General features: G+C 50.4%; 2 protein-coding genes across 3 annotated transcripts; one reads left to right on the top strand and one right to left on the bottom strand.

Annotated features, from left to right (window-relative positions):
• The first annotated feature begins 13,202 nt into the window (after positions 1-13,202).
• On the top strand, positions 13,203-38,126 carry DMRTB1 (DMRT like family B with proline rich C-terminal 1). The gene is made up of 7 exons (XM_072731959.1): positions 13,203-13,797; positions 15,450-15,655; positions 18,783-19,020; positions 19,336-19,476; positions 20,325-20,474; positions 37,196-37,273; positions 38,041-38,126. Exons 1-7 carry the CDS (start codon positions 13,203-13,205, stop codon positions 38,124-38,126), a joined length of 1,494 nt encoding a protein of 497 aa, XP_072588060.1.
• Positions 38,127-55,054: 16,928 nt separating this feature from the next.
• On the bottom strand, positions 55,055-286,334 carry GLIS1 (GLIS family zinc finger 1). 2 transcript variants are annotated; one of them, XM_072730867.1, is made up of 11 exons: positions 286,238-286,334; positions 284,832-285,153; positions 141,395-141,572; positions 133,870-134,749; positions 76,204-76,365; positions 71,454-71,564; positions 67,679-67,811; positions 63,109-63,265; positions 58,178-58,356; positions 57,574-57,741; positions 55,055-55,583 (listed from the first exon to the last, which is right to left on the bottom strand). In XM_072730867.1, exons 2-11 carry the CDS (start codon positions 285,109-285,111, stop codon positions 55,426-55,428), a joined length of 2,406 nt encoding a protein of 801 aa, XP_072586968.1. In that variant the 5' UTR covers positions 285,112-285,153; positions 286,238-286,334; the 3' UTR covers positions 55,055-55,425. The 2 variants fall into 2 exon arrangements, with proteins under 2 accessions (XP_072586968.1, XP_072586969.1); XM_072730868.1 differs by lacking the exon at positions 284,832-285,153.
• Between the last annotated feature and the right edge of the window lie 1,198 nt (positions 286,335-287,532).

Genomic DNA, 287,532 nt, shown 5'->3' with positions numbered 1-287,532 from the left:
GGAGCCGCCCGCAGCACGAGCGGGCTCGGCCGGACACACCGTCCCTCACCCGAGCTCTTGCCTCTGCAGGGGCAGCAGAGCAGGTGCGCGTGCGGCGTGAGCTTCCCCCGCGCGCCTGACAACCCAACGGCCGGTGGGAGCGACCCGCGCAGCCGGTGTCCGTCGGGTTTCTGCAGAGCGCGAGGCGGCTCTGTGGCGGCCCGAGGCTGGCTCCCGGAGGTCAGGGAGGACCCCCTGCCCTTCACCCCCCCCAGGACCGCCCCCCGCCCCACCCTTCACCTCTTCGGCCCAATGGACTAATGGGAAAGGCAGGAACCCCGCCCTTCCGCCCTCCCCAGCCCACGGGCGGCGGTCCCCAGGTCTCACCTTGAACGGTAGGTAAGGCCTCGCCTGCCCAGGTGGCTTCTGTCCAGCCCAGCTGCCTAATGCTCCACAAAGATGCTAAAGAAATAAATCAACAAGTACAAACAGGAGTAGACACAGGAATAGGCGAACAAATAGATAAGGAGTTGGACCAGGGGGCGGAGAGTCGCCATGCACTGTTGCCTTTCTGGAGTCCTCACCTAATTGTGTCCACTTAGGACAATGGGCATCTCCATGGCAACAGAGTGTTCTATGGAGGGAATGTGTAGGAGAACCAGGAAACTGGTGTTGGAGGCCACTCCTGCGGCTCCTAACCTAACATTCTCGTGCTAGATATGTATGGATGGCATCTCCCCCCTGCACTCACACTCCACTCCTGTGTACCAAGAGTTGAAGTGAGGGCCTAAGAAGCATGGAGGTACTCACTAAATTGGGGGGACAGAGTCTGTTGATTATTTTCATTAGGTATTTTTTTCTTGACTCCTGAGACCCTGGCATAATTTTGGAGATCACAAAAGTGAGTCAGAAACCCTCACTTCCCTTAGGGGGACTTCAGTCTCATTGGCCTGGGAAATGAGAACTAAGTGACTCCACGTGTAAATCGGTAGCATTCATTCATTCATTCATTCACCCACTGTGTGCAGGGCAGTGTGCAGGATTAGGAGTTTAAGAAAGAGCTAGACATATTCTTGCTTATTTCTAAATAAGGAGATTTAAAAATCAGGATTGTGTGGTAAGTAGTATAATAGGGGTCTGAATAAAATTCTGTATGAACAATGAATGAGAGTGCAACCTATTCTGCCTCATGAGGTTAAGGAGACTTCCCAGAGGAAATGACAGCGTAGCTAGGTCTGTCACAATGAGTAGGAGGAGTAGGAGTCTGTCACAATGAGTAGATGGGGAGGGGAAAAAAAAAAAAGTAGATGCAAAGGTAAGTCTAGGCTGGGGGAAACATGAAGGCAGGAACTATTGGGGAGAGGTGAGTAATTCAACATGGAAGCTAGCAAGGGTTGAGTCTGGAAAAATAGAATGGGGTCAAATTAGGGAAAGTCTTAACACCTTGTTCGGCAGTTTGACTTTTATCCTGTAGGGAGGCCAACATCTCTCAGAAGTGTGATCCGTAGACCACTTGCATCAGGACCACCTGTAATGCTTTACTTAAAATCTACAATCACCCCCGGCCCTCTAAATGAGAATCCTCAAGGGTAGGAATATGCAATTGTAACAAGCTCCCTTAGGTGGATTCTTCATTAAACTTCATTAAGGTTTGAAAAACACAGTATGTGAATGATGGGAGGTCAAAGATTTTTTTTTAAAGGTTCTCTGATCAAGAATTTAGTACTTTTATCTGGAAATAGATGTGTATACAACTCTGCACATTCATCAAGCTCTACACTTAAGATTAGTGAACATTAGACACTTTATGTGTTTTGCCATTTTTAAAAAATTGGTGATATAAAATTCAAATCACAAACTGAGGATGATGGCCACTGGGAGAGAAGAATTTCTCAATCAAGTCTTTTTGAAGTCCTGTCTTTTTTTTTTTTTAAGATTTTATTTATTTATTCATGAAAGACACACAGAGAGAGGCACAGACACAGGCAGAGGGAGAAGCAGGCTCCTTGCAGGGAGCTTGATGTGGGATTCTATCCCCAGACCCAGGATCACGCCCTGAGCCAAAGCCCCAAGCCAAAGGCAGACACTCAACTGCTGCCCCACCCAGGCATTCCTGAAGTCCCGTCCTTATTGTAGTCTTATACCAGTGTTATATTAATCAAACAAGGCAAATAGAGTAAGGTGGCTTTAATGCTTTAGCAGCCTATGTGAGGAAACCAAAACCTAAGCCTGCAATTCCATCAGTGTTAAAAAACTGAAGACTGAAGACTAAGGACAGCCAGGCACAAACGGCCAACTAGTCTTTTCCAAGTAAGGCAACCACTTGAGCAACAGCCAATCAAATCATTTCTTTGGTTTGCTTTGTGATCCTCTCTATAAAAGTATTTTCCCTAGTTCCTGTCACCAGAGGCATCTAACTACTTCCCATTTGGTTGGTACTGCCCAACTGAAATTGATCTTTGCTCAAATAAACTCTTTTTTTTTTTTTTTCAAATAAACTCTTAAAACTTTTAATATGTCTCAGTGTATCTTATAACATCAGGAATTTAAGTATGAAAGAAAAGATTCTCACCTTGAGTCATAAGAAAACAACAAAATGTTAAGCTATCTCATGCTGAATAAATCAGGGTTCCCAAAGTATGTTCCTGGGAATATCGGTCCACCTGAAAAAGGCCAGTGGTCGCTCAAACACGTTTGAAGAACATTCATACCAGAGCTTTCATTCTCAAGTAAAGTGGTATCAACCCCAATGGGGCAAAAATTAGTTCACTGAGGACAAAAAAAAACCCTCAATACAATAGTTTGTGTCCCCCTAAAACTCATCCTACTCACCAAATTCTTATTCCTTAGTAGTTAATTTGGTGGAGGGGCAGGTGGATAGGAAGGGGCAATTAGGGGAATATCTAAAAAGGCTTCTGGAGCTGGAGTGCCAATAATGAATAGTAACAGGTTGAGAACACAGCACTAGAGCTTCCTCATGGAGCTTCACAGGGCACCTGAACATATTGCAGAGTGAGAAGTTCCACAGTAAAGCACTTTAACTTTCTAACATAGGGTTTCCTAATTTTACTAGATCTCAGAACCCCTTTTTATATGATACTTTTTCACATTTCACAGACATAGTCTTCCATGGAACATATTTTGGGAAATGCTGAACTCTGTCAAAAATAGAGCTTAAAGGGGATCCCTGGGTGGCTCAGCAGTTTAGTGCCTGCCTTTGGCTGAGGGCGCAATCCTGGAGTCCTGGGATCGAGTCCCGTGTCGGGCTCCCAGCATGGAGCCTGCTTCTCCCTCTGCCTGTGTCTCTGCCTCTCTCTTCTCTATGTCTATCATAAATAAACAAACAAACAAATAAATAAATCTTTTTAAAAAATAGAGCTTAAAGAAAATAAAGAGTAAGGGAAGCTAGAATAATAATAGCAGTACCATTTACTTAGGCCTCTATTTCCTAAAGGTATAACTTGGATGTTTTCCTAACATGTAGCATACATGGGTCACTGGTTATGAAAACAGAGGTTAAATCAATATATCTCATTCATAGGAGATACTTGTTCTGTACCCTTAAAATATTGCTCAAGAAAAAGTGCAAGTTGAAGGGAAACAATTTAAGAGTCTTCAGTATGAAAAATTTTCACCTTTTTTCCTAGCTGTGTGACCTGAACAGTTAGCCTCTTTCTGAGCTTCATTTATTTATTTTAAAAATCTGTAATTAGGGCTGATTATAACTACCTTTAGAGTTGTTAAAAGATGAGATAATGTGCACAAAATACCTGGCCCAGCGCCCTGTGCATTAATAAGCATTCCATGAATGTCCTTGTTCTGTTACTCCCCTACCTTTTCTGGCCCTCATTAATCCTCACAGAATTCATGTTTCTGTAATGCCCCAGTCTCTACTCTTTCCCCTCCACTTGAGTGAATGATTTGTTCAGTTAACTAAATTTCAACTGACTGATGACTTAGGATGGGAAATGAAGAAATCATAACTGGCAGAAATGTGAGCTTCTGTGACAGTCCCCCAGGGTATGTCACAGCATAAAATAAATAGGACAGAGACTGCTCACCTGTGGCATAGTGGCCTGGGCCATAGAGAGGAACAGGACAGACACAACTGAGTAGACTTCCTCCTTTTCCAAACTGCCCCTCCTAGCCTAGTGCTTTATTCAGTTGAATTCTATCTAGGGCAGCAGCTTCCAGTTTGCCCACAACTTTCCCATTTGTAACCCTGAAAGTCCAGTGACTCCAGAACCCTCTCAGTCCCAGGCCAATCAGGATGGTTGGTTATGATACTTTTACAAGTCCCAGCTGCCCAGGGCCTCCAGCCACAGCTAGCATACTGCAGATAAGAATTCCTGGCTTGGGAGCCAGACAGACCTGGGTCTAAATCCCGGCCTGTCCCATTTCTAACTACAAATCCTGTAAATGTCATCTAACTTTGCTGAATCTCAGTTTCTTTAAGCTTCATCCTATTCTTTCCTGAATTGGTAATAAACTTCATATTATCATTAAATTAAATGACAATGAGTGCTTGCAAGGACATGGACCCTCAAAGAATGTTAGGTGTTTTCCCCCTTCCTGACCTCCTTATACTTAGGAGTTTCATGATCTCCTGGGGTACTGGATGTCTAAAAATCCCTGAAACAGAGGAGGTGGCCATCAGGCAGTAGGGGGCACCGTTGCCACTATTCCTCCCTTCACTCCTCACACCAAAGCAATAAAGCTTTAGTAAACCGCTGATCAAAGATAGCTAAACTCTAAACCCACACTTGGTTTTAACTTATCTAAATGTGTCCCACATGCCTGCAATAATGTTCAGGGTGTATCTGGATGATTTTAAATCATGTACATTTAATTTATAATCTTTCTCACTCCAGGAGGTTTATGATGTGCCAGGGGGTCAAATGTTTATTCCTAGAATTATTTAACCCCAATCAACTAATTGTTCTGATGAATTGTATGCCTTTTTTCTTTTTTGCTTGACCAGACTGGAAACAATGACAGCCATTCAACTAAGATTTACTGTAAAACTTGAACAGACTGGGAATTACGGAGTTCCTTAAACTGTCTCTGAAAATAACTATTTCTGATTTATTTGGCAAGTTGTAGGGGAAAAAGCAACAATCCTCAAACTCATTACACTAAATATGTTCTAACCATGTTTAAAGAAAATGTTGTGGGAAGTAATAATCCCTAGATGTTTAGATGAAAACTATTCATAACAAATCTTCATGCCTTTTTGCTTGTTTAAGGAATTATTTGTGCAAAGCAACATTAGTACTTCTAGAGTAGCAGTTGTTTATCTGGGGTGGGTTCTGAGGGATAAGGGCATAGATAAAGTAATTTTCTATAAAATTTCCAAAGTTCTTAACAATTTTAAATGTCCAAAGGACTCCACTTATCCCCACTTACCAAGCAGCATATTCATAACTGATCCATGCCCTCTGGTTGGGATCTTAGGAGAATCTAAAGGAATGGTTTAGCCTTGATATATAATGATATCCTTCTTTCTTTTCTAGTTTACAGATTACTAGTAATTTATACCTGACAAGATAAATATGAAAATATTCCTATAAAAATAACATCAATGCAGATAAAGATTCAAAATGCAAACTAGAGGGGTGGAGTGGCTCGGTGGCTGAGCATCTGCCTTTGGTCCAGGTTGTGATCCCGGGGTCCTGGGATCGAGTCCCCTGTCAGGCTCCCCGCAGGCAGCCTGCTTCTCCCTTTGCCTATGTCTCTGCCTTTCTCTCTTTCTCTCTGTCTCTGTGTGTATGTGTGTGTGTTTCTCATGAATAAATAAAATCTTAAAAAAAAAAAGCAAACTATAGTTTTATTAGACTCCTCTGGCTGACATATTCTAATTAATAATTCTAATTCTAAAGCACGAGACAGATTCCATTAGAAAGGCCCTAAATAACAAAGAGTAGATTCAAGTTAGTGAAGGCAATCTAATCAACATGAGGAAGTAATGCATCCAAGTGGCTTACAGGACAGTGGTGTAACAGCTTGAATTTGATCTACTGTTAAAAATCTTGCTCCTTGGAAGTAGAAGAAGGCCTACACAGACAAATCTCTCTTTCAGTGCTGTCCAATAGAAATACAATGTGAGACATATAGGTATTCTGAAATATTCTGGAAGCCACATTTAAAAAGTAAAAGACCATGTTAAAATATGTCATTTAACTCAATATTCACAATATCATTATTTCAATATATAATCTATACAAAATTATCAGTGAGATATTTTACATTCTTTTTTATACTGTCTTTGAAATCTGGTGTGTGTATTTTATATTTTTAGCACATCTTAATTTGGACTGGCCACACTTTAGAGTGCTCAATAGTCACAAGGGAGTAAAGCTATGGTTTTGGTCAGCTCAGGTTTAATCTATGCTTGGAGAAGCTTGAAGCCACTTGGAAAAGTTGAGCAACTGAATTAAATCTGTTGGAGGTGGAGATACTATTTCTTTCTCTTCATTCCCCATTCCCTTGCCCTTCTTCCTCTTTGGTACCATATAATGCATGCTAACCATGTGCCAGTCCCAGACACTGGGCTGGGCATTATAATCCTGTAAGAGTCAGAGATCTTAAATGTATAAAGTAAGTGAAATAACTAAATAATGACAATAAGAGCATAGTTAAGAGGACAGACTGGGGAGCTATTCATACACGTTCCTTCTACTTCCTGTTTACCTTGGGGAAGAAATTTCTTAACTTCTCTAATCCTTGGTTTTCTTATCTGTCAAATGGACATAACAAAAGTACTTCCCTTAGAGTTGTTCTTCTGTGATTTAAATCAGACTATGCCTATGTTGGGGAGGAAAATTTTTTCTCTACATTTTATTTTTTTAAAGATTTTATTTATTTATTCATCAGAAAGAGAGAGAGACAGAGACACAGGCAGAGGGAGAAGCAGGCTCCAGGCAGGGAGCCCAACGTGGGACTCTATCCCAGGTCTCCAAGATTACACCCTGGGCTGAAGGCAGCGCTAAACCACTGAGCCACCTGGGCTGCCCTTTTCTCTACATTTTAAAGGTTCTTCTGTCTGGTCTAAGAATTAAATTGTCACGAGACAGATGAACAGGAGAAAAAAATTAATTTTGTATGTATGAGAATCCTCAAATACATGAGGGATTTAATAACAGAAAATTTAAATGAGGCACATATGACATCCTGAGCTAAGGAATAAGGTAAAGGTCTGGGGCTTCAAAAGGGAAGAGGGCAGTAAGAGCAGATTAGTAATTAGGTGTTTGACCTGTCGTACAGATCAATCATTCAGATAAAACATTTCTTTTTTTTATTTTTTATTTATTTATGATAGTCACACAGAGAGAGAGAGAGGCAGAGACATAGGCAGAGGGAGAAGCAGACTCCATGCACCGGGAGCCCGACGTGGGACTCGATCCCGGGTCTCCAGGATCGCGCCCTGGGCCAAAGGCAGGCGCTAAACCGCTGCGCCACCCAGGGTTCCCAGATAAAACATTTCTGATATTAACTCTTATTCTGGCAAAACCCCTCAATTTAGATTCTTTTAGGTAGTTTAGGAAGGGTAGAAAGTTTCTCTTAAGCCTTCAGGGTCTTGAGTGACTTCAGCTCAAAAGAGTCAACAGTAGAACATTTTGAGGAGCCTTGTTCTGAACCCCTCCACCTGCAAAGCTGTATGCATTCATTATATATTAACAATATTAAATGGGATAAATGTGGATAAATGTACTTTGGAATTTGTAGCACATTATACAAATATTATTACTGCTTGTACTACTGCAGTACAGAGAAGTTAAGTGACTTAGCCAAGGTAACACAACTAATGAGTAATGATCAAGTTCTCATCCAGTTTGCCTGTCTTTAAAGCAATTATTTCTTGCCATCTGTTTATAGTTACAATATGGGCTAAATTTGTACTGATGCTGTGACTTAAAATGAAAAGGTCTCTTGAAAGATAAATTCCTGATATGTTTGCCATTCTCATAGAAGCAGAATTTAGGGGGAAATTCTGGGTGTTTTGTTTTGTGTAAATAAGAATTTACTGTTTTAAAAAAAACTAGACAAGGAACATACACATAGAGGAAGATTAATATTCTTTTTTTTTTGGAAGATTTTCTTTGCTCCTTTCTTCTTTTAGACTCTCATTTTATTGGGGAACAGTGCCTTGCATTTATTGACATTAAATTCATGTATGTTGTGTTAAACCAAATCTGCATTTTACTAAAAGAGAGAGATATTAAGGCTATTATTCCCAATTAACAACGCATTTATGGGGACATGTGCCTCTTATCTTTTAAGACAAGTTTTCTTGAAATTTATTGAAATTTGATAGTACTTGTAATAGTTATACGTGAAAATTTCTGTATGTAAAAATATTTTTTCATCAAATTAGGAAGTGAAAACAAAACAAAGGTCAGCGCTATTGGGTCTAATTCAGTCAACTGTACCACTTCGAGTATGCCTCATCTCTGCCCAGGTTGTATACTTTCCGTTTGTTCCACAAAATTGTTTATTCTAGTCTTTATCTACAAAACTTCTCCAACTGCTTTTTGCTTGATTTCATCTCACTCTATTTTTCTGTCACTCTTTTGTCTTCCATCACTGCTACTTTGTGATTCTTAGGAGATTCCTAGGAGAGGTCACACGAATCAGTAAACAGGGCTGCAGGGTTAGGAGAATCAGGTGGCTAGCATATTGTTAGTCCAGGGCTGTGGCTAGCCTTGGGTGTGTGTTCCATCGGAACAACCACCTCAAAGAAAACCATACTCAACTCCATTTTAATCTTGCAATACCTATATGAGTCTTAGTTACTTACTAGGACTACTTCTACTAGTTCTACTTTCTGAAAGAAAAACCAAGGTCATGGACATGTCTGGATATGTGGATTCCAGTTTGGCCTCTCCTTAGTCTTAGTTACACCCATAATTTCTCCCCAAGGACTCTCTCCATGATCTGGCTACTGTTCAACTTTTATACCTTCTCTCTCTCCAGTCCTGACTTCACTGTACTTTATAGCCACATTACAGGCCTTCAAACATGCTCTAAGATACCCCTCTCCTGCTCCTGTACCTAATTACAGGCCTTCAAACATCCTCTAAGATACCCCTCTCCTGCTCCTGTACCTAATTCCTACTCATCCTTTCAGCCTCAGCAGAAAAACAAGCCCCTAAAAGGAGCTTTTTTTCTAAGTAGGCTCCACACTCAGCGTGGAACCCAAAGCCAGCCTTGAACTCACGACCTGAAATCAAGTCCTGGGCTGAGATCAAGAGTTGGACACTTATTTGACTGAGCCACCCAGGTGCCCTGGGAGCTGCTTGCTCTTTCTTTTCTTTTTTTTTTTTCTTTCTTTTTTCTCTCTTTCTTTCTCTCTCTCTCTTAAAATATTTTATTTATTCATGAGAGACACAGAGAGAAGCAGAGACACAGGCAGAGGGAGAAGCTCCCTAGGGAAGCCCGATGCGTGACTCACTCCTAGGACCCCAGGATCATGACCTGAGCCAAAGGCAGACATTCAACAACTGAGCCACCCAGGTGCCCCTGGGCTCTGCTTTCTTGATGCAGGTTAGGCTCCCTTATGTGTTCCTATAGCATCCTGGTTCTCCCTGTACCCTACTCCCTAGCTTTTATCTAGAATTATTTGTTTTCTGTCTGATTTGCCAGCTAGAATGTATGCCTAAAGGTAAGGATTCTGAATTTTTATTTATAAAGTGTCTCAAACACTTAGCACATAGTTGGCACTCAATAAATATTGGCTGTGGGTGGAGGAGAGCAACTGAGCAGGGCATCTTAGAAAGCTTTCCCAGGTTGCTACTACCTTCACCCCCCTTTGCCCCATCTGTAATGGTATATATAATAAGACAATTTCTATTCATCACTAAAGCTTTCTTAGGGAGAGCACTGTATCTGTGTAGAAGAAATATTGAGTTAGCAGAATATGGACTTTGAGGATAGATTTCCTGGTTTTGAATCATGGCTTTGCCACTCAATGGCTGGAAAATCTTGGGCAAATTACTACTCTAGGTCTCAGTTTCTTCATGTGTAAAATGTGTAAAATGGGAGTGAAAAAAAACAGCACCTACCTTAGATGACTATTGTGAGGATTATATGAATCCTCAAAGGACTAAAAATGACTGCATATAGAAACAGTAAGTGCTAGCTGTTATTATTACTGTTAGTAAACCATCAGGGGTTGGGGGTGAGCTCAAGGAACCAAAGTTGATCATCAAATTCTGCTTGTCAGAGAGTGGTCCTGTTCACTCACCGTGGGCTTTCTGTTTTGTATGCTTGGGGAGAGTTGCTGAAGCCAAGCTAATTTACTGTGCCAATTAGAGATGAGATAATTTTGACACTGGCAGGAGAGGGAGGCAAGAGCCATTTGCACATTTAACAAATATTTACCGAATGTCTATTTTGTGCTAGACATAAAGGAAAATAAGATAGTCACAGCTGTTACAGAGCTCCCAAAAAATCAAGAAAGAGAGAAGCCAGAGAGGCTGGGGGCTGGGGGTGGAGGGAGGGAGTAGACCAGTTTCTTTCCAATAGCACAGCAGGATGCTAAGACAGGATTTTCAAGCATTGGCTATAGGATGTGTCATGTAAATCCTCCCTTTCATCCTCTACAAAATCTTCAATAAAGTTTTCATTGCTCACTGGAGAGAGCTTGAAGAGGGGAAGATAGCAGCTATCTGGGTTATAACTGTTAGGGGAAAGAAGCTATAGGCAAAAAAAGCCCTTTCTTACTCTTGTGTACTCCCAGTAAGGAAGCATTACAGTGCATGCAATATTTAATGATTATAAATGATACCTCCATGCATTGTATAATGCAAGACTCTTTACAATGAATACAAATTAAGCAGTACCAATAGCAATCATATTAACTGAAAAGAAGAGGCATTATTCAAGACAGGAAGCTTGGGACTTGAAGGGAAAAGGAGCCTCGCTTGAAGCTGGGAGTCACATATGACCACCAAGCCGCTCCTTTGTGGTTAATTAGTCAAACTGGTGATTCCTCAGCCACTATGACTCGTTATTTTATAAACCACTGCTTAAGAGGATGCAGACTTTCTTAAACATAAATATCCTAAGGTTTAGGTGTGGAGAAAAAAAGGGAGTCTATGGCTCCCATCTTTTTATGACTTCAGTTTTTCATTTTTACCATTTTTAAAAAATAACAATTTAAAGAAACGTATATATTTCTTTAAAAAAGCAGCAGCCTAAGAAGTAATCAGTCATCAAACTAAATAAAACAAAACTATCAATTTTCCTGAATTTCCAAGAGTGAAATAAATAAAGCTTTGTTGGAATTTACCTACACAAATTGAGACTTCCCAGGGAAGAGAGAAATAAACTAAGTCTTTTTTTTTTTTTTCTTAGATTTGTTTACTCTGTAAACCCTGGGGTTTTTGCATCTTATAATGTGACTACTGATTAAAAAGATATATGGTTGTTTATTAATGTTCTCAAAGCATGATGCAAATTCACATCACCTATGGGTATATTCTGCCCCTAAAGCTATGAAGTAAATATGGAAGCATTTTGTAGTTAACAAGGCCAAAATATGTTAATTCGAATAGTTGGCTTTGAATAGGATTTTCCTTTAAATCATTAATAGGAAAATGAAGAGAGCTTGGGTGGTCAAGCATGAAATGTAAATGAGAGCAGTGTTCTTTTTTGTCTTCTCCTCCAATGTTAAAATTTAAATCTGATAATGCAGAATATGACCTTATCATGAAACAATGCAGCTTATGCCCCAAATTTTTTGACAGTAGTATTGAAACTATGATTTTTAAGTACCACTTTCGAATGACAAGTTCAGTGAAAAAATTAGACATTGAATTGGTGGAGTCAGAAAATGAGCATGCCTGTTCTTTTATCTACAGGATCATATTTTTTAAATCAAAAACTAAGACTTAGGGGTGTTAGAGCAAAGCAGAGACAACCTAGATCTCTTTAAATGGATGTAAAATTACCAGTGAAATCCCTGAAGGGCCAAATAATACAGGAAGCATATACTTTTGCCCTCTTATTAAAATGAGGAATATATTTCTTTAAAGCAGAAAAGGGCCTTACAAACCTCTTTTCAGGTCCCGGTTTCTAATCAATCTCAGAATGGCAACCATTCCCTCCCTATTGTCAGGCTGCTGGTGAGAAATGCAAAGGAGCCAGCCACAACCAAGAGCTCCAGAAAATCAAGGTGGACACCAGGCCTCGGCTTCTGCCATACTGTTAGCAGAAAGAAAATTTCAGAAAAAGGTCAGCTTAAAACACACACATTTTAGCCAGGTTTTAAGTGTAACCACCTTCTTAAATATGATCCTGTGATTATAAGCTTTTCAATGTAGGTGTTGGTGATTAATTTTCCCATTTTTTGGACCTGGAAGAAGAAAAAAAAAAAAAGACCTCAGAGTATCATACCTTTCTTTCAAACAAGAAAATGAATTAATTTAGTAGCATTAGAAAACGATGAAGTTTGTGCCAGTTTTCAGATGTACCAAGATTTGGGCTGCTTTACAGGGAACAACCAAATTCATGGCAAAGTTAAAAAGGATAAAAGCTCCCGCTAAAATATCCTGTCTAAAGCATGCTTTACCCTGGAAGCCATCAACAACAGCAACGCACCATTTGCCAGAAATGCATTTCTCTATCTTGCTAGTAGGGCACACCCTTGAGCAACCATCACACTGCGCTGAGCTCTTGAGAATATTCTGGAAGCATCACCGTGAGCCTCTGCTTCTCAGCAGGAGAGAGAAATGAAATCCAGCAGAAGCAGAAACTTTTGGAAGGAGAAACATGGTTTGCCCCCTTTAATGCTTTTCTCCTGGAACGGGTGTGTACGGAGAGGCCTGTTCCTCTGGAGCTTTAAGTCTGTCGGACCGTTGAATATCACTCCGCCCTTTTCGAAGTTACAGAAACCTCTTCTGTCCACGCTGTGGCGGGAACAGAAAGTTTGGAAAATTAAACGGGTAAGACTTGAGGTAACCTGGACGACATACATGCAATAGCACTCCCCGAAGAATCTCTTCCACCCAAGCCTTTGCATGCAATTAACCAAGACACAGAAAGCCTCCAAATTTTGCACTCCAAAAAAAGGAGGGAAAATGCAAGGGTCCTGTGCAGTTCCCGGGACCGACGAGAACCACTTTGTTACAAGTGTATCCAAAGTCCCCAGCGCCAGAGCCTTGTGGGGCGCCGCTCGTCCTCGCTGCACTCGCTCGGCAGCTCCCGGAGGTGGCGGTTGTGCTATGAAGGCAGACCCCGCCGGGCCGGCCGACAAGATGCTGCGGACCCCGAAGTGCTCGCGGTGCCGGAACCACGGCTTCCTGGTGCCGGTCAAGGGCCACGCGGGCAAGTGCCGCTGGAAGCAGTGCACCTGCGAGAAGTGCTACCTGATCACCGAGCGCCAGAAGATCATGGCCGCGCAGAAGGTGCTCAAGAAGCAGGCCTCCGAGGAGGAGCAGGAGGTGGCCCTGGGCGCGCCGGGGCCCGAGCTGGCGGGGGCCGCGGCCGCCGCAGCCGCCGCGCCCCCGGGCCCCAGCCTCCGCCAGCTGCTGCCGGCGGCCGCCTCGGGAGAGCGGGAGGCAGGCCCCGAGGGCCGCGTGGCCGCGGGCTTCCCCGAGAGGCCCCCGCGCGGCCCGAGCCCCGGGCCGAGCGCCTTCCAGCCGGTCCTGGGCGGCCGCGGCCACGCGGGGCTGAGCGCGCGAGCTGCCGTGGCCGCGGCCGCGCCCGGTCCGCTGGGGCTCCCGCTCGGGCCCGAGGCCGCCGGCAAGGGCTTCCCCGGCCGCTTGGAGCTGCGCAGGCCGCTGCGGCCCGTGCCCAGCCCGCCGTTCGCCGACTTCGGTAAGAGTCCCGCCGCGGCGGCCCAGGGCCCCGGGAGGATGGTGCGGCCGTGCGCCCTCGGGTGGGGGCGGGGGCGGGGGCGGTAAATGCTTTCCAGACGTACTCGGGTTTGGAAGCCCGGGGTTGGGTGCCATTTTGCAAAAGGTTAAAGGCTAGAAAGAAACACGGTTGTTCTGGAGGCTCTTAACACGTAGCTGGCTGCGGGCCTTCCGGCCTTGAGAGAGAGAAAATGGCCTCCAGCACCTGAGCCGTGGCTCCTCCCCCAGGAAGACGCCCTAGGGAGACGCGCCCCAGTGCACTTGCGCGCTTCTTCCCGCCCTTTTCTTGGGCTGGTGGCGCCTCCTTCAGGACGCCCCTGTGCGCGGGCCTGCTCGACGGGGCTGCGCCTGCGCACTCTTCCCCTTGCCTCTGCGGGAGGCTCCGCCCAGCCAACTTTGCGCGTGCGCACTTTCCCGGGGAGTGGGAGCGCGGTCTCTGCTCCCCCTGGAGAACAGTTGGTCTATTGATTCTGCCTTTTTTCCTTCCCTTCCCGCCATATGCATAAATTCTTGGTAAATGCATGGTTCTTTATGTCTTGTCTTCACTATTAAAAGTACAGTTTCAAGTCACATACAGACTTGAGGCTCCTTTTGGGTGCAGACATGTGGGTTGTTTTTTTTTTTTTTTCTTTTTTTTGTTTTTCTCTATGGCGGTGTGGTAGCACAGGAGGCGAGCTATTCTGTGGAAACCTCTCCCCGCTGTGCTAAGGGGATTGGCCTAGATGCCCTCTGAAGGCCATTTCTGCCTTCTGGGACATTCTAGGAGAACTCAGGCCTCTGGGAAACTAGAGAGGGACGAGAGACCTGAAACAGCAATTCTAGAAGATATCTTTCCACAGAGACAGTGCCTTTCTCTGTTCCATCTCAACAGGGACTGAGCACGTAACTGTGCCTGACACTAGTGATGAAGAAGTGACGGGGAAAGTCACATTTGTTGCCTTCAAGGATCTCCTCCTTGTGGGAGGGACAGCACAGATCAAGGAATCCCACAAATCAATGTGTAGAGCTCGAATGGGTAATGGTTTAGTTGTGGTCTGAAGGAAGAGTAGGAGCTAGGTATTGAGGACTTTATTTAAGCACAGTGAGGTTGGGGGAAAAGCCTTCCAAACTGAGGGAACAGCAGGTGCCAAGGCCTTGAGATTGCTGAGAAAGAAGATGCGAGGTTACAGTGTGTAAGGAGGCCCGGGTGGAGGCAGGAACAAGCTCTCATGGGGCTTTAGGGCCAAAGGCTTTTTCTAAGAGCAGTGGGACATGGCTGAAGGGCTCTAAAAGCAGGGAGGATCAAAAGCATAATGGATGTGGCAGTTCTTTGTAAGTGGATTTGAGTGTTGTACTGCTACCTTTGTACAGGGATACGCTCTTTTCCCTAGTTCTGTGTTTTTATTTTTTAATTTAACTTAATCTTTAAAAAATATTTTATTTATTTATTTATTCACGAGAGACAGAGAGGCAGAGGGAGAAGCAGGCTCCCTGCAGGGAGCCCGATGTGGGACTCGATCCCAGGACTCCGGGATCACAACCTGACCCAAAGGCAGACAGACGCTCAACCACTGAGCCACCCAGGTGCCCTATTCTGTGTGTTTTTAACACTTCCCTCGTTGCTTACCTTTTCAGGGCTCCCTCTGAGCATCAACTCCGATTGTGTGGTGGGGCCTGAGTACCTGGAGAGAGAGCCTTCCAAGCTGTATCCCAGCTGCTCCAACATGCATTCCTACTGCCCATTCCCACTGGGCTACCAGGATGCATCCCCGACTCCGGGGATCCCCCTCCAGCGGGGCTTCCGGCATGTGTCCTGCAGCCACTTCCATGGAGGAGGCTTGGTAGGTCCCATCCCCCATTCCTTTCCTGGTTTTTCTTTATCCCAGATGCTGCTGCTGTTATTTTGGATCCTCTGTCCCAGTAAGTGAACTGAAGTACCCGTCTGTGCCAGGGCCTGAGCACTGGTAGGACAGGCACAAGACTGACCTCGTTCAGAGTGAACACGTGTAGGCACGTCCATCTGTGTATCAGCACATTGGCCTGGGCTGTCTGTGCTGTGGTATGTGCTTTTCAGAGCTAGGGGTTCAGGTAAGGACTGCAGACACATCTCGGGTACACCTGGGGAACAGCCACGTAGTACCACGGCCTGAGTGAGTGACCACCAGCTGGAGCTGGAAGAGTGCTGGTGAGAGAGCTTCATCTTGCTGGGTACCAGAAGGAAAAGTATCACTCCTGGAACCACACTGTTGAGGGCAAAGCCAGGAGCACATGTAGGTCCCCTGCCAAAAGATAGGGGTCACTTGAGACTTCTGGGGGGCTTTCAGGAAGAATTTAAGCTTAGTCTCGAAAAATATGGAAGCCTTCTTCCAAACACCTGTCACCTTAAGGAAACATTTGTTGAAAGAATGGACAAGATGTAATCTTTTTATAAGACCAGTGGTCATTTACTAATAGCTGTGTTCTTTAAGCCTGTGTTTTGAATACTGAGTACGTAAGAATCAGGCCGTCCCTGTTGTATGAGGTACAAGTTGGGGTGACCAGGTTTGTGGCCTTGGTTACCAGCTCCTTCCAGACCAGAGTGGCTAAAAGCCCTTTCCCCTTTGACAACCCTGAGGCCTGTCAGGACTGCAGAGGCCTGGGTAACCAATCCTGATGGGGCCCCATCAGATTGGATCTGTGGGGCAGGTCGGTTCTAATGCAGCTCAAGTTCAGGGAAATGTAAGCCACCATTACCTTTCCTCCCTCCCTCAGGGCTAAAAGCCTAACCCTGGGTATTAGTTTCTCTTGGGTGGCCTGTAGAGAAGAGTGAGGACAGAGCATGCTTTTTTGTGAAAAGCGGTTGAAAAGAAAGGAATGCTTGATACTTACATACGGAGAGTTTTAGCTGCAGTGTGTGGAGCCATTGTGAGGCACACGGGGGACAGGGTCCCCACTCCTGCTGCAGCCCCAGCAGCATCTCTAATGTCTGTTTTAGACGTTAAGTTTTCTAGAAGTCCTTTTCCATTGATTCTAAGGAAAAGCTTTGAAACCCACTGGTCTTGATAATTTCCAGGGTGCCTGTGACCCTCCTGTGAGCCATCAGGGTATGCTGTATCACCCCACTGTAGCATAGAGGAAGACGACTCAGAGAAAGTTAAGTACTTGTTCATGGTCATAGAACCTGGGAGTGAAGGACTGGTGTTCACATTACATAGCTGATCAGAACAGCTGTCACCCCAACTCTGGGGCCCTGGCACTTACCTCTGCTCTCCAAGGTATCTTTGTCATGAGAGGCAGCGCAAACATGGCCCTTGACTCTTACACCACCCCTGCCACACCTGAACTCTGGGGATGCTGGCCACCCCACTGCAACTCCAGGAGAGCACAACGCCTCCAGCCTTCACACAAAGAGAGGGGGCTCTGGCCAAGTAGAGCACGCACCCACCGTCTGCTCTCACAGAAGCTTGGATGGAGCCTGGCGTCCAGGGTGGAGCTCTGATTGACAGGCTTGCCAGACGGCCTTTGTTAAGAGTGTGATCTCAGTTGGTTTATCTGGGCCTGAGCTGCCACCACAGGCCCCAGGCAGGAGCTGTGATCCAGGGAGAGACTTGGCTGAGCAGCTTGGAATTAAAGCACTAATAATCCCCCTTCCCACCCCCTTCACGTCTGGATAGAGGATCAGGCATTTATTTCTGAAGCTGTTTCAAACCCAAGAGCCTATGAATTGCTTTCATCCTTGTCCTGCTGTCCCTCCTGACCGGGCTCTGAGATATTCCCCATGGATGTCCTCAGCCTCCTACTCCTATTCCTACCCCATTTGCTGCTGCTTCACTTCCTCTGTTCTCTTCCCACAAAACAGCACAAGCTTGGAGTTGGACAGACCTGGGATCCAATCCTACTTCCACTGTTTCCCAGCCATATGGCCTGGGGAAGTCCTCTGATCTCTGAGGGTCTGACTCAGGTTCTGTCTACAGTAGGGGAAAACAGTAGGGGAAAGAGTACCCACCTCACAGGGCTGTGGACAGATTGAATAAGGTGTGATGCATGGGAAGTGCCTGGCAGGGGGTCTGGCACGTACTGGATACTTAAAGGTGGGCTTTCTCCCTTCCTTGTTAGAAAATGCAGACTGCCTCAAGGCTTCAGTGTGCTCATATATGACTCACCAGTGTGGGGTAGTGTGTGGGGTACTCCAATCCCTTGACAAAGAACACTTAAGAGCATGTAAAATACCTTATAGGACACTAGGGTTCTCCAAAACACAGCTTGTAAAGTGCTGCTCTGAAGTATCTGATGCAGAAGGAAATACTAGGACCTACATCTGAAATGTATTACCACTTTTTATTACATTCATGTCTTTCTCTGTTAAGCTGTGAGTGGTGTGGCCATCACTGCAGATGCCCCATTCCAGCCGTAGGGTCCTGTAGCGTGAGCTTATCCTTTGGTTGCCGAGGAAGCAGCAGACACACAAGCTGCCCACTGGAGCCGTGTTGCTGTGGTCTCCCAGCTGCCCTTGCCTCAGTCACAGCTATGGGAATAAGGCCCCCGACTCTGGTGTCTACATCCTTAGCTGTACCAGGAGAAGGAACCACAGGGGTTGGGATGTGTTGGCACTTTCCCCAGCACAGAGCAGCCGAGTAGCCACAGGACCCACTTCTGCCTCTCACTGCCCAGCTCTGTGGCCCTTGGCCTGAAGCTTCACCCCACTGACACTCATCATTGCAGTGAGGATGGTGCTAGAACCTCCCTCCTAGGGTCAGAAGGGCTCAGTGTGACTATGTGGCTGTTCCCCAGGCGTACCTGAGATGCCTGAATTCCTTCTTGCTTTCAATCACTGGGTGGGTATTTGCTGAACACCCTGTTTCATGTACCCTGTGCTTAGGTATTGGGTCACAGAGGTGAATCTGCCCCTTTGGGAGCCCCCCATTTAGCAGTCTGAGGCCTGTCTGACCAGCCTGTCTGGCTAACCCTCTTCCTCTGGGCGCCATGCAGGTCCCGGAGCCAGTGGGAGACTTCCAGCCAAGCTACTACCCGCTGCCGCCGCCGCCGCCACCTCCACCACCGCCGCCGCCGCCTCCACCACCACCACCACCACCACCACCACCACAGCCTCAATTTCTCCCACCAGGCTTCTTGTCTGCGCTCCACTTTCTGCCGCCTCTGCCACCACCGCCACCACCGGCATCTTTCTCTCTCACCATTCTGTCTGATACAGACAAGGAAACCACTGGTAAGAGGGCCCCAGGCTTTCAGCTTCTGGGGAGCCAGGAGGACTTCCTGGAGGAAGGGGGCCTAATCACAAAGTGGATGTGGAGAGCAGAATTTAAAATGCATTGGGTCTGGGGATGAGCTCTTCAGTTATACCCCTCTCTTTATTCCATATGCAAACATCCAAAAGGGGCTCCCCAGTCTCAGGTGAGAAAACCAATGGAACCCTGAGAGGTTCTCACATATGTAAATGGGAGATGGCAGCACTTGGATCTCCACAGAATTCTGTCTGGCTCTGGAGCTCATGCTGATCCCCCCCCCCCCCCCCCCTTATCAGGGCCTGTGGGCAGAGATGTGAAGGATGGCATTCCTGTGGTGTGTTCAGGAGACCAGCTGTGCCAGGCTGCTCTGGCTCAGCTGGGGCTATTCTGGAGAGGGAAGCAGCAGATGCTGAGGCTGGGGCAGCAGCTGGAACTGGGTGGGGGCTGCTAGGGATGAGTCCTCGTGGAGAGAAACCGGCCAAGAGCCAGGGACCCTGTCCTTCGTTGCTCTGCCACTGGCGCACTGGGTGACCTCAGGCCCTCCCACTCACTCGAGGCCTGTCTCCTCATCTGTAAAATGGGTCCTGTTAACAGGGTTATTGTGGTAGTCAATATTAGAGGTAAAAGTGCTTTAGGTTTTCTTAAGAGGGCTCTTGCAGCTTTAAAGGTTCTAGGATTTTTTTTTCCCCCCTTTTAGTCCTTCCCCGAGGCTCCCTAGGAAAAGGAAGTGAGGCCTTCTGTACACACGTGCTGTGTGTGAGACGTCTAAATAGGCAGAGATGGTGTGTGGCTTGAAGCATGCTGGCCCCAGAGCCAGACAGTAGCTTTGTGACCCGCAGCAAGGTCATTCAATCCTTGGTGCCTCCCCCTCCCTCACCTTCTGCAGAAGTGGGCTTAACGGCTCCTCCTCAGGAGGTGATTCTGAGGACCCATCTGAACCTGCACCCCAGGACGGCATTTGTGTTCATTCTCCCTGTTTCCTGTCATCTCCTGCTGACCTGACGTTGGGAGGGCAGATCTCATTCCCCAGAAGGGCGCAGAAGTTCAGAGCCTCGGGGTAGCTTGCTCCTGGCCACCCCGCTGGCGACAGGCAGAGCCAGAGTGTGAGCTGGAGTCCGTGTTGGGGGGCTGTGGCTACGCTGCCAGGGTCCGGACACCTGGCCCATGGAGGGCAAAGGCATTCTCCGCAGGGGCTGGGAACCCCGAGAATGCCTGACCAAAAGTTTGCATCTGAAAGTAGGTAATTCCCCTGTTTGTAAATCCAGCCCCTCTTTGTCCTTCACAGATGGCCAGGATGCAGGGGTACCAGAGGAGCCCGGGGTGCCTGAGGCAGAGGCGGGGGCCCTTGAGGCGGAGGCGGGGGCCCCTGAGGTGGAGGCAGGGGCCCCTGAGGTGGAGGCGGAGGCGCCTGAGGCAGAGGTGGAGGCGCTGCCCGGTGAGCCCAGCCAGCTGCCCTCCAGGGAGCAGTCCGACTAGGCCCTGAAGTGCTTGGGCCAGCGGGGTGGGGGTTGCGGGTGTTGCAGCAATGATGTTCTTATCGGGTTTGGGGATGTGTAGGGAGGAAGGGTAGTAGTAGACATAAAATGGCAGTTTAATTTCCATTTCAAGACAGGAGGGGAGGAAGGTGATTTCTAAGGTTCTCTCTATCCAGAGACGTGGGATTGACCAGGAACATGGAGGATGGTTAGCAGGGGAGGGCCAGGGCTTTGAGGATTGGGGGGCTGGTGGAAGCTCACATTTAGGAATGAATTTAACTGAGTCTGGGTTGTGGTGCTGTTAGACTCACTCCCAGATGCGGTCTTTGATTTCCTCGGGCCCGCTCCAGGACAGGAGGCACCATCTATTTCAGCCTTCTGCTTCCGCCTCTGCTTGGTCCCAGCTGGGGGCAGCACAAACACTGAGCCCCAAGCACATCCAGGTGGTTTGTGTGGGCAGCTGGGACCGGGTGCTGACAGCAGGTTCTACAGCATCCTTCCCTGCTGCTCTGTCTCTTGTGAGGGCTGCCTGGCCACTGCCTCTCGCCCCTTCTCCAAGGGGCTGCACCAAGCATTCTGACTGCTGGGGCTGCCTCCTCTCCTCTCCATAAAGTTTAAGCCACTATAGGCATCTTTTCTGGTTAAAAAAAAAAAAAATCTATTAAAGTTTGACTATTTGATATTTTTATAGTGATTGCCAACTTTAAAAAGTAGGCTGTTTGTAAGCACTGATGCAGTTCTCAGAAGAGAATGGTGCTTCTAAATCATCTATGTATCCATTTCTTCTCTGGGGACAGTTGACTGTTGAAATAAAATAAGCAGTGGAAATCATCGTGCAAGTTTCATTTTCTTTAAGTCCTTGTGGAAGGTGGTTTTGGGGAGAGCATCTGGGCTTGGCAAGTCCCTCCCTGGTTTACCTCCCCTTTCCCTGTTGCCAAGGGAGACGGTTGGGCCAGGCTACTAGATTTCTGACTGTCGTTGATATTCCCACCATTTTTCTTAAGTAGTGGAGACCTTTTGAGGACATTGCAGACACACAAGATGCAAAGATTTCTTTTAGTTTCCCTCACTCAGCTGTGGGGGTGGTCAGAAGTTGGGATCTCAACTCTATCTTAAAGGTGAAAGTAGGCATTCCTGGGGGGTGGGTGCAGAAAGAGTAAGGGACCTGGAGTGAAGGATTCTGGGTGAGACACTGTGTCCTGTCCTCTGTCCAGGGGCAGACTGGCACTCAAACAGGCCAGTCTGCATGCCACCTGGCTTGTAGGCAGGGGTGTCCCAGAATCCCCAGGACAAGTGGCAAGATGATCGCTGAGAAATGCTCTCTGTTCTCCCAACATGAGTGTCCTGGCTGGGCCTCGGCCTGCTCTGTTGGCACTGGAGCAGGATCTAGTCCTAGAAGGTTTCTGTCCCTGCTTTTTGGGCAGTCCTAGCAGGGCCAACCCAGGCACTCTGAGGCCTGCAGGGCAGCATTGTCTTGTCTCTGCCTGATGCTGTGACGTTGGACTAGCCTGGCTTTGAGGCTGAAGCCCCCCAATGCTTCCTGCATAATAGCACTGGTCCTGTCTTGGGGTCCACAGCCCTGAGGAGCCCTGGGTTCCAGATGGCCTCACCCTGCCCCCCGTCAGTATGGCCAAGTAGGGCTGGATCAATGCCCCTCCATACTCCTTCATTACACTGCTTTATCTTAGACTCCCTGTTTTGAAGATTTTCACCCAAGCTGCATTAATCAAAGTATTTCTGATCTGCAATACACAGGTCTGAGAGTCTGGCCACATGGACTCCAAAGCATTCCAGACCGGGGCAAGGAAATAGGATGTTTATTCAGTCTGTGGGATTGAGAAGGGGCGCTCTGGAGGCTGAGAAGGACAGTGTCCTGTTGCTGAAATCTGTGTCCACAGAACTCCAGGGTGGGGTGGAATGCTCCGTTCTCCTATAGGCCTGTGCTCTGACAAATCTCTGGAGCCTGGTTAGCTTCTTCCCTGGGACCTTGAGGGTGCCAGCTGCAGTGACAAGACAGCCACTGGGTGGGGTTGGAGACCTGCTTCCTCTCTTCCCCCCTGGTGTGAACCCCGAGCTCCGACAGCCCGGGCTCATCCTTTCCTCATCCTCACCATGCTAAGATCAGGGGACCCCTGCTCCCTGTAGCCTTTCCAGTCAATCCATTATGCTCCCTGAATGTCCTGTTCCATCCTGCGGTCCTTCAGCAGCAACAGCCTGAGGCTGAAACACATCTGCTTGCGTTGCTACCTTGCTTGCACACCTTCTATGGCTCCCTACTGCTCTGAGGCCAACATCTTCAAGCCAGTCGGCCTGCCCCCCTCCAGCCTCCTCTCCTCACCGGCTGGCCCAGCACAGGTCTTGCAGGGGTAGAGTTGGCCGGGTCCAGGCAGAAAAGGAAGGGAAGGGAGAGACTGGCAGCCAGCAGCACTGCCCGGTCCTAATGACCGAGGCTTGGCCATAAACTGAGAGAATGTTCTGGAAGGCAGCAGCTGGCGGGTCTGGCCTGACGCTGGACGCACTGTCAGGGCGCCGCCGGGAGAGGGCGCGCGGCAGCGGCTAAGGGCGGGGCCTGTTGCCTAGCGACCGGCGGCCGAGAAGCGCGCAGGTCCGCAGCCCGCTGGGCGGGAGGACCGGGTTTGCGCAGCGCCGGGCTTGCAGCGCCCCCCAGAGACCTGCGATCACCCCGGGAAATCAAAACGATGAGCGAGGCTAGATGGCACACCGCTTAGCAACCCTCTTTGTGCTGGCCTGCCTGGGAGATAGAGGCCCTTCTGTCTTTGTCTGCAGACGCCGGCCCCAACCCCGACACCCCCACCCACCCCCCACCGTGTCCCTCGGCTCGGTCCTCTCCTTTCCCTCCTCTCTGCACTTTGCACGTGCTGAGTCGGTTACCTAGACTCCTTCCTGGGTCACCTACTCTTCTCCTACTTACCTTTTCAGACCTAGCTCCGCTGCCCCCCTCCTCCAGGCCCCTTAGCCTAGGTTAGGAGGCCCTGTTAGGGCCTGTCCGGGCCCTCTATCGCCGGCCCTCTTCTTGCACGGATCCCACTGTGTAGATGTCCCTCCCACAAGTCTTGGAGCTTCCTGGAGGTAGGGACAAGGTGCCATTTGCCCCAGTGTGGGCTCAGCATTGGTTAGGCAAGTAGTCCTGGAGTGCCTGCTAGAGAGTGAATGGCTGCATCTCGGGGCCACCGTGTGCGTTTGGGTGGAAAGTTGAGTTGTCCTGCCTCTGGCCACAAGGCAGCACCTTTCGCCTTGTTTCCAGGCTGGGATCCCCCACAGGGGGCAGAGGAACAGGGTGTCAGCCTTCACTGAAACTGTACTTGTGGCCAAGCACTGCACCCCTTCCGTCGTTAAATCCTTGCAACAAACCCGGAAAGAGGTGTAGTATTATCCCGATTTTATGAAGAAAAGTGAGGCAAAGAGAGGGATAGTGATTTGCCTAAAGTCACACAGGTTTTAAGAGACCAAAGAGGTGCGTGCGGAGGGCCACATACATCCCTGGGCACCAGTTACAGAGTTTTTAATATCCATTTTTTCCTGAGTTACTACCTTCAGGTGTTTTGTTTTGTTTTTTTAACTATGTGAATGCACCCTAGTTTCTGAGCAGATTGAGCGGCCTAAGGACGTGTTTGCCTCTTGAAACCACTGCCCGCTCTACTGACCACAGCACACAGAGCCCTCTGAGAAAATGCTAATGTAGGCATCATGGTGATCAGTGTGGTCTCCAAAACCCTCCTGGAGAGAAGCTCTCCCACCAGGCTGCCCCTGGTTTTCCTGGAGAATGGGGTTGCTCTGCACCCTTTTGCAGACAAAACACACAGGGCAGGGGACGAGACCCTCCTGCTGCAGCTCTGGAGATCCTCACAGCTCCTTCTACTTCTGGGTGCTGAAGTCTTGGCGGACCTGGGCCCAGGTTCTCTTACTGAGGAGCTGCTCAGAGACCCTAGATGAGTTGTGGCCTCTTCTCATTGGCCAAGGCCCAGGGTCTTCAGGTCCTGCTCTTCCTCCTTGCCTTCTCCTAGCCATGTGCTCTTGGGCACATCACATCTCCTCCCTTTGCCCCCCTTTCCTCCCTGTAGCATTGGGTGTGCTGAGAATGCAGAGAGCTCTTGTGTAAAATGCCACCTCTGATTACCACCCCTCGGTGTACAGTGTATGTGGTACCTGTGTTGTTGGATGATTGACAGCAGCTGCAAAGCCCCATGGCTGTGACTCTTTACTTCCTGATGCTCCCACTGCACCAGGCATTATACTGAGCACTTTCCACAAATTCTGTGAATTCTCACAGCGACTCCCCCAGGCAGGCACCATGATATACCCATCTTATACCCAGCGAGACTGACGCTTACAAATGCTAGGTTCTTGTGCTTGGCCATACTGTCTATAAGTGGCAGAGTTAGGGTTAAACCTGAGTTCCACCTGAGTCTGGAGCCACCTGAGTCTGGAGTTCCTAACCACATGGTGCTCTCCCGCTCCCCAGCAAGGGACAGCTGTGAGTCTCAGGGGAGTTGTGGTGCCTCTGGGGACTTACTGCCCACTGCAGTGCACCCAGCCCTGCTGGTCTTCAAGACAGACAGGCTGCACACAAACAGCAATCCAACTCAGTGCTCTCACACAAGGAATGAAATCATTAAAATGTTTTTTTTTCCAGACCTTTTAATTCATTTCGAAAATGAACAGGGAAGCATGAAGTCAGTTTTTAAAGAAATGAGTATTAATAGCATATTAAAATTTTAATCGAAATCCTTTCACAAGGCTGCTGGGAAATTTATCAATAATAATGCTTGCAATTCACGTGTAACCTAGGAAATAGTTTTGATTTTTTTACTGGGATAATTTCTTTTTCATGCTCATTTCTTCATCTCTCTCCAGGAGATGTTTATTTGTTTTTCTTTAAAAATAATTAATTGTGAATATAAGGAATGCCTGGAAATCATACACAATTTATAAGTATAAGCCAGAAACAGATTTTTCCCCCACCTCTGTTGTCCCTTCTCATTTCTCTCCTTAGCGATGTCCTCCTTTTTTGTTTGTCTCCTCCCAGAGATAATTTGTACAAGCTTTATTTTGTTTAATCTTTAATTTTGAGATAATTATAGATTCACATGCAGTTGTCAGAAATAAGAGAAATCATGGACACTTGACCCAGTTTCCCCCAAAACTATAGCACTAGATCACAACCAAAATATTGACATTGATACAGTCCAACCAATTTATTCAGATTCATTTTTACATGTTACATTTGAGTTAATTTTTGTATAAAGTGTTAAGTTAGGTTGAAGTCTCTCTTTCTTTTTTTTGCCACTGATGTCTAAGTGCCTCTAGCACCATATTGTTTTTACACCTTTGTCAAACATTAATTGGGCCTACTTGTGTGGGTCTATTTCTCAGGTTTTTAATCTGTTCCATTGATCTGCTTTATTTATTTATTTTTTTAAAGATTTTATTTATTTATTCATGAGAGAGAGAGGCAGAGACATAGGCAGAGGAAGAAGCAGGCTCCATGCAGGGAGCCCAATGTGGGTTTCGATCCCAACACTCCAGGATCATGTCCTGGGCCGAAGGCAGGCGCTAAACCGCTAAGCCACCCAGGGATCCCCCGTTGATCTGCTTTAAAACACACACACACACACACACAAATGGTGGCATCTGATCCACGCTGTTCTGCTCATTTCTCTTTTCATTAACGCCAGATCAAGGCTTCTGAGTCTTTTTTGAGCCATGGATCCCTTTGTCAGTCTGGGAAAGCCTCTGACCTCTTCACAGAGCAGTGCTTTAAATGGATAAAATAAAACATATAAGGTTACAGAGGAAACCAATTATGTTTAATATACTTGTCAAAATAGAGAAATACATTTGTGGTTTAGTAATACATGTATTTCTTTACTAATGCATTAAATAACAAGATCAGGCGGTGGGTGTAATCATTATTAGTAGTTTCAAAGTCGTGATGTCATGGATGTGTTTGACATACCTGCAGCAACTGTAAAGCCATAGGAAAAAATCTGTGATTTCTCTGGTGACCAGGTCACTGCTAGTTCTTCCGGGGTCTGTGGCCAACACTCATAATGGAAGGAAACACTAAATTCCAGTTAGAGGTTAGCAAAAATCAAGATGCAATTCTTCCCCCGCCAAGTTCACAGAGCCCTTAATTCTCTTCCCGACCCCAGTAGTGAACGTCTGCGTTCAAGTTTGGAGAGCCTCCCAGCTGCCTCGTTCTTGTTAGCAGCTGTGTAGTATTTCATCGAAGGGATGCCTCTTCACTTACTTAACCAGTGTCCTGCTACGAGACTTTGAGGTTGTTTCCAATCTTTTCCTGTGACTGTTAACTTGATTTTATAAGTATTTTTTCCTGCTGGTGTTTTCTTCCCAAGCGGGGCTGTGCAGCTGACTCCTTGGCATGCAGAGCCCCTCGGCTGGTGACACATACACAGCAGATCTGCAGAGGGCATCCTGGCCAGCCGGCTCCAGCCTTCACCCCCTTCCTTCTGAGGGCTGCAGGGCATCCTTCACTCCTGTCCCCAAGCCCCAGGCTTGGGATCCCACTCTAGCCCTGGTGAGCCAGTGGGTAGGCGGGCTGGGGAGGGTTCCCCGAGCTGTGGAGCATCCTGTGAGCAGATGTACAGCTCCTCTGAGCCTTTGTGCTACATTTTATTAACAGCAGATAGTAAGATGCTAACATTCTATCATGTCAGCTCTTGCGTTTGAGCTAGCACAGGCATTGGCCTGTCAGTAATTAGCTGCTGGGTGGTGTCTTTTCTTCATCTTTTTTCTTTTTATAATTGGAATCAGAACATCTTTCTTTCTTTCTTTCTTTTTTCTTCTGGGTAGTAGACACAGTCCATGGAACACTCTGTGTGGACTTGGCTGTTTTTCCACATTCATGGGCAATTAATTCCCAGCTCTAAGCCAGTTCCCCGGCAAACACTGAGTTGCCTTCTGACATCGTCAGCCATTTGCCAAAACAATTGCTCCCCCTCCCCCTACTTAGGAAAACAAGCCATAACACCTCAGTTTGAAATGTGTGGAACATACCTGGTTTTGAAACCCTGGCTATTTCACGGTCAGTCTGTAATTAAGACAGTGCTTTTGAGCATCTGGCTTTTAGATTTTTTTTTCCAATTTGGAGTAAATTTTTTACTACCGCAGTATATTAACATCAGTCATGGGGTGATGTCAACCACCATCTCCAACATTTGCAACAGCCTATGTTCTGATGCCAGAGTCAGTAAGCGTTTATCAGGCACCTCCAGTGGGCCTGGCCTTGTGCTGCTCCTCAGATGAAGTGAGTGTTTCCCTCCCAGATCCTGACCTGGGCATCCTAACACCCCACCTAAACCCTTCCCTGGCTCCCCACTGCTCCAGGACCAAGGCCCAACTCCCCAGGCCAACCCGCAAGGCCTTTGGAACCCACAACCCAATTGACTCTTCAGAATCTTCTATGCCTTTAGTCCTTGTTGCACTAGAATTTCCCTAAATGCCTCTAGGGCTTGCTGGGGTAGTGTTCTCTGGCTAAGCCAGTCCCCTCCTTGGACCTCCACCACCTCCGAGGGGGCTGCTCAGAGTCCCATGAGGAGTCTAGTCTTGCTTGCCTTTGATGCCACGTATGGCCTGCATGTCATCCTCCAAGACTTCACGTCATTTACTTGCCTCTTTTTTGGCTTCATTACAGGTAAGGCTGACATCTAACTTACCCATTTAAGTCACCAGTCATGACCTTGTGGCCAAATCCAGTGGTCAGTTCGCTGTCTTCTATTCCCTTGACCTCCTCACACATTTTCACACCTTTCTTTGGACTTCCAGGACACTCCTTTCTCCTCTGTTCTTGTCTCATGGCTGCTGCTCCTCCATCTGTGGCCACGTTCCCCTCTCTTCTCTGCCTGCCTTCTGGTAGTCAGCACTCTCAGTCACGGGTTAAGGGCTGCCTGAAAGTGATGTACATGCCTGGGCACCTCCAGCTGTCTGAGACTTTGGGCCAAGTACGTTCTGGGAGTCCAAGGGATGTTCTTCGAAGAAGAGCCTCAGGTGCATTTGGATGCAAAAACACGCTGAACTCAGGAAGGGCCCGAACATGGAAAAAGGGAACCTGGGCAGAGCTGGACATGATCTGCTATGTTGCAAAGATGGGAAATGAAAGTTCTGTAAGAGAGTTATGGGGGCATGAGAGTGAGCAGCCTACCGTGATGGTTGCACCACTGTGCATGCTCAAAAAAACAGTGAATTGTACACTTGAAACAGATGAATGGTATGGCATATGAATTCGATGCAAGCAAGCTGTTATTTAAATTAAAAAGTGAGAGGGGATGCTCCTGGTGGGAGACAGCACCATCCACTGGTCACTAATGAAGGCACACTCCCCATCCTATGTGACAGATCTGCTACCTCACAGGCTGCTAGCTTCCCGCTGGTGCTGTAACAGAAACTTCAGAAGGCCGCCCCGCCATCCCTGCAGGCTAGCTGCTGGGTGCAAGCCCACTGCCACAAACTTATCTCTCTGTTAATTGCATTCCTGGGTTGGAGGCCATACAGTATGGCATGCCCTGGTGGTGGATAAAGCATTCTGCATGGCCACAGATGGTGGTCCTGCCGGAAGTATCCAATAGAGAAGGCAAATCTATACCCACATTCCATGAGGATTAATCGATGCACTCCTCATGTGATCAACTTGCCATCATCACGATTCCCTGGGGAATGGTGCCCAAAGTGGGCAGCATGGGCCTGTCTTATTGGCAGACTGGGCACTCAACAGTGGCAGTAGCCAAATCAGCTTTTGTAGGGCAAAGTTCATGCTGTTAAGCCTGTGAGAAGCCTGCCGTAACAGAGCCTTGGCTGTTATGGACTGAAGGATTGTATCTCCCAATAATTCATATGTTGAAGCCCCACCTCCTAGTGTGGCTGTATTTGGAGATGGGGCCTCTACTGAGGTAGTTACGGTTAAATGCAGTTCTAAGGGAGGGATCCTGATCCCATAGGAGTAGTGTCTTTATAAGCAGAGACACCAGAGAGCTCCCCCGCTCTTCCTTTCCATGCACACCAAGAGGAGAGGTCATGTTAGCATACAGCAAGATGGCACCACCTCCAAGCTTAGGGAAGAGGCCTCGGAATGGTACCCACCCTGCAGGCACCTCGATCATGCGCTCCCCAGCCTCCAGAACTATGAGTAGTGAAACTGTGTTGTTTAAGGCCCCTACTCTGTTTTAGTAGCCCGCGCAGACTAATACACCTGCTGCCATGGTCACTTTGTTCATGAGCCCCCTGAACGAGGACAGGACTAGCTGGGGAGAGAGCGGAGCTGACCTCCAGAGTCATCTTGTCCCTGTAGTTCACGGAAGCCTCTTTCTGCAGTGGCTATCCTCTGGTGCACGCTTACATGAGATGAGGGCTTTGCACCTTGCCTATTTTGAGAGGCTGGGCCACATACCCAACTCCTTGTCCTCCAGCTTTCCAATCTTGATCTTTACAAGTCTCTGAGCAGACGGCTAACCCAGGAACCTCTACCCATGGATCAGTGTAAATGCAAACAAGCCTCAGGCTATCTCTTCTGCTGAAGGAGGCAGTGGGGCACCACTTGAGGTTCTGCCCATGGGATGGGGCACCTGGGTGGCTCAGTGGTTGAGTGTCTGCCTTCACCTCAGGGTGTGATCCTGGGGTCCTGGGATCGAGTCCCACATCAGGCTCCCTCTGAGGAGCCTGCTTCTCCCTCTGCCTGTGTCTCTGCCTGTCTCTCTGTGTATCTCTCATGAATAAATAAAAATAAAATCTTAAAAAAAAAAAAAAGAAATTCTGCCCATGGGAGACTCTCCCTTCATGAGATTTGGGGGCAGCCCCAAGTGGGGCTGTGATTCACCTCCATCCAGTCTGATGCACACTCATTTGTCAACATGGGGCTCCCAGTGGTTTCCCTTCTGCTGACTGGCCAAAGGGAATGCCCCCATAGGCAGTTAACAGTTCACATCCATAGGGATGTCAGAACACCAGTAGTAGGTTCCATGGCATCAAAGCCACACGTTCATTTCATTTACTTGTGCTTCCTGGACCTGCTCCCGCCCAGTTCTGTGCCCGCCTCCACCATCAAATGCAGGAGTGCTGCTGCTCACACCTAGCTTCACGATTTGCAGGAGTGTATCCAGTCCAGCGTGTTCGTTTTCTATTGCTGCATGACAAATTACTAGGGACTTACTGGCTTAAACAACACCCACTTATTATCTCATAGTTTCTGTAGGTCAGAGACTGGGTGATTAACACGACTGGGTTCTCTGCTGGGTGTCTCACCAGGCAGGAATCAGGGTGACGTTGATTGCCAACGTCAATCAACTGCAGTGCCATCTGAGGCTTAGGGTCCTCATCCAGACCCATCCAGGTTGTTGCAGAATTTGACTCCTGACAGTTGCAGCACTGGGGTCTCTGTGTCCCTGCTGACTGTTGATTGGGACTCACTCTCAGTTCCTAGAGGCCACCCTCTGGACGTCAGCACATAGATATCTCCCAGAATGCTAGTTTATTCTTCAAAGCCACCAGGAGATTCTCTCTCCAGTCAGCCGGGACAGGGTCTTGTATAACATGATCACAGGAGTGATTGTTGTGTCCTGCTGAGCCTCAGCAAAGGGGGATCATGCAGGATGTGTAAACCAGGGGGCAGGACCCTTGGGGTCATTTTAGAATTCAGCCTGCACAGGGCACCTGGATGGGTTGATTGGTTAAATGTCTGACTCTTGATTTTGGTTCAGGTCATGATCTCAGTGTCTTGGGATCAAACCCCATGTCGAGCTCTGGCTCCACGCTCGGAGGGGAGTCGGCTTGAGATTCTCTCTTTCTCTCTCTCAAAAATAAAATTTAAATGGAATTCTGCGTGCACACCTATCATCCTATTGGGTCCCAGCAGGAAACAGCACGCTCAGATTGAGGTAACTTAAGGAGGGGTGTCAATAAGGGAACTAATAGAAAAAATTTGGTAGGCAGTAGGAAATTACAGGTTAGTGCAGTAACTGGAGAGCTTCATTCGCTGAAGAAGGGCTGAAGAAATGTGAGGACAGAGCAGCTGGTGGGACCTGGAAGGAGACAGCCATATAGAGAAGTGTGCTGTGATGGAGCAGCGACCTCTCTCAGGGACACCCTGGAGGAAGGGGCCTGGGACAATAACTGTTATGACTCCCGCCTGCTCCCCACCCAGGCTCCTGCCAGGGCTCCTCGATGCTGAGCTCAGCCAGAAGCCAGAGGGCAAAGGAGCCCCTTAACACAGTCCCCACAGGTCAGCACGGGGCAGGGAGAGGACAGCGGGTGGGGAACATAGGCCCAGGAGGACATCCAGCCAGCAGCTCAGGTCACACTGCCCTCGGGTGTCCAGTGGCTGTGGGCTCCAGGCTCTCCCAGAGCCAGCAGCCAGGCTGGGCTGCTTTTCTAATGCAGAGGAGCTGTCAGTAGAGGAGAGCAGGCCGGGCTCCGGAGCCTCAGTGGTCTGTGCTGATTCTGTGGGGCTCCAGGGATCCCACTCCCCCCCACTCCAACCTGCCCTGGCCATCCACCCTCCGCCGGATCTGCCGGGCCACAGGGCCTGGGTGCCAGGGCAGCTGGCACCGTAATCTGCACACGATGCAGAGCCTTCTTTTACTTCAGGTCCATCCCAAACTGGCAGGCATGCCAGTTCCCCAGGAAATGGCCCCCAGGTATGGTGTAGACAACTTCCAAAATTCAGAGAGACCCCTTCAGTACTGAGCCTCTTACGTAGTAGTAGTAGTTGGTACGAGGTGTAGCCATGTCTTTCATTTTAGCGGTGATATTCCAGAATCTGGCTCCTCCTGCCCTCTGGTCTCCTCCTGGGAGCCAGAGATTGAGGGAACCCAGAGTATGCTGTCCATGGGGTCAGCCCCTCTGTGGGGCTGTGTGTGAGGAATCTGTGTGTGAGGTGCACGGGGAGAGTAACCAGCCCACATCTCAAACCTGAGTGCAAAATAGAGCTCTCACTTAACAACCAGTGCTGGTCCCCCGCACCCCCACATCGCCCCTTGCATGCCCACATTGCCCCTGGCCACCCCATATTGTCTCCTGCACCCCCACATTACCCCTGCACCCCACATTGCCCCCTACATCCCCACATCACCTTTGTACCCCCACATCACCCGAACCCCCACATCGCTCCCTGCACAGTAATGACAGTGGCCTCCTAACAGGCTGGTTAGCCTCCCTCTCCTCCCCACTCCTCTGTTCTTCACAGAGTGATCCTTGCAGAATAGGAATCAAGTCAAGTCACTCCCCAACCCTGAAGTGGCTCTCATTGATCCCCAAATAAAATCCCAATCCCCGGGCCTGGTCTCTGAGGTTCTGGATCAAACGGCTCCTATGCAGGCTGGTCCAGGAGACAAATTCAGCATCGGTCCATGCATGACCACTCTGATTTGATGTTTGTTTCTTTTTGATAATGTGACAAGTGCCCATGAATCTATTGCTCCAGACAAGCGTCCTCCGCCCAGCCATCTGGCCCCCAATCCAGCTCTCAACCACCACCACCCCCCCCCAAAGCCGCGGTCACCAGCATCCTGATTCCCAGTGCCTCATTTGCCTGCTTTCCTTTTTTTATTTCATCACATCCATATGTATTCCTCAATGGTTAGTTTTTTAAAGTTATTTTAGGCTATTGTCTTTGGAGCAAACTTTTTTCACTGGATGTTATATGCTCACACTCATCCATGTTTCTGTGGGCTGCTGTAGCCCATTTGTTTCACCCGGGGTGATGCTCCCGATGGCGTCCCATGCTTCTCACACTCTCCCTCCTGCTGGCACTCGGATGTGTGGGTCTGGCTGTGGGCCAGCGTTGCCCAGGTCCCTACTGGTCCACCTCTCCCTTTACCATCTACCACTCTTCCCCTCACCTACCACATGCCAGCAGACTGGCTTCTTTGTACACACACCAAGCTCATCCCCGCCCCAGGGCCTTTGCACCTGCTATTTCCTCTTCCTGGAAGGCTTTTGCCAATCTGGCTCCTGTTTCTCTTTCTGGTTTCAATGCAATGTTATCTTTCAGATGTCTGTCCTGGCCCACCTAAGTCTACAACCCTTCCTTCCCAGGAACTGTACCCATGGGCCCATGGTCTTGGGCGGCTCAGGGAAGGATGGCTGGAGCACGGGGGCACAAGGTTAAGAGAAGCCGTTCAAGGGCAGATGCAGGAAGGCCTGGAATGCCGTGGCAACGAGGCCTGCACATCTTTGCTCTCACAGTGTGTTAGGATCAGCACCCCCAAAAGAAGCCTAGTGCAGCCAGGTCCTCCTTCAGGCAGACCTGAAGGATGTGCTGCTGCCACACATGCTTGAATAGAAGGTAAGGGGGTCTTCCCCCCAATTTATCCCTCAGAAGAGAGGGAGGTGTCTCATATTTGAGTCTTCACATGGTTTCACGCACTAGTTCAATTACTTTATTTTGAAAAACAAAGTTTCGGTTGGGAAATGCATAGTGTAGTACTAAATGAGCTCCGGCGTTCTGGAAGATTCTGAAGGTTACCTGAAAATTGGTAGAAAAGAGAGATGGAGGACCTTACCAGTGGCAGAGCCTGGTGTGACCTGGCAATCTTCAGAAGGGGAAATGGAGGCCTGGGTTGCTGAGTAACTTCCCCAGGTGCAGGCCCAGGCCTGGAATACGCCATCCCTGCTTCCTAGACCTTCAGGCTTTTCCAGGACAGTATGAAGGGAGAACAGCAGGCCGGCCGCGAGGCACATGAACTCTCTCTGCTCTCTTGGCCTTTTTTTTTTTTTTTTTTTAATGATAGTCACACACACACAGAGAGAGAGAGAGAGAGGCAGAGACATAGGCAGAGGGAGAAGCAGGCTCCAAGCACCGGGAGCCCGACGTGGGATTCGATCCCGGGTCTCCAGGATCGCGCCCTGGGCCAAAGGAAGGCGCAAAACCGCTGCGACACCCAGGGATCCTCTGCTTTCTTGGCCTTAAAGGTAGAAGCAAAGCTGTGCGCTTGGGGTGAGGAGATCGGAGTTCTGATCCCCAGCTTCCCCACTGGCCAGCTGCCTGCGGGCGCATCGCCTCTTCTCAGGGCCTCGGCTTCCTCTTCTGCTGGGCGGACATCACAGGAGTGTCCTGTGCCAGGAGGTTGTGAGGGTCCAGCTGCTGCAGACTGGGGAGGCCCTCAGTCCTCAGAGCAAGGAGCTTGCACATGAGGGTGCCCTGGGCTAGGGGGTCGCGGCCCCTGACTCCAGCAGCCCCATGGGGCAGGGTGGGGGGCGCCCTGAGGGTGCCTGCAGCGCACTGGGGAGCAAGGGCAGGAGCGGGGCTGGAGGCCCAGTGGGTCTGAAAGCTCTCACCATGGCTGCATGTGTTTGCCACCACAGGCCCTGAATGTCTTGTAAAACTCACAATTTGTTCAAAAGAATAAACAGCATGAAAGGGGGGGCTGCAGAGCCTTCATCCCTGGCTGGTGGTGGGGTGGGGAGCAGCTCAGAGGCTGGTTTCCATTTAAACCAGATTTGGAGGCATCTGTTCTTGCAGAGCCCTGGGTCTGGGAAGCCCTGCCTGGTACAGACTGTACACTCGGCTCTGGCCCTGGATGAAGGACACAGGCCTCACTTTGTCCATCTGTGGAGCAGGGATAACAATAGGATTATTATATATGCTATAGAATTAATGTACGCAAAGTACTTAGAAAGTATCTAGGAAGGATGAGCTGTCATTCCTGTAGGAGACACCCATGGACATGTTCTGTGATGCCCATAGGGATCAAAGTCCGGCAGAGGAAGCCTGGGACCTGTGTGACCGGTGACGGGCCCTGGCCAGCTTGAAGAGACAGAGGCATCCTGGAGGAGGGGACACTACTTTTCTAAACATAAATTGAGGACAGTGTGGACAGAGATGGACCCTGGCAGATAAACAGCACATGTGATGGCTCTGAGGTTGGAAAGAGGTCTTCATATTCGAGAAACTAAAAGAAATTTTCTGGGGCCGAAAGATCCAGGGACCAGATTACACGAATCATGGGCTGCCCTTAGAGGATGTCCAAACCAGCCTGGGGCATCACAGAAGCCTTCCTAAAGGAAGCGACACTCAGGCTTACTGTCAAAGAAAGAGAAGGCATTAGTTTGTGAAGGAGGGAGGAAAGGGAGTTCTAGGTGGAAGAACAGCAGGTGCAAAGGCCCAGAGACCCAAAGGAGCAGAGCATGGTGTGAGGCGAGTCTGGCCAGCTTGTTGGGTGAATGGGCTGAGGGTGGGAGAAAAGGTGTCTGTTGAGTTCAGCAACAAGGGGTGAAGGGGCAAATGTGAGGCAAGGAGGTTTAGGAGTGAGTACTCAGGCTCTGAAGGGAGGACGGAGATAGGAAGTGGCTGGTGAGGGCAGGGGGGCTGTGCGTGTATGAAGATGAGCTGAGAGCATCTCTCAGTGCCCACGAGACAGGAGCCGAAGAAAGGCTGTAGCTGGAGGGCGCAGGGGACAGGGCGTGGAGGAGGGGGAGGTTGTGGGTCTGTGGCCAGTCCTCACCATCATATGGTGGGTCTGGGGGAGCAGGAGTGGAGGCCTGGGGAGGGAGTCTGGGACATAGGAGAGAAGGGGGATGGGAGAAGGCTTGCTGTGAGATCCAGGACAGCTTGTCACCGGCGCCTGCACAGGGCTGGCCCCTGGGGGTGTCTGGTGTGTGAGCACTGCATGAGTGGAGGGGTGTGGAGCCGGGAGAGGGGGCCCAGGCCCTAAGGCTGGGCGGTCCTGAGGATGGGATGGGAACTCCAATTCACCCTCAGGCTTGGCAACCCTCCAGTGGTGCTGGGGGTCTGGGGCAGGAAGTTGGGGGGAGGGAAGGAGGAGGACAGTGGAGGCAGTGAGGGGAAAGGTGACCAGAGGACTCTGGGACCTGGGCAGGGGTAGGGGGCCAGAGGGCTGGCTCTGGCTTCTCTGGTTTCCCTGACTTTGGAAGCCCTCTCTCTAGGACCAGCCGGTGCAGGATGGTGTCCCCCTAGCACCCCTGTGCCTGCCCCTGGGCACATGTCACAACTGCCCAGCGTCTCTAGGTGGCCCCGTGTTTTCCGAAGCCTGAGTTGGGGGGAGATCAGTAAACCTCCAAAGTCCCTCCTCATTAAATGGCTTGGTTGTGTTCAAGAGCTTGTCCAAAGTCTCGTAGTGAGTGCAGGGGGGACCCAGGTCCCTGGCGCTCCTCCCCCAGAGACAGCCCCCTGCAGCCTGTGGACCCTCAGCCTCCCCACCAGTCTTTGATTAGGAACCAGCCTGTGTGGCCTCTGAAGGAACAGCCAGGAGGGGGCACCACGACCCAAGCCCAGCAGCTGCTCCTGGCCTTGCTCCCGGCTGCTTATTTAGTCAGGATTCTAAGCCGCTTTTCTTCAGTTTACTGAGGTTTGGGGTTCTCCTGTCCTTGAGAGGACGCTGTAGGACCCGCTTGGGTTCCCTCCCAGTCTGCCAGGGGCTTCGTGCCAGCCCTGCTGGGGCTCTCTGGGCCCGTTTCCCCCTGGTCTACGGTGGGGCCTTACTCGCTTGGGTGGGTGAAGGAAGGAGAGGGCCCCCAACTGCCTGGATTCCCCCTCCCAAGTGGCTGTGACCCTTTGCTTGGCCCGCCCACCTGTGGGGGCCTCTGGGTCAGGTCTCCCGAGGGCTCTGGGGCTGGATGCAGCCAAGCTCAGCAGCCACCTTTAGGCTCCTTTCTTCTTTCATTCGCTGACACTCCCTGCCCCCCTTCTCAGTGCGGGGACCCCCACCACCCTCCAGCGCCCTCGCCATCAAGAAACCACTACCTGTCCAGCTGTACCCGTCCAGCAGAGGTGGGGAGCCACCTTCCTACTGCAGACCAGGCCCTCGAGATGTGACCAGGTGCTATGACTTGGGAAGTTCAGGGAACAGTGTTCCAGACAAGAGGGAACAGCATGAACAAATGCCTGGGAGCAAGAGGCAGAACTGAAAGATTGAGAAGGGAATGGAGGACGGGAAGAGGCCCAAGGCTCTGATATGGGGGACCTGGGGCCTTGCTGAGACTTTGAACTTTCCACTAGGGATGGGGGAGCTTGGAGGTCTCTCACAGGTCTGCAGTCGTCCTTTAAGATTTTATTTATTTATTTATTTATTTTTAAGATTTTATTTATTTATTCATAGGCACAGTGAGAGAGGGGCGGAGACACAGACAGAGGGAGAAGCAGGCTCCATGCAGAGAGCCCGATGCGGGACTGGATCCCAGGTCTCCAGGATCACACCCCAGGCTGCAGGCGGCGCCAAACCGCTGCGCCACTGGGGCTGCCCAGATTTTATTTATTTATTTATTTATTTATTTATTTATTTATTTATTTGTTTATTTATTTACGGACACATATAGAGAGAGAGGCAGAGACACAAGCAGAGGGAGAAGTAGGTTCCTTGTGGGGACCCGGATGTGGAACTCCATCCCAGGACCCCAGGAGCACAACCAGACACTCAACCACTGAGCCACCCAGGTGTCCCTGCAACCATCCATTGATTTGAAAGTCTTCCACCAGCCTGGGGGCTCCCATTACTAACTGGGTGAGCGCCCCCCCGGACCTCTAACACCATCCCCTAGTATTGAGCTGCCCCCGCTGGAATGTGGGCTGGGAGGGGGCCCGGGAGACAGTGGTGGGAGCTGAAGCAGCAAAAGTGGGCAGTTGAGGAGGGGGTGGAGGGGCCAGGGAGGAGGGTGGGTGCCCAGCAGCTGATTTGTTTTAGAGCAAGAGGCTCTGGGCTGCTTTTCTAAACTGCAGCATCAAAGGCTGCTTGGAAATGTGTACAGAATAAGGTGGAATATTATGGAAATTGTCTCCTCTGCTCTGTGGCCTGGGAATTCACGGTCATTGAGAAGAATTTCCCCTGGTCCCATATTTTCCCCTCTTTGAAAGTAAAGCTTTTGGATCAAATAAATGCAAATACGTTTCTTCTGAACTTGACTGGCTTCAGCAGCCATAACACAAACGGACTGAGCTTTCTCCAAACCATTCTTCCAGCATCGGAGGGTCAAGTCCTCCACAGACTCAGTGTGGTAGCATATTCCAGTCCTTTCCTTTCCTGTGCCCGTCACTTCCAGTCACGGGCCCCCAGAGCTGCCTGGGGGACCCAGCTCCACCCTAAGCTGGCCATGCTAGATACTCACCCAAGAATCTGTGTCTTCTGAGCTTCTCCTACCAAGAGGCATTAATTAAGCCTACTGCTCATCCGGTTCTGTTTTTCTCAAAGTGATACAAACACGCTGTTTCGGGAAACCAAATAGTACACTGTGGGCCGCAAACAAAAATCGCCAGTCCCCGCATCGTCCCTCTCACCCGGCCCCACTCCCGGCACCACCTTCCAGAGGCAGCTCCATTCAAATCCTGAAGCCATTTCTGCCTGTTCCCTTTCAGAACTTCTAAACAGTGTGTTAACCGCTCATTCCTGCCGCCTTCCTCTGAGATACTTCTCTTGGCTTCCTGGGGAGGGCAGTGATGCTCTTTCCTCCGCTGCTTGCACACTTCCTTCTTCCCGGGCTCCCAGTAGTTGAGGCACATACGTTTTCATTAAGCAGCTATTCTGGATTACTGTTATCATGACTACGTAACTGTACTCAGTTCCTCCAAGCACAGTACTCTGAGGACTTTTTTCTCTTACTTTTACGGTTTTCTGGAATTCATTATGACCTTGTTTTCTCGCTTATCTGGTTTTCTATGTTCCTAGTGCTAATTCTTCCCAAACTACCTCCTTAAAATTTTATTTAAGTAATCTCTACATCCAACGTGGGGCTTGAATTCACGACCCCGAGGTCCAGAGTCACAGGCTGTGACTGAGCCAGCCAGGCGTCCCCCTCCCTAACCCTGCTGATAGCCACACACACCACCTCCCCCCCCCCCCCCCCCCCCCCCCCCGCCATTATCCACATGGCCAAACATGTCAGAGCCCTGCTGCACTGCTGTCAGCTTGGCCTTCACTGTGACAGTCTCCTGCACTGGAACTCCTCTTTGTAAGGTCCCATGTCTTTTTGTCTTTGCCTTATTCTCTCAGTTGAGTGGAGTTTATTATCCAGTAATTAAAAAAAAAAAGATTTTATTTATTTGACAGAGAGAGAGCACAGGCAGGCAGAGGTGGAGGGAGAAGCAGGCTCCCCACTGAGCAGGGAGCCGATGTGGGGCTCCATCCCAGGACCCTGAGATCATGACCCAAGCTGAAGGCAAATGCTTAACTGACTGAGCCACCCAGGTAACCGCCCCATCTCCGGTAACTTTTTGAAAAAACTGGCATGCTTGAAAATATCTTTGTTCTACACTTACCCTTGGTTTATAGTTTAGCTGGGCATGGAATTCTAGGTTGAAAATTGTCTTCATTCAGAGTGCTTTAGATTTTTGCTCCACACTTGTCTATCTCCCAGTGTCGCTCTGAGAAAGTCGTTGACTTTCTGATTCCCTGTCTTTGTATGGGGGTTTCTTTTTCTCCTCCTCATTACACTCTTTTAAGGATTCTCTCCTTTATCCTTGGTTTTCTGAAGTTTTCAAATGATGTGCCTTGGTGAGGGGCTTGTGTTCATCCACTGTACTGGGTGCTCAGTGTGCTCCTAGACGCTGGAGACTCACATCCTTCCTTTCTGGAAATTTTTCTTATCATGCTTCTTTGGTAACTTTCCCTCCTTGATTTTCTCTTTTATCTCTTTCTGGAACACTTAGTCAGATATTGACTCTGGGTTGATCTTCAATCCTTCTTATTTATTTTTTTCCTGTTGTTGATTTCTAGGGCTTTTTGCATGCTCTCTGAGCAATTTCCTTCATGCTACCTAGCACAATTTCTGTCAGAGATTTCATTTCAGTTCTCTTGTTTGTTTCTTTTGCTTCTGCTCCGCTGCCTGCGTGGTTTCAGTCTCCTCCAAGGGTTTCTCCCCGACTGTTCCTGGAGATCCTCGCAGGCCCTAAAACACCCAGAGGAAACTGTGCACTTGATTTCAGTGGGGGAGGAACACGACGCCTTCACTGGGATGACTGGTGGCAAGTCAGCTTTTTTTGGGAGGACTCCAAATGCCCATTTCCAGTGGCCAAGTACTCGAGAGAAGACTCTCCATCCTCCTGTCCTATATATGTGTTTGCGGGAGGTCAGCCGCTTGGGTGTTTCTGGGCCAGGATCCCCTCTGGTTCTGTCTCTGGAGAGTGACCTTCATCTCCTGGTCTCCTGGGAGTGGCTCTGCAGGTTGGCAAAGGGGGTACTTTGGAGTCTAACTGCTCCTATGCTGACTTGCCATCAGCCCCCCTTTTTCCCCCCCTCCTCTTCCTGAGCCTTTCTGGAACTCTGTGGGCTACTTGTGTCTGGCAGACATGGAGCTGCTTCTGCCCTGCTGGTTCAGGCCCCACTCCCCATCAGCCCCACCTTCCACTGGCAACGCTCCTGTTATTTCTATACTATCACCTTAATGGAGCTGTAGAAGGAGTTGAGATGAACACAACTGTCTAATTTCTCTCTGCTATTTCAGTTAGACATAGCTTGTGTCAGGCAGTCAGAGGTGCCGAAGAAACACTGCTGTCAATATAACAGCCAAAATTTGCCCAGTGCTTGCTCTGTTCCAAGAGCACCATGCAGTACATTGCAATATATTATGTCATGGGGTTCTTCTTACCACCCTAACGAGGGAAATCATAGCTATGGAACTGGACCCAGAGAGGAGTGTGACTTGCCTAAGGTCACCCAGTGAGTCCAGGCCATTCCTCAGCTAGAGTCAGGGCCCTGGGTGGTCTGGTTGGCCCACCTCTACAGCCTCGGTCCCCCTAGCCCCACCCACTGCACTGGACTGAACTGTGCCCAGTGCTCTGCTCACTCCATGTCCCATGTTCTCTCTCTCCCTTCCACACCTTTGTAAAGGTTGTTCCCCTGGAACAGGAACAAAGGACATTGGGGGAAAGCCTGCTTATAAGAATAGGGATTACCCAGGCTCCCAAGGCAGGGATGGGACGGGGGACAGAGGCAAAAGCCCTCAACTCACCTCCCATGAACCTTTGTGTCTGTAAGGGAATCTTTCCACAGTCTTTCTTTGTGATTTCTCTATAAATAAAAGCCCTTTCCCTTATTAATTTTGGTTTGTATAAAAGGTTCACTTTAGCCTGTGCCTGGGATGTGTAGCCTTCCCAGTGATTCTTTTTTTTCTTTTAACTGAGGAGAGTTTTTAAATTTAATTTATTAATTTATTTATTTGTTAAAGATTTTATTTATTTATTCGAGAGAGAGAGAGAGAGAGAGAAAGAGAGAGAGGCAGAGACATAGAGAGAGAAGCAGGCTCCATGCAGGGAGCCCGATGTGGTACTCGATCCCGGGAGACCAATGAGGCGGTTGACTGCCACTTGGGGGACATGCAGCAGCTACACAGCGTCAATGCGTCCACACCCCGAGAGCGGGGGCTGGTGAGGCCAGAGGAGGCTGAGGATCCCACCTGCATCCCCATCTTCTGGGTCAGCAAGTGGGTGGACTATTCCAAAAGTCCGGCCTGGGTACCAGCTGTGTGGCAGCAGTATGGGGTGCTCTTCAACCACTCGACCCGCCTCATCCTCTACGATGATGGTGACAGCCTGCCGTACATGGAGCGTGATGGCACGGAGTCCTACCTCCCCGTGAGTTCCCATCCCAACTCCCTGATGAAGAAGACCACTCTCCTAAAGTATTTCCGGAACAACTCGAGTGAACCCTTGCTGAAGGCAGGTGCCAGCAGCACGGCCTGGAGGGTGAGGAGCTCGCCCGGCTCCCCTACCTGCGCACCTGGTTCTGCACCCGCAGCGCCACCATCCTGCCCCGCAGTAACGCTCTGTGCAAGTCAGCTTCTTCCAGGACCGAGCTCATCCTGTGCCCACTAATGGCAGCCGTGACCTGCATGGACGAGAGGCGGGATTTCCGCACGTACCCCCAGAGCCGGCGGGAGGAACACGGGCTGTGCTGCGCCCACACCAGGGTGGACCAGCTCCTGAGCCCCCTTGGCCGCCAACCGTCTCAAGTCCCCTTCGCAGGCCTTCCTCCCCTCCGGACTGGCACCCCTTCCCACCCCCCAGCACCTTGGCTCGCACTGGTTAGCTCCCACAGTGCCATTTTCTAGAATGTGCCTCCCCCCTGGCCCTGGGGGCTGGGAAGAGCTACATCATCCTTGCTGATGGGGGTCCCCATGTCAGTTATTTTTGTATATGTTCGGGTGTGGATTCTATGGCCCCTTCCCCCTCAACCCCACCATATGAATTGTACAGAACATCACTTTTGAATCTGGAACTGTCTTTTCCTTGCCTTTATATACATGAAACACATGTGAATCTTCAAAATAGAATCAATTGATTAAAATTAATTAAAAATCAATTGCCTGGGCATAAAAGGCAAGTGCTTAACCGCTGGGCCACCCAGGTGTCCTGAGTTGTTTCTTTTTAAATAATGGGTGCCTAACCTGTTAGTTCTCCATCTTGGAGGTGAGACAGCTGACCAAGCAAGGGACAGGGTTTCATACTGACGAGAAACACAGTGCTGGTGGGAAAAATAATAGTCATTTGGTGCTGTCACCAAGATGGTCACTTATTAGAATGCAGGTATTTTGTCATCATTAAGAGGTCTATAAGAAATCCAGCACACAGACACTCTCTTTTTAAAAAAATGATGGCTTCATTGAGGTATAATTTACATACCATACAATTCACACATTGAAAGTGTACAACTCAACGGTTTTTAGCATATTCACCAAGTTGTGCAGCCATCACTACAATCAATTTTACATTTTCATCACCCCTAAGAGAAACCCCATACTCCTTAGCAGTTACTCCCCATTCTCTCTCAAGTTCCCATCCTGGACAAACATGAATCTGTTTTCTATTGGTATAGATCTGCCTGTTTGAGACATTGCGTATAAATGGAATCCTACAATCCATGATCTTTGGTTACTGGCTTTATTTCACTTAGCATAGTGTTTTCAAGGTTTGCCTATATCATGACAATATGGATACTTCACCTTTTCACTGCTAAATAATATTCCATTGTATGGACATACCGCATTTTATTTATGATGAACATTTGAGTGGCTTCCACATTTTGGCTATCATGAATCATGCTGCTATGAACATTCACTTGCAAGATTTTGTGTAAACATGTGTTTTAATTTCTCTTGAGTTTTTATTCCACCTAACATATGACTAGGTCATATGTTAAGTCTATGTTTCACTTTTTAAGGAGCTGCCAGAGTTTTCCCCAGCAGCTGCACTACTGCATTCCCACCTGCGATGTGTGAGGGTTTGTGGAGTTCTCTACGGCCTCACTAACACTTGTTATTGTTTGACTTTTTGACGATAGCCATCCTAGTGAGTGGGAAGTGGTATCCCATTGTGGTTTAGATTTGCATTTCCCTAGAGGCTAATGATGGTGAGCATCTTTTCATGCACTTTTTGGCCATTTGTAAATCTTCTTTGAAGCAATGTTGATTCAGATATTTTGCCCATTTTTAAATCGGGTTTCTCTTTTTATTATTGAGTTGTGACAGCTCCTTATAGATACAAGTCCCTTACCAGATGTACGATTTGGAAGCACTTTCTCCCAGGCTATGGATTGTCTTTTCACTTTCTTGTGTCCTTTAAAATACAAATTTTATAGCTTTAGTGTTCAATTTGTCTTTGTTGTGTTAATGCTGCTGTGCTTTTCCTGTCATATTTAAGAAAATATTGCCTAATCCAAGGTCATGAAAATTTACTTCTATATTTTTTTCTTAGAATTCTGTAGTCTTAAGTCTTTCATTTGGGTCTTTGGCTCATTTTAAATTAATTTTTGTATATGATGTGAAAAAGGGGTCCAACTTCACCCGTTCGCATGTGCATATCCAGTTGTCTCAGCATCATTTGTTGAAAAGACTGTTCCTTCCCCATTTAATTGTCCTGGCATCCTTGCCAAAAATCAATTAACTATAAATGTGAAGCTCTATCTCTGAAATCTCGATTTCATTTTATTGATCTACACATCTGTCATTATGCCAGTACCACATTGCTTCAATTACTATATAGTTCTGTTGTGAATTATGAAATTGGGAAGTGTGAGTCCTCTAAATTTGTTCTTATTTTTCAAGAGTATTTGGACTGTTCTGGGTTCCTTGAATATAATACAGTGTTACAAGCAGATTGTCAACCTCTGCAAAGAATCCAAGTGGGCTTCTGATGGGGACTGTGTTGAATCTGTAGATCAACTTGCAGAATATTGTCATCTTAACAATATTAAGTCTTCTGATTCATGAACATAGGATGTCTTTCCATTTGTTTAGGTCTTCTTTCATTTCTTTCTACAACGTTTTGTAGTTCAGAATATATGTTTTGTACTTTTGTTAAATTTGTTACTAAGTAGTTTACTCTTTTTAATGCTATGGGAAATGGACTTTTTTTCTTAATTTCATTTTTGGATTATTTATTTCAAATGCATAGAAATTCAATTCACTTTTGTGTACTCATTTATAGCTCTAATAGTTTTATTGTGGATTCCTTAGGATTTTGTACATACAAAATCATGTCATCTGCAAATAGAGATGGTTTTACTTCTTTTCTAAACTGGATTCCTTTTATTTCTTCACCTAATAACCCTGGCTAGAACCTCTAGTATCCTATAGATGTCACTTAGGTCTACTGGTTTATAGTATTGTTCAGCTCTTCTATTTCCTTGCTGAGCTTCTGCCTTCTATACGTTATTAAAAGTGAGGTATTAAAGCCTCCAACTATTGTTGAAGTGTCTGTATCCCTTTTCAAGTCTCAGTGTTTGCTTCATGTATTTCAGGCTCTGCTCTTCAGCGCATATATGTTTATAATTGTTTTATCTTCTTGATGGATTGATTATTTTATCACATATACCCCTCCACCTCTAGTACCTCTACCTTCTCCACTTTTTTTGTTTTGTTTTAAAATTATTTTTGGACAAATTTAAAAAAAAATATTAGAACAATAACTTCTCCCCCAGGCTCCTTCTGGATCCCAGGCAAGGAAAGCAAGAGGCATGTCTCGGGCTCTGTCAAGTGGTCACTCTCCCCTTTTCTTTCTCCCCTGGGCAACAGTTCTAAGCCTCAGTATCCCTACCTTTAAAATGAGAGAATTGGGACTTAGAGCTGCTAAGATTTTCTTTAGACCTTTTTGGGTTCTGGCGTTCTGCAGCTAGTACTAATATTGTGTTATTTATTAAATGCTTACTATACACCTAGCACTTTCAGATGTCCCATTTACATTACTGCCAGTAAGGAAAAAAATTTGTCCTTATTTTATAGCTTAGGAAACTAAGGCTGAAAAAAGCTAGAGTATATTTGGAAAGTGGGAATAAGTATGAAGCAGCAATAAATGTCACCATCAACCCCATCTTCCAAAGATAAACCACTCTTAACCTTTGGAAATACATTCTTCTAAACTTTCTTCTAGACGTGTATGTATTTTTAGAAAATTGTTTTCAGACCACATATACTGCCTTATTGCACTATATAACATACCCAAAATATTGAGGGAAAGATTTCCTCACAGTCAGAGCCGAACAAAGATAAAAGAGTCTGCCTCGTTGGTAGTAAGCATCTCATCAGTGGGGGTGCGTGAGCATAGCATTTGGTTCGCACAATGTGACAAGAGCTCTAATGGAGGCTGTTTATGAGCCTGTCTTCTCCCCTGGACTGTTAGGCTGTCCAGGGCTAGGACCAGACTGAGGAATCTCACTTTCCTGTGCCCAGCTCAGAGAAGACGTGGAGACAGTTTGATGACTTGATCAGCATGGGCCAAGGGACTCAAGAGGAAAATGAGAAACAGCTGAGTTTAAAGTCTCTCTGGGCTGGATCTCTTCAGGAAAAGGACTTGTGACAGAAGTGTCCTGGCCTGGGTTCTACACTCAGAGGCAGCTCCCTTTCCGTATCTGTGAAATGGGAATTGGCCTTTCTGAGATGGCCTGGGTGAAACTCCAGATATTATTGACAGATGGACCCACTGGACAGGCTTCAGCCTTGAGACTTGGGGCCATCACCTGGGGGGGGGGGGTCCGAGGGCAACAGCTATGTGGCAGTGGCTAGCCAACCAGTTGGCATCCATGCTGTGTGACATACTGATGCTTTGTTGTATGGGAGGAAGTTGACCTTGATCAACTAACTCCCCGTCACTGGGAGCTCAGACACCCCAAGAAAAAGGTGATGGAAAGGTTGACCAGCTTGGTGGGGCTGTGGAAGTCCTAGAGCCCTGGCAAGGTGTCTGGAGACCTGTGAGTCCAGCCTTTGCCCCTCTCCCACTTGCTGAGTGACCTGGTGGGCACCCCTCCTCTGTCTCCTGGCTTTGAGCCTGTGACCCTAGGAGCCCATCCTGAGCCCTTACACATCCCTTGATTTGATGGATTTCTTCATCTAATAACCCTGGCTAGAACCTCTAGCCAGGTTCCATTTGATCCATCTATAGGATCAAATCCATCAAAGTGGATTGTTGAGGAATCACTCTACTCTGCTGGTGGTAGCTATAGAACTGAACAAAATAATGAAGGTTAGTTTGGAGGAGGTAGGATTCAGAGATTCAGTTTGTTCTAGTAAAAAAGAGGTGGGACCTCAGGGTCCAGTAGACCTCTCTGGTGCTTTGAGCCTAGATTTCCTCTTTCCTTCTCTCTAGATTGTTTCAAGATAGAATGAGTTAACATATGTCAGGTGGCTGGAACACAGCAATAATAAACTACCGTAATGCGTAACGAGCAAGTCCTGGACATTGGGGCATGGACCATAGAGGATGTCTTGACCCTCGAGTGATGGCTTTGCTTTTTTTTTTTTTTTAACGATTTTATTTATTTATTTATTTATTTATTTATTTATTTATTCATGATAGAGAGAGAGAGAGAGAGAGAGAGAGAGGCAGAGACACAGGCAGAGGGAGAAGCAGGCTCCACGCCGGGAGCCCAACGCCGGACTTGATCCCGGGACTCCAGGATTGCGCCCTGCGCCAAAGGCAGGCGCCAAACCGCTGAGCCATGGCTTTGCTTTTAACACAGTCAGGCCTATCAGTTGGCAGGGTCACGTTCTATTTGTTCCTGCAATGGCAGAGTTTTCTCTCCCAAATTATCAACCTATGCAGGGAGATGTTAAGAGCAGTGCCCATCCCTGGGTATATGTCCAATGGCCATCAAAAGGAAAGTCTGTTTCAAGAGAACATTAAATGAGCAGAAAGAAGGTGAGGGAGAAGGCAGAAATTTGCAAGCTATGAGAAGGGAGGTCATGTTGGGGACACTTCTGGGTGCTGGGCCCTGAAGCACATTTCCAGAAACCTATCTCATCAGGCAGATATAAGAATTCTTGGAGCAGCCTCAAATTCTTTTTAGAACAAAGTAAGGTATAATGAATTACTCAACTGCTGAATTGATAGGTGGTGGCTGCCTCCCCTCCCCCAACACCGTGGCTCTCCATGGTTGCCCAGTGCTGGGGCCGCATCTGGTTTCTTACCTGCTCCTCAGTACACCTTAAGTGTGACCATGGTTTCCCATTTCTCAGGTGAGGGCGTGGAGGCCCAGAGACAGCTTGTCCAAGGCTGCAGAGCCAGGATTTGAGTCAAAGTCACAAACCCAGAGTAGACAGGCCAGGGTCTTCTGACCAGGGAGGCCCCTGCCCAAGACAGCCTGGGGGTATGTGAGTCTTGGGAATCCTGAGATCAGATCCACCGCCAAATTGCCACATGTCCCTAGTCAATCAGAACATCCTTCTGGGTCTCAGTGTCCCCACTTGCAACATGAAGGTTGGTTTAGAGTTTTGGACAGACTACTTGGGGCATCTAATAGGCAGTCCTCAAATGGAGGCAACATGGTTCTATTTCTTGAGCACCTACTATGTGATAGTGTAGCCCCATCTAATCTGCAGGCTGGGGGAGGGCCGTCGTCCCACCTCACAGAATAGAAACCCAGACTCAATAAGGTGACCTGCCTCCAGCCCCATTTAGAACGTTTCAGGAGACACCAGAGCCCCTGCTGCCAACATCCTAGCCCTCCCCATCTTTTGAGAGCCACAAGCTTCTTGAACCTCAGTTTCTCCATCAGTAAAAAGAGTGGCGTGTGCCCGTCATATTCCAGGCCTCTTTGGGGTGGAACCATCTAGCAAAGCCAGGCTCCGGGGAGACGGTGGCACAACACGCAGCGCCTTGCTTGGCCTGGCAGACGGCCTCGTGCAGGACTCAGTGCCTGCACTCTGGGGCTGTCCTCCACTCCTTCTTTGCTTCCTGGCAGGAGAAACCCCTGGACTGCTTTTCTGGGGGCTCAGGCTCTAGTCCCCCCTGCCCAGTGCCACCTCAGGTTGCTCACTGCCTGATGGTAGAGGCGAGACTGACATAGAGGAAATCTGACGTGAGGGCAAAGTGCCAAACGTGGGTGGAAACACCACCACCAAGTTGCCACATGTCCCCAGTCAATCAGAACAGCCCCTCACGAGGCAGGTCTCTGGTTCCCCCCCAGCCCTCGGTCCCCCAGGTGGTCACTGGGATGGACTCCCAATCCCGGGAACGCATCACAAGGCGCCCCAGCACGTTGGGGATTGCAAAGTGCGGGGCCGCAGAGGTTGGCCAGGGGCGGGGGCTTCACAGGCAGGAGGACATGAGCCCGGAGCCTGGCTGGGTGGTTTACTTCACCTCTTGCGCCATCAGCCTTCTCATCTGCAAACCGGGGCTGATGGCAGGCCGTGGCCTGCAGGGCCGGGAAGGTTCAAGAGCGCCCCGCCCAACATCAGCGGGGCGTTAGTGGGGCCTCTGGGCCAGTGTCCCGCCCTCCCTGCGTGCACCCGAGCCCCGTGGGGACACTTCCACACGCAGGAGCCCTGCCTTCCCTCGGAGAGCCACCCCGCTGCTCAGAGGTGGGGTCCATGTGAGGAGGTGGAAACTCGCGGGTGATGCCAACGTGTGCTCCGGGGGGGAGAAGACGGTCGGCTGTCGGCCGCGCATCTGGCCCACGGGGCGACGGAGCTGTCCCGGCCACAGCCTGCCCCTCTCTGCGACCTAACCTCTTCTCTCGTAAATCCCCACCATCCCTCTGCGCTGCCCCCCAGGGGGCCAGTCTGAACCTTTGAGCCTCGGTTTCCCCATCTGGGAGGGGAGATGCTGGCGAGGTGCTGTCCCGCCTGTGGCCTGGCCGCCTTCCAGATTCCAAGGCCGGCGGAACTCGCGGCTCCAGCTCGCAGCCCCGGGCCAGCACGGCTCTCTCGTCGCAGCCTCCAGACAAGGTGTGGTGTCTCACCCGCGGGCTCCTAGTGGAGGGAAACACGAGAGCAGCGGCCCCCACCACGGCGGCCCCTTCCTGCCCGCCCGGGCTGCCCGAATGTCAGGTCAGCCCGCCGCGAACCTCTGGGAACATTTTTAGGCGGTAACCCCAGCCTCGGCCCCCTGCTTTCCCTGCGGCTGCGCAGTTGATCACCTGGACACACACTGTCCCAAGGCCAGCCTCAGGCATGATGTTGGGGTGGCGGCCCCCGCTACCGACTGGGCAGGCAGGAGACAGCTGCCATCTCAGGTTGGGCCCGAGAAGCCTCTGAAAGTTGTGCAGTCCGGCCCTTGATTCAGGGACAGGACGGTTCATAGCTGCCTGCCCACCTTTGCTTGCATACACCTTGGGGCGGGGAGCTCACTTCATCCTCAGAGCAGTCCATTCTGCTTTAGAGGGCTTCTGCTTTTAGAAATCTGAGATTTGCCTCCAACCCCACCCTCTAGGGCCCCAGCCTGCCTGGGGGTCTCCCACTATAGTCAGAATCCTGTCTCCAGGGCACTCTGCAGAGCTGTGGGATCATGCTCCAAGTCCCCCCGAGTCTCCTGTACTCTGAGGCATATACCTCCAGCACCTGCACCACCCTCAGGTGTGATGTGTCCTGGCCCTTGTTCTGCACGGACATTTATCCGTCACTGGCAAGTTCATCTGAAGAGCCAACGGTGTGCCAGGCCCTGTGCTGGGTCCTGGGGACACAAGGTCTCCAGCGTGGCTCCTGCTCTGACCTGATAGTCCCACAGTAATGGTGAAGCCCCAGACCTTCCTCCAGGGCCGTGTCTGAATCTGCCTCCTTTGTACCCAACGAGGCTGCCAGGTGAGCAAGGCAATCCCAGTCTGGCCACTCTGGGCCTGGGTCAGTCTTTTTTTTTGGAAAATGTCAAACATACCATAAAGTACAGAGAATCCTACAAGCAGCTCCAGAGAACGGTACAGTGGGCCTGTCTTCTGGCTCCAACATTTTCAACGGGAGGCAAAGCCTGTGTCCATCCCCTCCACACCCCCACTGTCCCCACTGAAACCTGGCTGCCTCCCCTTGCTCCGACCAAACCCAACACCGTGGCCCATGCTCCTGGCCTTGTGGGAGCCCAGGAGCCCCACCGTCCTGCAGACACAGGGCACAGCTCCTTGGTGGGGAGGCCCAACTCCTCACCGGCCCCTTGGCGGGCCTTCTGCAGGGTCTGGGGCACCGAGGCCCGGGGGGCCCCTGGAAACAAACTAAAGCCTTTTGGCTCCGCAGCGGCAGCCTTTCCTTCCTGGTTCACGTCCCGTCTGCGTTTCCCTCCAGAGACACCATTGCTTAGGAACCTCTAAGCCCCGGGCAGGCCTGACGCCAGGCGAGTACATAAACTGGGACTCGTAAAAGCCTTACGGTTCCCTGTGGACGGCGGAGAAGGGGCGCTCCGCGGGGGCGTTGAGGGGTGGTGCCCGGGGCTGCGGCCACAGTCCTGCTCCAGAAGGCCAGCTCTGCCCTCAGCCGTGGACACAGGATGGGCTGGTCACATGTGCCTGGCGGGGGCCTGCTGCATGGTTCTATCAGAGCCGTGGGCAGGGGACATGCAGGTGCTCGGGGCACCGACGGGATGTGGCGGGCAGAGTGCCCCCTGGGACCCTGAGGCCTGGCCACTGCTGGTCACCGACCTGCTCCAGAGGCTTGGCTGTGTCCCACTCCCGGGACGGGTCTTCTCTTCTGGAAAAAGAGGGCGGGACGGGCGGGAGCCGAGCATCGCCTGCCGCGGCCCTGAGCTGCCCGGCTCTCAGGCCCTGGGCGCCCGCTGCGTGTGTGTTGGGGGCGGGGGTGCTGGGCAGTCAGCACTGAGGGGGGGAGCAGACCTACTTCCTGAGGTTCCAGCTCCCTGCACAACACTGGGGGCAGGGGGTCCTGGGGGATAAAGTGGGCCTGGCACCCCTGGCTTCCCCTTGCCTGGTGGCCCAGTCTCCATGTCCCCGGGGTTTCTCCATCCCTGGAGGCAGGGGGGCGGAGCCCGTGGGCCTCTTGTTCTCATGGTCTGGATCCTGGGGGACCCCAAGGGCCAGCAGTACCAGAGAATCTGGAGTCAGAGGGAGTCCAGGCCGATCCAGGGATGGGGACTCCCCGTGCCCATGAAGGGCAGAAGGGGGATCTGGGTATCCACTCTCCCCAGAGACCCTGGCAGGTGGCTGAGGGTGGGGTCGAGTGGCCACAGGCCCCTGCCCCAAGGCCCAGTCCCACCGTCACCCCTCTGGGATCCCCTTTATGGTCTCCTCTCCCCACCGTCACTAGGGCCCTATGCAGTGAGGGAAGAGTCAGCGAAGAGGGGGCGAGGCAAGGAGAACAGGGCACAGAAGAGAGACCCGCAGTTTAAAGAGAGTGAGGGAAAGACATGAGGAAAAAATGAGACACAAGGAGTGAGGAAGAGGGGAAGGAGAGAGATGGGGGAACAAAGGGCTCTGCAGAGACAGGGAGACAGAGGGGGTGGGTGGAGGGGCAGAGGACTGCTGGGGGGCCAGGAGGGCAGTGAGGGAAAGCAGACAGGGCCAGGGAACAATGGAAGATGGGGGATGGGGGATGGAGGACAGGAGACAGAGGGCCGGAAGAAATGAAAGGACAGGGGACAGGGGGACAGAGGACAGGGGCAAGGGGGATGGAGGATAGGGGGGCAGGGGGACAGAGGACAGGGGAAAGGGGGATGAAATACAGGGGGATGGAGGACGAGGGACGGAAGATGGGAGACAGAGGGCCTGGAAGAGATGAAAGACAGACAGGGGGACAGGAGACAGGAGACAGAGGGCCCCGACAGAGACAGGCACAAGGCAGGGTGGGAGGTGGGCCAGTCTCCGCCTGGGCTGGACAAAGGGCAGGGCTGCAGGGGCTGCCCGGAGGGGCTGGGCTGGAGGGACTGTGTGGTCACCGGCAGCCCCGGGCATAGGCCTGTCTTCTCAGTCCCCCTCGCGGCGGGGGGGGGGGGGGGGGGGTTCTTGACAGACTGAGGCCCCTGCCCTACAGACCCTGCGGGGCCCCACGTAGGGTTCATGCCCCAGGGCCTCCCCAGGTAAGAGATGCTGACCGGGCCCCTGACCCGAAGGCCTGAGCGAGGGTGGCTGGTCACCACCCCGCCGTGCGACAGCAGCATGCTCCCGGCACGTGGCCAGGGCGCAAGAGGGGCCGCGGTTCTCAGGGTTTTCCACACCAGGGACGACGCAAGCGTGTCCAGGAAGGGAGCTGGGCCCAGTGTCTCAGTGGGTCCTGCAGGGCCGCCCTCTGCTGTGCCCACTGCACTGGCCTGGGGCCTGGGGCGTGCGGGCGGGAAGGCCTCGCCTGCAGGGACGGGACAGTCACGGTCACAGCTCAGGGGCAGGACGAAGCCTCTGTGACTGAGTCCCCACGGTGCCGCCTTTGCCTTCGTCTCCCGCTTACTTGTCCGTCTTTTCTTCCTCCTTTGTTTCTCTTCGGCTTTGCCTTCCCATCTCCCTCGCTCAGAAACTAAATGGGATCCAACTGGCAGCTCCCTGTGTGTCCTGCTCGAGGCTCAGCCCTTCATTAACAGAAATATGTGCTCATTGTGCAGCTTAACTCTGCTTATCTGGAGTGGATGACGTGCTTACAGGGATGGGCAGTACCGATTCCCCTGCGCCTCTGACCTAATTAGTTCCAGAAAGCCGGGGGAGGATGGGACTAGGGGGCTGGGGCGCCTGGCCGTCAGGAGGCCCGGGTCCTCATCTCAGATGCCCATGTGCGGTGCGACATCAGGCCACAATGTCCCTGCCAGGGGCCTGGCTTGGGCCTGCTCGGGGGGCAGGAGGTGGGAGCCCGGTTGCCGCCAGTCCTCCAGGGCTGGAAGCACAGCCAGTGACAGTGCGTGCTCTGTAGCCTGACCCCCAGGTTTGAGTCCCTGCCCTGCCACCTGCCGGCTATGCCATGTGGGCAGGTGACTTCCCTTCCGGGCCCCGCAGTCTCTGCATCTGTAACATGGGGAAACTGTCGGGTGGGCCCTGGTGGCAGGCAAACAAGGGATGGTACAGTGCCCTGACTTTCCTAAGGGTGGGAGCACTTCCAGTCCCCAGCCTGTGCCTGAAGACAGGGGACGGGGGCTGCTGCCGTGACCTGCAGTGTGGACGGCCATGTGGCTGGAGCCGGGGCCTTGAGTGAGGACAGCGCCCACCCACAGAGAGCTCTTGCTCTGCCCCTTCCTCCCATGCTGGGCTCCTCAGTGGCTGGGGCCAGAGGGCAGGGAGCCCCGACACAGGCCCTGCAGGTCGGCTTTGGACACAGAGCAGCACTCACGGCTTCCCCTTGAGGGGACAGACGGGGCACCTACACAAGTGGCAGTCTTGGTTCTTCCATCACTTGGCTGGAGGCTTCTCTGAACCTGTTTTCTTCTCCATAAAGAAGGGATGGGGGTGCCTGGTGGTGTGGTTGGTTAAGCGTCCCGCTCTTGGTTTCAGCTCAGGTTGTGATCTTGGGGTTGTGGGGTTGAGCCCCGTGTTAGGCTCTGCGCTCGGTGTAGAACCTGCTGGAGAGTCTTGCTCTGCCCCTCCCCCACCCCGCTCTCTGTCTCCAAAATAAATAAATAAATCTTTAAAAAAAAAAGAGAGAAGGGATCGATTGGATCTTTCCATCTTGCCTTGCCTACCTGCCCCAAGCCATGTGGGACAAAGAGGCGTTCCTTTGAGCTGGGTTTGAATCCTGACGGCTCCACCTGTCCTAAACAGGGGCAGGAAGCTCCTCCACAGAGCAGCCCGAGGAGGAGGGCCCAGCACACAACAGGTTTGCAGTAAAAAGACTTCCCTTGCTTCATTTTTCTGCAGCAGAGCTGAGGCAGAAGTTTTCCTGGAGGACTTTTTACCTGGTGACCTTCAGGCTGACACAGTGAGATGTGGGACCCTGTCCAGGCCATCGGCACAGGCCTGGATGATGGGGAGGGAGACAGGCAGGGCAGGATGGAACTCCCAGTGGGGCTCCACGCCTTCAGAACTGGCTTCCTCCCCGCCTCCCAGCCTGCCTGGGCTGTGGGGTGGGGATGTGCGTCCCAGGGATGGTCTCAGAGCCTGGGCCCTGCCATCAGGAGGCCGCTTGGGCTCCTGTGTCTGGAAGGCCTGCCTCCCTCCCACGGCCTTCCCTGTTGACCTGAAGCCAGCGCCGGATGGAATCGTGTTCTTCCACCAGCTGAGAAGTCAGTGCAGACAGCAAGTCTAGGCCAGGTGATCTGGGTCCCAATTTGAGACCTAGCCTTGGTCTGCTCACCTGCATTGAGGTGTGGCCCTGGGACCGGCACGTGGTGCAGGCCTCCCAGCCCTCCCCCACCCCCCCACTCCCGGCTCCATGACACACCCCTCCACCGAGCTGCTGGTCTCGGCCTCGACGCTGACTCATAGGCGGAACCAGGCCCCCGTCTTGTTTCCAGTTTTTAATGTTTTTCTTGTAAAACCCAAAATATAAAACTGGAAGGGGAATGGAAAACAACTTCTGTACATGTTATATACACGAGGTCTGTGATTTCAAAACCATTGGGGCGAGGAAAGGAAAACACAGTCAAGAGAATGTCGCAGGTCACGGATCCTGCAGGCACCTCGGAGCACCCAGCTCGGGCTTGGGCGATCCTTCCCGGCCAGCACAGGGCAGCCGCTGCAGACCTGGTGCCCTGAGTTTGTGGGGAGCTTTGGCCCGGTTGCTCAGGCTGGGTGCACGGAGGGTGGGAATGGGTGGCTAGTGGGCAAGGTAGTGTCTGTGGTGCAGGGCGGGCAGGTGCGGGCAGGCCTTCCTTCAGGTGTCCGTGTAGATGGACGGGATGTGACTCAGGCAGTGGTCAAAGGCCCCGTTGGGGAAGAAGCTGCAGTCCTCGGGGCCACTGGATGCAATGTCTTCGGATGGCTGTGGTGGCAGCGCCGTGGGGCACGGGGCATCGGCCAGGGCCTCGTAGCCTGTGGGTACAGTGGGGAACAGGGTCCAGGCTGCAGGACACAGGGGCTAGGCCTCATCATCTTTTCCCAGCCCCCCAGCCGCAGCCTCCTGCCCAGGGTCGCTGGTCAGCAGGGCCGCTCTGAGCCCCTGCTCTCAGCAGGGGGGCTGGCAGTGGGGAGACGCACCAGGCCCTCACAAGGGCCCCAGGGCAGTGGGAGACAGCTGGCGGGCTCGGGGCAGCCTGTCAGCCAGGGCCGGATGGCAGGGCAAAGCGTGGGGAAGCAAGGGGTGGGTGAGCATGGTTCCTCCTCGTGGGGGCAGAGGGAACCCAGCCCCTGCACACCCCTTCACATTCCTTCACCTGGCCACACACAGGAAACCCCAAACAGAGCAGCATTCCCCGGGCTCTCAGGGCTCTCGAAGCCTCTCACGTAAGCTTCTCAGCAATTCCGAGAAGCAGGAGTCATCACCCCATTTTACAGCTGAGAAGACCGGCTCACACAGGCCAAGACACTTGTCCAAGGTCACCTGCTCATTGGTGGGATAACTGGGATTCGAACCCAGATCCACCTGGGATAGCAGGTAGCAGGGGAGAAGGGGTGCACGGGCAGGGAAGCTGACTCTGGCCCCCCGGAGTTAGTTATTTCTGCTGCTCCACCAAGAAGTCCTGCCATGGGCTGGACAGAGCAGAGGGAGGATGAGGGCGTGAGACCTGGCAGTGCTGGGAACGGTGGCCAGTGCCTTGGCACACACCAACCCGTATGTGTGCAAACATGGGGCACACACACCCACACACACCCTGAGATTGGGTCCCCATCTGCCTGTGACACATGTATGTGACATGCGTCCATCCACAGATGTCCTTACGCAGTGCTTGAACACAGTCTGTGCACACAGAAGGGGGTCGGGGGATGGGTTCAGGGTAGCACAACGTGTGTACAGATGGGAATAGGGGACAGGGAACATGTGGGTGCACATGATGGGGCATGAACATCAGCACAGGCGTGATGCACACACACGTGGGCAGACCTGGGCACATGTGCCCTGTGAGCTCCTTAAATACGGGGGCTCTCCCTGCTTGGAACCCACCCGTGCTGGCCCTATTCCGTGCACAGGCACACGCAGACGTGCACTGCAGGGTATGAAGAAAGACAGGGCAGCCGTGTGTGAACAGAACACACGGATCCACACGCGGACAGACCTGCAGGTTTTGGTGTGCCTGTCAATGGCCTTGTCACTGTCCCTACGTTCCCAGACCTCTACCCCCGCAGCACACGCTGCCACGGCCACCCCAGAGGCCTCTGGGATAGCGTCAGGCTCCCCTCTGTCTGTGGCCCCCATGCTGCCCAGGCCCTTTGGCCCTAGCTGGACGCAGGCCTGGAGGCTGATGTGGGAGGTGGGGGGCTTGGCTTAGGAGCTCGCCGAGGGTCCAGGGTCTGGCCGCACCCATGTGACACCCCTACTCTGATGGGCACCACCTGCTGCTCCAAGCCTGATCCCACCCCGGGCTATGGGCCACCCTCCGCTCCCACTGGCCACCTCCCTCGCAGCGGGGGCTTCACCGCGGACCCTTGGGGGACACGGACATGGCCCAAGAACAGGCACAACCCACAGGCTCCGTCCTTTCCCAGTCTGACCACTCTGGCCCCGGTTCCCAGATATGTAGACAGAGGTCAGCTCTGTCACTTTCCCTGCTGTGGCCCCAGGGTCTGCAGCCGAGCCTGGCACACAGTAGGTGCTCAATATTTAAAGGGAAACATCAACTGACAAGCTCCCAGTCGGATTCTTCTCTGTGTTCGGGACCCACCAGAGGGCAGGCACATATCGGCCATGTGACGAGGCAGGCAGGATGCAAATCCCAGTTTTGTGGGGGCCCGGGACCTCCGTGAGCCTCATTTCCCCTCCTGTGAAGCAGGGAGGCCTCCACCTCCCCAGGCTGTCCCAAGGCTCCCGGGGTAGGGGTGGGCCTCGGCAGGGGGTCAGGGAAGGGCGGCATGCAGTGGGGCTTACCTGTGGCAGGTAGAGGCACACCGAGGCTGTGGTAGCCGTTGGGCCGCAGGGGGTTGAACCCGTGGGCCTCCCCGGCCAGGCCGTCCCCGCCCGCCGCCGGCTCGGCTGTCCGGTAGCAGTCGCCATAGGGGAAGCGGTTCTGGACGGAGTGGAAGGTGCCCTGGTGCCCTGCAGGAGGGGTGGCCGGGCCGCGTCAACGCGGGGGGAGGCCCTGGGCCCCTTCCCCAGCTCTGCCTGGCACTGGGCGGTGCAGGGAAGAGCGGCCTCACGCGGCCCACCTGCCTGCAGGCATTCGTGGCTGATGCTGCTCAGGTAGGGATGGCGGGGGGCCCGTCCCCCCGGAGGTGCTGCTGGCTCACCTTCCTCCAGGCACCCCGCCAGTTGCCAGCGCTGTTCCCTCTGCTGGGAGAGCCCTTCCACACCCCGCACGGAATCTCCCCCGGGAAGTGCCCTCCCCCACTAGGCGTGCTGGGTCACCTGGCTCCTGGCTCAGTGCTCCCTGGTGATTCCGAGTCCCCACCCACCTCCCTCTGCTCTCCGATACCCCAGCAGGAGTAGGTGGGTGTACGTGGAGGGCACCACCCCGCCCCCGCCCTGAGCTCACCTTGTGGACTGGGCAGAGGTGCTGGGGGAGGGCTCTGGAAGGGCGGGTAGGGTGGCTTGCCAGGGAGTGTGGGGAAGGGCTGGCCCCCGGGGGAATGGCTCTGAGAGGACGGTGGCAGTGGTGGTGGCCCGAGCCCCTTCAGTGGGCTGACCATGGGTGACAGGAGGCCGGGCCCCAACCTGGAGAGAACAGAGACAGTTATCAGTAGGATAGGCCCTGGGGCCTGTGGGGGCCAGAGGCACGGTGGCTGCTTGCTTGCTTCCCTCCAGTGACGCTGCGCTCACTACCTGAGCTGCTCTTACTTAAGACAACACAGAAGAGGATGCTTTTACTTCTGATCGTGTTCAAACTGTAATGAAATCTGAATGTCCTCTGAGCTTGAGAGGCCAAAGAAATAGTAAAGAACTTCTATGTGGTATTGACGACTGGCCATCAGCTGGACCTTCAAGTCGACAGAACCGTGTTTAAACCCCATCTGCTCTCACTGGCTGCACGACTTTGGACAAAGATGCTTCATGTCTCTGAGCCTCGCTCTGGGCCCGGGGTTGCCGTGTTCTCCCTCTGGCACACGGGACCTCTTCTGACCCAGGTAAAGTACCAGCCACCCCCGCTGGCTCCTGCCGCCCCCTGCACTCGCTGCTCTGGCCCAGGAATGGGAGCACCGATGCCCTGGCAGCCCCTCAGCAGAACGGCCCATGGCACCACCAGTCACCACCTGTGAAGCCTCTGCCTCACCTCACAGATCACAGGTCTGTCTCAAAACGCCAAGGTTCAGAGAGGGGCCTCACCCAGCAGTCCTGGCCTCACAGGTTAGGATGAGGGTACAATTAAGTAAATCAAAGTAGTCAAAGAACCCAACGCCTAAGGTCAGATTCTTAGCCACTCCATGGATCATCAACATCATTATAAAGATGTAGGGAAGGAAAACTGAGGTCTAAGTTGGGCTTCCTTCCCTTGCACAGTGTGCTTTCAGGGACCTTCTGTCTCCATCCCTGGACTTGCATACCTCCTCTGATGGGGGGCTCACCACCTCCCTTCATACAGAGCCTGAGGGGGTGCAGGCCTGAGCCTGTGCTCCCTGGAAGCCCATGTTCTGGACTGAGGCCACAGCAGCTGAGAGCTGTGCAGTTACCCTGAACTCAGCTGAGCCCCTGCAGGTCGTCTAACTGGACTGCATGTCAATGCAGACCAGGTTCCTTCCTCGTGCTGCCACCTCAGCCTTTGGGGTCTGCTCACAGAAACCAGCCTGGCCCTGGGGGCCCTGGGGATCTGGGGGCTCTGGGGGCCGGGCTGAAGGCTCACAGCCTATAGAGCACACATGCACACTGCAGAGAGGCGGGGGGAGTTCAGCACGTCCATCTTCTTGCTGGCCTTTGTGGATCTGTTGGACTGTCTGCGTGAACACACCCCACAAGTTCAGTGTCACAGCTACAAGTGATTGCTTCAGGCCAGGACTACGACCCTTGCTTACCCTCTGAAATACGATGTGTTAAGGGGACAGATCAGTGCCTTTCTCTGAGGGAAGCAAGACTATCTTGAAACAGAGAAAGATTTGGGGAGAGACTGGTGGGCTCCATGTCTGTGGCTCTGTTAGGACTCCCTTCTGCTCCCTCCAGCCTGGGCATCCTTCGGTCTCTGCCCCCCTGCTGTGCAGCCTTTATTCAATATCTGGACCCCCACCTCTGTGGGGAGGCAGAAGGCAGGAGGGGTGGGGCTCTATGCTGGATCCCCGGTCCTCAGCCTGACATCTAACACATGGGAGGTACCCCCTTGGCCTCAAGGTAATGAACAGAATCCACACCAAAGCTCTGGGGCTTCTCATTAGCATCACCGTTAATATCTTTAGGCTTCTCTCACGGGACCTGTAGGCGGGACAAGGTTTACCGCTGTGTCTATCGGCTGTGGAGGGCCCAGCATAAGGTGGGTGTCCTCACAGCCAGTTCTCCAGCTGAGGCTTGGCTGCAGCACGGCCAGAAAGGCGGATGGTCCTCCTGTAGGCCTGCCGCGTGCTGCCCACCTGCCTTACATCCACCCCCTCCTGGCACCCACACCCGGCTCCTCCCTGACATCGTCGGTCCCCTCCCCTGGAAGCCCCCCACGGGCCAGGTCCCCACCTCTCCGGCGCTCCGTGCTCAGCACTGGGCCTGGCACACGGCAAACAGCTGATAAATACTAACAAATGGGTTTCTTAATCGCTCAGCTACAAAACCCAGAGATTAACAGCATTGCAGAATTAAGGAGAACCAGATCTAAGGGGTGTGTGTGTGGGGGGAGAGACATGCATTCTCAACGTTTGTTTTTCCTGTCTCAAACCTGCCATAAATTCACATTTGCCACCTTCACAGCCAGTGAAATTAAACAGAACACGACTCTCTCTGCAGCAGACATGAGGCTGAGGTTACGCTGCTCTACCTGAACTCTTTTAAAAGGAAAAAAGATCATCTGGAGCTCCTCTTCTGAGTCATGCAAATGATTCCTAAATCAAATATTTTTGCTTCAATTGGAACCTATAAAAATTAATATAAAACCTCACTGGCTTGGCAGACTGAGAGCTTCAGACCTCGTATGGGGCTGGGGGAAAAAAAAAAACGCCCTTTTCGGCGTCTTCTCTGAGCCAGGGTAAATAAATTTGGTCATGAAGTCAGGCCCTCTTAGCATATTTTCGAGTGAATCAGATAATTCTGTCAAGCTATTTAAACGTCCCAGCAAACCACCGGGGAGCCGCGAGTGGCCTTCCCTGTTGACTTTGGCAGGAAGGGGAGGCTGAAGGCCTTTCCCTCCAACTTGCTCCTCTTCTCAGGGGCTGAAAAAAGAAACCCATTCAAGCTGGGCCCGGGCCTGGTGTCAGGCTGGAGGGCCCTCCTCTCCCTCAGCCCCGCCGAAGGAGCCTGGGTGCCTGGCCGGTGGGGGTGACTCGAGCCCTCACTCCCAGGCACGGGCGGGTGGACGGCAGGCTGGGCCATCCTGGTCTTGTCATCACTCTGCCTCTCGCTGCAGGAATTCTTGACGGGCACTTATGCAGGCGGCAGGCAGGTGATGAATGAGGCGGAGCAGAGTGCACAGGCCTGAGCGGGGAAAGGTCTCTGTGGTTTATTTTAGTTTGCTTGGAGATATTTTTGGGCTGGCTGGTGGGTGAACAGGTGGCCTGAGCCGGCGGGTGGGGGTTGGGGGTGGAAGGGGTCCAGGGACTTAGTGTCTATGGAACCTGCACCAGGTGACACGTACAATGCCAGGCATGGCTGCTTCTCATCACCATCCTAGAGGAGGATACTTTAATACCCAATCTACAGAGGAGGAAACTGAGGGTAAGGAGGCCTGGTTCTCTGGTCGCCTTTTGCAGCCCCCCAGGCTGCCTCTTCGTGGCTCTCCACCCACTCACCGCAGTCTTTCTCTGCTCCATGAACGACACTTCTGCCTACGCAGGGCCTCCTCCTCTCCCCACCCGGGAGAGTTTCCCTGAGGCCTGCTAATGCCATGGCACTAACGCCTCCTGGTGGTCCTCCTCCCCACCCACCAGCCCTGGCTCAGGCCGCCATCCACCCACATGCGATGCTGTCCCTGGCCACCAGCCCCACAACACAGCCACACCGTCCTTCCCACACTGACCACATCGCTGCTCAGCACCCTTCGGATACAGTCCACCACAGGCCATGTGATCTGGCCCTGGTGACCTCCCTCCTGAGCTCGTCACCCCACACGAAGGGGCCTGTTTCCCAGAACCACCAAGCTCTCACCACGTCTACACTCTCGCTGCTCCTTCTCCCAATCTCTCCACTCAGTCAACTGCTATCTCACTTTGGAGGCCTGGCCTAGCACCACCTCCAGGAAGCCTTCCCTGACACTGTCTTCCACTGCACTGGATTCTCCTCTGGGTTTCCACAGCCCCTCCGGCTCCTTTCCTCAGAGTACCCGGCCCGCATGGTCAGTCCCTGTGGGTCTATCTCCCCTCCTCATGGCTAGCTTCTCGAGGGCTGGGGTCACTGGTGGCTCCAGCTCTGGGCCCAGGGCCTGCCCACACCAGGGGCTTGAGAACTGGGTGCTGAGTGAACGGCTGAGTGAGTAGCAGAAGGAGCCGAGTTAGGAGCCCTGAATAACAAATCTGGTGATGAAGCCAGGCTGGCCCCAGGCACAGGCAGGCCAATGCTAAGGCCATGGGGCGTGGGGAGGAAGGGCAGGGGAGGAGGAAGGTCCTTAGGCCAGGCCTCGGGGGACAAGTCTGATCAAGTCCTGCTAGCGGTAAGTGAAAGTGGCAGGGAGGGCAGGCAGTGGGGCCATGTGACCTTCCTCTGCCCATCTGCAAGGAAAACAGATTTTGGCCACACCAGGGGCCAGCAATTAGCACATTTACCATTTCCAGCAAATTAAGTGGCCACAATGGGAACCACATTGAATACAGGAAGAGGCCGCTCCTCCTTGCAGTGATGCTGCAGTACCAGCCCCTGGACAGCCCCAGTAGTCAGGGCAGCGACCCCAGCTGCAATGGCCAGAAGCAGGGGTGAGGGCCAGATGAACACCTCTGGAGTGGGCAGCAGGCCGTCTGCTCACCAAACACATGGCATGGGCCTAAGAGAACCCAGAGTGAGGCTGCCAAGGAGGCCTAGTATAGGAGTCCAGAAAATGGGGGTTGGGGGGTGAGGGTGGGCAGCACAGTGCCTTCCCTGGGTGCCCTCACGGGGCAGGAGGAAGGTAGGAGGTGAAGCATCCAGAAGTCCAGGTGCCAATACCATCGACCTGATGGGTGGCTGTGAGGTGCCAGTGAAACTATGCACAGAAGGTGTTTGGTACAGAGTGCAGTACACAGTAAGTGCTGCATAAATGCTCATTATTCTCATTATCAGTAACAATCATAGCGTGTGCAGGATGCCTGCCCTCATCTGCCTCCCATCCAGGTGCCTGCTTACTGTCCCAGAGGACTGGCTTGTTGTACGTACCCATCCCTGGTGCTCTCGGCCGTGGGTAGAGGGGACAGATGGAGGTGGGAACTGGTGGTGGCATCCAGCGCGTGGTGCCTGGAAGGGACATCGTGCATGGGGGGCAGGATGCCTGATGCGAGCCCGTTGTGGGAGGTGATGGAGCCAGGATACACACCTGCAGGAAAGCAAACGAGTATCCCTGGGCTTCGGCCACTCCCCAGAGGTGGCTGTGAGCAACCCAGGAGTGTGTGCCTGCTGACGGACAGAGAAGACTCAAAGGGGAACCAGCAAGGTCCTACTAACAGAAGGTCGGCAGCCCAAATAGGGAGATGCTCCCTCTGTTTATGCCCCAGCTGCAGGGCTGTGTGTAGGGCTGAGGCCTATCCTGGAAGCAGAGGTGAACTGACCAGGGGTTGTCAGAAGCATTCATGCTCAGGCTGCATGTGTGTGCACATGTATGCACATGATCACACGGGGCATGCATGCACGTTTGGGGATGGGGGGTTGTATGGAGCGTGCGGCCTCACGTCTCTGGGACTGCTCTGGGAAAGAAGAGGCTTGTTTTGTGTAGCCTCAGAAGCAGACAGGGATCCTGGAATGGAGAGCAGCTTGAGAGAAACTGAGGGCTCGGCCTACTTCTCATAGGAGAGCTGCTGTAAGGTCCTGCCTTTGCAGGAAATGAGCTACTCATCTCCAGAGGTGTGCAAACACAGCCTGGATGTCCACTGTGAGGGGTTCCAAAGAGAGTGATTGTGCTAGCTGGATGGCAGGCTGGCCTAGGAGACCTATGAGAAGGGATGCCGCAGATGGTTGTACAGGCTGTACACTACACAAGGGTCCTGATTGAGGAGAGGGGGCAGCCATACTCTAATCTACAATTCTAAATCTCTAGGAGACCCCTGCAGGGTGATGCCACCTTTTATCACCTTTGACTCCCCAGGGTCTTACCCTTGTTAAGGTAGGTGGGAGATGAATCAAATGGGGGACATTAGGTCATAGTCAGGTGTTGCTCCCTGGGCCTAACTGAGGGTCTGAGGCCAGTGCTTCCCAAATGCCTGTGCCTAGGAACCCCAATTAGATGAGAGAATTGATCCCTATTCTGGGACTCCAGCCTCAGATGGACACAGCAGGTGTTGCAAATTCTTCTCTAGTTTATCTGAAAAAAAACATGGGACCAATTTTGTTTCCCTTTTTAAATCTGGCCACATTTATTTGAATTTTAATAGAAGTTGACAGGATTTTCCTCAAAATTAACTCATTGAGTTGATACCCTGGGAAGATTCTGCAGGCCTGAGGGCCACCCCAGTGCTCCACTGAGGCAGTGTTCACACTGGTTGGTCAGAGCTCACCTGGGTCAGCTGTTACACTTTGAACAGCACTCCCGTCATCGTGGATCCAGACCCAATGCTCTGTATCACGAGGACCATGTGAGCACACCACATACTCTCTTCATGGATGGAGTAAAGAAGGAACTTTTACATTCTCTGGTGGCTGGGGTTCCAAGGCTAGCCCATCCCAGTCCGTCCAGTCCTGCAATTCAGGAAGCTGCTACCAGGAATGGAGCAGGGCCAGGCAGGGATGGATGGCCAGCTCAAAGCCTCAACTGCAGCTAATCGTGCCTCCCAAGTGATACCAAAATGAAGTCCACGTAGAGCCAGGCCTGGGAAATAGCGGGGGCTGCAGCTCAGGCTGCCCTACATGTCCACGCAGGGGCCTATGGCCCAGGCTTTCCCATGGGCTGACTGTGAGACCCCAGGGCTCCAAAGGGGCTCTTGGGGGCCTTCTGCCTCTCAGCCCCATCCTTACCCTGTCCCACCTTGGGGACTTCTGCTCCCACGGGCAGCCCCCACCCTCATCCACCCGCCACCTCCCTCACCACACCCCCCTCCCCAGCTTGGTCAGGAAGGCACCAGATGGGATGTCTGAGGACACAGCCTGGCTTGGTGGGGGCTCATGGCTTGCTCCATTCACCACTCTCCTGAGCACCTCTTTACCTGCCATCTTGAACCAATTTGGGGGCCTGACAGCCAGAAAGGCCTAGAATCCTGATAAATCCTGCTCTCTCTCCCTCAGCCACGCTGACCTCGTGCTTCTCACGTCTTCACTGCCCATCATGTTACCCAGGTCTGCTAAAGGAGCCTGCTGGATAACTTCCGAGGGCTTCCTATGAAGAGAGCTGGAGCTAGCTGATGAGAGACAAGCTCTTGGGAGTTTCCTGCTGTTAGTGAAAATTCAGTGTCATGATGCAGCTCTCCCTTGCCCTCATGTCTCTATTCCAGACTCCTCTGTCCTAACACTCCTTGAATTTGTCCCATTTCCCCTTGCCCTTTGCCCTGCCCTGTCCACCCCACGCCAGACACATGGTGGGCCACTGAGTATGTGAAGCAGACATGCGGAGCATGCGGACGGAGAGCGGATGGCAATGAGGGAGTCACCGCATCATGAGGGGTAGTGGGATGGGAACACCAGGGAGCCCGCTGGCCTCTCCCCAAAATGCACCATTTGAGGCTGTAAATCAGTGTCATCAATCATCAGCCATGAGCGCTGAACCTCTGGCCCTAACATGTATTTCCAAATGTGCCTCAAGCACTTGCTGTGTGGCCTACAGAAGAACCTAGTGGCGGAAGCCCAGAGGGATCCAGGACTCCCAGGCTGGCCTGTGCTGGAAGCAGCCCAAGGACAGGGACCAGCACACGGTCTGGTACACAGCAGGTGCCCCACAGCAAGGTGTGGCATCAACAGCAGGAAGACAGCAGGCTGTTTAAGGGCACGGCCTGCGGCCACACGGCCCAAGTTCAAGTCCGGCCTCTGTCATTTACTGTCTATGGAACCTCAGCAAAAAAGTATTTCACCTCTCCAGGATTCAGTCTCCTCATCTGGAAAAGAAAGCGCACAGGAGCATGTACTTTATGAGGATGACGTGAGGACTTGGTTAACCTACACGTACTGTCCCCAGAACAGCTCCTGGCACATACTCAGTAAGAGGGGGCCGTGCATTATCACGAGACAGGTGAGGAAACAGTTACTCTTCTCAGTCACTATGAACAACAACAACGATAATAATGATAAAATTATCTGTCACACTGGGTTTATATAAGCGATCACATTTGTTGTCACAGCAGGTCTGGGGGAAAAACCGAGGCTTGAGGCAGGGAAGACTGCTCTCGCTCGCTGTCTGAGCAGCCCAGGCAGGCGGGCTCCTCCCAACCACGATGCTGCTTCAGTGACTTTGCTTCTCATCTGCAGCATATGGGCTCAAGGGGACTGAATGACAGGACACTGATTCAGTGGCCAGCCCATGCCGGTGCTCAAGACATGTCTCTTGCTGGCCCGGCACTGCTCCCTGGGGTAGGCCCCGGCCTGGTCTCTGGGACTTTCAGCCGGGATCTGCTGCTAACTTCTCCATATGACCTTAGGTCAGTCCTTCTCCTGCCCCATCTTAAGTACCCCCAGGGTCAAGACGATGGGCCTATAGGACCTGTGCCCCAAGGGCAGCCACTGCACAGTGGGCACAGCCTTTTTCTTGCTGAGCCGCAGAATCCTCAACACATCCCCTTATCCCTGGGGTCTCCCCTCACTGGCTGTTTTAGCAGCTCTGACCTCATGGGAAGCAGCCCACGGGAGAGGGTGTGATCCCTTTTCCACAGGCCCATCCTCCCGGGGTGTCCTTGCCATTGGGGACCTGTGTGAGTACAGACCCCTGTGAAGGGCAATGCAGAGAAAGGATCAACACCTTCTCTTCCTGAGGTTGTTTGGTAAGTGCTTTGGCATTGTTTTAAGTTTGCTGCTACTTCAACGCTGAGGGAAGAGCAGTAAAAATTAGAAAATAAAAAATGTTTCAAATGGCTAGAGTAATTCAAGAACTCCCAGAGGGTGGGAGGAGCTCTCTGCTCTGATACTGTGGTTTCTTTGGGGGGCAGGGACAGCAGAGCAGCAGTCCTGTCAGCTGGCATCCATCCGCAGGCCACCCCGCCCGCCAGCCACGCAGCGAGGATCCTGCTGGGGCCCGAGACCTGTGCAGCAGCTGCTGGGAGGACAGACAGGCTACTTCAGTGGGGCCAGAGGCTCTGAGTGTCTGGCTAGATGGGCCTGCAGGGTCCCAGGGGTCACCAGGCTCCATCTCTGAGCCGTAGAGTTTATTTAGTAAGACGGAAGTGATTATGGTCCAGTGGTCCACCCTCTAGGAGCCCGAGCTCGGTTTTTTCCCCTGAAATAAGTGTGGTGGTGCGGGGAGCCCTGATGGGGGAGCACGTGGGACGTCAGGTTGAAGTGCAGGGGCTACTTCAGGGAAGGGCTGGGGTCAGGAGGCCAGCAAGGCAAATATGAGAGGCTTGGAGACAAGGCATTCAGGGAACTGTGTATGATGTGCCAAGGTTGGGGTGGGCAGCCACCAGGGATGCCCTGGCCCCTGAGGCCTCGAAGGCCAGGCTAAAGGGACCCCGGGCTTCCTCCCATGGGCCATAGAGCCACAGAGGAGCTTGAGGGAACGTATGCCAGAGGAGCCGGTGCCCCCGCAGCCCCTGAGCCTACAGAGCCTGGTGGTCTCCTGCAGGGCCGTGCACCAGGCCCTGCCTCTCTGCACACATACCTGGGAGCAGCTCCTGGCCCAGGGTGCGGCCCCCCTTCCTGTCGCTGGCTGCCAGCTGTGTGGACCCGTGGAGCTGCTGCAGGGCCAAGCACTCAGTCAGGACGTCGGCCTCAGGATCGGGGCCTGTGTGCAGCTGAGGAGCAAGCAGATGGAGAGACGATGTTAGAGTGAGACCACCTGTCCATGGGCCACCCTCCACGTAGGGGCAGGACAGGAAGGATGGAGGCTCCAGAGTAGGGCCCTTCACCTCACCACACCTCAGCCTCCTCACCTGCAGAATGGAGCTAACTGTGTATGTTGGGTTCGTTCAGGGCTGAGAAGGAGATGCCAAGGCAAGAGTGAAGAGGCAGAGATTTTATCAGGGGAAGTGCCTGCCTGAGAGGAAACCGGAGAGCGGGGCAGGCTGGGGGAGCCATTGGCCGAGCCCCAAGTCCTACTCCAAGGGAAGGAGGTTGGTGGAAGCATCCTAGATTAGGAGTCCTTGGGGAGCCGAGGTGTGGTGAAGTCAGGGGACTCTGTCTCCCAGGCAGGTGTCTTGCCTCAGTATCCCTGCAGGGCCTGCCACACTCCGTTCTTGGCTGGGAGTAGCCTACAGGAGGCACGGCCTCACACACGGGCCCAGATGGGTATCAAGTGCAGCAGCTGGGGCCTTCCATAAGGAGCTGTCTCGTGGCCACCATGGCGAACTCATGCGTGGAGTAAAATACACTGTGTGCACAGCAAGTGTCCTTCCTTCCTCTTGCCTTCCCTCCATCCTTCATTCTTCCTGGCACAAGGCACACTGGAAATAGCCTAGGGCTAGTGACTGAAGATCTGGGTTCAGATTCCAACCCACTTCTTACTCCCTGTGTGACCCTGAACAAATAACCTAACCTCTCGTGCTGCCCTCTGCCTGTAAGGAGCCACCATACTCGCCCCCCAGCCCAGTCTGCTGTGTGTGGTATAAGACGACAGGTACGAATGAGCTTGTTGTAGGCACCATGTGAAGGGCTGGCTGACCCCAGCTGGCTGAGTCCCACATATGACAGTGGGCACCCTGGATCCATATACGGACTTGAGGTTGCTGGCTGAGAGCAAGCCTAGGGCAGCAAATCTTTGGCCAACAACCCTCAGCCGTCCTAAAGGCAGACATGAGCTCCGTACCCCAGAAATTCTTCACCTCCCCAGACAGGGACAGGGAGGGGCTGCTTGAGGCCCTTGCTACATGGGGCAATGAGGCTGGTGTGCACCTGGAGGGGGAGGGCCCCCTCTCCCAGGGTAATCCCAAAGCCAGACTATCAAAGCACTGAACACTGACTTGTCCAGACTCTCATTTGACCTGGGACTCAACCAGCCCAGAGAAGGTAAGAACCTTGTCCCACATTACACAGCAGCTGAGAGTCGGCCCCCAGGCTTTTCCCAGCCTCCCAGGCCAGAGGGCCAGCACCCTGGCTCGAGGACGGCATAGCCAGCCTCCCGACGGGCCCTCAGCTCCCTTCCCCAGCAGCTGCTTTCCATGTAAATTCAGTTTCTGGCAAAAGAGGGCCAAGGCATGTTCTCGCAGACCGCAATGTCGATCGGATTAGGAGCAGCAGGAGAGGAGAATTAAGGAAGAAAAGCATTTCTAATTCTCTCTGAAACGCAGCAGGGCTGCCAAGGAGCTGTCATAATACAAGGGTCGCTTTACCCAGAAAGATACATCATCCCCGATGGCTCCTAATGGACGCTTATGGTTGGGAAGTTTGCAGATCTGCGGCCCCAGGTCCCTGGGGCTCCGTGCGAGCCAAGCATGGGGCCTGGGAAACCAGGGCAGGATTCTGGTCCTTGGGCACCAGTCTGCTCGGGAGAAAAGCCTCCTTGGCATGGAGCCTGGGCCATTCCCCATCCCCACTCAGGCCCCAGGGACAGGCAGGTCTGGGGTGGGCCCCGGCTCTGTCACTCCTGCGCTGCATGACTCTGTGCAGATCTGCTAAGGCAGATCTGAGCCTCAGTTTCCACATCTCTAAGATGAGGGATTAAAAACTGCCCAGCTCTTCACTAGAGCGAATACTGAATGAGATACAGCACTCGAAGCACCAGGCTCAGCACCGGGTCCAGGCTCCTCCCTCCGTCAGAGTGAGGACTGGTGTGCTGGATGTGCTATTTCCACTGGCCAGCTCAGGTACATGCCTTGACCATGTCCCTTTTCTGCTTTGCTGTGTCTGGGGGGTTCCCTAGGGCTTGTGGGATGAAGACTGAAGCCTCCAGCTTGGCTGACCCCCAACCGTGTCTTTCCAGCTGAGGCCTGCTGGTCCCAGACCCATCGAGTACACCCCCACCCCACGGGACTAAAGCAGGCCGCTTTCTCCAGCCTCTGGACCTTTCTCTGCTTTACTCACTGCCATAGCCACAGTTCTTAATACAGCGCTGGGAAAACAGTAGGTGTACCATAAATATTGCAGAGCAAACTCTGCTGTCAGGCTGATGTCTCTGGATTGGCCCTGGTGTTGCTCTTCACCCCCACCCCTGCCCTCCCTTGCACTCAAGAGCTCACCCCAGTGTTCTTCTGGAGATGTGGGTTGGGCCCAAAGGTGGGCTCCCTGGGTCTCTCTGTGGCTCACACCCCCTTTGTCCAAAACAGAAATCACTGCTTTCTCCTGCAAGCCTAGCCTGCTTCTTTCTTAGACCCTCTGTCCTGGTCAAGGGGCCCACCACTGTCCCCCCACCGAAGTCCACCTCTGCTACTCTTCCGCCACCCCCCTTCTCTCCCCATCTGGTCCCACTTTGCCCTCACCAGTCTCCATTGCCTCTCCTGCTCCCCAGTAGCGGCCTCCCTGCCTCAGGATTCCCTCCAACCCATTCCCCACAAAGGCCCCAGAGCCATCCTTCACAGTGACATTCTCTGCTTAAGATCCCCCACCCCATCCCCCACCAATGGCACCACCATCCTCAAGTAGAGTTCTGGGCCTGTCAGGTCTGCTCCCTGAAGGCTGCCTTTCCTCCTTGCAGGCCTGCTCGGCCTCGGACAGGCAGGGTGCCTACTGTTTCAGCTTCAGTCACTCCCTGGGACACCCTCTCCTTACTATCTTCACCTGCCCACTGCTTACCCCTTCAAGATTTGATGACGGCATGTGCCAATCTCTGCTCTGGGCTTTTACTCTGGGCCAAGTACTGTTCCACACCCTTAGTGCACATTTACTCATGCAATCCTTGCGACAAGGCTCTCAAGTAAGTCCTCTGTTGCCCCCATGTGACAGTTGAGGAACTTGAAGAACAAAGGCACTGAGAGACGTGCCTGAGGCCAGAGGCAGGCTGGCTCCAGAGCACACATGACCATGCTCCACTGTCACAGCTGTCATTTCTTCCGTGGACCCTCCCACTCCCACCCTGAGAGGCTAAGGCCCCCTCCTCTGCGCCCCTGACTATCCTCTGCACACCACTCTTGCTGTACTTATCATATTCTACTGAATGATCTCTTTATGTGTCTCTCTCTTTCAGGTCCCCAATGGAGGAGGGCACATGGTTTTCCATTTTTCTATCCTTGATGCCTACACTGGGTCTGAGCGAGCCACAGCGAGATGGCAGATGGGTGACAGAGAAGCTGGCGGATGGTCTGGGGGTGAAGAGATGTCTGGCCGGCTGCAGGTGAGGAAGTGAACTCGGCGGCCAGGTGGGAGGCAGGTCATGGATGATGGACAGCAGCATCCTCAGGTGTGCAGAAGGGTGGATGCATGCAAGGCATGCGGAGACCTGGTTTGTTGCTGGACAGGTGTCTGGAGGCCTGGGGGGGCTGGGCCTGGAATGGGGACTGTCTTACCTTCTTACGCACCTGCTGCTCTTTGGCTGAATGGGCCTTCACATGCTTGCGGAGGGAGCTGGGGTCCGTGTAGCGCTTGGAGCAGCCAGGGATCTGACAGGCGTAGGGCTTCTGGAACATCAGAGGGATGGAGGTGGGGTGAGGGAGGCCCGAGGTCATGCACTGTGTGATCCGCAGTAGGGAGGGGGCAGGCTGCAGGCTCACACCAGATCCCTCCCCCTGTGTCCCCAGCCTGGAGGGGTCTGACCCAGTCGGCCCTGCCCCTGGGCCTCACAGTGAAGGAGAGACTGTGTCTCCATTCTCCTCTCATGCCGGGACCTCAGGGATCTCAGGAAAGTCACCTCCCGTCTCTGAGTCTCTTTTCTCCCTTGTAAAATGGGGCCGACAAAATTCTAAGGGTTTTCCCAGTTCTGACACTGGCTCTGGGAAAAGCACAGCCTTTGAGCCCACCGGGTGGACAAGGAGCACAGTGGCTCCTAGGAGGAGGGGGGAAGGAGGAGGAAAGCAGGGATGGGGAAGAGAGGGGACAGCACAGGGCCAAGCTGCAGTATGGCAGGCCCAGGCTACGAGTGACTAACCACACCTTACAGCAGGTTCAGAGATGCCAGACTGCTTTGGGTTCATGAGAAATTGGAGGCAGGGAGGGAGCTGGATCTCAGACACAGGCCTGGAGAGGCGGCAGCGTGTGTGTGTGTGTGTGTGTGTGTGTGTGTGTGTGTGTGTGTGTGCCCTTTGTGAATCTTGCTCTTGGGGGGGCTCCCACTGCACACCTAGAACCAATTCATACCTCTGCTGTTCCTGCCTGAGCCTCATACTGCCCTCCAATCTCCCTTCCCACCACAGCCAGAGGGCCTTTCTCACAGCCCCAGCCATTCTCTCACCTTTGAAATCCCCTCCATGGCTCCCTTGTGCCCTCTGACACAGCCCACCTCCCGGCACTGAAGGCCCTCTGGGACTCGGCCCCCAAAGTTCCCAGCTGTCTTCCTGCCCCTGTCCCTGTGCGCCCACCTGCCCAGCCCTCCTGGAATCTCCTTCCTACCTCCATCTTCCTGCGGGCAGCACTGAGCACCCTGTACTGCTGGGTTCCTTGAATGTCCTTCTCCACCAGGTGGAGCATTTCCTTGGGGGCTGGGGGCGAGGTGGGGTTGGGGGGGTTGTGTATGGTCCCTCTGACTGGTCTCAGGTCCCAGGGACTGACTCTAGCTGAATTCTGAGCTCTCGTGTAAGGTCTCCCACAGGACCCTGCTTGGAGTTTCAGCTGCTGCTGGGGCTTGAAATAATCTATCCCTAAGGCTTCCCGTTTTAAATATACCTAGTGGCTCTGACTTCTCCAGGCCCTCTGACCTCTACAGTGGCTGCAGGGAATGGGAGGGTGTTTGGAGAAGGTGGTGCTTCCCTGATGAGGTACTGGGGTGGCTATGTCCCTGTCAGACACACTCATACGGAACCCCTCCAACCACCACCACCTCCCCTGACTTCACGGCAACTCCTGTCCCTGCTGGCCCAAGGACAGGCCAGTCCAACCACAGACCCAAGGACCTTGTGGGGAGGGGCAAGCAGAAAGAGACGACCATACCTTGGAGCTGCCACGGACAGTTGCCAGGTTAAAGAAACGGAGGAGAGCAAAAAGAAAGAGACAGAGAAGTGAGAGGCTGGCTTGGCCGAGAGGAAGGTACAGGCAGGAGGGTGGAGGGCCTGCATCAGACCTGCCCCTCCCCAGCTGCGCAACACAGACATGTACCCCCCCCCCCGCCCCATTTCTCCTAGGGACCCGCACCCACCCTGACGCGTGCACACACATACACATACACGTTCTCTCTTGTGGGCCCGGCTCGGTCCTGCCCCAGGCCCCATCCCTCAGGGACGCTGATACAAATCCACACGCTTTTGCCAAAAAGCAAACAAACAGAGCTTCGAGTGTGCAGGCGCACTAGCCTGGAAAGGGCGCAAGGCCCATCTCCGTGTTTATTTTTCCAGGGCCTGACGTGTGCAGAACATTCCTCCAGCCCAGCTCCCCGGCGAGCCCTCAGGAGACCCTGTGGCTGTCCCAAGCGGCATGACGCCCAGCCCCAGGCCTGGAGTCACTGCTGTGGCTCCAAAGCCTCGTTAGTAACAAGGACACTGGTGCTGGTGTGGTGAGGATGGAGGGCAACAGCCCCCAAGGCCCTGCAGGGCCATGCTCAGTACCCTTCAGTTCACCCCCATACCTATTGTGGGAGAAGCACAGACGAGGAAACAGAGGCTGACGCTTTGCCCAAGATCTCACAGTAAGAGCGTGTCCATGAGGCTCTCTAAGGAGGCCTCCCCTTGTCTGGGAAAGGAGAGGGGCTCGCCCCCCGGGCAGTGGCCGTCAGGACTCAAAGCCTACACCGAGTGCCTGGGGACTTGGCAGAGTTTGCCCAGCATTCAGTCAGCGAGTCAGAGGAGGGAAAGGAGGGACTCCTATTTGCTATGCTGACTGCATGTTAGGTCTATACTCGCATTATTTCAGTTGATTTCCCCCATGTCTCCTCCTGATGTGGGTGTTTGAGGAAACTGAGTCTGGAGAGCCAGACTTAAAACCTGGCTGGCTCTCGCTATTCTGTTCTGCCACTTTCCTGCTCCATGGGGAGAATCCCACGTTCTCTGGTGCCAGATGGGAGCTGGGAAGATGACTGGGTCCCTCCTGGAAAACAAGGTGCAGCCTGCGAGGGCTGACCTGCTGGCCTCTGGGCTGTGAATGCTGGGAAAGCAACCTAGTTGTGCAGGATCGCCAGTGCTGTTTATGTGGGGATGGGCAGGAGTAGGGGCTGGGCTGGGTGGCTGTAGCTAGAGGGCTTCACCAGGACCTTTGGGGAGATGAAGGCCTGAGATAACCCCGTGGGCTCATTCTGGGCCTGACCTGACCTGGTCCTCTCAGCTCTGTTCACACAGCAAGTGGGGGCCAGAGGCCTGTTGCTTTGGGGCTGGGTCCAGAAAATGCGGCAAGGAGGGAGGGAGGAAGGGGGTAAGTCAGAGTAGGTGACCCAGAGAGGCCTGGAGGGACATTGCTCAGGCCGGGGGTTGGGTGTGCAGAGCAGCCTGGTACTGCTGCTGCCCTGTGGTCTCTGGGAGACATAACCAGGGGGCGTGAGCACCAACTGCACATTTCAGAGCCTGGGTGGGGGCCAAGGGCCCCAAGGGCTGGACCTGTGAGAACGTAAGGAAGGCAGGGGTTTGTTAGAATGCCTCCTCACTTCGTGGCCCCACACAGCCTGTGACAATGAAGCCTGACTGGGAGGGGTGGAGAGAAGGGTTGGGTTCAGCTGGGGACAGGGCTCTTCCTTCCTATCTTGTCCCCTGTACTCAGCCCACCTCTCCAGGGGGGCTGATACACCAGCTTCTCCAGCAAGGGCCACTGGACGCTGCCATTTACCATCTGTGCGATAAGTCGGTGACTTAATCTGAGTCTTAGTTTCTTCGCAAGATGGGGATAGTGGCCCTTACCTCATGGGTTGTTACCAGCATTAAACTGGGGGAAAGTGTATGTGATACTGGTTGTGAAAGACACGTATAGAACAGAACACTCTGCCCAGGGCCTAATCGGCACCCAACATGTGGCTTCGCTCTGTTTTCTGCCACCCCCTGCCCCTAAATTCTGGGTGTTGGCGTTCTCAGCTTTTTCCGGTTTAAATAAAGGGTTTGGAGCAGAGGGCCTCGAGCCCTGGCTGCTGTTTTGTGGCCTCCAACCTACGCTGGAGGAGTGAGTTGCTCTCGTGGGCCTCTATTTCCTCACATGTGTGTCTACTAGACAGGTTGGGCCAGATGGCCACTCAGGCCTCCCAGCCTCCCATCAGCAGAGTTTCCCAAGCATCTGCCCAAAGAGCAGAAATATAGGCCGGGGGCCCAGACATGCGGCCCAGATGCAGACCGTCTCCTACTATACATGGGGGCTAGGGTCCTCCCAGGCTGCCTGCACACCCCCACACCGGCCCTCTGAGGCAGATGCAAGGCCCAGTTCCTAGTTGGCTCTGCCAGCCAAGAAGGCCACCGAACCTCCTGGAGGCCTGCTTTGCTCACCTGTCAGAAAGATTAGTGACCCCCTGACTGGCAGGGTCAGCATGAGATCGTGGGAGACAATGTTTTAGCAAGTGCTCTGCCAACCGCAGAGATCTGTATGCACCAACATTGTGACAAAGCTGCAGGTTATCATGCTGTTTGGCCCAAACAAGGGAAAGGGAGTGGACATATAGGTATCTGGGGCCCAGATCTACAGTCTCAGGCCCTGCTCACCTCAACCCCTCACCCCCTGTGCTTAGGGGTAAGGAGCAGCCCCAGAGAGGCTCCGGCCTGTCTCCACGGAAGGTGTGGGATGGGCAGGGCAGTGCAAGCCTTCTTGGAGGTGGCTGACAGGTCTGGGGAGAGGATGCAGGATGGCGAGCCCACTCTCTCCACAGAGCTGTGCCTGACACTGGTGCCCAGGTCAGGAGCCACAGGCTAAAGTAGTGGCTCTCGACTCACGAGACTTTACTTCCTCTTCCTCAGGATATTTGGCAATGCCAAGATACATTTGTCACAACTGGGAGATGGAAAACTGCTCCTACCTAGAGGATAAACACTCTGTAATGAAAGGGCTTTCCTCTCTCCCTGCAGACAGTCATCCTGCCCAGACTGTCCAGGGCTTAGGACGAAAGCAGGTTTCCGCGTGTACCCTGGCCATGGCCCTGCATCCCACAGGTGAGGGAATGTGCACACCTCCCCCCTGCCCCTCGGCCTCTGCCCTGGGGCTTACCGTGTCAAGGTGGGTGCGCTGGTGCTTGGCACGGTCGCTGGAGTTGCTGAAGGCCTTCTGACAGCCTGGGTGCTGGCACAGGTATGGCTTCTCACCCGTGTGGCTCCGCAGATGGATCTTGAGGTTCTCCAGCCGTGAAAAGGCCTTGCTGCAGCCTTCAAACTGTGGGAGAGGTGAGTGAGGGGTGCTCTGCAGCCCCTGGACAGCCCACCACCAGCCTAGAAATGGCCCCAGCATCCTCTGCCCCCTGCCCACCCCCATCCTGCCCAAGGCCTCTAGGTAAACCCCCCAATTTAGCTCCCTGTGAAGTGACCAGGACCCAGACTCCATCTGGGAAACCCTGGTGGGGCCAGAAAAAACACTCCCCTGACTTAGAAAGGGCCTCTGGGCTAGAGAAGCAAGTAGTCTTTCCATCTCTGGATCTGGAAGGATCCTCAGTGGCACAAGGAAATGATGTGCTGCTGCCAGCACAAGCATGTGCTGGATTTTAGGGAGGCTTTGCGCCCCTGACCTCATTTCTTTGCCTACGAACTTACGACGGTGTGACCACCACTCAGGGCTGACGTGAAGGCTCCAAGGTTGGGGGGGCCTTACTATCCAAGGGCTTTGTCCATCTGGAGTGTGGCATCAGTGCTGACTGCCGTCAGAATAACAACCAACTTGTAGACGCAGGGCCTGATTTATCATTTGGCCGTTTGTCTGGTGCCCACCATGCACCAGGCCCCATGCTGGGCAGTGGGCAGGCAGCAGGCGCAGACATGGCGATGGCCCCGGTCGGGGCGGGGGTGGGCAGAGCCAACAGGCACGGTGCCTCCTCCCATAGCCGCAGGCTGCCCCGGCCTGCCCCGTAGCCTTGGCTGAGGTCCCCCCCTCTTCCCAGAATCCCCAGACTTCTCACTCCTCCCACACCCCGTCCCCAAGACCACCTGAGGAGCTCTGTGGCGTAGAATCAGTTGTTGCTCTGCCTGAAGCCCTGCGCACCCCCGCACCTCCCCCGCCCCAGGCTGCTCCCACGTCCTCGCAACAGCGTGAGCCCACTGGGCCACCAGAGCCTTTGTTGGCAAGTCACTCAGCAAGGAACGTCCTTTGTCTCATAACCATCCATCCAACCCCCTTTAGCCTTCAAAGTCTGGCTCGAATGCCGCCCTGTGGCCCCCTCCCTGGTGTGTGCGTGTGATCGGCTGTTCTTTCTGCTTCTCCTGTCCGGCGGGTCCAGCCAGGCCGGCGTTCCCGTGGTGTGCAGCAGGGGGTGGGAGGGGGAACCCGCTCTGTCCATCTGACATGGGGCAGGGTGCTGCTGCACCACACAATAACCCTGACCGGTGTGGCCTCAACGTTCCCGCCTGAGAGCCAGAGGCTTTGCGTGGTGGTCCTGGTGCTGTGACACGGCCAAGACAGGACACAGGCCATATCTGACGCCGAGCCAGGTGGCTCTGCTACGGCCACTGCCTTCCTAGGGCAGGGGGAGGTGACCCTCAAGGAGGAGGAAACCAGAGGAACCAGCTCCTCTGCCTAAGCCATTAGCTCCATCCCCCAGCTTAGGAGAGACGTGAGGATGGGGACTCAGGATGGACAGCGACTGGTCTGGGGTGAGCTCCCTCCTTGTCTCTCCCTTGAAGGTGGCCACAACGCCTGGCCATGCTCTGCTGGGGCTCATCCAATGCAGGCAGCCTGCAGCTGGGTTTTAGAGACCGTCCCGCCTCCTGTTCCCAGAGGATGTGCCTTTTCCAGGCATCAAAACCAGGAGGAAATCCTGTTTGGGGAGTAAATAGGCCACAAGCTACTCCTCTGCTCTCCTGTGATGGCCTAGTGCCAAGCTCACCCCAAATGAGGTAAAGGGGTCACAGCTGGGAAGCCAGCTGCCTCTTGGCACCCAGCTGGTCCCTCTGCCCTCCTCTGGCCCGCACCGCAGGGGTAGACATTGAAGGAGAGGAGCAGCAGCTCCTCCCGTGCCGGGATCACCACGTGAAACCTCTGGTTCTGAGGTGGGACGTTCAAGCCACACCGGTCGGGGTTATTGTGTGGTACAGCAGCTCTTCCCGTTCCCCCACAAGGCCCTTAGGCCTGTCCGGCCAGCCTCTGTGTTGCACGAGGCCGTGCTGCTTTTCCCTCCTTCACTCATCTTGCAGATGTCTGCTTGTCTACTCATGGTGTTCAAGCACTGCCTCCTCCGAGGAGCCTTCCCTGGTCTCTCTCCTCGGCCCCTCCCTGCTCACACCCTGAGCTTATGGGTTAAGACGATTTTTGCTGCCCACCCACTGCCTTTTTGTCATGCCTCTAGCAAGGGTCTGGGAGTTCCTTGAGGGCAGGGCTGGCATCTCTCTCATTCATGGGACAAAGGATGGGTTAGAAACCTAATCCAATGGGAGTGAGAACAGAAATTCCCAGGCTTGGGGAGCATGTACCCTTGTGAAAGCACCCTCTTCCTTGCAGCATTCATCAAAGTACCCAGACACCCCCTGTCTGTGCCCTGCCTACGTGCACTGGCCCAGCCCTGTCCTACCCCACACCCCCAGGACCTCCCAGAGCTGAGTCACAGGCTGGGGTACAACAAGCAGCCGTCGAGGGTGCCCTGATGGGATGCCCATCCCCCCAGGTAGAACTAGAGGCAGCAGCAGATGGAGAAGCCGCACTGCTTGATCAGGACTATTCCAGGGTGATGATGCTGCAGGTGCTACTGCAGAGCAACGCCCCCATCAGGCCAGCACCGGATGTGCCAGGGACTGCAAGGCCGTGGGCTCTGCTTGCAGCTGCTGCCAAGGGTTCCTCCCCATTCATCCACCACACAGATGGCCAACAGAGGCAGAGAGAGGAGGATGGCACACTCGTCAGTTCACACTTATGTGAGCTCACTCTGCTGGGTCCTGTGTTATCACTGGGGTCACCCCCCCTCAAGACTCTCCAAGCTCATCATACCTTCTGACATCCAATCTACCCCCTTAGCATTCGAGGCCTTCCAGGGTTGGTGCGGCACAACCTGGGGTTAAATTTTGAGACTTGGAAAGCAGACAGCCCTGTGATCTTGGCCAGTCAGTGCCCTCTGTGCCTCAGTTTCTTTCTCTGTAAAATGAAGACAGAAACCAGCTCCTGGAGCTGGTGTGAGGGCAAGGCAATATGCCTATCTACATGGCACACAGGACATCCTCTATAAATGTCATCACTATTATGGTGATAATCACCTGGTGGTGATTGTTCTTATCTTGTCTTCAGAAAAGACACCAGTGTAGGTCAGGTTTTACTGACCCCAGACCTAAAGAACAGAGTGCTCTGGTTGACAGGTTTGCCATTGGTCTGGCCCTAACACTCCCTGTCAATCCGTTTGGGTGCCAGAAACAGCCTCTAATGAAAGTGAGGCAGCCTTTGTGGTGGGAATGGCCTGATAGAGCCCCATCCATTGGCTACAGGGGGGCTTGGAGGGCAGCACAGGGAGGTGCCCCCCCACGGCTGTGTGTGTGGGGGTACAGGTGCTGCCAGAATGGAAACATAGGTCTTGCAGCAGAAACAGGTGCGCCAACAGGTGTATCCCTGACTTGGAGTCTTTGTGACCCTAAGGTGTAACGATGCTTCCATGGGGTCCACCCCCCAGGGAGAACACACACAGGACTTCCAGACGTTCCTCCCAGAACACTCCAATCCCTTGACGCTCTAGGGCACATTTTGCCCTAGACAGACCCCTTCCTCCTGCCTTAATATCCAGGTGTATAACCCTGCGGAGCAGACTTCCTGGGACATCCTTCACTCTGTTGCAACAGGGGTAGACAGGGAACTGCTCCTACTTTGCCAGAAGGGCAAGCCACAGTCAGAATTGCCATCTCTTGTAGAAAGAAGTCACTCATTGATCTTCAACACAAGGTAGCAGTGTCAGGCAAAGCCCACAACTCTGAAAGTCATTCATGCACCCCCATCCAACTACCCACAACCTAACCCCACACCTTTATCATGGCTTGCCGGTACCCCATCACTTCTCATGCATCTGCCCACCCTTCCACATCCTTACTTCTGGGATTCACTTTCATCGTCATCTTTTTGCACATTGATTCATATCCTCCTGCCTCACTCAGCTGTCCTTGTGTGCCTGGCCACATGCTGAGAGTTGGGACTTTAGGCAAAAAAAGACCACAAAAGGCTTGTGAATCCAAACAAAAGAGAATTCTTCTTGGGGCTGATCTCAGAGGGCTTCCAGCTGGGGAAGGCCCGGGGTCACTAAAGCTTTCCTGAAGGAGCCAGGACTTGATCCCCAGTCAGGGTTTGGACACACAGGGTGGGAAGACTGGGAGGGTAGGGAACATTCTGGAGATAGCCGAGGATTGGCCAAGCTGGAATGAAGGCAAGAGGGGAAGGAGAGGTGGAAGTAGAAATGGGGATTTGGGGAGCTCCCTTCATTACAATCCATGGAATAGTGATTCATTCTGAAGCAGATGAGTTTGGGGATTTTTGATTCCCCAAAACAGCACTGAAACAGCCCTGTGCACTGATGTGGCTTAGGGAATGATGTGGCATGAGGCTATTCACTTGGGGGACTCTGGTGCCACTTCCGCTGGCTGTACTCCCCTGCCCCTGACCTCCCACCTCCCACCTGGATGTTTGAGCCAGAAACCTGTTCCATCCTCTCTGGCCCCTGTATCCAAAAAGCCACCAAACCAGGGAGATGCCACGTCTTAAAACACCCTGCAGGGGATCCCTGGGTGGCGCAGCGGTTTGGCGCCTGCCTTTGGCCCAGGGCGTGATCCTGGAGACCCGGGATCGAATCCCACGTCGGGCTCCCGGTGCATGGAGCCTGCTTCTCCCTCTGCCTGTGTCTCTGCCTCTCTCTCTCTGTCTCTCTGTGTGACTATCATAAATAAATAATAATAATAAAAATTTAAAAAAAAACACCCTTCACATGCACCCTCTTCTCTTCATTGCTGCCCTGGTCCACACCCCAGCACTGCTCACCCCAGGTGACTGCACTAGCTACCATCCTGCCTCCTGCCCCTCTGCTCCCAACTCATTCCCATATGGTATCTGGTATCTAGAACGAAGACTCACACCTACCAGGTCTGGTTGACTCCCTCCCTCCTTAAATCCTGCACAGTTTCCGAGTGCTCGGTGAGTATGAATCCTTGCCCCAGCATTTTGGCTGGTGTGCTCTGACCCCTGGTGATGGCTTGGTGGTGCCTGCCCCCTCCAACTCCTGCGTCCACACCACTGTGTGTCAGCATCAGAGCAGCCCAGATGCAAATCCACACTTCCCAGCTGGACTCTGACCTTTGGGCAAGTTCTTTTGTCAGAGCCCAGATTCTTCAACCACAAATGGGGGCATCGCTTGGGCACACCCTGGGCACATGGTAGGTGGGTGCTCTCTGTAAGCCACAGAGTGTGTGCACTATTCTGTCTTATTTGGGGTGAATCTGAAATACACAAGCTCAAATAACCAAACACACAATGGATTCATCTGGCCAGAAACAAAAGCCTACGTGCCACGGGCAACAGAGAAGCCAATACTGTGGCCTCGGAGGGGAGAGGACACAGAGGTGAAGGAAAAGCAGTAGAGACATCTGTCTAGAAAGACGTAAAAATGGGTGTTAGATATTTCTTATTTACTTTAAAATGTATGAACATTAAAATATATTCTCAGGCGATAGTGGGGTGAGTTCAGAATGATCTAAGTGGCCAGGTGACACCCTCCAAGACACCTACCAAAGGCTGGCTGCTGCGTGGTGTCACCGTGACAACACGCTCTGCTGGAAGGCTCCTTCGTAGCCCCACTGTATGGATGAGGCACAGAAAGGTGACACCAGTGGCTCCAGGTCACGCAGCTAGTAACCGGCAGAGCTGGGATCTGGTCTCGAGTCTGGCTGATGTGCCGGTCTGTGTCTTTGCATCCCTAAACACTTGGGCCACAGCCCGAGGAGCCCTACGTAAAGCACCAAAACTGGGGCTGCACTCAGCAGCTCTCACGATGACTTCCAACCAGGCCCACATCCTGGGTTCCATTTCCAGGCAAAGACTAGGCCCAGCCCAGGATGCAGAGCTGACGCTGGGAGAGGAGGACACCCTTCCTGCTGGCCCCTCTGACAGAGGACATGCCACCACCCAGAAAGGAAAAACGAGGCGGCGCAGCAGAGAAGAAAGAGCCCCAGCTGATGCGCACAGAGTGCGCAGAGTCTTGAAAGGCCCAGTTTCCACATGTGGGGCGTGTTACAAAAGAAGATTAAAATAACGGGGGAAAATACCCTGGGAACCGTGAAGCCCTAGACCATCTGGAGTTTTATAGTAACAGGCAGGGGAAAATCAGAACCTAATTGAAAAAAGTCCACTGCAATCCATTACGGCTGCGTGCTGCTCGCAGAACCAAGGGCAGGAGATGAAAGACCAGGGGAGCCATCCCAGGAGCTGGGGAGGGGCCACCACATCCCTGTGCAGGCCAAGCCCAAGGACCCTTTACATTCTGGCTGGGTGAGGGGGAGGGCCCTGGGTCAGAGGTCAGGTCCAGCAGGGCTGGGCCCACCCCACTCAGCCATCTGCCCCCTTCTTCAGGGTGGCTAAGCCAGACATGCGGCTGGTGCTGAGCAAGATTTTCTCTCCCTCCGGCCCCTGGGGAAGGAGCAAGGACACTGTTCCCCATGTGAGGTGCAGGGGCAATGTGCTGCAAGCTGCAGAGCATGGTCATGCAGACTGGAGTTTGTGCCAGAGCTCTGCCAGCGGCAGTCACAGACTTGGGCAGATCATGTGCCCTCTCTGCCCTCATTTTGTCTCCTCTCTAAAATGGGGCCACCACTGACAACTGTCAGAAGTAAATACGAGGATATGCCCAGGGGAGGAACTGGCACACAGTGGGTGCCTAATAAATGTCAAGTTCCCTCCCTGTGGCTGCTGTGGCCCAGAGAGGGGAGAGGGCCCAGTTTCTCATGCTCTGGCTAAGAATGTGGACATAAAGGGCAAGGCGGGGGGTTTGGGGAAACAGGGCATGGGTGGGGGCAGGGGACGAAACGCCTCCAGTTTTGGCATTTGCCAGTGACTTGCTTCTAAACAAACACATTTCTGGTTTAAGGGTAAAATATATTGGGTTACAACAGCCTGGCAGGCCATTCAGGGATCAACTTCTCATATTTGTGCAAACTTTTAACTTACTTTATAACAATGATTTGGACTTGTGGTGCCAGATTCTTCTCCAAGATGTCAAATAATTCTGTGTTTGGCCAGCTTGAAAGGCCAGCTAGCCGGGAGCGGGGGTCTACTCCTCTCCCCTGCTGCACCCTGGCAGGGGGACTCTGGCCCTGAGGTAATTGTCCTCTGGGCCCCTGGGGTTTCCATGGGCGTTTCCACAGAGCCTGGGCTTTGCCTGTGCTCAGGGGGTCCAGGCAAGAAGGCGAGGGACAGATATGGAGAGAGTCCTGGGAGGTGAGGCTGAGGACACGAGCCTGGACTCTGCTCTATGAGCCCACGAAGGTCTGGTTGGGCTTTGGGCACGCAGGACTGTCTGAATAAATGAAGGTGCTGTCAGAAGTGTGCAGGAGGGAAACTGGGACTGGAACAGCAGCTCTCACACTTACATTCACACTGGACCAAACTCTTCCTAAACACGATCTCCTTTGTCCCATCAGGACACTGGGACAATCCCTCCCTCATCACACAGGCAAACAGCAAGGCCCAGGGAGTCTAGGTGTTGGATTCCCAGAGCTCCCAAGTGATGGAGTTTGGGGTTTGCCTCCAGGGCCTGAGCTCCATGCCCTGGGCCATACTAGTGTCTTGGGCAGCTATGACCAAGGTCCCAGGCCTGTGTGGGGGTCTCTTCACACCTGCTCAGCCCTCTGCGGCTTCATGACCATCCTGAGAGGCTGGTGGGCCAGGGGGGAGGTGCTGTGGACACAGAAAGCAATGGGAGAATGGGCTTCAGGGACCACGGCCCTCCCCGTCCCACCTCTCAGAGCCAGTCGGGGTGTACCTGCCCCTGGGAGATTCCCAGGTGGGGCGAGGGCTGCAGACCCCTTATCCCTACCTCACCAGGACTACACTGAAGGCACCTGGCTGGGATCTCTCCAGCACAAAGTCTCTGGGCAAGAAAGTAGGTTCTTATTCCCAGCAAGCATAGGCCAAGAGAGCTAAGCCACCCTCCAGGGATGCATGGAGCCCCCAGTTAGGAGGAGCAAAGGGGCACGGAGCCTGCTCACCAAGTATTCAGGGAGGGTCTGGGGAAGCCCCTGGTGCGGAGCAGAGGCTAGACGTCTCGGGAGATGTGAAGAGCGGCTCTGCGAGGGCTCACGGCCTGGCGGAAAGCGGGCAGCCCGGAAAGGCTGCCACAGACACAGGCCCAGCCCCCAGCCACAGGCCTGGAGAGTCTGACACACACGCACTGCTGACACCTCCCCTCCCGACCAAGCCCTGGGTCAGACACAGGACCCCAGGACAACAACATGCAGCACTGATGCACACACATGCTCACACACACAGGACTCATGTCAGGGGTACACAGAGGTTGGTGTGTACATGCTCACACATCTACACAAGGATGCCTGGGCCCCAGGCCCCCCACAGGCTCAGACACACCCACTCCTGCACCCCGGTATACCCATGACAGCCCCATGCATAGCACAGCTCGTGCAGAGATTGGCCCACCCCTCGTACGTTGTGTGGGCACAGAGACCATATCCACAAATGGCTTCCAAGAGGTCAATGGATGAAGACGTGCCTCACAGCATTGAAACACCCAACCCGGCCAGACCTGGGGACACTCACCCCCACATACCTCTCTTCACAGCATTAGGTGGCCCTCAGGGGCCTACTGTATCTCCCAACTTTCCCTCGGCAGCTGGGCTGGCTGGACTTTGGGGAGGGCATGTGTGGCCTCAGAGAACCCAAATCAAGGGCAAGAATGGCCCGTGGCCACAGGGACCTATAGCCCAGTGCTCCGTCCTCCGCCCCTGCTCAGCCACAAGCCACACCTTCCTGCCTCTGCACCTGGGCCTGGGCTCGTTCCCTGGGCACAAGGTCCCTCTATTCACCTGTCTGCTCCTCCCTGTCTTCTAAGGCTGGGCTCAGGCCTCCTGTCTGCTCCTCTCCTCAAATCCTTCCCTCATCCTGTTTCTGCCATGCTCTGAGTGCCGGGGACCAAGTTCCGCCTGGCCACCGTCCTGGCGCTGGTGCACACCTTTTGCTGCTCACCCACACTGGGCCCACACTGCACACACCCTGGGGCCATGCCCGCTGCCCGGCCTAGCTCGTAGGAGCTCACTTCTGGGAGGGCAGGCAGGCACAGGCCAGAGAGCCACATGGTCACCCACCCCACCCATCTCCACAGCCAGCCGCCAAGCAGGAGTACCTGGTTCCCTAGCTGAGGAGACACCTCTGTAGCAGGGTGCAGGATCTGACTGTACAGGCTACAGTGAGGCCCCAAGTGCTGCTTCGGGAGGAGGAGGGAGAGGGAACACGATGAACAAAAGGGTCCTATCCAGCCAGCAGCTTCGACATCCCCTCCCCTCAAATGAGCACCTGCCATCTCCCCACTGCCAGCACAGCTGGGGCTTAGGTCTGGCCCCTCTTCTTCCTGGCCCCTGGAAGGCTTTGCATTCCCACTGTCAAACGGGGTGACTCTCCTGGTCTCAGTTGTCTGTTATGGACAACAGGGCGTCATGCCCTGGTAGCTGGGTACAGGACAGGCCCCTTTTTGGCTCCTCCCCCAAATTCCAAACAGAAATAGCAGGGATGGGTTCATCTGTGAGAACATCAGGGTCTGGAGACCCGATGCCAATCCTGGTTCTGTCACAGGTTGCTATGTAACAGATCGGTCACTTCCTTTCCCTGGGCTTAATCACCCCAAGGCTGCCTGCCCAAGACAGGTGGGACCATGCGGGTGAAGGCACACCAGGGCAGTGGTACAGGTGGCAGGTGCATGATACCCAGCAAGTGTCCTACGGCTGCTTGGGAGAGGAAGGAGACTCCAGGCATCCCACCCATTTCCTGAAAGAAAACCTCATGTCCGATCATTGGGAATCATTACAAATATACAGTAGGCAAAGTTCCCATCTAAGGTCACAGGCGGGTGGGAGCGACCTGTCCAGTGTGCACCAGGGATGTAGATCCCACAAGATGTCCTAGGAGGCCTTGGGCCCCTACCTGGAGGGGCAGTGTTCAGATCTAGGCCTGTGAGGGGCAGGGGCAGGGTTGGGCCAGACTGCCAGTATGGGTAGTAGGGACCATGGTGGTTGGTGGGGGAGTCATAAAGGCTGTGCTTGGTGTTAGGAGGAACCCACCAGGCAACTTTGTGTTCATCAGAGCTGCTTGGAGACAGTTCCTAAAGCTACCAGCCCTAAACTGGGTGGACCTGCCACCTGAGGCCCAGTGGTATAAATGGGCAGGCCTGCCTCAGCACCATCCCCACTCCCCACTCCCGCATGGAGCCCACCCACCACTGATCAATGGAGGGGTGCCAGGGTGGGCTGACCCTGTGCACCCAACATCAGGCCACACCCTGAATGGGGCCACGGGTGAGCATGCCACACCTTCCTCCCACCGATCCCACCCAGTGCTTACACCCATAATGGATGCTTAGTAACGGTGGAGGGAGGGAAAGGGGATGGTTGTGTACTTACACTCGAGCTGGTGAAGGAAGGTCAGTTACCATAAGGAACAAGTCACACAAACAAAAAACCCAAATGAAATCCAACCCCTGGAGAGAAGATGTTACGAAGAGACACAGCAAACCTTTCTGGTGTTCAGAACACCTCTTTTCCCTGGTCCCTCCAGCAACACAGTGATCCTGGGAGAGGCAGGCCTGGGACTCAACAGGCCTACTGTGGGGTCTCTCCATAGCTGGGATGGCTGCCAGGGCCCCTCTCTGTCCACTGCTGCTACACTGTGTGCAGTGACATCGGCCATAAGCAGGGCTCCCAGCTGGTCAGCCACAGGGGAGCCCCATGGGCCAGCATCCAGGGACAGTGCCCTTCCCTGTTGAGCCTCAGTTCTCATCTGTCAAAAGCCTCTACTCAGGTGCCTCAGGGAGGAGATAACTTAGCAGAAAGCAGAGCAGACAGGAATGAGCTTCTGGCTTTGGGGTTTCAACATCCCAGGCTTCGGGGCCGAATGGAAAGATCTCTGAAGACAGATCTGAGTCATGCATAGTTAATATTACAAACGATCTTTCTGCCACACACCCATCTAGAAGTGCCCAACACAGGGCCTGGCACATAGTGGGGTTTTGTAAATATCTGCTAATGAATGAAAAAACCCAAGTAACAAACAACCGAGCCTTGAGGGAAGTGTGGGGCAGGGTGGGGAGATCCCCAATTAGTAGAGGCTAGGACAAGTGTTGTCAGGAGTAAGAGCAAAGCGTCCTATGTCCCCACTCCTGAGACAGTGCTCCAGCTCGTACAGAGACATCGGAGGGGATGCTCTGGGTGTGCCGAGAGTACCCCCAGCTAAGCTTGTGGAACCTGAAGCAGGGCCCTCCCCCTATGGGCAGGGCCCCAGATGTCTCAGGAGGTACCAAGCCCAGCACCATGGGGGAGACTGAGTCTGAGCTGTCCCTGAGGCAGCCTTCCAGATGGACGGGGCACAGGTACACTCTGGCCATAGACCGGGTGGGACGCTGGAAGGCTCAGTGGGGCCCAGCCTGAAGACTCTGTGGTTCAGCGTATGCCCCCACCTGGGAACTTGGACACACTAAGAAAGAAGACGGCAGTACTCGAGCTGCCAGCGCGTGGGTGCTCAGCATGGGAAGGGAGTTCGTGGAAAACATCCACATCGCATCTCATTCTCTTTCCCTGGAGTTGGAGGAACCCGACCTGAATAAGTCAACCGGGCACCCTCTGCGCTGCCTTCTTGGATCTGCAGGGCACCCTGGGCAGATCGCGAAGGTGCCACAGCATCGTCTTTCACAGAGAAGGGGACAGAGGATCCCAGAGAGCCTGGGCTCAGGGCACTCACGGGGCAGAGGGGCGGCGTCAGGACTGAACCCAGGGGTGGCTGACGCCAAAGCCCTTAGCCCTGTTCTTACACCGCATTCAACAAAAAGCAGACTGGTTAGGAAACACCAGGCTGTGGGAAAGCAAGGATGGAAAGGAAAGAATTAAATGTTTCACATCAGCAGGGAAAAATACAAGCACGAACAGCCACCAGGCTGCTGTTCAGACTCCCCGAGAGGACCCCAGCTCCCCCGCTCTTCAGCCCAGCACAGGCGGGAAAACTCTGGAGCAATCTGGGGGAGGTGTTCCACCCTTCACCTGTGCCCGGGACCTGAAGGGGAAATGCAGCTTCTGCAGGGCCAGGCAGGCTGTCGGGCCCTCGGGGAGGGGGGGGGGGAGCCTCCTGTCCCTCGGACAACCTCGCAAACACCCTGTGGTCAGCAGAGAAAGAAGACCGCGGAAACTGAAAGAAAAGTGTAACTATATGATAGAACAAGAAGGGAGCCTTAAAGAGAAACTCGCCGGAAGGCACTTGGCCAAGGACCGAGGGGGTGGCAGGAGGGGCGTTCCGGGGAGCAGGGCCCCCCCCCAGAAGCCTGGCCCCGCAGAGCTGAGCCCGACTCAGGGGGACGCCTGGAACTCATTAGCATTATGTCAGGAATAATGTAAAATTAAAACATTTAGCTTTGGCTTCTAAAACGAAGGAGGACAAAACGAGAGGGATGCCATTGTGCTGAGCTGCGCAGCGAGGACTTGGGCACCAGCACAGAATACGCGGCTCTGCGCTGCCCTCGGGCCCAGTCCAGGGACTGAGGACTGAGGAGTCTGTAGCTCTGTCCTGGGGCAAGCAAGCTGGGAGGGGGTGGGGGCCCCCGGGGCAGGGGCTAGGGGCCAGGTGGCGGGGGTGGGGGGCCCTGGGAGGGGCTGGGAGGAGCTGGGGGCCCCGGGGGTTCAAGGGGCAGTGGGGGAGGGACGGAACTGGGGGTCCTGAAGGGGCTGAGGCCTGACGCCCAGGTGACACCATCCAACTACTCGCTCCCCAAGGCGGTGCCAGGCACACGGCCACCCTGCCACGCTCCTCACCAGTACCTCCCTGCCTCCACCCTGGCCACTGCCCCCAAACCCACTACCTACCCTGCAGTCAGACACTTTCCTAGATAGCAAGCCTGTCCTTGCCACAGCTCAAAACCCAGTGATGGCTCCCTGCTGCCTTCAGGGTACAACCCCAGGCCTTCAGGTCTGGATGCTTCCAGCCGCCCGGCGTCTGAATCTGCTGGCCTGCCAGCTGTGACTGGCTCCCCAAGCTCCTGTTTCCTCTCTAGACTCCAGTTACATCGCTTTCTTGGGCTTTCGGAACTTCCTGCACTTTCGGAGCTTTTGCATATGTTGTTCCCTTAGCCTGAAACTCCCTCAGGCATCAGGCTCAGCTCCAACAGCAGCTCCTCTGCAGAAGCTCTGGGCTTTGGGGCAGGTCCCGGGCCAGATTCCTCTCTGTGTCTACTCTGGCCCCCAGAGTAAAGGCAGGAGGTGCTGGGTCAGGCTGTGTAGGAACCCAAGACTCAATGTGAGGACCTCGTGTTACAGATAGGGATACAGGGATACCGAAGCGGACCAGGGAGGGCAGGGCTGACAGAGCTTTCCCGGCCCCCTGCCCCAGCTCTGGTCCCTTTGGATTCTTAGGGCAGACTCTTTCTGCTCCCACAGGCTCATATTGGGGTACAGGGTGCTCTGGAACCACCTAGGCCTGAGTTCAAGTTGTGACTCCCCTCCAACTCTCTGAGAGGTGCAAACCATCTAGCTGCTCTGGGATTCGGCATCAGCTGACATCACAGGGGTGGTAATGACAGTGCAGGCTCCTCCCTCGCAGGCTGTGGAGTCAGCATCAGCCACAGCCAGAACACCCACCATCACCACCTGTTATCCTCTGTGCAAATGGAGAAACTGAGGTTCGAGGTGACCAAGGTCGGGGTGTCAGTGTAAGAACAGAGTCAGACTCTCCTGGCTTCAGGATGGCAGTCTGAGCAGAGCTCACAAAGCCTGATTTGTCTGGTGACACAAATCAGTCGCTCACTCGGTCACTCACCAGCCATCTGTTTGTTTCCTCATTCGCTCGCTCGCTCGCTCAGCTAAGTGTACATAACCAGTGTCCAAGATACACCGTAGTGAAAAGGGCAAGTCAACAAACAGTAAATACAGTATGATTCCATTCTAGGAAAGAGTATAATGATCATATATGCATACAGAGAAAATTCTGGAAAACTTCTCTGCATTGTTCAACAGTGAGTATTACTGAGTGGTGTAGAGAGGAGTAACTTGGCCTTTTTTCTGTGTATTTCCCTGTCTACTTTCTACCTCTTGATATGTCACTTTTTTTTAACTTTATATTTTATACCGTGTTTTGTTAAAGTTAAAAAAAAATCACAGTGGGCAGTGTGTTCTTTCATAGGTAGACTGAGGTTGTTCAGTTCTACATGTGGACGTGGGTAAGCTATTCTGGGGAACAGGACTCCGAAGAGGCTCCCACCTCGATGTGGAGCCAGAGAGATTGGAGTCAGGTCTGGACGTGATGTTTGCTCCTGTCGTCTGTGATGTGGACAAAGGACTTCCCTCTGGACTCAGTTCCTTCATAGACAGGAGTCTATGGGGACAACATGAAGACCTCTAGAGGGGATCTGAGGATCAAGGAAGGCATGGATGGGGCCCACCGCATTGGATGCACCTGAGGGGCACAGATGCCTCCTCCCAGGGTGCTATCACTGAGCTGTCACACAAATGGTAGTCGGGAAGGACTGAAGAGCCCCCGGAGATGGTGGCCAGCTTCATTAAATAGCGGTGATGGGCGGCCTCCCTCCTAGGGCAGAGGACACGCAGGCAAGTCCGAGCCATAATCCTGGACGGGGGAGGGCAGGGCTGCAGCCCACTCCCTGCAGCAGCCAAGAGCGCAGAGGACCAGGAAGGGGGATGCTCCTATACCCGTCTTCACAGCCTCAGCGCAGTGCCTGAAGACACACTTCTGAGCCAGCTGATGGGGGTGGGTTTTGGGTCAGGCAGACCAAGGTTCAAGACCCAGCTCTGCTGCTCCCTGGCTTGTGTCCTCAGCCTCACGGGCCCAGACTGTTCTCTGAAGAGAGTTAACATGCCTTCCTGGGTGCGTTTATTATAAGGGCCAAATGAGATAAGAGATGGCAGGGTCCACCATCTCTGGGGTTGGGACAGGCTCCACTCAGCTGTACAACAAGCAGTCTGTGCCTCTGTTCCCATCACTTTCCGCCCAGAGCGCCCTTCTCCTGCCCCTTTAGCGGGTAAAATCCTGTTCATCCTCCAAGTTTCAGCTCAGATGCCGCCTCTTCCAGGGAGCCTTCCTTGATTCCCCCGCTGTGAGGGCTAGGCTCCTCTGGGGTTCCACAGTCCCATCCTTCCCTCATCATAGCCCCTAGGAGTCAGGATTGTAACTGTTGACTTCTGCGTCCTTTCCTCCTGCCAGCTGGGGGTGTGAGTCAGACAGAGGATGATGCTGGTCCCACTGACCAACCTCTCACTACTCAACCCAGCAACGGCCTGGACACACAGCATGGGCTCAAGCCACGTTTGCTGACTGGAACAATCTGCTCATTCCGGGTTAGTCACCCTTGTCTGTTCCCATCCTTGGGTAAAAAGAAAGGTTCTTTTAAAATCATAGGTCTGCGTTGGCAGCGGTGTTAGGGGAAGTTTGGCCCCATTTTACAGATGAGGAGATGGGGGCCAGAGAAAGAGAAGAGACTGGCTCAAGGCTGCCTGTGAAGTCAGTAGTGATACCAAGAGAGGGAGCCAGGTCCTCAGACTCCCAGCCCAATGTTCCCTAATCTTTGGCCTCAAGGGTACTCTCCCCCTCACACCCAGAGAAAGGGCAGCAAGCCATCTCCTTCTGCATCCTCACAGAACTAGCTCTAGACTACTGGGTCCCTAGCTCTACTCCACTTTTCCCTGCCTGCTCCCACCTTTAACTGATGGATAGTGTTACTTATCTCTGTAACGATCCACATCTTAGGCCCCGACCCAGGCCAAATCCCCCAATATATCTAGCCCTCCAGAATGTCATGAACAGCTGGGGCTCTCTGGTGGGTGCTCCAGGTCCACTCAAGGTTGGATCCGCAAGGGCCCTGCTTTAAAACACATTTGCTAAGTGCCTGCACCACAGTGGGTTTTCATCATCTCTGGAATGACTGTACATGCTGGAACACAGACTTGGTGAACTTGGCTCAGACTGGGTCTTACAAACTCCCATTTCCCTGCCTCTCCCTTCGTGGTGAGCCAAGCTGGGGCTGCCAGGATTACCGGAGCAGAATGGCAGTAATTTCTCATTAGAAATATGGTTCATAAAATCCACTTCTTTTTTTTTAAGATTTTATTTATTTATTCATGAAAGACACAGAGAGGGGCAGAGACATAGGCAGAGGGAGAAGCAGGCTCCCTGAGGGGAGCCCGATAGGGGACTCGATCCCGGGACCCTGGGATCATGACCTGAGGCAAAAGCAGACGCTCAACCACTGAGCCATCCAGGTGCCCCTCATAAAGTCCATTTCTATCTTACTCAAGGAGCCAGGAGCACCCCACAGAGGTTCAACTTGAGAGTCTTTTTTATGTAAGGAGGCAGCAGGGAGGACTTTTATTTTCTTAAAATCTATGCTATTTTGTCTTCCACGTTTTCTACCATTTTTAAAAACTCAACGACAGAATGCTCCTGCTTCTCCAACACCTCCCTGCTGGCCTGCCTCCTTTGTTGCTTCTTCACACTGGCACAGTTTCTGCTAAACGTGGGATGACCTCTCCCAGCTGCCAAGCTCTCTACCTAGCCCCCGGGGCTGCTCACTTCACCTTCTCCACAGCTCCACACTATTTTAAGTAGGCTCCATGCCCAGCACGGGGCTTGAACTCATAACCCCTAGATCCAGAGCCATATGCACTCCTGACTGAGCCAGCCAAGTGTCCCAACAACTCCACATTCCAAAGACGACTCTTGCCCAAAGCCACCGCAGGAGTCCAGGCTGAGGATGACTCAATGCAAGTCTGTCTGACGCCAAAGTACTTCCTCTTTTCTACTGTAGCACCTCCCCCCATCTCTGGGCCTCAGTTTCTCCAGTTATAAGATAAAGGGGAGAGGACTGAAAATAATCCCACAGGTCCCTTCTGGTGCTGGCATGCCACACCTAGTATGACTGGCTTTTTTCACTTAGTGGAATGATTTCAAATTTCATCTGTGCTATAGCATATGGATCAATATTTCATTCCTTCCTAAGGCCAGGTAACGTTCCATTGTATGGAGACCACATTTCATTTGTCCATTCATCTGTTGATGAATATTTAGTTTGTTTCCACCTTTTGTCTCTTATGAATCATGCTGCTATGAACATTCACGCACAACATTTTATATAGACATATATTTTCATTTGTTTGGAGTATATATCCAGGAGCAGCATTGCTGGATCACACGGTAACACTGTATTTGTTTGTGGAACTGCCAGACTACTTTCCAAAGAAGTTGTACCATTTTATATTCCTATCAGCAGTGTATGAGGGCTCCAATTTCTCCATGCCCTTGCCAACACTTGTTATTAGCCATCTTTTTTCATTGTAGCCATCCTAGCAGTTGTGAAGTAGTATCTCATTATGGTTCTGATTTGCATTTCCCTGATGGCTAATGATATTGAGTATCTTTTCATGTGCTTTTGGCCATGTATATGTATTCTTTGGAAAAACGTCTATTCAAATCCTTTGTCCACTTTTATTTTTTTATTAAAATTTTTTTTTTCAAGATTTGAGAGTGCCTGACTAGGGGGGAGGGAAGACGGATAGAGAAGAGGGAGAAATAGACTCACTGCTGAGCAGACAGCCCCATGCGGGGTTCCATCCCAGGATTCTAAGACCATGGTTTGAGCCAATGGCAGATGCTTAACTGACTGAGCCACCCAGGTGCCCCTTTTGCCCACTTTTAAATTGAGTATTTATCTTTTTTTATTATTGCATTGTAGGAGTTCTTAATATGTTCTGGGTACATGCCCCTTATCAAAATGTGACTGCAAAAGTTAAGTCATTTTCAAGCTATAAGGACACCAGCTAACAGGCACTGAGTGCTTACTTTGTGGTGGGCCCTGCTGCAGGTGCTTTATAGATAAGAAGCATTTTTTTTTTTTTGTTGTTGTTGTTTTTTTTTTTTTTTTGATAAGGAGTGTTTTAATCACCACCACAACTCCACGAAGCAGGTATGTATGATTATTATTGTTGTTGTTGTCATCATTCCTATATTACAGATGAGTAAACAGAGTCACAGAGCAGTCCCTTGCTCAGATTACCCATCTAGAAGAAGTACAGTGGACACTCTGGGGCTTTAAGGAAGGTCATGGTGCTTCCTGAGGCTGAGATGGGGCAGAGAGGCAAGAGACCCCTCAGAGAAGACCCCTGTCAGATGCTCCTGACAGGAGCCAGGGCCACCAGGTTGTGTCCACTCCATGAGATTTTCTGTTTGCCAACCTTGGGATACCTGGGTTTAATTTTATTCAGGAAGGATTCAGTTTCCTTATAACCATGTAGGCTCAAATTGGGTAGAAAAGGGGTTTTCTCCCAGGAGATACCAAACTACTGCTAGGGAACCAACTCACTGCAAATCACGGATGATGAGATTTTGAGCCGTCAGTGCTAGAGGGAACCAAGCCCATTAGCACATTAGCAAATGAGCATCCATGGCCTGTGTAGTAGGCCTGGGCCCAAAGGAGACAGGCAGTGGTGCTGGGGTAGCAGCGAGCCCAGATAGGAGAAAGTCTTGCCCCCGGGGTTTGGAGGATCAGATGTGACTCTGTGTAGGGTGAGCATAGACTCACATGGTGCCAGGTTCTGACTGCATCCTGACCTCTGGGTTCTGGGCACCCTCCAGGCTAGAGCTCAGACAAGCTTTATGCAAGAAGCTAGTTAATGAAATATTCTTTTTTTTAATTTTTTTTTTAATTTATGATAGTTAGAGAGAGAGAGAGAGAGAGAGAGAGAGGCAGAGACACAGGCAGAGGGAGAAGCAGGCTCCATGCACCAGGAGCCCGACGTGGGATTCGATCCCAGGTCTCCAGGATTGCGCCTTGGGCCAAAGACAGGCGCTAAACCGCTGCGCCACCCAGGGATCCCTAAAATATTCTTATTATGAAATGGGAGTGGAACATCAGGGACAACCTAGATCCAACGGCACAAGCAGAGCAGAGCAGACTGTACCACCAGCCACATGACGGACTAGAATACTGCCATGAAAACTGCAGGCTGTGACAAGCCGTGCAATCACGGGAAGCTCCTTAGCCATAATGTGAAATTCACTAATCCTGATTCCTAATAATCAACAGAGAGGCAACTACTTCATCAGACACGAGAGCTGGACCAGGATCTGGACCCTTCTCCCTCTAAGATCCCAGCAATGAATCTGAAGTCACCCCTGTTGAACACTTGCTGTGTGCCAGACACTGTGTCATGGGCAGATGGGAATGGGCCTAAAGGAAACATTGCATGGTGGTGGTCCACAGTCGTCCGCTCCCTTTTTGGTTTTGCAAAATTTCTACCATATGATTATGTCACATTCATACAAAGAAATTCAAAACACCCACCCTCTTGGGTTGCAGCAAAGCCTGGGGATGTCATGAGGCAGTGTTCTGGCAGCCCACCTACACCAGGCACTCTGGGGCCAGGATGGAGGCCTCTCACAGACTATGGGAGATGCCCAGGCCTCAGGCCACTTCCTCCCTCCCATCCCGTGTCCTCCTCGGTCCAATGGGGTAACCATCTCTGCCCCACTGCCATCCCGGGGGACTGAGAGGGTGCTGGGTCAGTCACCCTACTGCAGGTAGAGCAGAGCCCAGGAGACCAACAGAGGCCTGGTGAAGGGGCTGCCTTTCCCAGGGACCCTGTGAGCACTTCAGAGAGCATGGCACCGTGGGTGTACTGCCCCTCCAAGGGCCTCTCCCACCCATGACCTCTGTGAGCAGACTGTACCTCTTCCATCTATCTCTTCTTCCTGCTGCCCACGGAATCATGTCTCTGCTTTGCTTGGTGGCCTGACATTCAGAGTCCCCGTGTGATGGCCCAAGAGTCACTCCTTCCACTCTCTCTCACCTGGCACTCCACACTCCATGCCCACTGCTTCCCTGGATGCCCTGCGTGACCTCCTCTCTCTTGGCCCCTCAGCCCCCAATGTCCTTGGGCACCCGTACTCCCTTCATCACTCTAGGCTCTGGCCATCTCCCTGAAACTTTCCTAGATGCCCCCTCCAGTACTTCACATGGTCCTCGACTTGAGGAGGAAGGAGTGGGGGCTATAAGCTGCTGCGTTCAGACCATAGCTGGGTCGGGCCAGTACACTCATGTCTCCCAGCCAGTGCAAGCTCTATTCCTCATGCACACACACACCCGGTGCACATCCAACATCCCACCACACACCTAAATACACACATATCCAACATCAACACACATTCCCATACCCAATACACATATACCTGCAGAAAACAGATTCTCAAGCACAGTCCTCCAAACCCATGCATGCCTAGACCACACATGCACACCCAATATATAATCAACACCCAACACACACATACACACATATACCATACCCAAACACTCAAACACACTCTCAAACTACTCTCCCCCAATATAAGCACATGCCATGACCACACTACCTCCCAAACTTGAACTCATACTCATCCAACCCAACCACGGGCACATATATGCACACTATTGGAACAGTGTGCTTGAGAGTGTGTCATGTGAGTATATGTTGGTGTGCGGGTGTTCACTAGGTGTTGGACGTGTGTCTGGGTATGAGTTGGATGTTGATGTGTAGGGTACATGGGGTGTACAATGGCTGTATGTTTATCTCCACCACATACTCCCCCAACCACATCACCAATATATACATATTTAAGTGTATGAACACCCCCATCCCACACCAGACTCCACACCCCCCATCATAGTCTCAAATATATATACTCTGAATTCATACACATTCTAACCCTACTGGAAACAACCTACCCCCCCCCCCCATAAAACCCACAGAGATCTAAACACACAAACACGCATACCCACTCTCTCCTAATCCATGCAATGCTTAACATGCACCCAGGCATAGTCAATCACACACATACACACTTTCACAGACCATTTGCCCACGCACAGAGAAAGAACACCCCTGGACTCTCCCCACTTGGCTCCCTAGGCCTCACCACACACCCCAAACTTACCCTTCTATGGGTGGGGATTATGCCCCCATGGGAGTGGGACAGGCAGGTCGTTGCAAGCCTGCGTACAAACTGCACGCACGGGTCAGCTCTGCATGGCATAGTCCATGACGGCCAGCCCCCAGGGGCCTCCATCCTCAGGTCCCCTGGCCACATTCCTGCCTGCTCCAGGGATTTATTCTGCCCTCATTCATTGATGATTAAAATACTTTTAAGCCAACCACAAAGATTGTTGTCTTTGTCTTTTGTTCATTCTTTCTTTTTTTAATATAAAAACCAACAGATGCGTTTGGGGACCCTCTGATTTTCCTCCAGGGTGATTTACATGACCACAACCAGTTCTTGGAGAAGAAAAGCAAACATTCCCGTGGCCTAATAGAAACATTCCCCTCCCTCCACCATCCCTCCTCGCCTCTGCAGGCTCGGCTCATTCCCAGGGATGGCTCCCCACTTGGAGGCTGAGGGCCCGGACGAAGATCTGGCTGCATCAGGGCTGCAGTCCCATGTGACACTATCTCTATGAGACTTTTACTATTTTTAGTTTTATCATCAACCCTGGAGGAGGGAGTTGGGTAGGCAGAGTGGAACCACCTCAGTGACAGAAAAGAAAGACGCTCCCATTTATTTAATCAGGCCTTTTGAATAAACTAGTACCCCCGGGAGGGTAGGTACTAATGTTATTCCCATTTCACATACGAAAACACTGAGTTTAGAGGTAATAAATAAATAATTTGTTCAAGTCCTCAACTAGCGGCAGGCCTCAGCCAGTGCAATACAGAGCTGGTGTCTGAGCTGATTCCATGGCCTGAGCTAGGGGACCACCAACCTTCTCTGCCTTTAAAACACTTGGCTCTTCCTAGCTGGCCATAGTGGCTGGTCAGGCAGGTGCAGTTGACCCCACCCCCGGAAGACTTGCTGAACAAGGTTGTGCTTCAGATCTAGAGGACATCAGGAAAGCACAGCCAGGGCTGGAAGGATTTGTGGGGTTACCTCATCCAACCCTTCCCCAGGGCAGAAATGCACTCTGTAACCTCCTTGCCAGGGACCCTTCCCTTGGCTTACACACCTGCTGAGATGGTGCCCCCTCACCTGAGGCAGCTTTTTCCTAACTAGCTACCACCTCTCCATTCAACCACGACTCATCCATCTCCACCCTGACCCATCCATCATCCATCTAATGTTGAGTGCCTGCAAGATGCTGGGTACCCTTTCAGCTGCTGGTGATATTATAGCGAACAAGATACTATATGGCCTCTGCCATATAGAGTCTTGTGTAGCTCACGCCTAGTGGGGTGATATAGAGACCAGCCAGATAAGATAATGTCAGATCATGTAATGCTATGGGCAAAAAGCACTTGGCCTTGTGATATGGTGGGAGTGCTGTGGTAGAGAACCAAAGCCCAGAGAGGTGAGGTAACCTGCCCAAGGTCACAGAGCAAATTTGAGGAGGAGCCAGGACTTGACTCAAGTCTGGCAACATGGGACTTAATAAGCAGCTTGTTTGTTCAGGCAAATTTCCCCTTCTGATGCTGATTTGGACTGAGGTTTGAGCCCGGTGGTACCAGGGCCACCAGGTGAAGAATGTGGGGTAGATGGGGAGGCGTCACATCAGGGAGATAATGACACAGGCCCCATGACCTGTCACTGGGACCCACTGGCCACCTCTGAGAAGCTGAGGGATACTCTTCTCAGAGCCACTGCCTCAAGGGCTCAGGAGGACTCCCCACCCCTGACATCCATTCTGGTCCTGCTGAAGCCACCCATGAAGGACACTCTGTTGTCCTCTCAGGCTCCATCAGGGCCTGTGAGGCTTGAAAGAGACATACTCTGCAGTACAGAATGGATAAGACCTTGCAAGAAGGGCAGAGGACCTGGATATCTGAGAAGGGCTGGCAGTTCCTAGGCCCCTAAAGCCGTCGCTCTGTGCAGATGTAAATGCTGTCACTGGGTGGCTTCTCTAGGCTCAGCAACCTGCAGAGCTGGTGTGTTCTAGAAAGTTCCACAGGGACTCTCAGATCTAAAGCCTGGCCATGCCTCCTCTGCCTTCAGATGACTAAGTCACTCCCTTCCCTACAAAGCAGTGTGTTGAGACAAGACAGTCTCCTAGGCCGCTATGATTCCATAAATCCTCTACACCAGCCCTTGTTTGTGGCTCCGAAGGATGTTGAAGGGGATGGGGCATGGCTGCCCTGGCTGCAGCACAGAGCATGGACTTGAAGGGAGGCTGTGCAGCCAAGTGTGTGTATGTCTGTGTGTGTGTGTGTGTGCAGGTATACTGCAGGCATGCGTGCATGGGGGCTGAGGGACTGTGGATGGAGCCTCAAGACAGGCCTGAGAAACAGAAGTGCTCAGGTGCATCAGGAAGCAGCACTCAGTCAAGACAAGGAGCGGAATATACTCTGAGCCCTGGAGTAAAGCCCCAGGAGGAGAGCTAGGAGTCGGGACCCTGTTCACCAGTGACCCCGTGACTGACCTCAGGACCGGCAGCAGGGGCTCAGGCGGGCCGTGTGCATAGCCCACTCACGTCTGACGTCCCCCTTCTGCCTCCCCTCCTCCCCACGATCCCAAGGGCCAGGGCTGGGGCCAGAAACTACAAACTACAAACTACAGGCATCTGGCCACACATGTGTCCTCAGACCAGCTCCAGTGGGGGGTGTCAGTGGTCCCCGGTTCACAGAGGAAGAAAGTGAAGCACGAAGGTTTGGTAAGTCGCTCGCAGGAAGGAGCTGCCATTGGCATTTGACTAAAGCAGTCTGGCTCAAGAGAAAGGTCTTGGAGGCCAGGTCATGAGCACTGGGTGACCCACTAGATGTAAGGAAGTAAGGAAGGGTTCAGAGAGCCTCTTGGGGGTTCCGAAGGAAAGGCAGGGGAACAGTGGCGGGCTTCCAGATGCAGAGGAAAGCACACCCTGTGGCGGAGGCCACTGGGAAAGAACAGGGCCTCTGACCCCTGACCCCATCAGGTGTGTCCTGAAGCAGACGCGGTGCAGATGGCAGGAGTGCGTGGTGCCCACGGGCAGCTACCATGAAGTATCTTGTCACTCCAATTACGTTTCTGGATGCCTCTCCTAATTCACTTCCTGTCAAATCAGATGGACTAGGTAAATATATATCTTTTTCAAATGAAGCACGTTATAGTACCTAAATGGTTTTTATCAAGTTCTTTCCAGTCTCTTGCAAATTTCTGATTTCTAAATAATCTCTTATCTGTTCCATATGCCCCTCTGGAGTCCTTGTTAAACAGAACAGCAGAAAACACGTAAATAATCTGCCCTTCTACATGAGCTTATGCTTGACTCCAGTTACTGCCCATCATATGTCTTTAGAAGAGCCCCAATCAAAGCAGGATGGAGCCACTAATTCGATTGGGAACAGGGCTCTGGATGATGAGGGATGGGGCCCTGCAATGAGCAATGCTTGTCAGGCAGAGGGCACACTATCAAAAGCACAAAATGTGTAAATAATGTGCTGGGAGCCTGGGCTCAGGAAGTGCAACAATAAAGTCTGGCAGTGGGGCAGGGGGGCACATTCAAAGGGTCCAGCATAGAGAAGGTAGCCTAATGGCCCATGCTGAGTGCCATCCCTGTGGTAAGTCACTGTTTCATCACTATCAAAATGATCTTTAGAAAGGTGATGCTATCACCCCTTTGTGGATCTCTAAGATTATGTCCCAGCCACTCTGCATCTGAAGCACTGTGTGACCCAGCCCTGCAGGACCTTTCTAGTTTCCATCCTAGGCCTTATACTCTGGCCCCAGCAGACTCCTAGTCAGTCCCAGAATTGACAGTATGAGTCTTCTCGCTCATACTGTCCCCCCTTCTCTTCCTGACAAACTCCCACCCCTTGGGCCAATCCACATGTCTAATCCCCTTGCTCTGTTTCTGGCTTCCTCATCAGACTCAGGGCAAGGCTGAGAAGGGTGTCCCATTTGTATTGTGATGCCCAGCACCGGCCCAGAGCCTGGCCCAGAGGGGCTCTTGGCAAAGGCTGAGTGATTTTAGTGAATGAATGCACCTTCCCTATGGTGAAGCCAATTACCTTGCTCATCTCAGGACCCTGTACATACAGGACATTATGAGTGTATACTTTGTTCTTCTATCCTAGGCCACCTAGAACTTGTCATAGTACCATAAGGTCTGTAGGTAAACAAAGCACAAACCTGGACTTGTCTGTGCTGTCCCAGAAACGAACAAGTAGGAGAGGCACAAAGCCCAAACCAGTGAGTGTTTGCTGTAGCTGAAAGAACAATCAGACATACAGCTAGGAGAGCCCAGAAAATGTTCTAGGATTTAGAACTCCGGGCCCTCTTAGAAATAGTAACTCATAATGTAGTGGGCTTTGCTGGCCTCTGCCATTTTGTATAAACCTCGTTTTTCCAGGGGCACCTGAGTGGCTCAGTCAGTTAAAGGTCTGCTTTCAGCTCAGGTCATGATCCAGGGTCCTGAGACTGAGCCCCGAGTTCGACTCCCTGCTCTGCCCCATCCCCTTGTTCATGCCTTCTCTCTCTCTCTCTCTCTCTCTCTCTCTCTCTCTCTCTCTCAAAATCTTAGAACAAAAAAAACCAAAACAAACCCAAAACGCTATCTTTTCAAGTTTTGGCATCTCTAGGGGCAGAGACCTATTTTGGCTGTGCCCACTCCCCTCAGAGCCCAACATGGAGCACAGTGGACAGGCGCTGGGGCTGCTGACTGGAGAGAGGACCTCAGGGCCTCAAAGACACTACCTTGCCTTGTCGTGCATCCAATCCCAGAAATGGCCCAGGACTTGGGACTCTCTGATAGAAGGGCTCTGGATCCCTGCCCCCACCCATGTCTTCTCCCTTGACTGCTTGCCAATCCCTCAATCCTGGTGATGGTCCTTTTGAACATTCCTCCATCTGCCCGGCCCTTGCCCTGATCCTGCCAAGCCACTTCTGGTTGGGATGATGACTGGCAGGTTCTGACTGGTATCCAGCTCTGGGCCTGCCTCTCTTCTCCATTCTGTCACTGTGTGGCTCCCATCGTTCTCAGAATCAAGCCTACCTGCCTAAATAAGGCATAAGGTCCTCATCCTGAGGCCTTTCTGAGCTAATGTCTCTCCCTTTGCTAATCCTCCACCCAGCTCCAGCTATCTCAGCCCCTGCAGCAGCCCCCTGACAGGCTTGTGACCTCAGGGCTCTGGGCCCTTCTGCCCGAAGGACCACAGGCAGTGCACCACACTCTGCTGCCAGCTATGTTCCTGCCCCTGCCCCACCAGGCATCAGGTGGCCAGCCAGAGTCCCAGAGGAGAGGCCAGCCCCACACTGGAATTTTGCTCCTTTCAAGAACCCTAATGTACACCCATCGTTGAGCAGCTACTATGCACTAGAACTGTGATGGATTCTCTACTGCCCGTACTCATTTTTTTGATCTCCACAACACAGAGTGATCTATTCAACTCTTCCCGACTCCCATTCTGCCACACTAGTCAAGTCATAGATGAAAGTTAGGCTCAGAGTGGCTAAACCCTTGCCCAAGGTCACACAGCAAGTAGTAGAGAGCCAGGATTGAAACCAGGTCCCTCCTTCTAATAATCTCCCAGGGTCACTTTAACAAGCAGCTAGGCCATAGGGGCCTTCAGGTAAGCTGAGCAGCAAAGCAGTTAAGAATATACTGCATTTATAAATGGTGTGCAACTTTACAAGCCTCCAGCTATAATTTCATCATAGCCCAGACCTTGGAAAGTCTGCATAATCCTGGAAGGCGCTGGATTTCAGCTGAAAGACGACTGTGACTGCTAATTGGATCCTCGGCCTATGCTGTAAATCAGACCAAAGTGTGGGCACCTACATGCAATCTTTTTTCAAACAAGTACTGTATGTCTTTACATTATTGTTGGCCAACCAGGGCCTTAAATAGTTTCTGTGTGACCGGGTTCATAAATCTGCCCTCGCTCCATGGCTGGCAAATGCTGCTGGAGAAGTGATGGCGCTCCCAAGGTAAACAGTTGGCTGGCAGCTGCCTCGAGTACTAAAGAGATGGGCCCAGGGTGAGGGCTGGGCTCGGACATGGGAAGCCTCAGAACATGCTGGGCTTGGCGGGGGCTGATGGGCCCAGCAGCCCATAGACTAGTCATCCTAAGGAGTGGAACCAAAGGAGCTTAGGCTGGGAGCCAGAGGATTCTGGGTAAGTGGAACGTGCTGGCACACAGCACGTCCACGGGCCAGCCAGGGAAAGTGGAGGGAACTCACCCTCATTGTGAACCTACAGTATGCAAATCTCCACATTCCTGGGAGGCTGGCTTTACTCTTCCCATTATACAGGTAGAGAGACTGAGGCTCACAGAGGCTATAGTATCTGTCTGCAGAGCCAGCAAGTGGAGAAGCCACAGTCTGGATGCAGGGCTGCCTGGTTCCAGAGTCTTTTTCAATGTCTCACATGAAGAGAGGGCCTGGGGGCAAATGTGTTACAGATATTTGCCAAACTAAAAATCTATCCACTAGGATTGACACGTACGAGGGTGATTACAAGGGCAACATGACAGAGCGTTTGAACATAAGATGATGTTCGGACACAATGCTGGAGTGTTGGAGTGATCTTCCCAGAGATGAATGAGCAGAGGCTCATGAAGATGCTATCGATGTAGATGGGGCTCCTGCATGATACAGCAGAGAAGATCCATTGTTTACCCTTGAATCGGCATCTGCTGAACACCTGCAGTGCACTAGGCCCTTGCCAGGTGACAAAGAGCCAAGAAGAATCAGTGACTACAAAACTCTATCATTCAGGGAGCTAAGGAATGAACAGAAAACAGAGCACCAAGAATTCCACTGCCCACAGAAATGAGACACAGAAGGGACCTGGGAACATCTGAGAAGTGCAACTCTACCAGGGAAGCAACTAGAGCTGCACCTCCGTGGTGCAGCTCATGATGATGGAAACACTCCTGCACCCACAGCTCACCTCTCTGCTCCTAAGGGATGAGCCAGCACCCCAGACCATGAGCTGAGCGGGCTCAAGATCACCCAGCAGAAACCTGTCAGAGCCATAACTCTACCCCTTCTCCTGAGTCCCAGCTCTGAACTCCTCACTGCACCACACTGCCCCTCAACGAAGAGGTGGGCAGCACACCCCACTTTCTTAGACCCTCATATACCCACAGCTATTCTCATTTTCTTCTCCAACGACAACACAACAATGATAATAATAACAGTGATGCAAATGAACCTTAACCACTTAAAACATCAATTTCCTCCTTTGTACAATGGAGGTGATGACAGAACCAGATCTGCTGGAGGATTAAATGAAATAATGCATGTAAAGCACTCAGCACCGTAAAAGATCAACAACATATGGTAGTTACACTTCAAATAACATTTTTACAGTGCTTTGGCATATATGCCTCCCCATGATTTCTACAACAACTGTGGAGTGGCTGTTATTCTTATTATCGGTGAACATTTCACAGATGAGGAAACTGAGGTTTTGCTTCTAGGACTTTCTGCTGCAGAAGAACCAGATTATGCATAAAATAGTTTTTGTTGAGTTGCTTGTATCCTAGAAGGTAAAAAAACCCTTAGAAGTTAGAGAAGAAACAAAAGCAAGAAGCCATGAGCTCAGACTAGACAGGTGAAGGGTGGAACTGCCCAGTTAACATCAGGGCTGCAGCAAGGTTGGTGCGGGGGGCTGGATCTTTGACTCCTTGACTGAGCTTGGAGTCTGGCTGGGGTTTGGGGTGACCTGATTTCTGAGTGCTCCCCAGTTTCTGTCAAAAGCAAATACTAATCCTCTGGGGAGGAAAGCACAGTCAACTCAGGTCTCCAGTGTGCGCAGACACAAACACTAACCACATGAACTCACACTTCAACTTTCCAAGGGGCAAGGAGACAAGCAGAGGGAGAATCTGAGCACATAAAAGAGCACAAAATCAGATGCTCCTCACCAAGGATTTCATAGTTTAAAACTAACAGACTTTTTTTTTTTTTAAGATTTTATTTATTTATTCATGAGAGAAACAGAGAGAGAGAGAGAGAGGCAGAGACACAGGCAGAGGGAGAAGCAGGCTCCATGCAGGGAGCCTGACGGGGACTCGATCCTGGGTCTCCAGGATCACACCCTGGGCTGAAGGCGGCACTAAACTGCTGAGCCACCGGGGCTGCCCAATTATCAGACTTTGAATACAAACTGATATAGGTGAAATGTTTAAAGAAATAAAGGCTGGAATCACAAAATATGCACAAGTAATAAGAGATGGTCAAAAACAACTAGCAGAGATTTGAAAAGGATTGAATAGAACTTCTAGAAGTTAAAAATGTAATTGTTGAAGTAAATGTTTAAAAACTGAAATGGGTGAAACAGCAGATCAGACACAGCTGACCTGGAAGAGCTGAAGAAATTTTAGGAATTCAGACCAGAGAGATGTGTAGCTTGGGCAATAAGAGGTGTGTGGGGGTCAGAATATGAGGCTATAAGATACCTTTAATTAAAGCCTCAAAAACAAAGAAGAAAGAATGGAAAAGAAGCAGTATTTGAAGAAATAATGGCTAAGGATTTTCCAGAGCTGGGGGAAAAATAAAACAAGTACACACCTACTCACAGACTGGTGAAAATTCAGAACACTGAAGTACAAGATCTTTAAAGTAGTAGAGAGAGAAGACAGATAAGCCCACAAAAAGAATGACAACTGTATCAACAGGATTCTCTATGACAGAATGGGAACCAGAGGCAATGGCATCATATGTTTATTTTTATTTTTTTTTAAATTTTTATTTATTTATGATAGTCACAGAGAGAGAGAGAGAGAGGCAGAGACACAGGCAGAGGGAGAAGCAGGCTCCATGCACCAAGAGCCCGACGTGGGATTCGATCCCAGGTCTCCAGGATCGTGCCCTGGGCCAAAGGCAGGCGCTAAACCACTGCGCCACCCAGGGATCCCTGGCATCATATGTTTAAGATGCTGACAGAAAATAACTGCCAATCCAGAACTGGGTACTTCAAAAACCACCTTTCTAAATGAGGGTAAAAGAAAAGACATTTTCAGATAAACGAATGAGAGGGAAAGAGAGACTCAGTCAAGAAACTTCTAAAGGGTGAACTTCAGAAAGAAGTAAAATGATCTCAGAAAGAGGGTCTAAAATGTGCAAGACTTAATGATGGGCAGATAAATGTGTAAATACGTAGGTAGAGCCAAACAAACATTGTCTTACAAATGAAGAATGCTAATTTGTGGCACTGAAACAAGAAGAGAAATAGAATACTGGATGACAGTAAGATATAAGTTTGGATGGAGTAATTAGAGGTAGTGTTCTAAGGTCTTTGTGTTGCTGGGGTAAGAATTAAGGTACGAATTTTAGGTTCCCTAAGGTGAAGAATACATGATGAAAACTCTATGGTAATAACTAAACAAAAAGCATTAGCATCTATAACTTCCAAATCAGCAGAGGAAGAAAGGTAATAAAGAATAAAAACAAAACTAAAAAAAAAAAAAAAAAAAAAAAAAAGCAAACACCCTCTCAATTGATCAAAAGGTAAAATAAAACAAAACAAAAAAAACCCCCAAAATAAACAAAAAAATCAGCATAGAAAAAGTAGAGGTAGAAGCAAAATTTAAGATACCAGCAACATATCTAAATACATTAGTAACTGCAATTACTGAGTGGACTAAACTCTAATTAAAAGAGAGCATGTCATGGGGATCTCTAGGTGGCTCAGCGGTTTAGCGCCTGCCTTTGGCCCAGGGCGCGATCCTGGAGTCCCGGGATCGAGTTCCGCGTTAGGCTCCTGGCATGGAGCCTACTTCTCCCTCTGCCTGTGTCTCTGCCTCTCTTTCTCTCTCTGTGTCTATCATGAATAATAAAAAAAAAAGCATGTCAGAATGAACTAAAGAGACAAACCATAGCTTCCATTATTTGCTAGTTACAATAAACATACCTAAAGCATAAGCATGTGAAAAAGTTAAAAGTTAAAGGACAGAAAAAGATAGATCATGCAAATGGTATCCAGAACAAAGTTGATACAACCATATCAATATTAAATAAAGTAGAATTTAAACAAAAAATAATTAGGGATAGAGTTATCTAAATGATAAAAGCTTTTAGCATCTAGGAACCTAATGATGTTGCAAATATTGATAGAAATGCAGAGCCTACCATCTGGGTGGGAGATTTCAAAGCCTTTCTTTCAACTATTAATAGGCCCAACAAAGAAAAATTAGTAAGGCTATAGAAATTTTGAATAATACAAGACTATCAATCTACTGAATGAAAATAAAACACATTCTTCTCAAATCCCTATGGAACATTTACAAAAAAACCTGCCTTATAAGTCATAATGATCGATAGCATATAAAGAAATATTCTTCAGCTACAATGAAATTAAATTAGAAGTCAATAACAAAAAGGGACAAATATTTCCCTGTGTCTGGAAAATTAAAGACTCACTGAGTAAATCAAAGCATCATAATGGATATTAAAAATACTCAGAACTGAACAATAATGCCAACACTACATATTAAAAATTCTAAGATGCAGTAAAAGTAGCATTAAAAGAGAAATTTATTTTGCAAATGATCATACAAGAAAAAGAGAAAGTCTGAAAAATTAATGTGCTAGGCAACCCATTTCAGAAATTAGAAAAGGGACAGCAAAACAAACTAAAAAATATAAAAGGAAGATGATAAATACAAAAGCAGAAATTAATAAAGTAGAAAACAAAGATACAATAGAAGGAACCAACAAAGCCAGGAATTAGCTGTTGGAAAGACTAATAACAGAGACAAACCTCTAGTGAAATGCATTAAGAGAGAAGTCATACAAAAAAGGATAATGTTAGGAATAAAGAGGGAGACATAACACAAGAGGAAAGATTAAAAAAATAAAAGAATGCAATGACCAATTTTATGCCAATAAATTTGACAACACACACAAAATGGGAAAATTCTGGGGGCGGTGGGGGGGGCTGACTTCAGAAGAAATGGAAAGCTTTAATGGTTCTATGCCAACTAAAGTGATTGGAACAGTAGTTCAAAATCTTCCCACAAAGATAACTCCAGACCGAGACAGTTTTATAGGCAAGTTTTGCCAAATATTCAGAGAACTTGTCATTACAATCACATTACAATCACATACAACTTGTCAAGGAATAGAAAAAAATGAAGAATACTACCCAACTCATTCTATGAAGCCAAACAAAACCTTGATACCAAAATCAAATGAGAAAAGTATGTGGAAAGAGAACTATAGGCAAGTATCACTCATGAATAAAGATGTAAAGATCCTCATATATGTATATAGATATCTATATATATATAGATTTATCTATCTATATAAAGTGCACGTAATCAAGTTGGTCGGAGAATGTAAATTGGAAGAATATAATAATGATTTGACAAAAAATCTAGAACTTTTACTTACTGTATTTACAAATTGAAGTACTTAAACTATACACATGCACATGTATGATAACCTCAATGGATTCAGAAAGACCATCTGATAAAATTCAATGCTCCTATTTTCTAAAATTCCTTGCAAATCAGAAATAAAAATGAATGACTTGAACAAGACAAGATGTCCCCTTTCACCAATCCTTCAACATCACACTGAAAGTCCTAGCTAATGAAGTAAGGCAAGAAAAGAAAAGAAAAGAAAAGAAATGAAAAGAACAGAAAGAAAAAGAAAAGAAAAGAAAATAATACAGATAAAGAAGAAAAAAATTAGACTGTCTTTTTTTGCAGGTGACATGATCATCTATGTAGAAAATCCAAAAGAATCAACAAAAAAACTGTTGGAACTAATGAGTGGCTATAGCAAGGTTGTAGGATACAAGGTTAATATCCAAACGTCAATCACTTTCTTAGGTGCCAGCAATCAACACATGGAACTGACATCAAAAACACAATAATATTTACATTAGCACACACACAAGCCCTGAGAATGAAATACTTACATATGAATCTGACAAAATATGTACAAGATCTATATGACAAAACTATGCAGTTGTGTGTGTTTGATGAAAGAAATAAGAACTAAATGCAGAGATATTTCATGTTCATGTATGGGAAGATTCAACATTGTCAAGAAGCCAATTCTTCCCAACTCAATCTACAGATTCAACAAAATCCCAATCTAAATCCCAGCAAGTTATTTTGTGGATAGTGACAAACTGATTTGAAAGTTTATACAGAGAGGCAAAATATCCAGAACACTGAACACAATAGAGAAGAACAAAGATGGAAGATTAATGCTACCTGACTTCAAGACTTACTATGAACTACAGTGATCAAGACTGGGTGATATTGTTGAAAGAATAGACAAGGCGATCAATGGAATAGAACAGAAAACTGAGAAATAGACTCCCATAAATTTAATAAACTGATCTTTGACAAAGGGAAAAAAGGCAATACAATGGTAAGAAAAAAAAAAGTAAGGAAATATAAGTAATCTTTTCCAAAAATGGTGTTGAAGCAACTAGATATCTGCAAAAACAAAAAAATTTAGACGCATATCTTATGTCCTTCACACATATTAACTATAAATGGATAATATAGCTAAGTATAAAATGCAAAACTATACAATTCCTATAATATAACATAGAGAAAATCTTGTTGACCTTGGGTAAAATGCAACACCAAAGTCATGATCTATCCCGATAGTGGAATATTTTTGAGTTCCAAAAAGAAATGTGCTATCAAGCCACGAAAAGACACAGAGGAACCTAAATGCTTGTTACTATGTGAAAGAAGCTAATCTAAAAAAGGCTACATGTTGTGATTTCAATTGTATGGCAAGGGAAAACTATGGAGATCAGTGGTTTCCTGGGGTTAAGAGACAGAAGTAAATAGGCAGGACACAGAGAGTTTTTAGGGCGCTCAAACTATTCTGTATGATAATATAATGGCAGATACATGTCATTATATCTTTGTCAAACTCATAGATGTACATACACCAAGAGTAAACCCCTAATGTAAACTATGAACTTTGAATGATATTAATGTGTCATTGTTGGTTCACTGACTGTAACAAATGTACACTGGAGTCCAGAATGTTGATAGTTGGGGAGGCTGGGGAGGACAGAGAATGCATGGGAACTCTGTACTGTCCACTCAATTTCTCTGTGAACCTAAAACTTCTCTTAAAAATATAATCTAGGGATCCCTGGGTGGTGCAGCGGTTTAGCGCCTGCCTTTGGCCCAGGGTGCGATCCTGGAGACCCGGGATTGAATCCCACGTCGGGCTCCCGGTGCATGGAGCCTGCTTCTCCCTCTGCCTGTGTCTCTGCCTCTCTCTCTCTCTGTGTGACTATCATAAATAAATAAAAATTAAAAAAAAAGACAGAAGCTTTAAAAAATATATAATCTATTTTAAAAAAAGGAATGCCTTTCCTCTGATAGAAGGTATCTACAAAAATCCTACAGGAAGCATTACACTAATGATAAAATGTTAGAAACATTAAAATCAGCAATAAAACAAGGATGTCCACCACTATCATTGTTTCTTTTCAAAGAGGTGAAAAGGAAAGTATAAAGACTGCGAAATTTCTGATCATGTCTTTTGCCCATTTCATGATTGGATTGTTTATTTCTTTGCTGTTGAGTTTAATAAGTTCTTTATATATATTGGATACTAGCACTTTATCTGATACGTCATTTGCGAATATCTTCTTCCATTCTGTAGGTTGTTTTTTAGTGTTGTTGACTGTTTCTTTTGCTGTGCAGAAGCTTTTTATCTTGATTAAGTCCCAATAATTCATTTTTGCTTTTGTCTCCCTTGCCTTCATAGATGTATCTTGCAAGAAGTTGCTGTGGCCAAGTTCAAAAAGGGTGTTGCCTGTGTTCTCCTCTAGGATTTTGATGGATTCTTGTCTCACATTTAGATCTTTCATCATTTTGAGTTTATTTATGTGTATGGTTGTAAGACAATGGTCTAGTTTCATTCTTCTGTACGTGGCTATCCAATTCTCCCAGCACCATTTATTGAAGAGACTGTCCTTTTTCCAGTGGATAGTCTTTCCTGCCTTGTCAAATATTAGTTCACCATAGAGTCGAGGGCCCATTTCTGGGTTCTCTATTCTGTTTCACTGATCTGTCTGTTTTGTGCCAGTACCACATTGTCTTGATGATCACAGCTTTGTAGTACAACCTGAAATCCGGCACTGTGATCCCCCCGGCTCAGAAATTTCAGAGGAAGACATAGACATGGCCAACAAGCACATGAGAAAATGCTCCGCATCACTTGCCATCAGGGAAATACAAATAAAAACCACAACGAGATACCACCTCACACCAGTGAGAATGGGGAAAATTAACAAGACAGGAAACCACAAATGTTGGAGAGGATGTGGAGAAAGGGGAACCCTCTTGCACTGTTGGTGGGAATGTGAACTGGTGCAGCCACTCTCGAAAACTGTGGAGGTTCCTCAAAAAGTTAAAAATAGAACTGCCCTATGACCAGCAATTGCACTGCTGGGGATTTACCCCAAAGATACAGATGCAGTGAAATGGCAGGACAGCTGTACCCCAATGTTTATAGCAGCAATGTCCACAATAGCCAAACTGTGGAAGGAGCCTCGGTGTCCATCGAAAGATGAATGGATAAAGAAGATTTGGTGTATGTCTACAATGGAATATTCCTCAGCCATTAGAAACAACAAATACCCACCATTTGCTTCAACGTGGATAGAACTGGAGGGTATTATGCTGAGTGAAGCAAGTCAACTGGAGAAGGACAGACATTATATGGTCTCATTCATTTGGGGAATATAAAAAATAGTGAAAGGGAATAAAGGGGAAAGGAGAGAAAATGAGTGGGAAATATCAGTGAGGGAGACAGAACATGAAAGACACCTAACTTTGGGAAACGAACAAAGGGTAGTGGAAAGGGACGTGGGTGGGAGGTTGGGGTGACTGGGTGACGGGCACTGGGGGGGGGCACTTGACGGGATGAGCACTGGGTGTTATGCTACATGTTGGCAAATCGAACTCCAATAAAAAAACATACACACAAAAGAAAAAGACTGAGAAGAAATATAATCACTATTACTTCCACATATAAAAGTCTGTATAGAATTACCAAAAGAGTCTACACTAAAAAATAATTGAAATAGGGAAACCTGGATGGCTCAGTGGCTGAGTATCTGCCTTTGGCTCAGGTCGTGATCCCGGGGTCCTGGGATCGAATTCCACATCAGACCTGCTTCTCCTTTCGCCCATGTCTCTGCCTCTCTTTCTGTCTCTGTCTCTTCTCTCTCTTTTATTTTATGAATAAATAAATAAAATTGAAAAAAATTAATCAAAATAATAAAAGAATTTAAGATGGCCAGATATGAGATAAATATGCAAAAGCCATTGTGTATTTCTATTAGCCAGAAACAAAAGAGGTAATTTAAAAAGAGATCTAATTAGTATCAGCAACAAGAACTGAAAGTAACCTATGAATATATTTATTTCTTAGAGAGAAAGAGAGAGCATTCACACAAGCAGGGTGAGAGGATCAGAAGGAGAAGGGGAAGTAGACTCCTTGCTAAGCAGGGAGCCCGACATGGGGCTCAGTCCCAGGACCCTGAGATCATGACCTGAGCTGAAGGCAGACACTTAACTGACTGAGCCATCCAGGTGCTCTTCAGCTTTTTTTTTTTTTTTTAAGATTTTATTTATTTATTCATGAGAGACATAGAGAAAGGCAGAGACACATGAAAATGAATAGAATGTTCACAGCAGCATCGCAAAGTGGCAGAAAACTGAAACAACCCAAACGTCCATCAATAAGAGAAGGATTAAAGTTTGGATTATTCACACCATGTAGTATCAGACAGTAGTAAAAATGAATGAATTACAGCTACATAAAATAAGAAGGATAAAATCTTAAAAACATAATATTATGTGAAACAACTGCAGAGACCACATACAGTACAATACTATTTTTATAAAGTTTTAAACCAAGCAAAACTAAACAACGCATTGTTTATGGATATATGTGTGATGAAACGATGTTAGGAAAAGCAGAGAATGCTAAGCAGAAAAAGAACAGTGGTTCCAGAAATTCATGGATGTTCATTTTGCTACGCTTTATTATGTACACATATTTGCATGTATTCTTTTGACTGTATCAAATATGATGTAATTTTTAAAAATGTAAACATGAGTAAGGACTCTGGGGCTAATCAATGTCGGTTTAAAGTCTGGTACTTCTACCTCCTAGAGTGCGCCCTTGGCAATTCCCTTCTATTTCCCAAGCTTCCGTTTCATCTGTAGAACAGGGACAGGGACACCTCCCTTCTGGGGTGTTGGGAGCCAATCCTACCTTGGCTTAGTATCTGCCATGTACTAAGCGTAAGTAAGTATTTGCTATTTTTATTGTCAAGTATCCCCCGCTTTCTGAAAGTTCATGTGATGCCACTTGGCATTTCTGAAAGATCTGCAGTTTGGTTTACAAAAGTTTTCATAGGAACAGCCTACTTTCTAATAGTGATGGAAACCTGTATTGCTATTAATAATGATAAACATAGTGTCAGGGCAGGGGCCCAGGCCACCTGTACCTCCCAATGCAACACTCCTTCCATGCTGCCCTCTCTGCCTCATGCCCCTGGGCTCCTAAGGGCTGCAGCACAGTGCTGTTTCCAGGCCTTGTCAGAGGAGCAACTGCATGAGGGAGCACCATGGCCAACAGCCCCCATGCAGTCAGGGGCCCTTCACATTCCTGGTGGATTAAAATCCTCGGCTGGCACTGCACTGCAGAGGCCTCTGGGCCTTGGTGATGAATAACCTGGCCCCAGTGCTAAGAGCCCTCAGAAGACAGCTGGCAGGGAACAGGCGGGATGGCCTGGGCACCTCTTGGATGCACATGAGCTCTGGGGACAGAAATGAGCCTCCTCCAAGCCCTGGGTGGCACCATCGCCTGGAGCAGGGGAGGGGGGCTGGCAGTTCGAGTCCTCTTGACTCAGGCTTAGAGGTTCCACTCCTCCCTGTGCCTCTGCTTGTTGTGTGGACCCCGGGCAGGCTGCTCCAGTAGTCGGGCTTCTGTCTCCCATTTGTAAATAGCACCTGGCTGAAGTGCATTAGTAAGCTTAGAACACTGCCTTGCACAATAAGGGCTCCACCTCTTTTACTGTTATTATTATTAGTTGTAGTAGTACTACTACTACTATTACTGTTCTCAGGGCCCAGAGCAAGAGCTAGTATAGAATAAGAAGTTTCAGGGAATGTTTGCTGAATGAAATTGCCAAGTGGCAGGCCAGCTGCTGTGCCCACACTTTGGGATGAGAACCTCATCCTTTCCCTCCACCAGGGAAGGTCCTGCCTGTTAGAAAGTCATTCCTGGTACTGGGTGGAACTTGCTTCCTGATGGTTTTCGCTTCTCGGTTTTGAGAACAAGGGAAAGAGAGTGGGGAGGAGAAGCTTCTCCCCTCATTGTGTCCACTCCCTGGGGCCTGAATCCAGCCTGCCCCTGGTACCCCCCTGGCCACTCTGGCCGGGAAAACCACATATACACACCCCTTATACAGTCACAGTCATAAACCAGCTCACTCACAGGAACATACATGATACCCTGGCCCCTGGAGACACAGTCAACCTACAAATGTGCCCACAGATAGTAGTGTGCAGGCACAAACGTGTGTGTGCAGGTACATATACACACACACACACACACACACATCCTACAAATGCATATAGTTACAGACATGGTGATAAGCACCCAGAGACAGGCAAACACATACAAATGCAGGCCCTCAGAGGCACATGGGAACTCTGGAACCCAGCCAGCCAGGTCAGAGCTCCTTAGGGGATGAGGGCTCCATGCTTTCCTAGAGATGGACTTGATAGACCCTGAACACACCCCCTGGCGGCAGGTCAGGCTCATGCCAGAGACCACAGGTTTCCCTCTGGTCGCTCTGCAAGTCTGGTATGTGAGGCGCTTTTAAAAAATGGCAGAAACAGGGATTCTAGGCAATAGCTTCTGCTCTATCCCTTGCCATGCAAGCTGCTGCACAAATGACAAGACAATGACAATTAGAGCAGCAATTGTTACAGATCAGTCAGCCTGGGCAAGCTGACCCCACCGGCCCTGCCACCTGGCTACAGGCGCTCCAGACAGCAGGACACTGTGATCCAGGACAGGGTGAGCCTACCTCCAGACCGTCTGCACTGCTGACCTCCACTCCTGTGGTTCTGCTCAGACTCCCTTGAAGGTCACCCTCTCCAAGGCCCTGGTCAAGCACAGCTCTGAGCCTCCCTTTCTCCAGATGTCTCTGGGCCTTTGCTCAGCTTTTCCAGCCACTTCCCCACCTAGGCTTTCTCTTAGGTCCCATTCACCACATTGTCTCCAGCATGTCACACACTGTTGAGTGTTTTCCAAGGACTCAGTAAATGCCTGCTGAATGAATGAACGAACCCCTCTCCACCCTGACAGACAGGTCAGGCACTACACTGCCACATAGGGCAGACCCCCCCCCACACACACACACTCTGTCTCCCCTGGGAGACAATGTGTACACACAGCCACCTCTCTCAGGGTCTGCTTCTGGACACCCCCTGAAGCACGATTTTACAGAGTAGGAAACAGAAGCTTCAGAAAGGTAAAAAAAAAAAAAAAACCTTTCCCAATGTCACACAGCATAGCCAGTCCCTGGGGATTAGTTTTGGGGCGGTGGCTCCCCACTCCTTATCTGAGTGGGGAGGCTGCTGGGGTCCTGATGTCTGGGGTCTCTAATAAAGAAAGCAGCCCCACACTGCCCTCGCATCCAAGCCCTATCCATGGTTCCAGCCGTACTGTTACTGAGGGCCACAGTGATCCTCACCTGGCCATGGGGTCTAGACATGAATATGGCCAAAGGGAGAAGCACTGAGTTCGGCCAGGGTTTGACCATAGGCTCCCAGTTGGGGGGAGGCCCAGCTGACCCAAAGCTTGGGCTCCTGGGGAGGGACCCTCTCAACAAACGGTACAATCACTCCAAGTGCAGAGCCGGTGGCCCTGTCAGGCCCTGATATCTTGCTAGGGATCCTCACTGGACACCCTGGCTCGGCACTGAGGGTTCTTGGGCCAAGCTGGAAAACGGCTTGCCAGCACAGTATTGTCTAGCAGCCTAAAAATCTGGAGAAAAGGGCTTATTAAACCCTGAGAAACTATAACCAAAGACATGACTTTCTTGGAAAAGCCTCTAGAATCAAGTAATTACCTGTAATTAAAAAGAGTGGGGCAGAGATTTCAGTTGGTGCTCCGGCATGACGGGATGCGTGTTGGCTCCCATGAGGCAACATACACACGTGTTCACACAACTTTACGCCTCTCCTGCTTCAACCCACTCTGCAGTCTCTGCAGCCCTGTAGGCGAAGCCAGGCTCCTCCATGTGACCCATCAGGTCTCCACCACGGCCCTGCTCACCTCCCCACCACTCCATGCTTCGACTCACACACAGCTCTCATCTCCAGACCTTTTCCTATGCTATTCCCTCTCCTTGGGACACCCTTCCCATCCTTTTGCTTCTGGGTAACTTTTTAAAGATTGTATTTATTTATTCATGAGAGACACAGAGAGAGGCAGAGACACAGGCAGAGGGAGAAGCAGGCTCCCTGTGAGGAGCCAGATGTGGGACTCGATCCTCAGACCCCAGGATCACAATCTGAGCCAGAGGCAGCTGCTCAACCACTGAGCCACTCAGGTGTCCTGCATCTGGGTAAGTGTTACCTAGCTTCCTTCCAGGAGCTTCTCTACCCTGGATTAAATCCTCTCCTCTGGGTTCCCATTTATTTTCCTCCAGAGGATTCATCATGGGGGCGGGTGTCTTGTAATTTTGGGCCCCTGTTTGTCCCCCCTCTGGATCATGAGCATCTCCAGGGCAGGACTCCTTGCTGTGTGGCCAACACTCCACACAGAGCAGATCCATGGCAGTGAACAGTCACACATGGAAGCTGCTCTGAGCTGGGCCGTGTACCTGTCTGGGGCCCTGGGATGGTGGATGGTGCAGGAGCTGATGCACAGAGGACTGTGCAAGGGCCCTCCTTGATCCCTGCACAATGAAGGGGTACCTGGCCCTCCAGTCTACCTCTTCCTGGGTAATGGGCAAGCCTGGTCAACAGGGGGTAGATGAGTGAGGTGCCCAAGCCATCCTCTACTCTGTGATCCAGCCAGTCCACAAGGCAAGGACGACCCAAATTACCATCACCCTACACTTCCCTTGCTGCTCCCCCCATGATGTCACTAAGCGCTCTCAGTGGGGAGACCCCAGTTTCTCTCCCTCTTCATTTCAGATGTTCGGTATTCCTTTCCCACCTTCTGGAAGCCCACCCCTCTTTCTCCCAGGCTCCTGGAGAAGTGCTTCCTGGGCACCTCCTGTTCCACACTTAGCAAAGTCCCTCATCGCCAGTTCAGGCTTGCTCCCTTGCCCAGGGCCAGCCTCATCTTGGTGATCTCCTACACTGGTCTTCTGCCCCCAATCCTCCCTCCTCTACTCACCTCAAACCCACCCCCCAACACACACACTTTGGGTTCCGGCTGTAGATTCGCACATCCGAGTAGGAGGTCAGACTGCAGGGACAGACTTAGCTTCAGCACTAACTGTGTGACCACAGGTAAGCTACCTAACTTTGCTGTGCCTCAGTTTCCTCATCCACAAAAGAGAGCTAGTAACACGTCTCCCAGTTCAAGATAACACATATAAAATGCCCAAGCATGGTGGCCACAGCTACTTTTCTTTCCAGCTAGTTCACCCACTGTCCTCCTGTCTGCCCTGGCTTCCCACCCACTGGGCCTCTCTGGCCCTCACTTCCCTCCCTGCCCAGCTCGGATGCCTCTCACTGTCTTCCCCAGCTTCTGGGCCATTGCCCTGTATAATCCCACTCTTGGAGCAAATCCACAAAACAGCTTTGCAGGCATGAATTTAGAAGGAGAGAGGGCAAATGACCACGACATGCACGTACACGCACGCGTGTGCACACACACGCCCTGAACCACGCCCTCCTCCACCCAAGTCACCTAGCCCACCGTGCAGGCAGTTTCCCTCCACCGTCCCTCTCAGCCTCTCCAAAACTTCCTTGCTCTCCTCCAGCCCGTCTTACTCAAATTCCAAGTCCAAGGTTCTTTCTTTGGAAACCAAATTCATTACTTGACTCTTCACCCACCACTCTGCCCTACCTGGTCACCCAAACTCCTTGCCTCTCCCCCTCAGCCCTAGCCTCTCCCCCGTCCTATAAAGGCTTTCTCTCCCATGTCACTGACCAGGTCTACCTTCAGGCTGATGACACCCTCTCTCCTTGCATATCCCCCACCCAGCGGTCCTCTGGCGGCACCGCCCGACCCTGCATACCCCAAACCAGCTCATACTCTCCTCCTCTGGGCTGCCAAGGTTATGCCAGAGTCCACTCAATGAATCCAGGCCAGGGTGGAGCACTAATCCCTCATTTACAGACCTCTCCACCTCTTCTGTCCCCTGTCTCTCCTGGGTATCTTTCAGATCCGATCATTTCTTTGCTAACAGATGCACCACAAAGAGGAAGCAACACCGTGTCAGGCTGAGGGAGACCAGGGCCAAGCCTGTCCTATGGGATGTCCTGCTACAGCTTTGGCCCTTGAGCAAGAGCACAGTGGTGTTTGGACTGTCTGTCGTCTCTTAGGAAAGCAGGTGGAGGCTCCCTGCTTCCCGGCCTCTGGGAAAACAGAGATCCCACCTGTCCTCAAAATCTGTTCCTCTTTCCTTAGACAGAGAGACCCTCTGTAGTCACAGGGGCTTTCCGGTACATTCTAGGGAGCAGGGGAGAGATGGAGGGACATAGGGCTAAGGCTAGGGCTGGTTTCTTCTGCTCATACGTAGGAAACCTGGCAGGCAGCTTCTTCTCTCTGCTCTGCCACAGCTCTGACCAAGGGGTCACTGTTTCACCTCCTGGCCCATATGTTACTGGTGCCTCCTGGGATGCCCTGTCTCACCTCCTCCATGATGCTATTCTGACCCCCTCCCTTAGGCCCTCAGCAGCCCCTGAGCTCCCTCAGAGCACACAGCCTTGCCCTCTTCTTTTTAGCATCCATCGAGTGCCCTAGGCTACAAGTTCCCTGTAGATGGGACTGAATCCGCCCAAGGCATGAACCAAAGTGTGAAGTCTGCAGAGAAAGGCCACTTGCCAGAGAAGTCCGGTCCCACTGGATGATCAGGGTTGGGTACTTAGCTTCTCCGAGCGTTGGTTTCTCCATCTGTGAAATGGACACGGACAGCCTAAAAGCACAACACAGCCTAGAGAACACAAGTAAGTTCCTTCACTGGCAGTATCTACTTGCCCTTCGCTCTTTTCAAAGAACACAGCAAAATCAGTGGTGAAAATCAGGGCTATTTTGTTCAGTGATTCTGTATTATCATCAACCAATTCAACCGCCTTCCTCCAGCCATCAGCTCAGGGGACTCTCACCACGGCCTCACAAGGATCTGAGATCCAGACAAAACTGGCTCCAAATGCACAAGCTTCGTGGTCTTCCTTTCCCAGAGAGCCAGAATTCAACAATTCAACATGTTGCCTTCTTTGCCTTGGCTTCTAGGAAGCTCCAAGAAAATACAGGGTTCAATCACAATAACTAAATGAGCTTAGGTTTTTCAGTTATTTATGCCATTTTCTCTCATCTGTGTCAGTTCAGCTACATATAGATTTTTTGTTATGAATGTCCAGGAATCCTTAATGGAAACCAAGAACTCAATAAGGAAAAAAATGGAGTAGTACAGGAAGGTACAGAGTAGACATCACAACAGGATTTTCTGGTGTTTCCTCTACCTAACCCTCTTCACAGGATGGAACTGAAGCCCAGAGAACGAGAAGGGTGAGGCGAGGGCATGGATCGTACTTCAAACACTTCCAGCCTCTGCAGATTGGCTTTGGGCTGACTTACCCACAAGGCATGTCAGCACAGTGGCTCGAGTCCACGGTATTTTCAGGGACTCATGAAAATGTTTTAATTTAAAGTCGGAAGAAAAAAAGGAACTTCTAGGTCAAAGAAAACGTTTTAATACATAATGTGAATGTGTCTTTATGCCAATGCCATCATAAAATGTAATTTTTAGTGTTTTTATGGAGGAAGAAGATGAAGCCAGAAGTGCTAGGGTTGGCGAATGCCATGAGGAGGCCCGGTTCCCTTCACCACCTCACCAGTGAGTATGCAGAGCGCCTACTTCTCACTTGCCCAGCTTCCTGGGGTCCCAGGCCTAATCCCTGCTTCTCTGACAGGATCCAATGGGAGCGTTTTCAGGAATATTCCAGGGGGAAGTGGGGCCTTGCCAGGTGAATCTAATTTATACCCTCCAGTAACCACCTCAGACAGCTCTTGAAAGGCTGTGGGAAGGGGGATCTCCTGGCTGATTTCACCAACCAGTTGTCAGGACAAACCTTCCTGGGTTCACAATGTGGAGACAATTAAAGGCTGGTGCTTTGAAGGCACGAGCCGAGAACTTCCTGACAGAGGTGTTGACTGCAGGCGGCAGACCCTCTGTTCCTCAGGCCTCAGGACCACACCTCGTCTTCCCCCAGCCCTTGGGCTGGACTCCTGTGGGGCAGCAGCAGCAGAGCTGGCCTGAGAAACAGCGTCATCCCTGGGCACAGGAGCTGACAAGGCTCAAAGGAGAAGTGTGGTAAGGGAGTAGCTTGCCCTGGGTGTGGCCGCAGACCCGCTGTGCAACCCTGAGCATGAGAACAGATCCACTGTGCGACCCTGGGCATGGACACAGACCTGCTGTGCGACCCTGAGCATGAGAGCAGACCCACTGTGCGACCCTGAGCATGGCTACAGACCTGCTGTGTGACCCTGGGCAGGAGAGCAGACCCACTGTGAGACCCTGAGCATAGCTACAGACCCACTGTGTGTCCCTGGATATGGCCCCTGACCTTCTATATGAGTCTGGGCATGGCTGCTGACTCACTGTGTGACCCTAGGCATGAAAGCAGAACTATTGCCACCCTGGGGACAGCTGCTGACCTACTGTGCAACCCTGGGCAAGAGAGCAGACCCACTGTGTGACCCTGGGCATGGCTGCTGACCCCCTGTGTGTCCCTGGGTATGACAGTGGGCCTGCTGTGTGACCCTCTGCTGGCCACCCAGCCTGTCCAGCCCCAAGGTCCTCACTGTGAAGATGGGACAATGTTTCCAAAGGCATGGAGCTGTTATGAGGGTGACATGGGGTGAAGAGCCATACACAATTCCACCCAGATAAGGCAGGATTATCATTCCCACCAAACTGATATGGAAACTGAGACCAGAATGCAGAAATAACATGCCCAGCCAAGGTCATGGCAAATAAGGGCCCAGGCAAGACCTTGGACATGGAACGTGGATTCTAGGAGCCTCAAGGGCAGGGTCTAGGTCTTCCTAAGGAGTGGCTACACCTGCAGGCTTACTTGGATTCAACTCTCAATGCCAACTCTTACTGGCTATAGGACCTCCCCACATTCTCTTCCACTCCAGTGTTTGCCATTGTGAGCCACAGAGCCCTTCCATCCTGATCTGGTTTCTTCACCCCTTCTCAGGGCTGCAGCACCAGGCAGCTGCCCTGAAACCCCTCCCACCCTCTGATGCCTACAAGTCTCCCCTAAGTTGTGAGGTCGGCTATTTTCCTGCACATGGAAGACCTGAAAGGGGGACATGAGAACTGGGCTCCTGGTGCTGACTCCTAATACAGCAACCCCTCCCCACCACCCAGCATCCAGGTTAACTGGAAAGATCAGCTCCAAACCCATGAAAAGCCCATATCCCCTGCAACTGCTTCTGAGGAGACACAGTAACTAATTCAGTTTTCTTGTCAGGTGTCCTCTGGGGTGAGCTCAATGAAAAAAAGGAGTAATCAGTTTGCACCCAATTACAGAAAATCATGTGGATACACAGGGTGTTCTGGAGCAGTGGGAGAAGGCCCAACACTTCGCTCCTTGGGGCTCAGTCGGCTCATCCATAAAATGGGGCGGTCACGGCAACATCAAAAAGTCACTGAGAAAACACAAAGAGCTGAAATCTGGCATCTAGAGGAGAATGCCTTCCTAACAAATGCCACATTCCTTCCTTTCTCGCTCTTTAAGAGAGCTGCTTGGGGATAGTTTAATCAGTTCCCTTGTTGCCTTCATGGCTGTAATGCATTTTTGTCATCAGTTAATACAGAATTGTTCTCTCGCTCCATCTCTGGGCCCACGGTCAGAAAGACAGAACCCGGCTGTGGCAGCGGCATGCAGGAGCAGAGGCCCACATGCACGCAGAGGGGTCTGGGACGGGACAGGAGTGTCTGAGGCAGAGGGGAAGAGCCAGACAAAGAGCCTGAGGTGGGAATGGACTACACTGGAGGAACGATCAAGAGCCAGGTGGCTGGAGTGGAGCAAGAGAGAAGTGTGCAAGGAGCTGAGACCAGAAGGCTCCTGGGGGGGGTGGGGGTGGAGAAGGGGTACACCTGCCTCCTTGTTCTCTGTCTCCTTCCTCCTCCTTGGGGCCCTGCCAGGAATGCAGAAAGATAAAGACAGGGCTCTGAAAGTCTTGGGTTCAAAGGATCTTAGAAATCCTGTAGTCAGGCAGCTGGGTGGCTCAGTGATTTGGTGCCGCCTCCCTCCAGGGCGTGATCTTGGAAGGCCCAGGATCGAGTCCCACGTCAGGCTCCCTGCATGGAGCCTGCTCCTCCCTCTGCCTGTGTCTCTGCCCCCACTCCATGAATGAATGAATGAATGAATGAATGAATGAATAAATAATAAATAAATAAATAAATCCTGGAGTCCAGACCTTCCATTTTATAGATGAGGAATCTGAGAACCCAAAGGGGTCTGGGGCCATTCCCAGAGCCACAAGTCAGTTTGAGTGCAGAGCTGGGGAGGGAACTGAGCTCTGAACCCCAGGGTCACGCTGTCTCTACCCATCCTGACCAAATCAGGATCCTGAGTCCTAAGAGCTTTGAACTAAGCAAAGTCCTCATCACACAGATGAAGAAACTGAGATCCCAAGGCCAGGTGGCTCTGTCAGAATATGAAGAAAGTAAGGGGCAGGGGCAGCAGGGGAAGTGCCTGTGGGCTTCCATACAAGCCAGGCTTCTCAGGGCCCAACACCCGCAGCAATCAATCACTATGCTTTTCCAATGCATGCAGACATGTGAGGTTTGAAGCCTACTGCCAGAGTCTCCCCGGAGCCTGCTGGGCTGTGCTTCCTGGACCAGACCCTATAGGGAGGGAAGGTGATGCTGACACACATGGGCTGCACAAGCCACAAGCCACTCCCCATGCAGTGACCTGTAGGGTCATCAGGTCCCCACCTATCAAAGAGTCCTCCTACAGCAGAGATCTCCTGGAAGGTTCCTCCTCAGTGCAAACACCACACAGACCTGTGTTCTTTCAGGATATGGGAAACAGCGATGGTAGAGATGGAGACAATGCATACCAGCCTGCAACGTGGGGCCTAGCACATAGTAGGTCCTCAACAGCTAGTGCATCTGTAGAGTGGGAAGGGCACTGGGCTGGGAGCCCAAAGAGCTGGGCCTTCCTTCCTTTGCTCTGGGATCTTCAACGAGCCAAATCCTCTCTAAGGGGCTGTTTCCACACAGGCAAATGGCAAAACTACAAACAGGCATTCGGATTTATGGCCTCAATGAGCCACCTCCTGTCATCCTGGAGGTCTGGGGAGAAGGAATGGGAGCACGTAGTAGGGACAGGGATGGGAGGAAGAGCTTGAGGAAGTATCTGAGGTGCAGCGGACTCATTCTTCCCGGAGCCAACTCTCTTTCTTCCAATTGCTATCGTAGTCACTGGCAACTAAACCTGGTCAGAAATGACCTCATAGGTCACAATGACTCTTAAAACTTGGGTTCGACAGATTCTGGAAAGCAGAGACTCACGGATAAATGGAGCTACGAAGGCAACCATGTACAGTGGGAAGATCATGGAGCAGGGAGCCAAGGAGATGAAGTGGAGTCCCAGACTCCTGGCCAGGCAGCAGCAGCCCCGGATTTCAGGGACCTCACTACAAAGCAGGGATCCTGCCCCTGCCCTGCGCACGCCCTCAGCACAGGACCTGCCCATCAAAACTCTGCATCCCAGGGCCCTGCCCAGGCTCAAGGAAGGTGCAAATGTTACTTTTGACTCCAAAAATCCTATGCTTTTCAGTTCCGGTAAAACAGGCTGTGGATGGTTCATCAGATGAACAGACACTGACTGGATGCCTGCCTTGCTCCAGGCCAGCAGAGACGTCCAGGTGTTGTCCCCAGAAATGCAGTTCCATGGAGACCCCAGTCCCACAGTCCCATCTGCAAGAAATGCACATCCCAGGACTACGGTGTACTCCTGCCCTCCCCAGCTTATGCCCCATACGGCACACTTGGCCAGGGTGCTTGGGGCATGTGGAGGGCAGGCGTGGGGTGCTTGCCTTCAGGCGGCCACCTCCTAGCTATTTGGAAATCGCCACTTGCAAAGCCACAGCAACCCAGTGACGGGCTCCCATTTTCTTAGTGCCCATGTCAGAAGAACGCATCATGAGGAGGCAGCGCAGCACCAGTCAGTGCCCTAATCACTTACAGACCACGGAGGCCCCGGCCCTGGCAGTGGAGGAAGATTTATTGTGGGGATGGACGGAAAACAAAGAACAGTTGTGCAAACTTTACAGAGCCACATTATGGGAAATGCCTTTCCTGTTTCCCACTGGTAAATGTGCTGGATGCTCAGTTACCCAAGCTCGAGGACACATTACCCCAGTAGGTAGGGCTTTTGCTGGGCTGAGCTGGCCTAGCCCGGGGTGCCCAGGCCCTGGCTGATAGCCAAGTCATGCTGGCTGGGTGACAGAGCCGATCTGGGAGGCCCTGATGGACCTGGGGATGAAGGTTCCTTCCTGAATTTCTGTGTCCTCCTCTGCCTGCTGTCACTCCCCCTCTGAGGACCACATAACACACACACCCACGCTCTCCACACTAACACTCACTGGGTCACTCTCCCGCTCAGAACCCTTCCACTACTCCCTCCACTTCCCTCAGGGTACAGACCAAGGTCCTTATACTGAACATGGAGGCCCTTCAAGGTCCAATTCCAACTACCACTTCTGCTCCCAGCCCCAGGGAGGTAACACACTCCAAGCGCCAGATGATAACCTACACTTCCACAAGGGTGAAGACAGTCACATTTAAAAACGTTTCTGTGCTTTGTTCTCTTTCCCTGAAAAGGTTTCCCTCATGATCTTCACCTGGAAAGTTCCTACTCACCCTTCAAAGCCCAGCTCTCGTGACATCCCGGGGGAAGCTTCTCCCCCTCTGTCTTAATTCCTTTGCCACCAGACCATTCCTCCTTTGACATTGTACCCCTTGCTTCTAGCATCACACCTGGCACAGTGTGGGTGCCACCAAAGTTATTGAAAGATTGGTGTGAGGAGAGAGACAACACTGATGAGCACCAGGCTCTCTCCTGCAGGAGGGGCACAGGTAAGGACTCCTGAAGGCATCCTCGTCTTGGGAGTGTCCAAGGTGACTGAGGCCAGAGGAGTTACGTGACCATCGCCCACCAAACAGATGAGGACAGGATGCTGAGGTCCTACTGCGCAGCTGAGCTCAGCCCACCCATTGGTCGTCCAGCAAAGACAGAGCCTATTCATGCTTAATCATGAAGCTTACTGCTTCCAGAATGTTCCTCTCAGAAAACATGGTCTGGACACTTTCTTAGAGTCACTGTTGATTTTATCTGACATTCTCATTCTAATAAGAGAATCATTTCAATTCCATTTACATTAAATTAAAAAGCTTTTTTCCCCCCCTTTTATTATTTTAAATTCAATTCAGACGGTCATGTTTTTTTATCCTTAATTTTTTTCATATTCCATAAAGCAGTGCTGAGTTCACAAAACTTGGCCAGCGTCCTCCTGTATCCTCAAGTTTGGTGCTCCTAGAATGTTAGACCTTGGGTTTGATGACTCAAAAAAAAAGAAAGAAAGAAAAAGAAACTCAAAAAATCAACACAAGGGCTCCTGTTTTCAAGCGCCAAGTATTTGCCAGGCATGAGGTAAGCGCTCCACATGCATGATCTCATTTAATCTCACAACTGTCTCCCTTCTACACACACAGGAAACTGAGGCTCCCAGAGGCCACGTGACTTGTTTGAGGTCTCAAGGCTGGTTAGGCGTCCAGCTTGGCTCATGGATTCCTGAGTCAGAATTTAAATAAGACCGAAGGGGGTGGGCAGGGATGGAGATGAGGTAGGGGATGGGAGGATGGGGTTAGGGGGCAGCGGTGGCAGTGAGGAAGGGGGCTGCGGAGCAGGGAGGGAGGAGCCAGGAGCGCTGTAAGCTGGGAACTGTGTTGGGGGAGTGTGTGGCTCACACGTAGATGCCTGATGGCAGGAGTGTGCCTGAGGGTGGCTGTGTCCTCTGAGGTCTGGCTGCGAGCAGGAGCACTGGACTGAGAGTCAGAAGTCAACGTGCTCCCACGTGCAGGGCACTCTGTGTCCATATAAGGCGTGGCCCTGCCGCCCCTCACAGAGACTCTTCTGGGGTCGGTGTTCCCGCAGTCACTTTACAGGTTCAGCAACAGACACTGGGCAGTGAAGTGACTTGTCCAAGGTGGCAGAGCTAGCAAGCAGCAGAGCTGGAATGCACCCCACCCCATCGGTGTCCAGGTCCCCTCTCCTTCCGCCCAGACAAATCACTTCCATCCAGGGCCTTACTTTTTCCCCCCATACAGGGCTTAGATCTAACCAAGGCCAGAGCTTCCAGGAAGTTCCTACTTAGGAAGCCCCCTGACTTTGATTCTTAAAAACTAAAGGAGCGAGGAAGGCTTCCCAGTTTGAGCCAAGCTCCATGACGGGGGAGCCTTGCACTCAGGAGGGAGACAGGTACCGGTATCTGATGGACTCCCACTGAACAGAGTGCTAGACTTCTCCCATTTCACAGCTCAGGAAACGCAGGCTCAGCATAGCACGGTGACCTGGCCACAGCCACAGGGCCGGTCCATGACTAACCTGTGACTTACATCAGCCCTTTTGGCTCCTTTGGAGGATGTTCCCGACTGCGTGGCTACTATCCATTTCAGATTCTCCCTTTTCTCTTTTCCTAATGCAAACTGTCCAAACTAGGATCATTTGCTGGCGATTTACGATGAGCCAAGCATCGCGTAAGCACCTCAAATATGGCATCTCACGGAAGCCTCCCAACTATCCTGTTCCCATACTTGCTTCACAGGTAAGAACACGGAGCCCTACAGAAGTCAAGTTACTCACACACAATCACGGAGCAAAGCCAAATTTCAAGTTCAGGCTTTCCTGCAGAAAAACTTTAAGCATCACATTAGAGGGTGTACATGCCCAGCTTTAGGGCCCTGCCAATTTGGTGACTCTGCAGGAAACTCATGTAGCCTTATAATGAGAAGACCAGGTCGGCACTAGGGCAGAGTCTCCACACCAGAGATCAGGCTTAGCTTCTCTGCCTCCAAAGCTGGGCCAGACATCAGAGGGCATGTGGTCCCCAAGACACTTGGCCACACCAGGAAACACTGTTATACGTGGGGTAACACATGCGGGGAGAGCCAGAGGCAGGGAGGGGGACTGGAGAAGGGGACAACCTCTGGTTTAGGCTGTGGAATAATGATTAGGAGTTTGCTGGGCTGGGAAAGGCATTCTAGACAGAGGGACCAGCAAAAGCCAAGGCCACAATGAGTGAAAAGGAGCTGGAATGTGCAGACTCTCTAGGAGTTTGGGAGCAGAAGAAGCCTCAGGGCTGGGAGAAATACAGCAGGCATCCCAGGCCTGGGTGATGCTGGGCCATGGATGCACCCTCTCTGGGCCTTGGTTTCTCCATCTGATGGTACATAGATGCGAGAACTGACATGGGGGGAGGGACCCCACGAGGGGTGGCTAAAAAGGGCATATCTGCATGGCCAACTTAAAAGCTGCCTTTGCCTGGAAAAGTTTCCCTATCGAGACACTTCTCACCTTAGAACAAGGAGGTAAGGCTCAGGCCCCATTTCCAAAGTGGGTGGACTGGGCACCTAGGCTTGTTGGATCAACTTGACCTCTCTGTGCTCATTTATAACAGGAGTTTCAAGGGCAAGGACTTTAAGCCATGCTCCATATTGTAGCTTTTTATCTCACTGGAAACCCCAGCCTCCAGAAAGGAAGCTTATCTTCAGGTGGCTTATTTCTTTTGAAGAAGGTGAAATGTCTCACTCCTCATCCCACAAATGCCCTCTTCTCCAAGACAGAACAAAGGTCTCACCCTATCAGCAGGGCAGGGGACGTGCAACAGGCTCTTAAGGTGACGGAGGACTACCATAGGAAAACAGTTAAATACAAACGTCTATCCATTTCTCTGCTTAATGAGGGCTCCTCCATTCCCTTCTGTGACCCCATGGCCCACCAGGGCCTGACACATATGAGGTACCCGGTGACAGCTGGCTGAAATGAGTTTCAAATCTGGGTATTTTCTTGATATTTATAAGCAGACTGATGGTCCTCTGCCTGGGAGATGGCCTAGGGTCATGGCTGGCACATAATCTCTGGAGTTGGCCTGAGACCTGGGTTCTAATCTGACCCTATGATGATGCACGGGAGACCTGACCTTGGGCGTGAATGGGGTCACCCTTTCCCCAACTGTAAAATGGGGATAATGATTCCAGTCCCCAGGAATTCTTCTTCCACTCTGAGGAATGCGTGTGTGAAAGCCTTGATAGAAGCTGAAAAATGCCCAATGATGCTCTAGCCTCCTTGACTGGCTTAGACAAGGTAACGCGGCAGGGCCTTGAATCCTCAGCTCCTGGCTCCCTTCCCTCCCTCAGCCAGTAATGACGGCGTGAGAGTCAAGGGTAGCTGGTGTCCTTCCCATGGTGCCAGAAGTCTTGTATCACCTCATCTTTGTCTCAGGAGCCCCAGCCCCCAGCATGAGGCCTAGCACACAGGGACACCTGTCCTTCAAGTGAGGCAGGCATTTCTGGGGCGGACTCTCCTCTCCTCTCCTCTGAGGTCACTTTCCCACAGTCTGACCTTTCCCAACATTTTTTGGTGACCTTCCCCTTTCAGGAATCTGTCCACTAAAGCTGTCCCATTTGTGGCAGGATCCTGGGCCCCTCAATATCCTCTCAGGGTCTGCCTTCCCTGGCTCTTCTCTGCACATGACCAAGATGGACAGGCAGCCCCACCTGTTCACACATCCAAGAATTAGTTGGAGATATTGACATGAGTCAGGGGTGTCTGCTGGCCCGGAAACCCAGCCAGCCCACGGGGCTAGTCTCAGAACATGGGGTGGGGGAAGAGCAGATGCCCAGGGGCCCTGGGAGGTGGGCATGGCCCTCCCAGAAGGCCCAGACAGCTGGCTGATTGCAGCCAATCAATAATGCTCAACTTTCAGTGGGGATGTATTTCCTTAATAGCACTGGGAACAGACTGGCAAACAGTGGAGAGGGGCATAAGGGATGGGGACCAGTGGTCAGTGTAGACAGAGCTACCAGAGGCACCCAGGCAGGATGTAAGCCCAGCCTCGAGGCTCCTAGGCCTGTGAGGGCAGGGACCAGAGCCTCCTCTCTGTGCCTCTGCCCCAGTTCCCCCTTCTAGCTCCAGTCACCCTGAGCAGATACCATGTGGTACAAGAGCAGGTGCTCCTCATTGCTGGCAGACACCTGACAAGGCCTCTGGCATGGGTGACAGCCCAGCCTGCCCACCTCACCAACAGCAAAGGCTGTCGGAATTGGCTGACCTCAAGTCCAGGCTCTGCTACTAACTGGCTCTTTTGGGTTTCCTCATCTGTAAGATAGCCGTAAATGATCTTGTCATGATGGTCGATGTGATAGAGCGTGATGGGGGACAAGAGAACTAAGCACCACTCTATGTCATCTCTTTAAATCCTAACAACAACAGTCCTAAAAGGCAAGTACTCTTATTATCCCATCTTACAGTCGAGCGCTATGGTTCGGAATGGCCAAGCCACCTGCCTGAGGTCACACAGCTGCTACGTGGCAGGCCCAGGTGGGGACACGGGTCGACCCTGGCTTTTCACTTGTTTACACACACCTTCCACACCACACTCACAGCTTCGGGAAAGCTCTCCACAAAAGCAGGGACTGTTGTCATTATCACAGTTACTTTATAAAACCCAAGGTTATGAAAGGTTTTCCTTCCTCGTCCTGCTGCTCTTTCTTGATGTTCAGAAATGCACACTACACAGCCTGCTAATTTCTGCAGTCTCAGACAATCAGAATCCCAACTGTCTAGGAGAGCCAACCTAAGAAAGCAAGAAACTAATCTTTCCAAAGTTAACGTCTTGGAGGCGTCGCAGCAGTATTTGGCTTGGACGGATCCTCGCTACCCTAATGCAGATGAAACCCCAAATTTAATAAGGCTAAGACAACCCGGACAACATAAGAAACATAACAGGATATTGCACAGAGATTAGGGAGCTTCCTCTGGATGGCGTGGATGGGCCGCGGCAAGGGCAGGGGGGGTGGCCGGACGGCGGGTCTAGCCCGGGGCCCCACAGCCGAGGCCCTATCCCGCGCCCACCTGAGCACGGGTGACCCGGGCGGAGGGCAGCAGGCTCCTTGCCGCGCCTAGGGCTGCCTGGTGCGTGAGCGGAGGCTCCGCAGGCTAAATAGAAACCAGCTGCAGGGCCCGGAGTGTTCAGTCCGACGGGGCGGGGAAGGCTTACCTCATGAAAGAGCTGTGCGCACGGCTGCTGGAAAGATAATAAAAGGATTAACTGCTATTTTAGTGGGCCATTTACTCTTCAATCAAAGTGTCTCATCTATTTCCTGTTCTCCAGAGGATCCGAGTCCAAAATTCCTTTGTCTATTACAGCACATGGTAGCAGAAGCCTGTCATGAGAAATTAATAATTTTACAGGGAAGGGAGATTTTATTTATTTGGGTGCCGGCTGGGGCCTGCCCTTCCCCCAGGTCACCTAGTGCGCCAGCGTTGCAGAAAGGAGGTGCGCTCCCCTGGCTGGCGAGGAGGGGCCCAGAGGAGGTCTCTGCTGCCTCTCCAGATTATGGCACCCAGCAGGGCTGGGCCCAGGACCCCAGAGAAGGAGGGGTGTGATGGGACAATCTATACAAACAAAGGCATCAGGTTTCAGAAAGATGTGGGTTCAGATTTCGCTCTAATGGTTTCTAGTTGTGCAACCTTGGGCAAGTTACTTCTGTTGTTACTATTATGATTATTAGCCTCCATACTGTCGTTATTATCGTTTGCCCCTAACTCGCTGTGTGACCTGGGGTACATTATGCAGTCTGAGCCTCAGTTTCCTCATCTGTAAAATGGGAGTTAAAAGTATCTGCCTGATAGAGTTGTTATGAGGACCACACCGAGTTATTGCTAACAATGGCTCTGGGAGGTCTGGGGGGCTCAGTTGGCTAAGCATCCAACTCTTGGTTTTGGCTCAGGTCATGATCTCAGGGTGATGAGATCAAGCCCTGTGTCCGACTCTGTGCCAAGCATAGAGCCTGCTTAAGATTCTCCCTCTGCCCCTCCCCTCCCCCCAAAAAAGAATGGCTCCCACACATAGTCAACACTGAGAAGCTGTTTGTCAGTAGTATCGCCATAAGCCTGAGCCCCTTAGGAGGCAAAATAAAGTGTTCTCTTGGTAGCAAGCAGAAGGTCAGCTGGACTCCATTGAACCCTTGTTTCCTCATCTATAAAACCTTGGTTTTATAGGACTTTTGGATTAAATGCAACCACAGATGAGTATAGACATTGCTGGAATGTCACCTCCTCCAGGAAGGCCTTCTAGGCCACCCATCCCTGGGCCTATGCAAACTCCATCCAGAACCTGTCCACACCCATCTCCCACCCCTCGCTGACCATGGGTGCCTGCAGACAAAGACCTTGGAAAGTCCAGGTCTGGGACCCCAAAGCCAGGCATGAGCTGGGTAGAAGCCAGTGTTCTGAGGAGTCCACTGAATCAAGTGAGATCCTGGCAGGCCTGGGAGAGAAAGAACCATAGAGAGAGATTGCTAGACCACACTGCATAAGCTGGGCCTCTCCAACCTGCTCACTAGGGCTCTGTTCCCCAGGAAACAGGAATGGAAGGCCAGATTATCCCCCAGGTCCCTGCAGTCCAACACAGGCACCACTGACCACACTGAGCCAGGGTGTGGGCTTCCACACCAGGCCCCCATGGACACTGGGAGGACCCCCCACAAGAGAGGAGACATTAAGGTCTCTGCTTCGCAGCTGTGAGCTCCAGAGCCTCAGAGGGAGATGGGCCCCTTCACATTCCTGTGGTCAGCTGGTCACCTCCTTTAGGCAGGGGCATGCCTTTCAGCAAGCCACGTGTCATAACACCTCAGACGAAGAGGGGCATCCCCAGGACTGGCCCAGCCACCAGCTCTTTCCAGCATGCCCTCAACCCCAGGACACACGATGCAGTTGAATTCTCAGCCTGCGCAGTCCAAGCTCTGCCCACAGGCTCCCTTCTCCTGTCCTTTTGCAGAGGCTATGCATTGTCCCTCACTTTTGTCTATAAAGTGACCTCCTTCTCCTCAAGACCCAGCCCCCTGGAGCTGAATAAGCTGGTCCAGTTGCATGCCCAGACCACAGTTCCACTGGCAGAGGGGCCCCACAGGCACCTGGTCCCAGGAGGGTGGAGTTCATGCTGCCGCTCCCCGAAGCTTCCTGCCTCCACTGTGGCCCCTCCAAGTACTGTCCTGGGCTTTGAGCAGAGACAGAGGTGCACCCCTTCCCAAACCAAACACTTCATGAAGTGGGGTCCAGCATCGGTGACTGCATGCCAGTCTGGGAAACCTCGACCTTGCCTATAACACTGGCCTTGTAGACCAGACACACTGCTTCCTCCCCTGCCTCACCAATGCCCCAGTGGCTGGAAAGACGGAGCTGGGCCCTGGAAGACTGGATGGCTCCTCCCGCCCTTCCATTCCCAGTCAGGTGCCTCTCCTGGTAAGGTAGCTGGGCCTTGGAGGTTGGCACAGCAGCTCGGCTGAGGATATCAGGAACAAAGGCTCTGATAGGGAGTTCCACCACCATGACAGCACAAAACAGGAATGACCAGTCAGAAGGTCTGGGGCTCACAGTGTGTGTGTGTGTGAATGTGTGTGTGTGTGTGTGTGTGTGTGTGTTTTCCCGGAAACCTGAGGTTCAACCCCAGCCACAGCACCACCAGTGCTCCCCAGGGCCTTATAGGTTAACCCTGGCCTTACCCTAAAACCTGTCCAAGGGACCCACATCTCTAAAGCTGGATGCCTGTGAGGTTACAGTGCTCCTTGAAGAAAGCCAAGCCTGTGGGCTGCTCCAAGGCTCAAAGAGCCTCCTCTGGAAGGCTGCCTTAGGAAGGCCCCAGCTGGAGGGAAGCATGTGTTCCACAACTCACATGACTACTGGTGGGTGAGACAATGAACATCTGCATGTAACAGAGGAGGCTGGCCGGACAGGCTCTGACCGCAGAGCGTGTGTCGTCACCACCTGAACAAGTGTGTGTGATCATGTGTATGTGAATGGGGGATGAGACCACTGGTGAGGAGAGGAGCCAAGATTCCCCATGACAGGGGTACTGCCACCACACTGGTCCCTCCGTCCTTGACTGCAGGGGACCATAGCCAGCCCCCAGGGGAGGAGCCCCACAGAGGCCATTCCTAGGACTGAGGTGGGACTGCTCTGCTTGGCCAGGGAGGGGCCCAGCCTGGTGGCCATGGGAACTCACCATGCACTTGTTGGGCTTCTCACCCGAGTGCACTCTCATGTGGATGAGCAGCTTGTAGCGGGCGTTGAAGGGCTTATAGCGGCGTACACAGCCTGCCCAGAAGCAGGTGAAGTCCTCGCCCTTGCGCTGGTCAATGTGGCTCTTCTCGATGTGCCGTACCAGCTCCTCCTGCTGCTCATAGGCCGCGCAGCAGTCCACCCACCGGCATGCTTGCCGGCCAGTGCCCCCCCGGCCAGCCAGGCCTAGCCCCAGGCCTCCAAGGCCTGAGCCGGGCGGCAACTGAGACACGGGGTAGGGGGGTGGCAGGCCTGGCTGGTGAGACCCAAAGAGGTCTGAGAACTCATCCGCAGGCTCCTGCTTCAGGAAGCCCCCCTTCCGGCAGGCTTCAAGCTGCAAACTGCCCTCGTGGCTCTCCGTGGTGGTGGGGCCAGGCCGGGCCCGCTTGGGAGGCCCCCCCAGGTCTCCTGGCAGAGGGGGGCTCCGGAGTCCATTCACACAGGTGACCAGAGCTGTCTGGGAAGAACGGAGGATGGAGGCGACGTCAGAGGCACAGGGGGAAGACGAGGCCGAGGAGGTGGGGGGCAGGCCCAGGAGGCAGCAGCGCTTTAGGCTGCCCTCAGGGAGGTGGGCCTCAGGTTGGGGACCCAGGCCAGAGCTGGGGTCACTGCCCAGAAGGTAGCAGGAAGGTGTGGGGTTAGTGAGGCCTCGGCCCGGCAGGTCCAGGTCCGCGTGCAGGCCAGTGGCTGGCGGGGCCCGGCAGTGAGCAGACAGGGGTGGGCGAGCTTCCGTCATGGCCCGGTAGTCAGGCAGGGACTCCTGCTTGATGTGCTGTGTGGCCGGAAGGCCACCATTCACATACGCGGCCTGAGGTCTGGGCGACCTGGAAGACAGTGAGTAGAGCGGCCATGAGAGGGTGGCAGTCCACCATGGAGAGGCCCCGGTGGCAGAGGGGACGGCAGGGAACGTGGGACTGAGGGATGGGAAGCTCAGAGCAGGGGGGAGGCTGAGGGCTGGAAGCAGAGGGAGAGAGAAGCTGGAGGCTGGAGATCTGGTCAGCAGGGAAGAATATGGGGGAAAAGGGGAGAGAGGAGGAGGACGGGGCTGGGAGAGGTTAGAGGAAGGTAAGAGGTTTGAAGAGGATGCCAGGAAAGAGCCTCGTTTCATTCTTTTACCAAATCCAGCCTGCCTTCCCCCGCCCCAGATGCCATCCTGGCCTGTTGCTGAGGCCTCCCTAGGGTCTGCCCTGACCTTTTCCCCATGACTTCTAGTGAGTTCTGGAGGAAGACAGCTGAGGCTGGCATTTGGAGGGACATCCAGGTCCAGTTTGTTTTAAATTCTGCCTACAGGGACACTGGGTGGCTCAGCGGTTGAGTGTCTGCCTTCGGCTCAGGGTGTGATCCCAGAGTTCCAGCATCGAGTCCCACACTGGGCACCCTATAGGGAGCCTGCTTCTCCCTCTGCCTATGTCTCTGCCTCTCTGTGTCTCTTGTGAATAAATAAAATTTTTAAAATAAATAAATTCTGCCCACTTGTCCCTTAGATCTTAATTTTTGTAATCTCTCTTAATTTCTAGAAATGTTCATGATGTGATGTTTTGCCCTAAGCAAACACAGTGAGTATTTGTGGGTTACGGGTCTAAAACACATGTCATGGTAATGGGGAGGGAGGTGCATCCCAGAGATGACTGAGGACAAGCCTGGTGGGGTGGTCCCAGAATTTCAAGCCCAGACACTGTGACTACATGAAAGGAACTCTAGGGAGAGGCTGCTGGGCAGGCAGGTGGGAGGGCAGCATGGGGTAGGCTGGAGACCGGGGTTTGAGGCTGTCCTCAGCCACTCCCAGCTGCACAACATGGGGCAAGGCCTCTCTCCTCATCCCAACACTGGAACGATCCTCCTCCTGGGAGTGGTGGTGGTATGATGCGCAAGGCTGGGTGCGGTGGTGTCTTCATCATGTGTGTGGTATACACGTTCCTAGAAAGGGGCCTTCCTGATGCAGGACGAGAAAGTGCAGGCAGAGGCACCAGGGCCTCCAGCCACCAGCAAGGTGACGCTGGACTGAGGGTCAAAGGAGCCCCTTGACTGGCTGGGCAGAACAGGAAGCCTGCTTATGTGCCCAAAGCCTGACCAGGACACCTTATGTGACCTTGGGCCTGTCTGAGCCTCAGTTTCCTCACCTATGAAGCGAGGACTAACCCTCACTACTTCAGAGACTGGCTGCCAGGATCAAGAGGGATGGAGGATGCCACAAGAACTCTCTGGAAAGGGGATGGCCACCTTCATACTGCCATATCACTGCCACCGTTCTGGAGCTCTTTGCAGAGGGACTGTGGGATCATCACCTGTCCCTCATTTCCAAGTGGCCTGCAGCCCCCCTCCCTCCCTCCCTGGCTCCCTGCAGCTGTGGCAGCCCTAGCACTGATACTCAGGAGGGGGGTAGGAGTGGGGAAAGGCAGAGCCTAGAGGCCCTCAGAGAACATGAGCTCCAACCCCACGACCGCATATGGGAAAGGAGTCCAGAGGGCAGAGGGCTTGCCCCAGTCAGGAGCAGCAAGTCAGTGACAGGGCTTGGACTAGGAGCCAGGCTCCCCTTCTCCTGGGGGTGTGCCTTTTTCCTGTATAGACCTGAACTCTTCCCCAGATAAAGGCTTGTGGAAAGGTCCCTCCTGTTGCTCAGCCACACTTGACCAATTCTCTGCCTCACCTAGCAAAGACTTTTCTTTCCTGCCCAGAGCGTGGTCACTGGGTGAAAGTAGGAACATGGACTCCAAAGTGGACAGCAAATGCACATCCCCCTTCCCTGGCCCTGGGGATGCTGAGCCACCACTGCTGGCAGAAAGCTCTGGGAGCTTAAAGATCTGATATAAAAGTGGTGACTTTGTGAAACTTAAAACAAAAATCAAAAAAAGCATAGCTGTTCCTTGCATGGTTGTCATCCTGAGCCCGACAGCGATGGGCAGCCAGGTAAGCATCTGTTGGGAACAATCCATTTAAAAACAGCAGCAGGCTAAACAACCAGCAGAAGAGAACAGCTACAGCACCCGTGACTGAATTACCCAAATACGACAAACGAAACCTCACATGGCAGTAGGTGGGGAGAGGGTGGCTCAGGCTGTGGTGTCTGCTGGCTTCAAAGGCCAGCTGAGGCAGCCCCCTGCTTGCTCTTGCCTTCCCTCTGCCCCAGCGGGCTGGCACGGTTCCTGCCCTGCCTGCCGCTGAGCCCCAGGCCCCCAGGCGCCTCCCATCACGCCTCTGGAAACTGTGAGCAGGAGTCCCTGGACAGAGCAAAGAACTGCTGAGCACCCCGCAGGCCAGGCACCTTCCCAAGGGCCGACCCACGCAGCCTCACCACAGCAGAGCAATGCCTGGTATCTGCTGAATGCATAACCAAATTCTTCAGGGGAGAGCCCACCATCTGTTTTATCCTTGGGAAAACCGAAGCAGCTTGCCCAAGCCCTCAGAGGCAAGCAGCGTAACAGCAGGAATCTGAATCTTGATCTATCTAAATCAGCAGCCCAGGATTTTCCCACAACACCGCGCTGCCAGGGGCCCCATCCTCCCCAGTAACATGATGTACCATGATGACTATTACGTTTCCTGGCAGCCTCAACGTTCTGAGTGTCAAGGACTCCAATGTTCTTCTGTCTGTCATCTTAGGTCCTGGAGGGGAGCTGCTAAACTTGGGGAAACCAGTGTTCCTCTGGCAGAGGCTCAAGGGGACAGGACGCTGACTTTAGATCTCATGGGGTCTGTGCATCCATAGGTTCAGGAGCCGCGGCCTGGGCTAAGGGCCAGAGAGGTCACTCTGCAAGCTTTTCCCTCTGTGCAGGTGATGCTGGGGACACAAGATGGTTCACAAACCGGGTCCCTGCCCTTCAGAGGCTTCCTTTCTCATGGAGGAGACTGAGGACCAGCTCTCATGGGAACACTTAAACTCTGCTGAAGGGTGGGCAGAGTTCTGGCAAACATAAGAGACCAGGGTGGGAGGGGGCCACTGAAGGCTGAGGCATGATGATGTGAAAGTGTGTGGCTCACTGGGCCCAAAGCCAAAAGGCCAGTGTGATGGGTAGGCAGGGAGGGCCCAGATCACAGGGCACCTTCCTGCACACCTGGGGACCTGTGTACTCTGTGTTTCTACCTTCATCTTACAGGTAAGGAAACGAGGCCCAGAAAGGGACAGCATCATGCCCAAGGTCACCCAGAAAGCCAGTGAAAGCTAAGCCTCAAACTGTATGTAATAATACATTCCACGGACCAGAGTGGAGGAGACTCTCCTCCACTCATTTTTAGCACAGAAATGACAGAATCAGGGTATTGCTAAAGTTACTTGAAACTCTCACCACTTGCTGGATGACTTCAGTCTAGTTCTGTGGCCTCTCTGGCCTCAGTTTCCCCACCCTCTGGCAGATGGGAATTGAGTGAGTTAATAACATGAAAAGTGTGTGGCACATAGCAAGCACTCCAGGATGGTCACTTATTAGTGGTGATGATTAAATGAGAGATGTGCAGAATCAGCAGGTATTCATAAAGTGGGAGCAATCTTCTCCAGGAACCTAGGCAGTGGATCAAGGGCCCAGAGATCAGGAGGAGGGGGCAGCAAGGAGAGAAGGGGTCCTCATCCCAAAGCAATCCAGTGGGAAGGAGAAGGAACAAGATCTGACTGGGTATGGGACAGGGGCTGGAGCCCTCTTCTGCTTTAGGAAAATGAGGGAGTGTGATGATGCCCAATCAGTAGCAGAAATGGCAGCAGCTCAGGTTAATGCTGGCATGTGGTTCTAGGTATAGGCTCTTATGCTCTAAGTGATCAAAATGACAAATATAATCTATATGAAAAAAAAAAATAGTGCTGCCTATAACCCAAGAATTTCACTACTAGGTATTTATCCAAAGGATACAAAGATAGTGATTCAAAGGGGCACCTGTACCCCAATATTTATAGAAACTATGTCCACAGTAGCCAAACTATCGAAAGAGCCTAGGTGTCCATTGACAGACGAATGGATAAAGAAAATGTAGTATGTGTGTGTACACACACACACACACACACACTGGAATATTACTCAGCCATCAAAAAATGCTATCTTGCCATTTGCAATGATGTACGTGGAACTAGAGGGTATTATGCTAAGTGAAATTAAGTGAGAGAAAGCTAAATACATATAATTTCACTCCTATGTGGAATTTAAGAAACAAAACTGATGAATGTAGGGGAAGGAAAAATAAAATAGGATAAAAGTAGAGAGAGAGGCAAACCGTAAGAGATGCTGAACTCTAGGAAACAAACTGAGGGTCGATGGAGGGGAGTGGGGGATGGGGTAACTGGGTGATGGGCATTAAGGAGGGTACGTAATGTAATGAGCACTGGGTGTTACATGCAACCGAGGAATCACTAAGTTCTACCTCAGAAACTAATACTGCACTATATGTTAACTAAACTGAATTAAAATTAAAATTAAAAAAATTAATAAAGCAAAAACCCACTTGCTTTAGCTTTCCCTTTAACACCCTTCTACCCTGAGGTAGAAAGAATTTCCCTAGAAAAACCAGATGCTTTTGCGCCTGCCTTTGGCCCAGGGCGCGATCCTGGAGTCCTGGGATCGAGTCCCATGTTGGGCTCCCAGCATGGAGCCTGCTTCTCCCTCTGCCTGTGTCTCTGCCTCTCTCTCTCTCTCTCTCTGTGTCTATCATAAATAAATTTAAAAAAAATCTTAAAAAAAAAAAAAAAAAAGAAAAACCAGATGCTGCTGGGGGAGCCTCAGTGGATAATCAAATAGATATATGCATTAGACTGTCACTGGAAACATACAGTTCTAAGTCTAAAAGACGCTCGCTCCTTGTTATGAATTGTGTACCTCCAAAATCTGTATGTTGAAATCCTAACCCCCAGTGTGATGGTCTTTAGAAATAGGGCCTTTCGGGAGGTAACTGAGATTAAATGTGGTTGTAAGGGTGAGGCCCTAATCCAGTTTGACTGGTGTCCTCATAAGATGAAGAGCATTCCAAAGAGTGGAAAGGCAGTGTGAGGACACCCCAGCCAGGAGGCCATGTGTAAGTCAAGGAGAGGCCAAACTTGGGGGCACCGTGGTCTCAGATGTCTAGCCTCCAGAATGGTAAGAAAATACATGTCTGTTGTTTTAGCAAGCTGGGCTGTGGTGTTTAGTTAAGACAGGCCACGCAAACTAACATGTAAATCAGAAGTCTCAGGGCGAGGGGGGATCCCTGGGTGGCTCAGCGGTTTAGCACCTGCCTTCAGCCCAGGGCATGATCCTGGAGACCCGGGCTCGAGTCCCACATCGGGCTGCCTGCATGGAGCCTGCTTCTTCCTCTGCCTGTTTCTCTGCCTCTCTCTCTCTCTCTGTGTCTCTCATGAATAAATAAATAAAATCTTAAAAAAAAAGTCTCACTAGTGTCACCGAAGGCCACAGGGATTCTACATTCTCAGAGAAAGTGACTCTGTGTGGAAAGCATCAGCATCCTGCTGTGTAGTAATCTCTTGCCCAAAGCTCTCACCGGAAAGTAAGCTCTGTTGCAGAGATCTTTGCTTCCTTTGCTAAGGCATGTCCAGCACTCCACAGTGTCCAGCACACAGCAGACACTTAATAAATGACGGATACAAAAATGAATTGTGAACAGGCAACTGGGCCAGTTTTTAGATGTCTGATTTGTGAAGCAGGCCTCAGCAAGCATGTCCAGGCAATAAGGTGCAGGCCTGGGGCTGAGCTGGGGGCACAGGGCACAGCCAGTTCCCTGGGAGAGCCACAGGAGGCAGATTCCAGCCTAAGATGCAATCCCACAGAACATGTGTCCACACGTGGACATAGCTGGAAACACGCAGGCATTTTTTTTTTAATTTTTATTTATTTATGATAGTCACAGAGAGAGAGAGAGAGAGAGAGAGGCGCAGAGACACAGGCAGAGGGAGAAGCAGGCTCCATGCACTGGGAGCCTGATGTGGGATTCGATCCCGGGTCTCCAGGATCGCGCCCTGGGCCAAAGGCAGGCGCCAAACCGCTGCGCCACCCAGGGATCCCAACACGCAGGCATTGAATGCAGGTCACCAGGCAGGGCTCTGTGAGGCAGGCTTCCGAGGGCAGGAGATGGCTCCAGGTGGAGGAACATCTTCCCACTCCATGAGTAGTCAGTCCAGGGTCTGACACTACAGTGTGTATGAACCCTGAGCTGGGTTTTCTTTTCCTATCCCACCCCTGAACCTTCCATTTCTGAAATTACTAACTCTCTGTGAAAAGCCACCCAGCTTCTGCAATGGGGAAACACACCTCAATCAAACCGTCTCTGTGTCTTGTGAGGCACTGCCACATGGCAGGGGAAGAGAGGGGCACTTCAAGGCCTAGACCGGGCAGCCACCATTGTGCTACTGGCCTCTGGCTGGTCCCTGGCCCTCCCGTGCCTCAGTTGTCCTGTGTATCCCACTACTGGGCAGACCAGGTAAGGTCCTGAGGCCCTCAGCTGTCGACCTTCAGGAAGCATCAACAGAAGGCAGCTGTGGGTGAGGATGGAGCACCTACCTGCTCGGGTGGGGGAAGTGCAGGAGCCTCTCGCAGGCGGGGGGCTGGCCCCGGGGTGGTGGCGTGCCCGCAGGGAGAAAAAGGCCCTGGCAGCAGGTGGGGCCAGGGCCCTCTGCAAGGTCCAGGTCCAGCAGGCTCTTCTCTGAGCCTGGGGTGCAGTGGCTGTAGCTCCCATTCACTGTGCAAAGAAAGACAGGGAGAGGAAAGAGCATGAGTGGGGACAGCCACAGCGGGGTGCAGGGAGAGGGCAAGTCATTAGGGCACAGTGTGGGCCACGGCCACCCTGAGCCCACACTCGCTAAACCCCTGCTGCACTCAAGGCACCCAGGATCTGTCATTTAATTTCCATGATCACCAGTGGAATCACGAACAAAAGCTTCAATATTCAGATGTAGACACTGGGCTCCTTTGGTGGAATGACTGCCTCACAAGCACAGACCCCTGACGATGCACCAACACTCTGCTAGGGGCAAGACACATCGGTGAAACAGGCTGACATGCTCCTGCCTCTGGGAGCTGACAATCTCTGACCCTCACGTTGGCCACCAAGCATTCCCGGGACAAGGTGCACGACTTGGGCTGGGGCTCCTGCTACTGCTGGGCAGGCCGGTGAGCATCCAGACGTCACATGTCACGGAGCAGGTGCTCACTGCACAGCATCTGCTCGTTATTACCAGAGCTCAATCTACATTATTTCCCAAACTGCATTACACCACAGAAATGCGGCACACCGTTATTCACACCTCTGTATTCTCCACGGTTCTCTGACAGCCTGTCGCATGTCCTGCCTTGCTAGCTGTTGAGTTTTTATGAAGACTAATTGAGGGAGAAGGTGAATTAAACCCTGAGAAAATCTGTATAAAGTGTAACAAAGCTGTTAGGTATAGTTGTTATAAGCTACTTCCTGGAACTCTCTGAGTCTCAGCTGTCTCTTCTACAGAGTGAAGTGGGTTAATCTGGAAACTATCTTTTCAGGCTTTTTGTCCTGTCACCTGCCAGTGATAACTTTAAGGATGAAAAAACATGGACTTCGGGGCCTTGATGGACTTAGGTGTGAACCCCAATCACCCCCAAGCAAGCCTGTGCCTTAGAAAAATCCCTCCCTGAGGCTGACCCTCAGCTCCCAGGTGTAAATTGGAGACAGCCGCACCAGGTCTCCAGAGATGCCATGAGGTTTTGAGAGCTGAGGTGCAGAGCCCCCGGCATGGTGCTGCGGGCACCTAGCAGGTATGCTCCAGGAATGGAGATCGTTCTTATTGTCAAAGAGCACTTTGGAAAGCATAAAGTAACCTACAGATGTCATAAGGCATTATTAACAGGCCCAAGTATTGTCCAGGGACTGTCTGCTCTGAGCAAGACAAGCCATTAGTTTGAGCCAATCAACAGCTGACACCAGGTTTGGACTCCTCCCTGAGACTGAGGATGAGGGCAACTACAGCAGGAGCACGTTTGCTGAGCAAGATGTGCGGGCACTGGTGGTTCACACCACCGTCTCCTTGGAGCCTCTGCACTGCCCCTCTGAGGGAACTCGCCCTCTCTGGAGAGTGGGGAGAGAGGCTTGAGGAGCTTACAGTACCTGCCTGAGATCACATGGCTTTAAAAATCTAAACGAACTAGGGGTGGTGGAAGGGGAGGAGGGAGGGGGGTGGGGGGGAATGGGTGACGGGCACTGAGGGGGACACTTGACGGGATGAGCACTGGGTGTTATTCTGTATGTTGGTAAATTGAACACCAATAAAAATTAATTTATTAAAAAAAACTCATGTTAATAAAATCTTAGAAGTTGAAAAAAAAAAAAAAAGAATCTGGGCTGGCTCTCGGCTCAGGCCTATCACACGCAAGCCCCAATTCTGAATCGTGCTATAATAAGTGGCCTCTGAGACAAAAACCCAACCCCATCCTCAAGGATCCACCTCACCCAACCTGAAGGCAGCCCCTTCCGCCCAAGAGGCTGGACGCTCAGTGCTAACTTGTCACATGCCCACAGCTCTGACAGGCACCAGGCATCCACCTGTTGAGCACATTAGGGTCTGCAGATGGGAAATGCAACACTGCTAGGGTCTCAGGGCAGGGGAAGGGCTCAGATGAGTCTGTATGCCCGGGCACCCTTCACCTTCCCAGGCCAAGCCAGGCTCATTCCTGCTGCAAGGAACACTCACTCCTGCTGGCTCTGGCTGCTGCTGGGCCAGCCCTTCACAAGCTTATTTTTTAATAACTTGGTTGTTTTTTAATTAAAAAGAAATCCCTGGTAACAAATGTGAACGGCCCGAGTTAATGAGAGCAGGCTGCCGCTCGTTTAGCTCCATCTCTGCTTGGCGCTCTTTCCCTGTTCCAAATCGTTTCTGCATGCGATTTTATTGTCCCATTGAGGCAAACCCTGGGCCTGGGCCTCAGAAAACTGTGGATAATTTTATGACCATTAATAGCATTTGGAGCAAAGAGAGTTTAATCATCACACGGGGCTGTTTTGCCAGGGTCTTTCTCCCAGAATCTTTGGGGTCAGGGAGGTGGCTCTGAGCATCCTTCAAAAACCCACCAGACCCAGTGGAGGCCTCTGGGTTACTCAACCCTCCTTCACTTAGGAGGATGTGTAGAGTGAGGAAAGGTGGGCCCCTAGGAAGGTACTGGGGAGCCCAGAATTTATCAAGCCCTTCTGAGGCACCAGGCACATTGATCCTTCTAACTGTCCATCCTTGTGTGGTTGGCTCATTCCAGCCATTTTTCAGGTGAGACAAACTGAGGTTTGGAGATAGGTGCCTCTGACTAGGCTCAGGGGCTACAAGAGGTGAGGCCACAATTCAAACCCAGATCTCTCAGGCTTCAAAGCCTGTCCTGCTGCCTCTCAGGCAACTGATGAACAACTGGTGACCCCCAAACAAGCACTCCCACCTTTGACTCCAATGAAGATCATGTTGGGGAGCCTTTAGAGAAGTCAAAGTACAACCAACCATTACAATGACCCCCCAACCCCAGTCTTTATGACAGCTCTGCCAGATTGGTAGGACCAATCCATCTATAGACAAGCACATGAAGGCTCAAAGAGGTCTAGTGCTTTACCCAAGGTCACACAGGGAGTAAAGGGCAGACCTGAGATGAAAACCCATCACCTCTGTGATAGAAAAAAAAGTTATCACTTTTCAAATAATTGAGGTGCATTGGCTTTTTCTCCACTGGATGTAGTATAAGAGGTCTTCCTACAATAAATCAACAAGCCAGTTCTTGGAGGGAGGAAAGACAGAGCCCCTCAGGTCATAGTTTGACAATGCTTGGGGCTCCAAGACCATTCATGTGTGACTTTCATAGCACCCTGGATAAATCCATCAGCCTCCCTAACTTCAGAAGGATGTGAGCACCAGAGCTGGCAGGCCACTGTCCCAGGTAGTGTGACAATTGCTCCCAAAGCCCATGCCAGACCCTTCCCTGAGTCATCTGCTTTCTCAAAGGTTGGAAATTAAACCAGAGGTTATAACATGTGCCCCAAAGATGCTGCCACCACTAAAAAGATGTGGGCAGTGTCACCACTGCCCACCACAGGCCCAGGTCACGTAGGAGACCTCCCAAGGCCCTCCTGGCCACAGGCATCTTGGTTCTCTGTCCCCCAAAGCATCAAAGGACTCACCCTTGCTCACTCTCCATCTTTGGGGAGTAAGGATGGAGTCTTTCTCTACAGAGGCAGGGGAATGAGAGAGGCACACTGGTCCCTCTGCCCTGAGGCAGGCTGGGTGGGGGGGCCCGGGAAGGGGCTGCACCCAACAGCCATGTCTCCCCCCTGTGCCACTGGAGCCAAGAGCAGATCCCGGACCTGGCTTTGATGTAAATGAAGCTTCTTTGGAGAACTGGAGGATGGAGGAGTCCTATGTCAATTTTTACAAGTTAGAAATTCTGGAATGTCAGGGCTGGGACTGACTGCCCATCCATTTCATTAATAGATGAAGAAACTGAGGCTCAGAGAAAGAAAGGACCTGCTTGGTCACACAGCAAATCCCCAGGAGAGCCTGGCTGGCACCCCTGGGACTAGGGTAAGAGTTTGTTTTACTTTTCTCTTGAATTGTTTTCTCATCTGTAAAATGGTGCTAATAGCTACTCACAGGCTGTGAGGACAATCCCATGAGATTATGGACACGATGCCTTTGGCAAGGTGCCCAGCTCACAGCAAACACTCAGAAAGGCATGAGAATGGTAACCATAATGATTTCTTCCCCTATTCATTCTTGTGGGAGGTCAGGTCCTGCATTCTATCCCCAGAAGGTCAGGTCTGGATAACCCTGAGGCCAGACCCAGAAGGACAAGTCCTCAAGGCTCAGGGGTCACCAAATGCGGGACCGGGCAGCCTGAATGAGGTCACAGCCAGCAAATGTGAAGCAAATGACTCCAGTTACACACCAGAGAGTTTTGCAAATTACCGTAATGACTTGGCTATAAAGTGGTACCACATATAAGGTGACTCCCCACAAGAATTTTAATTTATGCTCAAACCTGCCAAGTCTGCATGAGAAGAACAATGATGCATTCAGCATCTCAGGCCCAGATGCCACCTCCTTGCAGTACCAGGAGCAGCCAGCAGCCTGGTCTAGCAAGGCCTGCACAGTGATGATTCCTCATTCACCAATAAGCAGATTTTTAGTGCCCACCAGGTGCCAGGCTGGTGATAAGGTACAACACTTTACAGCCTACAAAACAGCGTGCATCCATCACCTATGAGCTTTACTACAGCCCCCAAGAGCTGGCTGGCCAGTCTCAGAAGGGGCAAGCAATTTGCCCATGCTCATATAGCAAGTGTCAGGCTCAGACCTACACTGAATCCTCTGACTCAGCTATCCGGTCTAGCAGACATTTTTAATCTAGCAAACTTTTTTCTATAACGGGCAAGACATTAAATATTATAGGTTTTGCAGGCTACAGAGACTCTGCCACAACTACTCAAAAGTGAAAAGCAGCCACACACACATATATAAACAGATGAATGGGGCTGTGTTTCAATAAAACCTTATCTAAAAGAACAGCTCAGTGACTCTGGGGTTTTAATTTGCCAAGCCCTGAGCTAGTGCAGCATTCAGATACAGGATTTTACAAATAGAAAGAGATCTAAAATCTAAAATAGAAAGAGATCTAAAATCTAAGATCTAAAATCTAAAATTATCATACCTTCCTGCATCTGCAAAATGGGGAGAATTTTGAGGATGGAGTTGATGAGGGGATAACCACTGTTAATACTGAACATAGGGCTGGACTTCAGCCTTCATGGGGGGTCCTCACAGCCTGGGCTCACCCCTCCACCTGGGCATTACCTTGGCACTCCCACGATATTTGCTGCTATGCTGCACACATCCTTGCCCGTCCAGTGAGAGGCCTGACACCTCCCAAACTCCTCTGGGCCCCCAGAGCTTGGTAGAAGTGAATCTCCTTCCAGAATCTTCTCTGCCATCCCTGAGCTTCCCCACCTCACCTCACAGAAGTCACTGGAACTAGCTGCCCTTCAGGGTGTCCCTCATGCACACCTGGCACATGCTAAATAATTGAAATGTTTTATTTCTAAATCTTCACAACATCACCACAAAATCAAGATTGTAATACTCTATACAACTACATGGATGCTTTTAAGTGCAGTTAAAACCTTGCCTCCCCTACAGGTCTATAAAATCCTACAGGACAGGGGTTACAGAGCCCTTGAGCTGCTAAATGTCAATGCACCCTGAGACATGATTTTGTCCAACTTAACTACTCATACAGAAAATGGGGACCCAGATGAAGGACAGGCTTGTCCCCTTGGGGATCTTCCCCCTCATTCCTAGCACACGGCTAGACCCCACAGTAGGTGCCTGGAAACACTGGGAAGATGGGTGGCTAGGAGGACCGTCTCCAATTAAGTTTCATGCCCACCTTATGGCAGACACTGTGACTTGCTCCTGTGACACACACACGTCGAAGCCCTGGCTCTACCATTAACTTTCTGGATATTTGATCCTCAGTGGGCTGCCTCACTCTTCTGAGCCTTGGTTTCTTCTTTTGTAAAACACGGGGAAGACTCCCAGCTGTACAAAATGCAGTGAGGATTAAATGAGTCCATGTATGCAGAGGTGTGGGGTCTGGTACAGTCAGCATCTTAGTAAAGCCCTCTCTGTTTTTCTTTTTCTTTTTTTTTTAAAGATTTTTATTTATTTATTCATGAGAGACGCAGAAAGAGAGAGGCAGAGACATAGGCAGAGGGAGAAGCAGGCTCCCTGAGGGGGAGCCTGATGCAGGATTTGATCCCAAGACCCCGAGATCACCTGAGCCAAAGGCAGATGCTCAACCACTGAGCGTTCTTGACAGGCAGAGGACGCGTAGTCCTAGCTTCTCTGGGGTGTGTTCCCAGGTAGTGAGTGCTAACACCCAAAGAAGACCAACTTGAGGCTAATTCTTGAGTCTGAGCCTGGGTGCTGCAGGCTCCGCCCCCACTCTGGGCCTCAGGTTTTCCCTCTGAGCAGCGGCAGTGCTGGGCCAGGACAGGACGAATGTCAGGGGTCCTACAGAGTGGGAGATAAGGGGCTCCACATCTCAGGCCCCAGAGAGGGAGACTGGCTCTCTCAGGACACGCAGCCGAATAAGAGACTGCATTGTCACCACCCTGCAGGACCCCTTTTGCCTCACTAGGCTGCACTGTCCCCTCTTCCCTCCTCACCAGCCCCAAAGGCCTGGCAAACAGCAGGAGGTGAGGGCTTCTGAAAGAGGAGAAGCAGGAAGGCAGCCAGGTTCTTTCTCATCTCCATGGCCTGGGTGGGATGGGCTAGCCAAGGCCCACTCCCCCAGCCTGGAGCCGCCTTGGGGCATTCACAGCCACCAGGAGGCCTGTAACCTCAGCAGGCTTCTGCAGCTACAGAGCCCAACACTCAAGGCCTCACAGCAGGCTTATGGCCGCCTGTCGTCTCTTATCCCACATCACAAAAACTCTATAAACTCGCCCTTTAAAGCTAAGCTAGATTTACAGGGACTCAGGCTAGTGAAACCTGAACACTGCTAGGCTCTTTCCAAGCCAGAATCACTAACACCATTTTCCAGAGCGAGAGTAATGGACTTGTCCAAGGTCATGCAGCTGGGAGAGGGTGGAGTTGAGATGCGAGCCCTAGCTCTCTTGGGCTTGGAAGGCAGCACTGGCCTGACATCGTTCCACCTCATGAAGGGATTTAGAGTCAGTGCACTGACTGCTTTCCCACTCGGGCTGCCATAACAAAACATCACAGCCTGGCTGCCTTCAACAACACACATTTGTTTTTTCATTGCTTTGGAGTCACGAAGTCTAAGATCAAGATTCCTACTGATTGGGTTTCTGGTGAGAGCGCTCTCCCTGGCTTGTAGATGGTGGTCTTCTCATTATGTCTCCCATATGGCCTTCCCTCAGTGCATGCAGAGAGAGTGAGTAAGAGAGAGAGACAGACAGAGAGAGACAGAGAGGCAGAGAGAGAGAGAGAGAAGAGAGAGGAAAGAGGGAATGCACACAACCTTTTCTTATAAGAATACTAATTGTGCTGTACCAGGGCCCTACCCTTATGACCTCATTGAGCCGTAATGACTTCCTTAGAGATCCCATCTCCAATTACAGTCATACTGGGGGTTAGGGCTTCCATATATGGATTTGGAAGCACAAACATCCAGTCCATAACAGTCAGTATTTGTTCCCTAACAGGGAATATGTTCCCATATTTCCTGTATCTATCTACAGGGCTTGAGAAGGAGGCAGGTAGGAGTATAGATTCTGGGGCCTGACTACAGTGGCATCCTGGTTTTGCCACTGACTAGCTGTGACCTTGTCTAAGTCAAATGGTTTAACATCTTTGGGCCAGTTTATGAAGTGGAAATGGGTTCACATACCCCACGTAAAGTGCCTGTAACAGTATACCTGGTACCCGGGAGATATTATGTGAGTGTTTGCTTTCACTGCTGTTGTTAATACCATTTCCACTCCAGAGGGGGTTGTGGAAGCCTGAACCAGTCAGCATGACCTCTTATCAGCCATAGTGCCATAGTGCCACAGTGACTCAGAGGCAGGTGCATAACACAAGTCAGTTTAATGAGAGTCCCAGAACTTCTGTTTGATGACTGGGGAAAAAGCAGTCTCTCCCCTTCTACATACAAATGAGGAGGCATGATGCCTTGACAGCTAGTGGAAACCATCTTGTCATCCCAAGGGAAGCTGGCTGGAAGACAGTGGCAATAAGCCAAGAGATGCTAAGTCAGAGCATTGTTGGCACCAAGGACCTTTTGTATGAAGAGTGAAGTTTGTATAGTGTTTTAAGCCTACCCTAGATGGGTTTCCTGTTACTTACAACCAAAAGCATCCTTATTAATACAATATTCTTCAAGAGAAGAATTCTTATCTACTCTGACAATCTTTGTTTTTGAGTATTTAGTCCATTTATACCATTTGCATTTTTTAAAAAGATTTTATTTACTCATGAGAGGCACAGAGAGATAGAGATAGAGAGAGAGGCACAGACACAGGCAGAGGGAGAAGCAGACTCCATGCAGGGAGCCTGACATGGGACTCGATTCTGGGTCTCCAGGATCACACCCTGGACTGAAGGCAACGCTAAACCGCTGAGCCACCTGGGCTGCCCCCTATCATTTACATTTAATGTAACTTATATTTGGCTTTAAATCTACAGTCTTACTATTTATGTTTTATTTGTCCTTCCTATTCTATATCATTTTTCTCTCCTTTCTTTCAGATTAATCAAGTATTTTTTATCATACATTTTCTATCTCTATTAGCTGGCTAAACACACATTATCTTTTATTATTAGTGGTTATTCCAGCAATTATAGCATCCTTTGTTGACTTATTGCAGTCTAATACAGATTAGTATAATTACTACCTCCAGAAAAGTGTAAGAACCTTAGGACTTTTTACACATGCACACGTGTTCTCTCTCTGTTTCTCTCTCTCTGGGTTATTCTTGTTATTTTAATTCTACATATATTTTTAAACCTCACTAGATGTTATCAGTGTTTAATATAGTATCTATGTATTCCAAATTTTTCTCTTCCTCCTGCTTCCAAATGGGAGTCATTTTCCTTTTTCATGAAGATGTTTAAAAAATTGTAAGTCGTGGGGATCCTTGTGTGACTCAGCAGTTTAGCACGTGCCTTTGGCTCAGGGCATGGTCCTGGAGTCCCGGGATTGAGTCCCGCATCGAGCTCCCTGCATGGGGCCTGCTTCTCCCTCTGCCTGTGTCTCTGCCTCTCTCTCTCTCTGGGTCTTTCATGAATAAATAAAAGAAAAATTGTAAGTCTCTAGCAAGGAATTCTTCAACTTTTGCTTGTCTGAAAATGTTATTTTTTTCACCTTGACTTCTGAGGGATATTTTTACTGGGTATAGAATTCTAGGTTGGCAGTCACCATCTTTCAGTATATTAGATTCATTACACTGTCTTCTGGATTTCAGCATTGCTACTGAAAAGTCATCTCTGTCTTTCAAGATACTACATTGCCCCCATAACTCCCATTTTATTTTTATTTTTTAAAAAGATTTTATTTATTAATGACACAGAGAGAGAGAGGCAGAGACATAAGCAAAGGGAGAAGCAGGCTCCATGCAGGAAGCCAGATGTGGGACTGGATCCCAGGACTCCAGGATCACGCCCTGAGCCAAAGGCAGATGCTCAACCGCTGAGCCATGCAGGCATCCCCATCACTCCCATTTAAAGGTTTCTCTGTATGTTTAGTTCTCAGCAGTTTGACTACAACTAGGATATGCCTAGGTGTGATTTTCTTTGTATTTATTCTGCTTGAGGTTCACAGGGCTTCTTAAATATGTGGATTAATGTTTTTCTGTCAATGTTGGAAAACTGCTGGCCATTATCACTTCAGACATGACTTCTGTCCATTATTTCCCCTTTGTATTTCTCGGGAACAATGTATGTTAGGCCTTTTCAACATGTTCTATAAATCTCTTATGCTCTTTTCTGTAATGTCCATCTTTCTTTAACTCATGCTTCAGCCTAGATATTGTCTAACCTATTTTCTGATTCACTAATCTTCCCCTAAGCTGTATCTAATTATGAAATCTACCTTTTGAGTTCTTAAATTTATTTTATCATTTAGTTTTGAAATTTCCATTTCACTAATTTTTTATAGCTTTCAGATATCTGTTGGAATTCTCCACTTGGTAATCTATTTTCTTGAATATATTCATCACAGTTATTTTAAATCTTGTGTCTGATAACTCCAAAATGTGGATCACCTGTGAGTCTGTTTTTATCATGACTTTTTCCCCTCCTGGTCCTGCCTTCTTGTATCCCTCATAATCTTTGAATAAATTCCCAGTGTTGTGCATGAAGTTTGTACAGGCCCCAGATGATGTTATCTTTCTAAGAGAGAATTTTCTTTTGCTTCTTATAGGTAGTTAAAAGAGGGCCAGATCATCTTTATCCAGTTTAGGCTTTAGCTATTTCAAAGCTGGGTTTAAGGCTTTGTAAAAGTTGCCCTGTTTCTTGTTTATCCTTTCTCCTAGGATGTTACACCCCAGAGGAGCCAACTAAAAGCCTGGGATCCAAGGGCTCCTCCTCTTCTTTTGACACTAAACTTCAGTTTTGCCTTCCTAGAATTTGAGGCTATTGAAAGCTCTTCCTAACTTCTCAACCTCTCAACTGCTATACTCTGTTGATCTCTCAGCCACTTAGCCTGTGCCACTTAAGCAGCAACAAATATTTTGAAAGTCAAAGCAACATACTGAATGTTAGACTTGCACTTCGCCACTTCCTGTCTCCATGGAATCTTGGCTCTTCTAGAGCTTCCTATCTTGGGAACTCTAAACTCAAGTTCTTGTCTCTCCAACAAAGTAAGGCTGTAGAAAGCTCTTTAGCTCCCTGACTCTTGGTCCTACATTATTTGCAAACTGGAAAATACCTGAAAGGAAGAAGTAGCACAGAGTGTCAGATCCACATCAGTGCACTTCTTGTCTCTTTACAATGTTGGTTTTTCAAGCCCTGGAAGTCTTAGTAGTTCTTTGATGTATTCAAACAGTTAGTTTTTATATTTTATCTAGAAGGAAGGTCTGGAATAACTATATGTAAAAAGCCCTTTCCAATAAATAATTTCAAAGACTGTACAGTATTCCATTATATACATACTTTAGCAGTATTATTATTAGGAGAGTAACCTCTCCTCCAGATTTGGGATTAAGATTGTTTAGAAAAGTTTAAAAGTAGAAACCATCATGTAATGAATGCCCTTATAGATCTGTCTTTATGTCTATCCATACTTACAGCCTTAAAATAAATTCCTAGACATGGGACTGCTGAGTCAAAGGACATGCAAAATTCTAAGAATTTTGCTACCTGCAGTTCAAACTGCTCTCCAAAAGGAATATACCAATTTATACCATCAGGAGTATAGAAAAGCAACCACTCCCCTGCACTCTCACCACTCTGGGTATTCTTGTTAAAACAAATCTCTTCATTTACCAGTTCAGGGTCAATTGTAACAGAAAAGAGTAGGAGACAGGCTATATATCTAGTAATAGAAGAATGATTAGGTAAACTATGGTAAATAAGGTTCCTCAGCAATTGTATCCATTAAACATGATACAGTAAAACCCTACCCTAATACAACAGTGTGGCCCCAAAACTCTAATTACTTAAAAGTGAAGAATTGTGTTATAGCATAAATGTAAAAATTATACTTTTGGTGGTTTTTCCCATTAATGTGTGGAGAAAAAAAAAGTCTTTATTTATTAAATATGTTGGAAACAGCCCGTTACCACAAAAAGAACTGAGAACGTCTCATATGGTTATGGGGCAATTAGTTCCTAAGGCCAGCATGCCCTGCAAGCCCCAGAAAAACAAGTAGTCCCACTGCTCTATTTGTGAAGAGGCTGGACAGAGGGCAGAGGCCAGGGCCAACAATGTTTTATATGAATTTGCCTCATTTTTAAAAAAGATTTTATTTATTCATTCATGAGAGAGAGAGAGAGAGAGAGAGAGAGAGAGAGGCAGAGACACAGGCAGAGAGAGAAGCAGGCTCCATGCAGGTAGTCTGACATGGGACTCAATCCTGGGTCTCCAGGATCACGCCCTGGGCTAAGGGCAGCGCCAAACCGCGGAGCAACAGGGGCTGCCCATGAATTTGCCTCATTATAAGGCACCTTATATCAGGGGTTTTACCGGATTTACTAAAGGTTTTAGTTAGAAGGGAAAATATTAATATTAATCATAGAGAGGGGCACTTGGATGGCTCAGTGGTTGAATGTCTGCCTTTCGCTGACGTTGTGATCCTGGGGTCCTGGGATCAAGTCCCGCATCAGGCTCCCCGTATGGACCCTACTTCTCCTTCTGCCTATGTCTTTGCCTCTCTCTATCTCTCATGAATAAATAAATAATATCTTTTTTTAAAAAAGAATTATGTAGAATGAAAAGACGAGGATTCAAAATTTCATATACATTAAAATAACCTGAATCATTAAAAAATAGAAAATTTAATATCAAATGTAAAATGTATATCAAATGTTATTTATTTATTCATCCCCTCAAGGTATGTACACTGAATGCCTACTATGTGTCAGGACGAGGCACTAGGCACCAGAAATGCAGTGGTCCAGTACCAGTCACCAGGAATGCAGGGATGAATAAGAAAGATAGGTTTCTACTCTCACGATGTTTACATTCTGTTAAGAGAGAAGACAATTTCAAAAGTAAACACACAAACATATACTATAGTATCAGGCAGAGATAAATGTTGTGAATTACAATAAGGGTAAGGAGCTAGAAAGTGCAGAGAGACGGGCACGGTCAGGACAGGTCTGAGGGGTCGCAGGAGCCAGGTGGAACCAGGAGGAAGGCACTCACACAGAGAGAGCAGTAAGCACAAAGGCCCTGAGGTAGGAGTGTTCTCCAGGGCAGGATCACAGGACGTCCAGGTATAGCTGGAGCCCACAGAGGAGAGGGAAAGAGGCAGGTGATGAGGAAGTGGGACCTGACTGGGAGGGTCTTGGGGGGTCCTGGTGAGGATCTAGGTTTTATACCAATGCAGCAGGAAGCCACTAGATTGGGGAAGGTAGGAGCAACCAGACCTGACCTACGCTGTGGGACCATGTCTGAGTTTTGTGTTTAAAAAAAGACCTTAGAATGAACAGGGAGGGCTATGACTTCCTTATAGGAATTTTTTCTAAACTTATCATTCTTTTGCAGCGTGAGAAAACTGTCCCAACTGCTGATAGTAATGGCGTTTGAACTTCTGATGTACTGACTATTCGTTTGTCAAAACTTACAGAACCGTTCATACTCACACATAATGTAAATTTTACCTTATGGAAAATTTTAAATAATTAAAAAAAACCTCTGTGTTACACATTTCTAAATATTTCCTATTGTTTTAATAATAATAAAAAAACCAACTGTGCCCAAATTCATCCTTGTGAGTCTAGAGCAAACACAGGTGGGCTAATCTGCTGTCCCTAATGCAACACAGGCCATCCTCCAGCGGACTGGTCTGTGAACAGGTCCCCTTCCCTCCCAGCCCACCACCAGCACTTCCACAGCAAGGGGCGTGTAGGCGCGTCCAGGGGACCTCTGGGTACCCTTCCTGTTAATGGCTTCCAGAAGAAGTCAGCCCTACAGGGCACAGGCACGTTCACAGGAGGGAAGGCAGCTGACAGGAGAGCTGTACCACCCAGCACGTCCTCAGGACTCGGGGCTTCCCCTGGTTGTGGGGAGTCTTGCAGGAGCCTCTGCCTTCCCTGTGCTGTCTCACAGCCTTCCGGCCTGTCCTGCTCCTCCTCCTCTTCCTCCCAGCTCCTTCTTGGGCAAGGCTGAAGAGCTGCACCCACACCCGCTGCAAATGACTGTTGGTATCCCACCCCACCCCTGCCCCCGGGAGTGACAGAAGATTCCAGGCTGAGTGGGGAGGTTGCAGCACAGAAGTGAGGGAAAGCACTGTGGGCATTTACTTAGCACATGTAAGTGTCTCGGGTGGGGGAAAGTCTAACAAACTCTGATGTCTCTTAAAATTCTCAGTTTCTACATTTCCTCATGCTGAGCCATCAAGATTCCAAAAATTAAAATGAGACATTCCCAAGTATCTGGGATTCTAAGATTCCCCGAGTCTCTCCTCCTGCGATGATCCATTTTTCCAAAGCTAATAAGCAATTTGGTGGCTAGGGTTCTAAGATTCTCAGTGACATCACAGAGGAGCCATAAGGAGAGTCTCTGGTTCTCAGGTTGTAAAATCCCATGCGTCTCTGATCAAAAGTCCTGCCACTACCTAGAGTGCTCTGAGCCCACACAAGCCCTGCCTGCCCCAAATCATCGGGGAGCAACAGTGATGATCACCAAAACCTATTTGTTTCTATCCAAGCCCCAAACAGCCCGAGAGTAATGGGATGACAAGAAATCCAGAGGAAATGGCTGTTGAATCTATAAAAACTTCTCAAAGACAAACATATTCCATCTGTCTTTTTTTCAGTAAATACAGGACCATAAATGTTTATGTCAGGCATACATTTATTATTTCATGTTTGGCTTTTTTTTTTAAAAAACTCCTTCCCTTTTCAAGCTAATTAATTCCTATACTCCAATTGTTTTTTCCCCCAACTGCTCAAAAGTATATGAAACAAGAGGGAAGATATAACAATGGGAAGAAATGGTTAGCTCCAGGCAGCCGGGTTGGGGGTTGGGGTAGGATGAGAGACACCAACACCCTAAAATCCCCTTCCTTCATCTCAGGACACCTCGGGTCTCAGTTGTTCTGGCCAAGAAAATACCAGCTTTCCGCAGGAAGGCACCTCCACCTCCCAGAAATGGTGCATCTTGGGATACAGCATGGAACAGACAGAGGGGACCTCTCCTCATCCCTCAGGGAAGCTCAGTTTTAGACTCTGGGGAAAAGATGGTTTGTTTCACAGTATGGCCAGAAAAGCTGGTGAAGCCTACTTAAGAAGTCACAGAAGTTGCTTTGACTTCTGAAAAATCCCCCACCCTGGGACCCCAGATCTGAAATCACAAGCTCCCAGGGCATCTCCTCCAAGAAGCTCTCCCTGACTGGCCTTGCCCCACAGGGATTCTGCTCTCCTCCTCTGCCCTCCCCGAGCAATTACAGCCAGTGTCCGAGTCTGCACTCTCACCCACCAGGCACAAGAGGCATGACTGTAATAGGGACTCTCCAGGGTGGAGGTTCCACCCTGCGGGGGACACACTGAATATCACTGGGGGAATTTCTGGTGGTCACAATGACTGGGAACCACTGTCATTTAGTGGGGAGGAGCCAGAGATGGCCCACAGGGAGGGTCAGCCCTCCATTAACTTTTGGTCATCTTTCCAGATATTCAAAATGCTTGTAAATGAGCAATCTGGTTATCTATGCCTAGAACACAGCCCCATTTTACGTATAAACAACTTTTTTCATGGTTTTAATATACACTGAATTTTCCAGGAATGGAACTACCCTGTAAATTGAGGAAAGATTGTACTGTGTTTTGTTGGGAACTTGACCAATAATAGTTAGTTGTTCACCCTTTCAGAAAATCACGTCACCTCGGTCACTTAGCTTGTGATGTGTGTGTCTGTGGCTGGCAGGCTTGGGGTGCCGCACACAGGTGCAGGCAACTGGCGACTTCATCCCACTTCCTGGCACAGTCCTGCCTTGGCTCAACAGGGAGATACACATGAGTTACGAGTTACTTCCCTTTCGTTTCATTTCGGTGTTTTTTTTTTTTTTTTTTTAAGATTTACTTACTTATTTGAGAGAGCGAGAAAGCGTGAACACACAAGTGGGTGGGGGGAGTGGCAGGGAGAAGCAGACCCCTCCTGTCACTGAGCAGGAAACAGATGTGAGGCTCAGTCCCAGGATCCCGGGGTCATGACCTGAGCTGAAGGTAGATGCTGCACCAACTGAGCCACCCAGGTGCCCTTCGTTTCTTTTTTATAATACAATTGAAACATTATATGGAATTTTAAAAAGTCAGGGTGCAGGTGGGTTGCAGTATCTATGAATTTCATTTTAGGGGAGTAAAGGAGGCAGGACAAAAAGGGCCCCATTAGCCAAAGGAAGTGCTGATGTGAACCATTGCCCCCAGCCAAGCCCTCAGATCTCAGATGGGGAACAGAGGTCTCCTCCATGGTCACACAGTTGAGGCGAGGATGGGAGAGCCACGGGCCAAGTGTGTCTGACTCTGTGGTGCTGAGACACACCCAGGACCAACTTGATGTCTTTGAACCCCAGGGTCTGTTTCTGGACTCAATGACACACAGCCCTGAGCCCAGAAGGACCCACTAGAAGGCAGACTCATGATTCCCATGGGGGTCCCCAGGGAAGCCCCAGGAGATGCAGGCGGGGGTTGGTGGGCAGGTGCAGTCCCCAGCACTGACTGATCAGCAGAGGCTCGGGGGTGAGGGGTGGGGTGGGAGGTGGTCTGCGACCTTGACACTGAGTTTACCTCCCCGTGCTTTTCATCCCCCACCCCAAACTTTCCCCTTCTCCTACAGCGTTCCCCAACTGAGCTCTCTCCTCTCCCTTGGCCCCCATTCCTGCAGTTAACCACTTTCAATTCCCCCCACTCCCCATCTTTGCCTCAGTTCAAACCACTAACATTCTTCACCTGGATGACAGTCTCCCCTCCTTCCTGAACGCAATCCCTCTACTCCAGGTGGTCTTTCCAAATTGGGGAAAGTGTGACCACCTTCATCCCCCTCCTAAGCCTCCACAGCTCCCCACAACCCCCTAGATAGCGTCTGACTCTCTAAGCCAGGGAAACAGTATCTTGCACCTTCTGTTTGCTCCAGCCCTGCTCCTGCTGGTTCCCACCACCCTCTCTGCCGTGGCTGTGCCCAGCTGCTCAAAGACTCACCCTATTCCTTGTCCCTGAGTGCCCTTGCTGCCCTCTCCACCATGCGTGTCCTCACCACCTCCCCCGTACACCAGCTCCCAGCCCTGTGTCCCCATCAGAGCCCCCCTTGCACTCTGTAGCATGACTCAGGTGGAAAGTCTGAAGAGCAAATGCACAAGAGAACACATCCATCCATGACTTGAGTAACTCATGAACTGCGCTGCCAGCAGAGACAGATCTAGAAAGACAAGAGAGACAAGAAGCCTTTTCTCTAAGATGCAGCCCTGGTGGGGGTGGGCTGACCAGTTGGCAGACCCTATTCCAGCCATTCCAGCTTTACTAGCTCAACCCCACGGATTCCCCGGGAGAGGTGGGGGATGGAAACATCATGAACATTTCCACAGCGTGTTTGAGGGACCGGGAAGCAGCACCCAGCAGGGTCTCTATTCCCACCAGGAGCCAGCCTGCATGAGGTGGCAAAGGTGTGTGTGCATGTAGCCCTGGCCCAACCCCTGCTCTGCGCTGGGCTGCCGGTCCTGATTTCAAGGGCTGCAAGGAAGAGTTTCTAGAGAATGCAGCTGATGAGGGACAGCCACGTTCCAGGACCCCGCACGCCCGTGGCTGCTGGGGCTGCAAGAGGCCTGCCCACGAGGCCACATTTCACCTCCCTGGGGAAGGAGGCAGGTTCGCATTCAGTGTAGACCATCGATGCGGTCTGTGTACTTCAGTCCAGTGGCCCCGTGTTCAATGCCAACCCCCTTTCTCACACTTCAGGTCAAGAGTCTGAGGAAAAGCCTTCTGGGCAGGGAAGCAGGGCCTGGCATCCTAGGCTTCCCTGAAGACTCACAGTATATCTTGAGCACCTCCCATCCCCTGGGTCTCAGCTTCCTTTCCTATAAAATAAAAGGGAAGTTGGGACGCCTGGGTGGCTCAGTAGTTGAGCACCTGCCTTTGGCCCAGAGCATGATCTTGGAGTCCCCGGATTGAGTCCTGCATCAGGCTCCCTGCATGGAGCCTGCTTCTCCCTCTGCCTGTGTTTCTGCCTCCCTCTGTGTGCGTCTCTCATGAATAAATAAATAAAATCTAAAATAAAATAAAGTAAAATAAAATAAAATAAGGGAAGTGCACTGGAGGTGCCTCTAACTATACATGTTCTACCGAGGCCCAGCGAGCCATACTGAGTCTCCTGTCAAAAGGCCTCATGACCCAGAGGAGGAGCTGGTCTTGGACAGGACCCAAGCCTCCCTCACTGCACCAGGCCCTGACACTTGGGGATCCTCACTACCTGGCAGGTCTGCCACTTCCCACGGGAAGCCAGGGCTTTCTATGGAAGGTGCTGAAAACAGCACCCATCCATCTCTTCCTCCCTTCACACTTCCTCTCGCCACACTCCCACTGTGCGCCAAAACTGGGTACTGGGCAGTGAGACGAGCCAGACTCTGTGCTGCCCTCAGGAGCTCACAGCCTGGTGACTCATATGGACCTTAAAATAGAAAAGGACATCAGGATGGATCAGTGCCAGGACTGAAGCATCCCCCACACCCGAGGACAAGGGTGCATACCTTCCTTCCCTTATCCTTCCTCCATGAAGCCTGCCCTGACCCTGCCACCCTCTCCCATGTGATCAGCTGCTCCCAGGAATGCCAGGAGTCCCTCTCCTGCAGCCCTCACAGTGTGATATAAGCTATGTCAGTTGCTGGTGGAGCAGAGGACTGGGCTACATGTTTCATGTCAGCTTCTCAGCAGTCCTGCTAAAAGAGATCAATTAGCCCATTTTACAGGTGAGGAAACCAAGACCCAGGAAGGTGAGGTGACTTCTGAGTGACACACCTAGAAGCAAGCTGGCCTGGGATTGGGCCCAGGGCTGATGATTCTAGGTGTGGAATAATCCACTGGCTGTGATTACAGTGGCCAATTCATGCCCTGTCCACAGGGCTGCCCACAGGCTTGGAGAGGCCATTCCCACGGGGAACACACACATACATCCTAGGAGACATATACCTCAGTCAACCTGATATAATATGTCTGGGCTAAAACACACTAAAATTTCTACAGGAAAGATAATCTAATCTCAGCTACTGTTTTAACAGAAAGGGACCCTGAGGCCTGCATAGTTCAAGTTCACACCGACAATGGCCACATCAGGAACAGATGCAGTTTTCTAGAGTCCCCACGAGGCACTACTCCAAAGAGCCTCCCTTCTGCCTCTTAAAGGCAGCCAAACGGGGTAATACTCTCCCCAGGAGCCTGGAAGAGATGAGATATTTATAGGAACAATTTGGTTTATAAGCGTATCTCAAAGATTCTCCCATCGGCTCTGCAGGACAGAGGTCATCATTAACCCTGCTGGAGAGAGAAAGAAATGAAATCTGGGAACCAATGAAGACCATGCGGAAATTCTGCCTGGGGTCAAGCCCTGGGTCCCTCCAGGATGTCGGGCTGTCGGGCTGCTGACCTTGGCCATGGGCACCTCACAGTTCCATAGATGGTCTCCCCGGGCATCCCTGGAAGCCTATGGCGAGCACTGATCCGTGCTTCTGATGCCAGCTCAGTGACCTGGCATCGTTTCTTCAGGCCAAGCCTGACATCATGGTGTACCATCTTAACGCATGCATCTGGCTCAGAAGAGAGTGGACAGAAAGTGGGCAGAGGGCCTGGGCTCAGAACATGAGTTCCCCAAAGTCCGCTTGCTTCCTCCTCACCCTGCTTGCTGCCAGGTTTTGCCGGGTGAGCTGTGGCAGCTCACTGCCAAGCACGGGGACCCTGTCAGCAGGCTGGCCATGAATGAGTGCAGTGTTTGGGAGCAGTCAACAAGATGGATGTTGTTTCGTTTCGGCTCCGAGCACCGTAAACATTCTGTGGCAGACGCAGCTCCAGGTGGCTTGCTGGCTCACACCCGGCAGCTGGACCAGCCTGCAAAGGCCCATTAACACGGACATAAACAAGGAGGGCTGGGGGATGGAAGGCGGGGGGGGCCTCTGGGGTCTGTCCCACTTTCAGAGACAACACAAAGGACACAAAAGAGCAGAGAAATCCAGGAGCCAGGCTGGAGGTGGAGGTGGCCAAGACAGGAGGACTGAGACCTTGCCTGGTTCCAGTCCCAGCTCTGATGCTCATCAGCTGGGCGACCTTCCACAGATCTGACACCTTATCCAGGTCTCAGTTTCCTCATCTAGAGAAACAGGAAAGGGCTTCACTGGCAGGCTGCAACGGCCCACGGAAATTCTTTCTGAATGAGCTGACTGTGCTGGCAACTGCTTAAAGACGTGGACTACTACATCTGATCCATTCTGACCAAGCAGTTCATAGCATGGGCTTTAGAGACAACCTACCTGGTGTGGAATCGTCACTTTGCCACTCATCTGCCAGTGTGGTCGTGGCCAGGTAACCTAAGCTCTCTGAGCCTCCCTTCCCTTATCTGTAAAATGCAGACACTCACACTTGTTGCAGAGGCTTGCTGGCAGGTTAAAATACCCATAGATGCTCAGCTCAGGGCCCAGCACACAGTCAATAAAAGGTCACTCTCATTCTGTTATTATTTGTAGCTCCCAAATCGCCTGGAGCAAGGTCTCAGGATGGAGTGGTGGCCAAGGCTGGGGGATGGCCAGGTCTTCTGGGATTCTCCCCTCCTGATCTAAGATGATCTTTGGATCCTGGACCAAGCACTCAGCCTGCCAGGCGCCCATGTGGGCCTCACAGCCTGGCCCCAGACATCAAGCCCCAGGCCCATGTGGGAGGCAGTCCAACTTGACGAACATCAATTCTCCAAGAGCCAGTTGGCCAAAAATCAACGTGTCAAATGACCAATTCATCAAAAGCCAATTAGCCACAAATTACTTCGCCAAATGGCTATATTCCCAAATTACCCAAACAGTTACCCAAAACTTGTTTATTTTAACCATTTATAAAGATGACAATTTGTGTTGGAGGAGATGGTTTTAGTTTGAGTTAGAAATTTTGTGTTCCGAGTAGCATTTTTAAAAGTATTCCTTGGTTAAAATCAAGGATCATAGTTCATTTAGTCTTATTTAGTATTTATTCAGCTTATTTCATTATCAGGAATCAAAAATCATTGTTTCATACAGGAAATCTTAAAGTTATACTGCATAATAGGTTGAAAGGTGGCCCCTGAAAAGATAAGTCCACATCAAATTCCTGGAATGTGTAAAGGTGACCACACTTGGAAACAAGGTCTTTGCAGATGAAATGAAGTGAAGGGTCTTAAGATGGGGAGATCTTCCTGGATTATCCTGGTGGGCCCTAAAGCCAATGAGAAGCATCCTTATGTAAGACAATAGACAGAGAGGAGACAATGTACCCACTGAGGCAGAGACTAAGAGTGGTCCAACTACAGATCAAGGAATGCCAACAGCCACCACAAATAGAGGTGGCAAAGAACAGATTCTACCCTTGAGCCTCCAGAGACAGCACCTTGATGCCAGACTCTTCCAGGATGGTAAGAGAAGAAATGTTGTTTTTAAGCAACCAAGTTTGTGGTAATTTGCTACAGCAGCCTCAGGAAACTAATATACATTTTTAAAATCATTCTTTTATACCATTTTCTGTTTTTGTCAACTCTTACTGTTTTTGTGATAGGTTCTTTTGTTAATTTCTCAAGAAATCCACTGGCTTGAGTTTATCCCTACCAATTAACATGTAACTGTGATAAGGCTGTGTATGAAAGTTCTTAGTGTATTTATTATTTTACCCACCTTTTAGGACTTTTTATGGTTTATAAATAACTCCTTATTCTTTTCTCTAAAATTTCATATTTATGATTAAAGTGTATCAAATTGGTTATCTATTCTTTTAAAAAATTAGCAAATCAAAACTAGCAATGTACAAAAAGAATAGATCATCACAACCAAGTAAGGTCCTCAGAATGCAAGGTTCCAGATCAATCAACATAATTCACTAAATCTAAAGGATAAAGAAGAACCATATGATCAGCTCAACAGGTACAAAAAAAAGCAATACCTATTCATGATAAGAAACTCTCAGCATACTAGGAATAGAAAAGAGTTTCTTCAATAAAGGAAAACCGGTGATAAACTATAGCTAACATCATGCTTTATGGCAATGCTTTCCCCTAAATCAGGAACAAAGTAAGGATGTCCATATTCACCACATCTATTCAACATTTTATTAGAGGTCCTAGGTGGTGCAATTAGGCAAGGCATGAAAATAAGAAAAGAAAAAGCACAACTCTTTATTCCCAGATGACATGACTGTTTATATGGAAAGTCCTAAACAATCTCCAAAATCAAAAAATTATTTATTTATTTATGTAATAAGTTTATTTTTATTGGTGTTCAATTTGCCAACATACAGAATAACACCCAGTGCTCATCCCATCAAGTGCCCCTCTCAGTGCCCGCCACCCAGTCACCCCCACCCCCCGCCCTCCTCCCCTTCCATCAACCCTAGTTCGTTTCCCAGAGTTAGGAGTCTTCCATGTTCTGTCTCCCTTTCTGATACTTCCCACTCATTTTTTCTCCTTTCCCCTTTATTCCCTTTCACTGTTTTTTTATATTCCGCAAATGAATGAGACCATATAATGTTTGTCCTTCTCCGATTGACTTATTTCACTCAGCATAATACCTCCAGAAAAACTTAGAATAAATTAATTTAGCTATGTCACAGGATACAAGGTCAACATATAAATTATACTTCTATATACTAGAAAAAATTAAGCAAAAATGGAATTTACAGGAATAATCCATTTATAGCTAAAACCATTAAACAAGGGAGCATGACTTGGGATAGAAAAGTTTCTTAGAACACAATAACATAACAACATCAAAAAACATAAAATGCTTAGGAACAAAGTGAAAGTTGTGTAAGACCCTTTACACTGAAAATTATTAAATACCATTGACAGAAAGTAGAAAAGACCTAAATAAATGGGAGGAGAGATACTCTATGTTCATGGATGGAAGAGCCAACATTGTTAAGATCTGACTATACATTTAATGCCATTTCAATAAAAATTCCAGCAGCCTTTTTGGCAAAATTCTATAAGTTGATTCTAAAATACATGTGAAAATATTGAGGATCTAGAATAGTCAAAAATATTAAAAATGAAGACAAAGTCAGAGAATTTGGACTATCTGATTTCAAGGTATTTTTTTTTTTAAATAAAACTACAGTAATCAAGACAGTGTGGTGGTGGTGGTGGTATAAGAACAGACATATAGATCAATGGAACAAATGGAAAGCCTACAGATAAACCCACACTACTATGAATATTGCCAAGACAAACCAATGAGAAAGAAGTCTTTTCAGCAAATGTTTCTGGAAAAGCTAAATAACTATGGAAAAGACAACCCTGACTCTGATCTCACAACATACCCCCAAATCAACTCAGTGCATTATCAATCTAAACTTAAGGTTAAAGCCATAAAATTTCTAAGAGAGGGCATAACTTGGCTCAGGCAAAGGTGTTTTTTTATTTATTTATGATAGTCACACACACACACAGAGAGAGAGAGAGGCAGAGACACAGGCAGAGGGAGAAGCAGGCTCCATGCACCGGGAGCCCGATGTGGAACTCGATCCCGGGTCTTCAGGATCACGCCCTGGGCCAAAGGCAGGCGCTAAACCGCTGTGCCACCCAGGGATTCCCAGGCAAAGGTTTCTTAGAACATAAAGAGCAGGGCACCTGGGTGCTCAGTGGTTGAGCATCTGTCTTTGATTCAGGCTGTGATCCGGGGTCCTGGGACTGAGTCTCACATCAGGCTCCCTGCAGAGAGCCTGCTTCTCCCTCTGCCTAGGTCTCTGTCTCTCTGTGTCTCTCTCATGAATAAATAAATAAAATCTTAAAAAAAAGAAGAAGAACATAAAAAGCAAGAAATATAAAAGAAAAAGTTGATAAACTGGACTGCTTCAAAGTTAAGAACCTCTGTTCTTGAAAAACACCTTTTAGGAAATGAAAAGGGAAGACAACAAATAGGAAAAAATACTCCCCATACATATATTTAACAAGACTTGTATCTGGAATATATAAAGAACTCTTATGATTCAATAACAGAAGGATAGACAATGCAACTGAAAATGGACAAAAGATTTGAGTATTCATGGCTTGAAAGAAGATATGCATATGCCAATACACACGAGCAGATGCAAAAATGCTCTAAATTTTTAGTCATCAGGGAAATGAAAATCAAACAGGGGGAGGGGCGGTTCCAATCACTGGCCTGTTGGTATGCTGGTAACCCAGAGACCCACTGAAGGACCATCTTCTTGCTGGCCAGTTTTTTTTTTAATTTTTTATTTATTTATGATAGTCACAGAGAGAGAGAGAGGCAGAGACACAGGCAGAGAGAGAAGCAGGCTCCATGCACCGGGAGCCCGACGTGGGATTCGATCCCGGGTCTCCAGGATCGCGCCCTGGGCCAAAGGCAGGCGCCAAACCGCTGCGCCACCCAGGGATCCCTTGCTGGCCAGTTTTAAAGAGAAAACAAATGCAAGCCCAGCTTCTGGCAGCTTCGGGTCTGGATACACACCTGGTATTAAGCTTCTTTTCTTGCTTCTGGGCAGAAAGGAGTTGGAAAACCCTCCTAGAGGGGATGACTGTTGAGCTAAATCCTGAAAGATTACTTGCCAGAAGGACAGGGCAAGAAGAGCATCAAAAGTGCACGGATCATCATCCAGCCAGAGACACGTAACAGCAGCAGGTATTTGGGAGTTGCTAAGTTTTCAGAACTAGGACCAAGAAGCCCAGAACGTGAGATGAGCAGAGCTGGGGCAGGTCGCACCTTGTGAGCCACTTCAGTAATCTTGGACTCTATCCTCTACTATGACAGAATTATAGATTTATCACTTGGCCCAGGTCTGGACCAAATCCCAATATGTAAGCTATATTATCCATTCATTCTTCATTTACTCAAGTTTTTATTCAACAAACATTAACTGCGCACCTGCTGTTAATGTTCCTCTCTCCCTAGCCTAGGGAGGTTCTCCCATTCCCAGTCCTCACTTTTTCTCTGGGATATGCAGCCCCTATATAGTAAGTGCCTATTGTGTGCCAGGAACTGGGTCTGATGCTATATAAGCAAAATCTCATCTAATCCTAATGTTTTCTCTATTTTGTAGATGAAGAAATGAGAAGCTCAGATAAGAAATGGATTTAAACCCAGGCCTATCTGATTCCCAAACCACTATTCCGATCAATCTGTCCATCAGTGCAGAAACAGTAGCCAAGTGCAGTCTGTAGGCTAGGCCTAGTGATCCACATGGGATGGGGGTGGGGGTGGGGGTGGGGGGACAGGTAGGGGGCACAAGTGATCACAATGCTACCTTTAGAAAGCTCACACCTGCCTGCCCGTGACTGCCTCTTCCATCAGAGGTGGAGCCACCTTTCCCTCAAAGAGATCTAGGTGGGCTCCCAGATGCCTGGGCTCAGTGACCTTGGAGCGACAGCGAGAAACAGTGAGTCCCATCTCTGGCACTCCCATCTCCAGCCACTCACAACGATGGATGCACTATCCCTTTGCAGCCTGAGTAGGGGCTGCTCTTGGGAATGGCAAAGGGGGCAGGGCATGGTGCCAAGGTCTAGCCTCCTCCACTCCTGGTGGTCTTGACCAGAACCTGGCCGAATCCTGGAGTTCCCATTACTGCAGCTAGTGGGGTCATCCATCCAATCATAGGCAAGTCAGATAAACAACCCACAACTTCCCTAGGAGGCAGCCTCCCCCACATCTGACCCTGACAGCCCAATAGCTACAGGCTTTGCACACTGCCACCTCCCCCCAGGAACCTCCACCTTTGCTCCAATCCTTCTTCAGTGGCCCCCAGCTCTCAGGTCTGATGGTTCCCCACCTCTTTATCAGTCCCTCATTGTTCTGCTTCTGATACACTCACTGTTATGGGCAGAATGCTGGTGTACCCCCCAAATTCATCTGTTGAAACCCTACCCCCAATGTGATGGTATATTTGGAGATGGGGCTCTTGGGAGGCAGTAGGGATTATATGAAGCCATGAGCGTGGGGCCCCATGAATAGCCCTTCTAAGAAGAAACAAGAGGAAGCTTGCTTCTCTTGTTCTCTTCCATAAGAGGACACAATGAGAGGACAGCTGTCTATGAACCAAGGGATGCAGACCCTCACCAGACACTGAATGTGGGACATCCAGCCTCCAGAACTGTGAGAGAAGAATGTTCATCATATGTTTGCTATTAGCAGCCTGAACCAACTAAGACAACTGCCTTGTCCTCAAACACACCTCAGGAGCTTTGCATTTTCTGGCCTCTTTTCTTCCAGGTTCATACAGCAGTTTCTGGTCACCATTCAAGTCTCAACATGAAGATCCCACCTCATCCAGGAAGCCCTCCCTGATGTGCTGGGAGCCTCATGGGTCATGCCGTCCTGTTTGTCCATCTTTATGACACTCAACGAGTATTAACAGCATCTTGTTTCTTTGCTCATGTCTTTGATCTTCTGCTCTCTGAGGGCACAGACTTGGTCTATTCGATCACCTTCCAGGTCAGAGAACACAGCCTGGCTCACAACAGCAATTTACAAATACCTGTCACATGCACAAATCCCAAAAGGCCCAGTTTAAGTGGCCAGTAAAACCCGTCTGGATACCCTTGTTCAGCTCGCTCAGAGGTACAGACCCCCTCTCTCCCACAGGTGTCCAAGGGCGGGGCTTGTGGCTGATTCATCTCCACATCCAGCACCCCACACAGGGACTGGCCTGTGTATTCAGGGACTGAATTCAGCTTTCCCACCTATGATATGTGTACAAGGGCTTTGTAAACTGTAGAGTGCTATGTGCAAGTGCATATGGGCATGCACACACACGCACACACACACACACACACATTTTCCAGGCCCTGCCGGTCACAGGGCCTTACCATACATCTGCTGAACCAAATTCTGGGCAGTATCTGCCAGTGCCCTAACTCCAGGTCCCACGACCACAGCCACGCGTTGGAACTGTGCAGCCACTCCCACAATTGGCATGAATCTGGAACAATTACCTGAGCGGCCTGGGAGGCAGAGGTTAAGAAAACCCCAGCGCTGAGAGCTCTGCAGGCCTGGGTGGGGGAGGCACGAAGAGCCGCCCGCACATGTGAGCAGCAGATGGTCAGCCTGGCCGATCGGGAGGGTTCTATTTCAGTGACAATTCATTTTCAGTAATTATCCCTCTCTCCTTTAAAGTCACCTAAGGCAGCCCTCGTGGGCACAGCGGACCTCTTCCCTGGGCGAACTTTCAAGTTATTTGCACTTTTGGAGATGCGTAGAATTAAAAGCAGATGTGCCAAATTGAGCCTCCTGCTTGCCGCTCCATCTCTGATTTTTTTTTTTCCCTGCCGGCCCACTGTAAATGTTTTTAAAATGGGACCCCGGTACTAGACATGTCAAACAGCTGAATTCAAGGTAGAGGAGGCTGCCAGCAGGGAAGACGGATGAAATTTAAAATCCCTTTCGACAGATTAACTAGAGACACTTTGAAGCCATAAATCATGCAGACAGTCTAGAAGAAGCTAATAATGGATTTCGGTTTTGTTCGTATTTATTATCTTGAAGAGATAGCAGAATGCAGGGCCAATGCGCCTGGCTGGGAAATCCACTGGGGACTTCCCAAGGCTGACTGTCAACCAGAGGAGAGGTGGGACAGGAAGGGAGGAGGGACATAAGGACTGGCATTAATTATGTACCTGCTGTGTGCCAGGCACTGGGCTTGGTATGAGTTTTATTTCAGCCACAATGCCAGTCATGTGAGGAACATAATACTGTCCCCATGTTATGTAAGAGGACCCTAAGATGCTCCAAGAGAACTTGTTCCAAGCCATACAGCCTGGCCTCCCTGACTCTAAAGCTCTGCTCTTTCCACCCAACGGGATATAGGAAAAGAAACAGCCTGACGTGAGAGCACAGAAAATCTTAGAGAGAGAGAGAGAGAGAGACAGAGAGACCACAAGGGAGAGAGAGAGAGAGGCAGACCACAAGGGCATGAGCTCCAGGCACCCTGAAGGTCCCACTCCTCAAGACACCTTGAGGAGTGGGACCTTGCCCACCACTGGTCCTTTCGGCCTTCCCATGCTCTCTACTTGGGGGGCTGTCAGTGGTCCTTTCCTGAGCTCACCATCATGCCAGGACTTGGCCTTGGTTGGTCTCTGCCCTCACGAACATACCCTGAATTAGAGCATTTTTGTGTCTGCCTTATTGATCCCCAGAAGTCTTGCCTCAAACAGATATGACCCTATCCATCCCTGCATCTTCCCACAGACACACAGGAGATGATCTATGCTGTTTTAACTGAATTCCCCAATGCCTCAGCACCTGAACACCAGGATCACATCCACCAAGGGAGGAGGATGACGAGGGAAGGAAGCTAGTATATTAAAGCACCTCACTGATTCTTTCAACACAGTTTTGATGCCCACTCTCTACCAGCAGCAGGGATAGAACCAAGAACCAGACATAGTGCCAACATAGGGCTTAGGCAGATCTTAAGTACCAGCTACTTTATATACTAATTTAACTAGCAGGAGAGATAATTACCCTCCACCTACCAAACAAGGAACCTGAAGCTCAGAAGGTGAAGTAACTCAGCCACAATCAAGCAGGTGCATCCAGGCCACCTCTGCCACACAGGCCCTCCCTGCACTATCAGAGCCCCGCCTCCCTCGCCAGCACAGCCGGCCCAAGTGCACTCTACTATGTGCGGAGTATCAGCGGCTAGTCGTACAAAATGCAGAGACGAGTTAGACGTAATGACCACAGGCTCAAATACAGGAACAGGAAACAACACCCCCGAGAGGCCAGAAGGGGTGACCACCAGGGAGGGCTCCCAGGGCGAAGGACGAGTCCTGACTCTCCCTGTTCATACTCCTCATCCTCGGCAGTGGGCTCCAAACTCTGGCACAGGAGAATCACTCCAGGGATTTGAACAATATATCTGGATTTTGCCTTTGACAAATCAGATCAGAATCTCGGGGGATATGGGCTGGGAAGATGCACTTCTCTGAGCATCCCAGAGAACCCTGCTGCAGACAGTCTGGTGCGAGCCTACCTTGCATCTGGCCACCACCGATCCTCAGGAGTAGAAAGTCTCACCTCTCTGGCCTGGCACAGTCAAGGCCCTTCAAACTGCTTGGCTCCAAACCACATCTCTGGTCTGATCTGCCAAGACTGCATGCACATACACTCAACGCACCCCCGCAGAGTCAGAGTGCAGGCCCGACAGCACTTTGCCATTCCCTATTAGACCTGTATATGCCTACCCCACCCCCTGCTTCATGCTCTTCCCTCTCCTGAAATGCCCTTCTATCCACTTCAACATGGCCAACTCATTCCTACTTATCTTTCAAGGCCCAGCTCAAATGTTTCCTCCCTGAAGCCCTCCTAGATCTCCCCATGAATAAGCCACCCCAGACCCCCTGAAGTTAGTGCCTGAGGTTCTCTCTCTAGTTCTCCCTCTAGCCTCCCTTCCTGGTCCAGTGCCTGGCTCAGAATGGTGCTCTGGAAACAAATGAGTCATGAGATGGTCTTGGAGAGTAGGCAACCCCCTAAAGGTAAGAGAAGGAGAAACATCCCTGTGCATCTTGTTGTACTCTCCCCGCCACGCTGCAGACATGCTGGCCCCATCCCACACTGGCAGCTTGTTCCTCTTTCTGGGCCCTTGCACTCGTTCTTTCCTCCACCTGATGGGCGCTGCCCTAGACAGGTTATGGATGGCTGCCTCTTGTCACTCAGATTTCACTTTCCACAAGAGGCCTTCTCCACCCTCCCTAGACCCAATCTCTCACTATCCCCTCACCTGCTTCCATTTTCTTCCTAGCTCATGCTATTACCTATATGTCCTCTATGTGCTCACTGTCTGCGCCACTGGAATGCAAGCACCATGAGGGCAAGGAGTCTCCCTGACTACATCATCAAGGGCTACAACAAGTGAACTCTAGAAAGCCCGGAGAGCCTTCTTGTTCTTTCTTGCATACACACACAGCCTTGAGAAAGCCGTCACAGACCATGCAATATGTGACCTTGGGTTTTCCCTTCTGAGATATATCCGCAGCTAACTAACTGTACATGTTGATTTACGATGAATTTTTGGAGGAAAACCTTTAAGAATTAAAAATACTTCCATAATCTCATCTCTCAGACTGCTTAGATTTTGATAGGTTCATTTTTTTCATTACACCTATGTGTATGAACATGTCTGTGCATAGAGACGTATACATGTACAAATACATATACAAATATTTAGCATCTTACTACATACTGACATTTGTTTAGTATTTGTACACAAATCATGAGCATTTCCCTCTTGCCATGAGGGGTCCCTCAAAAACTCCCTTCTTGGGGGCACCTGGGTGGCTCAGTGGTTGAGCATCTGCCTTCGGCTCCGGGCGTGATCCCTGGGCCCTGGGATCAAGTCCTGCATTGGGCTCTCCGCAGGGAGCCTGCTTCTTGCTCTGCCTATGTCTCTGCCTCTCTCTGTGTGTCTCCAATGAATAAATAAAATCTTTAAACAACTACAACAACAAATCCCTTCTGGATGGCTGCATAGTATTCCATTATGGGATTCATTATAATGTAGTTAGTTATTCCCTATTGTTAGACATTTAGGTTGTTCCTGGTTTTTTACTGTCATAAATAATGCTGTGATGAGTATTATTTGCTGAACATAAATCACTGTCTGCATCTCTGAATGCTTCCTCAGGATAACTTCCAAAAGGAGGAATTCCTGAGTCAACGAGACTGAATATTTTCCAGGTTTGTGGAACATACTGTCAGGCTGCCCTCCAGAAAGACGGTCCCAGTTCATACTCACACCAGTTGACTGCTGAGGGCCGCCTTCATTGCACATTGCAGCGAGAAGGAACAGGATTTCCTTTGTGTTTGCTAATTTGTGATACCAAAATGATTATTCCGTTTTTATTTGGGGTTTAATGCCAAGGTGGGGAATGCTAACTGCATTTCTTCTTTTGTTGATAGCCTGTTCCTGTTCTTTCTCCATTTTTCTTATCATTTTGGGGTGGCTTTTTTTTAAAGATTTTATTTATTTATTCATAGAGAGAGAGAGAGAGAGAGAGAGAGAGAGAGAGGCAGAGGGAGAAGCAGGGAGCCCGACATGGGACTCGATCCTGCGTCTCCAGGATCACACCTCGGGCCGCAGGCAGCGCCAAACTGCTGCGCCACTGGGGCTGCCCTTGGGGTGGCTTTATTATGTATTGAAGACATCAGGCTTGCTCTCTGTAGCAAATGCTTTACTCGCTTTGTTGATTGCCTTTTATTGTTTATAAATTTTTACATGTGAAAGTGCTCTAAATTTTCACAAGGTCCAATGTAACAGTCCCTGGTTGAGATCATTTCCAGGGGCTTTATGTAAAGCTAGTCCTTTTCCAACCAGACATAAGATAAATATTTCCCTATAATACCTTCTAATTTTTTTGTGTGGCTTCATTTTTCACACTTAACTCCTTAATCCATCTGGAATGTATTTTGCAGGATAATGTAGGTGAGGATTTAACTTTATTTTTTTCCCCAAATAGTTAACCAATTGTCCCCATCTGTGTTATTTTTTTTCAAGACCTTATGGCAGAGTTTCTACCATCTCCCTTAGTAGCACCATAGTGTAATAATAATCACAAATATCACATGCATGTACTTACACTTTACAAAACATTATTCATTCATCATTCATTCATCACATTTTTGTTGAGTGCCTGCTATGCACTGGGGACTATTCTCAGTGCTAGGAATACAGGAGTGAATAATATGGGTAACAACCTCTGCTCTTACAGAGCACATCTTCTAAAGGGGGATGTAAGATAAGTAAAATGAAAACTTAACTTATATGGAATATTAGTCATAAGGAGAAAAATAAAACAGGAGTAGGTATCTGAGGGGAAAATGTACTTCTATATAGGATGTTCAGGGAAGGCCTCATTAAGAAGTGTCACTTGGGGATCCCTGGGTGGCGCAGCGGTTTGGCGCCTGCCTTTGGCCCAGGGCGCGATCCTGGAGACCCGGGATCGAATCCCACATCGGGCTCCCGGTGCATGGAGCCTGCTTCTCCCTCCGTCTGTGTCTCTGCCTCTCTCTCTCTCTCTGTGACTATCATAAATTAAAAAAAAAAAAAAAAAAAAAAGAAGTGTCACTTGGCTAAAGACCTGAAGCAGGTGAGGCACTGAGCCTCAGGATGTTAGGGCTTGAGAGGAGGAGGACATTCCAGGCAGAGGAAACAGCCAGTGCCAAGGCCCTGAGGCAGCTGGAAACCTAACATGCTCCAGAATCAGCAGCAAACCAGTGTGGCTGGAGAGGAGTAAGCCTGAGGACACAAAGGAGGATCCAGAGACCAGAGTAATAAGAGAGGTGTATAGAAGGGTGTATATGTGTGTGGATATCACATTGGACCTCACAGGGCTTTATATAGATCTCGTCTTACCTCCACATCTGGATAAGATGATTTGTTTGGGTAAGTTTTAAGCAAAAGAGCAGCATTACTAATGTTTTTAACACAGGGTTTTTCAACTCCAGCACTACTGACATTACAAGCTGGATAATGCTTTGTCCTGGGGGGCTGTCTCTACATTGCAGGATGTTTAACAGCATCCTTAGTAGCATGCATGCACCCATATGCACACACAACCAGTCGTGACAATTAAGAATGTCTTCAGACGCTGCCAAGTGTTCTCTACAGAACAAAACGGCTCTGGTTCAGAACCACTGCTTTAATAAGATCTCTCAGGCCACCGTGTTGACGGGGCAAGACGGAGACAGAGAACCAGCTAAGGGGCCCCTGCAATCCATCAGTGAGATGACATTGGCTGCCGCCAAAGCAGTGGGAAGGGGCTGGATTGTGGTTATGTGGTGAGCGTAGAGGCATCAGAATCTACTGACAGAGCACCTATGGGGAATGCAAGAAAAAGAAGAGTCCATTTTATATCCTCAAGACCTATGAAGATGGAGTTGCCATTTACGGGGACAGGAAACACACAAGAAGGACCCAGTTTCGGGGAGACCATCAGGAAGTCTGTCTTGGTCTTTTCTGACATGCAAATGCTGAAGAGCAACTGGACTGACAGGTCTGGAGTTCAGGGGGGCAGATCAGGGCCAGGGACATACTTTGGACCAAGAGCAGATCGATGGTATTTGAAATGCAGTGATATAGATGAGACCACCAAGAGGGTGAGTATAAACAGCAAAGAAAGCAGTCCAAGGACTAAGCGTAGGCACACCAGTTTTAGAGGTCGGAGGGCTGACAGGGTTGGCCAGAGGCACAGAAGGAAAACCAGTCTCAGCAGCATCCCGATGCTGAGAGAAAGAACTGTTTCAAGGAGCAGAGAGTGATCTATCATGTCCAAAGCTGCTCAGAGGACAACTAAAGTAAGGACTAAGAGTTGTCACCTAGATTTGGCCACATGGAAGCCACCAGAAACCTGAACCAGAGCTGCTGGGGGAGTGTAAAACGCTGGTTGGAGATTACTCACAAAGTAACGAGAGGAGAGAAACTTGAGATGCTGAGCGCAGGCAGCTCTCCCAGCTTGCTAAAATGCATCCCCAGACTTCTCCTATGCTCCTTTGACATCTTCCCCACTGCCCCTTACTGTGGTCACTGCTGCAGGGCCTCAGGCAATGGTGATTTGCAGTGCCTCCTATAAAACAAGCGTGTGTAATGCAACCTCACACACCCAACCCTAACATGGGAAGGGGTTAAGGCTCCAGAGCATCCTTGGCCAGTGGGTACAGGTACCCAGGAATCAATACTTCCTCCTTGACAGTGCTCTGAGATGCATGTGGGAGGGGCTCTCGATAAGCTATCCCTCTGCCTCTGTCCTGTTTAAACCCCCCATCTCTCATTTGGGGTCCCTGGAATCACCTCCCAAGGAAACTACCTATACTAGAGCATGAAAATCTCCACCTGCAGGGAAAACCAGGCTCAGACAGGTGGGAAGGAAAAGAGAAGCAGACTGGAGGTAGATACATAGTCAGGACAGGATTGTGAATTGTTTTTTAAAAGATGTCAGAAACAATAGCAGGCTTGTATGGTGATGGAAACAAGCCGGGAGGGAGGCAAAAACTGATACAGGACAAAAGGGAAGAATCACCAGAGCGATGGTGTTCTTGAGAAAGTGAGAAGAGGGTCCACAGTCAAAACTGGGCCACAAAACAACTCTCAATAAATTTCAAAAGACTTAAATGAATAGAACATGTCCTCTGACCACAATGTAAGAGAGAATGAGAAATCTCATATATTTAGAAATTAAGAAACATGTCCCATAACCACACATGACTCAAAGATGCAATGAGAACTACAAAATATTTTGAACAGGTTGATAATGAAACGTCTACATATCAAAACTTCTGAGATGCTGCTAAAACAGTACTTAAGAAAATACTAGTTTTTCATTTTTTTTGTTTCCACTGCATTTTTTGTTTCCACTATAATATATTTATTACTAATATAAAAAATGTTAAAAAGAAAAAAAATTCATTCTCAGTTCTCTAATGGCTCTCATCTTTCCCTCTTGCCCACACAACTCCTGACCCATTTCCTCAGGGCCAGTGCAAAACCGAACCTGTTCACTGCCGTTTTTACAGAAAACAACCAGTGCCAGGGATGTAGGGAAGGTTAGACGAGGGTGACAGTACCGTCCAGGTTCCACCCAAGGGTAGGCCAGGTGGAGATTCACAGAATTCAGACGAAAGGGCTGGTGGCCTCACAATGATGTACTCTAACTAAAGTGGGCTGGAGAGGAGATAGGATAGCCCGTAAGAGGCTTTAGAGGACATCTCATGGGCTTGTGTCAAACCCCAAAAGACCGACACCAGGAGAATGGGGAGACCAGGGAGGCAGTCTTGCGGAAAGTTTCACAATTCTCCCATGTTGGGAGGTGTGGAAAGTCTAGAGGGCATCAAGAGCCTCACTCGTTTTGGCAGAAAAACTTACTCTAGTGTTGGGAAGTCACAGTGATGCCACGGACACTGAGAAAGGCTACGTACAAGGGGATGCACAGTTTCACAAAGCACAGTGATCACAGACCAGAGTGGTGGGGATCATGCTACTGATGCAGGATCTACAAAATCCAAAAGCAGGGAGAGTGGCCTTTCAGGGAGTAACTCTGCACCAGTCATCCGTACTTGACCCCAGGTCAACCTGGTGAGTTTCACAGAGCAACTGGCAACTTTGGGGGTAGGGTTTGTCACATAAAAAGGACTTAAAACAAGCAGCTAGAAGAAGGGAATGGTAGGAAACTGCTCCAGGGCTCTTAGGAATCGAGGGCAGTGCCGACGGCTGGGTGGACAGACGCATAAGAAATAGCACCAAAGAGGTTTCCTGTTCAGCAGTCAATCAGCGAAGGGGAAGAGGATCCAGGAGGCAGTTGAAGAGAGCAAAGGTGGGGTCCTGAAGGCGAGTCTCTGGAGGCTGGATTGGAAGAAAGCCCACACGCTGGGCACCAGTGATGAAACAAAACTCTGCCCTCACCAAATGGGGGAGGTTAGAGATAGGGGTGGGTGTCACTGACTGAGGGTGGTGGGTGGAACAGCCTCACAGTAGCCGTCACAGGGCCACAGGGAAATATATGGCCGCTAGGTCAGAGGGCTCCTTCCAGCCTGGATGGGAAGGCACAGTCTCACAGAGGAGGTCCATTGGCACCTGGGTGGTAGAAGGCACAGAGGTCCTCATATCGACAGTGGCCCTTTTTGGCAAAGTGTCGGCAGACAGGGCGGTTTGATTTGTCTTCCATAACTTGGGGGCCATCCTTGGGCGGGCAGGTATTTTTGATAAGAGACCAACTTTTGAGCCTTTGGGGATTTCTCTGCTCTTTGTGAAAGCCTCCTCTGGAAGGACTCCCATGGCCTGGTCCAGGAAAAGGAGGTTCAGTATTGGCCCCCCACCAGCCACGACCATATGGGCCGCACCTGGGGCCCAGGCCTCCCCGGATTGGGCCTCTGCCCCTGGGAGGAGGTGGGAGGCTCAGCAGTGGTGGAATCATTGGTCCCCCTGATCCTGGAGGACCTCTGTGAAGAGAGTCTGCATTCTTTTCTGTCTGGCTCCTTTCGCTCAACACCGTGTTTGTGAGATTCATCCAGGTTGCCTGTAGCAGGAGTTTGTTCATTTTCATTGCAGTGTAGTATCTCATTGCATGCACACACAACAACTTATTTATCCATTCTACTGATGGTGGACATGTGGGTGGATTCCAGTTTGGGGCTGACTTGGGATCACCAGGCTTTCCATTGGCCATGGGGGGAGGGCCCAGAAGGCTGGGTGGTCATAGTTGCCATTCAAAACATCCCAGGTGATTCCAGAGGTAATCCAATCCCTCTCTTTATCTGTTGGCCAATCGGAATGATCCTCCGCACCCCCTGCCTCAGAGTAGTTTAGAGAAGGCTGCACTTCCACCTTCCTTGGGCGCAAGTCTGGTCACAAATTGTTATCCTAAATCATTGCAATCTGCGTTCTCTGTAGGGTCCCCTCTCCCTTGCTGTTCTGCGGCTGCGCGCATGAGCTTTTTATGCTTCCCCCCCACCCCACCCCCGCCATCTTCAGAAAGGTTACAAGATAGAAGTTGAGGGATCAAGAAATATTAGTTTTTTAATGTCTTCAAAGCATTTATTAGAAAAGAAGTATTGAGATTTTAATGAGTTAAATAAATAGCCGTTCCAAGATGTTAAAAAAAAAGAAATAAAGCAAAAAGAAATTACAAAGATACAGGCAGAAACCAATAATATAGAAAATATACACACATGTGCACACACAATAGAGATCAATAAATTAAAGTTGGTTCTTTGAAAAGATGAGTAAGATCGACAACTGACAAGACAGATAACAAGAGAAAAACAGCATGAATAAAAAAGTAGTATCAAGGATGAAAGGTGAGTCCACACTCGATGTTACAGGCAATATAAAGATGTTTAGAGAATATTATGAATATGTTTATGCCTATAATTTTGACATGCAGTCAAAATGAACAAATTCCCAGGAACATATAATTTACCAAAATTGAGGGAAGTAGAAACCTGAATCATTCTACAGGCATTTAAGTAATTGAAAAAATGATCTAAAAATCTTCTTACAAAGATGGAGCACTTGGGTGGCTTAGCTGGTTAAAATCTTCCCATAAAGAAAATTCCAGGTCCAGATGGCTTTTCCAGTGATTGCTACCCAACACTCAAGGAAGAAATAATTCTAATCTCTCATTCTTCCAGAAACTAGAAGAGAAAATAATCCACAATTCACTAGCTAAGAAAACCACTGCTATTGAATTTCAAAAATGACAGTATGAGGAAGGACAATTACAAGTCAATTTCATTCATGAGCAACAATGGGAAAATTCTAACTAAAATATTAGCAAATTTAATCCAGTAGTAGGTAAATGGGAAAAAAAAATAATTACCAGATTGAGTATATCCAAGGAACTCAAAATTGGTTTAACATTAAGAAGTCATTTAATGTTATTCACCACATCAGATTTAAAAACAAAAATAATGTAAGCATCTCAATAATTGCAGAAAAAGCATTTGATATCATTCAATATCCACCCATGATTTAAAAAGAAAACTTCCAGTCAATCAGGAACAGAAAGGAGCTTTCTTCATATGATAAGGAGTATTTACGAAAAGCCACCAGTTAGTGGTAAAACGCTGAAAGCTTTCCCTCCGATGCTGGAAGCAGACGAGGATATTCTTCCTCTCTTCCATCCTCCACCTTCCACTCCTACAATAGTCTATATTCTATTTCATATAATAATGTTAAATGTTATAGTAAGGAGGTCCTAGCCAGAATGGAAAGGTGAGAAAAAGAAATGCAAAGATGTAGAATGGAGGCATGCAGCTGACATCCACACCCAGGCTTTTCTGATTCTAGCCCACACAGTGTTCCCACCTCTCACTGCAACTTGAGTTTTACCTGTTTTTTGTTTGTTTGTTTTTATTTTGTTTTTGTTTTTGCTTTACCAGCCTTTAATCCTGCGTCTACTCCCTCACTCAGTCATTTGGCAAGCAGCTCGCTGGGTCGTCTGTGAACCCACTCACGACCTGATACCTCCACCTACCACTGCTCTCTACCTGTGATTTGTTCTAGACTCCCCTGCATTCTGGGGACCGGAGCCACTCTTGTACTCCTCTGCAGGCTTCACTGTCCTGACCTCTGCTTCTTTAGTGCCTCGTGGGCAAGACCAGGTCTGCTTCACCTGTGCCCCTAACACTGCACCTGCAGCAGGACACAGCCAGTGCTTGCCAAGCAATGAAGAAGTGGACTGTGACAGTAGCCACAGAGTTCCATTTCCTAGGCAGGGCCTTCCTACTTCACCCACACCCATCAGTTTCTGCATCTTCGAGATCATTTCTGCTGCTATTCACTGAGCAGATGCCCAGCACTAGCCCTAGGCTGGGCCCACACTGGGTGGCTGTTGGGATACACAGGGGCACATTGAGATTCAGCCCCTCCGCAGCAGGCTGACAGTAGCCACGTGGGATGGAGGGAACAAGAAGGTGTCTGACCCAGCCTGTGAGGTCAGGAGAGGCTTCCAGGAGGAGGAGGCTTCTAAACTAAGCAACAGACAATGAGCGGGTATTAGTGTTTGAAGGAGGGTCAGAGAGGATGTCTGGGACTGGGGAGCTACAAGTGGGTCCCTGAAGGTAAAGTGTCAACGAGGAATGGGGGGGGGTCACTGAGACCAGAGGGGTCACTCCTGTAACATATGAAACTGTAGACTATCCCTCCCAGAAAAATGTATGAATATGTGCACAAGATTGCACCCATATTTGAAGCCCAGGTACTAAGAATCTGGACTGTATCCCAAGGGTGGTAAAATCAAACTGTTCCAGACTTAGGGATGAATAGTACAACTGAGCTTCACTTGTTCACTTTTGTCTATGATGTTGGCTAGGATCCAAAATACCCCCCACCCCCCGCAAGGCTGAGACTGACCTCCCAGCTGGAAGAGATGCTCTACTTCCAGTTTGCAAGGGTCCTGCAAGCCTTGGCTCACAGCACAGGGCAGAGCGTGTCCAACAGAGGCCTGCCAGTGACTCCATCAAGGGGAGAGAAATGTCACTATCTGCCCCGTGAGCACCACCACCACTACCAAAATTGCTGAGCACTTACCATGTGCCAAGTAGTGACGGGTAGGCATATGCCTACAGGCAGGGGAGAGGATATTCCTAAAAGAGGACATGTGTGAGCAGAGGATGTGGGCGTGAAATAGCTTGGTGTTTCGGGAGGCCTGGCTGGAGGATCTGATGTCAGGACACGGACTGGACATGCCCGGGAGACGCTGGCCCCTGTGGGCCAGATCCTAGAGCCTGGCTGCTATCCTGAGGGCAGGAGACAGCCAGGTTCCAATGTGGGCTTAGAGAGATCACTATGTCTGGGTGTGAAGAGGGATCCCACACGATGGAGGTAACTGCCGTACTATGTTCAAGGCAGTGCATGTGGAGGGGGTAGGAGGAGGCCAGGAAAGGTGTCTCTAGGCAAAGAGGTTTCTCTGTGTCTCTTCATCTTGATAGATAATAACTATAGGCCTGCTTGGTGCCGTACACCAAAAATCGGAAGGCAAGGGTGCCTGCCTCCTCATTACCATCACAGCAACTCCACTGGGCGTTGGCCGTAGGAAGGAAAAATTGAGCAAAACAGATATTGGCCGAAAAGGACAAGCTTCCTCCAGGTCAGCTTAGGCCCAGCTGGTCAGAAGTCCCGGTCCCTCCCTCAGCTGACAGATGAGGCCAAGACCCGCACAGGGTTAACCAGAGGCCATCACGGCAGCACCGCAGAGCATAGAAGTGGCCAAGCCAGTCCTGAACCTGATCCAGGCTTCCCCCTCTCCCCAATCTGCCTGCCTGCCACCCCCAGGAGGGCCACTGAGGCGGCACAGAGCAACAGCAAGGCTCCGGGGGTCTGGGAGCAGCGTGTCCTCTGTGTCCTCGCTGTACTCCCTGTGTGCTGCTGGCCAGCTCCTCTCCCTGTCACTTCAGGCCAGGTGGCTGTCAGGAAGCCCCTTTCCCACCCTAAAAGTTCATTTACCCAGAAGCTAAAGGAGGGATGAGCAGAAGGAGCCAACTAGCACACAACCAGCAGTGACCCTGGAAGGGAGTGGTTAGGGAGGTCACTGGAGGAGGAAGTGGGACCTGACCAGATGACTGGAAACCAGGCAGCAGAACCAGTGGAAAGAGGGCCACCAGGGTCCTGGGGCCTGGAATTCCTCAGTCACACGAAGGGGGCAGGGAGTGGAGGGCAGAGGGAGCAAGTTGGACCAGATGCTTCCAAGGCCCTGCAGCTTCATCCTGACAGCCCAAGCCTCAATATCAGGATCTGCCTCGGAACCACGTAGCTTGGAACAGATCCTCATGCTCTCTGAGCCTCGGCAGCCTCGTCTGTAAACTAGGTGGAACACCACCACCCTCCTGGGCCGCTCTGGAGATGGAACCACACCAGGAGACAGACACACAGCAGCCGTGTGACAATGGCCACACTCTCCAGAACTTCAGCAAGCCAGCCCGGTAAGGCTGGGGTGAGGTGGCTGGCGGCCCCGTCAGGCCCCTGCTGCCGCTGAGCCCGCCGCCCCCGTGCCAGGCCGCTGGGGAAACCTCTCAGGCCCACAGCCGGCTTCCCCGCTGCAGTCAGAGTTTTCCTTGGCCTTCCCCTCTCCCCCGTCCCTCAGGGTGGCAGCTCTGAGAGGCCCTGTCCATCTCCTCAGGGCTGGCAGGAGGCGCCCCATAAATCAATCAATAAATTCCAAGCAGATGCGCACAAGTTGTTTGGGTTGGAACCCTGGCCTTTCCCTGCGGTTGCCGCGAAACCAGACTCTCTCAGGTGATTCAGAGTTTGACAGGGCCGGGCCCAGATCCACCAGAGGGTGACGATAATATTTTCTTTCCTGTCTTACCTCGGAGACAGGGTGGGGCTCTTTTTTTCCAGCCCTCTCTCCTGGGCCCGGGGCAGACCCACGTTTACTCAGTGCGTATTTATAGGCCCGTGGGCTTGGGGAAGCCAGGAAGGAGGCCGGCCAGCTCCCCGCGGGGCTTCCCGGCCAGTGAACACTTTCTCCCCCAGGACTCCGTCTTCCTCACAGCCCTCCATGAGGCTCCGCCCGAGGAAACCCATAGCGCATGGACCTGGCTGAAGGCGGGCTCTCCTGCCAGCTCTGACATTTCACGGAGCCTCAGTGTGTCAACTTCCGTTCTGTTTTGTAAGTGGGGTAACAACACGTAACAGATCATCATGAGACGAGATCTAAAATAAAATACTACGCATGAATAGCTTACCCAGGGCCCAGCACAGTTTAGGGATTTGGTAAGTTGTCACTAGTGGTATTACCAGTATGGTGAGCGCTCAGACAAGGGACATAGCAGCCCTGTGACGAGGTCACGGCATAGTCAGAGTTCAGCTGGCCAGCTCCACGGTCTAGGCCGGTCTCAGCTTCCTCGGCAGCCCAGAGACTGGACTGACTGGTCCCTCCCTCAGCACAGGGGGCACCAGGGCAGCCAGTCAAGGAGCAGCAGAGGAAAGGAAAGGACACCACCACGAGTGCGCCTGCGTGCTGGGCCACCCCACGCAGCAGGGATAGGACAGCCGAAGTCAGAGGCCGGTTCCTGGGCAGCCGGGCTTCGGGCAGGGTGAACACCAACTCATCCTTCCAAGACCCCAGACTTCCTTTATGAAGAACGCCCAGAAAGAAGGAAAAATACCTGAGTTTGCATCCAGCACCAGTTAATGACTCAACTACTTTTTGTTGTAACCAAACGGAGGAGTATAAAATTGAGGCCATGAGTCTGGTTTAAAAACAGGCCAGTCACTCCACACCTTTCTTGGCAAAAATCCTGACCTGCCCCTCCCTGAGTGTCAGCTTTTCATTGGACGGCAGGGTTTCCAAGGTCCCCAGTACTATGCCCTTCTGTGGGCCCTGGATCTGAAGCTTCCTGTCTCCGGGGGGCGGCGGGGGGGGACCTCTAACCAACACAGCCAAGTACTAAGCAAGTACTGTGAGTAGGTACCATGCTGAGCCCTGAGACTATCCAGCTCCTCACCGCAGCCCCATGACGTCGGGAGCACCACCCCTGTGCCCACTTTACAGAGGAGGAAACTTATCGTGCAAAAAATTTAAATAGCTGGCCCAAAGCCATCAAAGATGGAAAGGCAGGATTTTAAACCCAGGCAATCTGAGGCACTCTGCTGCCCCTACCCCTACCCTGTTCCCCTAAACACACACACACACACACACACACACACACACACACACACACGTCCAGGGCTATGCTGAGGCAGCTCTCAGAGTCTAGGCTCAGCTGACATTCATGGCAAGACTATGACCTCATTATCTTTGAGCCTCGGTATTCTCATCTATAAAAGGGGAATAAAACACCTATCTCAGAGGGTTATTCTACAGTTTAAACAATAACAGATGACACACAGTTTCAGAGGTCAACCTGATATAGCCCCCCTTCCCTTAGAAGTTAATGGGACAGCCAAGAACAGAGAATTATACCAAGATGTAGACAGCACAGGTCTCAGCCTGTCCCTTGAGGCCCCAGAGGCCTCTGCCAACCTCTCACCATGACCTGCTCTTACAGTACAGCTCTATCCAACATCCTCCAGAACAATCTGGCTCTGCTGGCCTCTGGGCCTATGCTCTCTGAATCACTCTGCCCATAACGTCCTCCCTCACTCCTTTCCTTGGCAAACTCCTACTCATCCTTCAGGACTGGGTTCAGCAGCCACCTCTTCCAGGAAGCCTCTTCTGACTACCACAAGCTAGGATGGCACCTAGGATGGAGCTAGATGGCTGCTCCTAACTTCTCTCCATCCTGCTCACTCTGGGTTGACACAGCAGTGCATACTCTTTTCTACTAGACTCTGGGCTTTTCTAGGGGTAATGCTGTGTCTATTCACCTGGGGTTCTTGGCAAAGGCACTGGCCCAGAATGGGTGTTCGGTAGACATGTCTGGAATGAATGAGTCAGGAACTCAATGGATGGATGAGGCAGGGGCGGGAAGCCAGACACCTGCCTGAAGCCATGGCTCTATGCACCCCGCCCCCCACTATAATATTGTCTCTGTGCCCTGAAAGCATTTTGTTCATCCACTTCCCTCACCCACCCCTCCTTTAGGGCATCCACACCTTCTCTGGGCTGGGCTCAGGGAGTATGGAGATGAGTCAGAGGGACTCCGCAGAGACTGTAAACCACAGGTCAAATAGCCCCATGGGGTTCCCCCCACCAAGCACCAGTGCTGGAAAGGAAAGGGCTGTGATGTCCCAATGGCCACCTGCTCAGCACCACGGAGTGGCCAGGCCAGGCAGGCTAGGCTGCCAGAGGGGACTCTGCAAAGAGATAAAAGCCTGGGAAAGAAGAATACACAGGGAGGGAAGGGAAAAGAGGAGAGGGGAAAAAATTAAAAAAAAAAAAAAAAAAAAAGGTTCTTTTGGTATTTGTTTTCAAAGCCGCTGACGAAAACCAGATTTGAAGTTTGGGGGAAAAAAGGGATTTGGGCCTTTCAAATTCCACTCTCCGCTAATTGACTGCAGTTTCCTTTGAAAGAGCCCCCAGCTCTTCTGAACAATGAGCAGCCCAGCTGGGACTTGACAACCAGTGGCTTCCAGGCCTCCCGGCTCCAGAGGGTCGCTCTGGCTGTGTGAGCTCTGGACAAACAGATGGATAGACCGGGGGCACTGGAACCCTCAAAGTGAACGCTTAGAGCCAGATCCTGTGCAAAGTGCTTTCCATGGAAAGAGGTGGGGCCAAGGCTCAGACTCAGGTGTATCTGCCCCTGGTGCCCATCCTTTTGCCATTTTTCTGCCTGCCTCTCAAGGTGCTTGTGGCTTTCAGAGGCCATTGGGAACCATAGCAGGTTCAAACACAAAATTGCAGGTGTGTGTCCCACAACTGTGTGTGGTCCACCATCCCTGGGGCCAGGTCCCACGCTACCACATGTACTCTTCGGTGCCCCCTCCCTACTCAGCCAAAGTACTCATGGTCCCCATTCTCCTTTGCCCAACAAAGGCAGAAGTGCCTCCGAATCAAACCCTGTTAATCCTCCAGTCTCTTCCCCTGCCTGACCTCAGGGCATCTGGCCAAAGGCTTCTCTCTGGGGCTGTTCAGAAACAAATATCCCTTCTCCTACTTTTCACTTACAGAAACCTAAACCCAAAGGCCCAAGAATCCCACAATTCAGCTCTCGTGAAATCCAGGGCCTCACCTGAGGACAGATCAGACCATTAACCCCCCTCCTATATGAGGCTCTTCTGGCTCATGTCTCACACAGAGGTCCAAAGGGGCAGAGGGACTTGCCCGAAGACACCTGGTCCACCCTAGGCTAGTAGGGTCTAAACCCAAATCTGACTGTGAGCCCCATCCCTTTCCCTGGACTGACCCATCCATCTGGACAAAAATCCTTACTTCCCTTCCTGAGCATCACCCAAAAGGGATCTATAAGGAGGAAAACTGTAAAGTCCTGGAAATGTCAGCTGTCCCTCCACAAACGAAAAGCACCCTCATCCTTCAACAAAAGCTGGCCTCTTGGTTTTTGTACCCATGCTGGTCCCTGAGCCTGGAAAGTTCCTCCTCTCGGAGAACTCTAACAAAGTTGGCCCTGTGGCCACCTCCTCCAGGGCACGCTCCTGACCCCTCTGGGCTCCTGTGCTTTCCTCTTTGGTGCCCTGCTCTGCACAGTGTAGAGCCACTCTGCCCCCCTGCTGATTCCCACAAATAAGCCATCCCAGGGCCTTCAGGAAGAGCCCCAGTACTGCCTGGGGAAGGAGGAAGGGAGGTGGGGGAGCCGGAGGGGCCCCAGCACTCTGAGAAAAAGCTCTGGGTACAGGTCCTGACTCCATCATTTGCCAACTCTGTGACCTTAGGGAACTCACTTCCCCTCTCTGGGCCTTGGCTTCTTCTCCCAAAAACTGTGGGTGACTAACTCTGCCCTGTGCAGTTGTTATGTAGATCAAACAAGACTGAGGATATGGAGGCACTTTGTGAATTATGGAGTTTTAGTTGGTAAGGACAGTGGAGGGGTGATGGTGGTAGTGGGGTGCTGGGGCCAGGCAAGCTCACAGGCGGATTTCCCTAACACATCTTCCTGACGTGGCTACCTCTCAGGCAGGAAGAGCCAGTTTGCCCCTCTGTGCTGGGGAAAAGGAGACAAATTGATGATCCCTGAGCACTTCTTCTGGAATGAGAACTGCCCCAGCCAGTACCGCACTTAGTCCCCCTGCCTGGAAGAGTGCCTACTACCTCTCACACCAAGGGTGAGGTACTTGACTCAGGTCTCATGCTCAGGGCAGCCCCATCCCAAAGCCTGTCCTTTCCATACTTCCCCACCCTAGGCTAATCCCAAAGCTCTCCTTCACAGACCGTCTCCCCCACCCACAGGCACTGCCAGGCGTCGGCCTCATGGGCTGCTCCTGGTGCCAGGTGGCCAGGGCCGAGACACCTCAGTCACCCAGCAGGCCCAGAGCCCCCTGGGCCATCCCACACCCACCCTGACAAATACCCTTGAAATGCAAGCAAGCATGCTGCCTTGTTTCTGTTCCCCATTACGAGCAAGGATCAGTGCCTGTCAAATAAGTCAAGCCTATGAAGTCTGATGAACAAGGATTGTGATGGCAGGATGCTGTTGCTTGTAAACATCAGCTGCTTGGCAATCTGGGCTCAGAGAGCTGCTTTGCTTTGATGGGAGGACGAGCGGCAGAGCAACTCGACTTAGATTATTCTTGACACTGCAGGCAAGAGGAGGCAGGGTCCTTTGCACAGACTTCCCAGCAACACTGTGAGGGACTTTCAAGTTGCTATATGACATGCAAGGCCTTCCATCAATGGGTCTAGCCAACTTCCCCAGCCTGCATGTCTGTAACACCCCGCTGAGACTGCTTACTGTGCTCCATACTCACCGTGCCATTTCACATTTCCAGGCCTCTGCAAAGGCTATTCTACATGCTGATGAAGTTCTAGCCGTCCTATGACACCCAGCTCAAATGCCACCTCCTCCAGGAAGCCTTCTGAGCATCCCACACAGTAATGCACACATTCCTCCTGCTATAAGGTTTCTCTCTATCGTCACAGAGCTAAGCTCTGTCTTATCTCATGTTTTGGCATATGCCATTCCCTCTCCCTGCAGCTATAAATCCAACTCACCTCTCTTGTCTCAGATTAGAGGTCTTCTCCAGGAAGCTCTGCCTGATTTGCCACCAGGCTGCCTCGGATGCTGCCTCATACCTCCCAGCCCCCAGCACTTGCTCCCCTACCCGCCCCATACTGTTAACTATCAGTTTGCAAGTTCGTGTCCTATCCTCTTTTTTTTTTAAATTTTATTTATTTATGATAGTCACACACACAGAGAGAGAGAGAGAGAGAGGGAGGCAGAGACATAGGCAGAGGGAGAAGCAGGCTCCATGCACCGGGAGCCTGACGTGGGATTCGATCCCGGGTCTCCAGGATCACGCCCCGGGCCAAAGGCAGGCGTTAAACCACTGCGGCACCCAGGGATCCCCTCGTGTCCTATCCTAACCTAGAAGTTCTCTGCCTGTGATGCCCAGCACAGGCCTGGCACACAGTTAAGTCTCCTGTGCTGAAAAGTTATGTTCAATCACTATCAAAGAGCCAAGGGGCAGGAGAATCTGAGAATCCTCCACAGACTATGTCTGAGTCCTTTCTATCCCATCTAAGACTCACCAGAAAACCCAGCTTCTAGTAACTGAATAAATGAAACCACCAAGGGCTGCTATGACCCAAATGCAGAGGGCTTCATATGGAAGGAATCAAGGGCATCAGTTGGGAACAGACACTTTATGATCCAAGTCATAAACCTGATTTACACTCAGGTTTCTTCTTTCCAGGAGCTCTAGAAAGCTTTACCTTTGCCCCAGCAAAGCCTTGGGAACAAACCTTCAGAGCCACAGGAGACTGCCCATTATGACTGGGGGATGGGAAGGGGCTCCCAGATGCTCCTGCCCTCTGGTCAACCCTGTGGGTCAAACTCACCTGAACAAGGTACAAGGGGTGGTGCCTGGGGAGAGCCATATGCTGGAGGCCGAGAGACCCGGGCATAGTACAGGCTCTGCTCTGCACATGGTGTGCATACCAGCGACTCTGCAGCCAAGCCTCAGTCTCCCCCTCTGTATGGTGCCACAGGAAGGAGTTTAGTGCTGATGCTCAAGGATATGGCCCAGCACAGTAGCTTTGGGCTGGAATCTCACCAGCTGTGACCCGGGCTCTGTCCACCTCTGGCATGGGGAAACTGGGTTAGGAAGGTGCCTGCATCCCAGAGTGAGTATGACACCAAGAGGGTTAATGCTGGACACAGATGTAGACTAGCGCTTGGCACTAGCCCTCTCCACTCTGTTCCTGGGTCTTCTCCTACCACCCTCAGCCATCAAATGCTGACAAGTGGAAACCAGGTCCTTCTAAATCCACTGTCCAAATTCATCCCTCAGACAAGCTGGGAGGTACATGTGGCTCCCCCATTGGCAATGAGAGAAAGGAGGCCTGCAGAGGGGCCTTACGTTGCCTGTAATTCAGCCAGCTGGGAGCCTGGCCCTGGACTCCCAATTCCAAGCCCAGCGTTCTCTCCCTGACAAAGGATGCTCTAGACCAATATTGCTGTTTAGAAAAGAAGGAACAAAGCGGAGGGGGGCAGGGGGAATCCATCTTAGAGTCAACTCACGTATATTAGAAGATGTGTCTAAAAGACACCACTTAGGGTCCATCAGTTTGCCTGTTTCTTTCTGTTCACCTTACCCCCAGTCACTAGCTCCCACTGTGGTCAGGAGCCGGGATGCCCTTTCCCGCAGAGCGCTGGGCCCCCTCCCTCACCCCACCAGGCCTCTGTCTGGAGGAGGCCACCTCAGAGAGTCCCACCCTACCAGACTCCAGCCTCTCACCCCCCTTTTTAAAAAATCACCATATATCATACTACCAGACATAATATCATTTTTTTTTCATTAAACACCTATTAACTGAGTACTGTTACGTACCAGAAGCTGTTGTAGACATTTGGGAAATGACAGTGAACAAATCAGATGAAAGTCCTGATCTCCTGGAACTTACATACCAGGAGGAAGACAAACCACAAGTAACCAACATGACACATATATGGGCAATATATTGTATGTTAGAATATGAAAAGTCATTTAAAAAAATCGAGCAGGGTGATGGGATCACGTATGCCATGGTCAGGGAGGGTGCGGCAATTTTTTTTAAAGATTTTATTTATTCATGAGAGACACAGTGGGGGGGAGGGAGGGGGAAGAGGAGAGAGAAAGAGAGAGAGAGAGAGAGGCAGACATAGGCAGAGGGAGAAGCAGGCTCCATGCAGGGAGCCTGATGTGGGACTCGATCCTGGGTCTCCAGGATCGCGCTCAGGGCCAAAGGCAGGCGCCAAACTGCTGCACCACCCAGGGATCCCGGCATTTTTTAAAAAAGATTTATTTATTGGCCCTCGCCCCGCGCCCGGGCCGGGCTCCTTCTCGCGGCTCCGGGGCCGGCACCTCCGGGGCGCTCGGTCCAACAGCCCCCCACCCCCACCCTGGGGCAGAGGGGAGAAGGGAGCTTAGTGACACCCAGGCCAGACGTAGAGATGCAGAGAGAGAAAGAGGCAGAGACACAGGCAGAGGGAGAGGCAGGCTCCACGCAGGGAGCCCGACGGGGGACTCGATCCAGGGTCTCCAGGATCACACCCCGGGCTGCAGGCGGCGCTAAACCCCTAAGCCACCGGGGCTGCCCCCGCACCGTGTTTTCATAGCAAAGTCCGCGGCCAAGCAGCCATAGCACACATGCCACGTCAGAATGCCTTTGCACACACCTACAGTGAGGGGTCAGGAACGAGCCCCTCCCTTCATCAGCCTCCCCTACAAAGAGTTGACTGGAGTCAGACACCTGAGCCGAGCCCAGTGAGGCAGAAGTGTGAAGGGACTCTGGTTTCCCTCCAGATATGTGGTCTTCACTGGTCAATCAGGAATTTCCCGGTCAGCACCAGCGAGGAAATCTGTCATGGGGGTCCTATCTGTCCCCCAAAGGAAGATGAGGACAAGCAAGGAGGTGCAGGGAGCAACTGGAGCTGGAGAGCATTCCTGGAGGACAGAGAGCCCATAAAGCCAATGTGGTTGACCTGAGCAGGGGCTGAAGGCACAGTGGACAGGATGATGAGGTCAGAGGCAGGCAGAGATCAGATCTTGTGAGGTCTCATGGGTCACTGTGAGGAGTTTGGACTTCATCTCAAGGACCATGGAAAGCCAGGGAAGGATTTGAAGACAGGCAATGACCTGATCTGACCTTTGTTTTTAATAGACCTCTCTGGCTGGCTGAGAAGAATAGGTCAAGGGAGCCCAGGAGGCAGGGCAGTGGGGAATGGTGGAGTGGCAGTGGAAGTGGGGAGAAGTGGTCAGATTTGGGATATATTCTGGAAGACGGGCAGACAGGAATTGCTGATGCAGAGGAAGATTCAAAGAAGGCCATGGGGTGACTGCTAATGAGTCAGCTCATGTCCTGAGCAGTGGAGGCTTCCACGACCAGAATCCCTGACCGTCCTTTTGGCTGAGCTGGACACAACCTGGAGACCTTCTAGTCTCCCTGGGATTTTACACCCATAGAGCCTCAGCCCAGGGGAGTGAGGAAACATGCCCATGTCCTGGGTAAAAGCAGAGGTCCCCCCAGCTCCCAGTCCAGAACCTGCCTGACCACAGGCTTCATTTATTTCTTGGGCAAACCAGTGAACCTGGGTAAAGGAAATCTCATTTGAAATGGAGTCGGAACTCCAGAAGGGGAAGCTCTTACTTTCTACCACTCCTCATCAGTTGCAGAAGCGATAGAAAGAGACAATACCTTGCATTCCACACAGAAAGAAGCCTGGACATTATTTTCTCTGCATGAGGAAGGAAGATTTTCTCCTGGTCTGGCAACAGCCCAGCCAATGAGAGACTGTCACAACTCGGCCAGTGAAAAGCCACTACACTTACAACTCCCAGTTTCCTCCAATGGAATTTTTTATTAATAACAGTCCTTCTCAACTCCCTGCCCTTTCCTCTTTGTTCTTTCTTCTTTGTTCACTGGACTTGCCTATGGTTTTGCCATAGCTTGCGTGTCCTGAGTTGCAATCCTCTGCTATTCCTGAATAAACCTGTTTTGCTGGTAAAAAAAAAAAAAAAAAAAAAAAAGATTTATTTATTTATTTGTTTGTTTGTTTATTTATTTATTTATCAGAGAGAGAGAGAGGCAGAGACACAGGCGGAGGGAGAAGCAGGCTCCGTGCCAGGAGCCTGACATGGGACTCGATCCCAGGACTCCAGGATCGCGCCCTGGGCCAAAGGCAGGCGCCAAACCACTGAGCCACCCAGGGATCCCCCCCTGCGGCATTTTTAATTAGGGTGTTGGGGTGGGCACCATAGAGCAGTGGGGGCAGTTAGCCCAGCAGATGTCAGAAGGAAGAGCATTCAGGCAGAGGGAACAGACAACTCGAGGGCCCTGAGTAGGGCATGTACTTGGCTAGAGTGGAGGAAGTAAGGAGGAGGAAAATAAATAATGCTGCAGTCAGAGGGACCCCAGGCCACTCTTGGCCACTGTGAGGACCCGGGTTCTTGCTCTGAGTGAAATGGGTATTATTTCACAAGAGCAAGTATTACTGGCAAAGAAGTGACAGATTGGATTCATAGTATAAAAGGATTACTCCGGCAGCTATGTTAAGAATAGACTGTCTCAACAGTTGGTTTGTTGTTTCTCTCCTCCACAAACTGTGACATCCATGAGGACAGCATTTGATCTGAGTTGATCCACATCATCTCCTCAGTGCTTAGAACAAGGCTTGGCACATATTTGTCAGTAAATGTCTATGAAATGGCTAAGTAAACAAACAAACATGCACTCCAGCCACAGCAGCCTCTTGGCTATTTCTCACACATGCCAAACATACTCTGGCCCCAGGGCCTTTGCACTTACTGTGTGTTCTGCCTGGAATGCTCTTCCCCAAGATATCTTCACTGTTTATTCCCACACTTCAGATCTTTACTCAAACATCACATGAACACTGAGGCCTTTCCTAGACACGCTATTTATGAAGGGCATGCCAACTATCCCTCTGGTGCAGTCCTACCTCTCTTTCCTGCTCATTTTTCTATGGCACTGTTACCAAATGACATACTTTACAGTTTCCTTTCTTACTATATATCTCCATCCATTTTTCTCTTTTATTCACTGATTAAATCCCAGTGTCTAGGACAGTTGCTGACATATACCAGGACCCCAGTCAATGCTTGCTGAACTTCCGAGTCACTCGGTTGGCCTAGTGTTTGGTCCAACCCCAGGAAGCAGTATGGCAGGGGATGGCTGTGGACTCCCTGTCAAACAGGAAGATGCCCTGCCAATCACAGCTTCGGGTACAGAGGCTAGAGCAGAAGGAAGGGCTACACCATCCATGCCAGGCTGTTTCATGGTGAGTGATCTCACACTAATCACACAAACCATTATCATCGCCATTTCACTCAAGAGGAAAACCTGAAGCTCAGAGAAGCGAAGTAACTTTACCAAGATCAGAGAATTGAGGAGGCAGCAGTACTGGGATTGGAAGCCAGGTCTATTTGGCTCCTTCTACTTTTTTTTCAATCTAAGGTTACTGACCTGCCAGGCCAGCACTAATCCTGAGCTTGCTCCTGGGGAATGCAGCAGTGAGCATGGGGCTGGAGACTGAGGTGAGGGAGAGCATTTCATAGATGGAATAGCACATGCAAAGGCCTGGAGGCAAGTGGTGTGGTCTGGACAGAGAGCTGTTAGAGGAAGGAGTTAGGTCATGGAAGGCCTTCTTCATGAGATACCTTAGGAAGCTGTGAGTCAAGACCACACCTGTTTGATAGGCAAAAATTAGTGAGTCTGACAATACCAGGCATAGGAGAAGCTATGGGTACAGTATCTTTCCTGCTCTGCTCATGGGATGCATACTGGTCCGTTACTCTGGAAACCAGCCAACCATGACCTTGTAAAGGTGAATTCACACGGCCTTCAGCCCAGGAATTCGGCACCTCGGTGATTCTTAAGAACGGTGGTTATCAAGATAGAATCTGCAGACCACAGAAACTAGCAAACACTACAGTCAGAGTTTGTTTCCTCAGAGATCCAGTTGTTAAACATTTACTAGCACACTACTGGATATAATCCACATAAGCAAAAGGTCTTTGGGCATCCTCAGTAATTTTTATGAGTATAAAGGGATCCTCAGACCAAAAAATTTAAGAACTACCACCCTAGAGAAACCTTTGCATATGTGCCCCAGAAAATACATGTGTAGAGAGTCTGTGTAGTAGCCCCATGTGTATTGAAAAAAGAAAAAAATACCTGGAAACAATCCAAATATTCACCGACTGGAGTGGATAATATTAACTGTGCTCTATTCATATGAGGGAATGTTACATAGCAGTGGAAATAAACGAACTCAAGGCACTTGCAGTGACCAGTAACATGATGCTGAATTTCAAAGTGGGTCCCAGGATTCATAACATTAATTACAACTAAACAATATATTGTTTAAGTACACACACACATATACACACATACATACACTAAAAAAATTTTTTTATAAAAGCTAAAGAAACAGGATGACAAAAAAAGACATACAGACGGCCAACAGACACATGAAAGGATGCTCATAATCACTCATCATCAGGGAAATACAAATCACGACTACAATGAGATAATACCTCACACCTGTCAGAATGGCTAAAATCAACAACACAAAAAACAACAGGCGTTGGTGAGGATGTGGAGAAATGGGAGCCCTCTTGTACTATTGGTCAGAATGCGAACTGGTGCAGCTACCGTGGAAGACAGTATGGAGGTTCCTCACAAAGTTAAAAAGAGAACTACCCTATAAGCCAGTAATCACACTATTGGGTATTTACCCAAAGAATACAAGGACACTAAGTCAAAGGGATACATGCACCCTGATTTTATAGCAGCATTACTTACAATAGTCAATATACGGAAGCAGCTCAAATGTCCATTGACTGATGAATGGATAAAGAAAGTGTGAGATACACACACTGTGGAATATTCAACCATAAAAAATAATGAAATCTTACCATTTGCAACAACATGGATGGAGCTAGAGAGCATAATGCTTATAAGCGAAGTCAGTTAGAGAAAGGCAAGGACCACATGATTTCACTCATATATGGAATTTAAGAAACAAAACAAATAAGCAAAGGAAAAAGGAGAGAGGGGGGGCAAAAGGGGGGGAGAGAGAGGAGAGAGAGAGGAGAGGAGAGGAGAGGAGAGGAGAGGAGAGGAGAGGAGAGGAGAGAGAGAGAGAGAGAGAGGCGCAAATCAAGAAACAGACTCTTAACTATAGAAAACTGATGGTTACCAAAGGGGAGGTGGGTGGGGGAATGGGTGAAACGGTGATGAGGATCAAGGAATGTACTTGTTGTGATGAGTACTGGATGTTGTATATAAATGTCGAATCAGTGTATTGTATAGCTGAAACTAATATAACATTGTGTTAACTGGAATTAAAAACTTAAAAAATAAATAATTTTTTTAAAAAAGAAATAGAATGACAAAATTATCTCAAATACATAGGCAGAGATAAAAGAAATAAAATATGTAAGGATTTAAAGAAAGAAAATGGTTATTATCCACTGATGACAATCAGAAATCAAAAAGAATCTAGAAGTAAATGATTATCATTAATAGGTGGATTTGACAAGACACACACAGAGGGTGAATATTTAAAAATCAATTGCACGTGTCTATTGCAACAAACAGAAAAAGGAAGTTTTTTAGATATTTATAACATCAAAAAACACCAAATACACAGGGATAAATCCAACAGAAGATGGGCAAGACTTCCACATAGAAAATTACAGAACATTAGGAGAGATTTAAATGAATTGAGAGGTATACATATTCATGGATAGAAAAATTCCACACGTGAATTTGGAAATTCCAAATTTATCTTCCCAAATTTACCCAGAGATTTAGGAGCAGTCCAACTCAAAATCCCAGCAGGTTCTTCTTGCAACTCTAAATTTTATATTAAAAATATAAAATTTATATTTTATAAATTCTAAAATTTATATTAAAATGCAAATAGCCAACAAGAGCCAGTGTGATCCTGAAGAAGAACAAAGTAGCAGAACCTCCAGGACTAGACAGCAAGCAGTATTGTAAAACGCAGATTGTGAAATTGGCACAAAGATAAACAAATAAACAATGGAACAGAGTAGAGAATTTAGATATTGACCTACTTGCCTCACTGATTTATGGCAAGGGAGAGTGGAGGAAGGACGGTGTGTTCAATAGAAGCTAGTGGCTCAATCAGATTTATATATGACAAAAATGAAACCTGACCCCTACCACACACCATACACCAAAATCAAATCCAGATGGATTCGAGAGCTAAATGGGAGGTGTACAATGACCAAGCTTCAAGAAAAAAAATACAGGAGACCACTTTCACAGTTTGAGGTAGGCACAGATTTCTTAACTAGGACATAAGATGCACTAACCATAAAGATAAAGATTAATAAAGTAGACTGTTCTAAAAGTTAAGAGCTGCTACTCATCAAAAGTCACCATGAAGAGAAGAAAAGGACAAGCCAGTGTAGGAAAAGATATTTGTGGCACACCTGACTAACAAAGAGCTTAGATCTAGAATAAAGATCATCTATATATTAAAAAGGCAAATACTTCCCAAAATGTTTGAAGGACGTGGACAGGCACGTCACAAAAGAGAATATTCAAGTGGTCAAAAAAACCCATAGGAAACAGTGCTCAGTATAACTGGTTAACGGGAAAACGCAAACCAAAAACCACAGTAAGATACCACCACACCTCCATCAGAAAGGCTAAAATGTTAAAAACAAGCAGCACTAAGTGTGGCAAGGATGCTGAGCAGCAGGAATTGTGCTGTCCTGCCGGTGGGAGTTTTAAAACAGTGTAGTCCCTGCAGAAAACTGTGCAGCATTGCACACTGAAGATGAACATGCCCGTTCCTTCATGCACATCCAGCATCAGTGCAAATACACATTCGTCCTACAACACACATGTTTGAATTCATAGTAACATTACTCCTAACAGTCAAAAAAACCAGTCAAAACCTGGAAACAACCCAAGTGGTCACCATCAGTGGAAAAGAGCAATAAACCTATGTGTCAACTGAAAAGAAAAAAAAAAAAAACCCCACAGCTACACAACACTATGACCAGATTTCAGAAACATGATGGTGAGTGAAAGAAGCTAGACATAGATAGCAAGTATATACTGTATGACCCCAGCGATATAAAGTCCAAACCAAGCAAAACCAACCTGTGCTGGAAGGCAGACCTGCAGGTACCCTGGAAAAACAGGCAGGGAGCAGAGCCTGAGACGAAGTGTGAGCAGGGCTTTGTGGGGTGAAGGGAATATTCTATTTCTTGACCTGAGTACAGATTTCCCAGTTACATTCACATTGTGATACTCATCAAACTGCACACATAAGGTTTATCTACTTTTCTAAATACAAGATTTACTTTAATAAAGAGTGTAATTAAAATAGAACGATAGGGGCACCTGGGTGGCTCAGTGGTTGAGCGTCTGCCTTTGGCTCAGGTCGTTATCCTGGTGTCCTGGGATCGAGCACCACATCAGGCTCCCTGCAGGGAGCCTGCTTCTCCCTCTGCCTGTGTCTCTGCCTCTCTCAGTGTGTGTCTCTCATGAATAAACAAATGAAATCTTTTTAAAAATAAAATAAAATAAAAATAAAATATAACGACAGGAATGAAATTCAGGGAAGTGATAACCTCCATACTGGAATCAGAGAGACCAGATGGGGGATAACACACAGGGAACTGTATTTTCTTGTTTAGTGTTCAAGTGGGGATGGCCGGGGTGGGGGGAGGGGCAGAAAAGAGGGATGGAGATAGGTGGGCATGTTAATGGGGTCCCAAAGAAGACAGGGACACAAACCATGGTGCTTGGTCCAATTCTGAGCATTTAAGATTAAAAACATAAATACATAAAAAGGACCCACCCCCCAGGAAATCATCACTGGAACCAGAACACCACCACTTTCCACATGGGGCCGTGAGGTAAGTTAAGTGGTGTAGTGCCCTATCAAAGATAGACTAAAATAAATAGCAGGACTTTCTTGATTTGTATTTGGCATCTAGAACAAGGCAGATCTCTGATAAATAAGTCCTGGGGGTATTGGGTACAGCATGGTGACCACAGTTAATAATACCGTATTTCATGTTTGCCAGTTGCCGAGAGAGTAGATCTGAAAAGTTCCCACCACAAGAAAAAACAAAAACAAAAACGTAACTATATGAGATGATGTGTTAACTAAATTTATTGATCATTTTGCAATATACACATGTATCAAATCAAAATCTGTTACCCCTTAAATTAAGACACAGTTATGTCAATCATATCTCAATAAAACTAGGGGAAAAAAAGATGGAGGGACAAATGAATTAGGTGAAGTAGGACATGCCCCCCCAAAGGCTCATCTCACTACATCCATCCACCAGCATCGTCTCCTGGTACTTAACGTTTCTTTTTGGCCAGCACTGGCCTAATTAGCGCAGGCTTTATTAAAACCCCTCACCGCCCTCTCTCCGGGAACGCACTCTGGCCCAGGGAGCCCTGGTCATTGGGCCAAATAAGTTAACAATTTCCTTTCAGCCCTATGGCGTTTCTCAAATGTTAGTCCATTTTTTCACAGCCTGAAAGAGCCAGAGTCTTTTTAACAGTCCAGTCCTGGGCTAGATCTGTCACCACGACAGTAAAAAATAAAAATTAAAAAAAAAAGTTTAAGTGCATCGTGTGCTTATAATAAATAGTTTGCACAAAATTATCCATTCCACATATGGGCAGAGCGATGCCTTTAATGTGCACATTGTTTGTGGAGAGCCCGTAACCGAGGCTGTTACCAGGCAGAATGTGGAAGTCGTTTTCTACTATTAAATAAAGGAAACAAGGTTCTCATTTTAAAATTAATTCAATGAAAACTATTAAGCAGTTGGCTGTGAATGCCTCAGTATTTTTTCCAAACTGATACTAATAAGGGCCCCTACTCTCAGTCCTGTTGAAACAAAAACACAGAATCAACCACAGAGTTTCCAAGAACACTTTCCCAGTGTTGTTGTTCTGAGACATGTTAACCAGGAGGAGTGTGCAGATCCAACCCAAACTGAGACCCAAGTCCCTGTAATGCAGTCTTTGGGTGGGTCGGCTGCCTTCTGGTGCCACAGGGCTGGTGCAGGATGCTGGTTCCCCCTCTGTCCCACCATCAGTTGGCTGGGGGAGGGGATGCTCCACTCAAGTACTGTAGGGTGGAAGGGACTTGGGGTGCATGAGACAAATCCAAGTCCCCAAGCCTCTCAGGACAAAGGTGGTCACCAAGTGCTGAAGGGAGCTCCCATTGTGGGGTAGCTGGTAAAGGGCAAAGACTGCAGGACTGGAAGGCACACAGACGTGGATTCAAATCCCACACATGCCACTTCCTAGCTGGAGGGTCTCAGCGTCCTCATCTATCATGTGGGGCTGTTCTCCAAACTCCAATGTGTCTTTGGACACAGAGAATCCAGCACACGCTTGGCTTGGTGGTCATCTGAGGTTGGGCCCCTTTCCCCCATTCTATGCTAGCTCCATGCTCAGGCTGCAGAGAGGAGTTGGCCAGTGCTTCCCATAGAAAACCAGCTCATGAGAGCAGGAGGCGCTGTGTGGCGTGGGAGGAGCTCAGGGGCAGAGAAGGCTGTGATGGGAGGCCAGTCTCATTTGGGCCATTTCCGTTCCTAAAGGGGGATGCTCAGCTGCAGGCCAATCAGACCAGTGCTGAGCAGAAAAGGGGGTGGCAGGGACAGGTAACGAATCCAGACCGGGATGACACGGCCAAGGACTCTCTGGCATCCCCAAACCATTTGCCCCAGTCCCATGACTGTTAGCCCTATGAGGCCAAGAACAGTATTGGACTCATTTCTGAGTCCTCAGTGCCCAGTCTTAGTGAAGGTTATTGATAAGCAAAAGAGTCCTCAACCACATCTTCCCCATGTTTCCTATGGTTTAGGAGGAAGGTCATCCTGGGTGGAAGCCTGGATCCCTGTGTAAGACAGCCTCCTGGGTCACCCCTCTTAAAAATGAAGCCTGCAGCGTAATGGAGGGTGATGCCAGGACAGCCTAAGGCAACCAAAAAAGGAGGAAGAGGTGTTACCAAGCTTGCAATTCTGCATCCTCAGCGTGGCCCACAGGCTCAAACGACATTACAAGGGAACGAGAAGTGGTGGACACACGTGAGCCTCACCATTTCTCTCTCTTTGTTGTCTCTGTGTTGTCTGAGCAGGTTTGGATGGACTGTGCACCTGCTGTGGGTCAGGCTCTGTGGCCTGCAAGGATGAGCCCAGACTAGAGGGCAGCCTGGGAGTGAGCATGCAGGTCCTGAGCACCAGCAAGGCTGAAAGAGGTGGGGGGGGGGGATAGAAAAGTTTACTAGGTCTTGGATTGATAGGTAGACAGATGGACATACAGATGGGGACAAAGGAATGATCAACAACAGAGCAGGCACGACTCAAACCTCTAGTTCTCAGTTCTCCTTTTCTCTCACAGAGGTGGTTTGCTGTGCCCTGTCCCATGAACACCCAGACCCCAGCCCACACTCTTGCCATGACCCCAGTGCTCTGCTCTCCCACCGTGTCTGTTATCTCTTCCTAGAAGGTGTTGTTCTTCTCTTTCTCCAGGTCTCTTTCTCTGTCCCATTCTCCTATTCTGGTTTTCTTGGTTGATGAGTCTCCTTCTCTATCACTCTTGGTGTCTTTGCCTCTCTTTCCGGCCTCTCTTCTTTCTTCCCTCTCTTTCCCTTTGCCTTATCACCAGGTCATCTTCCCAATTCTCCTGTGAAAACCTTACTTCCACCAGCACAGGTGTGCCTGCAGGTGTTTTAACCAAGGAGACACGGCTTGCAGGCAGAGGGAGAGGATCAGGGTGAGGCAGACATCCCATTGAAGGGGGAAGCCCAGCTGTGAGCCAAGCTGCAGGGCGTGGAGTCCCCGCCATGCCCCATGCACCTGCTACTTCACACGTCCTCCCACCCCTGGCTCTCCCTTGGCCGAGCCCTTCTGGGTGCCAGCAGTGGCAAGGAGGAGTCCACTTGGACTAGACCCCAGTGAACAGGTGCCAAGGGACCACAAGCTTAGTTTTCATTAAGGGTCTGCCAGCCAAAGTACCACCACCTCTGCCACAGGACAGAAGCAGGGGGGTCTCTCTGGGAGGGGTAGCACCAAAGTCCAACTGGTTTGGGTTGTCCTTGAGACCAGGACAAGCAAGACACCTCAGCCCAATAGCAGTGTGAGTCACCTGTACCCACAGGTCAGCACTTCACAATTTCCAAGGTCCTGACACTTCGTCCATCGATTCAGCCAATACTCAGTGAGCACTCCTCTGTGCCAGGCATGGCTCTAGCTTCTGGAACCAAATGGATACGCGGAGCTGATCTTCTGGTGGTGGAGATGACACCGTATGTCATCCAAACACCAAGGACAGTGCTGACAGAGCTTCTAGCACCGCGACGGGGTACGGAGGCCAGAGTATCCCCAGCCCGGTTTTGACCACATTAAGTCTGGCGCACAGCCTGAGCTCGCCCGTGGAGATGCAGGGAAGGCAGCCTCATGTACAAGCTGGAGCTCCAGGGGAAGCGCTGCGCTGGACACATAAACGTGAGGGTCAGCAAACAGCCGTTCCTCAAAGCCACGGCCCACACAAGATCACACAGAGAGGGAGAGAGCTTGGTGAGATGAGGGGGACAGAGAAAGGGGCCACAAGATGTGGGGAGCACGGAGTCGGTGGAGAGGCCAGTGAGCCCAGGCTAACCTGCTGATGGGCAAGGGGTGATGGGGGTCCCAGTACCACGGAGGCCCCGGGGCCCCTCGAGGATCTGTGTCAGTGTCGTGTGGACGTGAGAGCCTCGCGTGTGCTCGGAAGGAACAGAGGAGAAATGGGACCCAAAAAAGCACAGCTGACTCTTTCAAGGAGCTTTGCTCTAAAGAGAAGGAAAGAAGGCGGGATCTGAAGGGGGAAGTGGGTTGAGAGGTTTGTTTTGTTTTGTACTATGGCAGAAAGAACAACTTGTATGTGCGGACATGGGGATGACTCAGCAGAGAAAGCTGCTGCCCGGGAGAAGCCAGGCCGCTGGGGCCCTGTCCTTGAGCAGGTGAGAGGCTCCAGTGCTCATCAGTGTGGGGCCACACACTTCTGCCACCAGGCAGGGGCCCCCATCCTCTTTTTTCCAGACAAGGACCCTGAGGCTGCAAACCACTAACCTACATCTCCAGAACAATCACCCGGGAGTTTCCTGCCCCACCTGCCCCCTCCTTAAACACCTCCCTGGCCCCCCAAGGTGGGGCAGGAGTCTGCATTCATTCATTCACTCATTCATTGTTTAGAAGCGAGGAGGGGACAGAGGGAGAGGAAGAGAGAGAATCTTAAGCATCTTAAGCAGGCTCCATGCTCAGCATGGAATCCGACATGGGGCTCCATCTCATGACCCCAAGATTATGACCTGAGCCCAAATCAAGAGTCAGACACTTGGGATACCTGGGTGGTTCAGCGGTTGAGTGCATGCTTTTGGCTCAGGCCATGATTCGGGAGTCCTGGGATCAAGTCCTGCATTAGACTCCCTGCATTGAGCCTGTTTCTCCCTCTGCCTGTGTCTCTGCCTCTCTCTGTGTCTCTCATAAATAAAAAAAAGAAAAAAAAAGTCAGACACTTAACCAACTGAGCTGCCTAGGTGCCCCTTTATTTACTTATCTATCTATCTATCTATCTATCTATCTATCTATCTATCTATCTATCTATCATCTATCTACATTTACCCTGCTCCTTAAGTGTTTCTCAGGACACAACAGTTTGACAATCCCTGTTCTAGACCTTAAATCTTCAAACATTTTTGATCTCATATCCCTCTCAGGAAAAAATGTATTCATTTATAAATCATAGACATAAACTACTATCTTACCACATACTTGGTATGTGGCCGTGTCTGAGTTGCCCAAGTAATCATCTCTCTGTGTCTCAGTTTCCCCATCCACAAAATAGGAGATAATAAGAGAACCTGTCTCATATGATCGTTGTGAAGACCACATGGGTTAAAAACACACACAGTGTTCAGAACAGTGCCTGAAACATAGGACCACCATCATTTTCATTATTACTTCATAAAAAATTAGACATGTCATAATGTCAACTACATTCTGGTATTTCTCCCCTACTCAAAGACGGTCTTGGTGCCCCACCTTAGCGATCGCTGGTCCACACAGTGATGTCCTCCTCAAGGACAGGGACCACGTTTCTTACTCACACTTTCACTTCCAATGCCTAGCAGAGGGCCTGGCATGAAGCAGGTGGGCGATAAACTGTTGCTGGAATAAAGAACCACCATTTGTTGAGGTCCAACTGTGAGCTGCACATCCCTTAATCCTTGCAACAATCACTGAGGTGGGGATCAGTATTTGATTTTTCAATGGGAGAAATGGAGGCTCTGAGAGGTAGAGTGATTTGTTCAAGGTCGCAGAGCACATTACAGCAGATTGTGGAGTCCACGCTGGGGCGTTTGCATCCCAGTCCCATGGCTAATGACCTCTCCCCATCACCAGAGGTGTAGCCAGAAATATACGGCCAGGGTCTGGCTGCTTGTGGGGCAGCGGCAGGCTCTTAGCCTGTTCACTCTGCTCCCAGGAGAAAGGGAAGGATTAGCTGGGCAAACACACACACACATACACACACACACACAGCCTCATAATTAGCAGATGCACAGAGGAAAACAGAGCTGGGTGTAGGCAGGAAAGGCAGGAGGGGCAGAGACCCTAACCTGGTGGCCCTACCCTGCTCCACCCCAGCCCCCCATGTTCCCCTGAGCCAGAGAAGCATCACTGCCGCTTGGGAATCCGCACCTTCCCTTCACCTCACGCCTCCCTGCAGGCCAAGCTGCAGATCGGCTGGCAAGGCTGCATTAACGGATTTCTGAAATGTCACCAAGAACAAAGCTCCCCTTTCTGCCAGCCCCTAGTATTTACAAGCAAGCACAAATCTGTGAGAAAATTCAATTGAACGCAGATGGCAGGAAATTCCTCTAAAATGACAGTGGCCAAATTCAAACCACAAGACATGAAAATAACCCAACATACTAGACATGAAGAACACATCTTATAGACTTCTCCTCGTGCGATTTGCAATCTGTGATTGATTACCAGGAAGACAGACTGCAGATTTATTGGACTTCTGTAGAACACGGATTCCATTTGCAACAATTAAACCTTCCGTGGTTGAGAAAGGGCTTGGAGGGGCTAGAGGGAGATGGTGAAGTTAAGGAATGTGATGCGAGGCTGATAAAGGCTGGTGTTAGCACCCGGAGAGCTGGGCGTCTGCCTTGCTCAGGTACTGGCTGGCAGGGGATGGGCCGGGTGTGCTGGGGCATCCGAAACTCATGCCACTGGGCTGGAAGGCCAGTCTGTGGCCAACGGTTGGGGGACAGAGGCATGCTGACAGGGTTCTGAAGGGACAGGTATATGCAAATCTGCGGACCCACTGGCTATACACGGCCAGACGAGAGCAGAGGAGGGACCCTCATGGCAGTGGTCCTGGAGGTGCTAATGGGGAAAGAGAACAACACAATAGTGACCCGAGGGACAGTGACATTGCCCCCCACCCCCCATGCCTTGGACAGACATCACTAATAGATCACAACTTCTCTTTTCTGCTAAGCTCAGAGTTCTTTTCAACACAATTCTCCAGGCAGTACTAGCAAGTGGTCAACCCTGGGCCCATGCACTGGGTGGCCTTGTGGTGTGTGCTGAGGGCGGGAGTGCCAGCGGCATGCTCTGGCATTGAAGGAAACAGGTGCATGTTAAACTCTGTGATCTTGACGTACGCTAACAAGCTAGAGGCTCGTGTGTGTGTGCGTGTGTGTGTGTGTGTGTGTGTGTGTGGTGTGTGATGAGGCAGCAGTTGAGGTGTGTGCTAACAGGTCAGAGATTCAAATCTATGTTAGAGTTAAGTTTCTCTACCTAGTGGCTGAGACCCAGCATCAGTAAGATTCCATCTCCCAGGAGGGGCTCGGATCTCTCCAAGGGAGATGGTGGGAGTTGCATGTGGGCTGACAGTCCTCCTTTAGGAGGAGGTGGCTCTGTGTCCTCTTGTTGAACCTGAGCTAGCCCGTGACTGCCTCGACCAATGGAACATGGGGAAGCAATGCTGTGCCTATTTGGGAGCCTACCTTTCTAAGGATTGTCCTCTTCCTTCTTGGTCTCCCAGAGACCAGAAACACCCCGTAAGAAGCCTGAATACCTGGCAGGAGAGACCATGGAGACTATATGAGAGGGAGCAGGGCCCAGCCAAGCCCAGTCTTCCAGCCATCCTCACCCATGTGCCAGCAGGTGCTCAATTTGTCCTGGACTCTCCAATTAGGCCTATGGCCAGTTGAATACCACCAAAGTGACCCCAGCTGATGTCACATGGAGCAAGAGGGTCATCTCAAAGAGCCTTGCCCCCAATTCCTGACCCACAAAATTACAATACACAGTAAAATGTTTGGTGATTTGAACCACTGAGTTTTGGGGTAGCTCTTATGTAGGTTATTCATCCTCTCCCCTTTCCTCCCCATCCTCACTGCTCCCCTCTTTTAGCTTCATCATCTCAGCCTAGAGGACCACCCTGGCCTGGGTTCCTAGCGTCCCATGAGGTCCCCTGCTAGCCATGCTCCCCCTGGCTTTTCCAGGACCTTGTTAAACTGAGGTTCTGATCATACCCAATCTCAAAGCCCTGTGAGGTCCTAATCACCCCTTCAACAACAGTGCCCTCTATCCTCTTCCCCACCCTATGCTCAGCATTCCCCAGATGCCATAATCTTGAAAACCTCCCTTTATCTAATGCCCTTGGCAAACTCCTACTTACCCTTCAGTGCCCAGCTCAAATCCAGGCCATTTGTTGGCTCCTTCCTCTGGGCTTTTTTTGCCTTCACCATCCTGCACTGTCATTATATATGCTACTGGGAAGCAGCTTGAAAAGAGCATAAAACCTCTTGGGTTTTATGGCTTGGTGCTAACATGATACCTGGCATAGAATCCAATGGAGTTTTATTGAATAAATTCATAAAATAACAAATCCATGATGCAGGAAGACCAGTGCAGGTCCTGATTCCAGGCTGTCAATAGGGAAGGAAAATGAAAAGCTGAATTCCAACAAAGAGTTCTGACAAGGCACACGGCAGTGACCACTGGCTCAAGGTCAGAGAAAGAAGAAGCTGCTGGGCCTGGGTAGTCAGGAAGGACTTCCTGGGGGAGGACCATCCTGGTGTTAGGGTCTCCTCCTCCAGGAGCTCTCCCAGAGAGTCCCCTGGGCCAAGGCTGCCCCTCACGCTCCCCGACTGCATCCCAGGGCTGCTCAGATGTCCCACCACTCTCACTGCTGTGGCTCCAAGACAAGCTGACCTCTCCCAGGGCTCACTCTCCTCCCCGGAGAGACGGGGACCAGCAGAGGCTCCACCCCAAGCACGGCTGTCGAAATGAATGAGGGGGTGAATAGGGAGGGAAGGATGAAGTTTAGGTCCAAAGAACACGCCAAGGAGCTGGGGGGCACATGCACCACCATCCTGGCTATGGGACCCCACAGCTTGTGCTCCGTAACGGGATTGTGGCACGGTGAATACAAGGTGTTTCTGGCATGGAGTGTGCGTACTGATGCACAGCAACGGGATCCAGGCATCAGGGAGTCGCTGCGGGATGACCCCAGGCCCCGAGGACCTCCTGGTGCTCTGACACTGGGGAAGGCCTCTGGGCCCAGGAAAGGGAAAGAAGCATTTCCAAAGCAGCAGCCGAGGGCAGCACCCTGGGCGTGGCTGCCACCGGCATGGAGAGAGCACTGGAGCAGGGGATCCAGAGAGCAGGCAGCGGAGAAACCCCTGGGCATCAGAGAGTCTGGCTCCCTGCAGAGAAGAGCCATCCAGCACACAGATCGGTCGACCAGACAGTAGTGAGCTGCCCATCGCGAGGTGATCAGTGACAGGTAACCTCTTAGAACAGAGAATGTCAGAGCTAGAGGGTCTTCCGAGCTTCTTCACTGTACACACAGGGAAACGGAGGCCCTGAGGAGCAAGAGAACTTGCTCGAGGTCACATGCTGAGTTGATGACAGAGCGAGACATGCACCCTGGTCTGCCAGTCAAGACACCTCTCTGCCACAGGTCCTCCTCCGCAGACCCAGAGCCAGTGGCGTCTGTGAGGGATCCTCCAGACACACCCCACCCCAGACATCCCCTGGCCCCTCCCACTGATGCTGAATCCTAACCCCAAGGCCCCATGGTCATACCTCCCTGGGAAAGTTGTTTGGCTGCTTTGGGCCTCAGTTTGTTCATCTACAAAATGTAAATAATAGGTCCCACCTCCAAGGGTTTAGGTGAGGATTAACGAGATTAAAGATGAAAAGCACTTAGAACAGTCCTAGTATGTTGCAAGGGCTTGATAAATGTCAGTGGTTGACTTTTTTGACCATTTATTTGAGGCACTAAAACAGAAAAGGACCCAGCTGTGCTGCCTTCTGGCCGGGCAGCCTTGGGAAGGCCTCTTTCACTCCCTGAGTCCCTCTGTCCCTGAAGTAAGCAATGTAGCTAAATGACTGCAAAGGGCCTGGGCCGCTCAACAGTCCCTTGCATCATCTACTTTAGGTTTTCCCAGGCATTCCTGGTGTTGGGGAGCCATCTCATCAGCATATGGGAAGCCATACCCCCCTTCCAGACACCTCTGGTCAGGGAGCATCCCAGGAGCACTAGGGCCTTCCTTGGAGGTGCCAAGGATCCACTGCCTCTTCCATCTTCCAGATCTCTGGCAAGGTCCTACTTGGCTCACTTCACCCCCACCCCACACCTGTCTCCTTCAGGCATCCTCCCTTCTCAGCAAGGAACGGGCTGGTTTCTCACGGATAGAGTAAGGACAACAGTTATTCAGCACCTACTATGTGCCAGGTAGGGCACCGGGCCCTCTACCGATGTAATTTCACCTAATTGTCACCACAAGTCAAGAACAGGGACAGCATATGCCATTTGTGCTGAGGAAGCCAGCTCAGAGAGGGGAAGAGACTGAGCCCTGGTCACACAGGGACATGACAGGGGAGAGACTGGTGCTCAAGCACAGACTCCACCGTCAGGTACCTTCCAGGGACCCAAGGCAGAAGAAGGGTGGAAGAGGGAGAGAGCCTACATTAGTCTCCCTGAACTCAACTGCCAGCCTGGGGTGGGGAAAGGGGAGGGTCTGGCTCAGCCTGGAGTGGGGCAGGGAGAGGGGGGAGAGTGACCCCAGGGGACCCCCGAGCCCAGGCCAGCCTAGACATTCCTCTTTCTCATCTTCTCATCTGGCTGAACAGAGCTCTATGCCTGCTCAGGTTTATAGGACTATGCCCAGGGTTCAGTGGGGATAGAGGACTACAAAGAGCCATGGGTCACTGCAAACCAAAGCACATCCCACCAGTGAGCTGCTCTCCTGGTGAGTCAGGGTGGACCTCGGTGGATGGCCATGGCAGGATTTACTGGGAGGTGTCCTGGTGGGGTGGGATATGTGCCAGCAGACCCATGTTTGAATTGTGGCTCTAGGACTGAGTGGCCTTGGGCAGTGCCCACCCCACAGGCTTGTAGGACTGAGCAAAGAGACAGACACATTTGTACCTACTACATGTGTGTGTATTTCAGGGCTGCCCAGCTCCTGGGACACAACTGGGAAAGGAGCAAGGTGGGGAATATTAGTGTTAGCTTCCTTGGGATCAGGGACGAGGCTGGGGTCTTGCCTTTTGGGAAGACATGAAAGCAAATGCTTGGTAAAAGAGAGATGCCTGAGGATTGCAGGAACCTATATGAGGTCCCTTACCCGGTTCAGAAATTCAAGGAAGGCTTCCTGGAGGAGGAGGTATTTGAGCTGGGCAGCAGGGCTAGGGGTGGGGAACCTGAGGGCAGCACATCTGGGGCAGAGGGGCAGAGGAAAAAGAGGCCCACCATGGATGGCTTGTGTGCTCAGCTACACATGTGAGTCTTGTCCTGGAACAAAATTCCCCCAAAAAAGCTTATTTTGCTTTTATCAAAAACAGCCCCCCAACATCGACATACCCCCCCTCATGCCTAATCTTCTCAAATCCCCTAGACTACCTCATGCAGGCTCACTCAGATGGAAGAACCTTAAAGCCAAGGGGCCAGTAGGGGCACAACTGAATTTCTGGGTTCCTGAGAGACCTGAAGACCTTCCAATTCAAGGAGGCCTAGAAGGTGCTGACTTGTCAGGGTCAAGTAGAGCCCAGACCCCCAGACGCTCAGCCCTAGGCTCCTTTTCACCATCACCCTCCACGTGGTCTCTACTTTGTCCCCTCTCTGGGGTATCTTCGGCATGTGCCCTAATGGGGGGCAAGATAGCAGAGACAGTGGGATAGATACACCACAGAGATGAGGACTAAATTGGTGAGGGGCTGGATCCTACCTGGCCATCTGGAAGGTCACTGAAAAGGCCATTTGAGGGGCTGTACGTCAGGGAGACAAACCTCTTGTCCTGATGTCTCAGCCAAACTGTGCATCACCAGACTGCACAGCTAGGACCCATGGAAGGGATAGAGAGCCCTGGATTGGGGGACAGACCTCTGTTCAACTTAGGTAGTGAGCTTCCCGTCCCCGGGGGTATGTAATCAAGAGTCTGAGCTGTTACTGCAGAAGGGAGGCCTGCCCTGTATGGAAGGCTAAACTGAAACATGAAGACCCCATCGGCCTCCCATTCTACCGCTCAAGTCCCGGCCTCATAAGCTGCGACACCTTAAGAAAGTCACTGGCATTCTCTGGGCCTCAGATTTTGTCAAAGGGGATGTTTGTTCCTGGCGGATGAGCCGTGTGAGGAGCCACAGTGAGGGCCAAATGGGAGCGTGGACGTGAGGGCACTCTGCAAAGTACAAAGCACTATAAAAATGCACGGCATTATTATCATTTGAAACAGACTTTCAGAGGAGCAGGCCCCACAGGACCCGAGAGAAATGCATCCTCGGCCTTCTATTGGAACCATGTGTTCCCAATGAGGTAATGGATGAGAAAGCACTTTGTAAAATGTAAATCCCCACACAAATGGTAGTTATCATTGCCATTATCATGATGATGACGGCGGTGATGATGACCATCGCTGTTCTCCCATCTCCCGCCGCGGGGATCCCAAGCGGCCCAAAATAATCAAGCTGCAGATCTTGAAGGCAGACCTGTCACCTGTGGGGCCATCAGCCTCCTGGTTTGGGGCGGCTGGGAAGCAGTTTCTGACAGGCCTGGTCAACCCCAGAAGAGCCTCTGCATCTCCATGAGGTGCTTCACAGGTACCCAGATCCGGCCAAGCCCCCTGTCACCGCACCACTCCCATACCTGCTCCTCCCTCCCCATCTCCAGCTTCTCGGAGCATCATCCTACATGCCTCCCTCTGTCCCGCCCCCTATCCGACCAGGCACCAACAGCAATAATGACATCTACTGTCCATGGTGCCCCCCACACACGCTGAGATCGCTGTAAGCCCTTTTAAGGTTATCCCTCCTATAGAAAACGCTGTTGGGGCCCCTGGGTGGCTCCATTGGTTCAGCATCTGACTCTTGATTTCGGCTCAGGTCATGATCTCAGGGACCTGGGATCAAACCCCACATTAGGCTCTGCACTGGGCATGGAGTCTGCTTGAGGTTCTCTCTCTCCCTCTGCCCCTCCCCCAGCAGTGTGCGCTCTTCTCTCTCTCTCTCTCTCTCTCAAAACAAAACACTGTTAACACCCCCATTTTATAGATGAGGAAGCTGAGGCACAGCAGCTAAGTAGCCTGGCCGAGTCACACGGCTGGTAAAACTACTGGGGCCAGAGTTTGAACTTGGACAACGTTCAGCCAATGAACTACCTCTTCTGTCTGCTGAACATCTCCCAGTTCTCCACTCTGCTCTGTGACTTCTGCCACCACCCTAGTCCAGGCCATAAGCCCCTCCCTTAGCCTGTATTGCTGCCTGTCTCTGCCACACCAAGCGTAACTCAAGGGTTCAGAGCTGTCTGGTTCTTTCTAGGCTTCTAACTGCTGGTCTCAAAGTAGGCAAGCATCAGTGAGCACTGAAAACACTGACCCACACCAAATTCAAATCCACCCGGGAGGCCTGGGGACTGCTAGAGCTGACACTGCAGCCACAGGCAGCCAACGGATGGCCCCTGGGTGCCAGGCACAGGCTGAGCATGTCTCCTGCATGATCCCATTTCATCCACAGCACCCCCTTGAGTTACAACTGTGCCACTCGACTGATGGAGGCTCCTTCTGCTCCTCCAGTTGGGGACTCCTCCTCTAGACTGCAAAAGTGAGTGATGGGCATAATTTAGGACAGGAGGGGAGGCTCACCTCTGTGCTCCCCCCTCACTGCTCTTCACGGCTTCATGCCTCGGTTTCCTCGTCTGTTCTGTGCGGCAAGCCATCTGGTCTTGGCAGGGTGGGCAGAGCACCCAGAGGAGCGAGTATCACGGAATTGCTGGCCTAGCTCTGGCATGTGGCTGGAGCTCAAGAAATGCTGGCTGCCCACACTCCATGGAGGTCTCTCTCAGGGGATGGTGATGGGGCCAGGGGTCAGGAAGACAAGACGTTCTGAGGCTCAGCTGTGGCTCCCTCTGGGCTAGTGGCTGGGCGGCCCCAGGCCCTGGCCTTTACAAGGAGCCACAATTTATGGGCTCATGTTGTCGGAAAAGCCTCCTCTGATGTAACTCCAGACACCTCTTAAAGGAGCTGGGAGTGCAGCACAGGACGGGCCTGGGTAGCCCCATTCCAGGTTGGCCCTCCCTGCTCACTCAAGCCCCTTTTGCTTTCTCCAGCCCAGTTGATTGGGAAGGTGGCCAGGGACCCAGTTCAGAAAAAAGGGGCAACCAAAAATATGCTCTTCACCAAGTTGAACCCCTGTTAGCCAGAAGGTCTGAAATAACCCTGACAGGGCTTGCGTGGTCCCTAGTCCAGTGGACAGCAGAGCCCCACCAGAGATTCTGGTATACAGCCATTGGAGGGTTCCAAGCCGTAGAGGGACCTCATTGGGCTTATGTCAGAACTGGATGCTAGCTGCAGGGAGGCCAGGATGATGGGAGCAGGGAGCCAGATCAGAGGCAAGGGCAACAAGCCAAGGAAGAATCATGGCGGGGCGGGGGGGGGGGGGGGGCAGGGGGCAGGCTGACAGCAAGGAAAGGATAGAAAGCAGTTGGATTCCGCATCTGTACTGAAGGTGCAACCAGCAAGATTTGGAAATGGGTTTGCTGAAGGATGTGGGGGACAGAGAGTGATGAGGGGGCTTTCCAAGGCTTTAGACCTGAGGAACTAGTAGGAAAATGGGGGTGCTTGGGGTCACACTGCAGGTGGTGTTTCCAGGAGTTCAGCTTGGGATGCACCAAGTTGGAGACACCCCTCAGACATCCAGCTGCAAAGCAAGGCTATTGGGAATTCAGAGACGAGGACCAAGCTGGAAGCAGAAACTGGGACTCACGATGCTATTCAGAGCCACGAAGCAAAGGAGATCACCCAGAGAGTGAGTGCAAGCAGAGAGGAGAACTCCGGCTCCCAGACATCGGGACATCAGAAGGAGGAACCAGCAGAGGCAAATGAGAGGGAACCACCAGGGGCATAGGAAGAGAACCAAGAGGTGTCTTCAGAGCAAATGAAGAGTGTGTCCCAAGGAGGAAGTGAACAGTTGTGTCAGATGTACCAGAAGGTCAAGTCCTGGTTCCAGCAACACAGAGGCCCCAGCGACCCCATGATGGGGCGAGAGTCTGTGTGAGAGCAGATCCAGGACAGAATGGAAGACAAGAAGTTATTAACTCGTGTAACACAAGCATCCTAGGAGGTCAGTGGGACTTTTTCATAGTTTCAAATTTAAAACAACAGAACTAAAGAGACACAAAGGCGGCTACCCGGAGTGACTGAGGCAGCAGAGCCAGCAAGTGTGAAGCCAAGCTTTGAACCTAGGCAGGCTGGCTCTAGGGCCTCTGGTCCCAACCACCCTGCTCTGCCATTGGTGATGCTCATGTGCATGCAGCCACCTGTTTCTGGAGCACCTGCCATGTGCCAGGGCTAGCTCTTCACAAACACCACCCAGCAGCATTCTGTCTCCCCACCCCCCTACCAACTATAGGCTTGTCACACCCATAGTAGGCATGGGACTGACTCGACTTCGTGCATGTGGGAACCCAGGCTCAGAGTCAGCAAGAGGTGAGACCAGCATTAAGGCCCAGGTCAGGATGACTCTGATGCCTGTGCCTTTCATCCACAGCTTCCAGGGTGGTATCCCAGGTCCCCCTGGATCCCACTGGGATTCCCCAGAGGATTCCCCCTCTGTTCGGGTGGGAAACAAGCCAACCATCTCGATGTGGGGTTCTCCAAACCCACACACTGACAAAGAGCCCAAGCACCGTGGACAGCTCTTGGGCCCCTGCAGCGTCTAGGTCCCCTCCAGCCTCATCTTCTGCTCCACTCCTTGCCCCAATATGGTCAGTCCCTCCTGAGGGACTGCCCTGCAGTCCAAACCCCTGCCCTGCAGACTTGAAGCCCAGCACAGAGAGGCACGCCTCTGGTAGAGGAGATCATCATGTGAACCCCACCCCCCACCCCATGACTTCTACAATACTTTACCAAACCCCTTCCCTGATGCTGGTTTTCAGCCAGGCTGGGGAACCACAGGACAGGAGTGAGGAAGTCAGCCTCGGCCTCATGCCTCATGCCTCCAGTCTGGCAATGTTGCCTCTCCCTGCAGGTCCATCTCACTCCAAAGCCAGGGACTAGCCATCTCCCACCATGTGGCTCCATCTGGCCTCTGTCCCTGGAACATGTCGCCTCCTTTCATGAACCCCTCTTGTGCTGCCCATTCCTATGCTGCTTCATCCATCCATTCTCTCCTGGGGAACCTCTGAGGCTCGGTTTCTTGTTGGATAGTACACAGATAATGACAATGTATCCTTCTTAGTGCTATAGTGAGGATAAAAGAGATTCCAAGGGCTAAGGCACTGTGGAAACTATCAAGTACCATGTATATACCATGAGGCCACCCCAAGCCTCCCCCATGAGCTCAGTGCTGGCTGCCCACCCGCAGCAGTACTGGTCCACACCAGGTATGATGCTCATCACCCCACACCCTCCTCTTCTGAATATAAGCTCCCATCCAAACCACCTCTCCCCCGGCTTTGTCATGGCCACTACAGTTTACATGCTGCTTCCACAACTCCTGAGGTCAGCCTCATTATTCCCACACTACAGATGAAGAATATGAGGCCTAGATCAGGGCAGTGCTCCCCAGGGTCCCCCAGAGGGTTTAGGGTGTTCAGGACCCAGGCTGGCCCAATGGTACATTTGCCTGATATCCATGCAAAGCTTCAAAACACCGTCTTGCTTGTCTCTTTCAGATTCACATGCCTTCAGTGGTTCTCTGCTGTCCATGGGTAAAAATCCTACACCAGGGAAACATCCTCTCCAGGGAAACACAGCTCAAACTCCCTCCAGTCACAGCTGGGCTCCTCAACCTCAGATCTGCAGATATTTAGGGCCAGAGAATTCTTTGTCCTGGGGTTTGTCCTGTGCGTTGCAGGATGTTAGCAGCACCAAGGCTCAGCAAGGCTCACAATAAATAGATAGACAGTTACAGATGGACAGATAGAAGATAGGACTGGGTCTGGGTCCCCTTGGTACCCCTTACTTTTAAAAGACACATGACATGGTACGTGCTGCTTCTGTGCCCACTGTCTCCTTTGAAATCTCCTCACATCCCTTGGAGGCATCCCACATTCTAGATGAGGCAATGGAGGGACAGGTCAGGAATGTGAACTGTGCAAGGCTGCGTGGCTACTCAGGGTTTGGAAAAGCAAGACTCAGCCCAGTCTTCAGCTAAACGAGCCCTCCCTTGCTCCGAGCTTCAGGAGCAGCTTCTCTGAGCTTCTCATCTCTTCACCACGGCCCTTGAATATGTCCTCTGTGCCTGGTCCTATACTTGGATCCCTGACCGTCCTGGTGGAGCTCTTGGGGAGAGGCAAAGACACAAGATATGCACTGAAGAGACAAGTGGGGTATGATGGGGTGGGTATGAACAGAGCCCCCTCTGTATACCCAGTTACCAGCACAGGGCCAGGATCCCAGCAGGTGCTCAGTATGGGACAGATGGGAGAAAGAGAGAAAGGAAAAATGAAGTGGGCGGGGGGGAAGGTTCTTTTTCTACTAAGTAAGACTGGGTGGTGACTGGTCCCGTCCCCCCGCAGACCCAGGCTGGCTTAGGTACTACACCTAGCCATTCATCTTTTTTTTTTTTTTAAATTAATTTTTATTGGTGTTCAATTTACCAACATACAGAAAAACACCCAGTGCTCATCCCGTCAAGTGTCCACCTCAGTGCCCGTCACCCATTCCCCTCCAACACCCGCCCTCCTCCCCTTCCACCACCCCTAGTTCGTTTCCCCGAGTTAGGAGTCTTTATGTTCTGTCTCCCTTCCTGATATTTCCCAACATTTCTTCTCCCTTCCTTTATATTCCCTTTCACTATTATTCATATTCCCCAAATGAATGAGAACATACACTGTTTGTCCTTCTCCGATTGACTTATTTCACTCAGCATAATACCCTCCAGTTCCATCCACGTTGAAGCAAATGGTGGGTATTTGTCGTTTCTAATTGCTGAGTAATATTCCATTGTATACATAAACCACATCTTCTTTATCCATTCATCTTTCGATGGACACCGAGGCTCCTTCCACAGTTTGGCTATTGTGGACATTGCTGATAGAAACATCGGGGTGCAGGTATCCCGACGTTTCATTGCATCTGAATCTTTGGGGTAAATCCCCAACAGTGCAATTGCTGGGTCGTAGGGCAGGTCTATTTTTAACTCTTTGAGGAACCTCCACACAGTTTTCCAGAGTGGCTGCACCAGTTCACATTCCCACCAACAGTGTAAGAGGGTTCCCTTTTCTCCGCATCCTCTCCAACATTTGTTGTTTCCTGCCTTGTTAATTTTCCCCATTCTCACTGGTGTGAGGTGGTATCTCATTGTGGTTTTGATTTGTATTTCCCTGATGGCAAGTGATGCAGAGCATTTTCTCATGTGCATGTTGGCCATGTCCATGTCTTCCTCTGTGAGATTTCTCTTCATGTCTTTTGCCCATTTCATGATTGGATTGTTTGTTTCTTTGGTGTTGAGTTTAATAAGTTCTTTATAGATCTTGGAAACTAGCCCTTTATCTGATATGTCATTTGCAAATATCTTCTCCCATTCTGTAGGTTGTCTTTGAGTTTTGTTGACTGTATCCTTTGCTGTGCAAAAGCTTCTTATCTTGATGAAGTCCCAATAGTTCATTTTTGCTTTTGTTTCTTTTGCCTTTGTGGATGTATCTTGCAAGAAGTTACTGTGGCCGAGTTCAAAAAGGGTGTTGCCTGTGTTCTCTTCTATGATTTTGATGGAATCTTGTCTCACATTTAGATCTCTCATCCATTTTGAGTTTATCTTTGTGTATGGTGAAAGAGAGTGGTCCAGTTTCATTCTTCTGCATGTGGATGTCCAATTTTCCCAGCACCATTTATTGAAGAGACTGTCTTTCTTCCAATGGATAGTCTTTCCTCCTTTGTCGAATATTAGTTGACCATACATTTCAGGGTCCACTTCTGGGTTCTCTATTCTGTTCCATTGATCTATGTGTCAGTTTTTGTGCCAGTACCACACTGTCTTGATGACCACAGCTTTGTAGTACAACCTGAAATCTGGCATTGTGATACCCCCAGCTATGGTTTTCTTTTTTAAAATTCCCCTGGCTATTCGGGGTCTTTTCTGATTCCACACAAATCTTAAAATAATTTGTTCTAACTCTCTGAAGAAAGTCCATGGTATTTTGATAGGGATTGCATTAAACGTGTAAATTGCCCTGGGTAACATTGACATTTTTACAATATTAATTCTGCCAATCCATGAGCATGGAATATTTTTCCATCTCTTTGTGTCTTCCTCAATTTCTTTCAGAAGTGTTCTATAGTTTTTAGAGTATAGATCCTTTACCTCTTTGGTTAGGTTTATTCCTAGGTATCTTATGTTTTTGGGTGCAATTGTAAATGGGATTGACTCCTTAATTTCTCTTTCTTCAGTCTCATTGTTAGTGTATAGAAATGCCATTGATTTCTGGACATTGATTTTGTATCCTGCCATGCTACCAAATTGCTGTATGAGTTCTAGCAATCTTGGGGTGGAGGCTTTTGGGTTTTCTATGTAGAGTATCATGTCATCGGCGAAGAAGGAGAGTTTGACTTCTTCTTTGCCAATTTGAATGCCTTTAATGTCTTTTTGTTGTCTGATTGCTGAGGCGAGGACTTCCAGAACTATGTTGAACAGCAGTGGTGAGAGTGGACATCCCTGTCTTGTTCCTGATCTTAGGGGAAAGGCTCCCAGTGCTTCCCCATTGAGAATGATATTTGCTGTGGGCTTTTCGTAAATCTAGCCATTCATCTTATAAATATTTACTCAGCATCTATTCTGCCCAAAAACCAGCATGCTAGGTGCTAGAGGTAGTGTGGAGAACAAGCCAGACATAACCAAGCCCCCAAGTACCCTATAGGCTGGTGGGATGTCCAGCCTCCATGGCCCCCATGCCTCCTTCGGTCCCAGCCTCTCCCATTACATGGTCACTGTCTCGTATATATCTGTCCCATGAAGACTAAAAACACCCTGAAAGCAGAGGCTGGGTCTAGCTCCCCCCTGTGTCCCCACAGCCAGCGCTCAGCGAGAGACTGGCCCTGAGACCATCTACTGGTTGAACTAAACAAATGGTGCACCGAAGCATCAGGATGAGGGGTGTCTGGAGAGGACTTCCTGGCCAGGGCAGCTTGCAGCCCAGTGTCGCTTTGTCAGGCTAGGAGCAGACACTTGAAATGGAACAGCCTCCGTGATAACGAATGGAGATTATTAGTCTGGCTTTGTATCTGCTTTTATCTAAGTGACCCAAAGCATATAACAAAAGTGGCCCAGCAGCCCCAGTCCAGGCAGGAGTCCTATTTCTGGACTGGATCTATCTCTCTGGATTCAATATTCAATCAGCTCTGGGCACAAATGGCTCAGCTGACAAGAACTGAGTGTTCCCCCAGCCTGAAACCACATCTCCCATGAGCAGAGATGACTTTCCGAGTCACACAGCCTGGCCGAACAGAAACCCAACAGCTCAGGAGGCACAAGGTTTCACAAGCAAGGGAACAACACTTTAGACTACAGATCCCCCCAAAGTGAGACTCTATCCCCAAATCCCAACCTGACGTCTCCCTCTTCTAAGCCCCCTAACTTGTGAACATATCCTCTGGGGTGTCCACACTGTGTTACCGACAAGACCGTGACCAGTTCAAAGACAAGGATGAGCCCCACTCATTTCTTCTCTGCCCCAGATCCTAGTACATGCAGGTGCTTAATAAAAATTTATTGTTTCCACAACTTAACAATTCTCTAAAGGGAAGATACTTTTCATTCAAACCCTCAGACCCAAGCCAGATGAAATCCCCAAGTACATGACAATCCCAGGACGAGATTCACATTCCGTGCTGGGTCCTCCAAGCAGAGCTCCAGCCTCTGTGTAAACTCCCAGCAGAGAACTAACCAGACTCTGGTCTAATCATCTTTTTATACTTCCGTATGCCCCACTGCCCGTGATCCTCCAAGGTGTTTTGTTCATCTCTGCCCTCCAGCAACCTGCATGGCCCAGGGCCCACACAAGGAGCTGACTGGTTCTTTGTTAAATGAAGAGGTCCCCTACATTATTATTTACCTTAGTGAGCGCAAAGCAGAAAACAACCTAAACGTCCAGCAACAGATTCCATGTGTCGGGGTGCATCCAGGTAATGAAACGCTATGTGGGCACTATTTTGAGAAGATGGGGCTCACGAAGAGAAAGTTCAAAGTAGAATATAAGGGATCCCTGGGTGGCGCAGCAGTTTGGCGCCTGCCTTTGGCCCAGGGCGCGATTCTGGAGACCCGGGATCAAATCCCACGTCGGGCTCCCGGTGCATGGAGCCTGCTTCTCCCTCTGCCTGTGTCTCTGCCTCTCTCTCTCTCTGTGACTATCATAAATAAAAAAAAAAAATTTAAAAAAAAAAGTAGAATATAAAAGCAGCATCTATGCCAGGATTCAAACTCTGTTTAGTGTGGGTATTATTATTATTATTATTGACGCAGCTAATAAAGGATTCAAAGTATTTTTTTATTTTAAATTTTGTTTTAATTTTAATTTTTATTTATTTATGATAGTCACACACACACACACACAGAGAGAGAGAGAGGCAGAGACACAGGCAGAGGGAGAAGCAGGCTCCATGTACCGGGAGCCGGACATGGGATTCGATCCCAGGTCTCCAGGATCGCACCCTGGGCCAAAGGCAGGCACCAAACCGCTGCGCCACCCAGGGATCCCCTGGATTCAAAGTATTTTTAAGTCATGCCTGTAGACAGAAAGGATAAATGAGCAGGAGAAATGTGACTTTTTCTGTTGGTGGGGGCAGATTTGTGAAATTGCATCTCATTTTGAATTAGTTATTGCTATAGCGTTAGCAGTGAAGAGTTCTTTTAAAATAATTTACACAAGAACAGGAAACAGGAGCCTGCCTGACTAGCAGAAGACCTTTTTAAAGGATAGAGGGCTTTGAAGCTCGGAGGGGTCTGTCTACCCTGAGTCAACAAGCTGTTGGACTCTCAAACTGCATTTGCTAGAAACATTCAGCTGTGAAAACTCTGCTCCCAGGCCCAACGAGGGAACACCCCGAGGTACTCAGCTCCTGGCACAGTTCTGAAAGGAGCCTGGGTAGTCTACTTTCTGAGAAGAGTGAACGTGGCTCCTCAGTAAGAGAAGGCTCCCTGGCCACCAGCGTGTGAGGCCTCCTGGAACTGAACCAGGACCAACAGGGGAGCTACAGGGACCAGACTTCATTTCGTCTAAGAACTGTCTTGAAAGTAGAGAGCTCCCTATCAGTGTTCAGGCACAGACGGGAGACCTTCCATTGGGAATATTTTCAGGAGACCGGCAGATTAATGTAATGCTGTGGAGAGATGGAATTTATATTTACTGGGCATCTCTATAAATTGGAAGATCCTTTGTTTTTTTATTTGTTTTAAAGATTTATTTTTATTTATTTATGATACACACATAGAGAGAGAGAGGCAGAGACACAGGAGGAGGGAGAAGCAGGCTCCATGCCGGGAGCCCGACACGGGACACGATCCCGGGACTCCAGGATCGCGCCCTGGGCCAAAGGCAGGCGCGAAACCGCTGAGCCACCCAGGGATCCCTGGAAGGCCCTTTAAATACATACTCTTTTATTTAATCTTCCTAGATTTTTTTTTCGTTTTTTTTTTTTTTTTTTTTTTTTACAGATGAGGAGACACTGAGGCTCAGGAATGGGAAATGAGATGCTCAAGCTTTCAAAGCCAGCCAGGGCAGAGCTGGAATTAGAACAGAGATCTGCCCAACTGCAAAGATCCTTTCCCTCACCCCCTCTGCTTTTCATTCAAATATTTCATCCACTCGCAGGAAGGGACTCTGAATTCTAATTCAGCCTTCCTTATACTCTAATATAAGAAAATTCTCGGGGATCCCTGGGTGGCTCAGTGGTTTAGCGCCTGCCTTTGGCCCAGGGTGCAATCCTGGAGTCCCGGGATCGAGTCCCGTGTCAGGCTCCCGGCATGGAGCCTGCTTCTCCCTCCTCCTGTGTCTCTGCCTCTCTCTCTCTCTCTCTCTCTGTCTATCATAAATAAATAAATAAATCTTTAAAAAAAAAAAAAAAAAAGAAAATTCTCTGGCAGCCCCGGTGGCTCAGCAGTTTAGCGCCGCCCTCAGTCCAGGGTGTGATCCTGGAGACCTGGGATTGAGTCCCACATCAGGTTCCCTGCATGGAGCCTGCTTCTCCCTCTGCCTGTGTCTCTGCCTCTCTCTCTCTCTCTCTCTCTGTGTGTGTGTGTGTGTGTGTCTCTCATGAATAAATAAATAAAATCTTAAAAAAAAAAGAAAAGAAAAGAAAAAAATTCTCAACTGCTCCATCCGTGAGCTTCGCAGCAAGCCCCAGCCAAACTGGCAGTAGCACACCCCCACCCCCTAGAGGGCCAAGGCCAAGGGCATTGAGTCTTGCCTCCAGGCAGCCCTGAAGCAACCCTGCCAAGCCACTCCCACCAGTCCAGGTGCCGAAATGGAACAGAAATCCAGGGCATATTTTAGATTTTCCCAAGGCTCCGGCAGGTGCTTGAGAGTAGACTGAGAAAGCAGTGTGGTCCAGTGAGCAGAATACCAGATGAGGAATCAGGAGGAGGTCTGGCTTCCATCTCAGGCAAGCCTCTCCACCTTCCTCAGCCTTGCCTACCTTTGTGCAAAATGGAACCACTCCACCCACCTGGTCCAAATGAGAGCTGCGTGGAGTTCCACTTATAATGCCTTCTTACCATCCTGTGAACTCCTACACATCCTTCAGGGATCACCTACTCTATGAAGCCTTCCTTGATCACCGCCTAACCCTGGGCCCAGAGTGAGTGCTCCTCTAGGACTCAGAACATCCACTGTGCTTGGACTATTTATCTGTGGATCTTGAAGCAGGTTCCATGTGTATCCAGCTGCGCAGGCTAATGAGCTGCATTGACAACAAGGCCTCTCTCCCAACCCCAAAACCAATGTGGCCTTTAGGGGCTTACATTTGCTGATCTCTGAAGTTGGCCTGCAGCCTCTGAGAGCACTTTTCTACCTGTTTCTCTCTCCTCGTCTCTCCCTATGAGTCCTGCCTCCTATGCTCCACAGCGCCCAGCTCAGGGCTAGGCATGGAACAGGATCACACCTCCCCAAATCCATCTGTACAGGACATCGACAGTGCCCTGGAGCAGCTGCAACCCCCACCTCCCACCCCCTCTGCTGGGACTCGCCGTGCTACCTGGCCCTCAGCCACTCCTTACCCCACCCGCCAGGCTTAGGCGATGCAGAGCCCGTCCCCAGGCCTGGTCTGGCCAGACTGTCCCCAGGTCTCTGCCCAGCCAGGTCACTCCAGTGTTGGGTACATTATTTCCTGCACTGGCAAGCACACCACGTTCCCTACAATCTCGTGCCTATAAAGGCAGAGCGGCGCCAGTGGTCATGGCAGCTTTGTTCCAGTCTGCATCCCCATGAGGCCCCCTCTGCCTCCCGGAGCCCACGCTCACTTTAGGACCATAAGTGTTATGTCTTTAACCTCCTGTCCGCACCATCTCCACACAACATTTTTTTTATTAGTGGAACACTGGAGTGGTTTAGAGAGATAGCAGTGATAAAATGCCTCTGAAAGGGCCTGGATCAGCACTGGGGCCCTTTGCCCAGGGAAAACCCAACCCTAGATACATAGAAAAACAACTCCATACCCCTAGTTAGATCATGTTGAGAAAATGAGCCTGAAGGTTTTATAGAGAGGCAGCATGGTGCGGGGGAGACCTGGCCTCAAGCCCTGACTCCATGCTTATCAGCCATGCGGTTTTAGGAAATTTACCTCCTCCAGGGAGCATTCCAGGATCCCCTCCCCTCTGCCCCCACACTGACCCCTATCTATGGGCACCCACTGCTCCTCGAGCTTCCTATGCATCTCCTGCTACACTGGCGATTCTTTCCAGTCAAGGACACCCAGCTTAGCCTGGGACAGACAGGCGTCAGGGGGTATCTGCTAGATGGACAGGTGGACAGGAAAGCAAAAGGATATGGTTCAATTCTTGGCGTCTACTTTTCTTTAGAACAAGCCTCCTTCCACTCTTTTTTTTTTCCCTCCTTCCACTCTTAATTGTAGTGCCAAGCACAATACCTGGTGTGAGGCAGATGCTAACAGCTGAATGAAGGCAAGAATGATGGAAACCTGTGTAGCCTGGCTCTTCAGGGCTGTGCTGAGCATCACTGCAGATGGTGATGAAAACCGTGCACATATCTGTTTGAGGGCAGCTTAGTTCAGGGCTACCCAAAGAGTGGATCCTGGTCCAGCGGCATCAGCATCTCCTAGGAACTTGCTAGAGATGCAAATTCCCAGGCTCCCACCCCTGACCCATTAAAACAGATTCTCTGGGCACTGGGACCCAGGAATTTGGATTTTAGCAAGCTCCTCAGGTGATTGTTCTGCACAGGAAAACTTTGAGAAACACTGATTTGGATCACAAGTCTAAGTTATTAATATCCTCTATGCCCCTGCTTCCACCTCTGCAAAATGGAGACGATATCCATAAATGTGCTCTGGATGCTCTCAGGCCCACTGTTGGTACTAAATGCTTATACCAGGAGCCCAGCAGGCCTGAGGGACTGGGCAGGATGCAGATGCAGCAGATACAGCCCCAGCCTGCCCTCCAGAGTTCTGTTCCCCACAGCGTAGGCTCAGGATAAAGCCACACTACACCTGAGCGGGGCTCAACAGTGTGGCTGCAGTCATGTGAGTGAAATCGCATGGCTGACCCAGAGGCCCTTGGGATCGAGCTGAAGCTGTCCCTGTAAAGGATCCTACAGGATCCTACAAGTTCCATTTGACACAAGACGAAGGCCAGAGAGGGACAAGACTGGCCTGCTGTTACCCAGGCAATGTGGATAAGCCAAACTAGGATAAAGGGATTCAAGCAGAAGTGCCCACAGCAGGAACCCTCACTCACTTCAGCCCAAGAGCAGGGGGACAGGCTGCCTGCACACAGTAGGGGTCAACTCAGTACTCCAAACTCAGTCCTGGCCAGGAGCCTCAGGTGGGTGGACATTCAAAGTGAGGAGCCATAGTGTCTCCCTGGTGATGGCTGGTTCTCTCAGGCCCCCTGCTTCGCTGGACTGAGATTAAGGGGGTGAGGGCGGGGGGGGGGGGGGGGAGGCGCCTGGATCACTCCAGCAACCTGGAATTCCTCTAAATAGCTTCTTCCCACTCCTGACTCTTACACTCTCTTCATTTACTCATTGGACAATTACCTAGTGCTCCTGTGTGCCAGGCTCTAATCCCAGCACAGACAAGAAAATCATTCATGTGGGTTATGATTCTATGTTTAGAGATGAGGCTCAGAGAGGTTACATGACCTGACTGGTCACACAGCTCAAGAGAGGCACAGTAGAGTGGTCTGACTCTGAAACTCAGTGCTCCATTGGGGCTCTTATCACTTCCCTGAATTAGAAGCTTGGGTTTATACCTGGCTGACCCCCACATTAGGCCCCAGATTAGGCAAGTCATAGCCCCACTCTGAGCGAACCCAGGTTCCCTAAAGCCAGTGGGGAGAATATCATCTGTCTCCCAAACCTGTCCGGAGAACTCTAAAGAGAAGATGGAAACAAGGAGATGTACAAACACGCAGGTGTCACTGTCTGGTCACTTCTCACTGCTGGCTACAAGGCACAGACACTTGCAAGGCTCATCTCCTCAAGATCCTGCATGTAACACGTTAACAGAGTTTAGAGACATGTCGCTGTCACAGGGCACAGGGCACAGAGCACAGAGCAGCAAAGCCTGAACTTGAAGCCAGGTCTTCTGGCTCCTAAGCTAGAGCGCCCCTTCTATCAGGGCTCTCATGGTCCTGCCACCCCCTTCACCAAACCTCCTCCTCCAACCACTCCCCAGAACGGGGGCCCTCCCCACCCCACCCTATTCTATCCTCTCTCTACCTGGCCCAGAGCATCCAACCTAGAGCCAGCAGCCACCAGGACCCTGTCCAAGAATCCTCAGGCAGAGGCAGAAGGGGAAAAAGAGGCACAGCTAAAAATCAAAACTTCTTGAACAGAACCTCCTTTTATTTTGAGGAAGAAATCACAGACTTGGTTCACAGTTCAGGAAAAAAAAAATTAAGCCCTGGGTTTGGTTTGGGATTCAGCAAATTAGCACCGTTTGCTCTGGTTTGGGGTTGAGGTTTTTGGTCAAGTCTGTGGGAAGTAAAAGTTGGGGATACCTCATTCCACAGGCCCCAAAGGCTTCAGCCTTAATGACTTTGTTTGAGCAACAGGCCTTAAGAAAAGACATCCAGGCAGGAGTTGGTCCCGGCTTGGATTAAGAAGGATCCCTCCTTGCCCAGCACCATCATCATCTCCTCCTCCTCCTCCTCCTCCTCCCGCCAGGCTGAGTACTGGACCAGCCCCCAGCCTGCTAGGATGGAGCCTGGTGTTGCCCCCTGCCCCCGCAACACCCTGGCACAGCTACACCCAAACTGGATCCCTCTGAGCCTAAGAATTACAACCACGTTTCCCTCAGCTGCCTGGATCTTCCTGATGATCCTTCCACACACCCCCACCCCACCTCGGAACCCCATGGGCAAGTCCCCATGCCAGACACAGGCCTGTCCACAGCGTGTCCTCAGTCTGAAGTCACCCACCCACTGGGCCTGTCACGTGTTCCTGGAGGAAAATCAGGCTGAAACAAGCAAGGCACTCACTCCTCCAACCCTTGGGTCGAGTCTTCCAGTTTTGGATGTTTGTGTCCTGGGGCCAGAAGTACCATCCACCCCAACCTCCCACAGAATGCCCTGCAGCCCCTCCTTGGCCTCATCCAGGGGCTGGGAGTTTTAATAACTTGACGTTATTAAAATGTCTCTCTCACTTTTGCCTCATACGCAAAGGAGCATGGGTTTTGGACAAAGATGCCTTCGAAACCCACCTGATTCTCTTGCAGCCTTGATAAGGCCTCTCTGAGACTTATCTACAAAATGGAAATAATCAGTAATACATATTGTGTAGGGTCTTAAGGATTAAGCGATACGCCACTGCTTAATGCTGCACACAGCAGAACTGGCACATGGCAGGTACCCAGGACACCCAAAGGCCTCCTTCCTCCCCTCCCCACCCCCAAGGTATATTCCTTGGTTTCTTCCAGCAAAGACAGCGCCCCCCACTAGCTGCGGCTCGTAATTACAAACACACGGTAGGAGAATAAGCTTCGTGCTAGGGTTAACAGTTCCATTAACAGGGTACAGTTTGCAGGATTGTTATTATGGGGTTAACAATTGCTGAAACTGCTTTTCATCGATGAACAAGCTTGGTGGCACCGGGTGGTCCCCCTCCAGGCAGGATGCATGGCCACCCCCTCTTCCAGGTAAGAAAATGAAGGCACAAAGCAGCCAAGCGACTTGCCAAAGTCGCATAGCCAGCAGTGACTGAGCCGGGCTGGAATTCAGGTCTGCTAGCTCTGGAGCCCAACACCCTGCAAGTGACAACCTCGCCTCACCAACACCTCGGCATGTTCCCGAAAGTTCTGCTCCCTGGCCTGGCCATTCAATGCACGCCGGCAGGGGGAAAAACAGCTCTGTTTGGAAGGCAATAAAAATGTGTTTTTTCTTGCTAAACAAATTAGTTTACATCTGGTGATGTACAAATAAATAGAGAGGCCTCAGCCAGGCCCAGACCAGACGTCTCCCAGGGCCTGGGCCCCGTTCCGATTGGATCTGGCCCCGGGCGCTGTGCGGCATACCCTTGCTTCCCCCTTGCTCTCACGCCATCTCTGGGGTCTGTGGTGCCTCCTCACCTCCTCTCCCTCTTCTCTGTCATCACCTCAAGCACTAATCATTTTAGGGGAGAACTCCTGGCTCTTCTCACCCAGGCCAAGGGCAGAGCAAGATCTCTGGCACTTGCCTCCCACATCCCTGCTGTGAGGGGCTCACGCCTTACTCTCCCTCTGAGCCTCAGTCTCCTCATATGTGAAGTGGGAACAAAGGCGTCTTCCTGTCAGAGCTGCTATGAAAATAAAAATACCCCAAGTCCCTACCATAGTGCCTGGCACGGAGGCAATGGCCCCAACATGTGGGATTCCTTCACTGTTGCCCAGCATGGTCAGGTTCCTTGGGAAACACTGGCTGAGCCCAGTCCTGAGGCCATGAGCACCCCCATCATTCCTAAATCTGCTCCCCGGAGATGCCCTGCCACCCCTTCCTGGAGATCCACACCACAGAGAAGCACATTACACCCCCAGAGGGAGCCTGTCATCAAGAGCTTTGCTGCAGAGTTGTCTTCAAAACACAGAGACCTAAATAAATAAAAATTTAAAAAAAAAGAAAAAAAAGGGATCCCTGGGTGGCGCAGTGGTTTAGCGCCTGCCTTTGGCCCAGGGCGCGATTCTGGAGACCAGGGATCAAATCCCACATCGGGCTCCCCGTGCATGGAGCCTGCTTCTCCCTCTGCCTCTCTCTCTCTCTCTCTCTCTCTATCTGTGACTATCATAAATAAATAAAAATTTAAAAAAATATATTAAAAAAAAAAAACACACAGAGACCAACTATCAGTCTTAGCTTGAGAGATGCTGCCTCATAATGGGCTATGGCTGTTTCATTCCACAACATGGATGAGGAAACCAAGGCCCAGAGGGATTAGACCTGTTGCCTGGTATCATGCAGAAAACCAGGTCCCCGGACTCCCAAAAGATGGTACCTTCCCCCTTGGCCATGATGAGAAGGCCACCAGAGGGATGCATTACTGGCACAGAGTCACCAGTCCACGGCCTGTCCAAGTACTAACATCCACTGTAAGAACCCTTTATACGTGAAGGCTTCTGACTTCCACAGGCATTGATTTAAATGGAACATCATCGAAGGTGTGGGGTGGAGGTTCATACCCAGGACTATCAGCTGGGACACAGACAGGATGAACTGAGACCTGAGTGAGGGTGATACCTCTGAGTTGGGGGAGGGGAGAAGGGGAAGGGAGCCTCTCCCTCTCTGGACCTCAGTCTCCTTAACAGTAAGAGGGAAGCACTGGACCAGACCCCCAAGGTCCCTCCCTAGCCAGCAAAATCTCATTTATTTGTACCCAACTTTCAGCCCATTTCAGCTAGAAAGTGAGGTGTGTGTGATCCCAGTAAGCAGAGTGTGAACCTACACCCAGGGCTGACTGCTCCTTCCCTAGGGACCCCTCCCCCATCCGGGAGGTCATCCCCTCACCTCCATGTCTTCCTCCCGCCAGGCCTGGATCTGGCCTCAGACCCTGAAGCCTCTCGGGTTCTCAGCATGGGGGATATGGGAGGGAGTAGCCCCGTACCTCGCTTCATCTCCCTCCCTACCTCTGGGCCACCCTGGGCCTCCACTGGGAGGGGATGGGGTCCACAGGGTCAGCAGGGAGGCAGCTGCTGCCAGTGCCCCTAGCAGCAGTTGGATGACTGTGGGAGCTGAGCCCACAATTAAAATAAACCCCCAAACAGCCTTAAAATAACTACAAGGCATTTCAAGAAGATTGTATTGTTGAATTTACTGTTTGTTTACTGAGAATCCTAGTTGGGTTTCAGATGAAAGTAGGAGGGAGACCAGATGTGAGGCTGAACATCTGACCTGCAGCATCTGCGGCTCCAGCAGGAATCCCGGCATGCTTAGGGGGAAGGGCCGCCTAGAATGAGACGATCAAGACCCAGAGACCCAGACCCCTGCCCCAAACCAGTCTCAAGGTATCCGGGGCCCAGGATGCGACCAAGCATTCCACTTCCATCTGTCGACTTCCCCCTTTTACGTGGAGAGCTGCTCAGAGGCAAGGTGTCCCAAAAGGGAGTCTCAGCCACAGAATCACAGAGATGAACATCCAAATGACAGCTGTACAGCCCTGGAGGAGTCACTCTGCTGCTCTGAGCCTCTTCCTCCACTGTAAAAGCGGGAGTGCACATGCCCACCTCCCGCACTGCTGTGAGAAGAGGGCAGGAGGCAGCCCGGGGAGCTCCTGACACGGTGCTGGCCGCAGGGGGCTCAGTGACAGTGATGCCAGCCCTGCTGCTCCATGTCCCCCTCCAGCTCGCTGGTCTTTTCTAGTAAGTGACTGACACCCAGGCTTCCCTGGGCAGCTGGAAGAGTGTTCCTGTTCTGTGAACTCAAGGTCAGGTATCCGGTGGGATTCTCTGGGTCCTCACTTCCCAGCCCAGAGCAGTGGCTTCCAGCTACGTGTTACATGAAGAAGGGTCTGATGGGCACAGACTGTCCATTGTGTCAGTGATTAAGAGCTTTAAAACCTCTGTGTATCAAATATGATGTTTGTCCTTGACGCCCTCCCAAGGACAGGTAGGGGCTGAGATTTCCATCCCACCCATTTCATAGATGGCAACACCAAGACTCAAACCAACTCAGAAAATGTACTCTCCTGTTCACAAATCCTGCTCTGTCCATGTGGGGCCTGCCACCCAGTGGCACCAGGACCACATCAGGATACGGAGGGGAGAACAGATGGCCACAGACCTTTGCTACTGACAGAGCTGTGTCACCGTGGGCAAGATTCTTTCTCTCTCTTAGCCTCACTTTCCTTCCCCAACAAAATCAAGGTAATAAAAGCCCCTCACCCCACAAACATTAAATGAAATAATGGAAGGGAAAGTGGTCTGTGAACTGCAAACAGCATGGAAATTTGAAGGATTATCATCCTCTGATGGTCACAGCAGGTTTTAACACTCACTTGGCCAGAAAATAAATCAGCCCTCCTTGGGGCAGGGTTAGGTCTAGGTGAGTGTGTGTGATGCTCCTGAGACCTGCTGAATGGGCAAGTGCATGAATGAATGAATGAATGAATGAATGAATGGCATTCCAAAACCAAAGCTGTTCAGGCCCCCTGAATGTATTCTAGTACCAGCCCACCCTAAGAACTAAGCAGCAGGAATAAAATCATCCACCCACTGCTGTCCCAATGAGCAGGGTGAGACATGTCTGAAGACCTGGAGCAGAACTATGGGGGAGAGCTACACCCCTTATGGAACCTGAGAGGAACCTCTCCCGACATGGCACACACATCCACCGCCATCTGACTCTCTACCCTGCAGCACACACTGGCCAGGTGATCTCAACCCTGGACACTGCTGGAGGAACATTTCCTGGGCCTCGAGCCCAACCACACTGATACCATCTGCTGGTATCAGGGGGAGGTGTCCAGGCCCCTCTTTCCCAGCCTAGAGGCCATGCAAGACACCATCTTCTAAAACTAGTCGAAAGGGAAGATGAAAGCATTCTCACAGCTGCCTGGGGATCTGCCCTTACATCATGAGAGCAGGGTTCTCTTTGGAGCCCGTGGCTGTGTGAAGATGTGCGCCCAGCTATTATTCACTGGATAGGGTGAGGGACACACAGCGCCCTCTGCACCAGAACCAGGACTGTAGCCCGTAGTGGGCAGGGACCATCAGGGTAGGGCAGGGCCTCATCATCTCTTGCCTGGGCTGTTGCAACAGCTCCTCACAGGCCTCGCAGCTCAAGGGATGCCGCCAAGTGGGGTGGAATATGCCGGTCAGAGCCAGGAGCGGGGCCTGGATCCGAGAAGAGATTTGGGAGAAGTCATGTAAAACTGTGAGCACAATGAGAGAAATGGATGCTGCTGGCAGGGCCAAGGTCTCCAGTCAAAGGTGGCCAAGAAAGAGAACATGCGCATTGTCTCCGGGCTGGCAAAGTGGGGACCGGACCTCCCTCCACAGCTCCAGGAGGGGACTGCTTTTCGAGGACCACTAAGGAGAGGGGGTGACGAGGCCCCTCGGTGACCACCCATCATCCCACAAACAGGTAGATGCCTGGGACAGAGAAGTCCCCAGACCTGGCCCCTGCTCTCACAGAACTTATAATGGACATTTCTTCTTCTCCCAAACAGCTCAGAGGCTAATGGATGGGTTCAAGTTCACAGAGCAGGTAGGCAGCAGAGCTGGGCTCAAAGCCCTGTTCTCTGATCCTCCATCATCTCCTTGTACAGAGCCACACACACCCGACCAGCCCCTTGCTCCGCGTCTCAGGCCTTTCCCCAACCAGCCCCACTCCCCACCCCTGACCGACGCGTACACTCCTGTGCCGAGTTTATACTATACTAACTTAAACCACTTTGTCGGCTACTTTGCAAGTGTTCTTAATCTCTCAGCTAATTCATCGGCTCTTGGAGAATAAAGGAAATTTGAAATTGCTGTGTTGCATGCAATAAACTCTTGGCATCTGGCCAGCAAAGGCCATTCCAGGCAGATTCAGCACCAGCCCTGCACAGATGCTTCCTGTTGTAAAGGTAAGGAGCCTCTCTCCCTCTCTGCCACCCCTCAAACAACCCCAACCTCACGACCCGCTCTGCAACCATTCAATCTTTCCCTCAGCCATCCAGCAGCCACTGACAGAGCTGACACCTGGCGGCGGGCCCCAGGCCAGGCCGGGGGATGAGGTGAACCAGGCACAGTCCCTGTAGCCCCGAGTGAGGAGTTCACAGTCTGGGCAGGCCAAGGGCCAATCACCTCTCACCCCAAACATGTGACAGAAAGAAACGGAACGTAATCAGAACATGGCCTTCCTCTGTGGGTTACCTTTTAACATGTGTCCCCATGAGGAATGCAGGGACATGTAAAGATGCCAAGGGCCCTGGCAGTGACCTTACTGCGGGTGGCTACAGGTTGGTAACTTTTTACCTGGGTGGATCTGGCCTCACTTCTTATAATACCTCCACGCTCCTGTTTGAATGGATTTTTTTTTTTATGAGTGGTGACCACCATGCCAGGAAGGTCAGGTAAGGAGGATAAGGATGAGGAGAGGCCCTTTTACCTTTGGTTAATCTATGAGGATCTTTTACTTAAAAAAAAAAAAAGCAGTAATTCATTTTCTGGTAGTCAGACTACCAGAAAGCAGGAAGGGTGTTTGAAGATCATCTCAGACAACCCTGCCATTTGACAGATGAGGAGACTGAGGCCCCAGAAAAGAGAAGGAGCTGCCCCAGGCCTCCAGGAAGGCAGGAACAGGACTTGCTCAGGAAAGTGCGATGCCCAGCACAAAGGTCAATGCTGGCATCATTACTCCAGACTGCTCCTGCATCCCTCAGTGCAAGGTCCTGGCGGCTGAAAGAGGATGTCGGTCCACCCCAAGAAATCCATAATCAGTGAGCTTCCCAGCAAAGTCACAATGATGTAGAGTTGTTGCAGAGAAGGTCCCCAGAGACACTGACCACCTGTGAGACCCAGGCCAGCTCCACTGGGGTCTCTTCCTCTCTTCCTGAAGACCCGCAGGCACCTTCCCTTTCTTTCCTTTGAACTCACATGCAACAAGCATTTGCTGTGGGCCTACTATGTGTCACACACTGTGGACAGAATGATGAGCTACATACATGGCCCTGCCTTGAGCTTAGCACCTAGCGACAGAGTCAGAGAGGAAGCAAAGAATCACACAAATAAATGCAAAACAAACTCTGTGCATGGCGTGAAGAGCATGTCTAGGGAGCCGTGAGAGCACAGGACAGAAGTCAGGGAAGACTCCCAAATTGCAGAAAGTGGCATTTGAACTGAGACTCAAAGATGAGCAAAGGCCACTGCAGAGGAAGGGAAAGCATTCCAAGTCAAGGCCACAGCGCATGCACAGGCCCCGAGGCAGAACAGGACGTGGAGGGGAAGGGATGGGAAAAGGGGACCGGTGTGGCTAAAATATGGACAATGAGCACACAGTCACCAAAGAACGAAGACATGGAGGCACTCACAGGCCACATCGCCCAGACCCTGTGGACTAAGGTACAAAATATAAGTGCTATTCCAAAAACAGTAGCAAGGTAGTAAAGTCTTAAGCAAGGTGAAGGTACAGGACAGGAACAGGTTTGTGTTATAAAAGGTCACCCTAAGTACAGGGCGGGAAAGGGTCTAGGTGGGTAGACAGACCAGATGGGAGGGTCACTGCAGTTGGCCAGGCTTAGACTAGGGTGGCAACCGTGGAGGAGGACAAAAGTGGACACGCTCAACAGAGATCCAGGAGGTCAAAATGATAGGGCTTACAGACAGAGTGGAGGAGCAAGTCAGGGAGCCGCCACCAAGAACTGCGAGCCAGGGACACCAGGCAAGGATTAGACAAGCCCAGTGCTGGCATGTGCAATCTGAGGGTCCACTTTCTCGCTCCCCAACCTGTACTGCTGGTAGATACCACTTACACCCCTTAGCACTTCCAAGAGCCAGGCCCTCTTCTGAGCACTTACACCCCATAACTTCCTTATCATAGTAAAAGAAGTGGTAGATGTGACTAAGAACCCCTGCAGGCCGTCTCCAGAGCCTGCAACCCTCACAAAGACCCCCTACTCGGGGCGCCTGGCAGGCTCTGTTGGTTAAGCATCCACCTTTGGCTCAGGTCATGATCCCAGGGTCCTGGGATGGAGCCCCACTTCAAGCTCCCTGCTCAGTGGGGAACCTACTTCTCCTTCTCCCTCTGTACTCTCTTGTTCTCTCTCAAGTAAATAAATAAAATCTTAAAAAAAAAAAAAAAAAGACCAAGAGCGGAGACCATGGGTTGAGTCCTGGGTTCAAAGCCCCAGCTGTGCTTCTCATTTCCTGTGCGACCCCGTGTGAGTTATCCTCCCTCTGGAGGCCCCATCGGTGAAATGGGGATATGATGGTGCCGCCTGCTGGGGATCGTCCCTGCCTGGATCAAATGAGAGCATCACAGCACATGTGTCAGCCAGCGCCTAGCTCCCAGCGAGCACAACTAGTACCAGCCCTAGTGAATGAGCGTTGCCAGTGCTGGAAGAAGGCCTGGCACGGGGCAGGTTTGTGGAAAGAAGGAACCAGCCAGAGGCCCAGTAAATGCTCAGCTGGTAATGAGTGTTATGCCCTGAAGTGAGTATATGGTGCGAGAGCGTGGCTAGCAGGGACACTCAAGCACACGCGGGATGGTCACTTGCTGGCGATGCTGCAGGAGGGACTGGGGCCCTGGGTAAGCCTGGCCTGGAAAGATGAGGGCTTCGTACAGTCCTTTCCAGGCCTGAGGTTCAGTGACTCTCCCAACTCACCAGCCTGCCAGAGCACGGACAATTTTATGGAGCTCAGTTTCTTAATCAACCTTACTCTGCCGGGGCTTAGAGCTGAATCCTTTCCCCAAATTGGACATTTATGGGGCTGGAGGAGGGACAGAAGAGCAGGATGGATGAAGTGTCCACATTCCAGCTGGGAGGCTACAGGCTTTTGTGTTCCTTCCTTCTAAACCCCAAACGTTCCCAGCCAGGCCTGGGGTATCCACGTCTCCTCAAATGGGTGCCCCCCTCCCAGGTCTTTGTATTCTAGTCCCTCCTCCTGTCTCTGGAGGGAGCCAGGCTGCCGGAACCTCAGAGGATCCCCAGAGCTCAGCATAGAGCTGGCACATGGTAGGTGTATGTTTGTGGAGTGTGGAAACCAAATTCAGTCTGATTTCAGGCTGGCTCTGGTCCCTCTCACTCCTGGGCTGATGTGGCCTCTGTGTGATCAAGACCTGCCCAGGCTCTCTGGGGCCACATATGAGCACCAGTGTAGGCGTGCCTCACTTTACCTTGCCAGGTTTAACAGCTAACAGAAATCCAATCCACCAGGGCAGCTAGTTCAGAGGGATCTCATTCTCACAGGAGAAGAAACCGAGGTATCTCCTGAAGCACAGCTCCGGTTCTATCTCTGCCTCAAACCAAATCTTCCATGGCACCCCACAGCCCCAAGAGTCAGATCCAGGCCTTCAGCCTGGTACTTATTCTCACTTCCCCTCCGATTAATCTGCATGCACTCCAGCCTGGTGGAGCCACCTGCTTGTCCTCAGCTGGGCAGCAGGCGACTCTGACACCTGGGGACTAGCTATCCAGGTGAGTAGGCCCCCTGCACCCCAGCCCATCCATGAGCACATCTCCACAGAAGTCCTAGAGCTACTTCCAACGCAGGTAAGCAGAGCTTGACCTTGGTTTGCTCTTTTCCTGTGGTTTCAGGGACTTGGCTGTGCCCAGCTCAGTGAACACACATCTGCTCTGTGTCCGGCCCTGAGTCAGACACACAGGTCACCGAGAGGCATGCTGCCATCAAGGGACTCACATTAAGGAGAGGGTTGGGAGACACACATTGACACGGATGATGGCAATCCAGAATGACAGAAGCTGTGGGGACCCAGGCTAGGGGTCAGAGAAGGTTTCCTGGAGGAGATCCTAGAGAGAAACGTTAAGATAGAAGGGGGTGAAGGAGGCTCTGGACACACGAGCAAGCACTGCAGAGGTGGAAATCGGCAAGGCGCATGCTCTGGCCGACCTCTGCCGGCGCCCAGCCAGCAGGAGCGGTCCCGACCCCCGAGGCCGTGGGCAGGGTGAGCAGACGTCCACACGTGCCCCCTGCCACCGTTGTGCCCCAAGGACATCCCATTCCTTGTGGCCACCCCGCCGTGGAGCACCGCGTCCCCAGAGCGCCGTGGTGTCTGCGCTGCCGGGTGCGATCTGTTATTATCCTCCGTCAGCGCTGCCGGCCTGTGTACATTCCTCGGTAATGAGTGTGACCCTCCTCGGCAATGTTTAATCAGGGCCTAATCGACCCTGGCTTTGATCTGTTTCATTTTCTGCAAAAAGCCCAGTACCTGATTTTTACAATGTGATTAGCAGGGCTAGCTCTGCGAAGCCAAAATTAGCCCCGGTTCCAGAGATCCCTGCTGAGTTCTTTCTGTTTTCCCTTCTCTTCCAACGAGTTATTTCCTGAGACAACTGTCACTTCCCTACTTGCCCATGATGATCTCCACCGCCCCCATGCAGTCAGATGCCCTGTCTCAGATAGTGGCCCCGACCCACCATCACCTCCCCTCCCTGCCAGCCTCGGGCCACTCCGATCCACACCTGATCCGGCCAAGGCCACCTGACCATCTGGCCTCAGAACTGCTCCCTGACCCCCGCAACTGATCCGCGACCCTCCCCACCACCGCAGACATGCTACATCTCATCCACAGGTTCTGTGACAAGCATGCCCTCTCCTCCACTGTCTCCTCCACCGGGCCCCTTCACTAGCTCACATCTCCCTAAAGCTCATGTCAGGCTGCCAGGCTGGCTCCTGAGCTCCCACGGTCCTGAGGGCACAGCTTCCTCCATCTCTCCCACCAAACTGTGAGCCCCTTCAGGCAGAGGCTCTTTAATCATCACTGGGCAGCCGACAGGGCTTGACACACAGCTAGGTGCTCATGCGCAGCCCATTATGGAGACAGCACACTGGCAGGTCAGACAATGGCCCGTTCTCACCTTTCCGTTCCACAAAGCACAGCTGCTCCCTGCCTCAGCCCCATTCTACTTCCCACCAGTGTTGATGCCTCTTTGACAGGGGACACTGCTTCATTCTCACCCACAGCATTCTCTCTTCCTCCAAACAGGAAACAAAGAGAAGGTGAGAAATGGAACAAAGCCCCTCATGAGCAGAGGGAAATGGTCCTTGCTTGGTCTGTGCCAGGCCCTGAGCTGGGCATCGAAGGCACAGGCGAATCAGGCCTCCTCAGTGTCTTTGGGAAGCTCAAAGCCTGTCCAAAGAACCAGAGAACAGAGTCAAAAACTAGAATGAAGGGGAAATGGTGCTTGCATTTGGTCAGACATCACTGACTCTGCTTCCAAGTGTTGGAAGCAGACTCACTCACATCACTTTTCACACCCTTTCAGGTGCTGCCTGCCTAGGTCTCTCAGACGTGGTCTTGGGTCAAGGTGACAGGAAGGAGGAATAAAGTAAGGATCTCCCGAGGGCTTCCCATGGGGTTCTTCTACAAATTATTTCTTCCCAGTCATCCCTAGAAAACTCTGAGGCAACATCTACCACCTGGTCCAACCATCTAACTCAGCTTTTACCAAATTTTGCAGCACTAAGGTTCTGTATCAGGAATATATAGTTTAATTGCCATGATAACGTCTCGTGGTACATACTAGCATATCCCTGCTACCCTTACCTGGACAAGAGGCCAAGAACATCCTCAAGGTCACCCAGCTGGAGAGTGGGTATGCTTGCTTATTGTCTTCCTCAATCTACCACATTCGCTCAACAAATGATGGGTCTGCCCTAGACTGAAGTCCCTGTCTCTCACCACCCAGCCCAGGGGGGTCTTTCCTACACCTTCCGGCCGCCTCTCCTCCATGCTGAGGATGGTAAAGCAGGAACTCTGGCTAATGGGGGATCCAGTTAGCTGGGCTTGGCAGTCCTACATCACCAGGTGATGATGACAACTGCCCCCACCTGTGGAGGCTTCCAGGCACAGGCTCTGGGGTGGCTCCTCCCCTTCCCTGAATCTAACTCTCTCCCTCTGACCTGGGGAGGCCAGGCAGCTTTCTCAGGCGAGGAAGCCATGGCACAAGTAAACAAGACTGCCAGGGGCCACACGGCCAGCCTGTCTTGCTGTCAAGCCTGTGGGACTCCAGCCTCACTGCCCTCCCTGGGGGCTACCCCACGGGGTGGGGGGCAGGTAAGCAGTGTTTCCTGCCCAGCTCAGCCCTTTGTGTGTGGCAGGCAAGGCCTGCCCAGTCCCTGGTTCACTGCGAGCACCTCGAGCACCTCGTCAGACTCTCATTAGGCTCTGTTTTCTCTGCAAACATTTCCATGGGCCTGCCGCCCCTCCTGTGCCCAGGAATGCAACTGTAGGCTCTTGGGGATAAATCTGTCTGAGTCTCTATTTTGATTAGTCCCTATAACATATGCTCTGAGCACTTAGCAAGGGAAAGGTGGGCAAGAGGGAAGGGGTGGGAGGGGAGAGGGGTCTCCTTCCTTTCTCCTGCAGAAGCCAGTGAGCTGAGCATGAGGGGTTCCACCCCAGGTCTCCAGCACACCTCTGTGCCTGCCTTTCCCACCACGCTTTGTGCGCTCCCTCCCATTACCACCACTAAAACCCTTCAATTCGCTAAACCCCAAAGGCCCCTCTTCCAGGAAGCCTTCCCTAGTTTACCCCTACAGGGGAAGATGCTCCCACAGCATGCGCTTCCTCTCTTGTCTGAACTTGCTTTTCCCCACTAGACTATCGGCTCTACAAGGGCAGGCACCTCTAAAGTGTCATGAACCACAGTAGGCGCTAAAGAAAAAATCTGCTAAAGGAGTAAGTCAGTGCCATCACTTGGAAAGTCTTCAAGTTTTTGCTGAATGGTGGAGAATTCATTTGGCAAGTACCCAGAGAACTGTTGTAGAGGAACAGGCACCTGTTGGCAGAAACTTTGAGGCCCAGGAAATGGGAAGACCTTGCACTAGCCACAGGCTGCTAGCTCAGAGGCCCGCCCGACGCCAGGGATCAGTGAGAGAATAGAACACAGTCATCGTAATTTTAGAAATGATAACCCCACTTTTGATTTTAATAGTACTTTGTGAAAACTGAAATACTTCCTCTCAGGTTATTCGAGTTGTTTCCATAGACACCATCTCCATGGGACGGGGGAGACTGAGACCAGCCCAAAGTCACTGCTCACAATCAATGCATTACACAGACATCAGAAAGACAGAGAGAAAAGGAGGCGGTGGAGCACAGAGGGCCATCACCACTCAGAGGGAAGGCAGTCTCATGGAAGGCTTCAAGGAGGTGACACCTGAGCCAAACTGGGCAAAGCAGTCAGGCTCCAGGCCCCCTCAGCACTGTGGCAGAGAAGGGGTGATCTCCAAGGCCCTCTGCAGGTCCGTGCCGTGGGGTGCCGCTGGGACAACTCCAGTGCTCTCACACAGGACACGGCAGGGTCTCCTCCCAGCACCAAGCAAAGTGACTTCAGCCTGAACCGACCAGCCAAGCTCCCAGATGGAGGAAGGAGCCTTTAACGCAGTAAGCGCTTCCTAGTCCCAATTTCTCCATCTTCAAACAAGTTTGAGACTGTGGAGCAGCTTATGTTGCACAGCACCATTAAGCACCCAAAGCTGTCCCTTGTCCCTTTGTTGCCCAGAGAGGTGGGCAAGGCAGGAACCATTAACCCCCTTTCTCAGCTAAGAGAACGAGAGTCAGAAAGTGGCCCATTTGAATTGGGCCTCAGAAGGCAAAGCTGGGAGGAAAGAGCATTTAGGCAGAGAGACTGGCAGCGGCAGGACACACACTGGCCACTGAGCGTGGACTGTCCGAGGCTATGGCCAGAGTGGGAATCAAAGCCAGGTGCCACTCTGGCCTCTGCATGGATTTAAACATTTAATCCTGGAGGTACATGCAGTTATTTCCCTCTTTCTACAGATGAGACATAGGAAACAAAGATTAAGTACCTTTGCCAAGGCTGCCCGGACAGCAGGTGAAGCAGCAGGGATGACGCACGCTCAGGCTCCAGGGCTGTGTTCTTTCCAAATCACCAGACACCGCTGCCTCTCAGAAAGGAAGGGAGCATGTGACAGCACCCTATTCAGAGCCTGACCCTTAATCCATATTTGATGAGCAAACAAGTGGATGAATGAATGGAGAGCCTCGGCATCTCTCCCCACCTGTAATACTAGCTCCCTGACCTGCTGTCCTCACCTGGGACCACTGACCCCACAGCAGAGCACATGAGCCCAGGCTCGGGGACCCAGTCAGTTGCCAACCAGAACATCTGGGAGGATTTTAAGGAACCCAGAGTGAGGCCCTCAGGGCAGTGACTTCAGCCCTAGCTCTATGGGCAAGGACACCATGCTCTCACCATCCACACCATCGTCAGATGCGCTCCAGTCTCCTCTGTCTCCCTAGCCGTGCAGCCCTGCTTCTGACCCCTCTATCTGATTCCTTGGACAACTCCCTCTCCAGTCCTCATCCAGCTCGCAGATCCCCACACACCTTCAATTTTGCCATCTCTCGCCACCAGCTTCTAACCAAAGCCTTCCAAAAATTCACTCCCACTCCCCTAGGTTAGGTCCACCCCTCCCTCAGCCCCTCTACTGGGAGTCTCTCCTGCCTAGGCCCAGCCCTTATCACCACTTCCTGTCTGTCATACTATCCCCTCGATACACCCATGGCGGGAATTGGAGGCAGTCCTAAATCAGTACCTCTCAGAACCTGCTACTCTGCCTTTAAGCCTGTTTAAAATGCAGATTTCTTGGTCCACCCATGAGGTATAAACCCTGGAAGACCTCTGGGCTCAGGGTCAGGGTCCCATATGTACACACATTCAGAGGAGTTGAGTGCCTTACTCACCCACACCCCCCATCTCCCTGAACTTCCCTCTTTCTCCAATCGCCCCCACCCTCTTCTCCCCTCCAACTTTTCCACTGGCCACTCCCTGCAGCCACTCAGCCAGCATCGAATCATACACTGGCTGAGCTCCGGATCTACTAAGAAAGGGTCCTTCATCTCTCGACAGCTTACCTTATCGAACGTCCAGTTTTTCTAAGTGGCCTCTGTATCCCTTTTTTTTTTTTTGTATCCCTTTCATAGTCAATCTCAACCTCCCTCCCCTGCCCACCCCAATCCAGTCACACCCACCAGCATTACCAGTTCCACAGCAAACCAGACTCACCCGATGTCTGCAGCCCTGAAGGCACAATGACCATTCATATCACGATTACTCTCAAGTCCCACATTTCTTTCCACACTCAGCCTGACTTGGGGACACCGTCTGGCACCCCCAGGCGTGGTCTGCAGCCCACTCTGCACCTCCTCCTATCTTGGTTAAGTCTCTTACCCCTCCTGCAACTGCCTTATTACTTTCTTAACACAGCTTTTCTTTTCCTTCTCATCCAACCTCTCTTTTCTCCCCCAACTAAAGAGGATTTGAGGAGTTATTTTTAAAAATACCATTGGGACACCTGGGTGGCTCAGTGGTTGAGCGTCTGCCTTCAGCTCAGGTCGTGATCCTGGGGTCCTGGGATCAAGTCCTACATCAGGCTGCCCACAGGGAGCCGGCTTCTCCCTCTGCCTGTATCTCTGCATCTCTCATGAATAACTAAAATATTTTAAAAATAAATAAATAATATCACAAAACAAGAAATCCTCATTTTGAACTAACCAAACCTCACAAGGAGGCTTCAAACCACTGCCAGATTAGTCATCTCAGAGCCGAGCTCTATGCCATACCCTTGCTCAAGAACCTTCCATGGCTCCCCATCGCCCAAAGAATAAAGTCACTCAGTACAACCAGAAAATACCAAGACGTGTCCAATGGTACTTGGGATATATGTGGAAAGAATGATGTAATAATGTGAAGAATATAACAATAACAAAACATCTAACAATTATTGAGTGTTCCTCGAACCCACCTTCTGCCTGCCTGCACTCTGGCTGAAGGTGCTCAGTCTTTGCAGGATTGTCCCATTTGTCAGCCTGGCCCTTGCGTGGCTCCAAGTGACCTAGTCTCCAAAGGAGGCAGCTCCACAGCAGGCTCTCTCCTCCATATCTACCTCTCTTCTGGGAAAACACAAGTGTGTCTGGTGGTTTACAGTGTGCATATAGCTTCAACCCAAGAAGCTAAGCAGGGTAGCACACATCGCTGTTTCAGAGAAGGAAGTAACCATGGTAACAGTATGTTTCAGAGGCTGTTTAATCATATAATCCACTGGCAGCCCCCTCTGAGAATGCAGTTATCCCCCTTTCACAGGGGACAGAGTTGAGGCACAGAGAAGGTAAATAGCTGACATGGCCTGTGTCAACTCAGCAGCATCACTTACCAGACATAACTTGAACCCAGGTCTTCCTGGGAGCCACCAGTCCCTGGAAGCCACCACCACAGCCAGCTTAACCCCAAAAGGCCAGAGCAGGCTAATCCGTGTCCCTGCTGCTACTGGCCATCCCAAACTATCAGGACACTCAGACATGTGGGGTAGGCATCTGGCCAACCACGTGGGACGGTTTCCAGCAGCCCCCAGCGCCAGAGGGCAGAACCACCAAGTCTGGTCCTGGCGTGTCCATCCGGCCCCCTCCAGCAACCCTGCCAACCCTGTCTAGGTCTCCAAGCACCCCAGCCAGAGCCGCCCCCCAACCCAGCCTCTCACCCCCACCCACTGAAGCAAATTTCCATTCTCTCAGCAGCATGAGTTCAGTGGGGAGGAAGGCAATCTGATTACAGGAGGCTCAGGCCTCCAGGTTGCCATGGGTGTGGGCATCACAAGCAAGGCGCCCTCTAGGGCATGGCGGGACAGCGGGAGCCAGTGCGAACTCCAGAGCCTCAGGCTCCTCACCTTAATGCCATGACTATGTGGAACTCTGACAGCCAGGAGGCTCAGCGGGACTATGGATGTGAACGTGTTTTGGAACATGGATGACAGGGGACTTTCTCATTACTAATCAAATTGGACAAGATTTCCCTTGCCTGATGGGGAACCCTGGGGACAGAAAATAAACACCATCCTGGACTTCAAGGTCTACTGCCTGATGGGGGAGCCAGAGAGTGAACAGGCGACCACCACACAGGTGGTCAGTGCTGTGGGGAGGGATATTCAGGGGGCAGCAGGGGCCTGAGGAGGGGCTCCAGCCCAACCTGGGGGTCAAGGCAGGCCTCTCAAGGTGGTCCTGAAAGGAGTTTTAAAAGACCAGCAGGGAGCAGCCCAGTCGGCTCAGCTGTTTAGCACCGCCTTCAGCCCAGGGCGTGATCCTGGAGTCCCAGGACAGAGTCCCACCCTGGGCTCCCTGCATGGAGCCTGCTTCTCCCTCTGCCTGTGTCTCTGCCTCTCTCTCTCTCTACGTGTCTCTCATGAATATATAAATAAAATATTAAAAAAATAATAAAAATAAAAGACCAGCAGGAATTAGCCAAATGTGGAAGGAGGTGAGGGCAGTCTAGGCAGAGACAAACGTGGGGGAAAGCATAGAGACAGAGGTAGTGCGTGCCTCAGGGTGAGTGTAGCTGCATGCTGGTGGAGAGAGGGGCAACCAGGAGGGACAACATGGCACATGGTAGGTGTGCAGGACATGGCCATGCTCTTCCCATCCCTCACCCACCGGGACCTAGGTCCAAGCTCAGAACTCCATACTCCCTTTCTACAAGCTAGCTGACCCTGGTCTGCATGGACTCTTCCTGTCTTCCTTCTGGATGCACCAGGACCCAGTGTTCCAGGGGAGCTCTACCAACCTGATATTCTGGACCAGTCCATTAAGATCAAGCCACAGAGACAGAAGGGGAAGAAGCGCCATGCAGGAAGAAAGCCCAGGCTGGAGAGACACTGTGAGGAGCCCTGTTCTGCCTCTTAACAACTGCATGACCTTGGGCAAGTCACTCAGGGGCTCGACCCTGGACTTGCAGTAAACAGAGTTATTGTCCACAAGGGTAGAGGGCTTTCACCATCGTTGTGCACATACACACACACACACACACACGATTCAGTGTTCAACAGTGGAAGCTAAACTTTATTAAAATGAATTGAAGCTGTCTTGAAAAATCCTAGGCCATAGGGCCACTCAACAAGCAGGAAATGTGCAGGCATCAGCTCTGATGCAGGGGGCAGCCCAAGTCACTGGGCGGGAGGGGGCCGTCTGAAAACACTGACAGTTCACTGCCTCCCCCAGAGGGACACGAGGGACCAGGGCCAGGTTCCAAGGCAGGGCACATGGTTCCCAGTGAGTTGGGGAAGCTAAGGCAGCAACAATGGGACAATCCATAGTCAGCCTACACTTGGTTTGCCAGGGCATGCAGGGCCCAGGAAAGGCCCCTGCTCTGCTGTGCTCTATCAGGCCTTGGCAGGATCCCCAGCTAGGAGACCTTTCACCTGTAAAAGGGAGTGATATGCCTCCAAGTCCATCAAGAAGATGTGTGCAAAGTACACACGGCAGGTGAAGAGTTAAGGAACAAAGGGAGGAAGTCCAGATCAAAAAGTGATACTTACTGCAGGGCTGGACGAGTAGAGACCTTCCAACGAGGAGAAAGTGTGTGCCCCAAAGTTGGGGGGTGGCACACATGTGTAACAGGGAACGAAGGCAGTCCTCCCCGCAGGCAAGCCCATTCTTCCTGGCCCCTCAGCACTACCCCCAGCACATGCATCAGAAGTCTCCCAGGCAGGGTGAGGTCCCATGCTGGCCGCTCCACACCCTCGCTGTGCACTCCTCTGTCTTCATCCACCCTGCTGGGAGCTCTGACAGCCCAGGCCTGTCTGAGGCATGGCTCTCTCAGGTGCCGACACACAGCCAGCACGAAGCTGACCACACCTCGGAGGAGTCATCGGGCTGAGCAGGGGCCTCTCCCTCCACCTAGTACATCAGGGCTGACATGGGGCTGACCCTCTGGGTGGGACTATGTAGGCCAGAACTTGGGAGTCGGCAGCTAGAACAAAGAAAGGGCAACGGCCAGGAAAGGTGGTCTGTGCTAGGACCCATTAACTGGCATTTATCAAGCACCTACTAAATACCAGGGTGTTCCGTTTACATAGTCTCACTTAGCCCTGGCAACTGCCCCTCTATAGAAACCCCACCTATGGAACCAGAACAATACAGCCAAGTTCACGCATCTTAGGAGAGATTCAGGCCTGACCCAGGCACTGGCCAGGAACCTTTCCTCGGCCCTTCTTGGCCTCTGTCCCCAGTGCCAGCAGACAGGACAGGGACTGGATCTGCCATCAGAATGCTGCTCTCCAAGTATAGAGATGCCAGAAATCCAAGAATCTCAGGCTGCTCAGACCCCAGCAGTAACCCCCTGCTTTATAAGATGGGACCATTCTGAGTGTTTTCCTTCCCTCGGGGCGCTGGAGAGCTCCAAGTGGCTAATGCTATGCTCAGCAGAGGGTTGAGTTTAATAAAACTAGAAGCAGCTAATGGCTAACAATAAAAAATAATATTTTTCCTTCAAGCAATTAAATTGTAATATAGAGCTCACTAATTCCTTCCTGTTCTTTCCCATGGGATCGCAGATCAAGCACCAGGAGAAATAAATTATGTGTTGCTATTCCCTACTTGAAACCCAAGTTTTCAAGAATCTATGGGAGAAAAAAATGCCTCCTTCATTAAGGCAGAAACTTCTGAGGATTTTTATGATGGTGTCATAACAGGTCACACCTTTCTGCCAAAACAGGATCCACCACCCATCCCCATCTTAAAGACCGACCGATTCACTTCTTGCCCCTTCTCCAAAGAACCGTACTATGTAAAAAAACATAAGGGAACCAGAGCACAGCTCAATGCTCTCCAAGGCTCCCTGTGTCTACAGGGAAACAAAACTCCCCTCTCCCTCTGCACCCTGCCTCACTTAGCCTGGCACGCAAGACCCTCCAAGCTCACTGGTTTCTCTCTGTCCCTGCCATAGACCCTCTGCTGCAGCCAAGCAGAGCTCCTGGCCGCTCCTCACACATGCTCTGCCCGTGCAGATGGCACCGCCTGGCATGCCCTTCCCACCAATGCTCCATGCCTGGCCTGACGGCCCCGCTGGAACAGGCCATCTGCTGTGGAGCTCTCAGGGTACTCTCTGCCTTGTGAAGAGCTTCCCCCTTTGACCTTGGGTGACAGCTTCATGGGAGGGCCCCTTAGACCAGGAACAGAATGCCTCTGACACGGTATCACCACACATCTCTGTACGTGCTATGCCTGTATGTGCTGTGCCTAACACGTGCCCGGGGTTTTACAGCAGATGCCTCCAGACTCGCTGGGTGAACCAATGAATGACCTTAGTAACTACTGAGCCTCCTTCCCTCAAGACTAGGGAGGGCAGCTGGGAGGAGGCAGGACACTAACCAGGTAGCGGGTAGACAGTCACACGGCCTATGACCCCAAGAAGGATATAACGACTGGCTCTCCAAGGAAGGTGAGTGGAAAACAAGATCCAAAATCCTTCTGCAGCTCCCTGACTATCTTGGCAGGGTTCAAACTTCCTTAACTTATGAGCCGGTTGCCAGCCTCATCACCTGGTTCTCCACTTGCACCTCCTAATCACCTTGCACATGCTACTGCCCCCCCCCCCCCCACCAAGGAAGCCCCTGTCATCCTTCAAAACAAAATCCCCTGGCACCTCCCTGTTTCCTGTGTCCTGGGTGGGGTGGGGGTGGGGCTGTCTGTTCCAGCTGGGAGTACTCCTGGGAGGCCAGGCTCGAGAACGGCTTCCTCTCTCAGCATGGACAGCCTGGCCCCACAGAGGGCTCGGTGAGCGCCAGTGGAGCCCAACTAAACTGGAACTTGGGAGAAGGAGAGAGAGCTGTCAGAAGGACCTACCCATCCTCAGTCCTCTCGCACAGCCCAGCTCATGTTTATTTAGCATAATTCTGTGCCAGACACTGTTCTAAATGCTTTTTGTACATATCGCCTGGCTTTATCCTAACAACCTATGGGGTAGGTGCTACTATTATTATTTCACAGACAAGAGAATAAAGGCACCGAGAGGTTAAGAATCTTGCTGAGGTCACGGAGCTCACCAGAGGCCAACCTGGGCACAGAGCCCGTGGTTGTAAGCACTACAGCCAATGCCTCTCTGAAACACAAGGATCTATGGGGTGGGGCCAGCCCACTTATTCCAGCAACCTTACCCCTTACGTTTGAAAACCTTCCTGTCTGTTTTCTGACGTCTGCCCTCCTCTGCCCCAGAGAGGCCTTCTGTGTGCCCAGGACTCCCCACCCCACCCACCCCATCAGCCCAGACCAGACAGCAAACAAACAGGACCTCCATTAAAGAATCAACCAGAAAATCCCATAAACGCTCCTGGGAACACACCCCTCCCGTCACTCCTGTTCGGGATGTCTGAGCTGGGAGACAACTCAGCCCCACAGCTCTGAAGACAAATGCAACCAGCAATGGCCCCTTGGGACACGCTCCAGAGAGTGACGCAGAAGGAGCTCCAGACAGTGCTTTTCCCCTCGAAGACTTCCGAGTCCCTGATGTCACAGAGCAGGAATAGGAGCCAACTCGGCTCGTGCTTCTAGGTCTACTCCTCTCCCTAAAGGCAGCTTTGGCCACAGCCTACGAGATTTCTCTGTAACCCAAGGTCCTTCCTCACTTAGGTTCTGATGATGCTGAGTGGCAAGGTCATTGGCTACCTGTGGGCTGTCCCCTCACTGCATCTTGGGCAGGCACAGCCACCTCTGGGCACTAGTCCCCCTTCCCTCCACCAGGCTCCCTGTTCAGTGATTACATACCTGTGAGTGCAAAGCACCCACCTGGGGCTGAGCCCAGGGACCACTATTCGGTGCTGCCACCTGGGTACAGGTGAGCAGATGCAGCTACAAAACGGTCCCTTCCTCAGAGGAGCCTGTGGAGAGCGTCGCAGCCAGGATCACCCTTCAGACCTGCTGCCGTGACAGCACTGTTCACTTTCCTCCCACACTGCCCTGCCAGACTTTCCCACCGTCTCTACTCCATAAACACCAAGCCCCTTCCACAGGCATGCCATTTCACAGTTTACAAGCCCCTCGACCTAGATTATCTGATCTGAGCCTTGCCACAGCCTGGCGTGGGCAGCATCTTGACCTCATTCTACGGAGGAGGAAATGGCTCGGAGAAGCAAGTGACTCGCCCAGGGTCCCACAGCTACGAAAGACCATCACAGTCATTAAATGGAGCCACCTATTAAAAACAGCAGGTGTGCTTACTACATGCCAAACGCTGTGCTCCGCATTTTATATCCATCATTCTTGTTAATGGCTTGTCTCAGTTTGCCCAGGCTGCCGTAACAAAACACCACAGGCTGGCTGAATTCAACAACACACATTTATTTCTCACAGTTCTGGAGGCTGGAAGTCCAAGATCAGGCTGACACATGGTTGATTTCACAAGCACTCTCTTCCTGGCTTGTAGATGGCCACCTTCTTGATGTGTCCTCGCATGGTAGAGAAAGAAAAAAGAGAGAGCTCTCTAGTGTCTCTTCATATAAGGCATTAATCCCATCATAAGGACCCCTCTAAACCTAATTTAGAGGAGGCCCATCTCCAAATACTATCACACTAGGGGACAGGTTTTCACCATATGAACTGGGAGGTGGTGGGGGAGGGGCACACCATACAGTCCATAGCAGGCCTACCAAAACTTGTATCTATTAAAGAGAACACTGACACACAGAGAGGTTGAGTGATCTACAAAAGGTCACTCAGCCAGAAAAAAGAGCTGGGATTCCAATCTAGGCCTCCCTAATCCATAGAAGGGACTCAGGTGGGTTGTCTCTACCTGGTGATAGTAGAACCCAGCTACCTGGTCGGCCAGGGCCTTGGCCTCACCCTCGTCCTACATGACCCCAAACATCCTGGAATACTTACAGTGCATAAAATACCTGGCCTGTGGAACTAATGAATAATGGAGTACTCCGATGATCCCGCTCTCAATACCCATCCTGGGCCTGCCCTGAATTCCCCTCCCAATGGTCCTACACCACGTTTTCTGGTAAGGAAACAGAGATCCAGACGAAAGAGCAAGAACGCAAGGTTCAGTGGCTCCAAAGCTCTGCGTTTCTTCCCATGGTATCATCTATGAGATGTTTACTTCTTGGCCACAGACAGCCTGCCGAACAGAATGGGATGGAGAAGCACATGAGCCCAGATTTGGTCGCACTAGGTATTCCTGCTGGGAGCACAGAGTGAAATGCATGTCCCCAAGGAAAGTGTTTTTCTTACTTTTCTTAAATCAAGTCTCATATACCATAAGACTTGCCCATTTTAAGTGTTATTTAATGGATTTTAGTATATTCCCAGAGTTGGACACCCAACACCACAACCTAATTTTCCAGACACTTTCATCAACCTCAAAGCAAGCTGCGTAACCTGTTAGCGGTCACCCTCTGTTTCCCCTGCTGCCTCCCCAGCCCCTGGCAACCACTAATCCACTTTCTATCTCAGTACATTTGCTACTCTGGGCATTTCATATAAACAGAATCGTGTAATACGTGGCCTTTCATGTCTTTCTTTCATTTAGTGCAACAGTTCTCTAGGCTCACAGGTCATAGTATCTTTTGATAGCTCAACCCTTTTTATGGATGAATAATACTCCACTGCATGGATAAATCACATTTTGTTTTGCCGATCATCAGCTGATGGACATCTGGCTTGATAGATTTTGGGGATGACAACTAACAGTGCTATTAACATTTGTGCACAAGTTTTGTATAGATGTAGGTTTTCCATTCTCTTAGGTATATACCTAGGAGTGAAACTGCCAGGTCATGTGGTCGCTGTATGTTTAACCTTCTGAGAAACTGAAAGACTGTTTTCTACAGCAATGGCACCATTTCTTGTTCCCACCAACATTGTAGGATGGGGGGTCCACTCTTTCCACATCCTCACCAACACTTGTTACTATCTGTCTTGTTGATTAGAGCCATCCTGGTGGGTGTGCCATGGCATCTCGCTGTGGTTTGGGCAGTGCTTTAAATTCTTGACTCAAAAAAAAAAAATTCTTGACTCAAAAAATAAATACATAAATAAACAAACAAACAAACTCTTGACTCATGGACAGTCATCTTCTCCCTTAAAGAACTCTGGGATTCAAAGTCTCCCAGACTATGCTCCACCTCATCTCCCTCCTGTCCCATACTCTCTTCTCCCACCCAAAGAAAACCTTACTTAGAGTGCTCATGATGTGCCAGGTACTAACTATCCTAACCCCTATTATCATCTCCACTTTACAGAGGCAGAAACAGAGGCATAAAAAAGAGACTGCCTAAGCTTCTAAGTGTGGAAGAGGGATTCAAATCTAAGAGCTGGCTCTTAACCACCACAGTCTTCTGCTTCTTAAGTTAAAAAAGACAATGCTGGGAACACATTTTGCTTGAAAACTAAAGGACCATACTGCCATCAGCCATTACTATCAGAAAGCTCAGCCTCCTCCACAGGGGCATCCCAGTGCCCAGCAAATAGCAAGCATTTAATAAATGTTTACAGGAGGCAGCAGACAGCCTTCATGTTATTTCCCCCTCCCTGCATTTGCTCACACAGGTGACTTCTACTCTCAACCCTTTCCTACTCTCAGTCACTGAGTGGACTCTTCTGTCCACTACAGGGTCAAGATGGGAGCAGGGGAATAAAAACGAGCACAAAAGAGCAATTAGGAAAACAACCCCACTTATAATTGCATAGAAAAGAATAAAATACCCAGGAATAAATGTAACCAAGGAGGTAAAAGATCTGTCCTCTGAAAACTAGAAGACACTGATGAAAGAAATTGAAGATAACCCAAATAAATGGAAAGCTATTCCATGCTCACAGATTAGAAGACTTAATATTTTTAAATATCCATACCACCCAAAGCAACCTATAGATTCAATGCAATCCTCATCAAAACACCAATGGCATTTTTCACAGAAGTAGAACAAATCATCCTAAGATTTATATGGAACCACAAGACCCTGAGGAGCCAAAACAGTCTTGAGAAAGAACAAAGCGAGAGGCATCACAATTCCAGATTTCAAGATATACTACAGAGCTACAGTAATCAAAGCAGTACGGTACTAGGCAAATAGACCAATGGAACAAAATACAGAGAACAGAAATAAACTCACACTTATATAGTCAATTAATCTTTGACAAAGGAAGCAAGAGTATGCAATGTGAAAAAGATTGTCTCTTCAATAAATGATGTTGAAGGGACGTCTGGGTAGCATAGTCAGTTAAGCATCCAACTCTTGATTTTGGCTCAAGTTATGATCTCAGAGTTGTGAGATCAAGCCCCAGGTGAAGCTCTATGCTGGGCACGGAATCTGCTTAAGATTCTCTCTCCCTCTCCCCACACGTGCACTCTTTTTTTTTCTTTTCTTTTCTTTTTTTTTTTTTTTTTTTGAGAGTGAGAAAAAGAAAAGTGGTGTGAGAAAACTGTACACACAAAAGAATGAAACTGGGCCATTTTCTTACACCATACACAAAAACCAACTCAAAAGGGATTAAAGACTTGGGCCTCTGGGTGGCTCAGTCAGTAAGCATCTGCCTTTGGCTCAGGTCATGATCTCAGAGTGCTGGGATCCAACCCCATGTCGGGCTCCCTGCTCAGTAGGGAGTATGCTTCTCTCTCTCCTCCCCAGCTCATGATCTCTTTCAATAAATAAACAAAATCTTTTTAAAAATGGATTAAAGAGGGGCAGCCCATGGGGCTCAGCTGGTTAGCGTCGCCTACAGCCAGGGTGTGATCCTGCAGACTCGGGATCAAGTCCCACATTGGGCTCCCTGAGTGGAGCCTGTTTCTCCCTCTGCCTGTGTCTCTGCCCCCCACCCCACCCTCTCTCTCTCGGTCTCTCATGAATAAATAAATAAAATCTTAAAAAATATATTAAAAAATGGATTAAAGACCTAAATGTGAGACCTGAAACCATAAAACTCTGAAAACAGAACACAGGCAGTAATCTCTTGTTCATCAGCCTTAGCAATTTTTTTCTGGATCGGTCTCCTCAGGCAAGGGAAACAAACACAAAAATAAACTATTGGAACTACACCAAAATAAAAAGCTTTTGCACAGTGAAGGAAACCATCTACAAGACTAAAAGTCAACCTATGGGATGAGAAAAGATAGTTGCAAATGACATATATGACAAAAGGTTAACATCCAAAATATATAAAGAATTCTTACAACTCAACACCAAAAAAATCCCACCAAATAATTGGATTAAAAATGGGCAAAGGACCCGAAAAGACATTTTTCCAAGGAAAACATACAGATGGCTCCAAGACACATGAAAAGATGCTCAACATGACTAATCAGGGAAACACAGATGAAAACCACACTGAGATATCACCTTATACCTATCAGAATGGCTAGTATCAAAAAGACAAGAAATAAGTGCAGATGAGGATGTGGAGAAAAGGGAGCCCTCATGCACTGTTGGTGGGAATGTAAATTGTTGCAGTCATTATGGAAAACAGGGTGGAGATTACTCAAAAAGTGAAAAGCAAAAACACCGTATGATCTAGCAATTCCCCTTCTGGGTATTTATATGAAGAAATGAAAACACTACTTCGAGTACGCACTTCTATGTTTAATGCAACATGACTAATCAGCCAAACTATGGAAGCAACTCAAGTGTCTCCTGACAGACGAGTAGACAAAGAAAATATGGTATATACATACAACAGAATATTACTCGGCCATAAAAAAAGAATAAGATCCTGCCATTCCCAATATTATAGATGGACCTACAGGGTATTATGCTAAGTGAGTCAGTCAGACTGAGAAAGACCAACACTGCATGATTTCACTCTCATGTAGAACCTAAACAACAAAACAAAACAACAGAAACAGACTCATAAATACAGAGAACAAAGTGGTGGTTGCCAGAGGGAAGGAGGTGAGAAGGATGAGTGAAACAGGTGAAGGGGATGAAGAGATACAACTTCCAATTATAAAATAAATAAGCCATAGGGATGAAAAGCACAGCACAGGGGATATAATCAATAAAATCACAGTAACTTTGGTGATGTGACTACAAAAAAAAAAAAAAAAGCAGAAGAAGGAAGAGGAGGGAGAGAAGGAGAAGAAGTTAGATGAGGAGGAGGAGGAAGAGGAGGCTAGGGCTAGAAGTCCTGGCTCCAAGACCAGTGCTCCTCCTCCTCCCCAAGATACCAAGGCTCTTTCCTCACCTGTAAAATGGGGATAATTATTAGTACCTACTTCATAGGGTTACGGTGAAGATTGAGTTAATATAAAGAAAGCACTTAGAACAGCACCAGGCACAGGATAAATGTACTATAAATATCAGATCTCACAAGGGAACCTTCCCCTTGCATCTGCCCCCTTGCCAAAGTGTGGGGAGCACAGATCTGTAGTCTGCAGGCAGTGGAAGGGGGGCAGATGGAAGGCAGGGCCTCCCAACTTAGGTAGGACCAGGGCTAAAAGAGGTGGCCAACCCTGAGCCCTCAACTGCAGGCCAGAGCTTCCTTCTCACCCTCAAGTCATCCTCACTACTCAGGACCAGGGCACCCCTAATGGCACCCCCAGGTAGCAGGGATGCGAGGCTGGGGATGGTCTCCAGAGTGAGGTTATGCCACTGCGCAGTCTGCTCTGAAACTTGACCCTGCCCAATTAAGGGGGAACAACTGTGTCAGCAAGGGATTGTCTGTCTTGAGACCTTAGTCACAGAAGATTCTGGCCACAGCCTCTGCATGGTCATTTTAAAACTCTAAGCAAAGACTCAACACTAACCAGTCTGCTAAAATCCTCCCACAGGCCTCGGGATCCTGTCCTCAGATGCCTAGCCCGACCACAGGGCTTATGGGGAAAATGGCACCAGAGCCCACTACAGCTCATCGCCTTGCACGGATGCTCTTGCTGCCTGGAGAACATCGTGGCATCAAGGCTCTCATCTTCCAGGACCTTCACTGGCTTCAGAGTCAACTGGACTTAAACTGGAACCCCAGCTCTGCCACTCACCAGTGTGGGCAAATGACTTCACTTCTGTAAGCCTCAGCCACAGTCCATGTTAAAAGCAATTCCATCCCTTCCTGGCAGGGTCTACATGGAAGCCCCTATTAACCCTGCATTCACCCTGTGTCTGGCAATGTTCTAAGCTCTTTCTATGTTTTAATTCATTTTACCTTCCCATCACCCTGGGAAATAGACACTACTATCACCCATGTTTCACAGAGAAGGAAACAAGACAGATGGACAGGAGACAACATATACAGGGGACGTGGTCCAGGCCCTGGCATCTGGAACTGTTCCCCTGAGTAGGTGGGAGCAGGACTTGGGGTTTCTGAGAGTAATAGGAAAGCCCTTGTTCCAGAAAAGCCCATAGAGCAAGCTGGTCCCCATGTAGCCTTCAATACAAACTTCCCGCCCCAAGGCAGGTCAGAGCCAGGAAAGCTTTCCAGCTCCCTGCTGGTAAAATGGGGTCCTGGATGGGTCGATCACTGCCACAGAACCTCTGTGGCCTCATGACTCCATAACCAAGGCCAGGGAGACGCAGGGCAGGGCAAAGCACTCCAGATCCCTCCACAACCCAAACCGCACACATTTAAGCCTCTTAGATTTTCCGATTTTAATCAAGCCTAGCCCCAAGCAACATTCTTCAATAAGGGGGGATTTGTTTAGCTTGTTCTGAGAATCAGCGTTACCCACTAAAGAAACAAAACTCTCTCCCTCAGTCCCATTTGTGCATTTAAGACTGTATGTAGCCTTTAAAATCCTTCTCACTTGGAAGAAACATTTGCTCACAGCTGAGGCTACAGAGTATGGGGTGTTCTCCCAGGAACCCCCGTGCTCATTTCAGCACCTTGCCTAACAGAAGTTTGAATGGGGTCCCACCTGTTCACTGTCTGCACGTTTACCCCATTGTAACAAATTTGTGGCAGGATCAGTAGACTGATCCTGTCTTATTGATGGAGAAATCAAGGCACAGAGAGGGAATGTAACTTGCCCACAGACACACGAAGTCAGTAGCAGGGTTGTTCATTCACAGAGCTTTTAATTCAATGGGCTCCCCATCTTGCATCCCTGAGTCCCATCAACCTCAGTCTGGGTGAGCAGATGAACTGGTGGAGGAGGAGGGGAAAAGAAAAGAGTGTTCATTTAGGACAGAGGTAGCTAGAGGAGCTGCCCACTTAAAGACCCATTCTGCCTCCTGGCGGCCAGGGTCCCTCTCTCAGAGTGGGCATCAGGGTGAGGACAGGGCAGGGGGCCTGACTTGCAGGGGGACAGACCTCAGGTTAGCTCCTGGCTCTGTGGGACCTAGTGGCCCCCAAATCTTGAGCAGGTCCCCTCCCCTCCCAGCACTGCCTCACAGTGAGAGATGACGCCCAGACCAGAGGGGTGTTGTGAGTTTCCAGGAGGCAAAGGTCTTCATGACCTTCCAGGCGAAGCATGAAGCATCATCACTATTACTTACTTGTATGGTCTGCAGTGTTTCAAGTGCTTTCTTGGGATTCCCTCCTATGAGGCAGAAAAGGGATGCTGGCCAGGGGAGGGGAAATAAGCACGGCAAGCTTGCACTCTCACACCTGCTCCTGACACACACATAACAGGATACTAGGCAGTGAGCAGAGGAGGACTTTTGCCTCTTGTGGCCTTTCCTAGGACCTATGTGCCTCATGGAAGACCTGGCAAATTCTAACTTGGTGCCAGCCCTAGTAAAGAACATTCACGTCTACTACGGCAATTATTTACCATATGAGGACACCGAGCTCAGAGAGAGAAAGCAACCTGCCCAAGGCACCCAGCTGGCAAGTGGCAAAACCAGAGGGTAAATCCCAGCCAGCCAACTCCAAAGCCAGATTCCCCACAACCCCTCAGATCACTCCCATACCCTTCAGATTGGTGGAAATCAGATGTCCTATCGCTCAGGAAATGGCAGGTGATGGTCAATAAAGACTCTTATGTAGAAAGGAAGCCCGTGTTTCCAACAGCAAGCTTTTCCATTATGCCAGGTGGAAGGGGGTCGGCATCTTCCCTCCTCTTCTTTGTCAATCCCTATTCCTATAAAGCAGTTGAGCTAATTTAGAGGTCCTAAAAAGAAATGTGAAGCATAAAAAAATCCAATGTGTTCTCATTAGTTCCCAAGTCGCCTGCCACCAGGTGTCCAGATAAGGAAAAAAAAAAAGTGAGTCTTCAGGCTGTGCTCAGTCCCTGGGTCAGCAGTATCCCGAAGACCCCTCCTGAGACAACAGGGGGCAGAAGAAGGGAGGGAGGGGGGAGGGTAAAGGAGGGAGAAGGAAAGAAGGGAGGGGAGAGGTGAGGGAAGCCTTCCCAAGCTGTTTCCACTTTTTGCATTTACCCAAATCCTTTAATTGACCTCCATGGAAAGACTCCCGATTAGGCTAATCCTGCCTACCGAGCTTTCCCATTAATGCTCCCGGGAAGTCTGGGGAAGGCTGAGGGAATACCCCATGTCCCCGTGCAGGAGTCGGCAGGCAAGCTGCCCTCCCGGGCCACAGGGTGCCTGACTCGGCTCCACCAAAACCACCTGAGCAGTGGTGGGAAAGGCTCTCGAACCCCAGGCCTGGGTTCCCTACTGGCAGTGACCTGGGCTACTGGTTACTCAGCTTCTCTGTGCCTCCATTTAGTAAGGATAGCGATGTTGGCTGACGTACCATGGAGCACGGATAATAATGGACACTACCACTGTCTCCATTTTACAGATGAAGGGACCAAGGTTTAGTGAGATTAACTAATTTGCCCAGAGTCACAGACACTGGATGGCAGAGCCATCGGGGACCTGCAAGCCATCCTGGGGGCTCAGTCAACATCCTTAACCTGTGCCATTCTGATTCCTCTTCAGTAGGTAATAACCTCAGGGTTGTCGAAAGGTTCAGCTAGCCTCTGCAGGAAAGCACTCACATGACAGAGCCTGGCACACAGCTGAAGATCTAAAAAAAAAAAAACTGTTCTCCTCCTCTTTTCCGTGGACTGTTAAGAGAAAGCGGGGCTCTTCGTGTCCATGTTTTCAGACCCCCGTGCAGCCCTGGCTCCCAGCTGGGAAGCATGGACGTAGAGGACCCATCCAAGCAAAGGGACCGCCGGCCACCTTCCGCATCTCCTTGCCGCCACAGCTGAGGGGGTAACTCCACTGTCAAGGCTCCACCAGGGACTGCCTCCTTCTCTCTGAACCTGGCCTTTCAAAGGGGCTTTCATTTATCGGGCTTTAATGTCTCACATGATTTAATCGGAAACACGTGCCTTGTAAATATCGTCTGTCATGTTCCATTAGGTTCACAGGGAAAAGTACAAGTCAATAAACAAAGGTTGTAGCATAAATCTACCTTGAACACATAATACCTCAAATAAGAAAATCAAAACACGTGTGGCCTCTGACCTGTGGAGTTTCACGAGAGGGAACTCTGGGTATAGTCAGGAACATTTCTAAATGTTCGTAATTAATAGGGAGGCTGGAGCTAGGCCCGTTTGCATAGTGTGAGTGCACACAGAGCCCTTCAACAAAAGAATCTGCCTCCACAGCACCTGCTAAATCACAAAGCATTCCTAGCTGGACCAAAGCCTTGCTGTTTCCACTGCAAAAAGACTCTGAGAGCCCAAGAAGCTTCTTTAAAAAAAAAAAAAAGAGAGAGAGAGAGAGAGAGCACATACCCCAATTTTCTCATATGGGGGATATTGGAAAAGATGGCGCAATAAAAGCCTTCCCCCTTCTCTTCCAATCTCCTTCCTCCCTGGCACTCTCCTAGGCTGTTTAGAGAGCCCTGAAATGGAGACAGGGGAAAGAAGAGGAGGTTTAGGGCATCAAACAGCCCTGGGTTTGAGTCCCAGCTCTGCCATTAAAGACCAAATGGCTGCTGCCAAGAGTTTGTATGATAGAAAAGCAGTTATTTATAATGCCTTCTGGTCCAGTGTTCCAGCTATTTAAGACATCAAAACCATTCTTTGATATTTTTTTCTTCAAACAGAAATGAAAATAAGCATTTGCCATCTTAGATGAGGCACTACACAAAGAGGGGCTCAGGTACCCCTAATACCTACCCTTTCAGACACACACACATTCAACCATCCCCAGTGAAACTTTTCCCAAATCTTCAAAAGGAAAGACTGAAGGTGGCTTGACAGAGTGGAAAAACTCAGTGTTCTCATCTGCAAAATGGAGGTAGCACCTCCTCCCTCACAAGAACGTTACAAGGATTATTACTCAAAATGGTGTATTCAAGAATGCCACCATAAAACATAATATAAATATATCTCCCCTTTTAATTAAATTTATAGATGTCAGAGTCATGATCCAGAAGACTTTATAGCTTTTTTAGTCAACCGCTTCATTTTGTGGTGCTAGGACAGGGGCTCAGTGTGGGCAAGTGACTGGCTTTACCCAGCAAGCTGGTATGGAGGCCAACACTGGATGGCACTGGGCATTGGGATGGCACTCAGGGTCATATGGCACTTGGTCTGCATGTTTTTGTAGGTTCCCAGTTTTGTGACCTCCTAGGCTGAACTCTGGCCTCCCTTCCTGGGGAAGTCCTCCTTGGCTGCCCCTCTGGGTACCTGTGGTCCTTCCTATTTAAGTGCATTCCGGTTTGGAACACAGCGCACATGCACAGAGCCTGGGAATATTATCTTTTCCCAGACCCGTCTCACTTCCAACCAGACTGGAAACTCCCTGAGGGAGCCTAGCCCCTACTTGGTACATAGAGCACATATAATAATCTTTACTTTTTTGTTTACTTGCTTAGTATCTGTTTTCCGTATTAGAATATAAACTCTATGAGGTCAAGGATTGTCTGTCTTGTTCACCACAGGATCGCAAGTGTCTAGAAAATTGTCAGGTACAGTAGGCACTCAGCATATGCCGTACATATGGATTTGTTGAATAAATGAGGGTAGGGTCCCTGTCCTGGATGTCCATGTTTTATGGAATATCAGAGCTAAAAGCATGTTCCAGTAACTCAAATGACACAGGTCATGTATCAGGCTGGTATTCTAGAATCTAATACAGTGCCTCTTACATGTTGGAATCTTAAAAATCTATTTGCTGACATTGTGAAGGTAAATGAATCGAGAGGTATATGGGTAGCTGAATAGGTAGTAGTGTAATTGGGTGGAGTCTGCCAGTGAGATGGTTTCGTGATTGGTTATAAAGATGGGTGGAGAGATGGTTAGATGGATGGACACATGAACGGAAAAATGGGTGAATGGATAAATGGACAAGTAGGCAGAAGAGGAAGGAAAGCTGGGAAGGAAAGACCCTTCAGACTTACTCTGATCTATTTCTGAAGCAGAGTCGAGAAGTCTACAGCCTTCCCTGATGTCAAAAACAGCCACACCCACCTCCAACGAATGCTCATAAAGAGGCAGTTCTGATTCAGCTGAGGGTAATCTAGTGCAGAGCAAGAGCAGGGGACATGATGGGGTTGGTGAATGTTGGGTGTTCATACAAACAGGCATGAAGATCGCTGTGGGGCTAGATGGGTGAATGCCCTATCGTTTGGGGGCAGGTGCTGAGACACATGGGAATATCCACAGATTTACAGGGGAGTGAAGTATGTGGACAGAAAAGGGAGGTTGGGCAGGCAAAGTGCAAGGTACAAGAGACCTTTACGTACATCATCATTTTCCATAGGATAGTATGCCGCACACTCCCACATCCAAGCCAAGCAGCAGGGAAACTGACAGTCCGCCGGCTGCATACACCAGCCGGGACTGACCGTTCAGCTAGGAGAGGGGCTCCTTCCTGACACTCCAAGAGTCCTGGATGCTGCTCGAGGCTCAGCCAGGGCCCCCCCCGTGCCATCCCTCTCCATCTCCACGGGGCACTCCAAATCATACCCAGCCTAGGAGTCTCCCCTATAAACTGTCAACGAGGGGATCCCTGGGTGGCTCAGCAGTTTTGCGCCTGCCTTTGGCCCAGGGCGCGATCCTGGAGTCCTGGGATCGAGTCCCGCGTCAGGCTCCTGGCATGGAGCCTGCTTCTGCCTCTCTCTCTGTCTATCATAAATAAATAAAAATAAATCTTTAAAAAATAAAAAAACTGTAAATGATATAAATAGCCCCACCTGTCACTTGTGAGGCTCACAGAAGCTGTGCTCACCACAAGCAGAGCTGTGTTATATGACAGCCCTGGTCACACATTTCAGGTCTTCTCATGTGGCACTTATTTTATCTTCACAACAAGACTGAGAGACAGATGGTCTTAGATGAGAACCGAGGCTCAAAGGGGTGAAGGGACCTGCCCGAGGCCATATAGTAAGAGGACCAGTCTGGCTGACTCTGGATCCAAATCTGTGCTCTGTTGCTACACAGGCCTTCGAGACTCTGCATCATTCCCCATGGGGACAATGCCACCTATTTCACATGGAGGATGAGAGACCAAACCAGCTCCCCTCTACAAGCAAGTGCCTAAAGGAGTCACTCCTACCCGACTGCCTGCCAGGCCCCTGGGAGGAACCCCCTGAGCTCGTGCTGCGGGAGCCCCGTCCCCGGGTGGCTGCAAAGCTCCAACACGGTGCCTGTCATGCTCGTGCAAATGTGGTGCTCCCCACAGACCCCCAGCACATGTGGGAAGCCAGTGCCAGGCACCCTCCCACGCATGTGAATGTTCCTAAACAGAGTAATTAGAGTGGTGTTTAGGTAACTTTTACACAGGCCGCCTAATCAGAATCACATGTGGGATGGAGTCAGCCATGGTGGCCGAGCTGGAGGGGCCGGTCAGCTCCTCCCCTGACATAGCTGCCACCCATTTGGCCTTCCTGAAGCCTTGTTTCTTTGCCTCCCACTCCAGGACTGGAACTACCCGCACCTGATTACAGGTCAACAGGAAAACGCTCATGGAGACAGGGCCAAGCCATCCCCCAACAGCTCTGACATACACATTACAGCATGACATACACAAAGCCAGACTCAGAATGGACTTTCAAGACCCTCTACTAGAACTGCCGCCTAAACCCAGCAGGTGAGAAATCAAAAACAAGGAGCCTGCTCACCCTAGGCCACCCAAAGAGCTTAGCGTTCACCGCCCTAATGCAATCTTCCCCCACATCAGGGTCCTACCTCCTCAAGAGCCTCCCGTGGCTTCCCACTGCCTCTAAGATAATGTTCCAGTTTCTTGGCCTATGCTTCAGGTGGGCAGGCCACAGTGGGCCCTGGAGTCAGCCAAACATAAATTCAGAGCCCAGTTCTGTTCTTAAGCTGGTGACTTTACCTCTTGGAGCCTTAGTTTCCCCATGTGTTAAATGCAGATCACAAAAGGGGAAAGACCTGTTTCATTAGCCCAATGGGAGGCACCCGATACCACACCTGGCCTACAGAGCGACCTTATGAAGCAGCATTCTTTTTCTTCTTTTTTAAGATTTTGTTTAGAGAGAGAGGCAGAGACACAAGCAGGCTCCATGCAGGGAGCCTGACGTGGGACTCGATCCCAGGTCTCCAGGATCACACCCTAGGCTGAAGGCAGCACTAAACCGCTGAGCCACCTGGGCTGCCCACGAAACAGCATTCTTATCACAAACAAATACATCCCCAAACAGCACCAGCTGTCCCATCCCGCCCCTTATTTGCTGTGTGACCTTAAGCAAGTCACCTGGAGTCTCTGGGCTTTAGCTTCCCCCATTCATCTCATTCGAAGACAGGACCTGATGATCTTGAAAGCTCTTCTTGTACATGGTGGCCTGTCAGCCTATGGGTCTGATGGGTCTGGGAAGCAGCAGGCTAGCCTCAGCTCCCTTCTGGTCCTTAGAGGGGTCATTCAGGGCCCAGTGCAGTTTGCGAGCAATCTTCTCGCTTCACTCCATCAGCCACATCTCTACTCCTACAACACCAAATTCCTCCCCACTGCTCAACACCTGGGCTGTCCCCACAACTGGGCCTGTGCACAGTCTGTGCCCAGAGCAGTGCTTCCCCAGCTTTGGTGGACACATGAACCACCTGGGAATCTGTTAAAAGGCAGATTCTGATACAGTAGGTCTGGGGCTGGGATTCTGCATTTCTAAGAAGCTCCCAGGGATGCCCTTGCTGCTAGTCTGCAAACCATACTTTGTTGGGTTATTGTTGTTGTTTTTTTAAGATTTACTTGTTTATTTTAGAGAGTGGCAGGGCGGGGTGCAGAGGGAGAGAGTCTCAAGTAGACTTCGCACTGAATGAGGAACCTGATATGGGGCTTGATCTCACGACCCAAAGATCATGACTTGAGCCAAACAAAACCAAGAGTTGGATGCCCAGTGGACTGTACCACCCAGGCATCCCTGCATACCATGCTTTTTTTAAAAAAAAATTTTTTTAAATTTTTATTTATTTATGATAGTCACACACAGAGAGAGAGAGAGAGAGGCAGAGACACAAGCAGGCTCCATGCACCGGGAGCCCCACGTGGGATTCGATCCCGGGTCTCCAGGATCGCGCCCTGGGCCAAAAGCAGGCGCTAAACCACTGCGCCACCCAGGGATCCCCATACCATGCTTTGAGTAAGAGAGCCTACAGGTCATGATCTCGGGGTCATGAGATCAAGCCCCATGTGGGGCTCCACACGGGTATGGAGCCTGCTTAAGATTCTCTCTCCCTCTCCCTCTGCCCCTCCCCATTCTCTCTCTCTTAAAAGAGAGAGAAAGAGAGAGAGAGAGAGAAAGAAGGAAGGAAGGAAGGAAGGAAGGAAGGAAGGAAGGAAGGAAGGAAGGAAGAAGAAAGAAAGAAAGAAAGAAAGAAAGAAAGAAAGAAAGAAAGAAAGAAAGAAAGAAAGAGAAAGAAAGAAAGAAAGAAAGAAAGAAAGAAAGAAAGAAAGAAAGAAAGAAAGAAAGAAAGAAAGAAAGAAAAGAAAGAAAGAAAGAAAGAGAATAAGAGAGCCTAGAAGGCCTTATCCTTGTTCCCCAGCCAGTAAAAGGCCTCCTCATCCTTCAAAGCCTGGCTCAAGCAACCCCTCTGCTGGGAAGCCTGCCTCTGTAGCAGGATTCATAAAGCCCCTGCAGGTCTCCTGTGGGTTTAACTGATCATCACCCACCACAACAATCACTTTCCAACTCCATGTCTCTACCAAAAGCCCCATTAGGACAGAGCACTATCTCAGTGCCCGACACAGAACCCGATCAGAGGGAGGGTCAGTGAGCGTCCTCTAATGGAATAAGGTCACAGGCAGTAGGGTCATTCCCAGACCTGCCCCCAGGGGCCAGCAGTCAGAGGGACCTGCAGAGGCCTGTGCTCCTCCCAACCGGCCCCCAGGACTGGACCAGGTGAGGCTTAGTCCAGTTCTGTCAGAGTTCTGTTTTTTTTACAGGTGTCTAGCAGGGCAGTTCAGGCACAGGCAAGAGCCGTCATGGGCTACCACCGAGATTCTTCATTCACGCTACCACAAAAGGAGCACTTGCCAGAAACAGCAGGTAGAGGGGACTTCAGTGGGAATAAGGACCCAGAAAGACAGAAACAGAGAGAAGGAAGGACAAAACACAGGCGATGGGGCAGAGAGAAGCCTAGATAGAAAGACATGGAAAGCTCCAGAGGCAAAAAGAGGAAGAAGTAGAAACAGTATAAAGAGAGACCCCAAAAAGGAAGGAAAAAAAACAGCGACAGAAGAAAAGGATCAGGGACGCCTGGGTGGCTCAGCCGTTGAGTGTCTGTGCCTTCGGCTCAAAGCGTGATCCCGGGGTCCTGGGATCAAGTTCCACGTCAGGCTCCCCACAGGGAGCCTACTTCTCCCTCTGCCTGTGTCTCTGCCTCTCTCTGTGTGTCTCTCATGAATAAATAAAATCTAAAAAAAGAAAAAGAGAAAGTATCAAGGCCAAGGGCAGGCAGACAGAGTATATGCCAGAGAGAAGGAAAGGAGAGAGAGGGAGAAGAGATTTGTTTTACAAGAGGGAAGCAGAGAGCCCCTAAGACTGCAGCTCACTCATCTAGCAAGGCACTAACCCACAGGGTGTGGGACAGCCTCTTTCTGCCATGCCCGCCACCTATGCCCCTGACTTTGGGGATCGGGCTGGACAGGGGCAGTCCTCACTTCCCTTACCTTCCCCAATCCTCCCCTCCCCCATAAAGCTACTACATGAAGAAGGACAGAAAAGAAACAGAAAAAAATCCAGCAATTTCAATTTGGGGGGGGGGGGGGGGGCTAAAGACAAACAAGTTCTGAAGCTAGTAGGAGACAGAGCTGAGCCTAAGAAAATAGAGGCACAACCAGCTCCATGAGGTACCAGCAAGTCAGTCATCTACAAGCCTCAGCTTCTGCGGGAGCAAAACCACCAAGTTATGGAAACAGGAGAACGGCAGCTGATCCCACAGCCCCAGTAGGTGCCTCCTAAATGGTCACCACATTTGAACTGCAGAACGGGCTACACAAGTCCCCTCTGTATTAGTTGTTTTAGGTCCTCTCTTATCCTCTGTTTCCCCTAAGCTTCACAGGACCCCAGGCATGGATTACCATCCCATTCTGCAGAGGAGACAACGGAGACGTTTTACATAGCAGCCCTAGTGCTCAAGACTGTGTAGGAATTCAGGTCCACCATGGCCCCCTGCCTTTTCTTTTTTTTAAAGATTTATTTATTTATTTTAGAGAGAGAGAGTTAGGGAGGAGGAGCAGAGGAAGAGAGAAAATGCCAAGTAGACACCACTCCCCAGTCTCACCAAGCGAGGAGCCCAACACGGGGCTCAATCTCACGACCCATGAGATCATGACCTGAGTTGAAACCAAGAGATGGACACTCAACTGGCTGAGCCACCCAGGCACCCCGGCCCTCCACCTTTTTATTATACTAGCTGCAGGCAGCATCAAAACTAAGGCCTACACAAGAATAACAAGATATGCATTTTTTTCCACAAACAGGGACCCATATCCACTGATGCTGTGCCAGGTCCCATGCACAGATGGGGCACAGAGATGGATGAAGAGCAGCCTGGCCTTCCAGGGACACTGACAATGTCCAGAGATGGACGGCAGCCTCAGAAACGCACTGCACTCACCTGAGGTCAGGAGTCTACTCTTTGCAAACACTGTTATAGGCTCCAGCAAGGTACCTGCTTCTCGCAGTTTCCATTCTTGAAGGTGAAGGATGACTGACCATGAACAAGACTATAGGAAATAACGAAAGTGCCGTGATGAAAATGTCACCCAGTAAAATCACAGACAGGAACTAGATGGTCAGCGAGGAGATATTTCAGCTGACACCTGAGTCCCCCATGAGAGGATGGACTGGAAAAGCACACCAGGCAGAGGGGAGCAGGCCATGTAGAGGCCCTAACAGAACAGCAAACTTACTGTGCTCAGGGGACAAAACGAACTACAGTGAGGCAAGGATGGTGAGGGAGGCCAATGAGGCGGTCCTCACAGCTTGCAGGAGAGAGGCCTTGGGGAGTGGCAGGGCGCAGGTGGTGGCAGAGACCTGGCAGGACTAGAACTCTGACACTACATGTGGAGAGCCGGCTGGGGCCTGGAGAAGGGGCAGCCAGTGCAAGGCAGCAGGCAGAGAGAACCCAGAGCGGTCCCTGTACCAAACCCTGCCGCAGGTTCCCGGCGTGGGAACAAGCAAGATGGTTAGGTCAGGCCACATGGAGGCCACAACCCACCTGGACAAGCAGCGTGTGGACACAGTAGGCAGGGCCATAATAACGAGAGGAGGGAGACCACAAACTGACGCAACTCCCTGAGTAATTTCACCTTCAGTAAAAGCAGAGGTAGAGCTGGTGCAGGACAGAGCATGCCATTAAGGCAGGGACACTAGCTGTAGGTTCTGCAGCACGGATGGGTCCTCACAGCAGGGACCCCAGGAGCAGGTGAAATGCACACCACAGGAGAGGAAACTGCAGGCCAAGTCTCAGAGGGAAAGGAGAGCAGATGGTTTGGCCTTTGACAAAAGCAGGGCTTGGGGAGCACCCAGTGAGGAAGGGTCTGGGGGAGAGCCATGGAGAAGCCCTCTGGAGCTCTGGGCTGATGAGACAGGATCCTCAGGCATGTAGGGGGTCTCCTCCAGCCCCATCCAACAAACATGTGGGTGTGGGCATGCGGCCTCAATCAGGGCTGGGACCTGATGGTGAGGACAGCTTTTTGGGGACAGTGATTATAATGACCGCCTCTGAGCAGGCAAGGTGGGCAGTGAAGATGCCAGGGGCAAGTGAAGAGCAGGAGGGCTAGTATAACATGATGTCTTTATAAGGTGAGACAACTGTCACAGCATGGAACCTGGAAGCATGACCCAGTCCACCAAATGGAAAACAGGAACCCAGGGCACAGGAGAAAAGATGGTTTAAAATTCTAACCATCGGGTACCTGGGTGGCTCAGTGTTGAGCGTCTGCCTTTGGCTCAGGTCACGATCCCAGGGTCCTAGGACCAAGTCTTGCATCGGGCTTCCCTCAGGGAGTCGGCTTCTCCCTCTCCCTATGTCTCTGCCTCTCTTTCTGTGTCTCTCATGAATAAATAAGTAAAATCTTTTTTAAAAATCCCAACAATCGGGGAATCCCTGGATGGCTCGGTGGTTTAGCGCCTGCCTTCATGCCCAGGATGTGATCCTGGAGTCTCGGGATCGAGTCCCACATCAGGCTCCCTGCATGGGGCCTGCTTCTCCCTCTGCCTGTGTCTCTGCCTCTCTCTCTCTCTCTCTCTCTGTGTGTCTCTCGTGAATAAATAAAATCTTTTTTAAAAAATCCCAACAATCAATAATAATACATTGTAAATTTAAAAATAAAATCCTAACAATCTCCTCAGAGAGGTATGCTAAGATACTGCATTGATAAACAGAGACAATGCATGAAAAGGAATCATTAGAGATTAGGTGCTTTTATAAACTAAAATAAAAAACAAATGGGAGATAAAGTCAAGGAAATTCTCAGAAAACAGATAAAAAAAATAAAGATAAGAAAATTAGAGGATCGATACAGAAAGCAAACCTGCAACTAATGGGATTTCCAGAAAAAGACAAGTGACATGTGGCATGGCAAATAATCTGAATCTCCAGATTTGTGATGCAAACAAAGGGCCCGTGAAGCACCCAGTCTAATTAATGGGAAAAAATCCACATCAAGGCACATCACTGGAAACTTTCACAACACCAGGGATGGAGAGAATATCCAGAAATCTTCTAGAAAGAAGATGGGGGGATAGAAGGGGGGCGGGTCCTAGGCAGAGCCTTCGGAATCATGGCAGCAGACTTCTCCACGGCAAGGAGAGAAGACATAAGACAACAGGACAGTATTGTCACAATTTTTAACAGGATCAGCTCTGAAGCCAGACGCCTGAATTCTGATCCTGGCCTTGCCACTCACTGGCTGTGTGACCATGGTCAAATTACTTAACCTCGCTGGATCTTGGGTTTCCTCTTTTGTAGCATAAACACAATAATAGTCTCTACCACCCACTTTCATGGACATGAATCCAAGTCAAATTCGTAGAACTACGCCTAACACATAGAAATAAGCACTGAAGCTTTAGTTATTAACAAAAGTCCCTAGCCAGGCAGTCAGGAAGGAGACACTGTTCAGACAAACATCTTTACTGACCTCTTATAAACTCACTGGAGGATGCGCCCCAGCAAATTTTAAGGGTTAAACTGAGAAAAGAAGAAAATACAATGCAAAGGGCATTTGCTTTTCTTTCTGGGTGCCCAGCATCTGAATAGCTTTCTTCTACTGGGAAAACCATTCATCTTATAAGGCATATCCCCCCACTCCACTTCAACACACACACACACACACACACACACACACCTGTGCACACACGCAATGAAAATACACACAGAAGCTGAAAATATCTGATCCTTCACATCCTCTGTCTTTGCTCCATGTCCCCTATCATAAGCATACTGTCAAGCAGCGGTTCCCTCACACCTTCCTCTGCTTTTTCTCCCTGTATGTACCATCATTTGGTAAACTTTATATTTAACTTATGGGCTTCATAATCGTGTCTCCCCACCCCTCTTTAAGAATATAATTTTCGGGCAGCCTGGGTGGCTCAGCGGTTTAGCTCTGCCTTCAGCCCAGGGCGTGATCCTAGAGACCCGGGATCGAGTCCCACGTCTGGCTCCCTGCGTGGAGCCTGCTTCTCCCTCTGCCTGTGACTCTGCCTCTCTATCTCTCTGTCTCTGTGTGTCTCTCATGAATAAATAAAATCTTTAAAAAAAAGAATAAGTTTCATGAGCACAGAAATTTTTTCCTCTTTGCTTATTTTCCTAGCATCTAGAAGAGTGCCTAGTTCATAGCAGGTGCTCAATAAAAAACTTGGTGAATGAAGCAAAGACATGCTTTCCCAGCCTCTCTTGCAGCCTCCAACTGCGGTAGAAGTAGAAACAAGGAGTCAGCGATAGCCAATGACCAGGGACCACAGCTCTGCTGCCAGTGTCTGGCACCCACTGTTTTCACTGCAAAGCCTCTGTGGCAGGATTTGGAGTAAGGTTCTTGGCTATGTAGCTTCCAAGCCCAGTTCTCTAGCCTTAGTTGGCAATTATGAGAACCACCCAGCATTCTTCCAATAAACACTCTTTTCTGCTTAAACCAGCTACAGCACATGATACAGATGTGAACCAAGAATGGGAAGTCCTACATACGAGAGCTTCAAAGAGGAGTCCCAGGAGGTCCCAGGAGGTCAGCTGTGCAGTAGAATCTCTCTTTCTTTGTTGAGCCGAGGGACACACGGAATGAAGATAACTTGATGCGTTTTGAGCATATTGAGGAAAGCATAATTGTCAGGTGCTTGACAAAACTGATGGAATATTTAGGGAAAAACAGTAACAGATACATAAGTATAATACTAGCAAATGAAGAAAGAGGTGATATTTAACCCCAGGAAAACAACATTGTACTCCAAAGGAGAAGTTCCCACAGTACAGGACTTGATTCCACCTCCTGTTCCAAATGTAACCACTATGCTGAAAAAGTGGACCCCAGAAAGGGTCAGAGACACAATTTATCATTACCTCCCCCTTCCCAAGTCCCACCTCCCCGCAACTGTCCCTTTTAAAATCCAACCTGCTGACTTGCTCCCCATCCCCACCTCCAAACCAGAGAAGTCTCTGGAAGTCTCTGTAACTTGCTGGATTATTCTTAGATCATAAAACATCTTCCAGACACTTCGGCCCCCAACAGTCTCAGCTGAGTTATTAAGATGGCCCATCCAGATTAATAATCTCAACCCTGAGCTTCTTTCACAGAGAAGCTCCTCCCCTCCCACAGTTTGGGTTTGCTCCAGGCTGGGGACTCTGGGCAGGGTGAAAGCCAATGTCTCCTTCTGGTCCCTTACTCTGTCTACAGCAGTGGCAGGAAGGGGCTCACTTGCCCGCCACTGTGGGAGCTCTGTGGACTCAGATGTTGGGTGGGAGAGTTCCCCTGGCCGGCAGACACTGCTACCCCACTGTATCCTGTGGGACGCCTCCAGTCTCTCTCGCCTCTGCCTGGCAAGAAGCCGTCTTGGGCAGGGAGGGTAGGTCTGAGAAAAGCCATCCAGCAGGTCCTCCAGAACACAACCCCCTGCCATAGATGGCAGTGGTGCAGCCACCCCCTTCACTCTGCCACTGCTTTCCTCTTCAACACCGTCAGACGCTGAGGAACACAGTCCTTCCTCAGCTTCAGGGACTATGCCAGGTTCTCTGAGTGGACCTCTTAGAAGCCCCTTGCTTGAGGTGTGGAGAGGAGAAAGTAATTCCCTCCCCGCCCGTCTGGCACAGGGGAAGAAAACATCACAGCTTCTTCAACAACTCCCTCCAAAGAAATCCCCTCTTTGGAGAAACCTACCCCAAGCCCAGTGTATGCCAGGTAAGGATCTCAAAACTCAAGTTCAGTTTAGGTACCTAAAGCCCCACTTTCGAAGGTGGCCACCAGGGTTCTTGTCAATATCTATTGTCCAGGCTCAGCCAGAACCAAGACAGCAAAACCCCCATAGGGCATATCCCATTATACACAGTCCCCCCTGAGAACAGGCTTAAGCAAAGACTTTGCAGTAGCCCAGGCAGGAGGGAGGGGCAGGTGTGCAAGCAGGAAAGGACTGGGCTGGAAGCGAGGCTTTAAGAGATGGGAATCCTCATCCATCCTAACAGGTGCCAGTCAACAATGGGTACAAATAACACAGAAACAGCCCCAGGAATCTTACTTAGAGGCTGTGCACAGCAATTAGGGCTTCACCACTCACCAGCTATGTAGCCCTGGACAAATCACTTTGCTTCTCTGCATCTGTCTCTTCATCTGCAAATCGAGGAAAGTAAGAGTAATGCCTTCATAGGGTTTTAAGGAGAATTACAGGAATTATATTTATAATGTGCTTCGAGCATTGAATGGACCAGAGTTGGTATCATGTTTAGCTAATGATTTGTTTCTGTAACCTAGACAAATCGAAGAAAATACCAGAAGATGACAGCTAAGTAGGTTGAAGGCAGGGAGGGCCACTGTGTTGCTCAAGTCTGGGGGGCATTGTTCACAGATGGGGGATAAGTGGCGCCCCCTGGAGGTGGGCTCCAGCAGCCCTGGCTGAAGGCAGCTGACACCAGGAGTGTGACCAGGAGGGAAAGGGGACCCACTCTCTTTATTAGGTTATTTTTAAAACTGGTTAGCATTATTTTGCTAAAAATAAAAATTTATTTTTAGAATGTTAATAAAAGAAGCTCCCTAATATAGTAGCAGCAAACAACAGGACTCAGTGAATGACAAAAAGAAGAGCAACGAGGGAGGGACGCCTGGGTGACTCAGTGGTTAAGCGTCTGCCTTTGGCTCAGGGTGTGATCCCCAGGTCCTGAAATCAAGTTCCGCACTGGGCTCCTTGCAGGGAGCTTGCTTTTCCTCTGCCTATGTCTCTGCTTCTCTCTGTTTCTCATGAATAAATAAATAAAATCTTAAAAAACAAAAGCGTAAGAGCAATGAAGGAAATGACAAAGGAAAGTATGGAAAAATAGGACTCTATAAAAAATTTCAAATTTTTAAAATCATTAAAAACGTGTTTAAACAGCAGACTCATAATAATATTAGCAACAAATATGATGAACAATGCATTAACACAAGACAGCTTACTATCTATGTATATGGAATAGCAAATGATTCAATCTTCAGTAAAATCTATGTAAAATATTCAGACCCAAACGTAAATACCAACTTGCAAAAGAGGAGTGGTGAACTGTGAATCGACACACAATATATGTGCTGCTATGCTAGCAAAATAAATGTAAAATGAAATGATAACTGGATCTCGTCTCCACCTTCAAATTAGGAAATTATTTTGGAAATGCTGGTGAATGATGCAGGGAAGTAAGTTCTCTAAGACACAGCCTGCAGTTGTGAAAATTGGTGCAGCCCTCTTAAGAGCCAATCCATAATGTGTGTCAAATGTTACTACCCTTTCACCGAGTCATTTTCAGTTCTGGGGATCTATCCTAAGAAAACAATCAGACATGCAAACAGAGATTACTGCATAAAGCTATTCACTGCAGCATTATCTACACAAAGGGAAGAGAAAAATTTTATGCACTATACAAGTTATATATACACAGATTTGTTTGTAGGGGTATAAACTCTCTCTGAGAGGCCTGGTATTGCTGGTTGTCACCAGCAATGGGAACGGGGTAGGGGAAAAAAGAGAAGAGGAACGCTCTTCCTAAGAAGCCGTTTTGGGTTTCTGAATTTTAAATTATTTTAAGGTACCTCCTATTTAAAATGATTTGAGAAATTTAATAAAATGCATGTATTTCTGAATGTTTACAAAGAATTTTAGTAACATGGACGAGGTTTATTATGGTAGAATGTGGAGTTTAAAAATAAGTACACAAGACTTTATATTCAGAATGACCTCAATGATATAAATAATATATTAATATAAAGTAAATATTAAAAAGACAAATGAAATATACCAAAATGTAAATGGTGGCCACTGTGAGGGGTGGGAGAGAGGAGAGTGAGATTACAAGCATGTGTTATTTCCATCTATATATGTTTCTATAGTTTCCAATTTTTCTATAATAAGTATATACTACTGACATAAATGAAAAAAATAAAGAAAAAAAGTAAAAATAAAATATAAAAATAAGTCAAATTATCTTTAAAGCGTAATCCACCTCCAAAGCAGGATTATAAATAACAGGAAGCAATTTGTTAGATAGAAGTCAAGAACACAGTCCTAATCTAAGAGGCTGCACAGGGAGCTGGGAGGAAGCCCTGAGCATGATTCCAGCTTCAGAAACGTACTTCGTGAACCATCTGCCCTTCTCTAGGCTGCTTCTGTGGGGAACCAGCAGAAACCAGCACTCAAATGCTGCTTCTCAAGAAGATCTGCTCTGATACCTCTCTTGTCAGTGCTGAGATCAGGACAGAGCCTAGGACTCATGTTCCACCCCCAAAGGGAGACAGGCCTGGTAACCAGCATGCTGGCCCTACCTCCCTGCTGGTATGTCCACCTACCTGGCCTCTCGACTGGATGCTCCCCAAGGCAGAAGATGAGCCTGGGTTACACCTACCTACCCAGGACCAGATATAGAGCCTAGCATATGATAGGGCTCCAGGAAGCATTTGCTGAACAAATGAATAAATTAAAGAATGATATTCTATTTTTTTTTTTAAAGAATGATATTCTAGACTAGTGCTGTCCAACTAAACTTTCTGTGGTGATGGAAATGCTCTATATCTACTTTATCCAGTATGGGTAGCCACTAGCCACATGTGTCTACTGAGAGAGCACTTGAAATGTGGCTAGTATGATTGAGGGACTGGACTTTCAATTTTATTTAACTGTAATTAATTTTAATCTTAATTTTAAAAAAATTCTATAAGAACATTTACATCACAGAGTAGTTTAAGATTACAAAGGATGATCCTTTAAAAAAAGAGAGAGAGAGAGAGAGAGAAAGAGAAAAAAAAGAAGGGACGCCTAGCTGGCTCAGTGGGTAGAACATGAGACTCTTGATCTCAGGATTTTGAGTTTGAGCCCCACATTGGGGGTAGAGATTACTTAAAAATAAAGGAAAGAGAAAGGAAGAAAGGAAGAAAAGAAAGAAAGAAAGAAAGAAAGAAAGAAAGAAAGAAAGAAAGAAAGAAAGAAAGAAAGAAAAAAAGAAAAGAAAAGAAAGAAAACTTCAAAGATGTAATAAAATGAAAAGGCAGGGATCTCTGGGTGGCGCAGCGGTTTAGCGCCTGCCTTTGGCCCAGGATCAAATCCCACGTCGGGCTCCCGGTGCATGAAGCCTGCTTCTCCCTCTGCCTATGTCTCTGTCTCTGTCTCTCTCTCCCTCTCTGTGTGTGACTATCATAAATAAATAAAAAATAAAAAAAATGAAAAGGCAAACCCGAGGCTGGGTAAAATATTCATAATACATATAACCGGCAGAGGCTTTCCCTCCAGAAGGTACAACAGAACACTTAAAACTGAACAATAAAACAAGACCATTCCATAAAAAATTGGTAAACGACTTGAACAGGAACAGCACAAAAGAGGCATAGTAGTGGTCAATGAGCATGTAGGAAAATGCTCAATCAACCTCATTAGGGAAATGCAAATTAGAAAAACAGTGAGATTCCATCACCCATCCACCAACCAGAATGGCTACATTTAAAAAGAATTATAATACCAAGTGTTGGCAAAGATGAGGGAATGCAAAATAGGAAAAAAGTTTTTTTTACTTAAAGTCACCAATTAAAAAAGATAATCCAGTGTCTGGCAGTGCTTGATAAATGATTGCGGCAGCGTACTGAAAATGAGGGCCGGGGGGAGGAAAGGAAGGGGGGCCCCTTATCTCTGTGCCCAGTATCAGACAATGGGAATTTACTTGACTCCAGGTCCCCGCAGCAAAGAGCTCTCCTGTATGAGCAGCCGGAGTCACTAGGGAGACTGGGAGGAGTGGGAGGGAGGCATATGAGGCTAGGACAGGAGAGACTCAGAAGATTTTGTAAAAGGAAAGTTCTTGGCCTATATTCCAAGAGATGATGAGAAAGGGTATTCCCTCCAAGGGGAAAGCTTAAGCAAGCAACGAGTATGAGAAAGGAGCAAGAAAGGGGCGGGCAAAGTCGGTCCTGCTCCCTGGGACTGAGTACCCTCTTCTCCACCAGCATCCTGCCCTTTCCCACAGACCTCACTGATTCTCTCACTAGCCTTGCAAGGGGAGCTAGCAAGCAAACACTTTCATTCATATGCCCACAAACCCAGGCTCAGACCTGCTGTTCCAGGTTGTGAGGCTTAGCTTCGCTAAGCCCAGGAGTCCATTTAGGACAGTAAGCCAGGTGCTAAGGTGGTGAAGCTACACAGAGGAGGAATGGGGACCCCATCAGGCTGGGGGGTCCTACACACTTGCCGACTGTCCACTGCCCTCAAGACTGCAAGCTCCATGCAAGCAAAGGCTCCGACTGTTAGACCACCACGGTGTTCCAGGGCTCAACCCTACACAGAAGCCAATCAACACATACACCAAGGAGCAAACCCAGGGCCTTTCCTGTTTTCAGGACCTGTTCACACACTGTATCCCACACACTCCTGACAATTGGCGAGGCAGGGATTCACTGTCCCCATTTTACAAATGGGAAGCTGAGGCTCAGACGTAGAAATCCTGTCCTGGAAGTCCGCTTGGGGAACATCCCCAGGATAGTGCCCCTTCCCCAGAAAGGGACAGATGAATTCTGCTGGGGTCCTGTGCTCATTCTGCTTTCTGGTCCACACTCCCTCTGCAAGGCAGAGCCGTGTTCCCCACAGACTCTGCTCCAAGGATTCCACCATCTCAGGATGGAGAAAACACGGACCCAAGCATCCATAATACTTGACTGTTCAGTGAGAGAAAAGTGATGGAGGGCAGTTAGAAGACAAAGGAGGGAAATCACAATCACGGCTGGGAAGAGGCAGTCTCTCAGCAGTGATGCAAGGGTTAAGACCAGGCCCAAGGCACCAGAGATCCGGAGGACCTGAAGGGGGACCCATAGAGGGAGCAAGGTATGAGGAAGGGCAGGATCAAGGAATTGAGTGGGCTTACAGCTCTGGAATTTGGGGCAGGTCATTAAGCCTCTCTGAGCCTCACTTTTTCTCATCTGTAAAATGAGGGTGACAAGGGACACCTGGGTGGATCATTGATTGAGCATCTGCCTTTGGCTTAGGTTGAGATCCCGGGGTCCTGAGATCGGGTCCTGCATCAGGCTCCTGCAGGGAGCCTGCTTCTCCCTCTGCCTATGTCTCTGTATCTCTCTCTCTCTCTCTCTGTCTCTCATGAATAAATAAGTAAAATCTTAAAAAAAAAAAAAATGAGGGTGGCAATATTCTCCCCAAGAAGTAAACGTAGAACGAATTAAATGGCTTTGCAGGCTCTCTACCCACCAGCATTCAACAAATGGAAGCCACTATAGTAATGCAGACACCTGCATGCATGGGGAAGTTGAGGGCAGAATGGTAATGGCATCACAAGTTCGGGAAGCAGAATGAAAGTAATCCATCTGGGTATGAGTCAGAAGGCAAATCCCAACCCAATAAACAGGGGCGGGTGGCTCTCCCTCCTGGCCCATCCCACAGACACTCTCCCCCTCCTGCTGAACACCAGAGCTACCACAGGCCCAGTGAGGGTCTTGTACTGACCCCGGGCCAGGACCAGTCAGAGAGCTTCACTGAGGCAGCCCACGCCCATCTCAGCCCCTAAGTGAAGTGGAGATGCCTCTGTGTCCAATCAGATCTGTGTCCTCCAGCACTTGGATCAGAATCTCAGTCTCTCTGGCCCCAAAGTCCTGACTATTCTAACTTCACCAACAAAGAAAAACAAGAACCAGACTAACAGGATGGGATACTGTGCCACAGAGGAGCATCAGATGAAGTCAGGCCAGAGGAGAGGACCTGTCCCAGCTATGCACTAAGACCAGCCACAAGAGCTCATTCTTGTTACACGCCTACTGTGTGCTAACCCCTGAGCTAGGTGCTCTACAGAGGTCTCCTCTTCATTCCCACATCAACCCTATGAGATGAGAATTATCTCCATTTGGCAAATGAGGAAAAATGAGGTTCATGGTTCAATGAAGTTGCCCAAGGTCCAGCAAGTTGTGCAGTATGGGATCTGAACCCATTCTGATTCCAAAAACCATGTGGCCACATTTGCACAAGTAACAGCATGGTCTCTCTGATCCTTAGTCTTCTTATCTGTTCAAGGGGGGGACTGAAAAAACAGTGATGATTTAGACAGAGCTTTAGAGTTTACAGCACTGAAATCGTAACAGTGCCTGGTGAGAAGCCTGTAGGCCAGTACAATGCCCCCAGGGACTCTGTCTAAACCTGACCTGGAGGGGGGATCCAAGGTATGTACATCAATTTTCAGGGCTGCAGAAAGCCATTGTCTAGCTCCTGGTCCGAGGTTCCAATACCTGGTCCGAGGTTCTTCTTCATCTTCGAGAAATTTGGGTCAGATGGGTTACAATACCAATATCTGCTCTTTAAACCACAAAATGAAACACACTTTAAAATGCCTGAAAGTTTGCCTAGGAGGGAGGGAAGGTTTGCAGCAGAAAGTGCCTACAGTCCTGGGCCACTCTGGGGACAGCTGTCATGCCCCTAGCTCCTCTACCTGGACCGTGGTCTGGCAACTCCAAAGGTCTGCAACCCATAAGGGCCTGTGATCACTGAAACCAACCCTTCCTGGAAAGGAGAGGACAGCGAGGCCCAGAGAGGTGAGAGGATGCGCCAAGGTCACTTAGCAACCTGGGGGCAGACCAAGTTAGGAAGAGCCCTAGGCAGGTGCTGGAAAGGGAATATGGCTGTGTGTGCATTGGGAATTCCTTGCACATTTATCAGAGTCTCATATACACTGAGAGCCTACTGTGTGTTCAACCTGGTGGGAAAAACAAGAACATACCACTTGGCTCCTCCTTTATAGACAACAAGTTCCTTGAGGGCAGAGACTGGGTTGGATTCCATTCCCAACCTTTCAGACCCTGTGCTGTGCACGGATAATGAAACTCTGCTCCATCCTCAAGAACACATGAGTAAATAGTAAATCACCACAGTGTGACCAGTGCTACAGCACAAGGAAGGGTTAGGGCTGCATGTGCCAAAGCTCTAGCAAAACCCAGCCTAGGGAGAAAGGGAAGGCTTTCAGGAGGAGGTGGCACTCAAACTGGGTCTTAAAGAGTAAGTAGGAGTCAGTCTGGTGGTAAGGAAGGGAAAGAAAGCCCTTCCAAGAGGTTCTGTTTACCAAACATTTACATGACAGCAATAACAATAATAATCCCAACATTTATTGAGCATTATACCATGGGCCAATCAATCTCTATATTGAAGCACTTGTACATATATCAACTCATTTCACCCTCCTAATAGCCTTGTGAGAGCATGACTACTGTTATCCCCATTTTGTATATATGGACACCAAGGCCCAGAGAGCTCGGTAACATGCCCCAAGTTCCCCAAGTCAGTACCCAGAACTAGGATTCAAACCCGATGACCCAGTTCCATGCCCACAGTCTCCATTGGCACCCTATGTTTCTCGGATACATCCTTTGTGCCAGACCTGGTACTGGAACAAGGGTACAGGGATGCATTAAAAGCAGGTCATGGTTTAGAAGGACAAGTAAAGAGAAATCCCAGGTCTGAAGCTGTGCAAGGAAAAGTCCAACAGTGCTAGAGAACAAGCAGGGCCTCAGCAAGAAATAGAGCTGGACCGGTGGGAAGGCCTTGAACGTCACATCAGAGGCCTCAGATCTATCCCACCGGCCAATCGGTTGCCAATCTATAAGACAAGCTGTAGTATCAGAGGTGACCTTTGAAACAGGTACCGAAGACCAGAGACTAAAAGGATGTCTCTACAGATGGGTAAGTGGATGATAAAACATCAATCTAAAAGAGTACTTAAAACTAATAACCTCATTAGGCATCTCGTCCATCAACACATACTAAAAATCTAACTGCTGTCAAGTGGACCGGAGAAAGATTTCTGTCCTTTTATTCAGAAAACTTGGATACCCCTGCTGTCTGGGATGGGAAGTAACAAAGTTTCGAGGCGAGGAGTTCTTAGATGCCAAGGTCTGGGATTTCTACTCTACATCCACCTCCGGACCCCTGCCTCTCAGAGCCCCTCAGTCTGTTGGAAGTCAACCATCTACAGACCCGAAGAAGAGCCAACCCGGGCGAGAAGCTCCAATGCAGAGATATTCTCACAAAGAGCGCTACGTAAGTACAAATGACTGTTTGATCAATCATTTGGCCTCCGCGTGGGATTTGGTTAGAATTAAAGCCATCTGGCTGCTGGGGGTTGGGTGGGGGGGGGGGTGATGGGGGAGGAGACAAACAGGCGGGAAACTGACCCACCCCCTCCCCCAGAAAGCATTGTTAAAATATAAGGAGGAAAAACAGTCAAGTCCCTGCTGTTATTTCAGCCTAAGCCACTTAATCCTTCAGCACATAAAGCAACTTATTTTACGACCTTTTCCCTTTAAAAAGTAAATCTGAAGACGCTGCCTTGAATTCAGATATCTCTGAAACACAACTCATCCCTCCCAGTGAAATATCCTGTTTCATAAACCTTCCTCGAGATACTTGAAACTGCAGATCACTAAATGCCTAGCTTTAGGCATCTGACATTCCAGAGAATTAATATTTAAACTTATTATAGGAAAAAAAAAGAATTGAGTTTGGTTGAAGCATGAAATATTTAATAGTGTCTCCAAATTAGAAACCCTATTTTGTTTCGCGCTGGAAATGCCAACGTTATTACCTGGGCTTTGCACTCAAATAAGATAAAATGCACAGGCGGTCTTGAGATTAAACACATAATTACGGCCGTTTTCTCCAGAGAGAAGAGGAGGGAGGCAGGTTTGGGGAGTGGAAGCGATTGAGTTTCATTTTTACGATACACTTAAAATTATACTATCATCCTCTGCCTGGAGGGTTGGGCTTAAGAGCGTTGAAGCTACTTAATCACCGAAAAACCGTGTCACGATCCATGGATCCACGGAGGCCTATTCACGGTCTTGCGAAGCCGTCTCTGTCTTGGAATGGGCCTGCTGCTGGACGAGTCCCGGTAACTTTCTCTACTCGCTAGGACAAAAGTATTAAGTGGTTTGGGATAAAAATTAAGCTTCAATTGACACAGTGGATCCTGGCAGCCTCTGCCGGCACATGTAATTTATTTACAGGGTTGGAAAGTCGGCAAAATACATCATCAGCTCTTATACAAACTTCTACTAGGTATTAAATACCCAAGCCTCAGAGAAGTAATTCATATAGTCCAGCAACGTTCCAAAACAAACCCAATCTCCTGCCCTCCAGAGAGCTTAAAACAGCAAATGGGATCTGTATTTTTAAAGTCAGGTTTATAATTCTCCCTGGTTTCTCGCTAAAGCTTTATTTTCCATCAAACCTGTTATTTAAAAAAAAAAAGAAAAAGAAAAAAAAAAGGCAGCAACATCTAAAAGAGTAATCTAGTTTTAAAAAGACACAAGTAGGAAGAGGCTGGGCGACATCGCCAACAATGCCATCCTGATAGTTCTTTCTTCTTTCCCTGTCGGACTCAGGGCCAATATCCAAAGGCAAGGAAGGCTGGGGCATTAAAGCTTCCTGCAGTTAAGTGTGATCCCGAGAACGTCCCATCTCATGAACGCCGGCATCGTCGTGCAGGGCCACAGACACAAACCAGCAGCAGGACCTCTTCCTTTCCTAGGGGTCATTTGGTTCGTTCTTCAACTGACACAAAAGACCCATTTCCCATAATCAAACTCTCAAGTTTACTCTGATTCCTGGGCTGCTCTTTCTGCAAAGCCTTTCTCCATCCTACCACTGAGTAAGAATTGTTTAATAGATCTTAAGCCATCATGCCCCATGAAGCATGCATTCTACTACTACGTGTGGTGGGGCTTATGAGGAAGTCTCTTCAAACATCAAAAGATGTCTTCAGAAGCCCTGGAAGGGAGACTGCAGCCAGGGCCCAGGCAATGAGTCTCCCCAAACCGTGTGAAAGGCTCAAAACAGGACTAGAACCCACAATAACCAGGGGTGCATGTGTGTGCGCGCCGTAGCTTCTGGGAAGGAACAGCATCTAGAGGGTCCCGAACAGCATCTAGAGGGTCCCTCCACAGCCTCGGAGAGTCCCTGCCTGAGGACCCCATGTCACAACTGGCAACCACTGTCTTTTCCCTGTTTCTACAGCAGAGGGCTGGACAGATGCAGACGGTCTTCCCGTAAAGTCACACCTCGGCCTGTGTTAGTAGAGACTCCAGGGGTCTGGACCAGCCTGTGGCCTTCTGCTACCTTCCCCTGGGGCTGGGGGCACGCTCTACAGCCACGGCAACTCCCTGTTACCGCCTGGGTTTTAAAGCTTGTCCTTGAGAGCGCTGTACTTTAGGAGGAAAGTCCTGGCTTTGCAGTTACACAGAGCTGTGTTCAAATCTCACATTTTACTACTTACTACCTGTCCAGCAAGTCAGTGCGAATTAAATAGTGAGCTTATGACTGGGGCAAGTCACTTTAACTTTCCAAGCCTCAGCTGCCCCATCTGGGAAACTAGGATAATGCCTCCTTTTCTCCCAGGGTTATTGGGCACCATTAAATGCAATCACAGCTACAGTACCCAGCCTGGCACAGAAGAGGTGCTTGGTAAAGGTTCGTTGACCCCCACCCCCTCTTCTGTTCCCTTCTGTGGTCAGCCTCAGCAGTCAAGAGTTCAAAGGAGAAGTTGAGTCTGAGACAAAGGTGGCTTCGTCCCACACCCTCAATCCTTCCTGACCTTCCCACTCCAGCCCATGTAGAATCCTGGAGCATCAGAGCTGGAGGGGGCTGTGGAACATCCTGTCCAACTGCTTCCCATTTTACAGATGGGGAAACAGAGACTCAAAGCCAAAAGCGCGGCCCGCATGCATCGAGGCTGCACAATGGTGCATGTGTTTGCTCCAGACAGGCCCAACCATAACCACCAAATAAATTCAGGCCATACAGGAAATGCATTATTCAGTTAGCGGACTGAAGGTCTCCTCAGTGCATCTGACTCAAATGCTGACTTTAAAAACACAGCTCGTAATGCTAACACAATCCGCCTCGATCCGCCGGAAACCCTCTGAAGGAATAACCCTTTGGAGTTTAGGGGAAGATGGGGAAAAGAAGAAAACAGATGCTTTCAGTGACTTTAAACTCTAAGACCACTGGGTTAGGGTTGTACTCTCCCCGCCCCCACCTCATCCCAGGTCTGTTTCCTTTCAGTTTCTTATAAATAAGGCCTAGGGAGACCAAAACAGCTACAACCACCCTCCCCCTTTTCTGCTTTCCTTTCTCACTCAGCTATCCGACCGGTCCAGGACTTTGCTTCCAATGCTGAAAGCATTTTTTTTCATTGTAAACTATTAATTCGGGCAGCCACTGTTGATAAACAAGAAGTCCGTTTTTAAACTGCTAGAATCATTAGCACAGTGAAGGCGAGCGGCACAAATATTTCAGGAGTTTGCTCTTTTTTTCCTGGCCCTGGTATTACAGCTGTGCTTTCTGCATAATGCAGTTGAATTTTTCAAAGCCCATTGCAAAAGTTTGTTTCATTTCTTCTCCCCCTTGAAACGAATGTCTTTGTTTCTTTAAGCACAAAAATAAACTACCCCCTACACCAAAAGAAACAACACAACTCTCTAGGTCCCAACTAATTGCAACTAAAATCTGTATTAGCAAAATAAATTTGCAAACCACCTAATTTAACTTCAAATATAACTATATATATACACATATATATATGTATATATCTTGTGATATATATATACATATCGTGAGGTGGTTGAAATACCACCATCATCGGCTTCAAAAAAGGGAATTCTTTTCCAAGAAAATTGAGGGAAGGAAGGGAAATTACCCTCTCTATGCAAAAGCCACAATTAGCAATAATCACTGGTCAACTGACAAATAAAGTTGGTATTTATTTGTTTGTTGTGTTTTTTTTTTTCCCTAATCCTACCCAAAAAAGGATTGAAAACTTTAGTTTCTCCCCTTTTTCTAGGATGCTGGCCAAACTCCACAAAATAAAACCGAAGAAAATGATGATAATTATGCAACATTCAGAACAAAGAACATAAGAATATATTTTTTTAAATGATTCATTGTGCACTTATGCCTGTAATGAGATTTTAACGCACTGTAAAAATAAGTGTGCTGGCTCATTTAGCTTCTCACGCAAATGTAACGCAAGGAGATGAATAAGTCAAAGACGGGGTGCGTTTTTTTATTCTCAGAAGTGTGAAGGAAAACCACAGCATATAAAGAAACTTATGTTTTTAAATCACAGATGGAGCAACACAGCCTACCAATATGATGCCACAGCTAAAAGGGTCCTGAGACCTCAGCCCAGTGGAGCAGGACAGGTAAACTGCTCAGAAACAACCAGGCCTAAATTAAGTTACGATCTAATGTGATGGTCTCCTTTCCATTTGCAAGCCAAGTCCTAGCAGCTTCTGGAGAGCATGGGAGGCAGGAAGGGAAGAGAAATTCTAGCCGCACAGGATTCTTGGGGAATCTTTGAGAATTATATTTCCGCTACATGTCTATAAAAGATTTGTCGGATACATAACTCTTACGACTGTAGACGCAACATGTTCCTATCGTATTTGTGTACCCACACACATACATGTTTCTCTTTGTCTCACTGAGCCTGACATTTGGCCAGCAGGTTTTTCTCCCCCTTTTTTGAAACCTCAAGCACCGAAAAAATTTGGATCTGATTATTTCCGGATCGCAGGACCAGCACTTTAAAATGGATGAAATGCAAGCAAATTGCCCACCAGAGCCGGAGGGGGTAAATGCTTTCAAAATAACTCATACCTTTCTATTAGGGATGCGCTAGCCCCTCCTAGGCCTCCCCTGGACATCACGGTGACCATCGTTGTTTACTCTCCACCATCGCCAGCCCCTAATGCCCATACACACAAACTACAACTGCATTTTGATTTCCTTTTTCAAGGAAAAAAAATAAAATTAAAATATATATATATATATGAACTATTTTTTTAAGTTAGAAGATTGACTACTTTATAGCCATGTCATGATGTCTGTTTACCAATGACAGTGTCCACGTGTGTCATGATCGTCAGCCTCTTTTTTTTTTTTTTTTTTTTTTTTTTTGCTAGGACGTGTCCAGTCTCAGGACATGGTGTAAAGGGCCCAGAGAGTCACTGTAAATTAAATAGTGAGCTCACTCTCTGGTTTAGTCTGGAAACAGCAACTCTGGACAAATGGTAAACTAAGACGTTTTCTAACTATGGCACAGGTACCACTTCCAAAAAGTCAAGACAGAAGAAATACCAAAAGCAAAAAATATTTTAAGTTCTCTGGGAACATTCAGGAGGCCATTCCGTACGCCAGCTCTTGGTCGCCAACATACACATGTAGAAGGTACAAGCTGTAGAACCAGGCTCAAATATTTGGAACCGAAGGCTTACAAACTATCGCTTTTTGCTTGTAGCTTTGAGCACATCCTTGAACCTCAACATCTTCATCTATAAAACGGGAACCACGGCAATAATAGCCAGGATCTGCCCAGCACTCTCAAGACTGCAAAGCACTTTACATCTGTTCCCTCCGAGCAGCCCACAAGGTAGGCAGAGCACAGCTGGCTTGAGAGCAGATGAGAGAATGTGTGGGAACACACGCTGAAAACTGTAAAGCACTGTGCACGGGGCACGAGCGTCATCAGGCCATCGCCACAAAGCTGTCTGCCTGCATACAGCCCAGATGTTTACCTTCTTTCCTTGTCAGGAACTTCCAAACGCACAGTGTTGGGTGTTTAATAATAAGAAAGAAAAATGCAGCATCTGGTAATTTGGCCTTTCCAGCTGCTTGGAATCTGGATAAACGGGACTCTGCCATAAACAGATCGTGATTCTTATTGTAAATGATGACAATGTTAGTCCATGACGTCGTACCATCCCCAGTGCCTCCTGACTCCAGATCTGGAAATACAGACAACCCCAGCATTTATGGAGAAGCCGTGAGACTCAAGGGCTCGCTTCCTTTCTCGGCTTAGGGTCTATCTGAAGCAGAAGGCAAATCATCTGAAACCCGACCCCAGATCAAGCAATACTGTCTTCTCTCTCCCGGGCACCCCGTGGCCACAAAAGACCTGAAGCTTGGCTCCTCTCCGTTTCCCCTGGCCAGTGCACCAGTGAGTGGGCTTCACCTTCAACATTTTAAAAATCAAACCTTTCTCCCTCTTTTCCCTGCCCCCTTTATCTCAAGTGTCACTTACCCTAGCTTGGCATGAATTAATAAAAGTGACCCCTCCTACCTTTTTAGTTTATAAAGCATTCTCACAGCCATTGTTTGATTCACCCCGGGAGGAAGGCATCATTACCTCTCATGCAAATGAAAAGCCAGACGCTGGAGAACCTTAAAGGCATCACAAGAGTAACCCCACAATAAGCAGGCCCTGAGGTGGCCCTTGTACTAAAGCTCTCCCCCAGTCTTTCAAAGTCGGTCTCACGGTAAGTTTACAAATGGGTGGGGTGGCAAAGGCTCAAGCAGTGAGTGAGTTTCCCGGACCTCGCACAGATCATAGGCGACAGGGCAGAGTCAATAAATATTTTTCAATAGGTATTTGAGTGTGTTTCCAATAAACCTAAGATCTGGAGCTAGACACCAAACGTTCAAGAGGGTTACGTGGTCCAGGGAATATCTGGGTGGGAGCAGGGGTAGTAAGAGGTGCCGAAGCTTCGTCATGGCATTTTTAAGAAGACTGCCGAAGCTCTGTGGGGAAGCTGGTTTCATCTCCGGCCACTGTGAGGAAGACTTTGCTGAGGAGAGAGGCCAGGTTGGCAATTTCTTCAAGCCCAGGTCAGCGAGCAAAGGCTGGCCAGAGAACACCCACCCAGATCAGGGGGCAGCCTTTTATAATAGGAGATACCTTCTCTTCTCTCAGGCCTCAATTTCCTTATCTTTCACAGGAGTGTGATAAATTCTACCCCACCAGCCGGGAGGGAGACTGTATAGAAAACAGTTTAGAAGGGGCATCTGGGGGACGCCTGGGTGGCTCAGTGGTTGAGCGCCTGCCTTTGGCCCAGGGTGTGATCCTGGAGTCCCGTGATCGAGTCCCGCATCAGGCTCCCTGTGAGGAGCCTGCTTCTCCCTCTCCCTAGGTCTCTGCCCCTCTCTCTGTGTGTCTCTCATCAATAAAGAATTTAATTTAATTTAATTTAAAAAAAGAAGGAGCATCTGGGTGGCTCAGTGGTTGAGTATCTACCTTTGGCTCAGGTCATGATCCTGGATCCTGGGATCAAGTCCTGCATCAGGCTCCCCAGAGGGAGCCTGATTCTCCCTCTGCCTGTGTCTCTGCCTCTCTCTGTGTGTGTCTCTCATGAATAAATAAATAAAATCTTAAAAAAAAAAAAAAGGCAGCCTCTTACAAATTCTTAACCACAAAGAAAGAGGCTGTTCCTCCCATCCCTTTCTACCCTTCTTTGTCCTTCCCAAATACAATCCTGAGTTAAACATTTCATATATTAGACATTGGTGCGGGAAGAGGAGTATGAATAAAGATAATTGGGGCTTAGGAGAATGGAAATAGGAAGATCAGGTCTCTAACCACGGCTCCAAACAAAGATATGTTTAGGAGAGCCATTCACCAGGTCTGCAGAGAAATCGATCTTCAGGGACAGCTATGATTTTTTTTAAAACCTAAAACGTTGTATGAGGGTATCTGTTTAAGGGAGGATTATATGTGGAGCAGGGCAAGCCAAGAAGCTCAGGGCAGCAGATATTACTCATGTCTTGCTGCGCACCACTCCTCTCTCCCCAGTAAAGAAAACCTCATATGCGTATCCTAGTAATAATACCCTAAAACCACTGTTTTGTGTCTCCCTTTCCAACAGAGTCCCTCTCTGTTGGAGTAGAGGCTGACATTGAACATGAGACAAGAAAATAGCACTCTCCTACAAAGTCAGGTGTTTTCATTAAAGAGAAAAACACTGTTTCCTTTCATTTCATTTTACCAGTGCCTGAACTGGGAAGTTGGTTATTCTCCACCCAGAAGAAGCTCTCATCTCTAAAACCCAAACACTCTACGTTTTCTAAGTTGCTGGGGCTAATGCTAAAGGAGTGATGTCTATAGAGCTGAAAGAAACTTTCTGTCTTGAGAATCACCTAGGAATAGAACCAAGAAGTCCTAAAAGCCGAAATAATGAAATCCCAAGCCTTGGTTTCTCCCAGGGAGAGAAAAAGGTTGGGGGGGGGGGGGGGCGGGGGATGGCAGGACAACACTGCATCTTAACAATTTCCCTAATTTCTAGTTAATTATCTGTCAGCATGAAACTTATAAATAATGGTTCAATAATAATTAACTGTGATGAGAGAACAGGTTCATGAGAATGCCCGCATCATGGCTGACTTTGAGCCCATAAACCCTACTGCAGCCTGCACCTTACACCCACCAGCGTCACCGAGTAGAGGATGGGTACTGCAAAGGAATATCTGATCAAATATTATGCTTCTGAAGCTTCAAATTTGAAAAAGCCATTTTTTTTTTTAAAGTCAAGATACTGACTCAGGCTGGATCACAGATTCATAAAATTTTCCATCAGGACTCCAGAAATCATCTGACAAAATTAATTCCTCACTTGACAGATGGGGAAACTGAGATTCCAAGAGGGGAGAGGTCTTGCTGAAGGCCTCTGGTTTTTGCTCTTTAGCATGATCAGAATACTTCCAAATATGCCTGTGGCCAGTTCGGAGATATCCGAGTTGCTATCCGCCCTAATTCACAAGATTCTGTAAGTCTTGCACAACTCTTACCAGAAATTCACAGAAGCAAAATCACGTAAGCTGGACTCTATACACATTGGTCCTCCGAAATAGGCTTACGGAGTTTAGGTTAGATGCTTCCTAAACAGGCATCATTTGATAATGACAACAGAGTCCCAAACACCGAGAGAGAGAGCGGTGAACACGAGAGAAAGCTGCACCTAGCTCTCCCGAGAATTCCCGCAAAGGAGTGCGGTGCTCAGGCCAGGCAGCCCGGATTTCTCCACCCGCCAGGCCAGCGGGGCACGTCGGCGGGACCGGACTTACCCTTCCCGGCGGCGGCGGCGGCGGCGGCGGCGGCGGCCTTGGACGGGCCATAGTCTCGGGGGCTCCGTGGGCGGAGGAGCTCGTGGGCGCAGGGCAGCGGCGCGGGCGGCCGGGGCAGCAGGTCACGCGGGCCCGCGTCCACGCAGCCGCCGCCGCTCCCAGCGACCCTGAAGGCCATGTGCGTGCCGCCGAGGCCCGCGGGCCCGCGGCCTGGCCCCGGGGCGCCGAGGGCCTCCTTGGGCCTCTTGTCTGAGTGCGCCTCCGCCACCTCGCAGTGCATGGCGCCAGCGCAGGGCGCGCCGCTGGGGGTAGAGCCGGGCTCCTGCGGAGGGAAGACGGCAGGCGCGCGTGAGGAACGGCCAACGGCCCTCGCGTCCGAGTCCCGAGTCCCGAGTCCCGGGGGAGGTTGGGGCCGGCCACCAGCACCCCTCGACGTGCTCCCCGTCTCTAGACGGGTCAGCTCCCCCACACTTCCCCTGACCCGACAAACCCCCCTGGTCGCGCAACAGCCCGTTCCCGGCCCAGAAGGGCTCACGCCCCCCTCTCCGGTGAGTCCAGGGCCCCCGCCACCCGCCGCCACCCGCCGCCACCCGCCGCCACCCGCCGCCACCCGCCGCCGCAGCGCATTCGGGGAAGCCCGCGCACCCTCCCGCTCAAATCCGCGGCCACCGAGTCCAGCCGTCGCCAAAGAATGGGGAGACCGAGGCCTGCAGGAGGGCGAGCGCCTGAGCGGGGTCACCCCGTGAGACCCGGCGCGGGCGGCAGCGCGGATTCCCAGGGCCGGGCTCCGGCGACGCCGCGGAGACTACGCCGGGTGGGTCGGGGGCTGCGCGCCTCCCTGGGCGCTCGGGGGACCCGGCGGCGGCAGGGACCAGGGGCTGCGGCAGGGGCCAGGCGCTGCGCACCCACCGCTGCGGCGCAGCCCCTCCCGCACTTACCCACGACCGCCGAGGCCGGGAGGGGGGTCCGGTGGCGGGCGCGCACTCCCGCGACACGAACCCATCACGAGCACACAGAGACACGCGCACTCCCACGCGCAGCAGAGAAAACGAGCCCATCGCACGCGCACACCCGCGGAGAGTCGGCGACGCCCGGGGACGCCGGCTCCCACGCACACCACACGCCCCCGCGAAGGCGCCCTGGGACGCCGTGTGCCACACGCACCGCTCCCCGCGGTCACCCGCTCCGACGCCGGGCAGCACTGGCGGCCCCCCCGTCCACGGCGTCTGCGCCCTGCCAACATCCCTCCTGCAACAAGGGCCCGGGGCCCCCAAACCCTCCTCTCCTCGCTGCGCTCCCCGCGCCATTCCAAAGCTGCCGGGACCCCAAGGTCCCGGGGCCCCCAGGCTCAGACCTCGGGCCCCGGCGCCCGCCCTCCCCGGGTCACGGGCCGCGCCCCCTCTCACCTCGCCGCTGCGGCCGCAGCTCGCGGGGCGCACGGCTCGGCGCGCCTCCACTGGCGCCGCAGCCCCCGCAGCCGCCGCTGCCGCCGCGTCCAGAGGGGCGGCATCCCGGGGCGGGTGGGGGCGGGGCGGGGCGGGGCGGGGCCCGGGCTGCCCGACAGCCGCTCCGGCCACTGGCTCGCCGCGGCCGCCGCGCGGAGGCCAATCGCGGCGCGAGGGCGGGGCCTCCGTTGCCCGGGGGCCTGGGCCGGGCGGCGAGCGGGGCTGGGCGGAGGGTTTGACAGGCGGCGGCCGCCCGAGCCCTGCGCTGCCCGCTGCCCTCCGGCCGGCCGGGCAGGGCGGCGCCGCGGGCCGGGAGGCAGGGCCGCGTCGGCGGAGCGCACGGGGCGCCGGGAGAGCCCGGCTGCGTCCCCGCCCGTCCCCGCGGCCGAGGCCGGACCCTTGCCTTCCCCGCGGCCAGTCTTCTCCTCGTCACGCGGGACCGGCCGAACCTGCGCGCGGAGGTAACGCTTGTGAAAGTGCTTTAGAAGTCGGGCCGCAGAGGCCACGCGGCCGGCTCGAGACCTTGCACGCGTTGCACCGCCAGTCAGCGGCTGCGCTGGGGGGAACCGGGATGTCGGGCCTCTTTTCTTAGGCGCTTTGGTTTCTGCGGTGTTTTTCGCTGTAGAGCCCAGGCTAGAGGGTGCCCAACTCCAAAGTTGAAAGAAAAGCAAAAACAGGGGCACCTGGCTGGCACAGTCAGTAGAGCATGCATCTCGCCATCTCAAGGTCGTGAGTTCCAAACCCACCCTGGATGTAGAACTAACTTTTTTTTTTTTTTTTTTTTTAATGATAGTCACAGAGAGAGAGAGAGAGGCAGAGACACAGGCAGAGGGAGAAGCAGGCTCCATGCACCGGGAGCCCGACGTGGGATTCGATCCGGGGTCTCCAGGATCGCGCCCTGGGCCAAAGGCAGGCGCTAAACCGCTGCGCCACCCAGGGATCCCTAGAACTGACTTTTTTTTAAAAATTGAAAAAATGAAAATGTTAATTAAAAAAAAAGTGGACAACAGCAAATGCCAGGTCTCAACTAGAAAATATTCTAATCAAATCTGTGAATCTGTCTGGGGGCAGGGCCCCAGTGCCTAGATTGTTAGGGGGCTCCCAGGAGATCTTAATGAGCCTTGGGGATTGAGACCCATTCCTCTAAATTCCTTCCGGGCCTGGAACCCGATTCCCCTGTGTTCTGGGCTTCCCTCACAGCCAGCCCTGTCTGTCTCTCCAAGCCCTGTCCAATGTGTCGAAAGACCACCACCCAA

Source organism: Vulpes vulpes, chromosome 12 (assembly GCF_048418805.1).
Source record: "Vulpes vulpes isolate BD-2025 chromosome 12, VulVul3, whole genome shotgun sequence".
NCBI classification, from domain to species: Eukaryota; Metazoa; Chordata; class Mammalia; order Carnivora; family Canidae; genus Vulpes; species Vulpes vulpes.
Note: the sequence above shows the minus strand (reverse complement) of the source record. Positions and strands in the feature narration are given on the sequence as shown.

What these genes read in the sequence shown, in the direction of transcription:
- DMRTB1 (XM_072731959.1), top strand. Translation starts at nt 13,203, where the DNA reads ATGAAGGCAGACCCCGCCGGGCCGGCCGACAAGATGCTGCGGACCCCG. An exon ending in TACAGACAAGGAAACCACTG is followed by an intron (nt 19,021 to 19,335) that starts GTAAGAGGGCCC and finishes CCCCCTTATCAG; the next exon opens with GGCCTGTGGGCAGAGATGTG. An exon ending in GGGGCAGCAGCTGGAACTGG is followed by an intron (nt 19,477 to 20,324) that starts GTGGGGGCTGCT and finishes TGTCCTTCACAG; the next exon opens with ATGGCCAGGATGCAGGGGTA.
- GLIS1 (XM_072730867.1), bottom strand. Translation starts at nt 285,111, where the DNA reads ATGCACTGCGAGGTGGCGGAGGCGCACTCAGACAAGAGGCCCAAGGAG. An exon ending in AGAAGCCCAACAAGTGCATG is followed by an intron (nt 76,366 to 133,869) that starts GTGAGTTCCCAT and finishes CCTCTCCCACAG; the next exon opens with TTTGAAGGCTGCAGCAAGGC. An exon ending in AGCGCACCCACCTTGACACG is followed by an intron (nt 71,565 to 76,203) that starts GTAAGCCCCAGG and finishes CTGATGTTCCAG; the next exon opens with AAGCCCTACGCCTGTCAGAT.